This window comes from Vicugna pacos, chromosome 9, assembly GCF_048564905.1.
Source record: "Vicugna pacos chromosome 9, VicPac4, whole genome shotgun sequence".
Classification (NCBI taxonomy): Eukaryota; Metazoa; Chordata; class Mammalia; order Artiodactyla; family Camelidae; genus Vicugna; species Vicugna pacos.
Window position 1 is genome coordinate 51098371 of NC_132995.1, and position 267137 is coordinate 51365507.

Genomic DNA, 267137 nt, shown 5'->3' on the forward strand with positions numbered 1-267137 from the left:
TGATAAAAGGATGCAGGAAGAAAGGAGAACCATGTGGCCTAATGGTTAGAACGTTGACCTTGGGGTTTGGTTTCCAACCATTCAACAGATAACCATCATGTACCTGCCCTGGGCCCAGAGCTAAAGAAACAGGCAGGGGCATCCTGGAGCTGACCTATACTGGCTCATGAGAGCTGATTGATAATTTTTTCAGGAATGTTGCAAGTTGGTTGTCAAACAGCCATGAAACAAGATTAAATTAATATGAAGTTACGATTAAATAAATCATATTTTTAAAAAGGTAATAAAACTCATCACTTCCTAATTATTTTACTACGTTTCACTAGTATCTCTGTTCTGGAGGTTATTTATGTCTCTTTCAGGGGTCGCCAAACTTCTTCTGTAAAATGGCCAGATAGTACATATTTTAGGCTTTGCAAGCCTTGAGCTGAGCCTGGCCCCTCAGTCACTGTTTGCTGCCCCCTAGAATATTACACCTGCAGGGTGGAAATAGTCTGTCATGGGGTGTGTCTCTTTCTGGCTTTGTGTTCAGCGATGCATATTGGTAACCTGAAAACAGCCTTGGTAAGACTATTTCCATCAGGGAAATCGTCAAATGATATAAATGAGGGCTTCCCCCCCCCAGTAAGCTGATGGTTAAACATTTACCAGCACACCCCTGGACACAGTGATGGGCAGAACTGGAGTGGACCCTCCCCCCATAGAGGGTACAGTCTGTCGAGTTTGTGCACCATTTCATGGTGGGGTGGGGCAAGGAGGGAGCTGGGCAGACCGGAGAGGATCTCCACTGGAGACCAGTTGGAGGAAGACACCCACTATGGGCATGTCTGTGAGAAGGATAGGGCTGCTAGAGGCGGGTGCTTAGGTGGCCCTCTTCTAGGGCTGGCCATCAGCTCTGATCTCTTCTCCCCAGCAGGGACTTTACCACTTCCTTAAATCCCTTTGTGGGCTTTGAGCCAGGGCAGCAAGTCTCTTTCCCCTCTGAGCTAGCTCAGGGGGCCACTTCAGGGAACTTGGGGTTGGGATGTGAGCTCACAAGGGCAGCGTCCTGCCTGCTCACTGCAGACCCCCCAGCTGCGAGCACTGCGCTGGACATGGAGTAGCTTCTCCACCTAGGGTGAGCCTGTAGTAGGTTACTGACCCAAGTGGGAAAGGTAGTTACAGCGAGCAGGTGAGAGCAGGATGTTGTCCTTTGGTCTGGCTCAAACAAGGAGGGACTGCCAGCAAAGAATGTAGAAATGGCAAATCTGTCTGGTGACCTCTGTGAGCAGGAGCCTGAGGAGGGTGAAAAGGGTTTGTGAACTTCAGGGCCCTTCCCACTGCTCTATGAACCTCTCAGGTTTGATGCCAGGAGGGTGAACTCCAAGGGGCCTGGACTGTTTCTGCAGAGTTGGGATTCCTGTGGCGTCAAGGGTGATTTGAGTACCTGATCCACCCACGGAAACTCGATGGGCTTGTGTCTCCTACAGAGGTTGTGAGGGCTGAAGGGAAGGGGCTTCTGATGGACTCTAACAGCTGGACTTACTCATTTTTAGGCCAGGAACCTGGGACAGTGGGAGGCGAGGGGCTCTACACATCCCCGACTGAGTATCAGTGCATATCCCATCTCACCGCAGCCCCCATGTCCTGACCCAGTCCTACTGCTGACACCCAGTCCTAAGCAGCAGGGGACAGGTGAGTCTGATGATCAATCCTTGCATATTTCTTGAGTCCCAGCTGTGTGCAGGCATTGAGCTAGCTCTGCTGTCAACCAGGAACTCCTGGTTTCTGTTCTCAAGGAACTTCCTGCAGTTTCTTGGGGGCTCCACGTCACTAAATTCAAACTAAAACCAAGAAATATTATTTAAAGATGACACTGATCAAATTCAACACTTTCTTTCTGAGTACCTGCTCAGGAAAATAATACAAAGGAGGAGTAGGAAATACATGAATTTCCAGGTCAAACAGAATTTCAGGTTCAAACCTTGGCTGGGTCCCCATAGTTGTCTGACCCTTTCTGAGCCTCAACTTCCTCACCCTTGAGACGGGGAATCTTAATAATTCTTGATAATAATTCTCGCCTTCTGGATCTGTTAGTTGGAAAAAAGAACAAATATATAAAGCCCCCAGCATAGTACCTGGCACTTGGGTGCTGGTCATTTTATCCCATTCCTGTTTTTGTTTTTGGTTTTTTTATTGTATGTAAATATTTTTATTGAAGTACAATCAGTTTACAATGTTGTGTCAATTTCTGGTGTACAGCATAATTCTTCAGTCATACATGAACACGCATATATTCATTTTCATATTCTTTTTCACCATGTTACTGCATGATATTGAATATAGTTCCCTGTGCTATACAGTATGAACCTGTTTATCTATTATATATATGTATCTGCAAATCTCGAATTCTCAGTTTATCCCTTCCCACCCCCCTCATCCCCAGTTTTTCAATGTCTGTGAGTCTCACATTCCTGTTTAATGCTTACATATCAAGCACCATACCAAGCAGTGTTGAGGATGTCTGGATGAAATCAGGGGTCCTCTACACCCCAGTAAATCTCATTCTGCTGAAGTTTTGCCCCCTGAATGGGGAGAAGAGGGTCCACAGATGTCCCTCAAGTGGAAAGCAGCTATTTTGTCTGCCAGTGAGCTGCCCTACTCCAAGATTTTGTGCTGGTCCCATCACCTTCCTCCTGGGTACCCTCGCCAGTCTCCTCACCAGCTACCCTGCTTCCAGGCTGCTGCTCTGTAAATCTTGTCCATGTTGTGCTGTGGCCAGTGACCTTATGAAGGTGACATCTCCAAGTCATTCTCCTGCATGCCCTGTGTGGTGGCTTCCTTCCGTTCTCTGGGGGGAGGCTGGTCCCTGGGCCTGCATTTCAAGGCACTGCAAGCTCAGCCCCTGCTCGCTTCTGGGGCCTCTGCCCTGCATCCCCCGGGGGCTCTCTGCATGCCTTGGCAAATGTGAGGTTTCCTGCACAGGCTGAGAATCTTTCCACCTCTCTGTCTTTTTCAGTGCCATCCTCCCTTCCAGGAGCACCTTTCCCCATCTCTACCTGATTCCTAAAGACCTCACAGAGTTAGGCCATGTCCTCAGCACCACAGCCTGGCTGGGTTAGGCACCCCCTCTCTGTTCCTGTAGCCCCAAGCACAGTGTGGTCACTGCCTTTACATTGTCTTAGACTCTGAGCTCCATACCCTGGCCCAGTCCTGACTAGCTAAGTGAGCCTAGCAGCCTCTCTGGATCTGCACCTACAAGATGGGATGAAGATAGCACCTGTGTCACGGAGTTGCTCTGAGAAGGAAGAGTTGCATGCATGTGTGTGTGCACAACTCTCAGCACGTAGGAAGTGCTTAGGACACTGGGAATTACTCCTGCAACCAGCAAACAGCAGGAGTGCAATAAAGGTTTGAACAACTGATCTAACCCCCTTAATGGCATGGCTTGGGGGTCTTGGTCACAACCCCCCACCAATATCCACAGCTGTGTCATGAGGTGGGGGCTCCAGCTTGACTCTTCTTTGCTTGATGACTTTCTCAAGGCCATTGAACTTTAGGACTCAAAGAACAGAATTTGCCAGTCAAGGAATGCCCCATTTTTCTCCCCTAACTTTGCCTCTCCAGGGCTCATGAGGAGAGAACAGTCTGCCCACCTCCTGGGCAGTCTGGAGGTGACAGGCTGGTGGTGACTCTTATCTGGTAAGGGACACATGCTGGGCCCTGCATTCCACCCCCAGCCCTGGCCAAGCTCAGGCAAGAGTTTTTTGGGGAGCCTCATCTTGTCTGTTCTTGGGAGAGAGGGAGAGAGGACAGTCCCACTGTAGGGTTGCTGTGGACAAATTTCGGCATTCATGATGCAATTCAACGCATGCTCACACACTCATGTATTCACTACAGAGGCACCTTCACTTAACAAAAAGCCACGAATCTAGGGGTTTTAACTGCACAAGTGTTTGGATGTGTGAAAGCCCAGCCCAGGGACTGAGCACTTGCTGAGTGGCTTTAGGTGCCACTCCCGACGGCAGAAAGGGACTATTTTTGTTTCACAGTTGGAGTTCCCCAGTAACACTGTGGTTCATTCCCCAAAGGTGCTTCCAATGTGTTTCTCTTATAACCCTGTGCAGGGCCTGGGGATGCAGAAATGAATGACCACGTCCTGGTCTGAGGGGAGAGAGAGGTAAGAAAGCTGGAGCTGCTGGGGTGCAGGCAGAGGAGGGGAGGCCCCCCCTTAACTCTGGGCAGGGCTTTTGTTGTCTAGGTTCCTATTAGGAACTAATCGGACTCCAGGGGCAGAAGAAAGGGGGTGGGGTGGGGGGAACCTGTCCCTTTCTCTCAGGCGGCTTCAGGATCCCAAGGGCCAAGTGACAGACCTAAAGGCCTGAAGAGTCCGACAGGCTGAGCTAGGGCAGTGTGGCTCATTATCTGGAAAATTGACGGGACATTTTCAATTCGAGGAACCATCTCTGTCTTGTGGCGCCATATCGCCAGCCAGGTGGGCAGCCAGAGCTTTGGGTGGGGGTGGTTGTTTCACAGGTCAAGCGGTCCTGCCCCCACCCCTCCGGCCAGGCCCAGCCCAGCCCGGCCCCGGTCCCTCGGGTTTGCACCTGGCCGCACCTTTGCCAATCGCGTGGACAGGTTTCGAGGCGCTGACATTTCGGATCCCAGACGGCCACGGAGGAGAAGGTGGAGTGCGGCGGCGGCCGAGCGTCCCGAGATCCGTCTGTCCCGCGGGTCGCGCCGCTCAGCACGGGCCTGGGCACTGGCGGGGGCGCGGCTGGGCGTGACGTCACTCGCCCCGCCCCCGCGCCCCCCGCCCACTCCCCAGGTTCCGGGCTGGGCGGGCCGGGGCCAGGCGGGACTCGCCCGCCCCAGCCCCCCCCTCCCCGGGGGCCGCCCCCTCTAGTCGGGCCGCGCCTCGGCCCCTCGCGTCCCCGCCCGGCGGCGGACTCCGCCTGCGAAAGGCCGAAGCCGCGGCGGCTGCCGCCGTTGCCTCTATTGACGTCAGAGGGGCGGGCACATGACCCCGCGGGGACCAATCGCGCGGGCGCCGAGCGGCTTCTGCAATCTCTCAACTGAGCCGGCCCCCGCGGCCCCCGCCGCACACTCGCCCGCGGACGGCCGCCCAGACACACGTACTGTACACACGAGCGGGCGGCGGGGCCGAGACACGCCCGCCCGCGCGGCCCCCGCTCGCCGCCGCCGCTGCCGGGCCCCTGGCCCCCCCACCCCACCCCGGCGCTGCCCCGCGTCCCCGCCCGCCCGCCCCTCAGCCGAGCCGGTCCGGCAGCCGCGAGCATGCACCCGACGAGCTAGGAGGAAGCCGGAGCCCCGCAGGAAGGACCGAGCGCCGGCCGCCCGCTCGCCCGTCCGCTCGCCCGCCCGGGCCCCTCCCCTGCGGGGCGCCCCCAGCCCCACACCCCCCCACCTTCCTGGGGGGTGGGGGGGTGCGGGCCGCCGAGCGGGGGCCCCGCCGCCCCGGCAGCCCGGGACTGCCCCTCTCCCCGCCCCCGGCCCCCTCCCCGGCCCGGCCGGCCATGGATCTGACCAGCAGCTCGGGCGGCGGCGACCCCCGGCAGATCGAGGAAACCAAGCCGCTGCTGGGGGGCGACGTGCCGGCCCCCGAGGGCACGAAGATGGGCGCCGTGCCCTGCCGCCGGGCCCTTCTGCTTTGCAACGGGATGAGGTACAAACTGCTGCAGGAGGGCGACATCCAGGTCTGTGTCATCCGGCACCCGCGGACCTTTCTCAGCAAGATCCTCACCTCGAAATTCCTGAGGCGCTGGGAGCCGCACCACCTAACGCTGGCCGACAACAGCCTGGCGTCCGCCACGGTGAGTCGCTCTGCCCGGCGGCGCGCCTGCACCCCCGCGCCTCCCCTCGGGGCCCGGGAGGCGCCCCCTCCCACCGGCTGTCCCCTGCCTGCCGCGGCACCTGGAGCCCGGGGGCCGGGGGGCGGGGACAGCCGGGCGCCCCCCGCCTGGCCTGGGCTTCGGGCTGGATGTGGCATCCGAAGCTCTGCTCAGTCGGCGGGCTCAGGGAGACCCTTAGAATTCTGGAGAGGCTCTGGCCCACCCCAGGCTGAGCATTTGGGGACCTCCAGGCCCAGCGCTTGTGTTAACTACGGATGGGACTGTGGGATAGATCCGGGTCTGGGCCCTGGTGGTGGTGGGGCTTCCCTGACTGAAAGCCCATCTGGATCTGCCCTGGAGGGGAAAACAAAACAACAGGAAAAAAGAAAGAAAGAAAACCCAACAACCTCAAAACCCCAAAACCCAAAGAATTTCCAGAAGCCAGTTCCTTTCCTTGCTCAACCCGTCTTTTTCCTGCCCAGGCTGGCTGGCAAAACTGGTTGCTTCCCTTTCTGAAAAAATTTCATTCGCACATTGGGAGGGTGGAAGTGGAGAGGGAGGGGGCTGGGGGTCCTGGGCTATCTCCTCGCCACCGAGGGCGGTCAGGTTCTAGTGCGGAAGCTGGCCTGTGGGGCTGTGGTCTTGCATTGTCTGTGAAGTGCTGTATACGTGTGTTTTCTTGCTGGAGGTTTTAGTTTGTTATTGCTATTGTTTTAAAAGATATGGCTGGGACTGGGTCAGCTGGATGAGAGGGAGAGAAGTCATTGATCTGTTCCTGAAATCAAATCTGCAAGGTGGAGAAAGACAGCTGTGCTGGGGTCGTGGTGGGGGAGGGTGGCAGGCTGGAGTCTGAACAGGATGCTTTGTGTTTTGAAACAAGGACAGTTTAAAGCACCAGCTCTGCTTGGGCCTGAGCCTTGCTGAGGGTGTCCCATCCTCTGTGGAGAGGTGGCAGGTTTTCCTCAGAATGCACACTCCCCCCTGGGGCGACCGTGATCCTGTTTACTAAGCCTGGGGTGGAGAGAGGGTTGGTGGAGGGGAGGCTGAATCCAATGCCTGCCCACACCTGTGCCAAAACCCAGCCAGGAAACAGGGTGTCGCTTACATGACATGTCACAAACGTGTAGCGTGTGCAGACATTTCCCCGGCATCCATGTTCCCTTGGCAGTGTGTCACAGGCTGTGACACATGCTCCAAGGAATGGGGAGGGGGGAAAAGTTAGCAGAAGAAACCGAACTCCTCGAAACAGCTCCCCCCACTCTAGAGAGCATTGAAGCACACGAGGACTTTTATTCTGAATTTTGGGTCCGACATGCTCAGAACACCTATTTTCTCTTTCCTGTAGGCACGTTGGTGCAATCTGCAAAGACTGCTTTCTTGGGGAGGATCGCTGGTTGCCCCGAAGGGGTCCAGTCCCAGTTTCAGGCTCGCGCATGTTCTTAAACCCTTCCCGAGCCACAGGCCTCCGCATCTGGCTTTTCATTTGATGGAGGGAGAGCTCAGAAAATTCGCCAGCACGCAGTGTTTCAGATTCGGGGAGGAACTAGTGTCCTCAGTAGACCAGGAACCTCCAAATCTGGCTTCAGAATTTTCCCCTGGCTTGGAATGGGGGTGGAGGGGGCTTTATTTTTCTTTCTGCCACCCCTCAAAATGAAGGGGAGTTATGGAGTGGGGAGAAAAATGGTTGAGAGGCACAGTGACCCTCCGTGGGAAGGACAGGCTGAGCTCCTGTGCTGCTTGGGGAGAAGCCAGGCTTCTGCGCTGTGCTGCTGCTGCCTACAGTTGGGGGAAGCCAGCTTTGGAGGTGCCAGGTGCCCCTCCCCCTCCCCCTCCCCCAATTTACCTCTGATTGCTCAAGAGGTGTATGTAAGAAAAGAGGAAGAAAGACTGAAGCCATGTGCTGGTTGTTTAAGCAGCCAGGGGCCCTGGCACCACTTTCCCTGGACAAGGTGGGTGGCACTGTCATAGCTGGGGCTTCTCTGGAGCAGAGCTGTGTTTTTCTGGACTGGGGATCTCAGGCCATCCGTGGAAGAAGACTTGTCTCAGCAGAGCCTTGCTCTGGCATTGGGAAGTGTGGAAGGAGGAACTATGAGCAGGTGTCCAACGGGCTGGCACAGTCCCCCTTCCTCCGCCTGTTGTCAGCAAGCCGCGAGAGCAGGGCGGGGGTCCTTAAACCTTGCATGGTGGGCTCTAGTGGGGTGCGTGGCTCTCTGTGCCAGGGCCTGTGGGCTTGGAGGGGGGCTACTGAGGCAGGCCTGGTTGCAGCGGTGGCCTTCAGGGTAGAGGTGGCGTTGGCACTGCCATGGGGACTTTGTCCCATCATAAGACATCTGGTTGTTGATGTCCAGGCACAGGGGAAGCAGAGCAGCCCCTGAGGGGTTTCCCTGAGGCTTGGGCATTATGTAATCTGTCTGCATTTTATAGTTCAGCCCAAGCACTTGATTGAGAAATATTAGCCCAAATAAAACAAAGGTGAATTTGAGTGCAGTTCCCTACAGCACAAATCCCTGGGTGGCCCAGCCTAGGGCTGTCGATGTATCAGGTGCTCCCTATTGGTCATCGCCTTCCATAAAATGCACATCATCCTTTTATGAAACCGTCTACACAGCCCGTCTCAGAACCGTCTGGTAATTATCTGGTTAATTGTGTGGGCTTCAGGAACAAGACTCAGAGTGATTGATCTGGATTCAAACCAATAAACAAACCAAATACACTCTTTGCCCAAACTGCCTTCTGAGTCTGCCTGCACTGACCCAAATAACTGGATGGTGGTCGGAGACAGAGACCAGGCTTCTAGGACCCCAGCTGTATCAGGCCAGGGTGGAGGTATCCGGGGGCTTTCAGTCCCACCTGGCAGGTGGCTCCAGCCAGGTACACCCCTCAGGTGGTCAGACCTCTCTTGATTCCCTGCTGGGGAAATGGGCTCAGCCTGGGGCCCCAGGGGGCCAGCAGCCTCACCCCTTGGCCTTGCTATAAACTTTGCCTTCTGTGGGGTCAGGTTGGAGCTTGCCCCTGCGCCTATCTGCTGGGCCAGTTACTGATTAAATCCTTGCAGAGTCAACAGTGTGCCTGACATGGCTGGTGACAGCGCCGGGCCTGATGCCCTCTGTGCTGGAGACTTTGGATCCGGAAGGCTCATAAACAAAGAAGGAAACACAAAGGCAACAGTGACCTGGTGTCCATGAGGGATGATTGGGAGCTGTCTGCCCCTCCCTGGGGTACACATGACCACACCTTGTAGGGGGAAGGGCTGGACCTGGTGCCTCAATCCCTTTTCACATCCATACTTCCCAGTCCCCGGGCATCCCTGGGCTTGTCATGGCTGTGGAATGGTGTCGGTTGTAGCCGAAGGCCAGAGTCCTGCAGAAGCCGAGAAGATTCGGGTCCTCGAGACCAGAATCCATTTTGCTCTTCTCGTGTCTGGGCTGAATCTGATCACCTGCTAGGCATTGTTGTCCGCTGGAAGAGGGCTTTGTCCGTGTGCTTTGTCTTCTCTGCATCAAAGAAATACAGATCAGCTGCTAACCTTTTATTTTACTTTATTTTTTTGTAACATGTGGCACGTGGCATCTCAGAATGGCGGGTTCAGTCTGAAAAGTCTTTTATTCATTGACCAAACAGGGTTCGGTAGCTTTCTTTATTCTCAAGCCTCAATTCATCAATGACTTGTTTAAATTTTCACCACTCTGCTGCTCCGATTGGGCCTTTTGTCGTGAAAAGGAAAAGAGGAGTCACCCTAGTTCTCATCGGTTTCTTTGGTGTTTTCTTGGCAGTAACCTTCTGGACTTGGACTTATGCTTACTAAGCACCTACTGGGTGTCAAGTGGTCAGTTCATCCCGATGGTGGTTTCTACTTGGGAATTAAAATCCACGTCCTCCTGCGTGGTCAGAAGTCCCATGGGAACTTGCCTGTGGGCACGTGCACTTGCGTGTTTCTCCACTTTGTCAGTCCCTCCTCCTTGGGCCCATCCTTCCCGCCTTTGATTTATGTGATTTTTTTTTTTTGTGGCAGTAAGTAAACACAAAGAATTTTTTTTTTCTTCTAGTGCCATTTGTCATAAGATTTTGGAGTATATCAGATTTGTTTCCCAGGTAACTTGTCTGATTGGAGGTGGCGGAAGGGAGGGGCAGAGACAGAAGAGGAGGAAAAAAAATCTAAATTCTCTGTGAACAGGGCACGTGGTCTGCCTTCCCCAGGATGTAATAAATAAGTGCATTTTGAGGAGGGAGTAGTTTTGATGCTGCCATTCTGCTGGTGCAATCCGAGATGCCTTTTGCGGCCACAGGCACAGTTGTGCCAGTCCAGGTAGAAGGGTTCTGCTGCCCGTGGATTGGCTTTGCTGCTCAGCCAGCATGGGCTCCTCAGTGCCAGCTAGGGTGCCCACTGACTCACCTGGCAGTGGGAGGGGGCATGTTTGGGGCACCACGTCCAGCGAAGCTTAGGGGGAGCCTGGTGGCCACATCGTCCTAAAAACCAAAGTATCTCAGGTTGCCTCACTGCCCAACTCAGCTTGGCCCCTGTGGATGGCACCTCCTTGGTGTTTTGGTGGAATGGACGTTTGAGATGGTCAGGTTATGTCTTTGAATAAAGATTTAGATGGGATTAAGCAAGGCAGCCTAGTATTTTAGGGTGTCTCCACCATGGGGCAGCACCAACTCCAGGTTTGCTGCACCATGCTTCTTGGATTCTCAGGTTACAGCTTCCTGGCTGTGTGACTTGAAACATTACTTTCTCTCACTGGGCCCTGCTTTTTCTCCATTTGGAGGTCATCCCATCTCATTTCAGGGTTACTATAAAGATTGGAGATAGCCCAGGTTAGCACCTAATAGGATGGCCAGCACACAGTAGGGGTGTGACAAGGGGCCGTTATTCCACTTTGTGTTTTCCTAATTGCTCTGAGAGAGCTTTATGAAGTTCTGCACAAATGGAAGGGATTATTGCTATTTAAAAACGGCAGTCTCCTGAGGAAAGTCTCCTGAGATGAGCGGCGCATTTGGGAAAGTTAGGGGTATTTAGCGTGTCTGGTATGTATGAAGGCAATGAAATTGTTGAAAGCAGTTTAAGAAAAATTTCTCAGGGGGCACAGTCTAGTTTCTTTAAAAAAAATACCGAACTCTCCCTCTCTCTTTTTTTTTTTGATAATTGAAATAGTAATGTGCACATGAAGTAAATTCAGATGGTACAACGAGGCATATAAGGGAAAATGCAGCTTCTCTCTTATTGCGTGTCCCTGCAGCTCCTCCTCGCAGGCCAGTCCTACTGGCCATTCTTTTTGCATCCTTGCTGACCGTTCCAGGCATTTACGCGTAGTTATGTGCCATTCTTGTGAAAGGAGCTCATTCTAGATCTGTGCATACACAGTGCTTTTCCCTGCTGCATGGTGTTTCATTGTAGAATCGACTGTAATAATGTAGATAGATCATCCCCTACCACTGGGTGTTTAGGTTAGTTAGTCCCAGGCTTTTGCTGTTTCAGACAAGACACTTTCCAATTTAATTGAACAGAGTTGTTTCTGTTTTGATGATTTGAATGTTTTTTGCCTACTTCTTTGGTGAATGTTAAAATATGTAGTCCTATAGTGCTTTGTGAGGGCTAGCTGACCCTCCCTCAGGTGGGGAAGGGCAGTGCTGCCTGGGGTCATTGCTGTCTGGAGTCACGGTGGGGTCTGTCTCACTGTCACTGGCTAGGGAGGACCTGGCCACCTGGCCCTCCAGGAGCTGAACACAGATGAGCAGGGGGCTCTGACCAGTCACTCTGACCTCTGCCCCGAGGACAAGGGTCTGTGTGGCCAGGCTGGCTGTTTCCTGCTCCACCTGAGAGGATCGTTTTTGTCCCCAGACTTCCTGCTTCCCCAGGATGGAAGCCAGGCTGCCGTGGTAGAGAAATGAAGGAAGTGATAGTGTCTCTTCCCTGCTCCTGGCTCTGGTGACAAGGCACCCAGTGCGTTCAGTGGGGCACCCAGGGGGCCATACGAGTTTGAAAGGAAGCTTCATTGATACCAGCAGAGCCTACCAAAGGGTGATGTGGGGTGTGTGTGTGTGTGTGTGTGTGTGTATGTGTATGGGGGAGTTTTTCGTCTCTATTGAGACAAAGGTGACCACAGAGAACATATTTCTGGTTCTGAAATGGATTGTTGTGCTGAATGTTCAGCAGCCATTCCTTTACACCTGCCACATGCAAAGCATTTGTACCAGTGTCTGGGCTGTCAGTGAGGTGGATGGAGAACAGCCAGACCCAGTAGAGGGTCAGACAGGCAGGCTTGAATCCTGCCTCTGCCCCTTCCTAGCTGGTGGGTGACCTTGGGCAAGTCACCTCATCTCTGTCCTTATATGAGAAATTCTCGTTACGGGGACTCCCTTTAGTATGATGTCAGAGTTATGTGAAGTCAGGCATGGCAGTTCATTCACCTGATAAATATCACTGTTCTAGGGACTTTGAGGAAAACCAGTCCTTGCCCTCCTGGAGTCTGTGTTGGTGGCGTTGGTGACAGACAATGAACCACTGAGCAAGTAAATATAAAATCTGTCTGGTGGTGACGGGCCCTGGAGAAAGCAAAGCAGCAGGTGGGTGGGATGTGCAGGGCTTGGGGATTGGGAGCCTTGCTGCTTTGCACATGGTGCTCAGGGAAGGAGGTGGTATCTGGTGGGAGAGCATTTCTGGCAGGGAGGATGGCAAGTGCAAAGGCCCTGAGGTTGGATCAGACTTAGCGATCACCCAGTAAAGTGCCTGGCACTTAGTAAGTGCTCTACAATTGTCATCCTTTCCGCCTTCCAGGAGCTGTTGTCATCTATTAAAAAAATATTTACGAGCACTCAGTGTGTGCTAGGCATACAGGCAGCTCCCTTCGTTTCTAGTACTGCTGGGGTGTGTGTGTGTTTTATTTGGAAGGAGAGCTCTCCTCCTTCTCTCTCCTACTTGCCCACCTACCTGACCCCAACTCTATCTGTAAGTTATTTAGATTATTGCTGGGGTAGGGAAAGGTATGAGGGCACTGGGATCTGGATTTGTTTTTCTAAGTAAAATTGGAAAAGCAAGAAAAGAAAAGAAAAAGAAAAATCAGTTACTAATTCCTTGCGATGTAGAATAGCTCCCTCCCATAGGGAAGAGTAGCTTTGGAGCAGTGCTTTAAGAGACTCTTAAATTACAAAACCCAGCAAAACTTTGGAAGAAAACCCAGCTCCCTTCGTCCATGCTGTGTTATGAAGGTCCTAGGATCTCTATTCACTGAATTTGCCTCTGGCTTTTTTCCAACGGGGAAGCGGTGAGGACAACAGGACAAGTCTCTGTTGCCCAGAGACCCTTTCCATGACTCAGCAGCAGGGCTGGGATTCACACCCAGGACTTCTGCCTCCCAGCACCCACCAGTGCCTGCCCTTGTCATTGGCTCTCTGGCTTTCCAGCTGCCGTCAGGAATGATATGATCGGAAAGGTGTATAAACAGATTAGGCTGAGTAAACTCACTTCGGAGGAAAGCAGAAGAGCTGGATTCTCCAGTCCCCAGGTGGGTGGACGGGCAGGACTCAGCAGGGCAGGGTATTGGAGGCTTCCCTGGGGCTGGGGTCATTAGAAGAGAGGAGATAGCCCTGGAACTGGTAGGAGTTTCCTGGTGTCCTGGGCTGATCCCAACCTCTTAGAGGCTCCCAGAAGCTGCAAATAGCCCAGACTGCCTCCTGGCCTCACTGCCTCCTCTTTTGGCTCACCATCCAGCCCAGGTGAATATGATGGCTGCCCTGGACGGGAGAGCTGTCTCTGTGGATGGAGCTGGGCCATGGTCAGAGTGGGCTGCCTGCTACAACAGCCAGTCCCAAACCTGGGTGGCTTCATGCAGCACCCTTACTTCTCAATCACATCACAGTCTGATGGGGGTTTCTGCCCCTCCAGGGCCTCATGGAGTGGGGGTGGGGAGAGGGAGTGAGCACTAGGTGGAGCTGTCTGTAGTTCTGGCCGCTTCATTGGCTACAGCTCAGTCACATGGCTACCTCCCCCTGCCACACCCCTACCCCCACCACCAGTGCAGGGGAGGCTGGGGAGAGGGTTAGCTGTGTTCAGGAGACAGCAGACGATGGAAGGATGGTGACTCCCACCCCAGGACTGCTGGGACACCACAGTGGTCTGGAGGTCTCCAAGGTAGCAGCAGGGGAGCTGCTTCCCTGGAAAGGAAATTCATACGGCATGGTCTGCTCTTTCTAGCTCCTAGGTTTGAGCCTGGTGGCAGGTCAGGAAAGTTTGCAGTCTTCTCCTCTCTGGTGGGGAAATAAATAGGATAAGTGAACCTATTGCGAGGAGTGGAGTGATGCGCTCATGATTACAGCCACTCTTCCCGTCTGCCTGCTGAGTGCCAAGCACTGTGCTCATTTAATTACTTTCCCGAACAATCCTGTGGGGAAGGTATCACTATTCCCATCTTACAGATGCTGCAGCGGAGACTCAGACAAGGAGATCTGGGAAGAGGTGGAGTTGAGAGACAAAGGCAGGTGTGTCTCCACGCTTGAGAGTGTCAGTGAAAAATACATGCATCTGTTGGATATACATAACATGATCTCAGCCTCTTGCAGAAACATCTTAGTTGAGAATCAGTGGGCTTATCAGTTTAGTGTTTGCCAGTGTTTGGCAGACATCCTTTTGTGAATTTGTCAAGCAAGTTCAGGGAACTGGTGTTGTAAAGTGAGTGCCAAGTATTTGTAAAGGGTAAGGTACTAAGTTTCTGAACTGAGGACCAGATACCGTGTGTGCAAAGGGAGTTTCCCAGGTGTTGCGTTTACAAAGGGAGTACTCCCAGGTACTGCACTTAGGAAGTGAGTGCCCCAAGCACTGGCTTACAAGGTGTGTGTTCCCAGGAGTTATGCTTACAAAGTCATACTCTTTGTTCCCCAAAGGATCACAGTTAAATTGGGGTACACCGCAAATTAGGATACACTATAGGAGCACATATCCTCAGAGAGATTTGTCTGTGTCCTGCTGTTTGGAGGGAGGAGGCTACCATGGGGCCAGGTGGTTTCAGGAAGGACCTCGTAGGAGAGACACATCTAGATGGAAAGAAGTAGGAGTGGGACTGACAGAGAAGGGGATGGGGGCCAGGGGTGGGAGCGGGCAGGGGGAGAAGGGCCAGAGCAGCGGTTGTGGTCCTGCCTGGGGCTGGGGGTGGGAATCATGAGAGCATGTAGGAGATAAAGATGAAGGCGGGATCGTTGCCCAGAGTGAGGGCGGTGCGAGGTTCTCCCAGCACGTTTGAGCCAGGAGGGCCCTGATCATGATGCAGAGGGGCAGGGAACCGGCGATCATCTGGGAACCTGGGATGCCCTGAATGAAGCTTTAGGAGTGCAGGGATCTGAGTCACCAGGCCAGTGACCACTGCAGCCGCCGCTCAGGAGAGTTCGTTTGCCAGGAGCTGGGCTGGGCGGTTACATCAGTGATCCCCAGTACACCTCGAGGAGATGCTTTAAGTCTCTCCATTTTACAGATGGGCCTCTCAGCAGACATTCTTTGGCCGAATGAGTGGAGGCCGCTTCCGCCAGAGGCCTCTGGTGCTTTTCGACTCCCAGGCCTGAGACCTCCACTGTGACTTTGGCTCCTCGGGCTCCCCTTCTGAAACCTTCCTTCTTAGAAGCTTGGTGGGAAGGCCCAGACGGCCCTGGGGCTCTTGGGAAGGCGGAGGCAGTAGCATTCAGCTGGTGGCCACAGTGGGTTCTCGGGCCAGAGGCCCTGGAACAGTGGGGGCAGGGCCACCTCTTTGGAAAGGGGAACAGTGACTGGCTGACATCTGTCTGTTGCTCTGGTTGGTTTGTGTTTCACGACCCTGTGACTGAAGCTTGCTTTGGGGTTGGGAAAATGAAAACGCTTTTAGTCTGGAGGCTGCTGGGCTGGAGGGTCCCAGCCCGTGGGGTCAGACAGACCAGGACGAGGCGGAGGTGCCTGCGGGACAGGAGTGATCATCTCCTCCACCATCCAGTCCCTTGGGTGCATCTGTGCACTCAGTTCTCACACCAGCCCCCGAGGCTCCCACTTACAGGTGGGGAAACTAAGGCCCTGAGAGTTTCAATTCTGCCACCGGAACCCAGGCGACCTGGCTTCAGAGCCAAAGGCCTTCTCCTCGAAGCACGACACCTCCTTGCTGGGTTCCAGCACAGGAACTTGGGCAGCGAGGACTGGGCACCAGTGAGGCCGTGAGTGCTGCATCCGACGCTTACACAGCACTGACTGTTCTGAGCCCTGACGTAGGTGAGCTCTTTTCTTTTAAATTTTTTCTTATGGCAGTATAGTTGATTTACAATATTGTATCAGTTTCAGACATACAACATAGTGATCCAGTATTTTTAGTTTATACTTCGTTAAAAGTTATTACAAGACAGTGACTGTAATTTCCTGTGCTGCACAATATGCCCCTGTTGCTTATTTATTTTATATATAGTAGTTTGTATCTCTTAATCCCACACCCCTATCTTGCTCTCCCTCCGCTCTCCCCACTGGTATTCATCAGTTTTCTTTATCTGTGAGTCTATTTCTGTTTTGCTATGTACATTTATTTCTGTTATTTTTTAGATTCCACATATAAGTGACATCATACAGTATCTGTCTTTCTCTGACTTATTTCACTAAGCATAGTATTCTCTAGGTTCATTCACGTTGCTGCAGATGGCAGAATTTCATTCTTTATGGCTAGTAATATTCCATTGTATACATGTAACATGTGTTCTTTATCCATTCGTCTATTAACAGGCACTTTTGGGTTGTTTCCATATCTTGACAATTGTAAATAATGCTGCTATGAGCATTGGGGTGCATGTATCTTTTTGAACTAGTGTCTGCTTTTTTTTCCAGCTGTGTACCCAGGAGTGAAACTTCTGGATCAAATGTAAGTGAGCTTATTTAAACCTCACAGTGCACCTCTGAGGTGTGCTGTCCTTGTTCCCATTTTACAGATGAGCAAACTGAGGCACAGAGAGATGAGGTCTCAGCTGAACCAGCTAGTAATTGTGGAGCTGGGATTTGCATCCAGGCCATCTTGCTCCAGAGTATAACTGTGTGTGGCCTGTGAGCAGGGCTCGCGAGCAGAGGGTTAGAAAGGCCCAGAGCAGCCAGGGTTGAGTGGAGGGCCTTGCAGAAGCGGGAAGGTGGGGACAGAACTGAGTGTCTTACTCTGGGTGGTTTGGCTGCCTTCCTGCAGACATATCTCGAGCTGTGGTGAAGATTTGCTTCTCACCTGTCCTTTGTTGATGTTGGGATAGTGAACTCAGCCTCTCCGAGCCTCAGTGTCCTCGCCTGAGATGGCCTGTCCCTGAGAGTGGGCTGTGATGACTTGATGGTGGTGAGCATGGGGTCTGGAGCCCACTGCAGAGCTGAGCTGGGTTCCCCCACCCCTGGGGCTCTGGCTCGGCCCCTGGCCCTCTGCCTCAGGGAAGACCGCTGGCCCCCCAGGACTCCCCTGATCCCCAGTTGGAGTGAGGGCTTGCTCCCTGCAGCCAGTACTCCCCTGGCTGGTTGGCAGTTGCCTCTTTGCTTGGCTGTCTTCTCTACCAGGTATTCGCCTCCACACTTGTAAAATAAAATAATCACACAGGGATGATGATGATCTTATAAAATAAAGAAGGAAAAAAATGTTCCCGTAATCCCACCACTGGGAAATCACCCAGATGAACACTTTGGAGTATAAGCACATATGTCTTCTTCCTGAATGAGTAACGTGACACACAGGATCATCTGCACAGTGGGTAGGGATGAGGTCTTATTCATAAGCATTAAGCCATCCTTATACATGACCTCAAAGTGTGCCCACTTTGGCCCTACTAACCTTGGGGCCCAGATCATACTCAGTGGTGGGGACCATCCTGGGCATTGGGGATATTGATCAGCATCCCTGGTCTCGGCCCGCTAGATGTCGGTACACCACTCCCCACAGTTGTAACAGGCCCAGATGCCTGAAGACCTTGCCACGAGTCCGCTGAGGGGCACATCGCTGGTTGAGAACCCCTGTGGTGACTGGGTTAATATCCCACCTATCAGGGGGTCCCGTTTGTTGAGTAGATCCTGGCTGCAGGTGGGCCAAGGGCAGAGCTGGGAGCACCTGCTCCTCCCTGCAGTCACCTTGCTTCTTTGGAACCTGGCACAGAAGTGGTAACCAAGAGCTGTGTAGGGCTGCAGGAGCCTAGATCCCTGCGTCTGTGTGGCACGGGGCCGAGAGCCAGCAGGGCCCCTGGGAGGAAATCCCGCTGGTGGGGCATTAGCGAGCTCCCCACACCTTTGATCCCTCCTGTCGGCCCCTTGCTCTCCCTGCCTTCTCCTGATGACTCAGGACTTCAGAGATCTGGGTTGTTGGAACAGGAATTGCATCATACCAACAAAAAAATAAGAAAGAAAGAAAGAGAAAATTAGCATTAGAAAGTTTTAATGTGAGGAAAATGACTTTGAAACCCGCTTCTCGAGTCCTGTCTGAATTAAAAGTGTTTGTTGGGGCAGGTGTGCACAGAGGATCGGGAGTGGGCTGGGCCTGTGACCTGGCTGTGTGGATTTTCTGAAAAGGCCTTCATCTGCTTGAGTCAAGCCCCACCCATGGTTGTGCTTTGGGTCCCTCTGTTTTGGAGCTAAGCAAACCATGCTACCAGGAAAGATTTAAAGAGGAAGCTTCTAGAGCGTGTGTGGGTCCTGCCAGCAGGTGCAGTGAAGGGATGAGAGTCTTAGGCCAGAGGCTATTGCAAAGAGCAACAGTCTGCGGCTCTTACAATGCCCCAGTGGGAAGCGCCCCCTGGACCAAGACCGCTGAGCTCTGGCTGAATCTCAGCCCCCAGCCATCACAGTTGAGTGGTCTTGTGTCGGGCACATCCTGCTCAGCATTCATGGAAGCCTCAATGGAGGGGTGTGGGCTGCGGATTGTGGGGCAGCAAACACCCTGCCTCAACTCAGGAATCTGAGGTGGAGGTGAGGACACCCAGGACCCGGCCTGCCTAGGTCAGTCATTCCCCACTGGGGACAGGCATCATTTCTGGGCAGAGTGGTTACATGTGCTGCCCAGTGATTTTGGATTCAGACTCCACATTAGGCTATGTAAGTGATGGTGTGGTCCAGCTCTTAGTTTTTTCATCTGTACACTGGGGATAATTGTAGCCACCTCACGTGTTTGTCCTAAGAATAGAGGAGGCATTCCGTATGTGAAAAGTGCGTAGTAATGTCCAGCTCGGCATCAGGGCTCAGTAAGTGCTCACTGCATCATCACCACCAGATTGGTCACGGCTGCCACTCTGCCCTCCGGCGTTCCTGCTTCTGCTTGACTGTGAGCTTCCTGAAGGCAGGTCTTTCATCAGCAATACTTGATGTCAATACAGGCATCTGGCTCAATACACTTGCCTGATGTGTAGGGGCCCCAGGCATCGCCTGCTGTGAAGGAACAAAAAAGCATCTCAAGTTTTTCTTGGAAACCCTGGCCCTGTCTGGTGACCTCAGAGTTGTCCAGAGAACCTCCAGGGTGTACACGTGACCTTGGGCACCTGGACCTGGAATGGACCTCAGTCCTGGACTCAACCCCCACCAGTGTGTCCCTGACTCGGGCAAGACAGAAACCAGCAGTTGGGAGGATTAAGATATTATTGGTGGTTTTCACCTCAGCTTTCAGCAGGAGTGCTTGGAAAATAAGATTTTGATCTTGGAAAATATGATTTAAAAACAGAATTGAAAGTCGCTTTTATTTTCTCAACCATATTGCCCCTGACACGCATAGGGCCTGAATGGTGGCGTCCCATCTGAGTGTGCCAGTGGGGAGACCGCCCTGGCCCTTCCACCATGCACACCTGTGTATATATGATCACCACCCCCACCACCGACTGGGCTGTCCACCTTTGATCATGCAACTTGGGTCTGCGATGGCAGAGTGCCCTGTTTAGACAGAGCCCGGGAAGGCCCTCTTCATTTGAGGTTGCTCATTGTGTTGTCTTAGCCTCCATCACACTATTAGCCATGACCCTGTTGCCAGGGGAGGGGGCTTCGTCTTCAGATCCCTGCCAAGAACCAAGCCTGTTGATGGGTGGCTTTGTGGAGCTTGTATCTGGTTGTTACATCCCGATGTTCCCATCCCAAAGTGGGAAGAGGGTCCTCTCCTTGTTGGATGAGGATTAGGAATTTAGGGAGCCTTCTAAGAGGAGGGGGCTGGCCCCCTGACCATCCCAGGATTAACACTCCATTCTTGTCTGCCTCTCTGTGCCCAGGACCTGGCTGTGTGGCCTTCATCCACGGGCTTCTGTGCCCTCTGGCCTCCAGGTGGATGTGGCCCATCAGTGGGGCCCCTGGAGGGAGATGGAGGCCCTGGGCTCCTCCCATCAGAGTTGCCATGGGCAGGCAGTGTCCCTTGGTCACCTCTCCATCCTGTCACCCCCCAATCCAGGCTTCTATAATTGCCTCTTTTCCTTGTCCCTTCAGGCCCCAGGGCAGGAGCACATGGGGTAGGAATGAAGCACCCAGCCATCCTGGCTTGCCTGGGACTTTCCTGGGTGTTTGTACTCAAGTCCTGGGTCCCAGGAAACTCCCCAGTCCCAGGCAGATCAGGACAGTTGATCACTCTAGGTAGAAAACCATCTCCCGTGCTTTTCCTGTATTCTGCCACACCTTGATATGTTGCCCTTTTGTTACAATTTCTTCAAATGACACCATTTTGTGTCTACCATCTGTTGTTCCCAGGGCCCCGGCTGATTCACCAGGAGTTTCAGGAGGTTGGAGTTGTTTTCAGAGCCTCTTCCCTTTTAGGGCTCATAGTAACCAAATGGGCTATCATGCTAAACATGGGGAAAAAGAAATTAATCTCTTGCATTTGGACTTTTTTTCTGAAAATAGGCCCCCCTTGAAGACAAATGGTGATGATGATGATGATGATGATGATGATGATGATAGTAATGGCTCTTTGCTGCCTTACTGTGAGCTTGGTATTGTTAAGAATTTTGCTGCACTGTTGTGTTTAATCATTATGACAGTCCTTTGAGGATTTTCCAGGATGAGAAAGAAAACTGAGGCTTAGTGAGGTGAAGTAATGCACCCAGAGCTCAGGATGGGCAAGAGGTAGGAAACCTGGTGGCACTCCCTGCAGGGTTCCTGTCCTACTGATGAGGTGTTTCACAGCCCAGGCCAAGCCAGACAAGCCGCACACGTTTGCTGCTTCTGGCTTGGAAGTGTGTCTTATTGGGTGTGCAGGCACCAGATCTGATGTTTTCCACTTCCTCTCATGTGGCAGGGTTGTGTGCATGGAGCATGCAGGACTGGCTGCATGGCCAGTTTTGGCTTTGCTGAATTTAAGTTATGGCCGGTGTTGGAAAATGTTAGTCTGCTCTTTCCTTTTCCATCCCCCTCTTTTAAATTTTTATAATTAAAATCAGAGGCAGCCAGAGTTGGAAGAGAAGCTGCGGGTCATCTAGTTCTGGGATGGCAAATATATGACACACGTGGAGCCACTCCTCATTGCTTTGCCCCTGGTAGACATTGCTAATCAATCTTAGCGTAATCAATCCTTCCCTTTGAGCCTGGAGACAGGCACTACTAATCAATTGTTGTTGGCATGCAACATGTCTCCCACTGTATCGATGAGGAACCCAAGGCCCAGAGAAGTTAAATGACCCTTAGGGGATCCATTGGGGTTGTGAAACCTGCTCCACACAGGGGGCTGTCTGTTGAGAGATGACTTTGGGTTAAAAGTCTGCTGTCTAAACAAAGTGTGATATGGGGGAAGGATGTGGGGTTTGCATAGCAGTGCATGGATCTGGGTTTAAATCCCAGTTCTGCTTCTCATTGTAACTTTAGGCAGGTCACATGGCTTCTTTGAGCCTGGTCACAGAAACTGGACATTGTAATCCCTACATCCCAGGGTTGTGAGTAATAAATGACATGGAATGTTAACCCAGCACCCAGCAGATACTGATTGAGGGCCTACTGTGCGCTGGAACTGCTCTGGTCCTGAACCGTAGACAAGGCCTCACCTTCAGTGACCTTGTGTTTAAGATGAGGCTCCATTCAAGTAATGCTTGTTTTTTTCCTCTTTGCTTCTCGGAGGCCTGTGAAATTGTCCTGTTATTACCATTTTTTAACAACTCTTCTGTCACAGCCACTTAAATTTGGCCTGTTTATGCTTCACATGACTTACTTTGGGAAGTGATTTATTTTTTCTTTCATTCTGGTCTCACTTCCACACTTGTATCGGAGTGGGTTGTGTCAGGGAGACTGAAGGGATATGCCAGGACTCTGGGTCTCAGACTGTTTTGAGTGACACACTTCTTTGAGAATTTGATGAAAGCTGTGGATCCTTCTATAGGCAAAATGGTAAGATGGCAGACTCATAAAATTTAACATCTATAATAATACAGGCATTTTTGAAGATTGATTCATGGACCCCTCAGGTTGTAAACCAGTCCAGGGGACCTGTGACACTTCACTAGCAGGAAATGGAACTTTGCCCAGAAATAAATATGTAAATGACAAAAAAAAAAAAGCTTCATTCTGAAAGGTCAAGGTTTTTATTCAGAGTACCTCTCCCTTGCACTGGGCAAGTGGATTTGTCCACGTAGCATTTTCTTCTATGCTGGTTGATCTGTGTTTAGTCTTCTTGGTTATGGTAAAATATTTTTTCTTTTATCCCAGTCTGGAGTTTCAAGGTTGGTACTTCTTGCCCCTAAAATGTTTATTTTAAGGCTTAGAACAGTTCTTCACTCTTTGATAAGGCAGAGAGCATCACTGCAGACACACTGTGGCCAAGAGCACAGGGTGATTCCACCAGCATTGCAGATGGTGGCCCAGTACTCAGCCTGCCCAGCGCACAGAACAACCTTGGGCCACCTCACCTCTCTGACCTGTGAAGCTGGAGACAGAATGACTACCCACCACTGGGTGGTCAAGGATTACAGAATAGTAAGCATGGCAGCATAGGCCCGGAAAATGTCCAAATAGGCCGCAGTGGATTCTTTATTCACTTGCTTTGAATTTGACTCAGAAGTATGGATTCTTTGTGCTGTGAATGGTTGGTGTCTTTACTGAGTCTGTATTATGGAGGTTGCCTGGCAAATTCAGCCCAAGTGAGCCAGGTTCCTTTGTGAGGCACAGGACGCGTACGATTCTAATGTGCTTCTTCCTCCTGGATACAAAAGACTTCAGGCAGGCTGACCAGCATGGTTAAAAGAAAGCCAGGGTTTTCCTTGGTTGGTAACTTACACAAGGGCTCCAGTAATGAGTTCCCACATTGCCTTCAACTCTTCTGATGCCTTCTGGGCACTGCCTTTAGCCACGCCCTGGTGTGAGACATGACTTAGGTGACTGGAGAGAGAGTTCCAGGGGACCATCTCAAATTTAGACATGGAATTTTGCTGGGGGAATTGCTTTGCCAGTGAATGTTGCATTTGCTTGTTCTTAAGCCAAAGAAAAGAGAAAAGAGGTGAACCTTCCCTTTTGTTTGCTTCGTTACTCCCACCACATTTGGCAGTTGGGCGGGATGCAGTTGTATTTTATTATTCTGTTTTTTTATGACTCTCAAATTCATTTTTAAAAGTGTTCAGTGCTCATAGAAGCCTCCTCCATCCCTGAAGATTTTGTAGGGAGATCTGAGCTGACTGTCCAACTGGGCGAAATAATGAAATCGACCATTTCTTGAGCACCTACTATGTGCCAGGTTCTTACACATCTCATCTCATCCTTGCAGCAGTTCCCCGGGTGGGTAGTGTCCCCATGTTACAGGACTGGGGACAGCCCCTGGCCTCTGTGGTCACACAGTTGTAGGTTGTGCAGCTATGATTCACACCCAAGTCAGGCTGACCTGAACCCATGTTCTGGCCCCTAAGTCCCATGCCCCTCTTGTGACCCCCGGGGACTTCCTGGGTGTTCTTTATGTCCCCACCTTTGTAAGACTCCCCTTGAGGAAAGATGAGTACCGTCGCTTGGACAACAAGGGAAGGCCTGGAGAATTCTGTTTCTCCAGCTCAGCAGCCTCCCTGCCGAGCTCAAGTGTGGCCAGGATTGTGCCTGCCCTCCCAGTCACCGGCCAGGGTGGCCTTCTCCTGGTGGCCAGCTCTGGGATGGAGTTAGGGCTCTGTCTGCCTCACCTGTGTCACCTTCTACAGCAGCCCTGGCCAATACTTGGAGGACGAAGATGGCCAAGGAGGTAGCTTTCTCATCACCCTCCCTGTTTCACAGAGAAAACCAGGGCTGTGAGGCGTGGTGGCTCGGGCCTGGCCACTCAGGTAGTGAGAGTGCTGGCCAGGCTAGAGGGTGTTTGCTGCTCGTTTACATGGAAGAGGTGCGTCTCAGGGGTTCAGGGGTTGGCGTCCCGACCTGGAGGTGTACGCCTGCCAGTACCCTTCCTGGAATCAGCTCTGTGTCCCTGCACGGAGGAACAGATCTCTGGTCATTGAATCCACATCTGGTCTGGTAGGGCCTTTTGAGATGCTTCCATTTTACAGTTGGGAAACCAGGCCCAGGGAGAGGGACTGCCATGGCCAGCATTCCTTCCCCAGCACAGCTTCTGATTTTCTCACTCTATCTACTGTACATTACCTCAGGCTCATTTAGGCATCTGAGATCTGAGTGGTGTGTGTGTGTATGATAAAATATACGTAACATTGATCACTTTAACTATTTGTAGGTGTACAATTCGGCAGCATGAATACATTCATAATGTCGTGTTACCATCACCACTACCGGTACCCAAAACTTTGCATCATCCCCAGCATAAACTGTGTACCTATGAAACAATAACTCCCCTTCCCCACTCCACGCAGCCCCTGGCAACCTCTGTTCTACTTTCTGTCTCTGTGGATTTGCCTGTTCTAGGTACCTCGTGTAAGTTGGCTCATACAGTATTTGTCCTCTTGTGTCTGGCTTATGTCACTTAGCATAATGCTTTCCATGCATAAGGTCCACCATGTTGTAGCATATATCAAAATTTCATTCCTTTTTGTGGCTGAATAGTATTCCATTTTATGGGTAGGCCATATTTTGTTTATCTGTTCATCTGTTGATGGACACTTGGGCTATTTCCATGAACTTTTTAACTCTGATTGATGGTACTGTGAACATGGGGGGCAAATATCTGTTAGGGTTCTTGATTTCAGTTCTTTTGCCTGTATTCCTAGGAGTGGACATTTATTTTTTACAAACATTCTCTCCTTCTCTTCCATTTCAGAGGGAACTTGGGTTTATTATAGAATAGTTAGCCAATACCAGCAAACAAAAGAAAAAAAATAAAATTTACCCAGAATGCTAACACCCAGAAATGATAATTAATGTTTTTGTAGGATGGTCATTTGCTTGTGTGTGTTTTGGTCCACACAGGATTCTGTATGTGCACAGTCTCTGGTGGTGTGTGATGGGTCTTCATTGAAAAACAGGAAAACCTCTGTATAAGGCACTGGACAGAGGGAGGAGGTAACGCTCAGTCTTTGTGACCCAGCTGTAACGTGCACTACCTTTTGGAAGCATCCCTCAGGAGTGCAGGATGCATGTCCCTGCCTGTGACTGCCATGTCCTGCTTTTCCTATCTTCTTTCCTATTTTCTGTCCTCTCGCTGGACTGTCTGAGTCTGGGTAGGACTGCCCAGCACAGCGCCTGGTGGTGCTTCATGCTCAAAAAAGAAGTGGCTGAATAGATGAATGAGTGAAATTAACCAGCCTGTTGACTTGCAATTCATCAAGGTAGATGAGTAGCGTGGGACCCTCTCAGGCAGGACGCTTTCGCTTGCGGCCCGCACCAGGCTTGGGGCATAGTGAGTTGTCTCTCTTTTGAGTCCTTGCTGTTCCCCTGCTGTGGAGATTCTCCCTGTAACGCTGGGTTTGCACAGCCCCATTTGTTCCCCACAGGAGGGCTGCGCACGTCCCCTTGCTACACAGATGTTTGCTGAGGGTCTCCTGGGTGTCAGGTGCCTGGCTAGGGGCTGGACTGTGGGGTGACCAAAACAGGGTCCCTGCAACGACCTTACATTTCAGAGTGGGGAACACCATTGCACAAAAGAACAGGATCATTTCAGACGGTTTTAAGTGTGATGAAGAAAAGCACATCTTTTAATTTTTTCCCTCTTCTTTTCATTTCTCTTTTTCTCTAAAAAAAATAATCCAATGGGCTGTTTCTTGTTTGCCTGGAGGCCGGGGATGTGTGTGCAGTTACTGGGTTCAAACCCCAGCTCCACAACTTGCTAGCAGTGATCTTGGTAGTGACCTTAAGCTTTGCGAGCCTCAGTTTTCTTGTCTGCATATGGAAGATAGTGGTATGTCTGCTTCCCTGGGTTGTGATGAGGCCCCATGATGATGCTGCCTGTGATGTGCTTGGCCCATTGTGTGTTCCCAGCAACACTTGTTGCTGCTCCTGTTACGAACCTGTGATCCTGGAGCAATGAAGCTGCCAGCTCTGTGGCTTTAAAATGACAAAACCAGCCCATCCAATCAATTGGTTCACTGCAGAGGGGCCAGTAGGGCGTTGAGCATGGGGGTCTTGACACAGCATCACTTCTCTGAATGCTTTGGCTGAACCAAATTTGTCCAGCACGTCCTCCTCCCTGGGAACAGGAATAAAGGGCCCAGCCATGAAAGAGGTCCTGTTCCCTCACCAAGTTAGGGGAAGCCAAAGGCAAGATCTGCAGCCAGTGCCAGGAGTTCTGTGGCAGGGCCAGGCTGTTTCCTTTTTCCTGTGCCTCGGTTGGGGCCAGGGTCCTCTGGTCAGATGTTTGTGATGACCAGAACATACAGGAAAATAAACAGACAGAAACCCCCCTGACTGCCCTTTGTAGCGTGCCCATCCTCACACAGCAGGGACAGGGATCTCCATGGGCACAAAGAGGTTTAACTTGAAAAAGTTTCAGGTTGTCAGGCAAAGGGCTTGGTGAGGTCGCAGGTGCCAGAGTGGGCGTTGGGCCTGGACCTGGTTTGCCCCTTGTCATGGGTCCCAGGGAAGTCCTTCAGCATCTCTGAGTGTCTGGCCTCAGGTCCTATCTGTACAAGAAGTGCACGGCCACCCCGGCCTCGTCAGGGAGGTTGGGGATGGAGCCAGGTGTATATGGGGCTGCTCCCCACCGTCTCTCCTCCCCCAACAAATGCTTGCCATGAGAAGGTGGGAGAATTTGAAAGCTATCCCCTCAGAAATGCCCTTTATACCTCAGGTTCCGGTCTTAAAAGAACGGGAATTGAGTGCTTTACTTTTCCAGGCCCCCCACTTTTGCTCCTTTTCTAATCCAAGGGCTCTTGGGGGCCTGGGTCCCAGTCCTCAAGGCACAGCTGGGGCGACTCGCTGGCTCTGTGGAGTCTGAGGTGACAGGGAGGGCTTACGGGGCTGGAAGTATAGGGAGGCGGGTGCAGGGGAGAAGGGCACAGTTCCTCCTACTCCCTGGGTTGGCTCTGCTCCCACCTCTGAAGTAGACTGCAGTGTGCCCATTCCCTCCCCCGCCCACCTTGCTTTCACACTCTTAGGTGATGGGTGTTTGTCAAGCTCAGAACGGTTGGCTTCGAACCCCAGCCCTGCACCTCCTTTTCTTACGGGATGGAGCCTTCCGCACAAGGTAGGGCAGAGAAGTGAGAAAACTTACCCCGTGTCTGCGCACCCTTCACCTGCCGCACATGCTTGGGCTTCTCACCCACCTGGTAGGCATCCGTGCCTGCAGGATGAACTTACAGAGCACCTACTGGGAACCAGGAGTGGTGCCAAGGGTGGGGAACACAGAGAACTAGAGAAGAGAGAGCTGGGAACAGTTGGCTCTAATGCCCTGTGTGATGTGGTAAGGGAGCACAAGGGGAGCACTAGGGTCCCCCGAAGAGAAGGCTGCCGGTCAGAGAAGGGATGGCTCTGGCCAGGTGGAGACTGCAGGGAACAGCACTCCAGTCTGAGAGTGGCCTTGCAGAGCCCAGAGTTGTGGCAGGGCCAGTGCAACCCGGGGTGGGAGGTGCTCCTTGTGCCAGGAGTGTGCTGAGTGGGGCAGGCAGGGCGAGCTGTCCTGTGGGCTGGGCTGAGGACTTTGAATTTGAACATGGAAGCCTAGTCCCTGGAATGCGTCTGAACGTCTTGTTCCTTCCTGTTCAGCCTTGAAGGGACCTTGTTCTTTGGCCTGACTTGGTCATCCTTAGCCCTGAGAACTTAGGAAAGGCCGAGCTGGTGACGAGGGTGGGGCTCAGTTCATTGCCAACGAGGAAATGGTCTCCTCTCCCTCAACCTTAGGTGTTGGTGGCAAGACTCAAAGGGGCCAGACTTTGAGGTCATTCTGGGCCAGAAACATCTAGACTGAAGAACTGGAGAGAACTGTCTGGGACTTGAAAGGCTGGGATCAGTCTTCCATGGCTAAAGGAACCCCTGGGCTAGTGATCAGAGCAGCAAGTTGGGAGTTCCACCCTGGGCTCTGCTGCTTGGCAGCTGTGTGACCTTGAGCAGGTGGCTTAACCTCTCTGAGCTTTTGTTTTGCATTGGTAACCCAGTCCCCTGGGCTTCTGAGAGGATTTGGTGAGAATAGTGCATGTCCAGTGTTAGTGCTGTGCCTAGCACGGAGACAGTGCCCGAGAAAAAGAGATCTTGTTTTTACTACGATGACCACTGCTGTTACTGAGAATACAGAGGAGGGGGCTTGAGTCTTGAGCCCAGAGGGGAGGGGCCTGAGACAGCGCATCTCATGGTGACTTGAAGCTTTGTATCCACCCTCTTCCAGTCTCTGGCTGTGTGTGACATTGAGCAAGTTATTGAGATCAAATTGAGCACATTATATTTACATTCTTACCCCTTAGTTGTCCCACCTGGAAAATGGGATAATAATCCTGTACTCCCAGGCTGTGAGGGGGTGGGAGGTGAAAGAGCCACCAGAATGAGGTTCAGTCTGAATCAAGCTTCCTGAAAGTCTTTGGGGGGTGGGGGAGGGTTGGGATGGGGGTGGGGAGAACTTTCTTTGGCTCCCCCTGTCTCGTGAATCCCCAGCAGAACCTGCACCTTGACCTTGTCCATCCGGAGGCTCAGGCCCCAGTGGGAGCGGTGGCCTCGCCTGACACTTCACCCAGAGCTGTGTGTTATCTTTTGCAGAAGTCATGAGTGAGAGGAAGGACAAACCACTTCCTCTATAGCCTTCAGATTTATCAGGCACCACTTTTGACAAGTTTCATTTTGAAGAAAATTTTTAAAAAATGCAAAAAGATGTTGAGAAGCATCGGGTAAATAAAGCTGCCTCCAGCCTCTGCTCCCTGCTCCTCCACAATTGGACCAGGTGCCCAGGGGCCTCCGGGTTGCTGTGAGGGGGCTGGGTGGGTTCGGGTGTGAGGGGCAGCCCAAGTTCGGAGCTTTCTTTGCAATCGCACACTGCTGGCGGAGAGGCCAGGGTCCCAGGCCTCTGCCTGGTGTTTCCTGTCCTGTTGTAGCATCTGCACACAGAGGCCAGGTCACAGAGTTGATGTCTCAGAAGCTTGACGTCAAAGCAGCTTTCTTTCCCTCTTGGAGAAAGTGCTAAAGATGAGCCGGGCCTGAGCGGCAGTGACCAATGGCCCCAGGTGTTTCCCCCTCAGCCCTCCTGCCTATTAGGACCCCACACAAAGGTAGGCTCTTGGGTTAGACCAGGGGAGCCATAGGGAACTGTGATTTTGTTAGTCAAAAGTGATTGAATAGATCAACAACAAGGTCCTACTGTGTAGCACAGGGAACTGTTCTCAATAGCTTGTAATAACCTATAATGAGAAAGAACATAAATATTTACGTATAACTGAATCACTGTGCTGTACACCAGAAACTGACCTGGTGTCGTAAATCAAACATCTTTCAATTAAAAAAAACGAGCATTGGTTTCACAAAGTTTAGACTTTGTGAGTAAACACAGTTCCTGACTTCCTCGTGTCATTTCTTGGTTGTGGCCCTGTGAATCCTAAGATCAGTATAAAAGGAAGCCTTTTCTCTAGGAGGGAAGGGGAAGGTACTGACTGATAATCATATATGTACGCACACACACATTTACATACACAGGACACGTGGGCGTCCACACAATTGGACACATGCACACAGCACTGTGTACACACACGTACACATCTACATATATGTACATCTTCAAAGGCTGTCTGGGGTTTCACTCCTTGTATTCCTTACTAAGTGTCTGTGTGCCTCGGGGCAAGTTGTGTAACCTGTGCCTTAGTGTCCTCATCTCTAGCTAAGATCAGTAGTAATATTTATGATGTGGTCAGGATGCAGTGAAATAATTCATAAAACAAGCCTGGACAAGGCCCAGGACCTGCAAGGTGCTCAGTTGCGATGAGCTGTTCTTGTGTTCAGTGTTATTTCTGGCGTCTTGTCTCCTTGGCCAGCCCTCTTGGGTGTTCCCAGAGCCCCCAGTTTGCCCCAGGGTGGAGGATTCGGCCCATCCGGCCTGTGGTTCTCCTGGTTACGGGGAGATAGTGAACTCCACCGCCCACTCTGCCCTGTGAACGACAGCCCTGTGCCGAGCACTGTTCTAGGGTGTCTGACATAGCCTCTGTTCTTAGGAAACTTAGAGTTCACGGACATGGGGCTGAGAGCAAACAAAGAAATCAGCAATCACCAGGGTCCCTTCAGAGGTGGCAGGTGCTAGGGGACAGGGGGACAGGCAGAGAGGGTTGAGGTAGAGGCATGCTTTAGACAGCACAGTCAAGGAGGGCATCTCTGAGGAGGCGGCACTGATGGTGGAGCCCACCTTGGGTGGGTCTGGGGAGGACAGTTTCAGGGGTGGGTACAGCAAGTGCAAAGGCCCTGAGGTGGAAGGAGGGGCAGGTAGGGGCTGATCACGATTGCCATGGTGGCCTCAGCAAGGAGCTTGGATTTTATTCCCAGTGCCTTGGGAGGCGGGGCAGGACTGGATTTGTTGTTGGCCTTTTACAAACGTTGGTGAGAGAGGGGTCAAGGTCAGATGGTGCGTCCTGTTCTGCTCCTGCTCCTTTGGGCTTCCCGCAGGTTCAGCCACACAGCAGTGGCCCAGCGGGTGCCCAGGGCCTTTTGAACTGCTCATCCTGATGGTCCTCACACCATTCCCCTTGCGTCCGAGGACCAGGCTTGCATCCGGTCTCCTCCCACGTCCTGATCATCCTGATCGTCCTGATCCAGTATAGTGGGCATGAGCGTGGGAGCCTTAACCCCCGGCAGCTCTGCCTCGGGGCCCTGCCCCCACGTCCTTCTCTGAGGTCAGCTCTGCTCCTTGTTTGTCCCAGGGGCAGGCGTTTGGTTACATTCCTCCTGAGTGAATGACACAGGGCAGGGGTATGTCTGCGAGGCTGCTCTGTAATTTTCATGTCTGGGACGGGCCCAGAGCCGAGCTGCTCTCCTCTTTGACGGCGCGGCTGTCGCCCGAGTCAACAGCAGTGCGTTTCCCAGTTGGTCTTTGTTGGTTTTCTTTTTTTCTTTCTTCTTCTTCTTTTTTCAATAGGTCTTTTTTTCCCCCTTTCCTATGAAGTAAAACTGGTGACTTGGATGTGGTGGGTAGGAATTAGTAGTTCTGTCCTTTTGGTGTGGGAGTCGGGTGGGGGTTGATCTAAACATTTATTTCCCATTAAGAGGTTCATGGGCTGGAAGCCGGTGCTGGAAGTGGGGTGATCTTAAGCCCAGCTGGCGGTTTGTGATGCCTGCGGGACCTGCCTCCTTGGAGGGGAGCAGGACGCACGCTGAGCAGGGGTTAGGAGCCGAGTTCTGTGGGCCAGGTCCAGTCTGCCAATCTGTTTTGTTTGGCCCACACAGTGTTTTTTTGGGGAAAAAAAAAACTTCAGTAAGTTGTCCATATTTAAAAATCGGGAGAGTTCCCCTAAAAAAATCCGGATTTCCATTTTCTAATAATAAAACAAAAGCAGACACTTCTGCGTTGCTTACTACATGCCTGATGCTGTTCTAAACATGTGTCTCTTTGCTCCTCTGACCCTGTGGACACTGCTGTGCTGCAGGTGTCTTTGTCATTAGCTCCATTGTACAGCTGGGGAGACTGAGGCAGGCAGTGAACCAGGCTGCTCCTGGCTGTGCCCGCATTCCTGCGTGACGGCCGTGGGCTGGAGCTGGTGGTGGCTGCCCCCTTTGAGCTGGGCACATGCTCTCCACCCACCCCAGCCTCTCCCCACCCACTGTACTCAAGTTCATTACCTGCCCAGGTCTGGGCCTGAGGGCGTCGAACTTTGTACCCTCTTGAGCTTGGAGCTGTCGAGGTGGGTAACCGGGGAAAGGCTGCTGATCTTTGCACTGAGTCACTTATCACTGATTTATTTCTCCTCCCCTGAGCTCGCACTCGCAGGGCCTGCCTGGGCTGGGTAGACCCTCACCTCTGCTGCTCTGAGTTGGGATTTGTGCAGACTCCCAGGTTTCAGCCCAGACCTCCAGTGGAAGGTGCCACAGGAGGACCTCCAAGGTGAACTAAATCAGATCACAGGGACAGGGGACCCTAGTCTTCTGCCCTGTGTCAGCCATGCTTCTTGGAGAGGGAGCCTGGTGGGTGGCAGACAATCTGTGGTCCACCTACCGGAGGAGCTGCCTAGGGGCCATGCTGGAGGCACCCTCCTTGTGGGCTCCCCCTCTCCCCTCCGGCCTTTCCTGCCACTGCCTGCCTCAGTGCTGGGGAGCAAGCCCAGGACGGCATCTGTCCTGAGGCCCCGCCAGCCTGGCTACCCTGTGTCCCGCTGTTGGGGGAGAGAGAGGTGGACGGCCACTGTTTGTCTTTGTCAAAACTGCTGGTGGGCGGAACGTGGTTCTGGGGTGGCCAGGCTTGAGGGTGACTCATTCTGGAAGCTTTGAGACGTCATTTCACCTAAGGAGGCTTCAGCAATGTGGAGGTGAAGTGGCCCTTTTCACAGAGGGCCTGTGGCTTCGTGGATGGAGCTGCTGTGGTCAGCATGGCTGGCCTTCCCTGTGCAGAGAGGAGCCTGTGTCGCGATGAGAAGCCACTGTGTTTGGAGGCCTTAACCCTTCCCTCCCTCTTTCCCACCTCCTCTCTCTCTCTGGGTACGTTTTAAAAAACCCTCTTTATTGGGGTGTAATTGACATACAATAAACCGTACATTCTCCTTTCCTTTGATAGTGCTCACCAGTTTCAGCCATCCAAAGCAGTGTGTAAAGTAATATGTCAATATAACCACCCAGTGTAAGGAATAAGCCCTTCCAGCTGCAACTCCTGATGCTCCCTCCCATGTGTGCCCCTCTCTGATTTCAGCCCTTGTCTTTCTCATAGCCTCAGCTCCTTGTAAACATCCCCCTTTGCAGGGGTGAAGAGTTTCTCCCACTTCCCCCGTCCTCTCCTTCTTCTCATCCTCTTCCCACCCCTCCCTTCCTCATGTCCTCACTTGCCAGGAGCAGCCCAGTTCAGCCCATTGGGCCTCCTGAAAATCTTCAGGAGGCAGTGAAGAGTGATGGAAAGAACCCTAGGATGGAGGGTTGGGTCCTTGGGTTTAGCCCCGACATGCTGGGCGTCTTTGGACTTCATCTGTAATAGGGCTGTTTTCCATCTTGTGGGGCTGAGATAATTCATGCAGAGTGAGCTGACCACCCGGGGCATATAGTAGGTGCTTGATAAATGGTGGCTCATTGTATTATCATCCACTGGTAAGACCAGTCCATCCACTAATTTGGCATAAACACATCAACCTTGGAAATGTTGGCCCTGAATTCTTAATGGACAGATATTAGGGCATGGTATGGGCTGTATGTTGAAATCACCAGGGCCTAGTGACTGGGCTCCTTTCCCACTGACGATGGCAGGGTGCTTTGTCTTGTGTGAAGTCAGCCAGACTCTTTCATCATCTGCAGTAAGACATGATTTATCCTGCATTTAGATTCAGGCTTCATAAAATAGTAAGGTACTCCAGCAGCTTAAACTCAACAGAAATTTGGTTTTTCGCTTGTATAAAAGTATAAAAGTATGGTTTATCATGTTAAGACTAGTATGGTTGGTCTGTGCTCTTCATGGATCCAAACCGCTTCTATTTTGCTGCTTTACTGTTCTTAGCACCTTGCCTCATGGTCCAGATAGCTGCTAAAGTTCCTGCCATCACGTCTACATTCCACTTAGCAGTAATAGCATGAAATGGGAGTGGGTGAGAGAGTGGAAAAGGACTTATGCTCTTTTGAGGAGACTTCTGCTTTCATTTTACTGACCAGACTGAGTCACACAGTAATTTCTAGCTGCAAAGGAGTCTAGCAGATGTTTTCAGGGAGACACACTATGAGCAGGGCACAGACATACCCTCATGTTTCTAGAATAGGCCTGCTTGGGGAACCTGCTCATAGCAGTGGAGGGAACTAAGTCTTCAAGCAGAAACCAGGATAAGGAATAAGTTTTCTTCATCAAGTGTGTCAAGTAGAACAAAGAACCATCTTATTCTTTATGGTGCCAGAGTTTGGAACCATGGTCCCTGAGAAATGTTGAGGACAGAGATTTTTGCCTCCCATATGTGGAGGAGTGTCACCAGAGGAGGAGGTGAGCTCTCAGAGAGGAAGTGTGCGGACAGAAGTTGAATGGACATGTGTGTTAGTCAGGGAGGCCACTGAGCATGTTCCAGATCTGGAAGGAAGGTTCCTCATCAAGGAATTGCTCTCTAGGCGATCTCATCTAGGAATGGCAAATGCATGGACTATGTGTGGCCACCTCCCTCCCGCCTCCCACCGATGGTGGTCATCACTGGTGCATCCTGGTGCCCTGCTGAACCCAGATCCCACCTGAGGACCCTCTCAGAGCCTCCCTGTTGAGTGAAACCCATCGGCCTCTCCTGCATGATCCAGGCTCTCATTCTGCAGGTGAGGACACTGAGGGCCAGGCAGGGAAGTGCCGTGCCCAGAGATGTGCAGTGCAGGCGACAGGGGCCCAGGGCTGTGAGATTCAGGTCCCTCTCAGCCACGCTTCTCCCCTCCTGTGGGTCCTTCACCTCCCAGAGAGGAAACCCAGAGCTGCAGAAATTGCCTCCTGGAGCCAGCGTGGCTGTATCTTGTTTACCGGGGTGCGGTGCAGCCCAGCCCTCCGGAGCCGGCTAAGAGGGCGGCACCTGCCCCCACGTCTGGGCTTTGCTGGACACCAGGACGCCCAGGGACTCGGGCGCGGGAAGTGAAAGTGAGCACCAGCCCTTTTAGTTCTGCTATTGACCCGGCAGAGTTTTTCCTGGGGGGAGGGGAGGGATCCTCTGTTTTCTTTACTTAATCTGGCCTTGCCCCATAGAGAAAACAAATGCACAGTCTCCATCCTGTTTGTAAAGAGGGCGTTTGGTTCCTCGAGTTTGCTGGCCTGGAAGAACTAAGAAGAGGTCATCCCCCACAGAAGTGAGGGGTGTGCTGGGGCCATGGTCCAGTGGGCCCAGGAACTCCATTAATTGTGGCAGCATTGTCTCGGATCGTCAGCATGTGACTTTTTTTTATTGTGGTAAAATATTTACACTTATAATTTTACCATTGTAACCATTTTTAAGCGTGCAGTCCTAAGTACATTCATTTGTGCAGCCATCAATGCCATCCATCTCGTGAGCTTTCTTCCCAAACTGAAACTCTGCACCCATTAAACACTAGCTCCTTGTTCTGCCCTCCCCCAGCCCTCTCACCCCCATCCCTGGCAGTCATCATTCTACTTTCTGTGTCTAATCTACATCTGACTGTTCTAGGTACCTCATAAAAGTGGAGTCATGCGGTATTTGTCCTTTTGTGTCTGGATTATGTTTTTTTTTTTCCGTATTGAGGTGAGACTCACATAACATAAAGTCAACCATTTTCAAGTAAACAATTAAATGGCATTTAGTACATTCACAATGTTGTGCAATCACCACTTCTATCTAGTTCCAAAATATTTCATCACCCCAAAAAGAAACCCTGTACCCATTAACAGTTACTCTCCCTCCCCCCAGCCCTTGGCAAACCAGTATGTGGTTTTGGACCTGTGAATTTGCCTGTACTAGGTGTGCACTGGGCACTCTGTGAATGTTGTATTGAATGAATGGAGGAAACTCCTTGCCAGTGGATAAAACAGCGATGAAAGCTTGAATTTCCTGAGCATTTACTCTGGGCCAGGTCCATATAACCATTCGTGTTTCTCTGCCCTGGTCATACTGTCAAAACGCCCAGGTGATCTTCATACCCTGGAGATGCTGAGTGCATTGGTCCAGGAAGGGGAAGAGGGAGGCTGGGCACGAGCCTTTTCCCAACAGCCCCTGGAGTGATTCCAATGTGAGAATGACTGATGTGCATTATTTCATTGTGCTGTAGCATTCCTTTGGGTCTGCATGTGATCTCCGTTTTACAGATAAGGAAATAGGTTCAGAGAGGTTAAACAACTTACCCAGGCTCACACAGCTTCAAATCTTGGTCTGAGTCCAGAGCCGTGACCTGACCCTTTCTGCTGCCTTTCCCTTGCCTTAGTTCTACTGTATGTGAGTTTGAAAGGGGGACCTACAGTATATGCAGATGTGTACTACGGGGTAAAATAACTAAAAACTCTCAGTGGCATTTATGGAGTGCTGACTATATGCCAGGCTTCATTTGCCTTCGTGTTTTACCCCGAGAGGAGCCCCATGCAGGGGGACCACCATAATGACATCTTATCCCACGAGCTGGCACTCCAGGGGACGTGATTTGCTCAGATACTACTGGGAAGAGACGGGGGGGCCCCATCAGCTGTCATGCAGCCATTGTGATGGGGGACCACCCAAAGCAGTAGGGAGAGGGAAGGTTGGCCAGTGTGATGACAGTCTGAGGCCCAGCTTGAAGCTGGACATGGCATTTTCATGGGAAAGGCCAGTGCTCCTTCTGCCCAGCTTGAAATGTTTTGGGGGCCACAGTGTTGACCCAGCAGAAGCCATACGACCTTCAGGGCCTGGCTTGGCTTCACTCAGGAGCATCATGTCACATGGTTTGTGTTTGCGATCTTTTGATGCTGTGGGCCACACTTGTTCATTCACTCATTCATTCATTCATTCATTCAACAAATAGTACTCAGACCTGAAAGCTATGCACTGTCAGGGACTCTAGGGGTATGTGGTGGACGAGCTGGCTGCAGTCTCTGTTCTCCACAGGCCAGACGCCTTACGCAGGATACGCATCGCAGTGGCAAATCCTCATTTGAGTGGGCCGGGCCCTGTCTCTGCATGCGTTCTCTTGTCCGGCCTCTTGGCCATTGTAGGAGATACACCCTTGGGGTGGCCCTGTGTAAGAGATGAGGAGAAGGGGGCACAGAGAGGTCGGGAAACATTTCTAAGGTTGCACAGCTTGTAGGAGGTGGAGGCTGAAGTTGAATGGGGCTGCCTGGCTTCACAGTTGAAGCTCCTAACCGCTGATGGATAATTGTGAAAGAGGAAGTCCCAGGAGCATCTGCGTGGGATCAGACCGCACGGGGCCAGGGCAGGCCCCCCTTGAACTGAGGGTGCAGGGGGTGCGTCAGTTTCCTACAGCGGCGGTAACAAATTACCACAAACTTGGTGGCTTAAAATGAAACACATTTACCTTTTTTCACTTACAGAGTTCGGAAGTCCAAAAATGGGTCTCAAGGGGCCAAAATCAAGGTGTTGTGTTCATTTTAGAAGCTTTAGGAAAGAATATGTTTCTTGCTGTTTCCAGTTTCTACAGGCTGCTGGAATTTTCTGGTTCATGGCGACATCACTCTGGCCTCTACTTCTATTGTCACATCTCCTCTGTCTCTGCCTCTCCTGCTTCCCTCTTGGAAGCACCTTTGTGATGATATTGGGGGCACCCAAGTAATGCAGGACAGTCTCCCCATCCCAAGATCCTTGGCCTCACCGCATCTGCAAAGCCCCATTTACCATGTAAAGTAACGTATTCACAGGCCCCAGGGATTAGGACAGGGACATCCTTGGGGGCCATTCTTGCTACTTCCATGGCAGGGAAGAGCGGGCCTAGCCTAGGCCCTGGAGGTCAGAGAAAGGATGGCGGCTGGAGAGGCTGCTGGGCGTCTGGGTGTCTGGAGTGAGGACTGGGAGCAGGAGGGCCTCAAGAACCATGGTACAGACTGCGCTTTGGACACCTGCTAAGTGGCTTCTGGAGAGAGCATCTTTGCTTCTGTCTCAGACTTTGAGGACCCCTGGGTCTCAAGAGGGCAAAGCCTGGTGCAGAGGCCCCTGCCTCACCCCCACGTAGGAGCTTCCCTCCCACAGCCTTCACGCAGGGAGACGCTGGGAGCATCAGCGTCCTGCAGGTGCCAGTGATCCCCGAGACAAGAGGGTGTGTGGCGCAATGGGGTCAGGCAGGCCCCATATGCTGCATCATTCACTTCTGTGGAAAGTGACCCACTTGGGCTTTGGAATCCCCAGAGCTGGGTGGATCCAGGCTCCACCACAGTCTAAGGTGAGCCCATTCTTCTGTGAAATGGTGTGAGATGGTACCTGTCTCACAGGGTCACTTGTCAGGAGGGACCAGGTGAGGCAAATCATCGTACATACTTGTGGGGAGCAGGCTCGTGTGCTCCTTCATTCAGCAGGTGGTCCTGGAGCACCCATGGTGTGCCAGGCACCATTAAAGGCACAGAAGAGAGCAGATAAGGTCCCGGCCCTCTCTGAGCCCCTGAGCCACTGTGGGAAGATGAAAAATAACAGAAAATAGAGAATCTTGTCAACTGCTGATAAATGCTGTGGAGAAAAATACAGCAGGGTAAGGAGGACAGGAATGCTGGTATGAGTAGGGAGGGTCACGGTGGCTGTGTGTGGTGACACTTTAAATAAGGCGGGCAAGGAAGAGTTGGATGAGAAGGTGACATTTGAGCAGAGATCTGAAGGAAGTAAGGGAGCAAGCCATGCAGTTATGTCAGTGTGTGCAAAGGCCTTGGGGTAGGAGCTGAGTATTTCCTAGTAATGCAGGGAGGTGAATGTGGTCGAGGTAGAGCGAATCAACTTGAGGAGGGTGGTAAGAGTTGAAGTTAGTGAGTCAGTGCAGTGCCAGATGGTGTAGGGCCTAGTGGGAACTTTGACTCTGAGGGAGAAGAGAGCTGTGCTAGAGCAGACATTGAAGAAGACAGCAGCTCTAAAAGGCCTAGATGCCTCCCTCCCTGCCTCCCTGCTGCTGCCCCTCTCCCTTCCTTCCTCCACTGCCCACTGTTTTGTGGGAACAGCAGGCCCATCAAGACCTTGCTGCACTGAGCCCAGGACCTAGCCTCACCTGCGGTGCAGTCTAGGGACTTCACTCGGCCGTCCCCTCCTGCAGCCTCACCACCGATCAGGTATGGCTTTTGCTATTTATACAACACGATGGTTTACAAACTCTGCTTCCAGAATTTCACAGTCTCTCCTGCAGTACATTATCTCTCTGGGCAAATAACGGTGATCTTTATCCAAATCAAAGAACAGAAATTAAGGTTGAAGAAAGAATTGCCTGCATTTCATATTTCCCACCCATTATGTTTTTCCTCACGTGTTTGACTTCCACAGGAATCTTGAGAAGGTAGCGTCTGGTTTAGCTCAATCCTATATTTAATCATTTTAACTAGACTGATTTAGTTAATATTGGTTGAATACCTACTACTTGCAGGGTTTTCTCCTAGACATGAGATTTGGTGGTGAACAAAACAGGCACCTTTTCTCTCCTCTTCTGTGTAGTTTACAGAAAGCAAGAAAACAAGTCACAATAATTTCACTCTTGTTCCAACTTCATCCTTCTCCACACATCGCCCCAGGTCAGCTGGGAGGCCCACCTGGTGGAAGCCATCCTTTCCCCATGGACCCTTGCAGTTCTGTCTTCCTTCTGGCAGTCGGTTTTGGTGAAATGCCCTGGCAGCACTGGCGTTGCACTTGCCAGCCTGGGGGAAAGTTCTGGGAGGTGCAGAAGCAGAAACTGCCCAGCAGTGCTCAGCAGGACCTGCCGGGGCCAGGGTTTGGGGGGAGGCATTGTCATGGCTGCCTGCCTCCCTGAGGGCCTGCAAGTCCACCTTGACTCTAGTGAAGACAGCTCACTTGCTTATAGAAACCTTCACAGTGAAAATCATCAACCTTCCCCTGGGTCCAGATGGGGCTTCAGGTGAGGCAGGGGTGAGCCTGTGGGTTTTGTACACAGACTGGTGAGTTAAGAACCATTGATAAGACTTTGGTGGACCATTAAAGTGATGGAAATTTTGGGCAGATCCAGTACTCGGAGGCTCTGGATAGGCTGAAGGTGCCGGGTGACCTCTGAAACAGGTGCAGAACTAAGCCTCCCTCCGCTCCTTAGCCGTCGGGCTGCCTTCTGTTGACTGTCGGCATCCTTATTCTTCTGTTCCCTCCTGGGAATGCCCTCTGCTCAGGTACACCCTCTTCCCTCTCCTCCTGCCTGCAGGAAGCCCCTGAAGACCTCCCTCTTCTGTCCGAGGCAGCAGCTTCCATCCTGGCCTTCCATTCCCAGACTCAGAACCCCTGGGAGTTTAGGAGACGGTGCTGATGCCCAGGCCCCACCCCCAGAGGTTGAGATTCATCCAGCGTGCAGTGGGGCCCAGGCTTCGGTCTTTATTGTGACATCATCTGTTTTAATAGCTGCAGAGTAGTCTGTTGCCTGTATATACCAGAATTGTTTCCTATGACAGACACTTGAATTGTTTCTAAATTTTCCTACTGTAGTACGTTCTTCATCCATCTTTTTTGTGAGATCACGTCTGTCAAGAAATATTGTAAATGACTTTGAAATGGGTGGAGAGAGATTCCTGGGTGTCTTGTCTCACTCACTCATCTGAGCTATTTTCTGACTTTCATTGTCTTCAAGCTATTTTACAACTCCATTGTAGACAGCTGGTAATAATGTAAATGATTCTTGTTCACAGAGATGCCAATTAATTGTGCCCACAGAGTGCAGTTGATTACTGCTGGACACCATCGTTTGTGAACACTCCTTAGGTGGTTTTAATGTGCATCCATATTGGGAATCTCTGGCTTAGAAGATTCCAGGTCATTTGCAACCGCAGTCTCTTGTCATCCTTCTGGACATGATGGATTATTTATTTAGCAGTCGGTTTAGACAGACAGTGGAAATAATAAGAGCTAACATTTGCTGAGGACTTAAAATACGCTGAACATTTTTGAGAGTTTTCAATATTGTTTAGTCACGTGGGTGCCATTTTACACAGATTAAGAAACGACCTGGTGAAATCATAGGAACCCCCATTCCCCCCCAGCGTGGGTGGGGAAGTAGAGGCAGGAGGAGTTGTCTGAGGTGGTATCACTGATGAACGACATTGCTGGGCCTGCTCAGGCCACCCTGTAGGGGCGGGAATCCTGGGGTCTGTGTGGACCTGGCCACTTCCTCCCCTGAGTCACCCCACTGCCCTGAGCCCGTGTCACGGGGCTTCTGACCCTGAGCTCCCAGATCTGCTGCCGAGAGGTGAGGTGCAGGGCATGGGCCTGGCTCTGTGCCTGGCAGGCCGAGGGGGGCTCAGCCAAGGCCATGCTCAAGGCTGTCACCCTGTGTTCTCTGCATGTTGGCTTGCACGCTGATCACCTGCCTGGTCAGAGTGAATGTGTGTGTCAGACTGCCTGAGTGGGTTCCAGGCCGAACCGAGGCTGTTGTATCGCTTAGTTTTTCTCAGGGATTTCAGCTTCCCCAGACTCAGACTGTGAGGTCTGGAGCTGACAGGCTTAAAATTTAAGGGCCAACTGCTCACTCTGCGAGGTCTTCCATCTGTTCTACCCACTAGTCCTCCGAACAGCCCTGGGGGTAGAGATTGTCATCTGACTTGACAGACGAGGAAACCGAGGCTCCATTGTTCACCTTTGGGTCCCTTTACTCATTCACCTCATCTGTGGGCCGACACTTGCTTGGCCCCAAAACACGGTGGCAAATTGGGAAATGGCACTTTGGGTTTTTCCCAGAGTTCATTCTCCTCCAGGAGAGGTGAAGTGATTCACCTAGCAGCCCAGAGAGGTCAGGAGAGGCACCTGAGGCCACACAGCAGGAAGGACTGGGGTGGGGTCATTTTGCCAGTGAGTGCACACTGGGACTCCAGCCACACCTGGAGGTCCACCATCCCTAGTTAGATGGTGTCCAGGTGTACTTAGCCCAAGGGGGTCCCTCACCTCATCCCCAGAGAGCCCCAGACTCCCCAGGACCTAATTTCTTAAGAGAACTTTATAGCTCTTAACTCCCTAAGCGAATCCAGATGTGCCTTGTGGCCGGCACTGCTGCAGATGTCCTGGCCAAAGCCAGCTTGGTTTGGAAGCCCAGCCCCGGCAGCCGCCAAGTCTGGAAATGAAGTAAATGAGCGAGTTGTTCTTGGCCTTTTTCCCCTCATCTCAACCCAACTCAAATCAAACTCGGGCTGTGACCTCAGGCATCGCACATTCCAGTCGTCCCCCGGCCTCCTGGGGTTCCCGGGCACAAGGCAGGAGATGACCATGTTGGGGGCGTTGAGCAGGACAAGGGAAATGTTCTGGAGGGAGCGTAGGACTCGGGTTGGGGGCAGCTGAAGCAGCGCCCGTTTCTCTGGACACCAGGAGAAGCAGAGGGGGATGCCTGCTGGGCCGGTGGGGCAGGGGTAGGGGGGTGGCCTCCAGCCTGTGGGGGGTCTGGGGAGGGTGGCCAGGCCCTGCTGGGAACAGGAGGCAAGGTTGGCTGAGCAGCCAGGCGTGGGGGTGACTTGGGGCACCCCTCCACAGCCCCAGCATCTGTGCCCAGGAGCCCCAACCCAACTTCCTGAGAGACAGCTGCATTCTGCCGGGGAGGGCTGCTCCTGCCAGGCGGTCATTGAGGGCTGCACCTGGATTCCTGAGGGCCTGGGGAACCCGGTTCAAACCTGGGTGGTCAGGGGTGAGCATGGCTCTGACTCCTCCACTCCCCAAGGCCCAGACCAAACCACACAGCCCTCCAGGGTGAATCACTTTGAAGTGATGGGGTTCCGTGTCCTGTGGCAGGCTGAGGGGGTGACTTGGCGGGAAGGGGCAGGCCAGGAAGGCTGGTCCCTCTTGGCTTCCGGGTAGCTCCTCCCCTCTGAAGCAAAGGAAGCCAGAGCCAGAGGGCCAGGGTCCAGGCTTGGGGGTCAGAGAGTCTCAGTTCAAATGTTACTTCCTAGCTGTGTGACCTTGGGCGAGTCATTTAACCTCTCTGAGCCTCGGCTTGCTTTATTTGCAAACTGGGGGCATCCTTGCAGCATCTTCAAAGGAGAAAATCTATCTGAAGAGATTTGCCTGGTGGCTCCAAAGTTACGGTACCAAACAGTAGGTTGTGGGGGGCTAAGCCATGCCCCATTGACATACAGTCTAGAGAAAAAAATGTGCTAGCTTTGCAAACTGCTGTTAGACGATCTCCCGATACCATTTGTCTTACCGAATTACTGTCTTCAGCTCCTCTTCTATATAAATTCTGGAGGGGCCACTGTTACGCACTCTTTATTTATCTGCCATTGTTGGCTAAATGACTTTTACATATTAAAGCTGAGAGGTTATTATTATTGTTGTTATTTACATGACCAAAGCACACTAGAGCTGGGAGACATTAACCATAGTGGTTAAAAAGAGTTCAGGTTCCAGAGCCAGTCTGCATGGGTTTTAAATTCTTTTTCCTCTACTCAGTAGCTGTGTGACCTCGGGCTACCTGCTGAGAGTCTCTGTGCTCCAGTTTCCCCACCTCTAAAGTAGAGCTAGTACTATCTACCTCACAGGGCTGTTGTGAGGATTAAATGAGGTAATATTGTCAAGTGCTTTGAGGGGAACTGGAGTGCAGCGGGCTGACTACGTCAACAGTTACTACGGTAGTCGTTGTTTGACAAGCTCGATTGTGTGTCTGGTTCTCCCCAGCAGCACAGTGGGGAAACGCCGGTCTCCTGGGACTGCTGTCAGGGTGACATGCCAGTCCCTTCCCTTTCCCCACTCGGTGGGCTCACTGGCTCTCTGGGGGTCATCAGCTTCCCTCGCTTGACCCCAGGCCCCAGCATGGCTCCTGGAACTTCCAAATAGCACCTCCAAACCCCACCCGGGAACTCACCCTGGGGCCCGACTCACTCTTGTCTTGTGACCCAGTGACATCTTGGCGGGACGGTGTCAGATGTCTGTTGTCATCATCCGACACTTGCTTTTGACTCCTGGGCGGTCACTGCAAGAGACAGACGGCCCCTCAGTTGTTCTTGCATGTTTCTTTCACGCTTCATTCTTTCAGTTTTTTCACCTGCTCTGTTCCCACTTTTGCTTTCATTCATTCTCTTCATTCATTCTTTTGTCATTCACTCATTTTTCAGCTTATGGAGTGTCTACTGTGTTCTGGTCTCACTCTCAGGTATGGGAGATGCAACCAAGAGCAAGGCCCATGCAGATGCTGCTGGGGCTCTCAGAGGCTGACTTGAGGGGTCAGGGAAGGCTTCCTGGAGGAGGTGGCATCTAAGTGGACACCCCGGGGGTGCAGCTGGAGTTAGCCAGGTGAGGAAGGGAGGTGGTGCTTGTTTCCTGTAGAGTGGACCTTACCTGCAGAGGCTTAGGGTCCCTGAGGCAGAGAATGGGCTTCCAGACCTCCAGGAGGGTGATGGCTTGCTTCTTCTCTGTAATGAGGTGCACTATTTGGATGCAGCAACCTAGGTGAGAGACCAGCAGTTGCAGGCTCATTTGTGGGTCCCTTGTTCCTAAAGTGCCACTGTACCCAGAGGTCTGGAAGCCCTTTGGGACAGCTTTATCACCAAACCAACCCACACAGCTGCCGTGCTCCCAGGACCCAGCCCCTGGGGTGGCCTTGGCTTTCACATCTGGATTTTGGAGCCCTTGTCCTCTGTGCAGTGGCACCGCCAAGCCTGGCTCAGGGTGGGGCGGGAGCAGAGCAGTGATGCGGGTGAAGTGCCCAGCACAGGGGAGGTTGCTGCAAATGCCAGTGCCTGAGGTCCTGGTCCTGGCTCTGTGGGTCCCCCTAGCAGGAGGAGTCAGAGTGGGGAGCAAGAGACCTGGGGAACTTCCCCAGCCATCCAGCGCTAGGAATTTGGCTTTGGCCTCCTCCAGCGGTTCTGGAATCCAGCGGATGTACTGAAATCTGCTGTTCCCGCTGCAGCAAGACAATTTGTCATGTTTCTGGCCAGCAGGATTCATGATACCTTCTCAGTGCCAGCCTTTGGTCTGCTGCCCGTTTGGTCTCTGGGGAGCAAGCAGGGAAACAGAGAGGGCACGGGGCCCTGAGCCATGTGTGGCGTGTGGTGTTCACTCATCTGCAGATGGGGGTTGGCAGCCTGGGGGTTAGTATGTGCTATGGCCCAGAGCGTCATCACGCGGTGGGACACAAGGCTAGAGACATCCAGGGATTGGAGCTCTGGTGTCTGAGAGCCCAGCGAGGACAGGCTGGGAGGCCTGGTGTGGGGCTTGGCGCTTCCCTCCTGCTGGCCCCAGTCTGAGTCCCATCTCTGCCAGCACGTGGATGTGTGATGCTGAGGAAGTCACTCCATTTCTTATTCCTAGCTTTCATCTTGGTAAAAACAGGGTCAGCAACTCCCTGCCCTGCGTCCCTTCCAGAGCTTTTGTGAGGCTCAAGTAAGATTATAGACAAGAAAGCCCTTTGTCTGCTCTGAAGCCCAGTACACGAGAATCCTGATTTTTCCTTTATTTAATTGGGAAAACAGTATCAAAGCAACATTAAAGAGAGTTTAAAAAGAAAAGAAAGATCCTTTACTTTCTGCCACCTTACCACAACCACAGATGTCCTGTCCTACGCAGACACACACCAGCTGAACACATTGGGATGTGTTTTCTGATAAATTCCGTTATTTTCAGGACTCGCACTGCTTGCTGTCCTGAACTCGGAACCGCAAAGATTCAGATTATTTGGCGTCCTTCCCTGTCTGAACTGAAGCTGAATCGATTTGGCCATCAAGAGTCACTTGTATTGGTTTTCTGATTATTCCCCTTGGTTTTTGTCCATATATGCGTGTATTTTTATGTTGTGACAGGGCGAACATGCCGAGTTCTCTTTTGTTTTTCCCTCTCGCGTCACCAGCAGAGATGACGTTTCTGAAGTCTTCACAATCATTATTTTTAGTGGTTACGTGATAGTCATTATACTGTGTTTTGTGAAATTGTCTCCCTTTGGGCGGATATTAAGGCAACTTCAGGCCTTTCTTCTCCACTGGCGTGTGCCACCGTGAATATCTGTTTGTTTGTAGCTTTTCTTCTTTCTTATGATGAATAATTATTTGGAAAAATTCCCAGGAGGGAGATTAGTTGGTCAAAGGAGTATGAACATGATGGCTTTTGATATCGATGAAGCTCTATTGCTTTCCAAGAGGCAAGCCTATTTGTAACGTCATTGGCAGCACGAATGTCCTCATTTTCAAACAGCCGAGTCCGCTCTGGGTGTCACTGGGTTTTTTTCTTTCTTTCTTTTTTTCTTAAATGAACTTCATGGGTTGAAAATGGTGTCGCGTTGAGTGTTGTCAGTCAGCAGTCAGCTTTGAGACACTTGTCCTCATGTCTCTAGCTCACACTGTGTCCCCCTCCCTTCTGCCCCTTGCCACTCGGCCGTCAGCACCGCTGTTAGCAATGATGGTGGTACTGCATCCCCTCCGACCAGGACCCCCTTCCCTCTCCTCCTGCGGAGCAAGGGGGGCTCCCACGGGAATCTTGGGAGGAGATCTGGGCACTGAGGCACCTGGGGAGGGTGCAGCACGGCCAGTGAGGGAAAGGAGGGCCTTGGAGAACACCGGGAGGGGGAGGCATAGACGAAGACAGGCAAAAATAGACCCCTGAGTAGCAGGAAGGGTGAGGATGCAGAGGCGCTGAGAGGGAGGCAGGACATGCAGGAGCACAGGGTGGATGGTGTTGCAGGGGGTGGGAAGAGGTGGGGCGAAGCCAGAAGGGGCTCCAGGGGAGGAGCTGGGGTCTTGGGGGATAAGAGAGACAGAGGCAGGGGTGGGGGGTGGGTAGAAAAATCCTTACTTTACATGAAGTTGTTGCTTTCTCTGTGGTGGGCGGTTTCTCAGCCTGGTGGGATGACGGTGAGCAAGGTAGGGGTGGAGGTGGCATCCGTGTTGTCAGTTTGAAACTTGAATGGGAAGTTAAGCCCCGTGACTTGGAGCTGGGAGCCAGGTTCCTACCCCAGCGCTGCCTCATCCTAGCCCTGTCACCCCCATTCAGCCTCTGGTGTTGGCACTGATGGGTGACAGCATCTGAAGCACCTGGCACACAGGGACACCTGCTTCAGAGTGACAAAGCCACCCCACCAGGTCCTCCCTGGGGGCCCCACCAGCATCAGAAGCCAGTCTGATGAAGTGTGAGTGCTTGAGCGTGGGGTCCGCGGGGCGGTAGTCGGGAGTGGATGCAGGAGCTGGGGCCCTGGGTGCACTGCTGGCTGCCGCCCTGCAGGCTGGGAGACCTGTGGGTACCTGTCTCTCTCTGACCTGTTGTGCGTTCTGTCAAATGCAGATGTGAGTGGCATTGCCCGCTTCTCAGGTCGTGAGGATCGAGTGGAGTTTGCTGCGTACATCATGGGAGCCGGCCTGGCATAGGGTACAAAGTCCCTGTGACCCGAGGCGCTGCCCTCCTTGCAGTGATGATGATGGTGGCAGCAGTACTGCAGACAGCGTGGTGTGAGCCCTGTCTGGGGGCCTCGCCTCTTGTAACCCCTCCAGCCACTGGCTAATTAGGTCAAATTAGTTCTGATTGTTCCCACATCACATACCAGGAAACTGAGGTCCAGTGAGTAGGTAATAAAACCAGTAAGAATGGCAACAACAGATTGTTTTTTGAGGGTTTAACTTAATGCACAAGGCACTCATGCTGTCTGTAAGAGTGGAGCTGACAGGTGAAGAAACTGAAGCCCAGATGCCCGGGCCCCGCAACACAGGTGACAGGACCAGGCTGAGCGTGGCCCCACCAGGCCCACAGGTGACTGGTTTGATTTTCAGGCCCAGCCTAAGAACTGGTACTTTTCAGGAAGTCTTGGTAAAGATGATTTATTTATTATGTTTATGTTATTATTAATTTTTTAAAAAATATGTGAGTGTGTGGAGCTCTGATTCTGCATGTGATCTGAGAGGTGGGAGCCAGTGTACCAGACTCAAAGGTAACAACCACGCCCACCTGAGTCAGGAGTGTTCCGGAAGCTGCCTCCAGGCACCATCCTTGCCCACTGAACCCGGCACCTAGGGAAGCAGGGGCAGGATTAGGTTGACATCAGGCTGTTGGAGCTGCCTCTTCCTGGGTCTCTAGCCCATAGCAGCACCGACTTTGTGCCCCCTCCCACCTCGGCCTTGCAAGCTCCAGGGTGCACCTGCTCACTACTGTGGCATCATTTCTCTCTCTGTCCCCAGCCCAGGGCACCCATAGCAGGTCCAGTTGTCCAGGGGTGTCTCCAGAAGTGTGCTGAGAACGGAGCAGGTGCAGGGGCAGCAGGTCTCCCGCACTGACCTTCATGGACACACAGGGTGGGAGAGGAGCCTGGGGCTGTGTCGGGGGCTGGACCTCCTTAGGAACTTTCCAGGGGAAGACCAGACAGCCCTCCTTTCACTTTGGGGAGGAAGTGAAGCAGGACACACTTCCCACAGGAAGCCGACATCAAAAGAGCCAGTTAGAGAGGAGCGCTGGCTGGTTCCTACCTGGGACTGGCGTTCAGGGCGGCCCCTCGTGCCAAATGCTGCTTACGTTTTCCTGCACGGTTCCTAGCAATCACGGTGTGACCCCAGGGCTGCCCTCCTTACCTTGCTCTGATGCCCAGGGCCACACGGTAAAAAGTGGTGAGCCAGGATTCGAACTCGTCAGTCCTGTTCCGCATCCTGGGCTCCTGTGACATCCTGATGCTGCCCAGGTACCTCTGGGTGCCTGATACACGTCTCCCCAAACAGCACAGAATTGATTTTCATCGTGAATATTCTTCATAAGAATAAATAATAATAACTGCCATTCGTCCAGGGCCTCTAGATGCCAGGCGCTTTCCTGCATTATCTTGTTCACCCCCTACGGAAGCCTGGGCCATGGGCACCATCAGCCATACTGACACCAGCCGTGCATCCTAGAGCTAGTGTCAGAGATGGAGGGGTGTGACATCCACCTGGTTCTGGTGACTTAAGTCACACCTGGGTACTCTGAGGCTTTGGGCAAGTTAGGTTCCGTCTCTGAACCTGTCACCTCTTCCGTACACGGGTGTAACTAATGCTCCCTGTGGCAGAGTTTTGAACTGTGCAAATTAGTAAGTGTGAAGTGCCTGGCACAGTGTCAGCTGTCATCGTTATCTTCATTTTTATTGCCATAACCCAGGTCTCCTGAGGAATGGACACTGACGGTCAGAGTGGAACTTCCTGGCCTGGGAGGTGGCGGAGGAGCCCCCATGGGTGTGCCTGGGAAGGTTGGGCAGGTTGGGCACAGCGGTAGTTGGGAGCCAAGCAGATGCAAAGGAGTGAGGCTCCGTGCGGGGGCTGGGCATGGGTGTGAAGAGTGGGAGAACAACAGACCGACCCAGCCTGGCTGCCGCTCCATTTCCCGCGAGGAGGGAAGTTACGGATTTCCGCCCTGGCGTCCAGGGAAGGATGGGACTGGCTGCTCGGCTGCTGGGGTGCGGTCCTTGTGGGGATGATGGTGGAGAAGCTTGCTGCGTTCTCCTCCCCTGCTGCCCTGCCTCTGCCCAGCTCCCAGGCTGTGTCCAGAGCCTTCCTCGCTGCTGCTGACCACGGGCTGATTAAAGTCACAGACCTCCTTATTGGACTGTGGGTAGGCATGTCCCCTGACCTGAGATATCCTGGGCCCTTCTTGCTTTGATTTTTGTGGGAGGAGTGGCTGAAACCCCAGAGTGCTGGCTGCTGCCGTTTGGAGGCCTTGACACAGAGCCCTCCCTGATGGAGGAGACGCAGCTCCAACCTGACATCCTTGAGACCTGTCACCTCCTGGAAGCCCTCCCTGATGCTCAGTGGCAGGCATACATCCTTGGAATGTTGGTTAACTCCATTCGATGGCTTCATTGTTGGCTGTTTTGTTTCCACATTATTCCCCCTCCTAGAGAGGAAGTTCTTAGTCCTCAATCTCCTTATCTCATAAATGCGGGCATTTGCAAGATAACTGCCTGTGATCCCTCCCTCCCTCCCACTCCCCTCAACTCCTGGAACTGCACCCCCCCATCCTTCCCAGCCCTGAGATTTGCAGGAACAGAAACAGACTGATGAAAAGGGGAGTTGAGATCAAAGGGAACAGGCACCAGGCACCTGGGGAACAGGAGAGCCAGTGACTGAAGGCGAGGGCCTCGAAGATGCTGCAAATCCAGGGTAGTAAGCTCTGCTATTCCTCAGTTGTCTCATCTGTAAAATGGGGATAACAGCTGGACCTACCTTAAAGGGTTGAGCTGAGCAGTGGTTGTTAACACCTGTAACACGTATAAACAGCCTACTCCATAGTAAGGACTGTGGTTATTATTATTAATTATTGCATTTAGTTCATTAAAAATAAATATTAAATCAATATTTGTTGTGTTTACTGCTGTGCTCAGGATATAGACATGAACAAAACAAACAACCTTCCTGCCTTTATGGGCCTTTCTGTTTGAGGGGATTGGACAGAAAACAGATAAACAAAATGTGTGTACAGGGATGATGACCAGAGCTGCGGAGAGGTGGGCAGGGCTTCTGCGAGAAAGGGTTTTGTGATGTTACAGTGGGTGAGTGAACCTTCGTGCACACGCTTTCAGTGATTTTGGTATCACAACTCTCCTTAAGCACCATCATGAAGAGAAAGTTCATAGTCATGCTGTCCAGACTGAGGTGGGGGTCATCTCCCACGGAGACCCCGGAACCCATTCAGGGACCCCAGGGAACACAGTTTGAAAACCAACACTCCATCTCTTGTGCCTCTTCCTAATTACAATGATCAACCTAAGAAGAACATCCTTTTAAACAGAATAGGGGGAGAAAGGGGGCAAAGGGCAGGTTTAAGAGGGAGAAACCAGCGCCAGTTGAAAGTTGCTGGGGACCACCCACACATGCCTGGCAGTGGGGCCACCTGCTCATCCCATAGTGGCAGGTAAGAAGCATTGGGTGCTGGGCCCCTTAAGGGGTGTCTGGGGCTGTGGGAGGGTCTCTGTGTAGAGGGAGGAGAGGACATGGGGCCTCCTAGGCAGAGTGCAGGGCAGGGGAACCAACAATGCCCACGCTGAGGCCCCTCCCAGCCCCTCTGGGCAGCCTCTCAGGATCAGCAGCCTGGGGCTCTGTCTGCCCTTGGAGCTCTGTCTGCCCTTGGGGCTCTGCCTCCCCAGGTAGTTCTGGGCCTCTGATGGCTGCCGTTGATAAGAACAGCTGTCCTGTGGGAGGACCTGCTACATGTCTCATGAGACTTGCTTTCAGCCTTGTATGGGCCCTCCTCACCCATCACCCCTAGTAGGTGATGGCTCCCTGTCCTGGAGGAAGAGCTCAGAGCTCGGCCAGGTGGAGCCACTGGTCCAAGGCTGCCTGGAGCTCAGAGCTGCTGGTGTGGCAAACTGGGGGCTCAAGGACCCATTTCCCCAGAGGCCCTGAACCTGGCTGGCAGCTTCTGGAAGGGTTTTGGGGGAAGGGGACTTTCTCTCACTGTCATTGGCTTGAGCCCTACAGGGCCTTACGACACAGCCCGCTTTGAGAAGTCAGTCACAGTGATAACTCATCCTCCATGTAACGTCCCAGCCTCAGCAGGCTGGCTCTGAGAATGGCCAGGCCTTGGCAGCTGGGATCTGGCTAATCTGAAATCCCATGGGAGCTGAGTAGAGCATGGAATGCCAGTTTTCAGAATTTATACTGAAGGCCCCCCTGTGAAGCTGCCAGGGCTACACTGACTCGGTGCTGGTGGAGGCGGCCTGGAAGCCTCCACCCACATGCAGACGGCCTCCTTCTGCGGCAGCCTCGGGGCCCATGGAGAAGAAGACTCCTTCTGCCTGTGCAGCTGAGTCCTGGGCCATATCAGGACCACTGCAGGGGGGCCCTGTCCTGCAAGGCTTCTGGAATGTGTCTTGTGCCTACTACACCAGCACTTCCCTTGTGTCATTCCTTTTCTGGGCACCGAGTTTCAGTTTCCTTTTTATTGTTCTTTGTTCCTTCATTCCTGCGTGTGCTTGTTTGTTCATTCGTTCATTCTCAGAGTACGTGGTGGCTAGGAGGGTAGGCACAGAATCGGACAAAGGCAAGCTGGGGGTCCGTAGGCAAATTACTTAACCTCTCTGTTCCCTTTGGGAAAAGTGGGGATGGTGCTCCTCACAGGGCTGTCAGGAGGGTTAAAGGAAGTAACACACATGGAACCCCTGGCACATGTGTCCTGTGTACTGTCGTGTGTCTGTCGTTCCCCTGCTCACGCTCGCTCGCTCTCTCTGTCCTTCCTGTGATACTTGCTGAGGCACAGGGTTGAGTCAGATGTGGCCTGTGTCCCTGGCCTTGTGGGTGCCCCACCTTTCCCTGCTCAGTCGGCCCAAGGCTCCCAGCAACTCTGAGGGGATCCCTGGACCTCTGGCCGTTGATTACCCAGGCAGCTCAGAGCCACCTCTCCCACCATGGTAATTATGCCTGCACTCACAATGAGCTGCTCTCAGGGGGTCCCTCCCCTGCGCGTGTGTGCTCCCAGAACGTGTCTGCACACCCCCCATGTGCAAGCATGGGTCTTTGCACACCCTGCTGGCCCAGCAGCAGTGTATATCTTGGGCAGTCGCACGCACTTCCTCCCTCAGGCACTGTGGTGACACGCAGGACACATGCTTGCGAATGGCTGAACACACTTCACTCTTGCACGTCCATGCACATCCAGCCTGTGTTTCCTTGCCCCCATGCACCTGCCCCCATTTATTTTCCATTGTGCACACCTCTCTGATGTACGCAGGTGTCCATGCCCAACGGTGTGACCACCCCTCTCCTCACATGTATTAATTTTTTTAACACACACGTTGCATTTACTTGGGACCCGTCTAAGTGCTTTACAACGACAAAATCATTTAATCCCCCTGACAACTCTCTGAGGTAGTGACTCCTGTTAACTCCATCTTCCAGGTGAGGAAACAGGCATGGCAAAGTCAGGTCACTTGCTGAAGGTCACATGCAGTCCAGAGCAGTCCAAGATTCAGTCCCAGCTTGGATCCCGTCAGGGCTCTGAACCCCAACGTGATGCTGTTCCCTGTGAAGGCGTGTGGGCCTGAGCCAGCATCACCGCGTGAGTGAGCGTACATATGGTGTGCACACCTCATAGTGTGCCTACGGGACCATGTTCCCAAGGTCACGAGTGCACGAGCCTCACACGTGCCAGAGAACATGCTTATATTTGCACACACCACTTGCACACACACAGACACACTCACATATCCTGCACCTCTGTCCGAGGCCTCACCCTCCTCTCCGGCTCCTTTCCTGGAGCCCCTTCTAGATTGTTCTGTGTTTTCTCACACTCACCTGGCTGGAGAGGGAAGTGATTCTACAGGTTTGGACTCGCCCACCGCAGGCCGCCCTTGCTCACCCTCTGCCTGGCTTGTGGCCTCTGTGGGAGGCAGCCCCAACCAAGTGGCCCCCCAGAGCCCCATGGCTCTTCCCTCTGCCAGGCCCCCACTTGTCTTCCTTCCTATCCGTCTTTCTGGCTGGCACAGGACCCCAGTCCCCCACCCCCAGGAATCTGGGAATATCCACACTGGATAAGGCCAGGGACAGGGCTGGGGACAGGGCCACATCCCGGGGAGCAGAAGTGACGGGTCCAGAGGCTTCCCACGAGTTACTGGCAGGAAACTCACATTTCCTCCTCCTGGTCCTTCACTTCCTGGCAGTTGCCCCTCGCCTCCTTTCCAGCACATCCACCCACCCCCACCCTGCAGGGCCTCCGCATCTGACCCGTCAGCCGCTCCCAGCCCTGCCCAAGGCCTACAGTTGCCCGTGGCTTTCAGATTCAAGTCTGGGCTTGTCATCCTGGGCAAGACTCTCCTATTTTGGCCTCATCAAAGTCTCTAGACTTCTGGGCCACGACCCCAGTGTCCTTGGCCCTCAGCCACTGGGCTCCCTGGCACCTTTACCTGTCTCTGCACCTTGCTTGGCTGTCCCCCCGAGGTAGCCTCTCTTCCTTCCCCAAAACATACCCCACCTGGAGGGAGGCGCCCGGTCCTCCCTTTGCACTCAGCCATCTTCAGCCATTCCTTGTCTCTGTGCCTCCGCCCCTCCCTCCCTGGGTGTCAGCAGCTCCAGTGCCTGATGTCTGTTAGAGCTGACGGCCAGTGTGTCTGAGCACTACTGGACCAGGAGCCATGGGCTTTCACTGAACTGTGTAACTTTTGGTGACTTTTGATTCCTCATCAAGATGCCTGTCTACCCTCCCTCCCTCCCTCTCTCTCGCATTCTCTCTTTCTGTTTCTGTGCACCAAGCACTGTGTCCAGCCCTGAGCACTGCTTCTTTGAAGCCGCACACATTGAACTAGCAAAAGGAAACCCTAAGGAGATGAGAAATCACTTGATTCCACAGGTGCCCTTTGCCAATTGGTTCAGAAGTTTTTATGAGCAAATCTGGTGGTTATCCTTCGGAAAATAAGCAAAGGAAAACCACTTCCTGCCTCTTCCAGGAGCTGCTTGAGTGCCTGAGCTTTCTAAGACCTACCAAGAATCTGAAACTTCAGGCAAGCTTCCTCCGTTTTCCTGGAGAACTCGGCAATTTGTGTTGGTGAAATTCCACTGGGCCCCGATGAGGTTGGAGATTGCATTTCAGGCTTGTCTTGCAAAGGAATTTCTGAGATCGAGTAATTTGGCTGGAGGGGGAAAGGGGAACTCTGGCTTGTGACAGAGACAGCAATGCCCTTCCTGTGGGGCTGGTGCCTCTTGGTTTTGCAAATGCCACACGTCCTAGGGACTCAGGTCCCCTCCTCTGAGTCAGCCACCTCTTTGGGCCCACGGCCAGCTGAGGCAGCACCATGTGCCACATGTGGATTCAGGCCTCCTTGCACCTCTTACTGACTTGTGTCCTAAATTCCTAGATCGGGAGAGAAAGTGCCATGCTCTCCATTGGGGGTGGAGGTGGGGGCGGGCAGGATTGCAGCTGGTTAAGACACGGCCTAGCCGGAGTCTTTGGTTTGACCCCAGTTCTGCCACGAATTAACAAGTTACTAACCCTTCTGTGCCTTAGTTTCCTTATTTGTAAAACAATGAGGGTTTGTGTTGTGGTGCTCCCCTAGGAATGGCGGCAGACTTTTTAATTCAGTGAACACCTGTTAATGCATCTGCCACGTGCTAGACCCTGTATTAAGGCTTTCAGATATTAACTAGCGTGATCTTCAAGTAGCCCTATGAGGCTGCTGCTTCCTCGTCCCACAGTGCTGATGAGGAAACTGAGGCCCAGAAAGGTTATGTAACTCACACAGCTGGTAGGTGGCAGGGCTGGGCTTTAGACCAGGCAGTCTGGCTCGTTCCCACTGAGCTGCACTGTTGCTCCCTGTAGGATTAGATGAGACGCTGCACTTTAGGAGGGTGACCACTGCCCTGTTTTGCTCGGGACAATCCAAGTTTACACTTGTAGTCCTGCTATAATTATCAGTGGTGCCTCATTTCCCGATTTGGAGGGTAGATGATCTGGTCAGCTTATGTATGGAGCACTTAAGACAGTCCCCAGAACACTGTGGGCACAGGATCCATGGGAATGATGGACGGGGAGCTGACCCAGCCACAGGGGATCGGCTTGGGCTCCTTAGTTACTGCAGATCAGAGACGTCCTCTGCCATCAGCTCGTTCACTGACTGCCCCGGGCATCTCCCAGCATCTCTCACATGGCAGGTGTTCGGGTGTCAGGCTGGGGGTAGGGGGTGATGAGGAGGGAGAGGAGACCGGGACAGAGGACACAGCCAGCAGCTCCGGAAAACAGTCATGCCCCAGACTCGCCCTTGTAAGAAATGCAAAGCATTACTGTTGGGGTCATAAGCCCATTGCTTTGTTTGGCAGATGATGACAATATGTCACTAACACAGCACATTCTGATTACCTATTGTTTGAGTTTGAAAAAAAAAAAAAAAAGAAGAGAAGTAAGCCAGAAAACCACTTCTGGTTATGTGATCAGTATTTAGAAGTTTCCATTCCTGAGCAGGCCTCAGGGCAGGGCCTGTCCCCAGGCTGTGTGGAGCCATTGCTGTCCCCAAGATACCAGGTAATCAGTTTATCTGTGGTGCATGCCCATCACTCCCCGTCTCCCTGTCCTTAGACGTGTTTGTGGGATGTCACGGGATGTGGCTTTCCTGGGCAGGCAGCCCACTCCAGCCGCCTGGTGGATGTTTTATTAAAGGCCTGCCCTAGTTCAACACATGCTAAATACGGTGACCAAAGAACACAGGCTCTGGGGTAGGGAGACCAGCTCACCCCATTTGCCCAGGACTATCCCCAGTTTAAAACTCAAAGTCCCAAGTCCCAGGAAAACCAGATAGTTGGTAGCCCTCCTCTGGAGTGAAGTCGGCCCTGAGTGACTGATTCTGGCTCTGCTGTGTGACCGCAGGTACGTTGCTTAGCCACACTGAGCCTCAGTTTCCTCTTCTGCAAAAGGGGCTTAATGGTACCTATCTCATGGTGTCACTGTGAGATGTCAGTAAGTTTTGATGCCTTGAATGTGGCTGTGAGCCCTGATTCCTTGCTGGTTATAAATTATCTCAAGATTTCCTCGTGGCACTAGGGCAGTAGTTGCTATCCTCCGGTCTCAGTGGACCACTAGGAATTCTGCTCAGGCCCTCTTTAGATGCCAGTCTGACCATCTTGTCTCAGGGTGGGTGTCTGGAAGTGAATTCTGAATCTGTGCTCACTGCCTTATTCTCTGACGTGTTTGTGGCCTGTGGCCCCTGTGCCAGCCACTGGGCCTGTGTGTGACATAGATGTCACCTGGGAACAGGACAGGATGTGGACGAGGAGCTGACATTTATTGAGGTCTGTGTGGCATTGTGGTCTATGTGATGCATGTTTAAATTCTCACATGAAAATCCTTACTTTACAGAAGGAGACTTGAGGCTTGGAAAGGTTAGATTAGTTCCTCGTTAGAAAAATGTGGAGCTGGGGCTTGAGCCCATCTTTGTCTTGATCCACAGATTGTGTCAGTGCTGCATGGTCCGGCGACCCATGCCCATCTGCGAAGAGATGAGTGCAGGCAGCAAGAATAAGGATGTACACACTTCTAGTAATTTAACTTTACCATGGTTTTATTTTATTTTTTAAAAGCATTGGTTTCCAATGGGTTGGAAATTAAAAGTAAAAGTAAAAACTGGTGTCTCGCCTCAGGTAGGTTGAGAAGTGCTGCCGTAGACTGTGCTCTTTCACTCCTTGTATCAACCAGTTAGTCTGGATTATGCTGCAGAACAAACAGCCCCACCCACCAGTAGCTCTGCACAACCAAAGTTTATTTCTCCTTCATGCTAAATGTCCAGGGCACTTGAATAGGGGCCTTGCTCATCTCTGTAATACTTGGGGCCCCAGGCTGATGGAGGCCCCACCTCAACCTGTGCTTCCACCACCCAGAAGTCAGGATGAGAGATGTGGCAACTTGGACATTGGCATGCAAGTGACACATGTCACTTTTTCCATCTCATTGGCCAAAGCCCCCCAACAGTTGAAGTGGGTGGGGTAGCGGGGAGAATTGGACTCCTGTCCTGTGCCCAGATACAGGACCTGCCTGTTTGGGAACAGCAAAACTGCCATACTCTTGCCCGTTCTTGCTCCTGGTGTGACTGGTCCTCTGGCTGGACCAGGCTCCCACAGACTCAGGGCTGCTGATTTTGTCCCACCATTTACTTTCTGTTTTTCCCAGGCTGCAGGGTCCATGGGCCCAGGGCATCAGGTGGTCCCTATTGAAGAGTAGCTTTAGTGCTTTCTTGGTTTGAGAACTGGAAGTCTTGTCTGCTTCCTTCAGGCTGTGTGAGGGAAGAAATGATAAGCAGTGTCAGGAAGTTGCCCTGACATGTTGGCTGAGATAATTTCCCTTCCCAGACCTCAGGCCCTTCCTTGGTGAAACAGTGGCTGGTGTAAATCAGGAATAGTGTGAACTACCGTTTATTGGGTGCTTTATATATGCTAGGTACTGGCTGAGCAATTTCCACACGTTATCTCAACTCATCCTTCTGCAACCCTAACAGGTGGGGCTATTCTTAGTCTCATGGATGGGTGCTCAATGCTCAGAGAGGTTAAGAAACTTCCTCCAGGTCACATAGCAGGACACTGGCTGAGCTGGGGTTGGATCCAGGCCTGTGTGATTCTGAGCTTGCACTCTGAACCATTTTAATGGTACAGGTCCTTACTGAGTTGGGGTCTCAGGAGGTAATAACGAGGGGGGCTTCCCGGAGAAATTTTCAGCCCCTTCAGAAAGACCAGTGGAATGTTGACATTTATTCTTGAGACCTGGATCCTGGCGAAGTTAAGTTCAGCCACTTTATGACACAGGGAAACCTGATCCTTCCTTTTATTGCTATTTACTGTTTTTAAAAAACTGTCCTTGTCTAATGGAAATAACATTGGAAAATGGAAATAAAAATGGAAAATGGAAATAAAAGTTAGTAATGGCTTAAGAACATTTGTTGCAGGGTGGGGAAGATTTTCCAAATATAAAGATTATTAAGTGGGAGGAAAGTAAAGTGGGTTTTTGGAGTAGGAATGACTCAAAGCTTTTTTTCTAAGTATGTCCTGGTTCTCTGGGGGTCTTGGGTGTCTGCACTCTGCAGATAGAAAGATGGGCCTCAAACTACTTCTCACACAGGGTATATGCACCCCCTGGGGAGTCAGGGGTTCCAGAAACCATCGGCTAACTCGGTGTGTCTTCTCCACACATCTGTTTGACTCGTCGATTCAGAGCGAGAAGGTTAAGTCTTTTAGCTGATCTATACTTGAAAACGTGCCTCATCCTCTTGGAATGAGCATTTTACTTGAGGGGTAGAAAGGTTAAGTGATTTCACTCGTGTGTAATTGATAACATGGTGCCCCTTTTTGGAAGCATCCATTTTGGAAGCAGATTTGGTGAGGGGGATAGGTTAAACGGTCTCAGTAGGGAGTCATTTAAAATATTATTTTGCTGTCTGAGCAGGCACAGATATGGAGTGGAATGCAAAGTTCATAAGACTTCTTAGGATTAAACACAAGACTTGAGCGAGATTTCCTGACGGGGTGAATGTGGGTTACTGAGCATTCGCCCTTCTTTACATTTGGGGTTTTTGGAGGAACAAGAGGCCTGAGTTCTAGGGAGGGTTTGTAACAACAGCTCTGGGAGCGGGTGTTGCGTCCTCTGGCTGCCCAGGGCACCAGGCCAGCCTTGGGGGTCTTTGAAGGACAAAGTAGCCTCATCTCCAGGGGTAGTCTAGGTACACACAAGCAAATGCATGCATATTTTTCTTTTCTTTTTGGTTTGTTTAAACAAATGATAGAATCCCACACACATGTTCCTGTATTATTTTTTTCACTCAGCAATAGTAAGGGATTGTTCTATGTCGGTACAGCCTCCTCACTGTCTCTGGCTGCAGAACTTTCCCCAGTATGGATTTACGTAACCCTTCCCTTATGACGGCTGTTTCCAGCCTTTTGCTCTCTCAATTAGTGCTGTGTTGATCAGCCACGTACATGTATCTTTGAGACATGCAATTTATCACATGTCTCTGTGATAAATTCCTAGAAGTGGAATAGCTGGGTCCAAGGTTATGTGCCTTTGAAATATTGATAGATATTTCCAAAGTGTGCTGCCCTGAAGGGGTGCCCCCTGAGAAGGGACTCAGGACAGCTCGTGGAGGACAGAGGTGGCATGTGGAATGACTGGGCACCAGGATGTGAGGGGCCTTGTGTCCTGGGGCCCCGACACGTGCTTCGTTAGCTATCCAACATGAGTTGGGAAATGCTTAGGAGAACAAGTGTCACGGCCCAGCGCCAGCCCGTGGCTTGCAAAATTAAGCACATGATACGTTCATTCCAAAGAGGAGGAATTCGGATATTTGGGATGTAAAGCCCCTTCTTGCTTGGTATGAAGTCCCACCACGACCAGGAATGAACTCTTTAGTAAAATTCAGGTTTCCTTTCATTCCACCTGAAGACCAGCAGCTTTTGGGTGTGGAGAGAGTCGTTTATGTATTGTTTTCCAAAGAAAGATCACCCTTCAGGGAGAAAAGCCAGCAGGGCTGAAAGAAGAGCAGATTTATACATGTCTGTGAAGGTGACCTGTGAGCTCCACGTGTCAGGGCCTCGTCCTGCATCTGGGATGTCGTTCTCACTGCAGTGGACCTTCAGTAGCTCCATCCCGCAGAGCAAGTGTGGCCCACACAGGACCACCCAGCATATGTGCCTCAGTGCCTCTTGGGGTTTAATCCCAGCCCCCCAGGCACCGTGCTGCTTGCTGTGGAGGGAGCATGGCTTTGGAGATAGAGGCTCCTCCGCTTCCTGCCTGTGTCACCTCCGGCGCCTCTCTGAACTGGAGCTTTGTCAGCAGTAGGAGTGGGAGTGGCCTTCGTGATAGGGTGGGCGCTCAGGGAGTCATGGTCTGGCTGTCTTTCCTCCTGCCCTGTCTATCCGTATCCCCCGGTCGTCCTGAGCAGGTCAGCCGGTGTGGCGCCAGCACAGGGCTTTTCCCTTGAGTCAGGTGGAGGCACCTTTCAGGGTAGTTCTCAAACCCTGCCTGGGCCACCCGAGGGCATGGTCTGACCAGCTGTCTCTTGGTCCCGCATGCCCTGGCTGCCTCTTGGTGGCTGGTCTTACCGGAGACCCTGCACTGCTCGCTTCCTGTCTGCCCTGACCACATGGGCTGGAGCATGGACATGTGATTGACAAACGGTGTGGCACAGCCTGCCCACCTCTCTGGAAGTCCTACCCTGGAGGAGCTTTGCCTAAGTAGGATCTGGCTGGCAAATGCACCTCATTTTCTAATCAGTTTACATCACACTTTTAGGTGAGATGCTCATGTCTCCAACGGGGCATTTGGCAGAAGCTCTACCGGCCTGTCTTTGCCTTCTCTCCCTTGCGGTGTCCCGTTGAGGCTTCGATGGTGGTCATCAATGTCCTTTCACCTTGCTACCTCCTTCCTGTTGTAATTGGTGGTTCTCCAGGTGCATTTGGGGCCTAGGAGACACCTGCTCCTCACAGCTGCCCAAGAGCTACAGAGCTCAGGAATCAGGGCCTTCGTTCCCTGGTTGCAGACCACAGAGCTCAGCTTGGAAATGTGCTCATGGACACCTTGTCTCTGATGCTCCTTCTTCTTTTTTTATAATTTTTTTAAATATACTTCTTTTTTCTTTCCTTCTTTAATGGAAGTGCTAGGGATTGAACCCAGGACCTCGTGCATGCTAATAAGCACGTGCTCTAACACTGAGCTTCCCCATAGCTCTTAACACCCTACCACCCACCGACATTCCTTCTAAAAATAATGACAAAACTAGTAGTGATGGCGATACTGCCACCTAACATTATTATGGACACCTGGCGAAGCACTTAGTTTGGATTATTTTATTTAATCCTCGTCATAGTCTCGTGAGGAAGTACTACTGTGAGGAGCTTCACTTAGCAGAGGAGTAAACTGAGGTTTAGTGGCTGAAGGGACAGTCATGTGACCCGCCAGTGACAGTGCCAGGGTTTGAATCCTGGGGGCACGACACTCCCTCACCGCCCTTTTCTGCTCCTGCCTCAGACCAGCCTGAGAATGATGGTTTTTTCTTTAATTAAAGAAAAAAAAGTCAAACCTTTATTTTGGGAAATTTAAAAACATATGCTGACAACAGAGAAGAGTAAAATGACCCGCTTTGTACCCATTACCAGCTTTATCAGTTACCAACTCTGGACCAGTCTCGTCCAGGACCTCTCTCCACGCCCACCCACTCCCCTCTCCCCCAGCCACTGAATTATCTGGAAGCAATTCCCTGACATCTTATTACTTTGTTAGAAATTACATAAAGATATCTCTAAAAAATAAGATATCTTTTATAGAAAATAAATATAAGTGTAGTCCCATTCCCATGCCTAAGAAACTAATAATAATTCCTTGATATCAAAAGGCCAATCATGTTTCCCCAATTGTCTCATAAATGATTTGGGTTGTGATTTGTTCAAATAAGAATCCAAATGTAGTCTGTACATCATGTTTGCTTAATATATCTCTTAAGGGTGTTTAAATCTCTTTGAATCAGGTTCTCTATCTTGTGGAATTTTCCATAATCTCAGTTTTGCTGATTGCTTTCTCATGGTGTCATTGAACTCGTTCTTCTGTGCCCTGTGTTCCCTGTAAATTTCCTGCACATCTTGTGACTTTCTAGTTACCACTACACCTGGGCTGTCTAGTGCAATAGCCACCAGCCACGTGGTCACCAAGCACTTGAAATGTGACTGGTCCGAGTTGAAGTGTTGCAGTGAATGTGAAATAGACACCAGATTTTAAGGACTTAGAATGAAAAGAAAAAGAATATAAAATACTTCACTTAAAATTTCTGATATTGTTTGCGTGTTGAAGTGATAATATGTTGGATACACTGAGTTAAAGAAACTGTATCTTTCCTAGGTGGCGCCGTGCCCTTCGGGTCGCCTCACTCCAGGGGCCCTCCCCCGGGGGGTCTCTCTGGGTGTGATTCGGGAGCAGGCCCATGTGCTGGCCGCCTGACCCTCCCACCCCACCGGCTTTCCTGCTAAGGTTTTAGTTGTCATCAGTAATCATTGCTTGAGTCCATTGTCTCATCAGGGATACAGAGTGAAGGTATTTTAAGTCTACCTTTCCTTCTTCGTGTATTAGATGGAATTATTCTAAAAAGGACTTCACTTCATCAGCCACTTGTTTGTACTAAAGTTCAGTATATACAGGAAAGACAGGGGAAAAAGCTTTAGTCTGCCCCCTTATTGCCAAGTTGTAGAGCTGTGAGCTGATTATGTAGGATCTTCCAAATTTATATTAAAAAAATTTTTTTACTACCAATATGAATTCATGGGTTTAAATTTCTATTTAATGTATTTGAATCTAACACAATTACTCTTCCTTTTGATGTTTAGATGGTCCCATCCTTGCCCAGTGGGAGCCTCTTGCTTTGATTTTGATTCCTTGCCTAAACCCTTTGGGAATCTCTAAGTTCTTTCTTCTTTCTAGCTGGTCGGACAATTCCCCTTCTTCCAGAAGGAGCCTTCCTAGAGCGGAGCCTGCCCACATTCATCACCGCTCACCAGGCCCAGGATATGGGGGCTTCCTGCCAGCGGGCTATTCATAGGTGCCACCTTCCTCCTGGCCTTGTGGCCAAGGTCCCAGCCAGAGGCTGGAGTGCAGGAGCTGGGCCAGCACTGCTGGCTCGGGCCCCATGCATAGTAGGTGTTCCGGAAACGGCTGTCGAGTGAATGAAGGGACCGAAAGCTGATCTGTCACACCACCTGGCTGGATTGGGTTCCTCTCAACCCTGGGATTCTCCCAGGAGGCCAACTCGAAAATAGAGCTGGCCTTTGATTCCCTGGAGCCTCAGGACAACTTCCCAGGGCCCTGAGGTGAGACTTCCAGGGTGTTGCGGAGGGTCCTGGGGTGGGAGCCACCCATCCTCCTGCCTGGAGGGGCACCGACTGCAGGAGTAGGGAGTGGAGGTGGGGAGGGCCAGCTCTGGGCACGCCTCAGACCGAGCTGTTCCCGGGGGCACAGGCAGAACTAGAGCCTGCTCCTTCCTGGTGTGAGATTTTACAGTCCCAGCTCTCCCAGCCTCTGGGTGTGGCTTTCACTGCCCTCACTTGCAGCCTCTGCACTATTGTCAATATTTGCTCTGCTCCTCTTGCCCTGGCCGGACATTCTTGTCCCGGCCACCAGCCCAATCATGGGCTAAAGGAAGGCTCTGCGACTGGGTCCCAGGATGGATGCTGGGGGCTTCTGTTCTGGTTGCTGCTGCTAGTTGAAAAAAACAAAACAAAACAAAACAAAAAAGCGCTGCCAGCTTTGTTGATGTCCAGAGACTCTTCATTCCCCAAATAACGTGTGTGTTTGTGGAGAATGACTTCATGTATTTACTATATAAGAGGCTACAATCCGGTGACACTCCTGGTCTATTTGAGGGGTGGATTTGTGTGCGGATTTGCTGTGAGGAGGAGCAGGTGTTCCAGCCCAGGCAGTAGGGAGGAGGGTGGGCAGGGAGGAGGAGAGTGACCAAGAAAGCTCCCCCTTTGGGGGGTGTGTGACCACCCCCAGAGGATGAGGGAAAGGGCTTCCCAACTCGACCTTCACAGCAGGGCTGATTCTGCAGGTCAGGAGTGTAGTTCTGGAATGAGGCCATCTAGTTTCCAACCTGCATGGCTACTTGTTAGCCTGTGACCCTGTACAAGTGGCCTAACCTCACTGAGCCTCCATTTTTTCATCCACTTTTACATGGTTCCAGGCACATTGTGGGTACCCACTGTGAACAGCGCTAGCATAGTGGTTAATTGGGTGGGCCCCGGAGCTCAATAATATAAACTGTGCATTTGTGGGTTAGTTTCCAAACTTCTCAGTACCTCGGTCTCCTCATCCGTAAAATGAGCATAATAATATTTTCTGCCTCCTGGGGTTGTGAAGGTTTAGTGGCTTAATAGATCTGAAAACCTTAGCAGAATGCTGGGCACGTGTGTGTGCTGGGTCAGTGATGGCATTATTACTCTGGTTAGTATTAATACGACCACAGGCCCAGACTCCAATGACAAAAGGAGTAGTGAATGGCCCCTTGTTCCAGTGACAGAAGGCTTAGTGAATGGTTCACCCAAGGGTCATCGTTTGAGAATAGACGCTATCTCAGTAAATTTCCCAACTGCCCTGGAGGGAGATTATATCCTTCCCATTTCCGAGAGCTGGAGCCTGAGGCTCGGGTGACCCCTGGCCACACAGTGGCAGAACCAGGCAGCCGCAAAGCCCTCAGCCTCTTCCCTGAGCCTTCTCCCAGCTAGACCGAAGCATGACTCTAGCAGAGAGAAACCTTCTGGCAACGAGCCTTTGTTCTGTGCCAGGATGTGCCAGAGACCCTCACCAGGAATTCAGGAGTGCCTGGGAAGGTGAGACTGGATCCTCTCGCTTGTGCTTGGGGGCCTCAAAGTGACTCACAGCTGAATGGAGTTCTTGGCCTCCTGGTTCTTATTCTTGAACCTTGGGGGTCCCTCCAACGTCACAGAGTGGAAATCAGTCTCCATTGGGTGGTACTGATGTGTGTGGGGATGTGAGGAGGGGGCACGTCCAGCCCCAGCTTTGAGGCCAGGCGGGCAGATACCACTTAGCTGCTGTTGCAGAGAACACATATTGATCTGCTGTTGAGTGCTGGGGTTTGTGGGGCCGGGCTTGGGATAATGAGGGGCGGATTTTGTCTGAGAGCAGCGTCAGTGGCCATCAGCAAATCGATCGTAGGCCTGGAGGGGCTCTGAAACCATATCAGGCTTTATTTATGCTTTTGGGAAACATGTCTCCTGCGCCAGGTGCCACCCTGATACCAGAGTCTGAGCTGTGCTGGTCTGGGCTTGTTCGCCCCTGGGTCCATTCCTCCCCCTTCTTCACTTCCGCCGGGTGTCAGGGACAGGGCTGGTGACCCTACAGACCATGTGTCCCAGGTGCCTGTGCCTCTGAGTCTGGCCAGTGGGAGGAACCAGTGGGAGGCTGGAGGATTTCTCCCCTCTGTCTCCGGAAGTCTCTATGACAGCAGCTGCCACTCCCCGTGGCCCCGCCTCCCACCTGGATGGGCCTGTGGTTCTATCCCCAGCCCCCGGGCTTCAGATCTGCCACCCCCTCCATTGTCCTTCCGTCTGGGGGTGATGGCAGTTTCCTGACCTCTGGGTCACCTCAGAGTCCCTTGTTTGACTTCTCAGCACTTCCATTCTTGTGCACCCACTTCCCTGCTTTGAGTCCCTCTGTTCAGACACTCGAGGAGCTTCTGTCTCCAGTTAGACCGCGACCATCCACAGATGAAGATCCCCCAGATTTCCAGGCCTGTCACCTGACTTCAGGTCTAGGCCATAAATTCTTCTTCCCATTGCTGTTTTCTAAGCACGGCGACCCCTCTCCCCGCCCCTTGAGCTTCAGTCTGCCGATGTTCTTTCTTGGGGCCCAGATTGTCACCTTGGCCGCTTTCTCTTTCTCCGTTCCCCTGGGTGCTTGCTGGAGTATAAATCAAATCACACTTCTCCTCCTAGCCTGCTTCTCACTCCTTGCCGTCCCCCCAGCAGGGTCTCCGGTCCCCCGACTGTGTTCTTTTCCTCAAGAGCTGCACTCTGGCTCCCTGCCTACTCTTTGCAGATATGTGCTCTTCCCAGGCTTGAAATATCTCCCCAGTGCATCTCCCTGGGCACTCTGCCGTCTGTCCCTCTCTTGTGGCCAGCTCCATCGGGACCCAGCTCAGATGTCCCCGCTAGAGGGAGCCCGCTTTGCCTTCCCAGGTTGGGTGTCCCACAGATGATGGGCACCCTGTGGTCACTCTGGGCTCATGGCTTCGTGGGGCTGGGACTGGGTCTGGCTGTGCACCGCTGAGTCCAGGGGCCTGGAGATAGGTACCAAAATGTCTAGTGTCTATCTAAGGAAGTTCTCCCTCATGTGTCTAGAGTCACGCCCAAGGATGTGTAAGGGAGCAGAGTGAAAAGCTAGAGATGGCGTCCAAGTTTGTCGGGGAAGGACGTGTACATTTTGGTACATTTATTCCATGGGTATGATATGCAGTGAAAAATAAGGTGAATCTAAAATGCATTGCCATGGGAGGATGTCCGAGACATGCTGTTGTTTGAGACCCATTGTTACAAAAGCATAAAACAAGAGGTATTTTTTCACATGTTCATAAATGCCTAGAAAATGACTCGTAAGGAAACACTCCAAACTGGCAAAAGGGATTATCTCTGGGGAAGCCAGTGGGATTGAAGGTGGGTGAGGCAGACTTTGTTGCTTTTTACTCTTCATATTTCTGTATTGTTTGAACTGGCACAACAGCACCATGTTCATGTGTCAGCTGCACAATTGTAAAATAAATAATGTGTTATCGAGGGAGAGACACCACCACGTGTCAGCTTGTGTGTCCTAGGAATCTCCCCTCAAGACACCAGGGAAGCTGGAAACATTCTCTCCAGAAGAAACATGGAGCAGTCTTGACTCTGTTGGGAATATGTCAGAAATGATCCCATCCGTTGGGAATGCCATTTTTGGAGTTAGATCTTCCCTGGAGACTTGGAAGATGCAGCTGTGGCACAAAGTTGGCTTAAAACATCTGTTTTCAACCTTGATCACCCGCCACAACAAAGGAAAGCGCCTATAGTTGGTGGATTTTCTAGGAAAATAGCCACCAGTGGATTTGTGGAATTTCTTTGCAGGCAAAGTGAATGAGAGGAGTTCCTTGGAGTGTCTTCACCCCCTCCCCCATAGTTAACTCTGTGTGTGTGGGTGGGTTGTGGGAGTGGAGGGCCGAGCAGATAATGCAGCTCTTTGAGGACTCATCATCCTTTGGAAAGCTTGAGTCGATGGGATGTGATTTCCCAAGTCACCTGTGAAACCCCCACGGCTGAAGCCTATGGATGATCTCATCCCTACGTTTCCTGTTTGGCTCTGTCTTTGGTCAAAAGATCGCTGAGCACAGAAAAATCTGTCATCATTTTGAAAGCGTGACCTGCCATCTGCTAAGGGGTCTGTTCACCTGGTCCTCTGTCTGTCCTCTGGGCTTTTGCCGCCTCAGGATTGGGAAGTGAAGGGAGGTGTCGGGGTCGTGAATTAAAACAATGGCCTTCTCTTGGTGGACAGAATACCGGAAACGCCTGCACCTGTCAGGGAAAGAAGGAGGACACAGGCATGGGAAAGGCTTCTGCTGAAGTCTCCGAAGGGACCAGGCTGGGGCCGCAGCCCTCCAGCTTGGTGAGAGGTCCAGAGGCCAGCCATTGGGTGAGGGAAGTAACGTGTTCTGGGTACCGCCTGTGTCCCAGGCATGGTGCTGGGCTCTTGGCTCATGTGACAGTGTTTATTTCTCAGCCAGTACTGTGCCTTGGGCATTTGCATCCTACCTTACTCACTAGCCAGCTGGGCTCAAACCGATTAAGTAACTGCCTTACCTGCTTCTGTGTTCTGTGTCTGTCAATGTTAAGAAGTATATGACAAGATCCCTGTAGCTGCTGGTCTCGCCACTACGCTGGACTTGCTTCCATTTGAGAGCAGAGCCTGGGCCTCTAGAGAAAGTCCTAGCCCCCTGGCTCCCTAACTCAAATCTCATAGACCACAGAAAGTGGTTCCTCTGGTCTATTTTGCCACTCAGTCACACCCTTGATGGGCTTCCCTGTCCCCAGGGCACTCGGGGAAGCAGCATTGCATGGTGGAAGGAAAGGACTTTGACTTCGAAACCAGGTAGACCTGGTTCCAGTCCTGTGTCTCCTACTTCTGGTCTCTGTAACCTTGGGCAGCCCTTTAACCTCCCTTAGCCTCAGTTTCCTTATCTGCAAAGTGGAGGTGTGATGAGGCCCAGACATTAGGATAAGCCATATGAAACTGCCAGCATCTGACCACCCTCACGCCACAAGATGGCAATTTCATGTGGCGCTACCAAATCTGTACACCACGGCAGTGCCTTTACGGGGTGTAGGGACAGGCTTGACTCTCATTTCCTCCCTTCAAGCTCTTGAGTCTTATTTCCTCCCTTTAAGGCATTGAGGGCTCCGTCTCCGTGGACTGCCGTGAATGGGAAGTGGTTTCTGAAATCATTACCTGGGGATGAGGAGGGAGCATTGAAATCATGACTCCCTGGAAGGTCCTGGGTGCGTGAAGGGGGTCGTTGACTGAAGCTGTCATTAGGCTCGATTTGTGGCAGGGACTGGCCGCAGCGACACAGCCGTGGCTGCTGACACAGATTCCTCTGTGAGACCAGCAGGGTCCTTTTAACAGTGTCATGGGGTGACAGGCGCACCCCAGAGGGATGGAGGCCTCGGGTGGTTGTGCTGGATGGCGGGGGTCTAGTGCGTGTGTTTTCAGCTGCCCGTGTAGTTGGGAAGCAGTGTAGTGGGTGGCCGAGAGCCCAGGCTCTGGAGTCTAGCTGGCCGAGTTTGAACCCCAGGTCTGCCTCTTGCCTGCTCTGCGCCCTCAGACAAGTCATTTCCCCTCTCTGCACCTCAGTTCCCTTGTCTGTAGTAGTTTCTAGCTCACAGACTCTGGGAGACACAAATAAGGTGTCCCATGTAAAGTGTTGAGCACAATGCCTAGCATATAGTTAGCAGTCTCTATGGAGTGGCTGTGAATGTTCATTTAAAATAATACAGATTAAAAATCATCATTAGCCATTATTAATAAATAGGGCCTGATTCATCGAACACTGTTGGGGATGCTAATGGCGAGCAGAATTTCTCAGAGCCTGCGAGTCAGAGATTCAGACAGCCTTGCCCATTGTACTGTGTGACCTTGGACTGGTCACTTAACCTTTCTGAGCCTCATTCCTCTCTCTGTAACACGTGGGTAGGAAGTGGGACGTTTGATTTATAAGCAAGGTTGTGAGGATGAAATCAGATGCTGCTTTTGGAAGGGCCTCATCCAGTGCCTGGCCTGCCATAGGGGCTGCCGTAGGGAGCTTGTGGTCTTACATGGAAGCCCTCGAGTGTCACAGTTTGCTCTCTCCATTTGCGCCATGGCCACGTGTTGAAAGAAGTACCCGTAGGGTTCTTATCTGATGTGTTTTACTCTGGAGATTTTTGCAGGATGGGAACAGGAACATACTTTAGAAAGGATTTCATGTAGGGGTAAATTAATTCTTGAGGAGCAGAAAGAGGGCCTTTAAACCAAAAACTAATCATTTCGGAAGGCTTCTGTCACTTCCTGGTCCCCGTGACAGTGGACCGCAGGACCGTGTCGGCCCCAAGGCCTTGCAGCAAGCCTTCCTGAGTGGCCTCTGCATCATTGCTTTCTGAGCGGATGGTACTGTGCAGTTGCCATGGTAGCAGCAGGATGTGGTTCCTATGGTGATGGTCGACAGTGGCAGGAAGACAGCAGAGGTTTTAGTTATCCGGTGGCTCCGCATTCGCCGCCCCCCTGAACAGCAAAAAAGGAGCTGCCCCCACTGACGCTCTGCTCTGTAAAATGGTTACTGCTGAGGTCACTGCCTCCACGAAATGCCACTGCTGCTTCTTGGAAGGACTGGGCTGTGTGTGGACATTTCTGTTTCTAGCAAGGGAGAGCCCTGCAAGTCTGGGGGCATCTCAGCTGGGTTGGGGGCTTTATGTGGACCCTGATACTGGTCCCCATGTGATATCTAGCAGGGGGGTCTGTGGGGTGCTTCTCCAAAAAGCCCCTCCTGGTGGCTCCCTAGAGTGAAGTTTTTCCCCTTCCAAACCTCCCTTTATTTGCAGGCAGGTGTAGGATGGTGGACTAACAAGAGAAACCAGATGGTTTTTAAAACTCCTGCTGTCCCTTGCATGCAGATTTCAGAATGGCCACAGTTTGGGGGTCACTTGGGTTGTTGAGCACGTGATACTTTTCTTCACTGGGGGGGTTGGCTGAGATCAGGGAAAGGAAAAAAGCTTCCTGAATGTTTCTTTTCTCTTTTGGCATCTGAAATCTAATAGCTAGAATTTCTCCATAGAAAGGCGAGCGAATGCTACAGTGAGATGCACCATACAGACTGTCATTTCTTTTTTATCTGGAGATAAGGGAGGGAGAGTGAGTAAGTAGGATTAAAGGGGCATTACTACAATTTAAGAGGCAGCCTGGAATTTAGGAGCTAAGTGTGGGTGGAAATGGGGCCACTGGTTTCAGTGCTGGGCAGCGCCATCCATAAATTGCACATCTACCTTGATAAAGGCTTCCCAAGAGAGAGGAAATGTCAGTGTCTCTGCCTTCAGCTGAAATCCTGTCAACCTGGTGTGGCAACACGATTGGCTCATGCCGGTCAGTCGCTCCGATTGGTGGTCGGTGCTGTCACTGGGTTTCCTGGAGTGTGATTGGTGGGTTGGACCCGGCTGTCAGAGCCGCCTTCCAGGTGGCCATACCTGGATTGAAACGGGAGGGATGGAGGGCTTAGTGCTGGTGCCTCCATGGTGGGGCACCTCGAGCTCTTCAGGCACCTGTCCCAGGGACATGGCTCAGCGGCAGGGCCCTGGGCCCAGTGGACCTTCTCTTTTCACCTGAAGTAGCGAGAGTTTGGAGGAGTGCCTTTTAGCTGGACCATGGGGCACCCGGACTCTGGCTTCTCGTTGGGAGGAATGCAATTTTGGGAGCATTTTGAGTCAACACTGAGTGCCCAAGAGGCTTTTTCTTTTTGAATTTTGAGAATTAAAAAGAAAAACACATACAATGTGGGGAATGTAGCCAATATTTTGTGATAACTCTAAATGGAAAGCAACGTTTAAAAATTGTATAAAAATAAAAAATTTAAAACAGACAGTGTGAAAACCGCAAAAGAAAAAAAAAAGAAAAGAAAACCAGAATTTAGGATGCATACACGTGGTTGCTGGACCACATACAGATGTCAGTATAACTTTCAGGTTGGCCAGTGATCAAACAGAAAGCAACAAAGACTAATACCCAAAACCACATTTCTACCACCCCAAATTGACCATTGTTAATATTTTGTCCTCTTTGCTTTCCCTTTTTAAGTAAAAGAAGTAAAACACTCCTGGAAAGACAGATATCACATGATGTTACTTCTATGTGGAATCTTAAAAAATGACACAAATGGACTTATTTACAAAACAGAAACAGAATCACTGACATAGAAAACAAACTTATGGTTTAATCAAGGGAAAGGCGGAGGGGCGTGGATAAATTAGGAGTTTGGGATTAGCAGATACAAACTATTACGTACAAAATAGATAAACAACAAGGTCCTACTGTACAGCACAGGGAACTATATTCAATAGCTTGTAATAACCTATTATGAAACTGAATATATATGTGTAACTGAATCACTATGCTTTACTTCAGAAACTAAGGCAACCTTGTAAATCATCTATACTTCATTAAAAAAAAAATTACTGAGAAAGTTATAGTTACCTTGACCTCTATCCGACTCAGCACCTGGCTCCAGGTACTCTTTGTTATCAATTTGGTGTAGGTCTTTCCATTAGATTTTAAATACTTTTACACACACATGTAACTGTAAACGATATGTGGCATTGCTCTGTGTATGTTTTTGAAACGTGCTTGCCCAGTTTTCCCCCTTGCCCAGTTTGCTCCCGTGTCTGGGGTCTCCATCTTGTTGAGTCCTATGGGCCTAGTTGGTTTCTTTTCACTGTTGCACACCCTCCCTGTGTTTGCCCTCTTGTGCAGATTCACCCCGTCTTATAGAGGAAGACCTGGAGCCCATGGTCACTCGGCTGCAAGGTGGGTTTTGTAACCAGCCCACCCGCCCCCATGTTGGTGGGACTCCAAAGGCAGGGCATCCCTCACAGCTCCTCAAGTCTGTCTGGTCTTCAGGCCAAGCAGCTGACAAACCCAGGGTCCAGAGTCACCCAGCCCAGCCCTGTTTGCCTAATTTAGGTCACTGCCAACTCCCCTACCCCCAGGAGCGTTGTGGCCTAGAGTGCCGTATGAAAAGGAAACATGATGACGTCACTTGTTTTTTGGAGAGTGCTGGGCCCATTTCCCTGACCACCCTCAGCAGAATTGCACAGGCAGCCTTGGGTGCCTGTGCCGCTCAGCTGAGCACCCCGAGTTTCCCTGTGCTGAGTCACACCATGTAACCCTGAACTTTTCTTGGGCACAGCTTCCTCACCCAGGGAGCGTGGCTGCAAGGCTGACCTCATCCCTTGACTCCCTCCCAGCCTCAGGGCCCCTGAACCAAAAGCAAACCCCTCACACGCACGCTGGCAGGTTTATGAGTCATCGGTGTTTTGGCCAGGTGTGCGTGTGATGGCGTGTGGGCGTCCACCGGGAGGCAGAGGTATTCTTCTGTCCCTCTGACTGCGACTCCCTCCGGCCCCACTTGTGTTCTCCGGGGAGAACACGGACTTGCAACGTGCTGGGGTATCACCACATCCTCGCGGAGACCCAGGGCCTATGCCCTGTAAATGCCACTGTCCTTTGCTTAAGAGGGAAGCCAGCTTTGGGGTCAGACAGACTCAATTTTCCCAGTCGGCCGGCAGGTACTTATTGGGCCTCCTGTGCGCGGGTACTGGGGACAGTGGGGCAGATGAGACAGAGACAGTGTCTGTCGTGCGGGAGCCTGTGCTTGGCGGAGGGACAGTAAACAAGCAGCAGGCAGATAACCACAGGGCTGGCCCTGGGGCTGCTCCGCCAGCCCGGCCTGCCAGTCCTAGCCAGTGACCTTGGGCGAGGTAAGTCAGTGGTCTGTAAGCTCACGGGGCAAGACGGCAAGGCCACGACCGGGCCCGGCATGGCACCAGTGCCCAGTGCGTAGCCGCGGCCCTTGTGACCATGGCCCTTTCTTACAGGGCTGGAAATGGAGACCAGAGAGGTGGAGTGACCTGCCTGTGGTGGCACAGCCGCTTGCAAGCCCAGCTCTGTGTGGTGGCCCAGCCCCAGCCACGAGGGAGGCTGTTTCTCCTTTTAACAGAGCCTTCCATGTTCTGCAGGGAGTGTTTTAATTTATTTGTTAACTTCTTTTTATTGTAGTCAAATCTACATAACAAAGTTTACCATTTTAGCCATCTTTAAGGGTACAGTTCAGTGGCATTAAGTACATTCACATTGTCGGGCAACTATCACCACCATCTATCCACCTTTAGAACTTTTTCATCTTCCCAGACTGAAACTCTGTCCCCAGGAAACCCTAACTTCACATTCTCACTACCCCCAGGTCCCACGTAACCACCTTCTACTCTCTGTCTCTACAAATCTGACTCCTCTATGTCCCTCACTTAAGTGGAATCAAACAGTATTTGAATTTTTGTTTCTGGCTTATTTCACTCAGTGTAATGTCCTCAAGGTTCATCCATGTTATAACATGTGTCAGAATTTCCTAAGGCTGAATAATACTCGTGTGTGTGTGTGTGTGTGTCTATGCATCGCATTCTGTTCATCCATTCATCCGTCTGGACATTTGGGTTGTTTGCACCTTTTAGCTAATGGCAGTAGCTGTGCATGTTGATACAGGCATCTGTTTGGGTCCCTCCTTCTGACTGTCAGTTCTTTTGCATATATATATGTATATGTATATATGTAGGTGTAGGGAGCATTATATCATCAGGAGTGAAAAAAAGGGAGCAAAAAAGAAAGCTCCTAACTTCCAGGAGTTCTCATCCTCAGGCCCATAGATAGAATTCATGGTATCTGTGAACTTGGATATGAAAAAAATGACACCTTGATGGTCACTAACCTGTAACTGACACGTGGCGGGGCCCTTCAAGGATGGCTGCAGGCAGTGCTGCAGGTGTTCTCACGTCCCGTTCCAGTCACTGTAGGGATCTTGGAATATTATTACCTTTGTCACTATCCCAAAGCTATAGTAGTTTCCAGACCTACGGCTGGATCTTGTTATTTATCTCAGTCAAAAAGTTATCTTTTGCTCTATCACAAATTTCAAGAAGTATTTCGACAACAGTATTTCGGTATGATCGGGTTCCCTTGCAGTCCTATGAATTCATTTTGTAATTCACAAAGATTACTCTAAGAAGGGGTCAGGATTTACCAGTCAAGGGCTCCAAGACACAAAAAGGGCTAGGAAGCCTGAGGCGGACCCCCACCCCAGCCCCCCACCCCGCCGGCCACGAGTTCACGCAGGCTCCCTCTTCCTGGGAGGACCAGCTCCCCAGACAGAGACAGTTTGCATTGTTGCTTCCAAGGAGGAGTGGTCAGGAGTCCTGGGCCCTCTCCTCACCATGCACAACTGAGAAGAGAAATTTCACTTCATAGTTACGGGAATCTTCTGTTCCTGGGATGGCTCTGGATGTGTTTTGAGTCCGTCTGGGCTCCCGGGAGTGAGCACAGGGACAGGTGCCCTGCCGCCTCAGGACTGGCTTCTCTGGAGGACGCAGCCCGCAGGGCGACGGTGCAGTTCAGGCAGAGTGGCCAGATGGGTCTGAACCCAAAGAGGAGTGTGTTTCCTTGGTTTTCACCCACTTCACAACACCTCTCTTCTCCAGCTCACCTGCCCAAAGTGGGATTTGGTGGGGGTGGCGCTGGGGAGCAAGGTGGCGGGGGAGAGGTGGCTTTGCAGGCGGCCCTGCTCGGCGAGGAGCCGTGGTGGGGAAGGCCAGGCTTAGTTGTTTGAGAAACTTTGTCTCCCCAGCCTGCATGTCAAAATAATGTTTATCATCATCAATAGTAATACTAATACTAAGGCCTGATGGAGGGTTAAAAGAATGGCCAGAGAGCTGATAAAGCAACAGTGGTAAAATATTCTTTGTAAAATCTGGTGAACATATGAGTACCCACTCTAAGAGCCTTTCAGTGTTCTTCTTTCTTTTTTTTTTTTTTGACATACTACTTATTTACAGAGGTACACAGCCAAAATGAACGGACCGATGAACGATCACATCTCATGGACTCAGGCCATCAGTTAGAATAGTACTTGCACCCCAGAAGCCACCCTCGGGCCCCTTTCAATCACCACCCTCTTGTTACTCCCCAGAGTTAACTTTCCTGACCACTGGCTATAGTTTAGCTTTCCTTGAGTTTCAGCTTTAAAGAAAGCAGATCACACTGTGCATAATCTTTCATATCTGGCTACTTTGGCTCAGTTTTACATTTGTGAGATCCATCCGTTTTTGTGTATTGCTGAAGATTATTCATTTTTGTTGCTGGATAACATTTTATCTGAAAACTATACCATCCTACAGATGGTGGGCATTCGGATTGTATCCATTCTTAGGAACACTTGCATACATTTCTTAGGGATATGTGTGTGAACTTCTGTTGGCTTAGAGTTGCGAAGGAGTTGGTAGTCACAGGATATGCATCAATTTGACTTTCATAAATGATGCCAAACAGTTTTCCAAAGTGGTTGTACCAACTCACACCCCCCAGGAACAGTGTATGAAATTTCCAGTTGCTTCCCATCCATGCCAATATTTGTTATTGTCAGTCTTTGAAATTTTAGCTATTTTGGTGGTTGTATAAGCAGTATTCAGCTTTCCTTTATGCTTGAAAAATCACATAATAAAAATTTGGAAGAATATCATTCACACTCATGCAACAACTTCATGAAAAATGGTGTAAATGGTTGAAACTGGTACTTGCCTGGCCTGGAAGTGAAGATACACCCCTTCACTCTAGACAGCTCCCAGGCTGACCCTACATCCTGCGACCCTGCTGGCACACTGGTGAGTCCTGGATAAAGTTTAAAAGGCTGGCTGAAGATGGAGACTGGGGTCCTGAGTGAGGCTGGAGCACCTAGAGGCTGTGCTCCTGAATGGCATGGAGGTGGGGCTCAGAGCTGATTGTGGCCCAGAGGAAGTCCTGACACGTCCTGCCAGTTCCCAGCGAGTGGGGGAAATTAGAAGAGTTCACTAACTTTTTGTTAATTCTAGTTGATCGTGCACGTGTTCCTGGAATCCTGGTCACAGCTACCTGCTCACTAGGGCTTCTGTCTCTGACTTAGCACCAATGATGCCCAAGTTTTGAGCTTCTTCCTTATGTTGGCCACTGCTTAGCTGAGTTCTCCCAACATAGGTCGTGGCCCTCATTCATACCCTTTCCCTCCCTCTCTCCCCTACTTCTTCCTTCACTCAACAAATATTTATTGAGCACGTACTTTTATGCCAAGCACTCCCACGTTCTCCCTCCCTTCCTCTCTCCTTCCCTTTCATTAGTCTGCCCATCCATTCATCCATCCATGCATCCACCCAACACTTACTGAGTGCCCATTGCAAGGCAGGCCTTGGGCTTGACACAGATGAATGAACTGTGGTCCTCACCTTTGATGTCCTCCCAATACCTGCTATTGGGGGCAACAGAGGAGTAAACAGATGTTCATAGTACCGTGCAATGCGTATGGCGGGGGAAAAGCAAGGTTTCCAGGCCAGGTTAGGAGGACCAGGAGTAGCTTCCTGGAGGTCATGATGTTGAAGCTGCATCTTAACAATGTCCTGGGATGGGCCCAGTAAGGGAAGATAATGGGGGAGAGCGGACACCTGGTTTCCTTGATGGAAGGAGACAGAGGTGAGCAGTGCCTGGGGCACTGAGTGAACCTCAAGCCATCAAGTGTGGGTGGAGGGTGGGGTCAGGTGGGAGAAATGGCTCTGGAGGGGTCAGCAGATTAGGTGGGGCCTGACAGCCTTCCAAGGAATGTGAGCTGTGAAACTGGGACAGCTTTTATATCAGGCAGTAGGTAGGATAGATTAAGGGCCCCCAAAGGTGTCCATGTCCTAACCTTCAGAACCTGTGACTCTGTGACCTGACATGGCAAAAGGGACTCTGAGATGTGATTGAGTTCAGGATCTTGAGATGGAGAAATTATCCTGGGTTTTCCAGGTGGGTTCCATGTAGTCACAGGAAGAGAAGGGCTGGGGGTTGCAGAAGAGACTAGGTAAGAGATGGAGGTCATGAGAACAGAGCAGAGATGAGAGTGATGCTACTGCCAGCTTTGAAGATGGAGGAAGGGGCCACAGGACAAGGAAGGCGGGCTAGAAGCTGGAAAAGACCAGGAGACAGACTCCCCTAGAGCCTCCGGAAGGAAGGCAGCTCTGCTGACATCTTGGTTTTGGCTCAGTGAGACCTATTTTGTACTTCTGACCTCCAGAACTGTAAGAGAATAAATCTGTGTTGTTTTAAGCCACTGAGTTATAGTCACTTGTTGCACCAACCGTAGGAAGCGAAGTGTGGGATCATCTGAAAACCTTTGTACAAGGGTCTGGGTTAAGGGGGCGGGAGGTGGGGCTTTTTGACCAGGATGGTAAGACCAACACTGTTACTTGAAAACCTTCTTAGAGAGCCCCTCTTCCAATTAAGGAGCTGAAATCATGATCTTGGAAGATAAATTGTTGTTCTAGTTAAGGCCAGGGGAAAACTAATCTCATTTACAATCAAGGAGACGCACTGATTCCGACCCATTCTGACCCGGGACCCATGTGCTGTAACGTTTGAACCTTCTTTCTCTGCGGTTCTGATAACATCCCAGGTGAATACAAGGTGAAGAGCGCCCCGCTCTGGGGGCAGAAATCCCAGTGGCGGGGGCGGATGCCTGGGGACCTTGGTAGATTTCCCGTTGCTCACTCTCTGCCGAGCAGGAGGGTGGGGTGTTTAGCGAGTATCACTGTAACCTGCACTTTTCTAAAGTCAAACAGCTTTCTCTAGGTGGGAGTATTCCTCTTTTGTGGGATCGGTGCAGCCTGTCTGACTCAGCGACTCACCCAGCACCCTCTGCTGCTGACACTCCTGACAATCCTCTCGAATCTCCTGCCTCCTGCTTACAAAAGCCTCCCTCCCCACCCGGGAAGCTGAGCGGAGCTTCTCCCAGCCCGCCCCCCTCCCACGGCTCTCCCTGAGCCGGGGCCTGTATGACTGCTACCTCCAAGATGTCTGTGTTACCGGGAGATGGAACCGTCACCCAGTGATGGAACCGGGCACCTCCTCCAGTCACTACCTGTGGTGGCATCATCACTAGGTGGGATTGCGTGCAGGCCCCGTGCTCTCCTTTCCGTACGTTACCTGATTTAGTGTTACAGCCCCTGCATGATAAATGTTGTCCTAACATCCCAAGGTTAATAACTGGAAAAGCTGAGTCTGGTACCCAGTACATTTATCCACTCACTACTCACGTCCCTTATACTGCTGAACTTGGGCCATTAGCCACTGGCTAATGTTAGCATGCTCTGCCCGGGATGGTTGCTGTCGTGGGTGGAATTTGTGTCCCCAAAAAAGATACGTTCAAGTCTTAACCTGCAGTGCCTGGGAATGTGACATTGTTTGGAGATAGGGCCTTTGCAAATAAAATCAAGCCCAGGTTCAGTGTACAACCTTTGCTTGGAGAACCGGGTTCATTGAGTTCAAGACTCATTCCTTCTCCTTCCAAGTTAACCGATCTCTAGAGGTCAAACCATGTCGTGGCTTTTTCCCAGACTGGCTGATTCAAACCACGCCATAGCCAGGAAAGGGAAAAAAAAAAAGATTATTGACTAAGAAACATTCATTTCTGTTGCAAATTACTAGTTGGGGCTAGTTGTTGATTATCTCACCTCTGTTGCCATTTGTATTTAGAAATGGCTCATAAATTTGCTTACGTGGGTCTGGTTTGTCCTCTAAAATGAAACGATTGCTCTGCACATAGTTCCAAAACCAGATTGTGATTTGATAGCTTCCATTTCGTCTGTCAGGCGCCGAGTTGGGTGCTTTCCTTTCATTGTCATTTTTGCAGTAATCTGGTGAGCTCCATTTTACAGATGAGGAGACTGAGACGGAGGATGGCTAAGGCAGTTAGGAGCCAAGATCAGGTTGCTTCTGCGTGTGTGAGCTGGCTTCCAAACTGCAGTCTTCGGACTCAAGATTCTCTTTTGCCTGGCTTCCTGCTAAGTGCAGACAACTTCATGAGATGGCAGAGAAAAAGAGATGTAGGGTGTTCACATTTAGATGTGCAGTTGGTAGAAGGCAGTGTGATGTGTACGCATGCGTGTGCGTGCTTGTGCAGGCTATTGCATATAGATAACCATCTTCAAGAATGTTGACCATCACTAGTTTTGAAAAATGTCCTAAATGACCTCTCCTGCCAGGCCAGTAAGTTGAGCCTAGCCGATAAATCGCTGGGCTTTACTCTCAGTCTCTTCAAGTACCTATTAAATCCACAAATAGCCCTGCACTCCCCCAGGGGCTGGGGCTGGGGCTGGCTGTGCTCGGCTCAGTCCTGCAGGTTGCAGGAGGGTCCTTGGCTTGTGGCTGAGTCAGGAGAAGCTTCCCTGGGGCCAGAGGAAACAGGAGATGAAGCTCTGGGACCCGAGGCCGTGAGGTGGGTGGGAGGTGGGTCAGCAGGACCCAGGCCTTTTCTCCACCAGCCCCCGAAGGAGGGCAGAGGCAGGGCATCCAGTGTGGGGCTCCGTGCCCTTGTCCTGTAGCACCAGCGATGTCTGGCTGGTCTCTCAATGATTAACCGTGTGACCTTGGGCACCCCATGAAGCCTCCGGGCTGTCAGCAAAGGCACTGTGGTCTAGTGGGAGCTTACCTCCTCACTTCCACTGGGACTAACCTGGGCTGCCTCCTGGCATACGGCTGGTGATGTCCCCAGAGGCTTTTGCCCTCGCTGGTCCCTCTGCCTGAGTCTTTGCTCAAATATCCACACCACCCACTCCCTCACTTCTTTTTGATCTTTGCTCAGTAGTCATCGAATCAAGCTTCCTTGGCTATCCCATCTAAAATGTTGACATCCCCCGTAGTATTTTATCTTACTTCTCGTTCTCTGCCTTTCGTTTTCTTCCTTAGCACTTAGCATAATCTAACAGACTAGGCATTTGTATTTATTTTGTTTACTGTCTCCTCCTGCTAGAAGGGAGAATTTTTGTCTTCTCTCCCCCCGACGGCTGTATCCCCAGCACTTAGAACAAGGCCTGGTGCTTGTCAGTGCTCAATAAATACCTTTTGAGTGAATGAAGGAGTGAATGAATGAATCCATTTAACTTCGCAGAGCCTCACTTTGCTCATTGGAGTGAAGTCTGCCTACTGAGTATGTAGTAGGCATTCACGAAGTGATAGAGACTCAATAAGTGATAATTTCTTTTGCTTACATGATCAGTATGTGCTTCATCTTTAAAATCAAGGCGCTGCATATGAAGTTTCCCCAGAGTATGAGCAGGGGCTGAGCCGGTGCAGAACAGCAGGGAAGTGCTAGTCTGAAGGCAGGTAGACCCTTTCCCGTTCTCCCCCTGCTCATCACCCTTGAGCATCTGGGGCATCCTCTGGTCAGCCAGATGGGGAAGAAAGATCTTGAAGATGAATATTTTCTGTTTGCTGCTGTTTGGTTCCTGGCAGGGCAGGGGAGGGTCCCCGTGAAGCCCCGCTTACAACTCTGTTTCCCCTCTATATGGGCCTGTGTGTCTCCCACAGGCTGGGGCTAGGGTGCTTGTCTCTGTCAGGGTTCCTGCACCTGGGCACGTCCCGGGCAGCCTGCGGTCAGCTGTGTCTCGTGGCCAGGACTTTCAGGAATGTACCCTTTTGACCACACAAGCAAGGCCACACATGCCTGACTGTAGTGAACTCTGAACCCTCTCAAGGAGCGTGAACCTCGCATGGCACCCTCTGTAAGGACTTGTTACCTTAAACCTCATTCACTCCCCTCGCTTTATGTGAGGTTGTTAACTATTTGCATTTCTTTTGTGCATTGTTTAGTTTATTTTTTATTGAAGTATAGTTGACTTACAATGTTGTATTAGTTTCTAACGTATAGCATAGTGATTCAGTTATATATATAGTCTTCATATTTTTCATTATAGGTTATTACAAGATATTGAATATAGTTCCCTGTGCTGTGCAGTAGAACCTTGTTGTTGATCTATTTTATATATAGTAGTTTGTATCTGCTTATCCCAAAGTCCTAATTTATCCTTTCCCCTCATTTCCCCTTTGGTAACCATAAGTTTGTTTTCTCTGTCTGTGAATCTCTTTCCATTTTGTAAATAAGTTCATTTGTATCACTTTTTTTAGATTCTACATTTATGTGATATTATATGTTATTTGTCTTTCTCTGTCTGACTTACTTCACTTAGTATGATAATTTCTAAGTCCATCCATGTTGCTGCAAATGGCATTATTTCATTCTTTTTTATGGCTGAGTAGTTTTCCACTGTATATATACCACATCTTCTTTATCTAGTCATCTGTCGATGGACATTTAGGTAGGTTGCTTCCATGTTGGCTGTTGTAAACAGTATTTTGTGCATTGTTTACATTCCTTATGTGTTTTATTTTTAATTGGGGTATATGCCTTTTTAAGAAAGTAGTTTACACATCAGTATATATAAAACAGATAAACAAGTACCTACTGTATAGCACAGGTAACTATATTCAGTTTCTTGTAATGAGCTGTAATGGAAAAGAATCTGAAAAATATATGTATATGTATATGTGTATGTATAACTGAATCACTTTGCTATATGCTGGAAACTAACATTGTAATAGACTCCACTTTAATAAAAAATAAGAACTAAAAAAATTAACAACAGTATACATTATAAATGTAGTTAATAAGGGTTTAATTTGTAATATGAACAATTATTAATCTTTTTTCAAATATATATGTAGTGATTGTTACCCATTCCCACTTATTTTTTGTCTGGCTTATTTCATGTGAGATGTTTATTAATATATAAAAGTTGTACATTTTTCTTTGGTCAGATCTGAGTGTCTTAATTAGTGGTTCCTTAATGAAATGTCTTAGTGGTTTAAAAAGGTCTTCCAAATTTCAGGGTTGAGCAGACATTTCCCCATTTTTTTTAGCTATAACTGTAAAATTAATCTGGATTAATTATTGGTATAAGATGTGTGACAGGGCATAATGCCGTTCTTTCCCTCCAAATAGTTGACTAATTGCCTAGTATTATTCACTGAATAATGTTCCCTTCTTCACTGATTTAAAATATCACTATACCAAATACTAAAATTTTTTAATATGTGCTAAAGTCAGGCTTTCTGTTGGTTACTACTGATTTACTGTCCTCGCACCATCACCATGCTGTTTTGGTTATTGTTGTAAAGTTAAACACCTTCATTTTCAAGATGAAGAACCTGAGGCACAGAGAGGTCAAGTAACTTCCTCAAAGTCACACAGCTAGATGGGGTCTCTAAATCACATATGCATGTAATTTCTATTGTATTTAACCTTCTTGTAGGTCTTGTCTCATGATGCCTCCCAGTGCCTCTTATAGTATTATCACTTTTGCTCATGGCATATCACTGAGTTTTTTTTTTTTCCCCACAGCCATAGTAAGTTCTGTCTCCCCTAAGGAGAGCTAGCCATGAGTTATCTGCAACATAAAATTATTAGCAAGAATGGGATCAGAAATGTGAATTTCGTAGTATCACGTTGTCTGGCACATAAAAGCCCTTAATCTGTTAATAATAGTGCAAGTATTATTATTTCCATTGATGTTCTTGGCTTTATGTAAGCTACATTCTCACTTCATACCTTTCACCTCTGAGCAGAATTCCTAGTAAATACACTGTAGTCATACATCGTTGAATTTTCAGGGTATTCCCAGTGGCAAATATTTGACTCTGTTGTTCACCTCCCCCTCCAGCCAATAAATTATTGAGATGGCCCCACACTCTAAATGGGTTGACAAGCTATTACAGTGACGAGGAGTTATACACTCAAACACTCCTGTGAGCTGCAGGGACTCCAGGTCAACCTAGATCTCCCCCAGAGTCGTGCCACCCGAGGGCCCGGAGAGCCTCAGAAACGAGGGATCTCTTTTCTGCAGTGTGGTGCGCACTCCTGGGTCAATGGGGTCCCTGTGCAGGATAAGCTCGTGGGCAGGGTCTCAAAGCATCCCCACTCCAAGGCCTGTAAAGCAGCCGTAATCAGCCAAAGGAAAGATTAAGTTCCTGTAAAAATTTGAAATAAGGTTAAATGTCAGTCACTTTAACATTACACATAGAAGAGACTAGTTTCTGTGAAAGCTGATAGCTGGTTCCTTGGACCCGTTTGGAGGGCGACAACCACGGGCACTTTGAAGAGCTCCCCATCCTTGTTGCTGAAACCGCTTTCTTGCCTCCCGCCTGTGGGCAGAGGTGCATCCTCTCTGAGTGCCTGGACTCTTGAATGTGGGGAGGTGCCCCAGGTCTAGTTCGTGCTAACTGGATGGAAGCTGTCTTTTGTCCAGCTCTGTAGGAACCTATGCTTGGTGGTTACTTGATTTGGAACTAAGTCAAGAGTGAGCTTTCAGCTGAAGGGAGAGGGGTGATGGTGTTTCCTGAGAGGTGGATAATCACAAATGTGGTTGTTGAATCTCTTGTCACCTCTGCTTAGGAACGAGACGTGGGAACAAGAGTACATCCAAGCCGCCCCCCCCAACCCCCATCCTGCATGTGCACTAGGGGCTGAGGATGAACTCCGGGAAGCAAACAGAGGAAAAGGGAGGGAAGAGCAAGTGTAATTAGGGATGGTGTGTGTGTTCCTTGGGTGGGATTGCCTGGGGGTACTGGGGGTGTTGAGAAGGATTCTGGAGCTGGATTTAAGCTCAGCAGAAAAAAGGACTGACATCTATTTCTGTGAAAAGAGGGGCAGTGGTGTCTCAGATACAGGCATCTACAGAGACAGAAAATAAAACTGGGCTAAAAAGACCAAGGGGAGGAGCTAGGCTATGAAGCATAGACAAAAGTTACTTATTTTCATTTAGATTTATGATTAAGAAATATGAACGTAACATATTCAAAGTGTAGAAAAATAGAAAAGAAAATCATCAGAATTTCCGCAATGCAGGACAATAAATGCTGTTATTTGTGGTGATTTTTCCTACTCTTTGTCTAAATCCCTGCATGTTTCAACGTATTTTTCCAAATACATAAAAATTTGTATCCTCTTTTCTCTTTTAACAGCTGTTGCCATCCATTCATTTTTCCATGCCTTAAGGCAAGAGTTTTGAAAAAGATAAGCCCCAGGGTACAACTAGGTGCTTTTCTTACCAGTCATTAACTCTGGGACATTAGAAATTGATCTTAAGGACTAGAATATTCCCTTATAGTTCATCTTTTTTTCCCCCAATTGTGGTAAAATAGACACAATACAAAATTTATCATCTTAACCATTTTTAAGTGCACAGTTCAGTGGTGCTAAATGTGCTTAAAATTGTTGTGCATCCAATCTTCAGAACTTGATAGTTTGTCTCAGACCTCAGGAAGGGCACCTGGTTCACGACCTTTGGAGGTGAATAGAATTTAGGGCAGGAAGCTGAGGGCAAGACAGCACGAGCAGAGACCTCTGCAGTAGGTGTGATTGCCTCCCCTCTACCTTCTGTTTTACAGATGGTGAAACTGAGGCACAGATTGCCACTGCTTATTTTTTCAAGGGTGGGGAGGGAAATGTTACTGAAATATACATCCAGAAATGTGCACAGATACTGTACAGCTCAGTGAATTTTTGCCAACAAAGTACGCATGTGTGACCAGCCCTCCCCGTGTCCTCAACCCCAGGGGTAACTGCTCTCCTGACTTTCTTTAGCCTCCCTGAGAGTCTTGCTCATCTCTGAGCTTCAGATACATGCATTCAGCTTGTATGATCTTATCTGGTGACTTGCGCATACGTGATGTTTATGTAACTTATACAAGCAACTTGCTGGAGACCTCAGAGCCAGTCGGGGGCAGACCCGGGGTGCACACTCGGGTCGGCCCCATCTGCTCCACCTTGCTGCCTTTCATGGGGTGCATGGAAGTACAGGTTGGCCTGGCGTTTGGGGGATCCCGAGAATTAAAGTTGGATAGAAATGGCCAGATTGGAAGTTCTGTGAACATTCAGCAGAGGAATTAGACGCGGGTGTTCCAGGAGCAGCCCTGTTGATTAGCGAAGTGACCTGTGGTATTCTAAGTGACAGCAAGACACTGGGATGGTGAGAGATGCCTAGGGGAGCACAGGGCAAAGATCAACCAAAGGAATGAGTGAGGATTTGCAGAGGAAGTAGCAAAACCCTGGGTGCAGGGTCTGGAGGGCAGAAGAGTCGGGTGAATCAGGGAGAAGAGACCAGGCATTCTGGATTAAACAGTTACAGTAACAACTTTTTTTAAAAAATGGTTATTTTATTCAGAGTGGTTGCTTTTTAATGATATTGTCTTAATTTTCCATTAAACTGGCTTCCTCTGTAGTCATCCAACATTAATGTTTCTTTTGTTCATTTAATTTTAAAATAGTCTTAAATTAAAGCTATTACAGAGATTTCACATAACTCAACATAGGCACTACCGTGAAAACATCATTGAAAACACTGTCGATGCGTTATAGCTGTGATCCAGTTTAATAAACAAATACTGTAACCTATTTGAGTAAACTAAGAATTAGCCATCCTCAAATGTGAGTAACAATAATAATTGACATTTGCCAGGAGCTCACCCTGTGCCGGACCCTGTACTAAGTACATTATACTTTTCACTGCATCCCTGCCACAGCCCTGTGAGGTAGGTCCTCCTGTGTGCCCATTTTCAGATGAGAGAACTGAGGCTCAGTGGAGATGACTTGCCTCAGGTCCAGTGTCCACAAGGAGGAGAGGTGGGATTGGGGCAGGCTGGTTCTCAGAACCTCACTTGTAACCACCGCACTCTGTGGCCTGCCCACGGAACTCACGGAGTAAAGACACTCAGGGAGGGAGTCAGTGATGGGGTTTCCTGCTTCCAGGAGCCCAAGTAGCTTAAACGCTGAGAAAAGGCTCCCTGTCTGCCTACGAGGGTTGTTGGAACCAAGTGGAAACACGGTCAAAACCAGTTTCATCATCATTAGTGAGTGTGGCTGGAGTCTGTTCAGTGGATTTGCTGGAGGCTGGCATGTCTCTCCATATTCTTACTTCATAAGCAGAGTAAGTTGATAACTGCAATTTAAGAAGAGCCTGGTTTTGGAAGGAAGTTGATTTGATTACTGTTTTATAAGATTTTCTTGGTCTGGTCTTGATCCTGTGGATTTTTCTTGGTTTCAGTAATTTCGGGGTGGTGATCCATCCCTTGCCATTTAAGCCAAGTCACAGTGAGGCTCCGTGCGCACAAAAAAGCGTGGTAGAACAGCCTCGTTCCAAGAAAATAGAAAAAGGCGGAAGTAGCATGTGACATCTCCAACTAAGACTGTGTTAGGATCCCAGACAATAATATGATTATCACATTTTTTTTTCACAGGCAAGTTGATTCCTTCTGAGATCATTCATTTTATCCATATCCAGGGAAAATTGTGTTCATTTTAAATTAAAATAAAAGTAATAGCGTCCATCTCTATTTGGAAACTTTAATCTGTTAAAAGTTGATATAATCAGTCTGTTTACAAGTTCATCATGGGGCAGAACCACAGTATTTATATTTCTACACACAGGAAATTCGATTAGATAATGCAGAGGAAGAACACACACTGATGGGACATGATTACCGTGGATTCAGGCAGCCTAGATTCTCCAGTTCACTTGAATGTCACATTAGCCGGGGATATCCCTTTTGTGACGCAGAACCTTGCAGCAAAACAGTTGGGTGTAGCCACTTGGGAGAAAGAAAATCTTGCAGCCCGGGGATCTTCCAAGCAGGCGTCTCAATTGCACAGAAAAACACGTAGGGAATGTTTCCGTAAGCCCAGCAGTCTGAGGCTTCATGCAGAATGGTGAGAGGCTTTACCTAGGCGTCCTTGGGGGGTTGATGGTGACAGGCAGGGACAGCTGCAAGGTGGTCTCGCTGTTCTGGGGGGCCTGAGACACATTTGTGAGGCCCACAGTGATGGAAGGAAATGAGGGCCATTTGGAAGCACAGGCTGCAAAATCAGTGTTTTCAGCTGGGCGTGGAAGGCACGCATATGATGAAATGCTCCTCTTCTGCTGAAGAATACTGCAGTGGCTCCCCCAGAGCGTTTAGGAAACCTTTGTAGTTCTCACGGCGGGTTTGATTCCATCCAGACCTACCTGTCTCCGCCTCTTCACACACCAGGGAGGTCGCTTCCCCGGCTCCAACCAAGGAGTCAGTTTCCTTTGCTCAGCCAGACCAACCTTCCAACCACCTGGGTGCACGCTACCCTCTTTGCAAAGACTGATCCTCTCTCCCATCGTCATTCCCTTCCTCCTGATTCCCCTCCAGTTCTCAGCTCCGATGCCATTTCCACAGGGGACCCTCCGTGGTCCTCTGTGACGCCCTTCCCCCGGGATAGGATAGGTAATCCTCTTTATAGGCTTTACAGCACAAACACAATTCACATGAAATAGTGTGTCCACTGGTTTTGTGTTTCTATGTGCTGGGTGGGACACTGTCTGCAAGTTCACAGCCAGTCTCCAGCTCCAAGCGCCTGGCCTCATGTGCACACGGGACCCACAGATCACAGGGGAATGAGTGATGGAAACACGTTTGCAGTGAATGAGACTGAAAGGAGTTGTCTAATTTGCAGAATCATCTCAGCCAACTTGAAAGCTCCCTTGGAGTGCTTGCTGCTCCTTGTACTGCACATCCGGCTAAAGAGAGGAACAAAATCAGGGGCCGAGAGCAGTTGGTTGTGTGGCACCTTGTTTCTGATCAGAACGTGCTGGTTTGATGAATCTGCCGACTGTTCTTAGGTCCTGCCCATTGAAGACCCATGGTTGCCTTTGCCCACACCATTAACCTGCTTTCCCTGGCTCAGAGCCAGACAGCTATTTCTTTGAAGCCAGTAAAATGTTTCTTATTCTGAGTGTCATTTTAATTTTTTTAAGCTGCATACGGATCAGGCTCTGGGTTTATTTGTTTCATGTGCTGTACTCTCCTGTTAAATCTTGTTGATTAAAAAAATAGAACTTAATTATATTCTTTATCTATACATATATTCTTCTTGCAAAAGACAGTGCCTTACAGAAGAGTGTACTTCCTCTTCCCCAATCTCGTTCCTTCCCCACATCCCATCCTTCTAGTCTTTTTTCTGTATATTTACATTTAAACAGATGGTTCTACAGAAGGTATATAAACATAAAAGGAATCAGAGTGTATGTAACTTTCTGCAATATGCCTTTTTTCTTACTGAGACTTTTTGGGGATGTGTCCATTAAGTTCAGAAGAGCCATGTACATTGTGCTGACTGGACTCACACCTCTCACTTTAAATGGCAGAAGACTTATTTAACAGATTGGCTAGGAAAACGACACCCGCCTGTCCACTCCCTCTGCAAGTCATGATAGCTGATGCACGGGCCACTAGGTTGCTCCAGGAAACCCCTGTGCTTGTCTCCTGGTGAGTTGTGTTGTGTTGTGTTGTGTGTTCCAAGAACCGGTGTGTTTGTTCCCAAACCTGATTATACTGGTTGTAGTTGTTACTCTAATTACACAATTTACTTGAAGATCACATAAACTTATGAAATACGAGTGTGAAGAGAGACTGGTTGTTGTTATGAACACCAAATGGAATGCTTAAGAATGTCTCAGGCGAGTGAAACAATAGCTGTTGTGGGTGAGAGAATCTTAAAGGAGCGAAGAAAAGCTATAGTAACCAGATGGCCTGTGAAGGTCTTTAGAGAAACACGGATCAATTGCAAATTGTCCATTGCATGTTGCTTGAGGTTTACATGAGAAAGACGGTGGAGACTTCTGGGGTGGGGCCGTCTTCAAGGACAGGGCTGTGTCCCTGCCACGGTAGACGGAGAACAAACATACACTTCGTATATCTCCAATAAAAATAAAATGTCTGTTCCATTTTATGATTCCCTCCTTTAATTGGCTTATTTGGGGTTCATCACCCGACCACTGGTTCTGAGAGTTGTAGACCTTCCTCATTCTGTTCGGTTGCTACATCAGATTCCATAAAACGGTCTTTCCTCCCCCGACCCCACCCCCGTCAATGGATGTGAAGGTTGTTTCTCACTTAAACACAGCACAGAAGCAGACAGCCTTACCTGAGATTCCTGTGCACGTGTCGGCTGTGAGGAGATAGAAGCTGTGATGCGGAACTTCTGGGTGTCTCATTCTTCATCTTCAAGGAGGCTGGTGCTGGCTGATTCTAAAGTTGCTGTCTTCTGGGCCGGGAGCTCTGTGAAGGCAGAGATAGTCTTTCACCTGTGAATGGGGGTTATGTCAGGGGCCAGGCAGTAACCGCAGATGCCCAAGCAGGGCTTAGATCTGTTTGTTCAGCAAGTGTTTCTGAGCCCCACTTGGATGGCGGGGGCCCTGTGAGGCACTGGGCATGGGAGTTTCCCAGCTTGGGGTTCTGGTCTTGAGAAGCAGGTAAAATTACTCTGTATTTGGGAGCGTGGAGTGGATGAGCATGGTTTTCTGGGCCTTAGTCTGAGGGTAAGATTCTCCATCTGTCTCAGTCAGCTCAGGCCACCATGGCAAAATACCATTTAGACCGAGGGGCCTTCTCAGCAGGCATTTATATCTCACAGTCTGGAGGCTGGAAGTCTGCAGTCGGGGGGCCAGCATGCTCAGCTCCCTCTTCCTAGCGTGCAGATGGTCACCTCCTCCACATGTCCTCACACTGCTGAGAAAGTAAGCTCTGGTCTCTTCCTCTTCACATAAGGACACTAATCCTATCATGGGGGTCCCACTCTTGTGACCTCATCTAAGCCCAGTTACCTCCCAAAGGTCCCACTTCCCAAGACCACAATGGGGGTTAGGAGTTTTGGGGACACAAACATTCAGTCCATAACACCAACCCAACCTGCCAGAGCAGAGAGGAGGAACATTTTACAACGGGGCAGAATGTATCGGTTGACTTTTGACGTGGCTCTTTGGCGGGGTTGTGGATTTTCTGTCCTAGGCCTAGTGAAAGGGAAGTTCAGGGGTCCATTCCAAAGAGCATCCTTCTGACCTCCACTGACTTGAAATCAGTGAGGTGGGAAGGGCAGAGGTATCATGGGACCTATATGACATGCCTGGTTCTGCCAGTGCTTGCTGTGTAGCTTTGGAAAAGTTGCTTCACTTCTCTGTGCCTCAGTGTACCCATCTGATAGGGGGGCTGGGTCAGGTTTGGGGAATCTGAAGACAGTATGGCTCCTGAGATGGCACAGAGTGGCACTTGTGGCCAAGCTCCGTGGCCCTCTTTGTGCTGAGCCTAATGATGCCCCCACCCCATCACAGCCAAGGCCACACAACAGCCAGAGAGTCCTTCTTGTTGGTCCCAGAAGATCATTTGGAAAGAATCACATCGACCCCCATAGGTTGCTGCTTATTGCTAAGACATTGCGTTGGCCAGCCATCCCCACATCAAAGTTCAGAGCCACTCAGGACTCTGCCACTGTCCTCCTGGGCCCTGCTAAGTGTGCATGTGGCCCTGTCTTGTCCCAGCAGAGCAGTAGAGTTGAATGTGTGGAGAGGGAGGTCAGGATCCTGGGATAGGAGTCTGACACTTAGAGCCGGATGATCTGGGTTCAAATCCTGGCTTTCGCTCTGTGACCTAGGGCAAGTCACTTTACTTCCTCCGTTTCCCCATCTTGAGTTACAGCAAGGATAAAACAAGCTGCTGTCTGAGAGGAACGCCTGGCTTCTCTATCAGGCTGAGCAAAGGTGGAGTGTCAGCCTCTGGGACAAAGGTAAATCCTTGTGTGACTCAGGTAGTCTCTCCTCCCCAGGAAAAAACTAACTTTGAATTCATTTTTTTAAACACTGACTCCTTCTAGTCCGTCTGTGACCCCTGAAGTCCCTTCCATTTCCCTTTCCCTTCTACTGTTTCTCTAAACAAAAGGCTTTCCTGAGCTAACTGCTGGTGTGAACCACATTGCAGGGAAAGAGGTTTATCCTACTAAGGAGAATGCAACTATTTTAAGGACCTCGTGCATACTTTTATTTGCACCCACCTGCCGCAAGAAATCTTCATTGTGAATGAGCCTCCTCGAGGTAACCATTCTCCTTTGAGAACAGTCTGTCGCTCAGGAGAAAGAGGAAAGGAAAGACCGATTGTGGGGTCAACAGAGTGAAGTGCCCCCCACGTTATTCCATCCTTTGTGGGGTCCACTGATTGCTTCATCTCATGCACCATGGCTCTGAATTCGTGGAGACAGTTCCACACTTTTCTTTTAAATGTGGGTGATGGGAAGGAGAGGAAGTTTTTTGTTGTTGTTTTTTTTTAATGAGGACCAGGCTAGAAATTGTAAAAGTGAAAAATACTAGATTTTTTGGTGTAAAGTCTCTGGTGCTACATGTGGTCAGCTTGACCTGCAAAGGCATCATGTTGAAAGAATTACCCATGAGAGCTGTTCTGTCCTCAAGGGGTACACACGTGTATACATGTGCACATGCACGTGTGTGTGTGCGCGCAGGAAACCTCTTGTTTATAAACATTTCCTCCTCCAAACAGCCTGAAACTGGCCTCCCAGGCCTCTCCATGGTTCTCTGAACACATCTTCTTTGCAAAATCTTGGAGCCTAGGGGCTCGTATTTCTGCCCTGGGTCCAGTGCGAGGAGCCAGGCCTGTGTGTGTGTGTGTGTGTGTGTGTGTGTGTGTGTGTGTGTGTGTGTGTGTGTGTGTGTGTGTGTGTGTGTGTGTGTGTGTGTGTGTGTGTGTGTGTGTGGAGTATTATGTGTCTGCGTGTGTCAGGGGGTGGGGCGTGCTCCCAGTCCCCTGAGTTGAGTAACTATGAGTGGTACTTAAAACCCTTCTGTCATCTGCAGGACAAAGTCCAGCTCCTTGTTTTCCTGGCAGAGGAGGCTGAATTTGGCCCAAACTCAATCTTTTCATTTTCATCTCCTGCCAGTTCCTTACCAAGCACCCTCTGCCCCGGCCACAAACAACCTTTTACTGTTGCCCAAAGAGCCCATGATCTTGTGCACTTCTAGATCTTTGAAGATACCAGGCCCACGGCCAGGGATCCCCTTTCTTTCCTCTTTCCGGGCCCAGTTCATATGGGTGTGAAACTTCCCAGGCCTGCCCAGACCCAGTCCTTCCTCCACTGGGCCCCTTGGCCAGTTTTATCCTCGTGAGATCCGCTTGTCACATGCACCACGCTGTTGGATTCAGCGTGTCCATCATCCCAGCAAATGTCCCGCTACCTGAGAACAGGTGCAGAGTCTGACCCATCTCTGTGGGGCCAACACCTAGCGCGGTGCCTGGCAGGTGTCCACGCACAGTGCTGGTCAGAATGGAGGAGCAGAAGCTTAGGTTCTGTAGTACGGTGCTTATGTTGTGTGGTTAGAGAGTCTGGCCGACACGTCCGCATCAGTGATGACATACATTTACTGAATGCTGCTTCTGTGCTGGGCCCCATGCTCAGCACTCTGCCTCTGAGAATGTATTCGATCCATACCATTCCGTGAGGCAGGTTCTGGCATTGTCCCCCGTTTACAGCTGGAAATGTGAGGCTCATAGAAGAGAAGAGACTTCCTCCAGGTCACACAGTTAGTAAGACACTCACCACAAAGGAGGGCCAGTTACCACTTGACTCTTCCGCTTTTATTCTGGACACTGACCCTTCCTTGGCATTGTTTCCATGTGATGATGGCTTTCGAAGTCCACCTGCCCAATTTTCTTGGGCACAGAAACCACCTTGCCTGCCTGCCCCGCCTCCCATATGCCCCAGGATCTTTGCATAGGATTTCCACATGCAAGTTGCAAGTCTGGGTGTCAGCTGAACAAGAGAGCACAGGGTCCCTACGTGCCCTTAAGAGAATTCCTAAATTTGCTTCAAGCAGTGCCACCCCCACTCCCTGGAGGCATACCTAGTGAACGCGTGGAGAATCCACCGTGACCTACATTGGAAGGAAGTAGGAAACACAGACGATGCTCGCCATGAATAACAGCATCAGAGGGCATCACGGCCAACAGTCAGAGATGAAAGGCATTTGACTTATAATAGAATCTCACATCCATCCTTATTCTTATGAGTTATAATGTTTCTTGAAACTTCCTGGGGCCCCCTGCTGCCAGAGCAGGGAGTCAGGGAACAGCAGCCTTTGGGAAGGAGGAGTCCTCATCCTTTCCTCTCAGTCTAGAGCAAACAGACTTGCCCTTCTTCTTCTATGGCATCAAGGGGAGACGGAAGGACATGCAAGAAAGGATGCTCGCTTGCTGGCAGTCAAAGCTCACAGGTGATATACCAGGATGCAGGGGGCAGACGGTCACTTTAGTGAGAAGGAGGAAATGGGCTAGAAAGACATTCAGAAACCAGCCCAGTGGGACTGCCTTCCTTTTCATCACAGTTTTCCTTCTGCTTGGTGGGGAAAGGAAAGAGGGACTGAGTTGCAGATCTTTCCTTCAACAAGTATTTATTGAGGTCCCAGGAACCATGTAAAACATTGCGGATATAGGGCTGAGGAGGACCTAGCTGTATCCTGCCCTCAGGGTGCTCTCAGCCCACTGAAGAGGAGTGCCATCAGACAGTCGGAATGTAGGGCAATAAAGGAGAATAATGAACACCATTCATTTATTCACTAAACAGTGGGTGCTGGGCACCTACCATGCGCCAGGCGTTGTTGGAGTCCTGCGCTTCCAATATGGTAGCCACGAGCCACATGTGGCTATTCACGTTGAATTAAAATTAAACAGAAAGAAAAATTCAGTTCTCCAGGTGCACAAGCCACATTTCACGTGCTCCTCAGCCACGTGGGGGTTCTGGCTCCCACACTAGACGGGGCAGAGACAGATTGCTTCCACCACTGTGGGAAGTTCTGTTGGAAATGTAGTGTTGCTCCGGACACTGGGCTGTCGGGGGTCGGGGGCACTTGGCAAGGCTCTCTGCTCCTGGAGTTCCTGCCCTCGCGGTGTTGGGTGAAGACCAGCATGCATTACGTCACAATACAGGGTGATAGGTGCTGAGATGTGGGTGCACGGGAGCTGGGCAGCCGAGCCAGACCTGGCCCCTCTCAGGCAAAAGCTGGGGCGGCAGGTGGGAGATGGGGAGAAGGGGGAGGAGGAGGAAGGAATGTCTGCTCTGAGCTGTCTGCAAGGTCCAGATGCAGTGTTCGTCCATTCCGGCGCCCAAGAACACAGTTCCAGAAATGACCCCTCTTCCCTTTGCGGAGCCATAGGAAGGGGTGTGCAGAGAGGCTGACATGCGATTCTGGGGCAGTGAGGGTGGGGTGACATTTCCACGGGCAGTGGGGCCCCAGGCCCGGGGCCAGCTTGTGTCCCAACGCCAAGAGCTGTGGGGGACAGGAATGCAGGTGGAGCCTACGGCCCATTCATGTCTGCTCTTTTTCACCAGAGTAAGTCTCAGCCTCTCTGAGCCCAGCTTCCTTCTCTGCATCATGGCGACGATAATGTCATGCTGTAGGGCCACTGGGACAATTCTGAGATAGTAATCGCAGCTAAAGTTCATCAAGGACTTACATGGGGCCAGGCATTGTATTACATCCTTCACACCCGGCACTAGACACGTGAGGCCGGATCGCTCTCTGTGCAGGGACCGTCCTGTGCACGGGAGGTTTCACAGCATCCCTGGCCTAGATCCACGAGGTGCCAGTAAGTAGTACCTGTTCCCAATTGTGACAACCCAGAATGTCTCCAGACATGGCCAAATGCCCGTGATTGAAAACCCCAATTTCACACACGCTGTCCCATACATTCTCATAGCAACCCACTTCACAGATGAGGAACCGGCTGGTATCAGAGCTGAACTGTCAGCGCTGGGATTTGAACCCAGGTTGTCTGTACACGTGGGCCTCGGTGTTCAGCTGTTAACTCTATTTTACTGTTGGCCTCAATGGCATAGCCCAAGGCCGGGTGCATAGTAGGTGATCAGTGACGAGGATTCTTGGGATGATTGGTCACTGCCTTATTCAAATCAATAAACCAGACCCTTGGAGCTGGAAATGCAGGGCTGGGAGGGCAGACTCCCTAACCCCTCCACCTGGTTCCTGACTTGCTTGACCTGCAGTAGCACTGGTGGTGGGGGGGTGGGGGGACCAGCCTGAGGGACGAGGGCGCCATTTGTACTTCATGGGCAATGATTAACCTGGCTGAGCTGGTAACTCATTTGAGAGTCAGAACTTTACCCTGGAAAATGCCAGCCTTGCAAACATGGGGCCATTTGTTTCATCTGCTCTTTCTTCATCGGACTTTTATTACCCACGAGGTCAAGAGCAGTGCTGAGGGCCTTGGGAAAGTCTCAGGCGGACTCCACCCTCTTTTCCCTGCCAGCCCTGGTCTGCTGCGTGCCCCCTGGAAAACTGTCCCACATGGGGGTCTTTCAGGGCTGGGTTTTGTGGGGGCGGTGTGTCTGTGTGTGTGTGTGTCTGTGTTTGGCAGGGTGTTGAGGAAATGGCCCTGAGACGCAGGACTGAGTCCTCTTTGTTTATCTGGTGTCTTTCACCATCAGTGATGAAATTGTCTGAGGGTCAGAGGCGGCAAGGCCTGGCCTTTGCTAAACCTGGCGGCTTGAGAGCAGGGCACAGGATGCTGTCTGTCCTCCTCCCCTGCGTGTTGAGAAACCGTGTGTGTCCATATGTGAGTGCTTGTGTGTGCATGCACATGTGAATCTGTGCCTGTGTGACCATTGTATGTGCATATGCATGTGTGCACATTTGTGTGTATTCACAAGTGCGTACATGTCTTTGTGCCTGTGTGTGTTTAAATCTGTGCATGCACGTGCACGTGCAGACGTGTTGCACGCTTGTGTGTGATATATTGTAGGCTGGAGATGATGCACGCCGGGCACCCGGCACATGCCCGTTAGTCCTCCTTCCTCTTGTTCTCACACACATGTGGACACAGAGACTTGGATTTGACACCCAGTCACTCGTTGTGTGACCTGGGGCTAGTCATGCATGATTTCTGAGCCTCAGCGATCGGGTCTGTGAAGTGGGAGAATAAAGACGGCAACCTCGGGGAGGAGGTGAGATGGGGACCTTGTGTGACAGGTGTGCATGTGGCCAGGAGCCTGGCCGGGAGAGGGCAGCTGGTACAGGCTTGTCCCCTAGCTTTGAGGAGGCCGGGACGCTTGTTCCCCTCCGCTGCCGGCTCTGGACCCTCGGCACCAGCAGGACTGTGTAGGCTCGTGTCTTCCCACCCAGCGTGGCCCAGTCACGTGGCCTCCGGTGCCAGGAGAGGGCAGAACTCAGTGGAACTATTTGTGCTTTCGTGGCTTGTCTGCTCAGAGGTAGAAATTACTGAAAGGCTGAGGTCAGGGGCTCCAGAGACCCTGGCTTTGCCCACTGGTGACCACAACACTGTCATTTTTATGTGAAGCTGCCGCTTTTTCCCTGGTGACAGCCTCCAAGGTTCTCCATGTCTGCCCAGGGGAGGACAAAGAAAATCCCACCCCCATTTTGTACACCCTCCCACCCCAGCTCCAAGGTTCTCGGTAACTACGGGCAACCAAACACCAAAAAAATGGGAATGTTTTCTCTGCCTCGCCACTGTTTTCTGATTAGTCACTCCGAGCTAATTAGCAAGTGACAAATGGGACAATAAAGCTCTGAAAATATCCACTGACTTCCTAGAATCCCAGCCACAGACATGGCAGAGGGCCTGGTAGAGAAACAGAGAAACAGGAAGACATTTATGGGTCCCGAGGAAGGAGGCACAAGGACTGAGCCACAGTGGGCATGTCGGTGGGTGGCTGGCGGGTATGCACCTCAAAGGCACATGTGGGACACGCGTGGGATGCACGGGAAGCTGCTCCGTCTTCCCCTTTCCCTCCACACAGTCTGGAAGAAGTGATTTCACTTCGTGATCTTTGATGACTAAGGCGGACTTCCCCTGTCCCAGGTGGAAGTTGTCGAGGGGACCCTGGGGACATTGCAAGGGTCTGTGGCAAGGTGGCCAAAGGCGGCTGAGAGCCCTTGAATGGACACATGCATGGGGGTGACAGCTGCTGCTTACGTAGTTGGGCCCCCACATGCTTCATCAGGATGGGCGAGATTGTGCTTCGTAACATGACTCCCCGATCCCAGGGGCTTAAGAGTTTCTTCTGGCTCAGTTGACATGTCCATGGAGCATCAGCAGGGACCCTGCTCTGCACGAGGAGGGGCCGGGCTGGTGGAGGTTCCTCCATCTGGTGATGTGTCCCCTCCACACCAGGGTTCTCAGGGGCCAGGAGGACTGAGGCGCTCAGCACTGCAGCACAGTTGTTTGGCCTTAGAAGTGACTCATGTCCCTTCTCTCACATGTTCTGCCAGAACTTGTCATGTAGCCATGGCTTGGCTGCAGGGGGCAGGAATCTTCTTCCTTTACATACCCAGAAGTAGGAGGAAACAGGACTCGGTGGCCGTTAGTACTGTCTGCACATCGTGGCTGTGGGATCAGTAGGGCTGATTGTCGCTGGCTGGAGGTCCCAGTAGTGTCCTACATGGGTGTGTTACTTTCCTTTGGCTGCTGTGACAAATTCCCATAAGCTCTGTGACCACATAAATTTGTCACCTTATAGTTCTGGAAGTCAGAAGTCCAAAATGGGTCCCCCAGGCTAAAATCAAGGTGTCAACAGAGCTGCATTCCTTCTGGAGGCCCCAGGGGAGAATCCGTTCCTTTTCCTTCTCCAGTTTCTACAGCCTGCCCACATCCCTCAGCTCGTGGTGGCATTACTCCGACCTCTGCTTCTGTCGTCCCATCTGCTCCACTGCCTCTCTCTTATAAGGATGCTGGGATGACCTGGGGCCACCTGGATACCCCAGGACCGTCTCGCCACTTCAAGGCTCCTAACTCAATCACATCTGCGAAGTCCCTTTCGCCAGATCAGGTCACATGTTCACAGGTTCTGGGGATTAGGATGTGGGCATCTTTGGGAAGCCATTGTATTGCTGACCATGATGGACCAGCCCTACTAGGAGGAACCAGGCCCCCTCCTTCCAACCTTGCTCTTTGTTTCCCTCCAGCCACTGGGGGTGATGAAGTCCCTTTCCTCGTGGAGCTGCCAGTCCATTCCACAGGGGAGACTGACATCAATAGGCATTCCATTGGCACATTTTATCAAGATGGGTTCCTTGGCCGCTTGGTCCCAGCACCCAGGGCCTGGGTTTCCTCAGTTCCTGAAAGTTGCTCCTCAGTTTGGTCCATCCTGATGGTGCCTGCTCCTTTCCCAGACCCCCCACACCCCTGACTGCTTTTCCGGAAGGTGGGAGAGGACAGCTTCCTCCATGTCCTGGTCTCTGGCCCTGGAATGGGCCATGCCTCCAGAAGGCTGGCCGGACTTGGCTGCAGGCATGTGGGAAATAGGACCCAGGACCATATTTGCAAAAGCAATAAAGTTGAAAGCCAGGCCGGGCAGGCTGGGTTCAGCTGTTTGCAATGGGGGAAGCGCTGGCCTCAGAGAAGCCTTCCTCCTCCTCGCGCCAAAAAGGGTGATTGTCTAAGACTCCTCTGATGAAGAACGTATATTCCCAACAAACCTCGCTGTCGGTCCCAGTGCCAGACTCAGACAGGGGAGGCGACTGTGACATGCTGTGGCTCCCCCCACGGTGGTGGGTGAGGTTGTTCAGGCCAAGGAGGGAGCGAGACCTCTAAGTACAGCCTAGAGATAAAAGCTGGACACGCTCCACCGGCTTTAAACACACCTTCCCTCTCAGCCCTGCGAGATGCCGTTTGCCTTTTCTCTTTCCTGTGCCTCTGCCCCCTGCCAAAAGCTATAGGCAGCGTGGCCAAGATTCCTCTTTGGGGTGGAAAAATCAAAGAACGAGGCATGAGCTTTTAATTAGCAAAGATAGACAAATCGCTGGCGGGGGGACCACCCTCAGCTTCGTGTGCTGCTGCCTCCCAAGGTCCCCTTTCTGTCTCGTGCCCACATTCCTTAGCGAGCAACCCCCTCTGGGCGCCAGAGCCAATGTGTGAGTGTTCCTAGGGGGGTTGTGGACAGAAAGGTAATTTTCCATGGCAGAATCAACTCCTCACCAGGTAGGCAGGGGCTGCTCCACCAGCAGGCATGATGTGGCCGCCTGTACTTTCCTAGGCATTTAGAGCAACTATATTTAATTACAAAGTTAATTCTTTGTCTTCTTTGCTAAGCACAGTGAGAGTAGAGACCACCACCCCCCTGAACCCAGTGGGTGCCTAGTAAGTGTGCACTGCATGGAACTACCTTTCCTGTTAAGAATTGAATTTTACCTCTGAAATGCCAGGTGCGAGTTTAATATCGAAAATATCCACCTCTTCAAAAAGTATTTCTACCTATTCTGTATCAGAGCTTATTTTATGCCAGCAGACACTAAGGAGCAGGAAGATTCAGAGAAATATCTAGCATCAGGAGGATGAACAGTCGGCAAGGGATGATCAGTGTGGCATCTGTTCTACTGCCTCCCACAGCTGTGCCCAGGCAGACATCAATAATCAATCACCACTCTTTCCCACTGAGACCAGATACAGCTGAGGAATCCATCACAACACCCTTCCAGGAAGCCACTACCAGGACCTTGGGACATTTGCAGAATCCCAAATTGGCAAATATCTCCATATAGTCTAATTCATCTTGTACCCTACCTCCAAATTTCTACTTTCTGACTCAGGATGTCACTGCACTGTCTCATTTTCTTCAATCACCAGCATCAACAGGTGTCTTTCTTCCTGTGGCTGCTTCACTGGCCATGTGTCCCTCGTCAGGCCACTTTATTCTTCTCTGGACCACAGTTCCTTGGTTGTAGAACAGAGATCATTGTAACGTCTGGCAAGACTCTGTGAGGCCCAACCAAAACATAGTGCACTTGGCACAAGCAGAGCTTGCTTACAGCTAGTGGGCACTCAGGAAATGATAGCAATTTAAAAATACACGTCTGCCCACAAATCCTCAGCAGACTGAAGTCTTGGCAGCAGGTGGCATTAGGCTGAAGCGCCCAGGGATGCCCAGCCCTTTCTGGGTCTGTGGCAGGCCCCTTTCAGCACACTCCTGCAGTGGGAGGGGCACCCATTCCCTTGATGCCTCACCCCTGCATTCACACCTCCCAGCCCAGGGAACCGTCCCACACCTAAAGACTTCGCCTCAGGTCTGCAGCACCCAGTGCAAAGCCAGAGGGAAAAGAAAGCCTGTCATTCCCCGCCTTGTGGAAATACACAAGAAATATTTCCGATGTTGTCATAGTTATAATAAGCAGCAGGCATCATTCAGGGATGGGAAACGTGGTGGAACAACTCGGAAAAAAATGCCCATTCCTTTTTCTCCAGAGTGGTCGCCGTGGCTCTGGGGAAATCAAGGTGTCCCTGGGCTCAGGTAGGAACAGGTCTCCTTCTTGACTTACCTTTGGGAAGCAGAACCACATCCTGGGGGCAGGACGCAGGGAGATGGTGACCCCACAGGCTTGCTGATGCCACTGCCAGGCCTCCTGGGGCAGGGGTCCCAGGCAGATCTGAATGGAACCTGCAGGCCCCAGGCCACCCACATGGAAAGGGCTTCCCAGTCAGGAACTGGGTGGGGAGGGTATGGAGTGGGGAGCCAGAGCCTGGGCCCTTCTGTGGCTCATGGGGCCATTACAGGCAGCGGGTCAGGTGTGTTACCTGGGCAGGTGTGTTTCATCTTCCCCGCCCCCTGCCAGAAGCACCCAGCCTTTGCCTCTGTCTTGTCCACATGTTCCAATTCCTCCCAGGTTTCTGCAGAGCTGCACATGCCTGACTTTGCCCTAGGTGCCCCCACAGCCACTATTTCATTTAAGGAGCCCAGCATCCCTGGCAGCGCCCACGATTCCTTCTGCCCCACATTGCTGAGACAGAGCCTCAGAGGGGCGAAGCCACTTACCCAAGGTCACACAGCTTCCAGTGGCAGAGCTCCTCCAATTCCAGTGCATGTGCAGTGGGGCTGTGTTGCCTCCTTGGAACACACCTTGGGCCTTTGCTGGAACTTTCCATGTATGAGTAAATAAAACTGGTAGTAGGGAAGAAGCCCAGAAATTAAGAGGCAAGAAACGTGAAAGCAAGAAGGCCATTCTGATGTGGGTCAGGGTTGAAAGAAGGGCTGCTTCCCTGGCTCTTCCCTCTAGGCCCATGGGTGTTATTTTGATAATAGCCCCCCTAATGGGTGTGAAGCGGCATCTTGGTGTGGGTTTGATTTGCAGTCAGAGACAGAAGGTAGGATAGTGGTTACCCTGAGTCTGGGGGATGGTGAGTAGGGAGTTAATGTTTAATGGGGACAGAGTTTCAGTTGGGAAAGTGAGAAAATTCTAGAGACGGTTGGTGGTGATGGTTGCACAACAGTGTGCCTGTATTTAATGCTACTGAAGTGCACACTTAAAAATGGTTAAAATCATCAATTTTATGTTATATATATTTTACCACAGAGAAATAATGAGACGCCAGTTTGGGTTTCTCCAATGTTAACTAATAGTCATGCACCAGCATTGGCTTCTTTGTTGTGATGAATGTCCCTTGGTTATGAAGGTGTTACCATTAGGGGAAATCAGATGAGAGTTATACCAGAACTCATGGGAATTCTCTGTACTATCTTTGCAACATTTCTGTAACCCTAAAGTGATTTTAAAATAAAAAAGGTTTTGGGGGGCAGAGGAGGGTATAGCTCAGTGGTAGAGGCCATGCATGCTAAGCACGAAGTCCTGGGTTCAATCCCCAGTACCTCCACTAATTAATAAATTAATTGAATAACTCCCCCCCCCCAAATTTTTTTTAAGACAGAAAAACAGCAAGTATTTAAAAACAAAACAAAACAAAAAGAAACACACATACAAAGTTTTTAAAGGGGGTGAAGTGTCTGTTCTGGGTAGGTATGGTCAGGGAGAGCTTCCAGGAAGAATGATGGTTAACCTGAGGCTTGAAGGATGTCAGGGGCTTGTTAGGTGAAGCATGGAGGGAATACTGTGTGGGCAGAAGGAACAGCACCCAAGATGGCTCAGAGTTCAGTTGGTCTTAAAAGGTCTAAGATCCTGAAAGAACTGAATCCCTACTCTCTTCATGGCTGATTCCCCCAAGAGAATATTCTCAGTCCCTGGAGATGATGTTTTAGTGCCAACACCCTGTTAGTTACTTCACTGGATTCTTAATAATAATACCTTGAATATTAGCTTTTTTCTTTGTGAGTGAAATGTCTTTATTCCTTTTATTTCTAATTTAACTTTTATAGAAAAAAAACCCCCAAGCATGTGAAATACTTGTTTATAGCAGATAAAGCAAAACATAGAAATATTTGGATCCCACCACCCAAAGATAGCACAGTTAACATTGGGGGTATATTCTTCCAGACTTTTTTTCATCTTTAACTTTTCTTTTTATCCCTGGGAGATCCCAGTCATCTTTCTGAATAATCTTTATTGTGTTAAAACTCAGGGAACTTTCTAGGCCTTGGATTGTGTGGGCTCTGCTTTGCACACTGGGGTGAGCAGCCCCCCAGGAAGTTCCTTCTGAGTTAGGACTTGTGGGTGGAGCAAGGACAACCTCACGTGGAGTAGAGTGGGAGAACAGGACAGAAGCGTCCAGCCTGGGTTGCTGAGGGAAGCGGTCCCTGGTTAGCCCCAATCCACACTCTGTCTCTATGAACTTGACTCCTTTAGGTATCTCATATAAGTGGAATCATACAACATTAGTACTTTTGTGACTGGTGTATTTCACTTAATGCCCCCAAGGTTCATCTCTGTTGTAGCGTGTGTCAGAATTGCCTTCCTTTTAGGGCTGAATAATATTCCACTGTGTGAGTATACATTTTCTTTACCCCTTCATCTGTCGACGGATACTTGGGTTGCTTCTGCCTGTTGGTTATTGTGAATGATGCTGCTGTGAACATCGATGAGACCCTGTTTTCAGTTCTTTGGGATATAATTACCCAGAAGTAGGATTGCTGGATCCCGTGGTAGTTCTGTTTCTTATTTGTTGAGGAACCTCCATCCTCCATTCCTACCAGCTGGGTAGAGGCCAGGGCTTCCACTCAACACCATACAGTGCACAGGACAGCCCCCAGCACAGAGCGGGACCTGGCCCCAGATGTCAGCAGTGCCGTGGTGGGAAAGCCTGGATTTGAGTGAGTGCGGGGCAGAGAGAAAGACCGGAATGAGGTGGTAGCGGAGGAAGCGGGCCCAGCCAGGCAGGCTGCAGTGGAGATTGTGAATGTGTCCCGCAAGAATATAAGTAAGAACCACCACAGCTGTTAATACTTACTGGACTCTTCTCAGTGTGCCAGGTGCCCCAGAAAGATCTTTCCCGCACTTTCAACCCCTGACACCACAAGGGTGGTCCAGAGAGTGTTGAGAGTGGGCTGCACACAGTAGGTTCTCAGCAGCCTGAACTCTCCTTCCTTCCCTGCTGCAGACACGTGGCCTGTGGGCCATGACGCTGGTCCCCTTCAGCGTTGCTCCCCAGGGTACTTTGTCCTTTCAAAAGCAAGGCACAAATACTGGCTTTGGCGGTCAGGCCTGCAGATAAGACGGCCGTGTAAACACACAGCCCTTCCCAGTGGAACCCGCTTGCCGATGTTTGTGAGTGATGGGGTGGGGTTGCCTGGCAACCGGGCCTACAGGTCCCCCTTGCTGCCCTGCTGCCCAGGACTTCCTTCTTCTGTGTGGGGCTTCCAGCTTCTTGGCACCCACAGGCAGGGCACACGGGCAGAGGAGAGGCTGTCTTTCCTTTGCTGTTTTTTTTTAAAGCGAACACCAGGCCTGGCTGAGCGGACCAAGCGATGTGACACCAGGCCCTGATATGGCCTGGCTGGGTTTGAGGCAAGAATAACGATGACAATTTATTATTACCACAGCAATAGCAGCCGTTTACTGAGCACATACTGTGCGCCAGGTTACTTAGTCGTGATTCTTCCATTAGTCTTTATCAAGGGCCTGCTGTGTGCCTGGCCAGGGCTGTGCCAGGCACAGGAGATACAGCTATGAATGTGATAGCCGAAGTTTCTGTTTTCATGACTCTTACATTCTGGTAAGGAAAGAAGAAATAAACATGTAAACAAATACATAATATTTCAGGTGGTCATAGGTGTTTTGAAGAAACAGGGCAGGGAGCAGTGAGGCACAGGGGACTCAGGTGTCATTTCGTGAGATCAGGGAAGATGTGTACAGAGTCTTGACTTAAGGGAATCAGCTGTGAAAATATTTAGAGGAAGAGTGTGTGTGTGTGTGTGTGTGTGTGTGTGTGTGGTGGGCAGAAATAGCACATGCAAAGGCCCTGTGGCAGCTGTGGGATTGGCAGGTTTAAGCAACTGCAAGGAAGCCAATGGGGCTGGAACAGAGCGAGTGAGGAAGAGGGTGGTAGGTGCTAAGGTTGGAGGCAGTGGAGGCAGGCAGATCATGGAAGATCTTGCAGGCAATTGTCAGGGCTTTGGATTTTCTTCTTCATGACAGTGGAGCATTTGGAGGGTTTTGAGCAGAGGAGAGATGCAATCTGACTTTGGCTTTAAAAAGCTTCCCTCAGCTGCTGGATGGAGAATAGTCTGAACCTACAATCTGATAGCCACTAGCCATGTGTGGCCATACATTTAAATTAATTGGAAAGAAATAAAGCCAAAAATTCAGTCCCTCCATCACAGTAGCCACATTTCACGCACTCACTAGCCAGCACAGATATAAAGCATTTCTACCATCACGGAAAGTTCTCTTGGACAGGTCTGTCTAAGGCTGGTGAGAGTGCACACATGGTGCCTGCTGGGAGCTGTTGTAATCGTCCTGGTGACAGGTGATTCTGGTACCTGGCTCCATGGTAGCATTGATGGAGGCTGTGACAGGTGGTTGGATGCAGGACCTTGTTGGAGGTGGGGAGAACAGAATTTACTCATGGGTTGGATGTAAATGTGTGAGGGAGGGAAGCTGAGGGCTGCTCGGTGGTTGTTGGCTGGAGAGGCGTTTATGAGATGAGGAGGCAGACGTGGTTGGAACTCATTCATCAAGCACATGGCCTGTGCCGGGCACAGACTGGGCTTCGTCCACAGTTCTCTGGGAGTCCTTACAGCAGAGTAGGTGATGCCCCTTGGAGGGCCACGGCCTGCCAGGCTCATCTGGCTTGGGGTTCAGAGCATCAGGATTCAAACACGAGTGTTCTCAGCTCTGAGCTGTTCACAGGGAATGCCTCATTGGTCATTCTCTCATCCCAGAAACCACCTGCGAGGTGCCAGGCCCTCCTGCCCTTAAGCAAATTCATCTGGGACCGACATGGAGTGGTGGCCATGCTTGGCAGGCGCCCAGCCGCAGGCCTCTTGGGCCAGGACAGTGCTCGCTGGGCTGTGGCCCTTGAGAGTGGGTCACGGGGCAAAGCAAGTCTGCAGAGGCATCCTCCCCCTCCCTCCCAACCACACCCTCCCCGTCATGGGCAGATTGCCCTGCAGGCTCGCTCATCCATCCAGTGTTGACTCTGCCAGCTTCAAAGATGTCCAAGTTCACATTTCACCACAGTTCTTTGGGGGAGGTGGGCATTTCTCCCATTTTCCAAATGTTGAAACTGAGGCTCAAAGAGGTGCGGTCACTTGCTCAAAGTCACATAGCAGCTAAGAAGTTGAGGTGGAATTTGAACTCAGGGCTGTTGGAATCCAAAGCCTTTCCTCTTTACCACTAGGGTCTGCCTTTTCAGCCTGAAGCCCTAGGGAGTGGGGCCTCCCTTGGAGGGTGGTACACTTTTAATTTCAGATCTCATCACAGCCAAAGATTGAGTGGGTTGGAGTCCCATGTGCCCTGGCAAGACGCTGACCCACCCAGAGAAAAGGGCATCTTATTCTTTGCACAAAGGTGCCCCCAGCTCGCCAGGCCAAGACCTGTGTTGGCTGAGAGGGGGTTTCATTTTCTCATTCCCACAGCCTGGCTGGCACCCAGGATGTCAGACACAGAGAACTAGCGAGAGTAAAGCAAAGCCTGGAGGGCAGCTAGGGGAGGCATCTCAGCTCTGTGGTCATGCATTTGTGCCGTGGAGCCCACAGTCCAAGTCACTGCTGCCTCTTCTGCCTTTGTGACTCCAGGCAGGTTAAGAATTCTACAAGTTGCTGTTCCCTTTTTGCCGTTAAAGTGGGAATGATAATGATGATGATAGCTTCCTCCATCTGGTAGGAAATAACTTTCTGTCTGAGGCATGGTCCAAGGACCAGCAGCACCAGCCTCACCTGGAAGCCTGTTAGAAATTCAGACTCCCAGACCCTACTGGGACCTACTACGTTATCACCTGAGGTTTCACAAAACACACGGGCGACCCATATGCTCATTAAAAGCGAGAAGCTCAGGGTGAACTAAACAAGGTGATCCTCTAGCACTAAAAGTTACCCGCTGCTCTTCGCAGACATGTTCTTATTAGCTGTGCAGTGTCGGGCCGCCTCCTCGTCCTCTGAACTCTTGTTGTTCCAGGGCTTCGTGGTGCAGAGATGAGGTGCCCTGGAAAACAGATCAATACCTAGAAAAGCTTCTGCCTTTGGCCCTGCTCCTGCTGCTCTCTGGCCGTTTACCCCGCCTGCAAGAGCCAGGCTCCATTGCAGACCGCAGGCTGGAGACCTACCAGCCCTGCCGCAGCTCGGCTGTCTCCAGCTGGCGGTGCCTGGGGCCCGGCCGGCTGAACGGAGCCCGGCGTGCAGCTGCCAGAGCTGCAGAGCCTGAGCCCCCGGCCCAGAGGCCAGCCACACAGTGTCCCTTCTCTCTCCAAGCTTGCAGTCTTAAGACAGATCGATATATGTGGTCTGAGAGAGCATGGGGTGAGTGGGAGAGAAGCAGGCGGCTATTACATCACAGAGGAGTTTGGTTTTTAATTGACTGGATAAATCAGTCTCTCGGGGAGAGGAGAATACAGCCCCCACACGGGGAGGGGAGTCGACAGCCCAGAAGGGGCCGTGATTAAAGGCTTGTTGGCACTGGGCCCGTGAGCATTGCCCTTTGCACCCCCACTTAAGTCACCTTTGTTGAGGGAGCTTCCCTAAGACTGTTCGTGAAGACCTCCAGAGACTCCATTTAAAAGTGTATATATACATAGACACATTTAAAAATAGACATTTCTTTGTGCGTCTTTGTGCGTGTTATATATTTAATGCTCTTGGAGCAGAAATAAAACCATAAAGCTATTAGAGAGGAATCTCGCCTCCACGTAAGAGCCCCCTTCCTGGAATCTCCAAGGGTCGATGGGCTGAGGCGGGGTTGGAGGGGCAGAGCGGGCCTGCGTCAGCACTCTGAACTAGCCGTTCTCAAACTTGAGTGCCCGCCAGCAGCACAGAGAGCCTGTTACTGGAGCATGATTCTTAGGTGACGGTGGCACCAGATTGGACTGCTCTGTATTTCAAACGAGCCAGCCCAGGTGATGCTGATGCTGGTGATCCTGCAGATCCCACTTTTAGAAATCGGGTACTGGGGAAAGAATCAGCCCATAATAGGTGCTCAGTAAATCCTTAATGGGTATAGGCCTGTACATAGGAATGAGTAAAATATGCACAAGGTAACAGATGAGGACGGAGGATGAGCTTGCAAATGGTAACATGCTGAAGTAGAGCAGTGAATGCATGCGTGCTAGGTGCTTAGGTGCAGGTTGGGGTTCAGGACAGTGCGCATGGGGCAGGGGCCTCCAGAGGGGGTTAAATGCAGGGTTGGTGCTCTCTTGTGCCTTGTGAGGGCCACCTGCTCCAGAAGGAGGCTCAGGACATTCTGGCTGGCAACAGGCTCAATTCTGGGAGTGAGGCAGAAATGGCATGGTTACCATGGAATCTACACAGATTCCCTACTTGGACCAAGGTGGGGGCAGTACTGTGAGCTTTAGCCTGGAGTCTGTGTCCCGGCTGGGCATGGAAGGGATGCCTTTGGCTATGTGGTGAACCTTCCAAAGGTAAGTTTGCCCCATTGGGTGCCCATGGGCTTTCTCCCTATTCATCACTGTATAAACTCCTACACACCCTCCAAGACCCACTGAAATGTGCTGCCTCCAGATAACCTTCCAGTTCCAGGCACACATCACAGCAGCCCAACTCAAGAGGCCAAGAGAAATCAGTTGGGTCAGGACCGGAAGCCCCTGGCACCTTCACCTCCATTTCTCTCTGCATTACTGCTTGCTCGTTCTGCCCCCTCAGGCTGAAACACGGCCTCCAGTGCTCCCAGCTTACGCTCTGTAGCTCCTGGTTGGCAAGGAGACCGTCTGCTCTTTCTTACTCTCAATTTCCACGTTTCCAAGAAAGGACCCCATATGGCCATGCTTGGGTCAGATCCCGACCTCTGGACCATCACCATGGCTACCAGGTGGGGTCATCGTGTATGTAGGGCAGCTTGCATGGTAACCATGGCGACACTGCAGCCAGTGGGTCAGGGACATTCAGAGGATTGCTGAAAGGAGAGGGAGTGACACAGAGACAGGAGCTGTGCTGCCTGTGGCCCACCCCCAGGAGGAGTTCGGTTACCTCCCGACCTCTGTGATTCTTCAGCCCATCGTTCATCCTGCCCGTGGAAAGGTGGCATCTAATACACACCTGCCTGTCATTGTGTTTGTCTCTCCAGGGAACACGAGCTCCTTTGCGACACGCTGGCCCCACGTCTTCCCCAGCCCTGGGTCGGAGGCGGTGCAGGGTCAGCGGGCACAGAGGTCACATGGTGGATGTGCCCCTCCTCCAGGCTTCAGGACCAGGACTAGAGGGTGTCCTCACAGCCAGTGGGGAAGTTCAGGCGAGAAACTCGAGAGACAGGAGAAATAGTTGGTTCTTTGAAGCTGAAGTGGGGCATCAGGGGACATGGGGGACCGTTGACTGTCATTTGTTTGTACAAGCGAGGCTTCTGCCACTCTGTCTCGGACACTCCAGGGAGACAAAGGCGCTTCAGATTGGAGGCTGCCCTCTCCCCAAGAAAGAGGGCGCGCCGGGCAGCTGGACGCCGTTGCTTCCAGATGAAATTATGTGCTTGGGGTTTGGTGGACTTAGGCCTCATTCATGCGTCTCTGTTTGCTCAGCCCTCCCGGCCCCGTCCCTGGTCTCCCAGCCTCCTGGGGACAGAGTGGGGCCTTGCTGCTCTTCCAGGGAGTAGAGGAACGTTATCCTGCCCCGTGGTCTCTTTCTCTGAAATCTCTTTCTCCAGCAGGTAATGCTCAGGACACCCACACTTGGGAGGCTGAGCAAGGAGGCATGAGCTGAGTCTGAGTCCCAGCCCTGCTATGCGCTAGTTGTGTGATCCTGGGCACGTTACTTGACCTCCCTGTTTCCTCATCTGTACCATGGGGCTCATATTGCCGGCCTCCTAAGTCTTGGCCAGAGTCTAATGCATTCATTGCTGCTTCTCCTAGGACCTAGTTATCCTGCTCCTGAGTATATTCCCAAGAGAATCAAGTGCTCTGTTCACCCAGAGACACGAACAAGAGTGTTCAGAGCAGCCTGAGTAATAGCCTAAAACTGGAAAGGGTCTAAGTACCCATCAACAGTGGAATGGATAAACAGATATTGGCATAACCACACGGTGGAGTACTAGACAGCAGTGAAAAATAACCACCACCATAGATGAAGTTCCAGGCATCATGCTGAGCAAAGTAAGGCAGACTCAGATGAGTACACACTGTGTGATTCCATAGATGGGAAGTTCATGGGCAGACAGAACCAGCCTGTAGTGATAGAGGTCACAAGAGTGGTTACTTCTGGAGGACACTGACCGAGAAGGACCACAAGGGAGCCTGCCAGGAGCTGGGTGGTGGTCACATGAGTGTGTATGTACGTGAACATTCATCAGGCTCATGTGTGCATCATGAGGGAACTATGTCCCCCACTCTCAGGTTAGGGGCTGCTCAGTGAAAACCTCACAGCCTCCAGGCCGCTAGGGCACCGTGCTCAGGAGTGAGTCACTCTGCATGCCAGGCAGGAACTCCAGGGTACAGGAGGGGTGACCCCACAGAGCAGAGACCCGGAGGGGAGGAGGCCCAGGCACGGCCCTTGGCTTGCTGGGCGAGGAGGGAGGAGAGCGGAAACTTTTACAGTTGTTTCTCACTTTTCAAGCCAATTAGCAGGGGGATCAACCTCACAGATCAACAACAGCCCTGAACCTTGGCTTTGCCTGTTCGAGAAACCACAAAGGAAGGGAGAGCTGGATTTGGCTACATAAAAAGTGACCCTTGAGCATGGAGAAACAGACAAACAAATCACCATAAACCAATTTGAAAGGCAAATGGTGAACCTGGAAAATGCAATTACAGCATATTTGACAAATAAAGGGTAAAAATTGTTAATGCATAAAAAGTGTGTGAATCAGTAAGGAACCATGACCACCTCGGGGATGTGTGGGGGAAGGAGGGTTATGTACGAAGAACCAAAGGAGAAACGCATTGGCCAATGACTGTGTGAGAAAAAGCCACCTCCCAAATTAATGAGAGATGGGAATTAAAAAGGAAATGGGACACAGCTTTTCACCTGGAAAACTGGTGAAGGTTTAAACGTGGTAATAATGCCTCTCCAAGGGAGGGAGGTGCCTGCTGCACTGTGTGGACGCTGTCCCTTACGGGCCTGAAATCCCCCTCTCTGAGTTGGTTACTCTTTGCAGTGGCGTCGTCCTGTTCTCTCGCCCATGCCCTGTAGCCCCGAGATTCTTAGTAGCTATGGCTCACCGGCATCTACTCTGGATCAGGCCTCCTGCCCATATCGTCTCATTCCATACCGTCTATGTGGGACGGCTGATCACTCCATCTTGCAGGTGAGAAAAGAGACGCTCAGGATGGTGAAGTGACTTCAGGAAGCCCACAGTGGGTAGTGGAGTTTGAACCCAGAGTTAACTAGCCCCAGAGGCCATGCTCCCCTCCTCTCTGCCTCCCTTCTGACCGCTGTTTGGTCCCTGGCTTTCTCAGTGGGAGATGACACTGGCTGGGGTCCTGGCATCTCTGGTCTGCAGTTTGGCCTGCCAGCAGCCATGGCCCACAGGGGCTGTTTGGACAGGACAGTCCTACCAATGGGGCTGGTGGGCTGTAGGCAGGCATCGTATCTTGGCCATATGGTGTTTGGTGCTTTGCTCTTTAAGACAGATCATCCTATAAGTATCTGAACTCTCAGTGTGGGAGTGTGGGTTTCTCACAAAACCTGGTGGGAGCCCTGAAGGGCAGAGCATCTCTCTCTCTCTCTCTCTCTCATACACACACACACACACACACACACGCACACCATATACACACAGACCCACACTCAGAGAAGGAATGTGGCCTGGTGGTGGAGAACACATATGATGATTGAATCACTGGTATGCCCGTGAATCTGCTTTCTGGGGAGTGGCAGATTTTCTTGGGGGAAGCCTTGATTTATAGAATTTGCCGACTTCCAGTGTAAGTACCCCTCTTGTGGCCAAAGTGAGACCACTGACTGCAGAATTGGGCAGAGATATACACAGTTGGTCCCACAAGCCAGGAAGAGCCAACTCCAGCACACACCCCACAGCTGCCTCATGTCCCTGTGGGTGGCCTTGATCAAGATGCCTCATCGCTGTGAGACTCAGTGTCCTCATCTGTGAAATGGGAGTCATATCTACTTTGTAAGGTTGCTGTGAGTATGAAATGGGTGAACACAGGTAAAGTCTTGGTATGGTGCCTGCACGGAGGAGGTGCTAAGTGCTCTGTGTTTGTTATCATATGTGCTTGACTTTTCATTAATTCATTCATTCAGCTTTCAATCACTCATTCCTTTGGTCCATGGGCATCTGTCCATTGGGGGTTCACTGAGCACCAGGGCCATGCTGGAATCTTCCTTTGCCTTCTCTTGGAGAATCAGCCTAGGGGACACCAAGCCCCTTCTGCAGAGGGGCCTGACTCGCCCCTCAATGGCTGTGATTTGAATCCAGGGCAGCATATTTTTCACCTTGATAGGAATCTCTGTTCGTGTGGCTCTGACTGTGGCTGACGAGGGTTGAGAAGGCCCATGTCCAGTGTCTGGTGTGTTGCGAGCCACATGCTTTCTGACAGCCAGTCCTGGTGCTCCATGTCATCAACATCACAGCTATAAGTCACGTGATGGCGTGCATCCCCGCTACGGTGTGAGGGGGAGGCTGCATTACCTCCGGGCTCTTCTCCCCCAAACTCACATTCCCCGTCTAATCATGAGGAAAACATCAGACAAATCGCAATTGAGGAAGAGACATTCTACAAAACACCTGACCAGCACTCCTTGAAACTCAAGGTCATTAAAAACAAGGAGAATCTAAGAAACTATCACAGCGGAGAAGCCTAAGGAGACATGACGACTAAATACAATGTGAGATCCTGGAGCAGAAAAGGAACCTTAGGTAAAAACTAAGGAGACGGGACTCAAACGTGGACGTTAGTTATAATAAAGCCTCAGTATTACTTCACTTGTTGTAACAACCGCACCATGCTAATGGCAGTAGGGGAAACCCGAGTGTGGGGAGTATGGGAGCTCTCTGCACTATCTTCCCTATTTTTCCAAAAATCTGAAACCTTTTGGAAAAATAAAATCCATTAAAGAAAAAAAGGCAGCCAGAACAGGTGCGGGCTCACATGGCCCCCTCCTCTTGAGCCCAGCACATCCTTAGGGAACACAGTGCAGGCTGGCCCGCATCACCTTGGCTGGTCCTGCTCTGCCCCGACCAGCCATGCATCCCGAGCCTTGAGCCTTTCCCATGATGCCCAGGAAAAGCCCCAGCCTCTTCTCGCATGAATGGTGGACCTGTACTAAAATGACCTCTTCCCTGGTTCTCCACCCCCAGCTCCGCTCAGCCTTCATCTGGCAGAGGGAAGGGTGCTGGGAAGAGAGCCCCACCTTGAGACCCTCCCTGGACTCATCACCAGGAAGTCCTTGGACCCGACCCTGGGCACCAGCCCAGGACACTTTGATGTACTGTTCTGGCTGGTCCTTGGGCCAGTTTCCCTCCTTCTCTGCCTGGGGCTTTTTAGCATGTTCTTCCCAAGGCTTCAGAGACCTTGAGCTTGTGATCTGAAGCAGCCATCTCTTTCCTAGATCTCCATAGTGGTGACTTCAGGCAGCCACCTCAGACTCAACTTCCCATTTCTGTCCATCAAATCGGCCTCCTGCTTGGCTACCATGTCTGCCCTTAACCTGCTCAGAATGGCACATGGCTCCCACCAGCGCTTTCTGTGGGTGGTGGGCCTCGGATGACCCCCCCCCCCCGCTATTCCAAGGCAGACTCTGGGGGTCTGCCTTGGAAAGAATCCCTCCCCCTGCAAAAATGGGGTGTAAGGTGTAGAAATGCCAGTTGACGTATTTTGAGTTCTTCCTCGCAATTATTAAGAAAGGTGACTTGCTTTTCTTCTGGGCTGTTAATAGTGGCAGCAGAGGGGGACCAGGAACCGGCGTTCTGTGAGTCCTGCTGTGTGCAGTCACTATTATTTCTTTGTTCTTCCCACAGCAGTCCTGGGAGGGGAGTTGTCCTGTCCTTATTTTTACAGATGAGGAAACTGAGGCTTTGAGAAACTCCTTGCTGCAGGTGCCAGCTTATAGGGGTTGGGCTGGGATTCAAACCTGGTTCAGTCTGGCTTCAGAGCCAAGCTCTTTTCATGATGACCCCTGCTTGCCTGGTGGCTGACGACTCCTCAGTCAGAGGTGCCCCAGGTCCCTAGTGATGGTTGTGAAATCAACCTGATACTTCTCGTGGGAAGTGGCAGGCACTGGGAGAGTCAGGCCCTCGTGATCAAGGTCGGTGACCAGCTGGGACTTCCCCATACCAGCCCCGAAAGGCCCTCGTTCTGGGAAACCTCTCAATCTCAGGCAAACCAGTTTGGTTTGTTCACTCACATCCTAGTTTCTTCAAATATCAGTGAGTTTCAGACTGAAAGAGAAATATAAATAGAAAATAATAAAATAATCAAATTTAATGACCTCTTGTTCCTAACTATCAAAGCTGTAATAGAGACATTCCTCTGTGGGAACAGCCAGGGTTTTAAATGAAGAGAGAGAACTTTCTTTTAAAAAGGAAGGTGTACCCTGCTAGTTCATCCTTTGAGGTTTAGGGAAGAAGCAGTGAGGAATTTGACCTTTGGCTTGAGGGGAGATTGTGGAGGGGGGCCCCAGAGGTGGGAGGTGGGGAGGTTCAGGTGGGGACAGCACCCACTTTATCAGGGTGTCACTGAGCATTGGGAAGCCAATAGACCTACAGCGTACCCCCACTAAGAAGCTGAGGCTGTCTTCTCCCAAGCAGAAGTGAGGAGTTTGAGGGGCGATGTGGAATCAGAAATTTACTTTGTTTCATTGAAGGAAGCATTGTTGATGGATTTGTCACTTTCCTTGTTGTTCTGGGAAAGCCTTCCGTTTCCTGCAGATGGTGGGCCACCAGGGAGCAGGGGAACTGTGGACACCCCCGGAGGAGGCCTTCGCCACCAAGCTCCCTCCCCCACAGTTGCTCTGCATCCCTGTTTTCCAGATGCTCGAAACGGGGAAACAACCCATCATGCCCTGCTGCAGCAGTGTGTTAATTGCTGGGGGAATCAGTGACTAGCACTTGATCCCAAGGTCTGGCCCTTGTCTGGGGGGAGGAGAACCCGAGAATGAAAGTGGTGGGGGAGTCCTGAGACTCCAGCAGAATCACATCCTCCTCTGCGTCATTGTGGGTATCATCTGCCTGTCAACTCTGCGGTCAGCGTTACAGATCACCATGGGTAGGAGGTCCTGGAATGCCACTGGGCTAGTTGCCCTCTCCACCGTGGACTCCGATCTCTTGGCCTCCGATCTCTTGGCCCGCTTCCATTTAACTAATGTGTCATCCCAGTCCTCTTCCTCCCTTATCATGCCAGTTAACTCCAGGAAATTAGAGAGATGCTCCTGCTCATTTGCATACACTTTGAAAAGATTCTTTAGCCTGAAGGGCAGGTCCCCATTCAGCTCAGCCCCTAAGAGGAGCTGGTGCTGGTGAGTCTGGTTTGCACTTTCTAAGCTATGATCCCTGCCTTAGTAGTGTTCTGGAGCTGCACCTCTAAACGGGTCACATAAAGGGAGGGTTCTCGAATGTGAGCTATGGTTAGTGTTCTGAGGCCTCATGAGCAGAGAGGAGGCCAGGTGTCTGAGAGCAGGGCTCTGACGTGCTTTCCCTCATCTGCCTGCTGTTCTCTGTCTGTTTCCTGGGGTTCAGCTTAAGGTCCACATCCTAGGTTTGACCTCTGGAGTCCCTACCCGTGCTGCCCACCACGGTCGCCATGAGCCACATGTGGCTGATTTACATTAAAATGAAGTAAACTTCAGAATTCAGTTCTGCAGTCGCACTAGCCACGCTTCGAGTGCTCAGTAGCCATTGATCGAGAGGGTTGTCACTGCCAGGGAGCCCACCTGCCACTTCCCCGCGCTCGGTGTCTGGCTGCAGGCTGTGAATCTGCTTCCTCTGTGCGTCTCCCCGTCACCTTTTGGCCCATCCTGTGGCAGCCTGTTGCCTGGCCCCAGCAGCCTTCCCAGCACCAGGAGTCCTCCTGCTGGCAGGCAGGAAGATGTCGGGGGGCAGGCTTGGCACCTGGTGTGTTGGCACAGCTGGACTGGGCAGGCCCCGTCCTGGGCTTATGGTGTCCGTGTAATCTATCAGGAGAAGATGATGGTTTGGTGAGAACTGGGAACTGCTGGAGGCTTTTGTGCTGGGCAAACTGAGAATTTTTCATTCACTAAAAAATGGAAGGAGGGAAAGATATGGATGTTTTTGTAAGAAAGAGGCTTTGATTTTGACCTGAAATAATCCCTGACCTTCGCTTATTTCTTTCACCCATCTGTTAGCAGGTTTGATGTACTGGACGCCAGTGCTCCATGCTAGGGATAGAGGGGTGGCCTCTGAGGACAGGACACCATCCTTGCTGTCAGGGGTTCACAGACCCAGGGGAGAGCCAGACACCAGAGCGAATAGTCACACTTCATCTCAGTCAGTGCTTGTAGCACCAGTACTGACACCTGGGCTGGGACTGCGTTGTCCCCTGGGTGTCCCCAAGGCCTGGCACACAGTAGGTGTTTATTAAGTGGTTGCTGGAGGAACATTTCTATAGGACACTGTCATCTGCTGAAATCTTTCCTAGTTCCTCTTCAGAGAGGGGATAGTCATTGCTCTTGTTTTATGGAGTTCAAACAGGCATGCTCTGCTGCTTCTGGAATGTTCTCCAGGAGAGCTGCCTTATAGTATAATAAGATGAGCTGAGCACCTACTGTGTGCTTAGTCCGTGCTAAACACTTTATTCTGATTATCTCATTTAACTTTCACACAAACAAGGGACCTATTACTATCATTCCCATTTTACAGAGGAGGAAACTGAGGCACAGAAAAGCTAGGTAGTTGAGACCAAGTCACGCAGCAGAGGAGCGAGGATCCCTGAGCCCCCTCCAAAGCTTTGCCAGGCTCAGAATGCTCCTGAGAAGGTTGGGCTGACTAGACCTTGGCACTGAATTCCTTGCCCTCACCCGCCATGTCACCAGGCAGTTCCAAAACTGCTGCTGGCCCAGTTTTTCTAGGAGACTCAGAGCAGGAGCCATGCGGGAGTGGAGAGAACAGAGAACTTTTCCCTATATCAAGCCAGTGGGTCTCCAGGGTGATGATCTGGTCCCACTTGGAGGCTGACTTCATCCATTAGCGCAGAGTAAACACTGTGACGACAGGCCCATGAGGCTGCAGCTCAGGCCCAGGACACACTGCCCTGCTCCCTTCCTTTACTTCCTGGGTCCTCCCGGGATGCTTGAGTTACTGCCAGCGTGACAGCAGTGAAGCTCTGAGCCAGAGCGCTTTGAGCTGTGTGCAGGCAGTTAGGAGTTCTGAGTTCAAGTTCTGCCTCTGGCCCTTCCTAGTGTGTGAAATTGGGGTCTCATGGGGATGTGTGTGGGCAGGGGTCTGTGACGGTCTTTCAGGTGAGGGGCAGTTTGATCCCTTAACTAGCACTTGAATAAGTTTTGTTGAGTGGCTAAACTCTGAATGTTTCAAAATAAGAGCAAATGGCTATAAATGCTTCTCGGTGCCTGGTGCTGTTCTAAACACTCAATATATATTGTCTCACCTCGTCCCTGGAACACCTCTATGGGGTAGGTACCCCTACCTTTCAGCCAGTCTGAGGCCTTTGCTTGTAAGATACTCCATTCTCTTACATATCTCTGACAGAGAAGAATGTGCCCAGAGCTTTATTAGCCCATCACCTTTACGGGAGGCTCAGCGGTGCATCTTTGAATCAATGAGCTACAGTATTACTGTATTCATTCTAGATGAGGTGGGAATCAAGGCACCGAAAGGTGCAGTAACTGTCTCAAGTACACACAGCTGCTGTGAGGCGGACCCAGGATTCCAACCCAACAGCCTGTTACCAGAACCTGGTATTGTAACCACTCAAATGAGCTGTGGAATTACATGAGCTAAGCCTAGGGTGGAACAGGGGGTGTAGAGTTAGAGCCGATTGTGGATTCCACTCCCATCACTTACCAACCATATGGTTTTGAGATGTCCCAACACCTCTAAGCCTTGGTGTTCTCAGCTATGACATGGAAGTGTCATAGCAGGGGTTAAATTCAGTGAAGCTCAAGAAACACTTGGCCACAACGGTGGCTGTTCTTATCACCACCACCACCACCACACCACTATCACCACCATCATTACTGTCGCCATTAACACAGTCCACTGTCACAATCATCACCATCATCACCACCACCAGCACTGTCACCATCACCACCACCCCCATCACCATATCATTGAATGTGAAAGACACTGCATATGAGGTCTCTTCCCTGCTCTCTCCGGGGGACTCGGTCACACTGGGTGCAGTGTGCCTTTGTCTCATCCCAGTCCTGAGCTACGTGAGTGCTGGGTCTTTCCTAGTGTGTAACCTTCCCATTTTCTGTACAATGTCCAGGTCATGCTTGTCCTCAGAAAGAAAAGGCAGAGGAATATTTTAAGTTCTCAACCCCACTCCTGGGACCAACGGGCCATAAAATTTGATTTGGAAAATGAGAGTGTTTTCGGAGTTACACGAGCACAGGGAAGGAGTAGGAGAAAGTACTCCACTCATTGGATTCTTTCTGGAGCACTAAGATGAAACTCAGCGTGGGTCCTTCAATCCAATCTGCCAACAAGCCTGCAGGTTCCATTCAGGGGCCAGGACAGCTCAAGAGTAGGAAATCCCCAGAGAGTACTGAGATGGGTTATCAGCCTCTGTTTCTTCATCTGTGAAGTGGGCACCATCAACACTTAATTCACTTATAGTTCCTCACCACACTTCCTCTTTCTTCTACCACTTTTGGGAAATAAATATGTGATTTTTCTTATCTCTATAAAGTTTCTCCTGCCGATGAACTTCATTGATTGTTACTGGGGCTTTTTCTGGAGACTAAGGGGTCGTTGTTAGAGGCAGGATGGATCTTGAGTGCAGAACATCAGGGGACAAGTGAAGTCCTCAGTAGTGACAGGAGGGGAGAGCAGCAGAAGGTGAGACTGAGAGGGAGACCAGCACCCAATTGTCCAGGGCCTTGAATGCCACCCTGGGGGTGTGAACTTTTTCTGGGAACTATGGTGGTGCATCAGAGTTCATTAAGAAGAGGAAAGATCTTCTCCATGCAGTTGAGAAGGACTTCTCCTTCCCAAATAAACTTAAACCCTTCCCCTCCTTTCCTGGTGGTGCTAGGAATAGCTTAGCCTAGCATTGCCGAAAATGAGTTTTGTTCCATAGTGTTAATAGGTTTGCTAGCAGAAACCAAGAATAACAACAGCCACAACAACAAAACAGATGCAATTCAAAGGTTCTGTGATGTAGAAGTAGAAACAGTCTAGACAGGTTTTTGGTTTGCAGGACTTCTCAGTGCCTTTAGTACATTGCCATTAATTGTGAGGCTCCATGAGGAGAATAACACAGGGGCAGTTCTCCAAGTATATTTGTCCCTGGGGCCCCTTCCTCCCTCCTTTTCTTCTTTCTTTCTTTCCTTCCTTCCTCTGTTGTCCAAAACCAGTCTCATCTTAGAACTCACATTAGAGAGAGCTGTCCTTGTGAATTTCCCCATCCCTTCCCCTGGTCCCTTCAGCCCTGACAATAGGACATCTTCACAGATCAGCTGATATGTAGGATATCTTTCCAGACTGGTTGGATAAGGACACCTGGGGCTTTTCCATGTGGAAGGTGTCACAAAAGACTGTGTGCAGGCATGCTCTGCAGCTCTCTTGGGAACCATGGTCTGGAAGCAGTAACACCTGCTCCCTACCTGGAGTGGCTGCAGGGAGGTGCACTGCAGATAAGCCAGAGCTCCCTTCACACTGATCCTCAGGGAGGGATGATCGCAGAGGCCAACCCAAGCCACCTGTGGCCCCAGAGCCATTCACTCTCGCCCTGGCCCTGGGGTCCAGCATCAATCAGCACCAGCTGACTTTTCCAGCAGCGTCATTCTTACCTCTGCCCCAGCCGGTGGGATAGGGTAGAAGAAGAGTTTGGCTAAGAGTCAGGAGGCCAGTGTCCCAGATCTTGGTCAGCTCTGTCTGCTCAGGAAAGTAATATCCCTCCCTGAGCTTCTGTTTTTCTCTTTGGGTTCAGATGAGAATTCCAGTTGACCTTGGGATGAGCACCCTGACCTCTCTGTGCCTTGGTTTCCTCTGCAGGAAACTGGGGATGGCACCCCTGCCTGGTAGCCATTTCGGAGTGACAAGGGATCATCTTGTAGCACCAAGCAGGAAAAGAAGGATGGGCGGCTGGTGAAGATCAGCCAAGGCAGGGTGCAGTGGCCAGGCCTCCCAGGTTCCCTGTCCACCCTGGCAGTTCTCAGGGGTCCAGAGACCCTCATATCCCGCCTCCACCTTGTACCCTTCAACCCTTGCTCTGTTCTCTTGAGCCAAACAAATCCAGTTCCTTCTCCTCTCCCCACGGCATTCCTCCAGACTTTGGAAGGCAATTTCTAGCTCAAAAGCAGTTCTGTCCCTTAGTGAAAGTGGTTCACCTTGAGCCTTCTTCTGGAAGAAACAGAACCAGAGCAGGATGAGGAGAGGCCAAGGGGTTGGCCCAGGTCTTCCTGAGCATATCTCCCTGAGAGGCACCTGCCTTACGTGTTTTACCTATTGGGACTCTGGGCAAATATGTCATTTGAAAAAAAGTTCTGCTGCTTTAAAAAAAGATGAAATGATTTGACAAGTTTACAGCATACTGAGCTGGGCCAGCTGTGTCTTGTTGAAAGACCACTGTTTCCAGTGGAACTGAGCCAGTGTTTCTGGGCTCCAAAGAGTTCCTTCTCCTCTTTGGAGCCCTGTAAGCGACGAAGGGTGAGGTCTGGGGAGTTCCTCACCTGCCTTCAGACACCACATCCTTTATCAGCTCTCGAACCAAATCCTGATCCCCTCCCCACCTCCTCCCACCTCTCCAGACCCCTGAGTATCCTACTCACAACCCAGGCCCTGTGTCACACACCTGCACACACTGTCTCATTTTAGCACCTCAGCAACCCCACCAGGTCACAGCCATGATCAGACCCATTTGATAGACAGATACAGAATCTGAGACTCCAGGAAGGGGGCTGCCTGGCCTCCCAGCACCAGAGCCTTGGACACTGAGCTGAGGCTTTTTAAAACTCAGGTGAAAGTCACAGAACATGGAATTACCCATTGTAAAGTGAAGCAGTCAAAGGCATTTAACACATCCACAGTGTCATTCAACCACTACCTCTGTCTTGCCTCTGGAATGTTCCACTATCCCCAAAGGATACTCAGAACCCATCAGCGGTCACTCCTCATTTCCCCCCACCCCCTCCTCCACCTGCTCTGTGCTCTGTCCCTGTGGTCTGCCATATTCTGGATGCTTCAAATAAATGGAATCATATAATGTGGCCTTCTGTGTCTGGCTTCTTCCACTTAGCCTGATATTTTCAAGGTTCATCTGTGTTGTAGCAGGTAACAGTTTGTTTTTATGGCTGAATAATACTCCACTGTATGGACAGACCACTTTTGGTTTATCCATTCATCCACTGATGGACACATGGATGGTTTCCACTTCTTGGCTATTGCAAATAACCTGCTGTGCACATTGATGTACATGTTTGTTGGAATCTGTTTTCGGTCCTTTTGGCTGGTTTACCTAGGAGAGGAGTTGCTGAGCTTAGCATTTTAAGAACAGTGTCTTCTTTCCTCCCCACAAGTACCCTCAAGGTAGATACAGATGGGGAAATAGAGGCACAGAGGGATGGAACCGCTTGCCTCATGTCAGACAGGTTCAAAGTGTCAGAGCTAGGCTTTGAACCCCAGGAGTCTGACCCAAGAGCCCAGGGCCCTCGGTTCTGCTCTCTGCCTCCTCCCTGGGGGGCCTGGAGACCGAGGGGCTGCTCCCCATGCATTGGAGCGCCGAGGGCTGAGGTGGTGCCCCTGGGAATTCCTGCCTGGAATGTTTCTGTGCCAACTTGGCTGCTCAGCCCCCATCTTTCTGAGCTTGATGGGGCCAAGGTGATACTTTCAAGAATCACTTCTCAGACTGGGCTTGAGCAGGGCAGGCAGGGCCAGAGAAGTGGAGACCTGGAAGAGTTCCTCTCTGAATCAAAAACCTGCCCTGAAGGTAGGGGGTGGCCTTTATGACAGCCTGGGACTCAGTGGCAGTGCTATTCAATTATAAGAACTCTGTTCTCAGAGTCAGTGGTGGACCTTGTCGCAAGTGGACCGAGGGACACCCCACTTCTTCTGAGGCCCCTTTCCAGCAACCACACCAGTCCCAACCCCGGCCCAGAAGCCCTGGAAGATGCGTCCTGAGAGGCGGTAGCAGCCACACACGGAGCTCACGGGTCTCCCTGACTCACACCCCAGGCACAGCCCCGATGGGTGTACTGCTTGGGTTTCCAAGACCATGAATCAGAAGCCGTGAATTAGGAGGAGGTGGGGGGAACGTTCAAGGACTGATGTGCCAACCTTGGAGAGCCGGAGCACCTGACTTGGGGGAGAGAGGGGAAAATGCTAGAAGGAAAAGAAAAGTGCAGAAGTGCACAGCAGTCACGGATACTGGATGTGGGGCCGGCAGCTAGCTCGCCGCTGCTTCCGGAGCCCCTGACGGTGGCAGTGTGTGATCGTGGATGCTCCGAATGACGATTATGTCATCCAGAAAAGGGCAGAGGAGATTCTGAATGATCTGTTTAAAGCATGGAAAGAGGAGACATTTCTCTCTAAAATTATTTAAATTTTTCTAAAGGGACTTGGCTCAGAGGGTAAGCTCTGGCTGGTTCTGCCTCTGACCTTGGCCGCCTGACTGGGCACTGAAAGAGGGAATTGTTCCTGGGGCTGCAAATGGGACCCTGCCAACATCTGGGCTGCCTGGCCCCTCTGTCTCCCTGCTGATGGCGAGCAGTGTCGGGAGAGTCCTGGGCCTCTTGTCTGTGTGAACGTCCCCCCCCCCCCCGTGCCACGAGTCCTGCCCCCAGGGTCGGGGCCAGGGGCCTCTCCTACAGCTGTGGTCGCAGACAACAGCAAAGGAGGCTCTGTTCTTTGACCCTGACTCTGATCGGCCACCAGTCTATTCTTGTTATTTGTTGAGCAACTGTCCTGGGCTAAATCTGAATTCTTTCTCAATCAGTGCCTGATTTTACTTTTTAAAAATAAATCATTGGGAATGTTTGTCCGTGGGCAGAAAGAGGGACCAGCAGTCAATGAAAGTTGTCCGTAGAGTTTCCCACAGTCAGGTCAAAGGCATGGAGAGGGGGTAGTCCAATCCCCAAAGAAAGCCCATCGTCTCACAGCCTCTTCTTTTCTCTGTTGCCCCCAACTGGGGTTTGAGGGGATACTTTTCTTTGGACCCAAGCTCCTCTCTGCCCTCTGACTTTGCCCAGGTCCTTCAGGTTTACCCTGAGCGCATGGGCTCTGCCAGAGACCAGAGCATCTGAGGAATATCCTGGTAGCTTCTGAACACAGGACCAAAGGGCTGGGGTTTTCTCTGAAGGCAAAGTGGGGCTCCCCAGAGTCGTCGAGCAGAGGAACAAGAAAGGCGAGTGTGTTTCAGGAAGAAAACCCCAGTGGCAATGTTTTAGTAGAGACAGGAAAAGAGAGTAAGCTGGGAGCTGGAAATCCAGACAGGAAGCCTTTGCAGTATTCTAGAAGGAGACTGAGAGGAGAAAGAACTGGAGTAGCGTGCACAGAAAAGCACGGGTGAATTAAGGGGACAGGGACCAGCTGGATCTGACCCTGGTGATGAACTGAATTCAGGGGTTTGGGCTGTTGCATTGGACTGAGCGGTTAGGTTCTGGATGTGGCCAACTAGTAGATGTGTTGCCACAAACCAGGCTTGGGAAGACAGCTGGGGAGCCCAGTGGGTGGGTTCAGCTCTGGGGGTGATCTGGAGGAGCCTGGGGGGCATCAAGGTGGTGGTACCTGCAGGCAGTCACTAGACTGTAAGCCCTCCACAAAGGCAAGGGGCTTTGTTCTGTTTGATGACATGTCACCTAGACACCCAGAACATGCTGGAAGCACTTTCGTGGCACACAGGAAGCCCTCAGTAAATATTTGATGAATGAATAAACTGTGAGTCTGAAGCTCAGGAAACAGACTCTTAATCCAGATTTTGGATTATTTATGACAAGCTGAGTACAAGGCAGCGTGTGTGTGTGTGTGTGTGTGTACATATAAAAGATCATCCCTCTCTGTGCCAGGAGTATAACCCTGTTTTTACCTAACACGGTCATAGTTTTCCGTGGAAATTGATGAGGCCATTGATCTGGAGTTAAGGGCATGTCGACATCGATTGATTGCAGTAACACAATGGCTTGGTTCATCCTACGAGGGAGGCCAGTACTCTTGGAAATAAACACCGTTTCATCCTGTACAGACCAGCCCGGCATCATCCATCATCTGAATTATCAACACATGACTCGATGCCATGGATGATTTTCTGCTCTTGAAATGGCCTCTGAAGGAGTCCCCTGAGACTCAAGTTCCTCCCCCATCTCTGTCCCGTGAAGGACGCTGCTAGCTGGGCCTGGGCACCTGCTTGTGAGACTTTCCTTTAACAGCCCAGGCCCCTGTTTACAGAGGAGCAGGGGCTTCAAGCCAACTGCTCCGCCATCATTTTCAAGTCTGTAGAGTTCTTAGAATTCATTACGTTTATATCAAACTTTTTTTTAATTGAGGTGAAATTCACATAATGTAAAATTAGCCATTTTAAAGTATACAGTTCAGTGGCCTTTAGTATCTTCACAGTGCTGTAAAAACACCACCTTTATCTAGTTCTGAAATATTCTTGTCATTTCCAAAGGCACCCTGCTGCCCCGTCATACTCATTAACAGTCTCTGCCCGCACCCCCTCCCCAGCCCTTGACATCCACTCGTCTGCCTTCTGTCTCCGTGGATTTATCTATTCTGGATGTTTCACGTAAATGGAGTCACACACGCTGAGGCCTTTAGTGTCTGGCTTCTTTCACTGAGCATAGTGTTTCCAGGTTCATCTGCCTTAGAGCCTGTGTCAGTTTGAATTCATTCCGTTTTGCGGAGAAGTTCACGTCAAACCGCAGAGTTTGTGGATGCCCCATGACTTAGCATCTCTCAGTCCTCTTGCCTGACCTTGGCAGTTACTACACATGGCCTGGGCTAGGGAGAACCCCATCCGCCCTCCTCCTGTGCCCAGATCTCCAGCCTGCCCTTTGGCATGGCCAGAGGCACAGGGCATGAGCCACACTTGTAGCTGGGCCATCCGCACGCTTCCCGATCCAGCTTAACTGTCTGATCTCATCACCCACCCTCTCCCCCCGTGGGTGCCATGCTGCAGCCACACCCACTTCCCACCATACCCCGAACATGTTTTCCCTCCTGCCCCAGAGGCCTTTCCATCTTCTGGGCCCAGCAAACTCCTGCTTATTTCTCAGGAGTCAGCTTTGCAGAATTGGTGGTTGTCATCTTCTTCATCCCTGCCAGAGAGTATGTACCACTGTGTCCCATCCCGTGCTGACCATGTACCCTGTTCTCTTGACTTCCTGGAGGACAGAGCACAGGATACTGTTGGTGAATGTTTGTTGAGTGAATGAGTGACCCAATAAATGAACAAATGGCATTCTCAGTCAGATGTCACTACTTCCTCTAGCTAGCTTTTGTGATTCGTCACGTTGTCATTTATTTGTGCTCCTGTCTTTTTCCAGAAGAGATATGGGGTTCACTCGGATCTAAACAGCTCCTTGTGGTGATAGGGTCGCCCCGCACCTAGCCATCCAACTTCTGGGCTCCCTCAGAGATCGGGTCTTGGAACCTATTGTGTAATGGGAGGCTGGAAGGTAGAAAGTCAGTTTTATACCACCGATTAGGTAGCTCAGGTTTAGAAATGCTTTTTATGGACAAGGCATAAGTCACGCCATCACCTGTGTCCCCAAGAGGGAGGACCAGCTAGGACTGCAGTGTGGCTTTTCCTTGTTGAGGTGACGGCTTATTGTGACCATTACGATAGCAACATCAATAGCAGAAAGAGATGGTTGTTCAAGGCTCACCTGGTTGGAGACAGGTAGCCACAGCCATCCTTGGGGGCAGCCTGGTGAGTCACTATAAGGCCTACGCACACACGTTGGCTTGCTTGATGTCGCGTGTGCTAAGGAGCCCCCACCTTCCTCAGTTATCCAGGCATTACAGCCTGGTGTTCAAGGCTCTCCATAATCTGGATCTTAACAGTTTTTTTGATTCATCTCCCTCAACCTCCATCTCTCTGCCTGATAAACTCCTATTCACCCTTCAAAACCCAGCTCAAACATCATATCCTCTCTGAAGGCTTCCTGAATGACCCAGTAGTGGAGTTAATTAGTTCACCTTCCCCAGGGCTCCCGGGCCTTCACGTCTGCAGGTATCATATACGTGTATGATGTGTCTGACTCCCGCACTCTGAGAGGTCCTTAAAGGAAAGGATTCTAGACATGTTTTTCTTGGAGCAGATACTTGACAGGTGAATGAGGAGGTCTCTGTGTGAGTGCTTAAAGTTGGGTAAAGGAGGCAAGCAGTTGCAGAACTCAAGGAGGAGAGATGGCTGGATTCAAATCTGGGGGCTCCAGAGTTCTGGGGGTTCACAGAAATCTCTTGGGACCTATGAGCTGTTTTACCAATTTTGAAGAGTGTGAAGAACAGGCTTTGAGATCAGATCTATGGGGTTGGTTGTTTTCTGTTTCTCAGTACAGTGTATTCAGCTTGATTTGGCAATACCAGTTACATGGCACATGGCATTGATGCGGAATACTGGTGGACAGAGAGAGAGGGGCTTTTGTTCATGCAAAAGGGGACATGCATGACTCATTACCACGGGCAGGAGTCCTGTGGAATGCACCTGGATGTGGGACCCACTGTTTACAGCTGGTGTCTGTCCCGATTGGTTGATTCCTAGGCTGTATCAGCTATTAAATATTTGTACTATCATTTCTGCTTTTTATGTCGTAAATAGGTTTTGTTTGGTAGGGAGAATTTGATAAGATGGAATGCCTGAGGGTCCAATCGATGGGGTAGTTAATCTGTGTCACGTCTGCATGGGGAGCTGGACGCAATGGTTGGCTTGACCTCTTCACCCCCAGAGCCACCGCTTAGAAAGTCCTTGGCTTCCCAGACTTCCCTTGGACGTCATAACCATCACAGTCATCGTTACCATCTTTCCAGTGACAAAAGTTGAGCTCACTGCCCCGTGAGTGAGCTGCAGAGCCAGGACAGGGATCCAGGCAGTCTGAGTCCACATTCCAGCTCTCTCCTCCACCCCCCTTGGCTTCCTAAAGCGACCAGCCTATGTCTCTTTCCTCTCCTGCTATAGAGGGAGATTTTTTTTTTAAGACTTCATTGTTTTAGAGCGGTTTTAGGTTCACAGCAACACTGAGAAGTGGGTACAGAGATTTCCACATGTACCCGAGCCCCCACCCCACACATCCTCCCTATTATCAACCCCCCACAACAGACCCCTTTGTTGCTGTCAATGGACCTACATTGATATATCACCAGAATCCCCCCAAATACCCGAAGCCCATAGTTTACCTTAGGGTTCACTCTTGGTGTTGTACATTCTGTGGGTTTGGGCAAATGTATAATGACGTGTATCCACCACTGTAGTGTCATACAAAACATTAAAAAAATTTTATTAAAGTATAGTCAGTTTACAATGTTATGTCAATTTCTCGTGTACAGCATAATGTTTCAGTCATACATATACATACATATATTCCTTTCCATATTCTTTTTCATTATAGGTTCCTAAAGATACTGAATATAGTTCCCTTTGCCATACAGTAGAAACTTGTTATTTACCTATTTTGTGTATAGTAGTTATTAAGTATCTGCAAATCTCAAACTCCCAATTTATCCCTTCCCACCTCCTTCCCTGTCTGGTAACCATAAGTTTGTTTTCTATGTCTCTGAGTTTGTTTCTGATTTATAAATAAGTTCATTTGTGCCTTTTTTTTTTTTTTTAGATTCCACATAGGAGTGATATCATATGTTATTTTTCTTTCTCTTTCTGGCTTACTTCACTTGAAATGATGATCTCTAGGTCCATCCATGTTGCTGCAAATGGCGTTGTTTTACTATTTTTTATGACTGAGAAGTATTCCATTGTATAAATATACCACAGCTTCTTTATCCAGTCATCTGTTGATGGACATTTAGGTTGTTTCCATGTCTTGGCTATTGTAAATAGTGCTGCTATGAACATTGGGGTGCAGGTGTCTCTGAATTAGAGTTCCCTCTGGATATACACTTTTTACTGCCCTAGAAACCCTCTGTGCTCCCACCTATTCATCCCTCCCCAACCCACAGTTCCCACCAACCCCTGGCAACCACTGATCTCCAAAATTTTGCCTTTTCCACAATGTCATATTGTTGGAATCACACAGTAGGTCCCCTTTTCAGATTGGCCTCTTTCACTTAGTAATTTGCATTTAAGGCTCCTCCATGTCTTTTCATAGCTTCATAGCTCATTTCTTTTTACTGCTGAATTATATTCCACTGTCCGCATGTGACACTTTATTTATCCATTCACCCACTGAAAGACATCTTGATTGCTTCCAGGTTTTGGCAATGGCAAATAAAGCAGCCATAAACATCCCTATGCAGGTTTTTGTGTGGATGTAAGTTTTCAGAAGTCGATACTTAAATGATGATTCTAGAGATGCCATCTCTGAGTGGTGAGTGAGAGCTTGCATGCACCTGAGAGGTGGTGCTGGCCCTGCAGCCAGCTTCCTTGGGGAAAGATCATGGGGTCTGTGCATAAACAGCTAGCATGGAAAAATTCCCCTGTCACACATCCTGGAACCCGGGGGTGGAAGCCTGCAGCCCCCAGGCAAGATCTGAGGCAGAACAGTCAAGGATTTCCTACTTCTGATTTGAAAGGCGGTGGCTGCCAGTTCTTGCCTCCCCAAGAGCTATTGTGTGTATTTGTCTAGAATTATACTCTGTCTGCCTCCAAGAGGACAGCAGCTTTGCAGAGCTAAGACACCATGTGAAATGAGGCAATTAGGATCTCAGAACCAGCCCCTCAGATCCCTGGAGACACTGATTATCCCAAGCCTTGTTTGGCTGCTCCGGGCTCTCTGTTTAGGCGACAAAAGGGAAACGTGGTTTAAGTTGCTTTTGTTTTTGACCAGGAAAAGCACACAAATCCATCTCATGGGAAAGATCCTGCCCCTTCCCCGCCTTTCTTCTCTCTCTTTTTCCCCTATTCCCGGATTAAACCTCTTTAAGAGACTTTAGGTAGACTTGTCAATCACAGTTGCCTCTAGAAAGGGCTGCCTCCGTGAACCCTGACCCTTAGTAGGAAGGGCTGGTTAGCTTGGTCCCGCTGTGTCACCATCTGGTGGTCTCATTTCAGGCCGGGGGTGGTTTACCTTGGGAAATATCGAGCAGCTTCCCAGTGAGATCTCTGCCTGGTGATGACATCATTCTCTCCTTTCTTAGGAAACTATTTGGCTGCGTCAAAACCCGGCATCCCCTCCCGCCCTGATCCGCTTTGTTTCACTTGAACTTACTGTCATTTGACGTCTGATGTATTTTTCTTGTTTGTCTTTTTTTCTGTCTCTTTTTTTCTTGTTTATCTTTTTTACTGTACCAAGGAGATTACACAAGCAGGGATGCTGTTTATTCACAGCACACAGTAGGTCCTCAGTGCTGCAGATTGGCATTTGCAGAGTTCTTGGATGGCATGCATCCTCTTGTTCAGTTATAACGCTGACCAGCCAGACTCCATTACCATCCCCATTTCACAGATGAGGAAACTGAGGTTCTAGTTGCTCCCGAGCCCAGGGTCTATAGCTTGTAAGAGGCAGAGCTGGGGGTGTGAAGTCAGGGTTTCTGACTTCCAAGCCCAGATTCTTTTCCCATTACAATTTGAGAAAATGTGTAAAATGCCTGAACTCAGTCTTGCTTTTCAACAAATTTATATTCAGAGCGACAGCATCTGTCTACATTTGAGATACAGTGTGCAGTGGATGTATAGACATCCCATTTTTTCAGTCTGCAGTCTACGCTGTGGCCGGGCACAGGTCCTGCACACCGCAGCCTGGCACGTACCTTCTCTCTGTTGAAGGATGTGGGTGCTCATGGCTGGAAAAGAGCACAGAGCCACTCTGCGAGCCCCCACCGTGGTCTTTGTCTTTTATGGGCAACATGGATCCAGAGGAATGTGGTCTTTCTCTTAAATGGTATAAAATACCTACAGAAAAGCACACAGATCTGCACATTGAACAGGGCCTTGTCACCTGTACCCAGATTAAGACAGATTGTGGCCACCCCAGAGACCCCACCTCCAGGTCCCCTTCCAGCCACCACTCCCCCAAAGGTGACTGCTACCCTATCCTTTGCCAGTGTCTGGACCTTATATAAATGGACTGACACGGCATGTACTCTTTCGTCAGTGAAACTCATCATATTGCTGCATAAGCCTGTGGTTTTTCCAGTCTCACTGCTGTATGGTTTTCCGTTGGGCGAATACGCCATCGTTTATTTTCTCATTTTCTCATGGGCGCTTGTGAAGTGCTGCTGTGATCCCTGGGACGTGGTGACCACGTGCACACAGTCCCGTGGGAGTATCTAGGAGTGGTGATCCTGGGATGTAGAAGGGAGGGGGTGAGTCAGCTCCAGCAAACGCTGCCAAGTTACTTTCCAAAGTGCTGTACTAATTCGTGCTCTTGCTATGAGCATCCTGGTTTCTCCACATCCTGGCCGTCACTGGCTGGGTACTATCATTTTTTCCTCAATTTTTTTTTTTTGTTGTGGTAAAATACACATAATATAAAATTGACCATTTTAGCCATTTTTAAGTGTACAGTTCTGTGGCATCAATCCATTCATATTGTTGTGCATCCATCACCACCATCCTCCAGAACTCTTTCTATCTTGCAGAAACTGAAACTCTGTACCCATTAAACAGTAACTCTCATCCTCCTCCCCAGTGCCCACCTCTAGCCGCTGGCAGCCTTTCTACTTTCTGCCTTTACAAGTCTGACTACTCTAGGTTCCTCATGTAAGTGAAATCATACAGTATTTGTCTTTTTTGTGACTGTCTTATTTCACTTGGCATAATGTCTTCAGAGTTCATCATGTTGAAACGTGTGTCAGAATTTCCTTCCTTTTTAAGGCTGAATAGTACTCCACTGTCTGAATATGCCACATTTTGCTTATCCACTCATCCACTGATGAGACACTTGGCTGCTTCCACCTTTTAGCTATTGGATGGTGCTACTGTGAACAGGGATGTACAAATATCTGTTCAAGTCATAGCCTTCAATTCTTTGGGGTATATACACAGAAGTGGAATTGCTGAATCATATAATAATTCTGTTTAATTGAGGAATTTCCAACTGTTTCCATAGCAGCTGCAACATTTTATATTCCCACCAGCAGTGCACAAGATTTCTAGTTTCTTCATATTCTCAGCTACTCTTGTTATTTTGTGGGTTTCGTTTTTGTTTTGATAGTGGCCATCCTGATGTGTGTGAGCTGTTGATAGTGTCTTTTTTTTAAGCCATTCTGATAGGCATGTAGTGATTACAGGGTGATTTTAATTTGATTTCAGACGAGTAAAGTTTTAATGGCTATCTGCCTTGAATATTGGTTGTTTTATTCTGGCTCACTGTAGGTGACACTGGATCACCGTTCATGTTCTTCTTATTGTAATTCTGCTGGCACACAGTTGGCGCTCAGTACATGCTTATTAAGTCACTGGTGAGAGTACACAGTAGGTGCTCAATACATGCTTGTTACATCACTGGTGAGAGTAGCAGCCATGTGATTCCAGAGAGAGAAAAGCATCCTTGGATTGTGGAAATTTAAGAGCCACACTTGCCCTGACTTCTGCTGACTCACTGTGGCCCTAGGCCTACAGAGACACCTCTTTCTCTTTCTTTGCAAGAAAAAAACCTGTTCACTTTCCCAAGTTCTTGTCCCAATATCTGATTTCATCCCCAAATTCTGTGTCTCACAGAGCAGAAGACATGGCAGTAGCTGAAAAATGCTCAGGGCAGACAGCTGCCAGCCATGACCTCGGTGTGGCTTCCCAGGACCCCTGAAAGGACAGTGCACCCTCTTAAGGCATGTGAGAGGCCAGCATTGCAGCTTGATCAAATATGGCCTCGTCCATCTTGGTGTAATTAGCGCAGGGAGATAACGAACCAACAGAGAGAAAAGCTCGACACTGGACCTGCGCCCGGCGCCAGCCAGGCTGGTGCCCGCATGGTGCCTGCCCCAACGCAGGGTGTCATCGGCCACCACTCTGGTCTTGCGATGTGTTGGGGGCCAGCAGCCAGCCATGCATTTTTCCTGTGCACCATTGTCATGTCTAATTAGAGTTTTACCCTTAGTCCACTGACTCCTCGTGCTGCTGGACATAGACTGGTGGCTTCAGCAGATGCCCGAGTGGGCCCTGGGCTGGCCTATCTAGTGCCAGCGCCAGTTCCCAGAACAGGAAAACCTAGTGACGCCTCGCACTTTGTGTCCCCAGCGGGCCTCTTCCTTCCCTTCTCTCCTCTCTTCCCTCTTCCTCCCTTCTCTGCAGCCCAGTGGCTGCTCTGTGGTCTTCGTGGCTGCCGGCATTATCATCATCCTCACAGGGCTGAACAACAGTTACGAGAGTTGAAAGAGTCAGGGTTCAGGTTTGGGCACCACGGTTCCTTTGTAAGTGACTCTGTGTCTCAGTGCCTCGTTGACTCATCTGTAAAATGAGAGCAACAGTGCTGCACACCTCAGTGTGTTCCCATGAAGGTTCACTGATGCTTGAAAAGTCCCTCGCATATTCAGGCTTCATAGAAAGTTGCCCAGCTCCTTCTCTCCCTCAACTTGTCAGGGAGAGTGGGATAAACTCCAGGCACGGAACTAATCTGTTTAATGAAAACTGTAAGTAAAAGACGTGAAGGTGCAGGTGATGGGAGGTTGGCATCTGCCCGGCGTCTTTCGTGATCTCAGAGAAGAGGTGCCGGATCCTGGTGGTCGGGGCGGGGGTGTGTGACGATGAACAGACACTGAGGGACAGACTTCAGGGAGCTTCCTTGGACCAGAGGGCGAGGTGAATGATTGTTCTGAAACTCTGCTTACCGCCAGCAATACTCAGCCACCGTGAGGTCTAGCTCGGAGCCCTCAGCAAGGCAGCCCTATCCCAGAGAGGTCGGTGGTCCCAACTCAGTTCTGCCACTTCCAGCTGGGTGACCCTGGGGAGTTACTGCACCTCTCTGAGCCTGTTTCCTTTTGCATGTTGGACCAAAACATCATTCTTGTTCCTTTCTCCCACCCTCCCTTCTCCCGGAATTTTCTAGAAGGCTGTGTTGATTGAAAGCGCTGTCTCCAGCTTTCTTTACACTGTCAGAGTTTCTCTGAATGAGTCACACTGGCTTGTTCCTGTTGTTTGGGGAACAAAGATAAGATGAGGGTTGTCCCTCCCACTTGGGTCCTGGCAGCACCCTTCCAGGTCACCCCCAGCAGCCTTACATCCCCACCCAGTGGAGGTGGGTGGCACTGGGAAAGGACATCCACATCCTCTGGCTTCTGGGTCATTTGCTTTCATTTAGGGTTGGGCCCAAGGGGGTTTTCTCCAAATTTGTCATCTGGGAAATTTCTGCAGAACTTGTCTGACGCATCCACAGAATTTAGGGTTAGAGCTAAGGCCAGTCGGTAGAGGGGACATTGCTGGAGCCATCTCAGAAATCACAGGAGGACCCAGCCTTGGGGACACAATAAATAGCAAATTCAGCCACTCACCTACTCACCCTCTGAAACATCTTTTGATACTCTAAGCTAACTCTGAGTCCTAGAAAGAAAGCAAGGAGAGAAAACATTCCACTCGTTTTCTCCCATCCATCTTTCCGTCCCATGTGCACACTCCTCTTGAGTGGTTTAAATCAGCACTGGGGACATGCAGTAGCCCCCGAGGCCAAACCTGCCCCACCCCCACCTGTCTTTGTAAATAAAGTCTTATTGGAACACAGTCAGTCATTTGTGTATTGTCTGCAGCTGCTTTCACACCACAGCAGCACCACTGAATTGTTAGGACAGAAACCATATGACTCATAAAGCCTTAAGTATTTACTATCTGGCCCTTTACAGAAAATGTTGACCCTCCTCTGGTTTAGATCCAAGCGCTGGAGTGCCAGTCATGGCTTCATTGATAACTGGCAGCATGGCTTCGGGCAAGTTAGTTCTGGTCTCTGGGCCTTGGTTTTCTCAGCTGTAAAATGGGATCACAATGACACCCATCTCATGGGTCCTCCTAAGGAGTCAGTGGGAAGACGTCCGTGAGCAGTTGACACACAGGCACATAGATGATCCTTGACCAAGACAGTTGCTCAGGACACAGGCAGCAGGGTCCCTATTCTTAGGAGCTCAGCACACAGACAGCTGACAACAGTGCACAGGAAGGTACTGGGGTTGATGCATGCCCCTGCCTAGGAGAACCTAGAGGCAGGGGGCCCTTATTCCAGGCTGTCATATACCGCAGTTTTTTCCCCAGCTGACTTACACCATCAACTAGCACATGTCTGTGAGCACCTGAGAATTTGCCGTCTGGTCCCCGCTGGCATCCTTACCTCTGGAACACCAAGCGGGTAAGGGCCTGTGTGACAGTGGCAGGTGATGGTGGAATTAAATTAATGCTAGTATTAACCCAAAAAATGCAGTGGCTGTTCCCAGCCTTTAGCTTGAAGCTCTCATCTTAGTAAACATGCCCTTTCCTTCTGCAAAAATGTCTGCGCTGAGCATGGCAAGGAGACTGAACATGAGGGGATTAGAGACTACATCCCTTTCTGCCACATTAACCATAAGAAAAGTTTCCAGGTTGCCACCACATCCTCTGGGGCTCTGAGTCCAGTTTTGAGGAGGGTGCTGTCTCTCCTGCGGCTCTCAGAGGCCTGTGTGAAAGATGAGTTCCACCTTTTGAGAAAACTGAGCTCCGTCACCAACTGCTTCCATCTGCAAGACTCAGGAGTCCTGTTCTCCCAAAGGCGGGGGTACGGGAGAAGAGCACAGTCTACCGAGGAGCTCGTGTTTATATTAAACTTCCCTAGAATTCCCCACAAAGTATATTCTAAAAGCAATTTATCCTGTGGCCCAGGAATCCCACTCCTGGGTATTTACCTAAAAGAGTACTTCTGTCCCCTCCTCCTCTCCCAGTAAGTACAAAAATGCTCACAGCAGCTTTATACACAACAGCCCCAAAGCGAAAACATGCAAAGATCCATCAACACCAGTGGTACCTAGGAAGGACCACTGCCTTGCGATTAAAAAGAGGGATAAGCTAAGACACATGCATCTCACAAACGTGGTACTGAACAGAAAAAGCCAGACACAAAAGCTCATCTACCGTGTGCTTTCATTTGTAGGACAGCCCAGAACCCATCTCTAACCCTGGGTGCTAGAACAACAGACACAGCCGGGCAGTGCTGGCTGTGAGGGGTGCGAGGGAGCCTGCCTCCTGGGGCGTTGCAGACGTTTCATGTCTTGACCTGGGTGGTGGGCGCATGGGGCTGTGCTTATGCAAAAAAGAATGCAGCCAAGCACTGCAGATTCATGCACCTCTGCACTTTACTGTCTACATGGCATGCTTTAATTTTTAAAAAGATAGGAGGAGAGAGAGAGAATATTCAAGAATTTGAGAAGTTTGGGCTGTCGAGGGCTGTGCTCCTGGTCTGGGTCCTGTCTTACTTTCCTGGAAGCAGAGTCCTTGCACCTCAGCCTCACATAACCACTCCCTATTCCCAGACCAGCGTCCCGCACACTGTGGGCTCCTGTGCCCTCCCTTCCCTCTGCTGGGTGTGCCTGGCACTCCCCTACACACCAGCTCAAAGGTCTCTTCTGAGAAGCCTTCCCCAATGTTCCAGAGCACTCCTCCCACTGCCTGCCCTTTGTACTTTACATCTGCAGCCATGGTGCTTGTCACTTTGTGTTGTCATGACCTCTGTGACCACGCCCCCATACCCCAATCAAGAAGCCCACTCTGGGGCACCCTGGGCATCTTGGGGCTCCCAGGACATTGTCTCAGGATGGGCAGGGGACATGGCACAGTGAACCAGACCTGGCCTCTTTCTGCTGACCAGCCATGACCTCTCTGTGCCTCCTTCTACCAGATGGCGGTTCCAGGAGTACCCATTTCCTGGGTTCTTGTGAAGAATCAATGAAATGGTGCTTAGCCAAGAGCCTGGCATTTGGGATGTGTTGATTCATGGCTGCTGTGATCCTCAAAGATGTTTGCTGACCCAGTGTTCGGAAGTGTGCTGACGTTGTGCCCTGGCCCTCAAGAGCCTTGATCTGCCACTGTGATGGCAAAGGCATCAGGGAGCCACGCTCTGGAGGCCCAGATTTCCACATTGTCTTCCCATGCCCATGGTGGTGACTGGGGTTGGAAGGGTCTGAACGTGAAAATATCAGTCCTTTGCTCTATTATTAAACTTCTTGAGCCATTTGGCCATAAAAGGGGGCAGCTGCCATGGCTGACTCATGATTAATGAGCCAGAACATGCCTCCTGACTGTCTCCGCGGAGCTCAGTCCATGGAGAACAGCCTTGGCCAGCCCCAAACACCGCCCTGCCCTCATGGCCCAGCCTGCAGCAGAGGGAAGAAGGGGCCAGTGGCTCTTCCTTCTGTCCTGAAGATCCCATGGTCCCCTGGGCGGCCCCTCCCGGGCTCCCAAGAAGGGCTGGGCTGTGGTTGGTACTTGGCAGGATAGGGCGGGATGAGGTGGGTGAGCCTGCAGTAGGCAGGGCTCCTGGGATGCCATCCGGGGGCCTGACCGTCCATCACTGAGGGGGGTCCTGCTTGTCACCTGTCACCTGGAGCTGGCTGATCACTTCCTGTGGGCCAGGCTAACTCCAAGCTGGAGAGCTCCTCTCTGATCTGTCTTTTTGGAGTCATCTTTGCTGATGGAGGGACTTGGAGGGTGTTTGTGTAAAGCACGTTTCTTCCTTCTTGTTGAGGCTTGAAAATGATCGCCTGGGTGTCATGAGCTCCTGCTTAGCACCTGACACTGTGCTGGGAGCTGAGCGCAACACAGCACCCTCACCTCACCGCATCCCTGTCCGCAGCCCCATCCCTGTCTGCAGCCCTGTCCAGCCATCTCTCCCAGGCTGCCGGGTGTAATGCCCTCTTGGGGTGACCTTGAGAGAAGTGAACTGTACCCACTTCTCAGGAGGTGCTGAGCTGTGTATAGTTAATTGCTCTCCACAAACACCCTTAAGATCTGTATTCTGTCACCTTTTTTGTTGTGATATAATTGACATACCATGAAACTCCCCCATGGGGCATATGGAAACTGTTGGACATTCTGAACAACTGCCAGACAGCTGCCTGCTTTCACATTCCCCCCAGCAGTGTACAAGGGTTCCAGCTTCTTTACATCTTCTCCAACACCTGTTATTGTCTTAAAAAAAAAAAAGCCATCCTCCTGGGTGTGGATACTACCTCACTTTTACCTAGGAGAAATTGGAGCCTCAGAGAGGACAAATGACTTGCCTAAAGCCACACAGCCAGCAAGTGGTAGGTTTGGATTCGACTCTAGAACTTCTCATTTAAAAAAAGCCTTTTTATCAAAGTGTAACACATGCCATGTCCTGCTTGATGCATTTTAACAACGTGAATGCACTGTGTCACTACCATCCCGAATCAAGACCTAGAACAGCACCAGGCAGGCCTCCAGAAGCTCCCTCTGGCCTCTTTCCAGTTCTGTCCCGTCCAGGGGTAACCAGCAGGGTCACCAGTTCTGCTGGGGGATGATGTGGTCTCACACTGTGGCAGGATCCCCTACCCCATCTTTAACTCACTAGGCTGTTAGAGACACAAGCCAGGACATGAAGTCCAAAGGTCTCGGTTCTCTTCCATCTGTCTTGAGTAGCTGTGTGTGGTCGGGTAAGACATGGACCTGCTCAGAGCCTCCATTTTCGGTCTGTCACAGAGGTGGTCTTTGCCTCCCAGGAGGGCTGTGGCTTCCTTCCTGGGGGCTGATGGAGGTGGGAGGGGCCTTGCAGATGTAGGAGGTGGGCAAGGGGAGCCAGCAGGGATGCTCCCAGCCTGGGAGGTCTTGATTTTGGGGCTGGGGCAGGAAGCCTCTGCTGGATCTGAACGGGGACTGTATCACTCCAACCATCCGGGCTCCCTACCAGACTCCCTTTGAACCTTCTTCAGTTGCTCGGCCGTCAGAGGTGCCCAGGGGAACAGATGAAAAGTGCCATGCCCGAGGACACAGATTCCTGTCCATCTGGCCCCCTCGTTTTCCTGGGTCATCTATTTCCTCCCTGACTTGTCAGCTCCAGGACCGGGACAGTGTCCTTCCTGTTCACTGCCATGTCCCCAGGCCCTGGCATTGGGTTACACAGGGAACAGGTTCCACTTATTGAAGTCAGTCCCAAGGTGACCATTGCACTAGCCACGTGTCAAGTGCTCAGGCGTCCACAGGTGGCTGGTGAGGCAGACGGAGCAGATACAGATTTCCATCATCACAGAAGGTTCTATTGGACCGTGCTGACCCAGGGTTATTTATGAAGAACTTAGAATAATCACCACCAAGGAAAGAAGATCAAACAAAACACCGTAAAGCATAAGAAGAATGTATTTTTCTCGTAAGAGATTTGCTTGCTCAAAACCCAGTTACTTTTGCTTTACACATAGTTCTAACCAGCTTGGCTGTCTGATTTCACAGGCTATATCAGGAGAGTGATAACCTTTTGAGGGCCAGGTGCAGGGAAAGGGACACTGGCAGCAATAGGAAGTAGCCATTCAGCATCAAGAGAATGGCCACTGAAAGAAACAGACACAATCCCTCAAACTCTGCGGCCAGTAAATGTAGCAGCAAGCAGCTCTTTGTCTCCTTGGTGGCACCAAGAGCATTGTGTGCTACAGCACCGCTCACCAGTGGGTGGTGGTAATAACAGTAGCCCTGGGGCAACAAAAGAATTAACTTATGCTCAGTGTCTTTGGTTTACGGAAACAAGGGGAGAGGGTGTGCGGCAGGCCTTCCAGGAGATTTGCTCTGGGACTGGGGCCCAGACTGGCCAACTTAGCAGCAAATTGTTACCTGCCACTTTGCTTTTTCCCTTTGTGGGATTAAAGAGAGCATCAAAATATCTTGACAGGCCTTTCCCAAATGATCACATGTGTGTGGGTTTCTGCCCTCGAGGCCGAATTGAGCCGTCAGTGGCCTGGGGACTGGCAGGGCTGGGTGGCAGTGGGAAGGCAGCTTCTGAGCCCCTCCCCCACGTGCCAGGTCCTTTCTGCACTTGCGCTTTGCAATGTGCATGTGCCCAGATACACGCATGCTTGGGTCTGGCTGGAGGAATTGGGCAGGGCATAGAGATGGAGGTCACCCTCTGGGTGGGAGGATTTGAGATTGAATCCAGGGTCTGTCTCTTAAAAGCAGGGGCTTGTGACATGTCATCACCAGTTTGTGCCTCCATCTCTTCTTCTGTAGCACATGGATAAAAAGGGATAAACGCAGCCCCCCAATCCCAGTGTTGTACAGTTAAATGAGATAATATGATACATAAAGCCCTCAGCCTGGTGCTGGCCACATAGTAACTGCTTGATGAATGTTAACCAGGGAGTCCTGTGCCTTTCTCTGGGCGGGGGTGTCATATGGGTGGTGTTTGCAGAGCAAATACACAGCAAGCTGTTCACGACAGCCAAAACAGGATGTCCTCCAGCTGATGACTGGGTAACCCACACGTGGCTTATCCGTTTAGTGGAATATTATTCAGCCAGAAAAAGGAAGAGTACGGATACATGCTACAACGTGGGTGAACCTTGAAAACAGTAGGTAAAGGAAGTCAGATAGAAAGACCCACATATTGTGTAATTCCACTGATGGGAAATGTCTGATCCAAAGATGGATAGCAAACTGGTGGTCACAGGGACTGGGGGTGGGGGTAACAGGGAGCAAGCACTTAATGGTTATGGCCTTTCCTTTTGGGATGATGAAAACGTCTTACAACTAAACTGAGGTGGAGGTTGCACAGCATGGTGAAAGCACTGAATGCCACTGAATTGTGCATTTTTAAATGGGTGATGTTTAATTTTACATCATATGAATTTTATCACAGTTTTTTATTTTTATTTTTTTTCCCCTTAACGGAGGCACTGGGGATTGAACCCAGAACCTCATGCACACCAAGAATCCGCTCTACCACTGAGCTATACCATCCACCTCCAGTGAGTTTTTTAAAAAGCAGCGGAGGGAGGTGAGGGCTGAAGCCCACTCACCTGATCCCAGCCTCCCAGTGGTACCACCACCGAGGTAACAGCATCACCACTATTATTATTGCCCTCGTTGTTGTTGACTGTCCCCTGCCCTCCGACTTGATGTCTCTCCTTGGAGGCCGGGGTTTGTGTGGGGGGGGGCTGGGGACAGATCCTCTCTCGTGCCGGTGGGGCTGTGCCGTGTGGGTCCCCTGCATGACTCGGGCAACGTTCGCACACAGAGAGAAGAGATGAGGCCCCAGTGTGCTGTACCTGCCAAGGCGGCAGCCCCCCCACGACAGGCAGCCCGCTGTTCTCAGCCTGGGCCCCTGGCTGGGCACGAGTTACCACCCTCCCCTCCTCCAGCCTCGGAAGCAAGCTCATGGAAGGTGTTCCCAGCTCCTCCTCCCCCTCCCCAGGAACAGTGCTGGGCACCTTCCCGACCTGTGTCTTGAGTCAGCCTGGAGCCTTGTCTTGGGGGCCTGCAGACGTCATGATTCATACTCCCTTTTAGGGAAATCCCCATGGAAACCGGCAGGCAGGTCTGGGCGGGAAAGGGCTGGCTCCCCAGAAAGGCAAGGGGAGGCAAAGCCTGGTGGCATCGTGCCAGCATTAGGGGCCAAGGTCAGGGACTGTCTCGGGGGACCTTTCATCACCCCACACCCTGCCCGCTCTGTGACATGGGAAGCCTGAGAAAGTGTAGAGTTTAGAATGTCAGCCCTGAAGACCCTTAGGGTTGCTGGGGTCCCTGATGAGTTCCCTCCAGGCCCAGTTTTCTCTAGCTCAGATCCAGGGGTTGAGTGGACAGGGAAGAAACTCATCTCAGAAACAAGAGCAGAGGCGCAATATTCTCTCCCTGGTCTGGCAACACCAGGACCCCCACACTGGTCCCTTGTCGTCCCCTGAGAGCAAAAGGACAGAGGCATCCTTGACCTGTTCCCTGACTCACATGGAAAAGCAGTACCTCCAAGAGCCAGGACCCCACTTGCAGAAGAGCCCCTTTGCAGAAGAACTCCCTTGTAGAAGGGCCCCCTTGCAGACTTCATAGATGCCAGCTCCCATGCCGTGCAGTTACAATGCGGGCCCTCGACTACCAGGCAGCCACACTAAACTCACATGGGTCAGAGCGGCGTACAGCAGGACCCAGCCAAGCTGGTGGCCCAGGATGAAGGCCCCCAGTCTTAGCCAGGGCTCCTCAGTTCTTTTTAATTTCTCTTTAATGAGAGCAATTTGGCAATAACATAAAGTATGCTCTTACCCTTTGTCCCAGTAATTCCATTTCTGGGAATCTGGCCTAAGGAAATAATCCTAAACATGGGCTAGAAAAACATGTTTCACAAGGATGTTCATTGTGGAGTTGTTTATAGTAACATTAAATGAAACCCCCACACCATCTAGGGGAGGGAGTGGGAGTGGTGATGAAACAAGCGGTGGTTGAATATATAATAGACGCTAAAACGGTAGTTCTGAAGATTACTGTTGAGAATAGAGGGTGTGCGTATGATGTCACATTATGTGAAAAAAGGTGAATTACAGAATTACATGTACCTGTAAAAAAATTATATATAAAAAATAATCAGGAAGGCAGTATACCAAAGTGCTAATGAGAGATCTTGATACGATTTTTTCTGAAAGATTTCATTCTGTTATTCATCATCTTCCAAATTTTCTTGAACATTCATGCATTGTGTTTTTCAGGCAGGTCTGAGTTGTAATTTACATTACAATTCACCCTTTCAGTGTGTGAACTTTGACAAATGTGTACAGTCAAGGAACCACCATCACAATCGAGACATAGAATATTACCATCACCCCAAAAAGTTCCCCCACGGCCCTCCTCTGTGCCCCTCGGTGACTAGTCCCTTCCCCCACCGCAGCTGCTGGTCTGATTTCAGTCCCTATGGTTCTTGCTTATTCCAGGATGTCAAACAAACGGAAACATACAGTACGTCTTGCACTGCTTCTTCACGTAGTAATAACTTTTAATCTGCTTAATGTTCTCTTAAATGCGCACCTCTTAGAGCTGGGTTTCCTAGCTTCCCTCAAGTGGAGAATTTAATTTTTCCTTTTTATCTAACTCAGCCTTTACCCCATGCAGGAATCTCCTTCTCTGGAGCTCTGACCATCATGTTCAGATTACCAGGGAATTATCAGTTATCTGTAAAATCGTCCCAACAGTGTGAAAGTACCCAGGAGGGAGGAGGTCCTTGGTTGGCGTTAGCTCACACCTGAATCCAAAGAGCTGCATTTGGGTGGGGGGTGGGGAGCTTCCAATTCCAATCTGTCCCCTCACAAGCCCCAGGGGCTCCAGTCTAGGCTCTGTCCATGGTGATGATAATAGTAACAACAATAGTGGTAGGAGCAGAGTTAATTTCTCTTAATAAACATTTTATGTTACAGTAGTTTGAGATGTAAGGAAAAGTTACAAAGACAGTACAGGGAGTTCCCATATACCCGACACCCCCTTTCCCCAGCTGTTAATATCCCACGGTAGCATGATACATGGGTCAAAACTAATCAGCCCATATTGATATGCTGTTATTAAAGTCCACACTTCATTTGATTTCCTTAGTTTTTCCCTAATGTCCTTTTTCTGTCCTAAGATCACAGATGAGCTCACAGTACATTTAGTCATCATGTGTCCATGGACTTCTCTTGGTGGGAACAGATGCTCAGACTTTCCTTGTTTTTGATGAGCACCAGTCAGGTACTTTGAGGAGTGTCCCTCAGTTGGGGTTTGTCTGATGTTTTTCTCGTGATTAGACTAGAATTATGGCTTTAGAGGAGGAAGATCTAAGAGATAAAAAAAAAACTAGTGTTTCTTCCAATAGTTTATTTTATTGAGCTTTTTAATGTGTTCCAGATGCTGGGCTAATCCCGTGACAAATTGTATGTTCTTTAAGGCTCCTAACATCCTATGAAATTCTCATTTTACCGTTGGAGGAAACTGGCTCAGAGAGGTGTGGTAACTTGCATAAAGACACACAGTAAGTGCTCAAACACAGATCTCATTGATTCTCCAAATTTTGCTGTTAGCCAATATTGCTTCAAACAGCAACATACATGCTTTTTAAAAAAAAAAAAACAGTTATTTATACTCAGCCTTTCCCCAAAAAGCCTGTGTTGCATCTTCTGTTCAAGGCCACCTTGAGATAGCCACAGCAGGGTCAGGAGAAGAGGCCGGCACAGGTGGTTAGCAGGCCCTCTGTCATGATAAATCCCACATGTTGTGGTCATCTGGAGTGTGTTCCCAGGGGCTTGGTGTGGGCCTGGCCTGTTTTGGGGTCTCCAGGAGGATGTGGTTGGAAATAGAAGCCTCTGGGCTTTCTGCTTGTGTGCCCAAGGTGCGATTCTAAAGCATCCAGGCTGGCCGTTTGCTTGGTTTGAATAATCAAATCCACGCTATTGCAGTATTGCTGTATACCCTTGTGGAATTTTTGGAATGGTTTTCTGTGTCTCTGTCCTTGGGTGTGGTCCAGCAATTTTCTAGATGCCCTAGTGGCTGCATCCTAGCCCATGTCCTCTGGCTTCTGTGTGCATCAAGGGGTCGGTGGGCTGGGGTTTGGGAGCCAGCCAGCCAGACCTTGAAAAGGGAGAGGTGGGCCTGAGCCAAAGGAAAGGCCTGTGTTGCATCCGGGCACCCAGGTGCCTTTGCTTCCTAAAGGAGTTTTTTTTAATTTATTAATTTATTTTTAATGTTAATTTAATACTTAAGACTAATAACCAAAGCATCTTCCCAAGTATGTTATGCATGGTGATTATAAGTAATACATGGATGGACATTTTTTTTTTATTTAGGAAAATATTCCTTCATTTGTTAAGGAAATAACAATCACCTCCGCTATGTCCGGCACTGTTTAGGCACACGGAACAAACCGATGAAAATTCCTGCTCTCGTGGTACTGAAACACTATCAGGAGAGACAGTCAGTGAGAAACACAATAAGAATGTCCCCAATCCCCCAGGCCCCTGGTGTCGCTGGTGTTCTCAGGACAAGGCGTGATGTTAGGGCTGAGTCATTTACTGCAGACGGTGGAGACTGTGATAGTGCAGGGATGCTGGAAGAGGGCAGAAGGGCGAAGGGGAGCCCACGTGTTTGCCTTTGAGGTGCACTGATAAACCCTGTTGGTTGGACACGGAGGCCACCTTGGTTGGTGTTGGATGGGCCATGTGCTGATGAGAAGGGCCAGATGAACTTGGCTGCTTCCCACTACCCCTGCCGGTGTCTGAGCAGCCTCATGGCTCACTTGGACCTGTGCAGGAGCCTCCAGGCTGTTCCCTGCTTCTGCCCACTCCCTCCACGCAGCAGTCCCAGTGATGCTATGAAACTTGCCTACGGCCCTGCAGCACCCACCCCATGGGGGATGATCCCCAGAATCCCACTGGGCCTTTCAGTCCCTCTGGGAGTGGCATGCCCATCTCTCCCAGGCATATCTTACCCACCCTTCCTCCTTTTGGCCTTCGATCCTCCCTGAGCATCACAGCTTGTTCCTGCCGCTGGGCCTTTGCACTGGCCACAGGCCCAGGACACAGTTCCCCTCCATTTTTGCACAGCACTCCAGCTCTCTGCCACCTGTCATCACCCCCTATCTTGATTTTTGGTGCACCAGTTGCCACTCTCCAGTGGCTTACTTATTTGGATAATTTGTTTGTTATCTTTTTGCCCCACTGGGCTTCTGTCTTATTCCCTGCTGTACCTCCAGCAGCCAGCCTGGGGCCTGGAACAAAACAGATGCTCAATAAATATTTGTCAGATGAATGAACGAGTGAATGAATGAACAGATCAATTGATCAGTTGCTCTTACTTCCTGAGCCTGGTGACAGGTGATATCAGGGAAATTTGAGGCAGCTTAAGCCCTAACCCCTTTCTCCTCGACCACCACCACTACTGTATCTCAGCTTTGGTAGACAGAAACTGAAAATTAAAAACCTCCCAGAGGTCCTAAATCCTTAGGGTAAAGTCCACTTGTTGGGACACAGATTTTAAGTTGCTTGTATCACAGCACAGTGGTCAGGGCACGGATCCCCAAGTCAGCAGCTGAGTTCAGTCTTGGCCACATCCCTTGCCAGCTGGGTGACCTTGGGCAAGTCACATGACCTCCTGAGTCTCAGCTTCCTCATCTGTGCAGTGGGAATGCCCAGCACCTGCTCAGCGGACTGTTCTGGGGGTTAAAGGAGGTAGCGCTTGCCCTGTGCCCTGGGAGTGCTTGGTGTGTGTCAGACCTTGGGAGATGTTAGCTGTTATTCTCAGCTGCGCTAACTCACCTCTGATTCTGCTGCAGTCTGGCTTCCTGGGACCAGAGTGACAAGGACACTGCTGGTTCCTGGTGTCCAGTGCATTCCCCTGGTGCCTGGCACCTTCTCTCTGTGACAGTGGAACTCACTCAGCCGTGAGTGACTGTGAATTTCTCTTACCCCGTCCCCACCCCAGCCCTGACTAATGACAGTCCTTATCATTCTTCCTTTCAACACAAGTTACTGAACCCTTGCCACATGCCAGATACTGGGGAGAGAAAGACAGAGATAGAGAGACAGAGCAGGGACCAAGACAGACAGAGGCCTGACCTCATGGAAGCTGCAGCCTGGCCAGGGAGCAAACATCATACAGATAACACATAAGTCCACAATAATTAAAATGGGTGTGGTGAGCATGCCTGGCACAGGGAGGGATGCAGCCAGGTGAGTTATGGGGTCTGGAGGGTCACAGGTTTCCCGAAGAAGCCCTGTCGAGCTGAGACCTGGAGAGTAGAAGAGAAGGAGGGCAGGAGGGACCACAGCCTTTTGGGGACAAGGAGCTGGCTGAGATTGCCGTGGACGGTCAGCAGTCCTGGATGGGGGTGCATGGAGAAGAAGAGAGAAAAAGGGATGATGGGGCTGGAGGAGGACGCGAGACCAGACCTGCAGGGCCCGTCGATGGTGGGTGGGAGCATGGAGTTTGTGGTTGGGCCACTGGGAGCCATTGAAGGACGCTGAGCAGAGGAGTAGAGGGATTGAGTTTGCTGACTTGGAATGTGAACCTGGGTACCAAGTGGAGAACACATACCTGTGAAGGGAGATGAGGCAGGGATCCAGCGGGGGGTGGGGGTGCCTGCTTTCTGGGCACGAGAGGATGGTGGCTTGACATGGTGAGGGATGCAGGTGTCCAGGCTCTGGCTGTGTCAGGCCCACGGATGCCAAGAGGAACAAGGCACAGCCCTTGCCCTCAAGGTGCCCCCAGTCTAGTCCTGACTCTGCAGGTCCAAACATGTGGGCAGGTGTCTGCCAGGGCCCCTCGCCTCCAGCTGGACGCTGCTGGCCAGGAAAGACAGAGTCCTTTGGTCCCCAGAGCTGCCAAGTGTCTGTACCAACTCAGTTTGCTTGTTGCTAGAGTGGGGATGTCTTCCAGAACCGTCTTCCGAGGTACAGCTTTTGTGCCTGATCTTGTAACCAATGTATGTCTTGTCTTTTTCTTTTTTTGCTGCAGCCAACTGGGTACATGGAAAACTCAGTCTCCTACAGCGCTATTGAAGACGTTCAGCTGCTGTCCTGGGAGAACGCCCCGAAGTACTGTTTACAGCTCACAATTCCTGGAGGAACTGTCTTACTGCAGGTAGGATAAATAAACATGAACAAGCAGTTTCTGCTCCCGTCCCCACTCACTCACCCTCCTCTTTCTCCTCGGAGGGAGACCGCCAACTATCAGGAGGAAAGGTTGTTTAACTTAGGGTGTTTTTTTCCTCCAAGTATGAGCAAGGTGTAAATCGAGGCTCACGGTGGGAGAGGAAGAGGGAGTGTGCACAGACTGAGCTCCTGCTGCATGTCTGCCACCATCTAGGAACTTTACATGTTGAGTTTTTACTTCTCTTAATGAAGCTGAGAAATAGGTTTTCTGGTCTCCACTTTACAGATAAGGAAACTGAGGCACATAGAGGCTTTAAGACTGTGAAAAGCAAGTAAGCAACAGATGCCACCTTTTGCTCTGCTTCGAGTGAGGAGATTTCTTCTCCTTGATCTAAGTCTTTGGGACTTTGCTGGAAGTAGAAGCCATCTCCTTGGAAGAGTGTGCATTTTGTGTGTATTGGTCAGGACCGTTGGTTGGAAATGATGCAGACATTATTTAAACTATCTGAAGCAAAAGGAGAATTTGATGCTGTAACTTTTAAGGTAACTGGAAAGTTTAAGAGAGGGCTTTAGGCATAGCTGGATCCAGGAGTCAAATTTTGTCATTAATATTCAGTCTCTCTCTTCCTATCTCCTGGGTTTGCTTATTGTGTGCTGGCTTCATTGTCAGGCAGTCTCTCCATGTGGTGGGAAAGATGGACTTCTGGCAGCCCCAGGCGACATTCTTGGAGCTTGCAATCCTTAAAAAACGTGAGAGCCATTTTCCTTTCAGTATCTTTCTATAAAATCTCATGGAAGATTATGTTGACTGTGCTGTATATTCACCCCAGGGGATGCCCTACCCTGGGTTACATGCACACCCTTACTGTAGACAACTGTGTGCTCTAATAGCCTTTACCAGGACCTCATGGGTAGAGAGGTAGGTCCACCAAGAAAGGAATTGTTACAGAAAGAATAATGTGGCTGATGCAGTTCATACAGATGACACATTCTGTATCATTTCAGTCAGTGCCACACCAGTTTCCAACAGGGACCCCCAAGTCAGAGACTCCTCGTCCAGAAAGAATGTTCTCTCTCATCACTGGGAGAATGATCAGCCTTGGCCTTTCTTTCAGGAACATTTTCTTCCTACCCCTGTTACTACAGGGAGGCCTGCTCTGATCCCAAAGAGATGCTCCCTAAGACTTGTCTCAGGTGGCCACCAGATTAACACATGGGAGCCAAGAGGCATGCGGCTGGGCCTGTTAGGAACGTTGCACGCCACAGGCTGAGTCACAGCTAAACGTCCTTTAGGAAAATCCTGCCCTTTGCTATCATCTCTTGGAGGACAGCAGAGCCATGCCTGCCTGTCAGTTTTCTTCTCAGATCCCTCCTCCTCTGCAGTTGGCAGTTTTTCTCTCACCGACCCTTACCTCTTCCCTCCTCACCTCCAGCCAGCAGAGCTTTCCTCTCCGTTCGTCCGTCCTGCCCATCCGAGGCTCCAGCATATGGGGAGTGGTCAGTCCCGGCCCCCTTAGGCTGGTGGAAGAGCAGCAATTGAAGGCTGGGGGGTGGCGTGGGGGGCAATAACAGGATTCCATGGAAAGCTGAGAGAGGAAGGGGCTGAGAAAATCTCATTTGAATCACAGAGCACTGAGCCAGCCAGCCTGTGTGCTGGGGGTGGGGAATGGGGTGGGGTGGAGGTGAGTAAGCCCCTTCACCCCATCCTTGAAGAAGCTCCTGGGCCTCCTGGGAGGACAAAGCCATAAACAAATGACTGCAGAGGTAGCAGCTAAAATAGAGGCATGTCCCCGAGGAGCCCAGAGCAGGGAGTGACTCACTCATGCCAGAGAAGGCTCCCCGGGGTTGGCGATATTAGAGCTGGGTGTAGAGGGATGAGTAGGAGTGTGCCGGGGAGGTGGGGGGGCACACACTCTGGGCAGAGGGAAAGGAGTGCAAAGCATGAATGTGGGGGAGGGGCTACCCGCTGCCCTGTAGGCAAGAGGGAGGTGGGTGCAGTGCCCTGCATTTGTGTCCAGAGTTCTTGGGTCACAGCCAGATGTTACAGGTCTTTTTAGCTGGATGAAGAGGGCTGGGGGGCAGCGGGCAACTTACACCCAGGGAGGGTCTGAGCATCACTTGCCCTGGGGACAGAGAAGCAGTGAGGCTTGGAGGTTGCAGGTCACTGGGCAGGGCCAGGATGTCCCTTTAATCCAGGCTGTGGCTGCGGGCCGGCTGTGATGACTTGCCTGGCTGGGGCTGCGTCCGGCGGTGGCCTCGCGTCAGAGCTCCCCCTGCCGTGCTGACGGCGGGCGGGCCTGCGGCGGCTCCAGCACCCCTCTCGCTCGCTGCCCCCTGCTCCAGTGGACGGCACAGCCCGGGAGCCAGAGGCTGGAGCAGGAGAGCAGGAGGAGGAGGCCGGTGGCCCCTGGGATCAGAGCAGGACTCAGAGCCTCAGAGCCGGGGGGCGGGAAGCAGACGCAGCCTCCGCCCGTCACCCAGGGAGGCCCAGGTGGGTGCAGCCCTGCCCCTGCCTGCCTCAGTCTTTGCCTCGCTGTCATTTTCATCGCTTCTGCCTTGCTTCCTTCTTGTCGTCGCCCTCCTCCTCTCCTCCTGTGATTCATGGATGGTGTGCGGCTGTCTTGTTATATAAGCGGGTTCCGAGTCATCTTGGAGATGGGCTCCAGGCTGGGAGGGCCGTATGATTATGGGGTGGCCGGGGGCCACGTGGGGCCCCAGGCGGTATCCTGAGGTGTCGGGCAGGCACCCCTCACAGGCTGTTGTGATGGTCGCTTAGCCGGTCGCTTAGTCCTTTGCTTTGGGCTTGTCCCGATTCACGTGACAGGACCCAGCGCAGTGGCATGACAGCGCAGTCTTCCCTGCTCCGGGTGGGAGGTGGGGACCAATAAGCGGCCAGGTGTGCTTGGGGGCAAGGCCCCCTGGAAGAGTTTCCTCTGGGTGCTTCTGATCGGCTGAGGCTGAAGGTGCCTTGAGTTGAGCTGTCCCTACCACAGCCACCAGCCACACGGGGTTGTTTGCACTTAAATTAAAGTTATTGCATCAAGAAGGCAGTTCCTCAGTCCGCTAGCCACATTCTGAGTGTTCAGTACCAAGTGTAGCCAGTGGCTACCGTCCTGGACCATGCAGGTAGAGAATGTTTCCATAGTCACACACAGAGTGTGACTCCAAAACTCTTCATTTTGACCCCATGCTCCGTGCACCGCCTGCCCCCGCAGAAATAGTCTCAGAATGCAGGGGGGTCTGCAGGATTCCAGCATCCCTGCCTCCCTAAACAGGATTCCATCCTGCTGCATGTGGCACAGCTATTCTCTCCTTGGGGGTGATGTCGGGGGTTGCAAGGGTCCCTGCCCTAGCCTGCCTGGTCTCCGTCTGTCTCTCCTTCAGGCGCTCTGTATCCATGTGTGTCTGTTTCCGTCCGGCCTTCTCAGACACTTTTTCTCCGTCTTTCCCCCTCCCTCTCTCTCCATATATTTCACTCTCTGCTTCTCTTGCACTCTCTTTCTCTGCTGCCTTTCTCCAGGCCTCTCTCTCCACCTGAGCCCTTCTCTCTGTCCGCCTTGACGTAACTCTCTCCATCCCTCCCTTTCCTCTCCCTGCCCCTCTCCTGGGGACGTCCTTACACAGCTGCTTTGTGAGAATTTGAGTTAGTGCCTCACTGAGACCCCCGGGAGCTGACCTATCTGAGTTCAGGGAAGGTCAAGAAAGGCTCTCAGGCAGATGTGCCTCCTCCTCTGCTCGGAGACACCAAGCAACATGCCGGCAGGTCGAGTCACCAAAGGCGCCAGCCTTCCAGCCTGAGTCCAACTGGCGTGTTTCTGGATGCTTTGTGTATTCCACTGTGAGCTCCCTAATGCCGTGTTGTTAGAATCCCTGGGTGCAGAAAGGACCTGTTTATCTTCTTTCTTCCCTTAATGCCCTTTCTGCTGGCGATTCATTGTGAGGGGTAACTACATTAGTACATAAACGGTGTAGTGAAAGCATCCTCGGGGGGTGCTCCTTGCGGCCCGTGCGGTGGGCTGGCGGGGATTAAAAAGCCGTGTGGTGGCAGATCATCTTCCAGAGATTTCTGCCTCCCAGATGGGTTTCTACCCGTTAGTAAGAAGTACACAGGGCTCATTGCTCGGAAAACAAGGTTTCGGGTGGGACCAGGGCAAGGGGACCCTCCTTTCCCGAGAGCTCCTGCTGCTTTCTGGAACGGTGTCCAAACCTGCTCTTCTCGCTGATGTTCCCGAAAGCTGCTCGGAAGCCAGGCATCTATTTACCCCAAAGGCTGGCGGCAGGGGCAGGGACAGGGCGGGTTCCCTTCTTACTGGAAGCTGGAGAGAAAGACCTTTCCGGCCTGAAAAGCACATGCTGTTTTTACCCTGAGAAGTTGGGCTGGGAAAGGAGAACCTGGGAACAGTCAGCCACAGTGCACCCTGGGCTGTTTTTCTCACCTCTCGAGACAATGCAACAATGAGAGAGAACTTGGCAACTTTCGAAGAGGAAATTAGGCAGAATTTGCCTGGAACGAGGCCCTTTCAGTATTCGAAAGATTTATCGCTGGGAGAAGTCAGTGCTGCTCGAGCAGGCCTGCCTGCTGCCAGGGGTTCTTTCCCAGGCTTGAGTCCAGGCTCCTCAGAGTGACCCTCAGGGTTCTGGGCTGGGAGCTGTGTCCCGTGGGGCCAGGTTGTCCAGGCTCGGCCCCTCCCACATCAGTGTGGCGACTCTGCCAAGACTCGCTCTGTCCCTTAGACCCAGTGTAGCCCAGTCCCCTCTCCCTTTCCCTGGAAGGCGCTTAGAGATGCCTACGCTGGGATTCCCAGTGTCCCCCGGCATCCTCTTTCCTTCTTCGAAACTTGACAAGCCAAAGGAAGGGGCAGTACATTCCACTCTGGCGTAACCTCTCTGGCTCCATCTGAGAGGGGAGGTGGCTGTGAGGATGCCCTTAGTGGCCACATCACGAGTCACCTTCCCTCTTGTTTGTGGGGTGGGGCCTCTGGGTGATTGGAACAGGCGCCAAGCCCTCCTCCCCTTCATCAGCACAGTGCTTTCAGATTTCCCCGCCCAGTTCCTGGGAGCCCAGCAGTAGAGAGAGCCAGCTGTGGAGTCATACAGACCTGAGGCCCAGGCTAGCTCTTCCAGGCTCCACCTGTGTAACCTTGGGCAGCAGGAATAACCTCTCTGGGCCTGCAGTTAATGTGTGAACTGGACCCATACTACCTGTCTCCTTGGGTGCTGTGGAAATCAGCAATATTACATGTAAAATACTTAACACTATGCCAGGTGCACAGTAGGTGCTCAGGAAAAGGCAGTCATGATGATTCTAAAGCCAAATACAACATTTCTAGAGTCAAATACAACATGGAGAAGCAGCGGTATTGAGGCTGAATAGTTCTTTTGAAGTTTACTGCACATGAAATGCTCTTCAAAATGAGCAGAGTAGGTTTAGTGATGCTTCATCCGTCTGCCCACCCACCCATCCATTTATCCTTCAGTCTGTTCACCTGTCTGTCCATCAGTCCATCTATCCGTATCTGTCCATCCACCTATCCATTTATCCACCTGTCCATCCACCTACCCATCCTCTTATCCATGTATCCATCCAATCATTCATTCATTCATTCATTCAACGTCATCCAGACTTTGATTTAACATTTATCCGAGTCTTATGGACACAGTGGTGAATAAGTCAGACTCACCCTGACCTCACAGAGCCCACAGACTGGAAAGGAAGAGGGACAAGATAGGCAATTACAGGACACTGTGACCTGTTCAGTGAGCTGTCATCACCTGATGTGATCAGGGTGGTGAAAGGGAAGGCACCATTAAGACAGGCATTCCAGAGCTGGCATTGTGGGTGAGACCCAAAAGGTAGAGTTCAGCAGGCCCTTAGGAAGGGGTTGAAGGCAGAGCGTGATCCCTGGTGCAATGTACACACCGTGTGAAAGCCAGACGAAAAGCAAAGCCAACCAGGTTATGCAAAATGATGCTTCAGTGACAAGCAGCACCCAATTCTAAGTGGCATAAAACAGCACAGGATGATTTCTCACCCATGCTGCACGTGCATCATGGGTCAGATGTGAGTCCGCAGCATCTGGATTGTTTCTGGTTGGCAGGGCAGGGGGCAGGGAACCGACTAAATCGTGCACTGGCTCTTCGAGGCTTCCCCCAGAAGTGACGCAAGTCACAGGGCTGTGAATTCCTACCACGTGCTGGAAGGAGAGCTGGAAACATTGGGAGGGGATGTGGATGAGACCATGGCAAGTCTGGTCTTAGTTTCCTCGTCAGAAACATGGCGGGAGAAGAAAGGCTGGGTGAGAGTTGGGTCCTTAATCTGTGGTCCACCGTGTTTTCCGAAACTGCCTGCACAATTGTGTGGGGGGTAGTGTACCAGTGTGCACATTGCTTGGGTGTGAGTCTGTCGCTTGTTTCAGGTTCTCAAAGCGTTTCAGGTTCCCATAAATCCTCAAAAGACTGAGAACCCCGGGACTGGGTGATCCTTGAAATCCCTTTCAGCCTGTGAATCAAAGAGCCATTTGTTACAATGGACGAATGAGGCCAAGGCCTCTGTCTTCCTCCAAAGTGCAGCTAGCATGGAGCAGGGCAGTCACGGTGGCCACTTCCCCTCCCAGCTGTGCTCTGGAGGAATGAGCCCTCAGGGGTGGGTGGGAGACGTTCGCTGTCTCTGCCTCTCAGGGAAGGAGGCACGGGAGGCTGAATGGCATCCTGCTTCCTCAGGCATCTCCAGCTTTGCCTTACCTATAATTAATTTACTCGGCAAACTTCCTAACCCCCAGCCTCACTGGGGAGGCAGCAGTTAATCCCAGTGGATCCTGCCTCCTTTCCCAATCCTGTGGGTGGGACAGATAAACCTCAGGGAGTAGGGGTAAGGGCTCCAAGAGCTGGGAAGTCAGGGAGGGGAGGTGGTCCTGGCCAGGGCTTTGGGGATGGCAAAGGAGTTTCCAAAGTGGAGAAGAGTAGGCGAGTGCCAGCGAAGAGCGGTGGGCAGTGGGGAGATGGTGTGGGCAGCTGTGAAAAGCAGGACACAGCAGACCCAAATGAGACCTGGGGATAAGGGCAGGCTGGACACAGGGCAGGAGAGGAGATCTGTGGAGCTGTTCCTGCTCAGCCGCCAGCTGGGCACACTGACTGAGGTCTGGGCAGGACCAAAACCACCTGGTGTGTAATCCCTGGGACCTGAGGGATGCCAAGAGGGCTCGTGGTGTTACTGGGAGAAGCTAGAGCTCTGGGAACTGGCTGATTCCTTCCAGAGAGACAACTGCAGGGAAATTGCATTGGAACATCCATTTTTGACAAGGAGGAAGGACCTGGTGGGGCCGTGTGTATCCATTAGGACTCTGGATGCAACCAGCCTATGTGGACTCAGGCTGCCGCAAGCAGGAAGGGAAAATACCAGAAGGATTGCCAGGATCCTGGAGAGCAGGCTTAGAAAGTGAACTGGGGCGGAGGCCAGTGGGAAGACGATGTCGCAGCCCAGTAACCACCTCCACAGGAAGACGCAGCCCCTGCCTCATAGTGAATTCTCACCCCCTCATCTTGACGTCACTTGCTCGAGACCCAGAGTCGTGGGCAGGAGCTTCTGATTGCCCCAGCCCAGATCACCTGCTCACACACAGCCAAGGGACGGGCCGAGAGGCCCATTTAAAGGTCTTTAACAGGGGCTCCTACCGGCGGAGGCCCCCTGGTTGGAAAGGGCTGGGCCTGGTCACAGGGGACACAGGCCTGTACTGGACCTGGTTGCCGAGGCAGCAAAACAAGTCCCCGTCCACCGCTACTACACCCGCACTGCTTTCCAATTTCTTGCACGGTTTGTGTTCTCATGCATCCCACCCTGGTGGTACTGGCCGTGCTACTCAGAGCCTGGGATTTGGACATGAGACCCTGACCTCAGGGATTTTACAGTCCTCTTTTTCATTCATTCGTTCATTCAACACAAATTGATTAATCTTACCATTCTAGAGATCTGAATCCCAAAACAGGTCCCACTGGGCTAAATAGGTGTTGGCAGGGCTGGTTCCTTCTGAAACTCTAGGGAAGAATCCATTTCCTTCCTGTTTCCAGCTTCTAGAGGCCGCCCGCATCCCAGGGTTTGTGGCCAACCTCTCCTTCCATCTCTGGCTCTCTGACCGCCTGCCTCCGTCTTATAGAGACCCTTGTGATTACACTGGCCCACCCAGGTAATCCAGAATAATCTCCCCATCTCAGAATCCTTAACTTAATGACATCTGCAAAGTCCCTTTGCACCAAAGGTAACACACTCACAGGGGATCAGGACGTGGACAAGCTTTGGAAGTCTCTCATTGGATCTACCATACTTCCCTGTCTCTCTGGCCACCTTGGTGTGTTAACAAGCAGAGAAATAGTTGTGGACTAGAAGCATGCTGGAGCCGGCTCACACTGGCTTGTATCAGCTCCTGAGAGCAGACCACGATCATCTCTGCTCTGGTCCAGGAACGTCCCCTGGTAGCATGGAATCAGCCAAGGTGGCATCATTCACAGCATGGAAGTCCGCACACACTGTGATCAGGGCTTTTTATCCGGGAGAGCCTGTCCTCACACGCTTATCGGTGCACCGCTGGCCGTGGCTCCTGTGGGTACAGATCCCTGCTGTTGGGTGCTGTGTTCAGTAAGCATTTTAGATGGATTATCTCATCATTTGGGATCTTTGCACCGTTCTCTCTGAGCATGAGATGTATTTTGTCACCCTAATGAACAAGAATTTTCATGAGGCCACAGCTCAATCAACTCTGACCACGGACTCTCTGGGGTGCTCTGGTCCCCATGGCAGACTCCCCTTCTACCTCCACTGCCCCGGTCAGGTGTCATAGGCTTTGCGTCATCCAGGGACTTGCTCCAGGTCACACCACTAGACCTCGGACTTGAACCCAGGTCTCTTGGAGACTTGGATACCGCAGATGTTCCTGCATCACAGAGAGGGTGTCTCACAGCCTGCTCCTCCCTCAGGGCAGAAACTCAGACTCACCTTGCCTCCATGTGCTGGTACAGGTCTGTTAGGGTTCGGAATGAGTCTCTGAGCTTGCCCACAGGAGCCTAATGCCTGGCTGCTCGGGCCACTGAACCGGTTCATTGATTCCAGCCCAGAGATTTCCCCAAACTCTGCCCTAGGAGAGCACCTCATGTTTCATCGATGATTTGGAGGGTGTAAATCTACAAGAGCTAAATCTCCTTGAATGAGGGTGACCTGAAGTTGTACACGTGCTTCAGTGTGGCTCAGGGACAGAAGGTGGACATTCGTACTTGGAGGCAGTCTCTTGACCATCAGGGTCAGGGTCACTTGGAGCGGAGAATTGTGGGGTCAGGGAGGGAAGGGACATTGCATTTCTGCCTTGGGAGTGGCCCGTGGCAGACTTGAAATGCTGTAACATTGGCCTCAGCATGACTGCTGGGTGCAAGCCCTGGCCCACACCTACTGCCTGTGAGCCTGTGGGAGAGTTTAACCCTCCCAAGCCTCAGTTTCCTCATCTGTACCATAGGGGTGATGGTGCTGACAGTGCCAGCTTCCCAGCGTTGACTTTAAAGGACTGGATGAGCCATTCCACACGTGGGCTTAGCGCTGTGTCTGGCGCACATTAAACATGCCATAAATACTGCTCTTGCCATCAGCAAATCTGCTAGACCAGGAGTGAGAGCAGCGTGACGCTGAGTGGCCCAGAGTCTCTGAACTAGTGTGGTGTGGATCACGGAAGGTCTTGTTCCCCACATGGTAATTTTTTAATGTAGTTCTGCTTGAGTTCAAGACTGGGTGCGTTCTACCGTGGCTTTCTGCACTTGGCAGGAGGTATAGTGGTTAAACCCACAGGCTTGGTAGCCAGGCTGCTGGGTTTAACTGTGGTTAGTTGACGTGAGTGCGGGGGGTCTCAGTTTTTCCCTTTGTGAAATAGATGCAGTATTGCCCACCGCATAGGGCTGATGTGAGGGCTGAGGACAGATGATGCGGATAACAAACACCCAGCGCCCAGAGCAGTGCTGGGAGAGCACCCAGTCCGCTCTGCCGTCATCATCCTACCACGTGCCTCTTCCTCACTCATCCTGGCCCCTCTGTGATCCTGAGTGAGTAGAAAAGCTCTTCCAGCCACAGTGTCTACCCAGCAAAACAAGTGCCCAGTAGCAGTGCTGTCTTGTTTCAGACACGCCTCCCCGGGTGCCCGCTTCTGGTTTGGTTTTACACACAAGGGGTTCAGCTTGGTGCATCCCTTGGAAGGCTCAGCAGGGTCACAGGGTAGACCCTGCGGGACAGAGCAGGTGGGGCTTGCATGCTGGCCTGTAAGGTGCTCTGAAATGCTACAAGCCAGTGACTGGACCTTGCTGTCCTGTTTTTCTCATTGCAGGCTGCCAACAGCTACCTGCGGGACCAGTGGTTCCATTCTCTGCAGTGGAAGGTAAGTCCTGACTCACTTGCTTGTTTGAGAGGCCGCCTTTGTCTCAACAGCTGAGTGTGGGCTCGGGACTGGTCTGTCCAGTGAGGGCAGAGGTCTCTTGTCTTCTGGTCAGCTCAGCTGAGGACCTTTGCTCGATTTGTATAAAAGCCCCTCGCTTCCCTCTTGGATGGTTGATACCTTTCCCCCATGATGCCGAAACTGCATTCCTGCCCCACTGGCCCTTGACTTTGCCCATGAGCCTTGTAGTGTTTTGCCTGCTTCCAAAAGGATTGTGGAACCGCTTGCTGTCAGAGCTGGGGCTGCCCTGAGGGGCCTGGGGAACAGGACTTCAGAGGCACAAATGATGGTTTGAAAGTTACTTCCAAAGGTGGCACCAAAGGTAAATTTATCAGAGATGCAGACACACAACCATATATTTCCATAGGCTTCACTTCCTTTCCGTTATCTGGTTCTTTGGCCTAATTTGGTTCTAGCTCTGAAAGCTGGTCCAGAGCCTTCTAGCACATAGGGTGAATTAGTCCCCTGCAGGGCACTTTCAAGACCCAGGGGCCAGATCTACGAGAGGGGTCCTCCCATCCCCCTAGGGGGTCCACATTCTGCTCTGGTTCAGGACCCTTGCACCCTGTCTTCCCGTCTCTCCTGCCTTCTTATCTTTTAGTTTAGAACAAGCCATGGCAGGCCCTTGGCCTCGCAGAACCAGCAGGGTGTGGCTAGGATGACTGGTGCATGTCCTGTGCTGTCATCTCACACTAAGCTGGAGGATCGTGGGGTGAGCAGCCAGGCCTTTGCAGGGTTTGAGGCCAGATGCCATGCTGGGACAACCAGGGGACAGTCTGAATTCCTCTCATGCCTCCAGGGGGGCTCTTGTTACAGCTGGGCAGAGGACAGAATTACAACCTCAGAAAATGACATTCCTGGTCCCAACGAGGGCCGCTCCCCTCCTTCCCTCAACAGCGGCAGGTCCCCTCGCTTTGTGCTCATGTGGCTGTCTCAGAGGCTAAGTGGTAGTCTCCAAATTGGAGCTGCAAAGGAAAAGGACTAGCACTTATTGAGCACCTGCTGTGTGCCCAGGGCATGAGGCCACCTCACATACCTCTTTCACCTTTGCAGCAGCCTTGTAAGGCTAGTTGTTATCATTGCTCCCATGTTATATATGGGAAAGGCAAGGCCAGGCTGGAGCCCAGCTCCCACAGCTAGTAAGGGCCTGGGGCAGGATTCAGACCTAGGTCTTTCTCATTCCTCTATGTTTCTGAGTGCAGGCAGGTGGCACATGCTGCTGATAGCTTGATCTCTGCAGGGACATTGTCCCGAAGGCCTGGCTCTCTGCCGCCAGGTGTGTCTCAGGTCAGGACCTGTGGCAGGCCATCTGGGAGTCAAATGCCCGGGCAGTCGAGAGGGTGATGTGGTAGTCAGGAACTCCCTGAAGGAAGAGGCCATTTCACTGTCATGAACAACGGCTACCCAGAGCGTTCCCTCTTCTGTTCTCCATGCATGTTTTCCTTGTGACTCCTCAGTAAGGGATTGCCTTGCTCAGGGTGGGGCAGAAAGTACTTGGAGACATACTGTCCACCTGACAGCCTCATTGAAAGGTGCAAAGATCAGTGTCACAGGGAGAAGCTGTCTTTAGTGGCTTCTGCAGGGCTCTGCTTTCTGCCTTGCCCTGGTCCACATTTTCTTAACCATTTTCTGGAATCTATGGGAACACCTAAAAGGCAGTGCTTCTGAAATGTGTGAATATTACGCTGCTACAACGGATGACTAAGGTGGTGGGCATAGCCAGCCACCTTTCAGGAAATCGTGACAGCTCAAAGGATGATTTAAAAGTGACAAGATTGAAATGTACAAGTTCAGACGGCAAGTGTTGCATATAGGGTTCAAACAGTTGATTGAGCAAGTGCAGAGTTGGGGATCCCTGGGTTTCTAGCAGTTCTCATAAAGACCTGGATGTCTGCACTCAATTTTGGTGGTGTTTAGTTTATGGCTGTTACATTTAATCAGTTAATTTTTTTTAAAAAAGGAAAGAAAGCATCCAAGAAACCCAAGTCAGGGTACCAAGGAATCAGTAAATGCCCAGCAGTGAGTGGCCCCTTTGCCAGGTGGTGGATGATGACCTTTGTTCTCGCTGTGCAAGCATTTGCTTGTGTCTCAGGCATGAGTAAGACATGGGTAGTTTTCCCCTTTTGACAGTGTCGTCTCCCCCTCCCCCCACCAATGATTTAGGTATGCTGCCACCAGGTGGCAGTGATACCTTAGTATCAGCAACTTGATTTCATTCCTGCGGCTCTTTGCCATTCAGTTTTTGATGAGATTGGAGGAGGCAAGCTCTGCTTCCTTTGAAAATGGCAAGAAATATAAGGTCTTTGGAGGTACGGCCGGCTAGTGAAATGAGCTAAGAGACCTGGATTCGAATCCTGTTCTATAGCTGACTCGTCTTGTGGTTTGTGTAGATTCTACTTAGTAGTGTTCATTAATTCAGACGCAGTTTCCGAGTACCTACAACATACGAGGCATGGCTGGGTGCTTTCCTGTTCATGCTTATGCAGCAAATGACAAGGCTCAGAGAGATCTAGTGCCTTGCCCATAGTCACACAGCAGATTTCAGGACCGATCTGTGCCTCATTCTAACTGGGACTCTTCAGCCCTCTCAGGATGTGTCCTGTTTGTCCCTGCTGATGCAGTCACTTTCTCCTTATTTACCACCAACCATTTTGGGGTTTCTTTTTCTCTCTTTTTTTTCTTTTCTCTATCTTTAACTTTAAAAAAAACCAGTAGAATATCACAGTTTAGGATTTTAGAAATCCCACCACCTTAGCTTGAGTTGTAAAATTTTCTAAATACTGGCTTTATCGTTTTTTCCCGACAGCAACATGTACGCGCATGTTGTAGCTACTGTGCACATAGAGAATGCGTTCTTCTATTTGTAAAGAATGTTGCCCATTGATTTATCGATTTTTTTTTCTATCTAGTTGTACTGGCATCTCCAGGGCATTCTGCACAGCTGTATATTTCCTCCAAGTGGGCCAAAATTGGTATTTTGGGGCTTAAAAAACCTGCAGTTATTCCAGTGGTACGTGGCTTTCCTAGTTCAGTCTCCTCAACAAAACCTTATTTTCTAGTATTTAATTTCAAAGGGACAAGGGGAAGTGGGGGGGGGAATACCTCAAAATGCTCCTGAGGGGGACGATAATGAAAAAAAAAAGGCTTGGGAAGCGCCGCTGTGGAACCTGCCTCGTATTGTGCATTGGGACAAGGCAGGGTGTGAGGAAGGCACCTGTGTGATACTCTTGCTGCCCTCTCTGCTCTATCCCGGGGGACCTGCTTCATCCCGGGGGTCCTACTTCATTCTGGGGGATCTGCTGCATCCTGGGGATCTGCTCCATCCCAGGGGGTCTGCTCCATCTTGGGGGTCTGTGCCATCCCGGGGGGGTCTGCTCCATCCCGGGGGGGTCTGCTCTATCCTGGGGAGTCCCCTCCATCCCAGGGGATCTGCTCCATCTCGGGGGGTCTGCTCCATCCCGGGGGCGCCATTATTCCTGTGGCCTCAGCTCTGAGCTTCATTGGGTCCACAGGCCATCAGAGCTCACTAGGAGAGTGTCCTCCACGCTGGGCACTGGGCTTTGAGCATTATCTTGTCTCACCAAACAGTTTGTTGTCATTGACGTTTGTGTGTGAGGAAATTTGAGTCACTTGTCCTGGGTCCCAAGGCCCCCAGAAGGGCAGAGACCCACAATGTCCCTGGGACCCCCTTCCCGGCCTTTCCTTCTCTCTCTGGGCAGCGCTGGTCTGGGAGGTCCAGAGGAGGCCTGGGGCCTGCAAGAGGACGACAGGAAGGAGAGTGGAATGGGGTCACTCTGGGCAGTGGGGTGGCGGCTCCAGCCCTCCCAGGATCCGCTGGAGCCGAGCATGCCGACCTCAGGGCTCCCTAGAGGCCAGTCCTGTTTGGTTTGGGTGGTTTGGCCCCTGAGGCCAATTCCTGGGGGTGTGGAAGCATAAACAGTTGTACTGAGTTAATGAGGCCTCATTTCTCACTCAGATGCACCTTGGAAGCCACGTCCTGTGGAGTCAGACCTGTCATGTGTGCAGGGCTAGAAGGGGACAGACCTGGTTTGTGTGACAAGGCCAAGAGTGTGCTTCAGGCTGTGAGGGTCAGTGTGTGTTTACAAAGCTGTCAGGAGGTTGGCCTGTTTCTAGGCTCGAGGCAAGGGGCCCAGATGCACACATCTGTGACAGATAGGCCTGGCAGGGAGGAGGCACACCTGTAAGGAGCTTTTGAAGGAGGCCCAAGAAGCAAGACCACCCACCTGCTCTGTGGAGTCAGTGCTTCTTGTGCCTCCAGCTCTGCAAAGTGCCTTCTTACTTCCTGAGAGGGGTTCCTCGCCGTTGCCCAGAAGTCCTGAAACCCAAGATGATTTTATGCCAGAGTTGGGGGAGCTGGGTCACTGACAACAGCCCCAGGGCCAAGCCTGAGCCCTGGGGGCACGGAGCAGCCGGTGTGAGACCAGCAGCTGGCCTGTGATCCTGTCACAAGGCTGCCAGGCAGAGGAATGCCCTTGGCCCTGGGAAAATCTCAGCCCAGGTTTGCATCCTCTCTGGCCATGGGCCCTGGCCATGCGGCCTCCTTCTCCCCACGCAGGGTTTCCCAGGCCCCAGGGGCGACCACAGCCGTGTGGTCACCCCCAGCCAGGGCCTTGTCCCTCACCTGAACAGAGTGGAAGGGTGAAGAAGACATGGGGTTCATGCACGTGTGTATGAGTGTGTGTGTGTGTGTATGTGAGGGGGTAACCTAGTTGGGTGCATTGGGTATGGAGTGTGTTTATTCGGGCCTCAGTCTTCCCTGTGAAATGGGGAAATTCCTAGCACCTCTTACCGGGTGAGTGTGAGCATGGGCGGCTCTGGATGTGAAGTTAGGACGGAGCCCGCAGGAGCCGGTATCAGAGCAGCCGGTGGGCGGGAGCGGGAGGGTCAGCCCCTGCAGTGCCCCACCTCCGTGTCGGTAAGATCTCGGAGGGGCAGTCTGTCCTCAGGAGGTGCAGGCTGTGGGCGCTCCTTCTGGGTTTTGAGCACCCCTGGGCCTGCCACTTTATGCACGTTTGCTCCCTTAATCCTCACAGCGGTTCCGCAAGGTCTTCACTGTCCCGTCTCCTGGATGAGGGGACCGAGGGGACAAAGGACATTGCCAAGGACAGTGCTCCCAATGATGTCACAGTCTCAATTCTACATCGGGCCCTGGGCTGAGCCCACGCCAGAGTCCCCAGTGCGCAGGTGAAAACTGGAGGCTCGGAGGTAAAGAGCGTGGGGCTGGTGGCCTAGTTCTCTCTCCCGTCGGGCTGCCCTCTCGGGAAGGCTGGACCTACCGTCCCGGTGCCCACGCAGGGAGAGAGGCCCCGCTGGTGTCAAGGTACCCGGGGGAAGCAGCTCAGAGGGATAGAAGGCCCTCGAGCTGATGCCCCTCCCCTGATGGGGAGCTCATGGAAAAGGGTGGGACCCTCCAGTGAGGGCTGTCACTCCCAATTCTGACTTTCCTCCTGGACCCTCCTCTGTCTCTCTCTTGGGCCTGGGAGCCCGAGGCCTGTCCTCCTGGGGGAAGAGCCACTTCCAGACCTGAGTTGGGGCCCTGAGATTACAGAGCCCCCCAAATGCATGTCCCTTCAAATGCTACCCACGTCTCCGAGCCTCAGTCCCTCTCTCATCACAGCAGCCGGTGGCCTCACCACCCACCGTGGGGCACTCCCTCCTGTGCTGGGCAGGTGCCAGCACCTCGCTGCATCACCCTGTTGAATCCCCACAACCCGGCAAGGGGACTGTGTCCTCCTGTTTCCTCATTTCACAGATGTGGAGACCGAGGGTGAGAAGTTAAACCACTTGCTCACACAACTATCGAATGGCAGAGCTGGGGTCTGAACACAAGTTTGATTCCAGAACCTGGGATCATAACCCCTGAGAATGTGGCTCCCAACTGCACACGCATGTGCGTGCGCACTTAAACAGACACACCTACGCACACGCACCAGGCAGCTCTCCCCTCACGCCTGTGGGCCGTGCTCCTGACCCTCTCCGTCTCCTGTCTGTCCTCCTGCCTTGTGTCAGGGGCAGGGGGTTTTTTGTCCTGCAAGGCATTTCATGAGAGCTTTACATTTTCCCCTGGATCTCAAGACATCACCGTGTGGATGATGTGAGTTAATTCACATCTCTGACTTGGCGATCCCCCAGCTGCCCTGCATGCCGCACAGCACACGGCACACTGCCTGGGCCTGGGCCCCAGAAGGGCAAGCTCAGGACCAAGCGCTCCCACATTTGCTCCAACACCCCATATCACCCCAGATTCCAACAGCAAGGCTGTGTTGCCCGACCTCACCTGGCTCCTGGCCCTGCTCTGCTCTGGGTCACACGCTCCCATGTGGCTCCGGCTGGGCCCACCTTGTCTGGAAGGAAGACAGTGACCCCTCTTTCACCTCCTGCCACTTCTGAGTGGCCTGTCCCTCCTGCCCCACCCCTGTATCTCCCCTTTTTCTCTGCCCTTTTCCACCAATTGTGAAAACACCTTTACAACCATCTCAAGAGCAATGACTGCTCTGCTTCTGCCAGTCCCCACCTGATGGTGCATTTCACTCCTGGAAATGCCCTTCCAGGCCTCATCCACCTCTGCATAGACTTTTGGCTGCTGTGGCTAGGTACGCAGATGGTCCTGCTTTGCGTAGAGTTGCAGCTTAAATGCTTCAGTGTATGTCCAGTCCCAAATGAAGAGGCTTCCTGATGGCTGCATGACATTTGTGAAGAGGTCGTGGCATAATTTGCCGAAAGACCTGCTGTTGTCAGGCATCTGGACTGTTCTCTCTTGTCTGTTGCACATAAGGCAATCCTGATGGTCCCCTGCAGCCAAGATCTACTTCTTTTGAACTACTTTTTTAGGACAGGTTTCCAGAACAGTGATTACTGGGCAGAGAGTAGGGATATTCTTTGTGGCTCTTACCACATATTGCCAATCTGCTCCCCAAATTATAATTTCTGTAGTGTCTACAGGGAGAGCTCTGGGCCAGACTGCTGGGTGCAGATCCTGGCTCTGCTGCTCACTGACTGTGTGACCCTGGACTAGCTGCTTTCCTCTGTGGGCCTCCTTTTCTTCCTGAATAAAGTGGGAGATCATAATAAGACCAAGAAAGTTAAGTGGGTTAATGGCAGTAAAGAACTTAGAAGAATACTTGGAAGAATAAGCATTGGATCAGTGTTAGTTATTCCTATTCTTCTTTAGTGATCAAGGCCTCTGTTTCCCTTTGTGTAGAAAGGTTCCAAAAGACAGGGCTCCAGAAGAAGGGAGGCGCATGCATAGCATGCATGCCTCCAGCCCCCAGTGAGCCCATGACAGGCATCACTAATCAATCGCTGCACTCTCTTCCCGTGAGGCAGAACTCTTCTCGACAAAGTCCCTGCTGGTCAACCTGAGTTGACGGAGGGAATGAAAGCTTCCTACCATCCCCACCTTTAGTGACCTCATGGAGACTGAGTGTTACTGGGAAGCCACATCCAGTCCCATTGGCTCTGGCCTCTGTCCCTGGGGCCTGGGGCTTGTTCACAGGAGCTGTTGTTCAGCTTCCTTTTCTCCTCTGCCTGGGACCGTCCTGAGTGTCAACTGTCTTGCCTCTGAGCAGGAAGGCAAACCAGGGAGCAGGGCGATGAGGGGAAGGAGTTGGCCTCTGTCCTTTCACAGGCCCAGCCACAGGTCTGCTTCCTCCAGGTCGAAAAGGCAGGAATTCCGTCCAGATTAGTTCCTGGCACTTGGTCAAAGAGGACTTTGTGTTTCCTAAGAGAGATCAGAGGGATTCAGCAGAGAACTGTGGGGGGGGGGGAGGTTTCCCACTAGGCAGGGGGCCCATCACAGTCCAAGACTTTGGGAGGGGCCTCAGCGGGAGGTACAGCCGGTGGTGGAGCTGAGCCCCAGAGAGCAGATGTCCTTACACAGGTGAGTCTAGCCAGGCCGCTTCTCCAGCACCTGTGCTCAGTGGACCCAAGGGGAGGCCCCTGGGGGTCCAGGCTGTCAGTCCCCCTGGGAGGACCACATTCCCCAGTGACGCCCAGCCGCAGCTCATGGCCCTCTGTGGGTCATCGGGGACCCTGTAACTAACAACAAGGGAGGCTTCAGGGATTGAAACTAGCAAGTGGCAGAGGACAGGACAGCCTAGGGAGGAGAGCTCACGCTCTCAGGGGCTTTCTTTACAGTGAACGGAGAGAGCCATGCTGGGGGGCTCTGATGTGTGCTCTCTTGCGGTCTTCTCAAGGTTTGATTAGGCCCATCTTGAAGGAGGAGCTGAGACGACAGAGGGGCTTATCCACAGCCAGAACCAGGCACAGCTGGGATCTGAACCCAGTGTGGTGGGTCTCCGAGCCCAGCCTCCTCCTTCTGACTGGAGGTGGCACTGCCTGGGTCTGGAGAGGGTGGGGGTAAGGATGACGTGGCCCCATGTCTGAGCCCAAAGAGGCAGGGAAGCCACAGGCGAGCATCAGTCCTCGAAGTGGTCCTCACTTTCCCCAACCAGATTTCTCTTTGGAATAGACGTGGGGCATTTTGTTCTGTTTTTAAAATAAACTTCACATTAAAGGGTAGCATAATTGATCTGTGTGACCACCCAGATCAAGACACAGAATATGACCATCTCCCTGGAGTCCCCCGGCCCCTCCAGTCCTCACGCACCCCCACCCCCGCCACAGGAAGCCATGCTCCTGCCTGCTGGCAGCACAGCGAAGTCCCACACGTATTTGAACTTCATATAAATGAAATCATGCAAGCTGAACTCTTGTGCCTGGCTCCTTTGGCTCAAAATTATGTTTATAAGATTTATCTATGCAATATATAATATCCTGTGTACTAATAATTTATTCATTTGCTTTTCTGGATAGTGTTCTGTTAAATGAATAGACTATTAATTTCTCCATTTTGTTATGGATAGATATTTCCAGGCTGGGGCTCTTATGAATAGAACCATTGTAAGCACGTCTTTTGGTGAACATATATTTACATCTTGTTGAGCTCAGGCCATAGGGCAAGCAGGGTGTCCCATCTGGTGACACTGCCCAGCAGTCTTCCAAAGTGGTCATGCCAACTCATACACCTGCCAGCAATATACAGAAGTACTAAGGCGGGGCATTTAAAAATTACACTTACAGGATTTTCTTTTAATAGTGAAAAGGATGAAGGAAACTGAAAAAAATCCCCACTGTCCATAAACCTCTGTTAACAGTTTAAGTTTTAAAAAATCAACTATACTTTTTTTTGAAGTATAGCTGCTTTAAAGTGTTGTGTTAGTTTCAGGTGTACAGCATAGTGGTTCAGTTACACATACATACATCCTTTTTCATTATAGGTTATTATAATATATTGAATATAGTTCCCTCTACTATACAGTAGGACCTTGTTGTTTATCTATTCTGTATATAGTAGTTAGTGTCTGCTGCTCTCAAACTCCTAATTTATCCCTCTCCTCCTTTCCCCTTTGGTAACCGTAAGTTTGTTTTCTATGTCTATGAGTCTGTTTCTGTTTTATATATAAGTTCATTTGTGTCATTTTTTTAAGATTCCACATATAAGTGGTATCATACGATATTTGTCTTTCTCTGACTTCACTTAGAATGATGATCTCTAGGTCCATCCATGTTGCTGCAAATGGCATTATTTCATCCCTCTTTGTGGCTGAATAGCATTCCATTATATAAATTTACCACAGCTTCTTTATCCAGTCACCTGTCGATGAACATTTAGGTTGTTTCCATGTCTTGGCTATTGTAAATAACGCTGTTATGAACACTGGGGTGCATGTATCTTTTTAAATTAGAGTTTTCTCTGGGTATATGCCCAGGAGTGGGATTGCTGGGTCATATGGTAAGTCTATTATTAGTTTTTCAAGGGACCTCCATACTGTTCCCTATAGCGTCGAGCTATAATTCATACATTAAAAAAATGCACACACCTTATCTGTTGGGGGCGGTGAGTTTTGACTGTTGCATTCACCTGAATAACCAGCACCCAGACTCCCATCACCCCAGACAGTTCCCTCCTGACCACTTTCCAGTCAATCAATCCCTCACTCCCTAGATATCCACTGTTAGCATTTAAGAAAAGTGACAGTCACACATGTACTTGGTAATTCTAAAAATTATAGAAGGCACAATCCCTCCTCCCTCAAGCCCATTTTCTGAAAGGCAGCCCTGTTAGTCTCATGGGGCCTTTTAGAAGGTTTTTATGAAAATTCCTTTTGAAACTCCACACAGATTTTATTATCCACACAAGCTGTTCTTGCTCCTTTACCCTTTAATTACGTATCGCGGTTGAGCTCATACACAAGCTCACACAGCACATACAGATCTACTTTTTTCTTTTTATGGTTTTGTAGTATTTCATGCAGACAAAGGTCAAGCCAGATGGGACTTTAGATCTTTCAGTGAAATGCTGTTGTCCAGATGGGAAGCTGAGCTTCTGCGAGAAAGGACAGGCCTTACTGAGCACCTCCCATCCACGGACCAGAGGCGGCAAGAAGTTCTCTGTGCCTCATCCTCGCTCCTTCCCATCCCTCTAACCATCCCACTTGAAAGGTCAAGAACATGTAGTCCAGGAGCCCGGGGTGGAGTGACCCTCCTGGCCCCAGAGTGGGAAACAGGGGAGCTGGCTTTGCACCATGCCCCTTCTGCCCCAGCCTGGGCTTCCCCAGCCCCACTGGAGAGCCAGCGCCGGGCTTGGGGACAGCAGACTGCCCAGCCCCTCCTGCACGAAGGCCTTCCCTGGGCCTCAGGCATGGCGCATGATAGCCGGCTCTCCAAACAGGAGAGAAGCGCATTTGTGGGTTGTTTGTCTCTCTCAGACGAGGAGGGGGACCAGGGCCTCAGCGTGTCATCCCACGCACGCTTTGACGGGGCTGATGAGTCACCGCACCACACAAGGAAGTTCTCCACGTAAATGCTTTGCGGGTGAACTTGTTTTCTGCCCTTTAAGGGAGTTTTTTTCCTCCCTTTCTCTTTCTTCAAATAAGTCTTTAAAACATAGATGCGAGGCAGTCTCTTGACCAGGAAGACCTTCTGTTCTTAGGAGTCTGCAGGTCCCGTCTGCAGCTGCGTGGTGGGCAGCTCGGTGGGCCGTGACGGGGGCCGGCCTTGAAGGGTGGGCAGCCTTCTGTTCTGTGTTCTGTGTTTGCCTCCAAGGCTCCTGCCTGCCTGTTGGCTCAGAGACGAGGCCAAACAGAGCCTCCGAAAAGAGCAGCACTTGTCCCCACAGAAGGATTAGGTCCTCACTACCCGGCAGTCAGAAAATACGCAGCAGGCAGCCAGCTCTCTGGATGGAAAGGGTTAGGGAGAGAGGCTAATTGATCTGGAGACAAGGGTAAAATTGCTCTGGCCCTGGGGGCCCACACTCTGCTCCCAGAAGGACCCTGGTCCCATCTTGGAACCAATAGATGGTTTTGCAGAAACCTCTGAAATGGACAGAGGGCCCCTTTCAAGGCTCCTGAAGCCACTCGATAGAGCCTGCCGGCCTTGGCAGCAGAGGAGGCCACAGTGGTCTGTGTCTGGCGAGGGCTGGAGAAACAATGGGGACCAGGCAGCTGCGTGGACAAGACCCTTTGGCAGAGTGGGCCGAACCTGATCTCTGGGCAGAAACAGATGTCTGGGAGCGTGTGGACTCTAAAAAGCACAGCTGGGAGGTCGGGGCCAACTCAACATTGGCCGAAGGTGGTGGACTGGAGCGGACTGTTGGTGACTGCCGGCTCTGGAAGCATCTGTGTTGAACTTTCCATCTTGGGTGGTCTCTTTCCTTTCAGGCCTCTCTGCCACCATAGACCCAGGGGTTTTGGACCATTGCTCAGTGATTCTCAAAGTGGGGTTCCCAGTCCAGCAGCACCTGCATGGCCTGGGAACTTACTAGAAATGCAAATCTTCTGTCTCATAAACTGAAGGTGGGAGAGGAGAGTGTAGCACACTGTGTTTTACATGCCCTCCAGGTGATTCTGATACGCACCAGAGGGAGAGCCACTGCCACAGCTTGAAGAAAGGGGAAAGAAGCAGACATTTATTGTGGGTCTACTATTTTCCAGCCATGTCATCTGTTACCCTGCTTAGGCCACAGTGTCCCTGGGAGGTGGGACTGTGTCCCCTGGTTACAGGCTAGAAAACTGACCTCAGGTTCACTAAGTTTCCTCTGTATCCCAGCCGGAGTTACCTGAGATACCGAGTTCCCCTTTATCTCAGCCTCGGCTGAGTCTCTTACGCCCTATGACTGGGTTCCTCTCAGTTTGAAATCAAGGGTAAACAGCTTTCTGGTGGCTCTGCCAGCGTCTCCGCCACTTGTGTGGCAACTTAGACTTCACCACTGTGAACGCCCTCAAAGTCCCCCCCACCCCCGACTCCATCTCGACCTTCTCCTTGGCCTGTCTGAGGGGCCTTCCTCTGCAAGGAAGGAGCAGCCCCCTGTAAGTCCTGCCTCCTCACAGGACCCCCGACTTGGGAAGGCAGGAATACGCCCTGCCTTTGGCTCAAGTGCACCTTCATCACCTGCCTGGGCACACACACTGGAGATCAGCTGTCGGTGAGTTAATAAGCCAGGGTGCTCATAAATTTGGACCCCTGTGGCGGGAGCCATGGCCCCAGCCCAGAGGAGGCAGTCCGACAAGGGATGGAGGCTTCCCTCACAAAGGGATGAATGGATCAGATGCCCTTTGAAGTACTGCGAGCCCCAGATAAAGTTCTTAGTCAAATAAACAGCGGAGGCCCCTGTTGAGATGCTACCGGCTTGAAGCTGAGCCGGGGAACTCCTTATTTGGGAGAGAGATTTCCCTTCTTCAGGCCCGAGGGAAACAGCCCAGTGCTGTCTGTCCTCTGCCTTTCAGGGGCACCCCAGCTGGCCTCTCCCACATGGCAGAGGATGTACCACATTTGCATTTTTAAAAATTTTTTTGGTAAATTGCTATCCACCCGGGGTGTTTCCGCAGAAAACTGACGTTTCCTTTTACTGATTAACAAGCAGCCCCCACGGTGGTCTTCAGTATCAGGTTGGGTTCTGCACGGGGCGGGGCTCCGAGCACCCATAACATCGTCGGAAAAGTCAGTACTAGACAACAATAGGATCTTCTTAAACAATGTTTTAAAGGTGGGGTCCCACCCATGCCTTTGGTCGAGTTCGTAATAAAGGAGAGGCAGGACAAGTCTCTGAGTACACCAAAGCCTGGGAACATGGGTGGACTTTGGACTTGGGGACCATGGAAGTATGTGCTGGACCGAGGGGCCACCTCAAGGCAGGCAGTGGCTGCTAGGGAAAATTTCCTTGACACAGAGTACCTGGTAAAAGGACCAGCTGTCTTATCGGAGAGGAGCGTGTGGTCACTGATAACATGGCAGTCACAGCACTGGTGGCCACTGCTGGGACACCATCGAGAGCATTTGCACAGATGGCTGGGGTCAGGCAAGAGGACTTCTGTTTGCTTGGTTTTCATTTTCTAAGTGTATCTGCTGCCTTTGCCCAGTGATATTTGAGGTGGCTTACAAAAGCACACAGCATGGGGAAATCTGTACTGATTTGGGGCGACTTCCACCAGGTGTTAAGGGAGAAAAAGCAAGATGTGATGCCCTTTTTGTAAAATGAAGTGAGGAACAAAACAACAAAAGCTGAGGACCCCAAAATCTCTCTATATATTTGCATTTGATGATGTAGGGCCTTGGGGAAAGATCTGAACTGATAAATACCAGGGGTTGGCAAACTGTCCAGCCCACAGCCTGTTTCTGTAAGTTAGAGCCCCACCCATTTGTGCGCCAACAGCAGCCCATGACCAGAAAAGCCTGTTGATATTTGTAATCTGGTCCTTTACAGAAAATGTTTGCTGACCACTGATGTATGTCATGGTTTTAGCATGGATTCCGGGGTAAGGGAGGTACAGTGAGGGGCAGAGGTGAGCTTATAAACAAGCCAACATGTATGATACAGGCTAAGTTTATGTGCACTGTTATATGAGGGGAGGGCTGCATGTGCACACAGAAAGAATCCACGACGCGATGGTCCACCAGCATACAGCTGTGCGGGCAGTGAGCGCACACCATGAGCTCCTGTGTTCTTTGTTACTCCCTTCCTGATCACTGAGCCGTACAATTCTAGTTCTCCAGTGAACGTGTATTATTTCAGAAACGAGATAACCTACTAGAACACTGAAAAGTCAGAACGAATAGGATCTCAGATACTCTCCAGCCCCTTCTAAGAATGTGGAATTCTGACCAATTTGAGAATTCTGTGGAAGGGACAGTATCACCTCCGTGATCCCAGTTTCTGAAATCTTTGGGGATTTATTTTCTTTATTTCTTTTTGATGAAATGTACAATACATGGGTGTGTCTTCCTACAACAATTTGAAACATCACAGGTAAAGCTGAAGCTCATCTTGGCCCCCTCCCCCTGGGCCCTCCCTCAGGCCACTTCCCTCTCAAGGAGGATGACTGCCATCAGCCTGACACATGTCCTCCACTCCCCACCCATGTATGTGCAGCATATGCATGTGAACATATATGTACATGTGTATGTTTGCTTCCACACTGCACAGTGGCTCGTGGGAGTGGAATCTGGCAGATTTGTGAGCTCACTTTTGATCCTTTTAACTACTATCTAGTGTGACACTGCATGTGAGCCACAGTTTGTTCTAGCATTTAGGGGCTTCTCGTCCCCTTTATTTTTTCTCAAAAGTGAAGTATCTTTAATCGATGTTCTACTGGCTCAATAAATACCATTTATTGAGTACCTGTAAGGTGCTGGGCATTCAGCCTGAAACATCACATTTCATCTTGTCAACAGCTGTGAGAGGCAGGCACTCCTCTTATCCCTGTTTTACAGATGAGGAAACTAACGTTCAGAAATGTGATATAATTTGCCTGAGGCTGCACAGCTTATAAGTAGCAGAACAGAAGTCTGAATGCAGAGGTGCACCATTCTGCACACACCTGGGGTCCCTGTTTGGGCCTTACCTGAGCCCCTGAGTTCCCAGGAGTCGATAGGCTGGCAGGGGAGGCATGTGAGCGAGGTCAGTGAGGGGTAGTGTCGGGTGTGCCAAGCATGGGCCTGGGGAGTGCCTGCCTCCCCAGAATTCTGTGACCAGGCCAGAGGCGCACGCGACCCCTCCCTGGGCACCACCCACGGTATTCCCCAGCCCCTGGGGTTAGGCTCTGTGGAGACGGGAGAGCATTTCCAGAATGCTGATAGCAGGTCTGAGGCTGTACCTGTGACCCCAGTTCAAGCTCCCTTCATTGACTGTGAGGTGACCCTGAAGAGGGCTCCTGGTTCACCTGGAGCGGGTTACTGTCCCCTCTACTTTGGGATCTTTCGTCCATACAGTGGGGAGTGGTCCCATCTGCCACGTTAGACTGGACCAGCAGTGCTGACCCCTAGCTGCAGGCTCAAATCACCTGGGAATTTTTATACTTACAAATAAAACTTTTCTTTACTGTATTGAAATGTATACAGTAAAGAAAAAAAAATGTATATTGAAAAGTAACAGGAAACTTACCATTTTAACCATTTTTAAGGCTATAGTTCTGTAGCATTAAGTACATTCATGTTGTGCAACCACAACCACCATCTGCCTTTTTCCGTAGCGTGTGTCAGAATCCTCTACCTTTTCATGGCCGAATAATATTCCATTGTGTCCATATCCAACATTTGTTTATCCCTTCATTGGTAGAATATGAACCCAGATGCCTTGTCTCCACCTTGCCCCCAATGCCCCCTGGATGAGATTGGCCTGGGATTGGACTGTTATTGCAGGGTTGTTAAGCCTCCCATGTGGTTCTTATGCATAGCCAGGATTGAGACCTCCTCTTAGGATGAGCTTAGCTCACTGCCCGGCCATAGGAAGCCCTGGGTTATCAGCTGGCGTGATGGAGTTGCCAACTATTGGCTGATGTGTGACCCCAGAAAAGGAAAAGGAGCTCTGTTTGCTCTGAGCCAGAGCCCACCTCATGACTCCTCTTTGCTGAAGACCCTAAGCCAGCCCAGTGCTGACGTCCTGCCTGAATCCGCCTGGGACTTCCCTCCCGGGTGTCCAGGCAGCTCCTCACAGCATCACTGATGGGCAGGGCAAGCCAGGAGAGACTGCTGAGAGCAGGGCCTGGGCTATCGCCTCCATAAAAGTAAAATACAAGGGAAGGGTCAACTCGAATGGCTGAAGTGGAACAGCAGGGTGGCCAGGAGCCTGGCTCCCTGGACTCCACCTTGCTTTCCTGCTCACCAGCTGTGTGTTTCCCATAACAAAGGACCACAAACTGGGTGGCTTAAAACAACAGAAATTTATGCTCTCACAGTTCTGGGCCAGAAGTCCAAAATCAAGGTGTTGTCAGGGCCGGGATCCCTCCAGAGACTCTAAGGGAGGTTCCTTCCTTGCCTCTCCCGGCTTCTGGCGGCTGCCACACTGCTTGGCGTTCCTTGGCTGGTAGATGCATTGCTCCCGTCTCTGCCTACATCCCCACATGGCCTTCTCTCCCTGTGTGCGTGTATGTCTTCACATGGCCTTTTTATAAGGACACCAGTGGTTGGATTTAGGACCCACCCTAATCCAGCACGGCCTCATCTTGATAGCATCTGTAAAGACCTATTTCCAAATAAGATTGCATTCACAGATACCAGGGATTAGGACTTGGACATATGGTTTGGAAGGACACAGCTCAACCCACAACACCAGTGTGACCTCAGGCAAGGTTTTCATCCCTCGATGCCCCACTCTGTGTATGATGGGGACAGTGTATGATGGCAGACAGTGTCTGCCTCCGAGGGAGGAGTAGACCAGACACTCCCAGCAGGGTTCAGGAGCATCCGTCTTATCTGGAAGCTACTTAAAAGTGCAGACTCCCAGGCCCCCCTGGCTCTGAGTTAGAATCTGGCTTTTAATAACCCCCACCCCCACCCAGGTGGTTCCTGCACACAGTAGTGTTTGAAGCGCGCTGGGAGGGTTAAAGGATTTGGTACAGTGGCTGCCAGCGGTGGGAGCACGTCATTCATGTTGACCATTATTTCTGATTTTTGTTCTCCTCCCTTTAACAAATACTGACTACCTTCCGTGTGCCCTCAGCTGTTCCAGCCACCACACAAAATAGTGAAGAAACAGACAAGGCATGATCCACCCCACCGCCCCCCACCAAAGAGACAGAGCTCGGTGAGGAAAATGGCCACTAGAATTTTTCAGTGCAGTCAGACAGATCCGTGCGGTGGCAGGATTTTGCCAAGGATGCGGCAGGCCCCAGATGCCAGGTGGGATGTGGTCCCCAGCTGCGAGCCTGGCACCAAAGCCAGTTCATCTCCTCACCAGCCAGATGCGTGGTTGCCCAGGCAACAAGCCGATGCTCCAGAGACTGTGAGCAGGACGCTATGCCCGAGTTCCTGCAGTTTCCTTGGAAGCAGTAATGGCGGCGGGGAGACCGCCTCCTGTGGGCGCTTGGGGGCAGAGTGCCCAGGCTCTTCCCACTCTTTCAGACCAATTACCCGTCTCCCCAGGACCCGGCTTTCCAGGCAGATATCAGCCCAAAGCCCGGCTGCAGCCAGTCTGGAATTGCCTCCAGGCAGTTGGGAGGCGAGGCTCAACTTTCAGATTTAAAGGGCTTCTCAGTTGTCCTTGCAGCAGGTGGCGGCAGCATCAACCAAGGCAGAGAAAGCACTCCTGTGTGCCTCTCGGTGTGACACGGTGGTCGGGGACTCAGGATCCAAAGCTAAACCTGGGCCCCAGCTCCAGCGCTGGCTCTTGCTAGCTCCTTAACTTAACCCCTCACAGACTCAATTTTCTTATCTATAAAATGGAGCTAATTATACTGCTCACGTTGTTGCGCGGTTGTGAGAATTTTAAATGGTGTTTTATACAAAGTGCTTAGCACAGGGGCTGGCTTGCGGAGAGCCCTCCGAAAGTGACAACAGTTAACGCTCTCATGTCACGTGTCGCAGCGTGCTATGCAGGGTGGTGGTTCCTGGAACACGGTAATCACTGGGCAAGTGGGAGCCAGCATTGCTGGAATTAGTGTCGTTGTGAGAGTGAGCTGAGCTGTGCCTTACCCTCCAGCCTGCAGGGGAGTACCAGGGCTAGGCCTGTGTCTCATTTTGTGTCTTTTCCTTGATTCCCTGATCCTCCATAGAGCCAGTGCCCCACTCAGCGTGGGTGTCCCTACACCCATCTTGAAAAAACCCAAGTCCCTGGAGGGTATTTGTTAATTAATCTATCTGTTAATTAGCTGGACTGGCAGTAACAGTTCAGTAACTGTGTTGGCAAAATTGGAGTCTCTGTGCAGAGTCCACGGGGGTGGGGGGCTGAGAGATTATGAGTCAGGCATAGGGTAATGATCAAGACTTGAGGGCCAAATGGGTAGCTGGGGGATGGCACACATGGACCAGTCACAAGCTTGAGTTGTGGCTGAAGGCAAAGTGATGGTACTTGATGCTAAAAGGAAGCCATTCTGGCGGATGAAGGAGAAGGTCAAAAATGCTGAGTGTCAGGGGCCCAGAAGCACACTGGCTTGGTAGAGATGGTGCGTTACATGGCATGTTCAGCATTCACAGCCCCAGCAAGTCTTGAAGGAATTGAGGGGGGTCAAAGGAATCAGAGAAGCCGAAGAAGTCACCCAATTCATCACTCTCCCTGGGTGTGCAAGGGACCCTGGGGACAGCTCCCTGTGGACGTTGAAGGGAAGGTCGGAGGAGCTGGACAGGTAGGCAGCATGTTGCTGATAGTTGGCCCTGGCACTTAAGTGTTGCCTGAGTGGTGAGAGAGGTAATGAGCACATCGCTGGTCCTCTGAGGTGTGGGTGGCAGAGAGGACTCCCCAGGACTTCAGGACAGCCTGCCCAATGCAGTGATGAAAACGTTCTCTATTTGTGCCGGCCAGTATGGCAGCTACCAGCCACGTGTGGCTGTTGAGCAGCCAGAATATGCCTAGTGGGACAGAGGTGCTGAAGTTTCAGTTGTATTTCATTTTAATTAGGTTCAGTGTAAGTAGCCACATGGGGCAGGTGGCTTTCGTGCTGGACAGCACGGCTCTGGGTTGGGCACAGGAAAGAAGCCGTAAAAGCCAGCCCGGCTCCTGCCTGACTCCTTTTTCTTGGTGGCTCCAGAGGTGCCCCTGCAGCCTTTCCTTTAACGACAGGTGGGGGGAGCATGCGTGCTCGTGTAAGCCTGAGCCTCGGAGGCTGCAGCAAGCGGCTGAGCGGCCACCCCATCCCTGGGAGGCGTGCTTCCAGCACGTTCTGAGTCACGCCTCTCCTGGCTAGGGGCACCTTCCCGTGACAGCTTGCCTCCCGTGGAGGAGCCGAGAGGCTCCGCTTCCCCAGGCCGGAGAACCTGGGCGCCTGTGACTGCCTCTGCCGTGGGAGCAGTTGCTGGAGAGATGGCGGATGTTGCCCAGGTAACGCCCCCTCCCTGGCAAGCAGAGGGTGAGGACTGCAATGGAGTGGCTGGCTCTTCCGCAAGGGAGGCAGGAGGCTCTTCCTGCTGTTGTTTCAGGAGCCGGTGGGGCTTAGTCACAGATGCCGGGAGCCCTCCTGAATCCCGCCTGCTCTGATCACTCACTCCCAGGACTTGGTAGGTGATAAGAGTGAGAGCTGCTATTCAGCCAGGAACCGGGCTAAGTGTTTATATATAACATCTCGTGGAGTAGGCACAACAAGCCTTTGCTAGTGGTTCTTCTCATCCCTCGTTGCAGATGGGGAGAGTAGGGTGCCAGTAATAGACTGTAATTCCATGAGCACCAGGGCCTGTCTGCCCTGCTCACCATGGGTATCCTTGGCACTTAATTCAGTGCTTGGCACACTGCAGTAGATGGTTCCTGGTAATTATTGTTGGATGATTGGATAGATGGATAATGCATGGATGGATGGATGGATGGATGGATGGATAGGGAGTAGGCAGGTAGATGAATGGATGGATAGATGGGTTGATGGGTGGGTAGATAAGTGAATAGGTGGATGGGTAGATGGGGGGATGAAACAGAGCTTAGATTTGAACTGGTCTGCTGACTGTAAAACCTGCACTCAACCACACAGCTGTACTGCCTCTAGCTTTGTTTGATGTCCTCCACCTGCCTGGGTTGCAATTTTTTTTTAAGCATCTTAATTGCGGTATAATTTACATGCCATAAAACTCACCTATTATAAGCATATGAGTCAGTGTTTTAGTAAATGTATAGGGTTGTGCTACCATCACCACAATACAGTTTTAAGAACAAATTTCCATCATCCTAAAAGATGCCCTCGTATCTGTTTGTAGTCTAATCCCTGTTGCCACCCCCCAACTCCAGGCAACATCTGTTCCACTGTGTCTCTATAAATTTGTTTTTCTAGACATTGCATATAAAAGCAATCATCCAATATGTCTTTTACATCTGGCTTCTTTCACTGAGCATAATGTTTGTGAGGTTCCTCCATATTGTAGCCTGTGTGAGTGGTTGCATCCTTTTTACTGCCAAATACTATTCCATTGTCTGGATATACCACGTCTTGCTTATCCATTCATCAGTTGATGGGCATTTGGATGGCTTCCAGCGTGGGACTGTTATGAATACCACACTGTGGACATTCGTGTGCATGTCTTTATGTAGAGTCTGTTTTTTATTTCTCTTGAGTAGATTTCTAGGAACAAAACTGCTGGGTCCTATGATAAATTCATGTGTAACATTTTGAGAAACTGTCAAACTGTTTTCCAATGGTGCTGTACTGATTTACATCCCCGGCAGCAGTGCATAGGGATCCTGGTTTCCCTGCATCTTGGCAACACTTGGTTGTACCCTGTCTTTTGGTTACGGCCAGCCTGGTGGGTGTAGAGAGGTCTCTTTGTGGAGCTGCACTGTGCTCTTATTCCTCAACTGGGGTTTGACCTTTTCAGCCAAGGGTTGGCAAACTTATTCTTTAAAGGGCCAGATAGCAAATGTTTGGGGCTTTGTGGGCCACATTTGATTTTATCACGTATTCTTTGACTTTTCTTATTTTGGGAGTTTTTTTTCCCCTTCACAACCCTTAAAAAAATGTAAGAACATTCTTGGCTTCCTTGCACAAAAACAATAGGGAGACAGTTTCAAGGCTCCTGTCAGAGGAATCCAGCAGTCCGTCCACGCCGGACACGGCAGAGGTCAGCCAGCCCTTCTGGTGACATAGTCACAGTGGAAGGACTGTACTGCAGAGCCCAGGTCTGGGCCCCCAGGAGCCTGGGAGTCAGGGTTCCAGAGGCGTTTCCAGCCCAGCCCCACTGTGATTCATCACCAGATGAGCTCATCAGAGTTCCTGGGACCAAACGTGCTAATTTGTCACCCAAGGTGGAGTGACTGGGCCCCCATGGTCCTGGACAGGCCTCCCGCTGCCCTGTTCCAGGGCTCAGAGCCTCTTCTGGGAACTGGCTGCCTGCCCACAGCCCATGACCATGATGTTGCAGCTACCCTGTCTACCTGCTGCTCCCACCAGCCCCTCCTGCAGCTCCTCCACCCCCTATCGGCTGGCCCCTGGCTCTCTGAGCCTCGGGGATGTGTTCTAGCCCTCACCCCATGACACCAAGTGTTCTTGACCCCTTCCCCACAGTGTCTCTTGGCGAGTCTGTCCCTCCTGTCCACCATCTGTGCTGGCCCTGACCGATGTGATAGAAAGAAGGAGACCTCTGGGGTCTACTGGAGCCGATTTGTACTTGTGAATTGTCCCTTTCTAGCTGTGTGACCTTGGACAAGTCATGTCACCTCCCCAGCCATGGTAGTCTTGTGTGTAAGTGGGATGCTAGAGCCTGTGGCAGGAGCTGCAGGTGCCCCACCCTCTTGGCCTCACTTTGTCCTAAAGGCTGTCCCCTGGGAACTAACTTCCTTCCTTCGTACTTTCCTTCCTTCCTTCCTTCCTTTGGGTTTTTTTCCTGGCTGTGGAGGCACTTTGGCCTGGGCACAGGGCAGCCTGAAGGTCTGCCATGTCCAGGAAGGTGGTAGGTCAATGGCACAGCTCCCTTGCTCCTTAGGTGGGTCAGCTCTGAGGCATGATCTACACTGTCTCACAGAGGCCCCCGCGGGACCCAACCCTCATCCCCACAGTGGGGATGTTGCCAGTTGCCCAGGCATACGGTTGAGGATGCCGTGGGAATTTACTGCCTTCTCTTCCCTATCTCACTACCCACCCTGCACTGATGTGTCATACGTTACCTCTCAGATAAAGGAACCGTCTGCACTGGGGGCCTTGTCTGAGGGTCTGCTCCCAGGGCGGGCAAGCCTATGGCAGGCCCCCAGCCCCTCAGGTTACTGTGAGGATAGAGTGAGATGATGCCCCTCTGGGCTCAGCACAGCCCCTGGTGCTTCGGAGTACGTGCTCGTTAAACACTGGCCCTTATTCCAGCCCTGGGGAACTTCTGGTCTTGACCGCAGCCTCTGTGACCACTCTTCTAGGGACACCTCTGAAGCGGAAGCTCAGGTGCTCGTGGGAAAGCTGTTGTCCCCCTTAGTCTGCTGAGGGGACGACGTCAGTGAGCGCGGAGGCAGGTGGCACCCTGTGGGCCCTTTTGTGTGGGCCTCACTGTCTCCGAGTCTCGGCGACATCCAAATTCAGAGAGCTGGGGACATGGGGACGGTACGCACGGCCACCCACCCCCACGGGCTGGCTGTATTCCGTGAAGTTTAAATGAGGGCTGCCTGAAACAGTGCTCACCAAAAATTGATGATGGCTCTTTGTAGGCTGTGGGATTTTTGAGGCCTTTTATCATTTATCCTCTTGTTTGTGCTTTTCAGCATGGTTTAAATATCATACAGTGAGCATGCCTGATTTTCACAAAAAGAATGAAGTCATTATTCTTTCCAAAGTAAACCACTTGCAGCTGATTAGAAGAATGGGCACTTACAGCCCAGACCATATTCCAGGCTAGAAGCTACAGTGGGGAGATGTGGCTGTGTGTCGTTGTGGTTTTCTTTGGGGCTTAATATATGGTGGGTTCCTGTGACCATCTCATGGTCATTTAAAAATTAAGCAATTCTCTGGGCACAGAGCAAAACCGCAGTGTCCAGGACTCAGAGGAGCATTCATCCGCGGAGATGGGTCAGGTTCTTGCCTTGGAAGTGTCTGCACTGCCTGTGACTTCGGGCACTTTGCATCTGCATAGACCTGGCAGAATTCCTGGCTCACAGCGGGGCAGGAGACTCTGGCTGGCAGTAACTAGAACCAAGTCTGGTTACAGTCCCAGGGAAGCCTCAGGGAACTGGGTGTGTCTTGTCCTTCAAGTCATGGGGTTCAGCAAATACTGACTGTCACCATCATCCCCATGGATAGCATATTTACTGTTCACTACCCCACCCCCTGAACTTGCCACGCATTTCTTCCGGTCCTTATAGGATCTAAAGTGATTGACAAGTAAATGTCTCCACTCTTCCTCATTCCCCACTTGATGAAAACTGTGCTGTCTTTACGTCAATGGCTGGTAGAGAGAGAGGGAGGGAGGGAGGGAGGTGGGGGAGGCAGAGTTTAGAGGGAGGAGGGAGGAGGGAGAGACCAAGTACGGAGATTTACGGGAGAAAAGATCTGCACACTGAGGGGGAAATAAACTTAAGTGTGAGTTAACTCAGCGGGTGACGGGTGACAGCGTGGGTGCGATGGGGTGTGATTAGCAAGTAAGAGGCTCCAGAAAATCAGGGAGTGAGAAAAAAATGGGAGAAAGAAAATGGGATACTGTCTGTATCACTGTGGGTTGTACATTTCATCCCTTTAAAGTTTTTCAAAAGAGACAAGTTAAGCATCTGGGTTCCCTTTTTGTTATAGGACTGTTCTATTTGGACTGTGCTTTTGAGTGTAACTCTGTACAGAGAGCGTACCATGTGGGTCCAGGATTTATAAGGGTTACACGTTGGAGGAGTCCACAAGGTATTTTCAGTCATAATTTACAGAAGAGGAAACTGAGGCTCAGGGGATGAAATTGTTCATAGGAAGAACCAGGTCTGTCTGATTCCAAAGTCTGCCTCCTGTTCCACCACGGTGCCTCACTCATCACAATGGACTACTCAGTTTGATGTGGAAGATGTCCCCTAAATGCTTCATTTTAGACACTGGTTTCCCAGACCCTTTGTAATTCTTAACTCAGAACCTAACTGGTCTGGGAGACCCCAGCGGCCTGCAGAGCTTGTCTTTGAACCTCAGGGGCCAGTGGGAAAGCCTCATCTCCTCCTTCCGTCCTTCAGACTTTGGCTCAGAGATTGGGACATGTGACCCAGCTGGCTGCGGGCTCAGTGACATTAAAATTAGGTTTTCCCCAAGGAGCAGAGCACTTAATGAAGGAGTTTATCCAGTTAGAAAGCGAGACTCCCAAGCAAGCGGGCGGCAGTGGGGCAGGCAGCTGCAGAGCCCAGGGAGCGCTGGCTGAGACCTCAGCCTTCCGAGAGGGCTTCTGTTTCCATGATGTCAGAGGGGCGGAACTCGCCCGGCCTCATGTGGAGGGAGCCGTGGCCCCAGCCTGAGCTGCTCACCAGCTTTGGATGCGGCGCCCCAGCAGAGGTGAGAACACTCCTGTCTCACTCCTCAGGTGGAATGGCCCTGGGCCATTCAGGACTCCGTCCCCACGTGCCCACCCAGCTGGAAAAGAATCCCAGGCCCCAAGGCTGTCTATCGGGTTTCTTAGCTGAGCACCACTCTCCAAGAGGACCTCGTAGGATCAAGATGAGCAGAAACAGTGCCTCCTAATCAAAGTCCAAAGTCCGTCCCTTTGTGGACGGTGAATGCTTCCGCTCTTACTGCATTTGAATACTTGGGAAACAAGTTTGGCAGAAGATAGCGTCTGAAGGAGAAATGTATCTTCATTCCTTCTTTTAAGTCACTGGAAGCGGAGTGGAAATTACTCTTCTAGTGTTCAGGAGGCCTGGCTGTCTGAAACGCAGCCTGCAACTTGAGGCAAGACCCTGCCATCTTGGGGTATCGGATTCTCATGGAGGGGGCAGGTCCGCGCCAACAGGTTCTCAGGGCCTTTTACATCCAGTGCGTCTGATTCTTGAATCATCTTGTATCTTACGCCCTCGGCATTTCAGTAACATGTTTGGGTCTCTTTCTCTCTCCCAACCAGAAAAAGATTTACAAATACAAGAAAGTCCTGAGTAACCCAAGCCGTTGGGAAGTTGTCTTGAAGGAGATCCGAACTCTGGTGGACATGGCCCTGACGTCCCCTCTGCAGGATGACTCCATCAACCAAGCCCCACTGGAAATCGTCTCGAAACTGCTCTCAGAGGTAACACGCTTCCCCTTGGCTTGATTTCGCATTATGCCCCCCTCCCCAACTTCGGAGTTGTCTTCCTTTACCCACCCTGAGCCCCACCCCATACCCCAGAGCAGAATCAGATTTGAATCTGTGTTGTCTCCCTGTTGCTGAAGAAAGTGAGTGGTCCCCAGCGATCCAATGGAGCAGAGAAGGAGGTTTGCCCCCAGTGCTTCCAGCTGAGCCAGCATCCAGGGACGAAGGGAGAGCTGTTGCCACCCTGCTGTGCCCCTAGACCAGATTTGGGACAGGTTGTGGCCAGTTCTGGTCTTGGCCAGAGGCTGGGCTGGTAGTGGTGATGATGGCAGCTGCTTTCAGAATCTAGTTCATTCCTGTGATGGAAGCACATTCGTGAAGCCCTTAGACTGCCCTCCTGCGCCCATGGCGCTGGCCCACCTCCGTCTCCCCGCCCGGTGCTGGCCCGCTTCCATCTCCCCTCCCAGCACTGGAGGTCCAGGCAGACATGGCTTTCTGCTCTAATCACCCTCCTCAGCCGACAGCTATACTTTGTTTCACTCGCACAGGGTTTTAAAAATCAAGAGATTAGACAACAAAATGGAAGTTTTAAGTTCTCTTTAAAAATGGTCAGAAAATCCAGCAGCAGTTGGCAGCTGGTGCTCCTCAGTGCCACCAATCTGAGCTGTCGACTTTGCCGGGCAGCCCCACATGTCAAGTGTGTGCCATGGGCTAGGCTCTGTTCTGGGCTTTTGGATGAAGACAGTCCCCTGCCTTCCTGGGACTCACGCTCCAGCAGTGGGGACAGTGGGACACGAGGCTTAGCAGTCAGTTGGGCTGTTCCGTAGAAGGCCAAGGGGCCTTCAGAAACATCTTGCTATTTACTCTATTCCAGTGCTATTCTAACCGCTTTTCAAATATTAATGTGCTCATTTATTTGCCTGCCTGGCCCCCTAGGGACACTAGAGTCAATGACTCCTGGTTTAAACTATGCATGGCCACCAGAGAGATTTCTGTCTCTCTCCCCCTGGTTCCCACACGCCCTCGGACTCCTGCACATGTTCCCTCCACTCTCTCTGCAGGCCCAGGCTCGTCACTGCCCACGGTCCAGGAACTGGCCAGGCCTCCCTTGTCTGCTGAATGGAGAGGGTCCCTTGCCCTGGGCAGGGGTGGGGCACGAGGTGGAAAGTCGGTGGCCGAGACAGGCGGAAGTAGAGAAGTAGGACTGTCTGTCCTTGGGTGGGAGACCCTTGTTTGCAGAATAGTTGCAACCTGGGCTCTGAAATGAATCATGGTCAAGGTCTGGAATTTGAGGCCAGGTGCCATACGCCCAACCGCAAGTCCAGGTCTCCCACCTAAGCAGGAGCAGCCCATAGGCAGGCCAGGGGCTGGCTTCTTGACTGGAGAAGGGAGAGGCAGCTGACCCTCAGGAAGCACCTGCTATGTGCCAGGCCAGCTCCAGGTGCCATGCACACAGCATCTCATCTGACCCTTGTGTTCTCCCTAAGAGATGGGCCTTGCTGTCTCCATTTCACAGATGGGGAAACTGAGGCCCAGAGATGCTAAGTGACCTGCCAAGTAAGGAGGAGCAGCTGGACATTCCACCTTAGGGCTGTCTGTCTGTCACTTTAAGGCTGCATCACCCACCCCATCAGCCCTACCAGCTTCAGCCACTGTCACACCATCGTTAAGTCAGGCTCTTTGTCAGGATGATGGCAAAGGTGGCAGATGACACTGTGGCCACCCTCTGGCGGGATTTCTCTCCCGTCTCAGATATATTTTATGTGACCACATGCTTGTGTGCTTTGCCTCATTTCTCAGGCTTTAGATCAAGGATCTCAAAGTCAGCTGATCACCAAGCACTAGGGCAGAGAGACTAAGGCATTTAAAGGGGGAAAAATGGAAGAAGCTTGTATTTGCTGTGCGTGTGCGTCTATTGGGTGTCTGGAGGGGTGGGGAGGGGAGTCAGTATTACCCTTGATTTGCTGATGAGAGCTGCCATTTGTGGGGGACAGAGCCCCCAGGTTGCGTCCCCTCCAGTGAGCTTAATGCCTCTCCAAGTGACACATTTTTTGAGCACGTGCTGTGTGACGATCACATTGGCAGGCATTTACACCTGACCTTTTCCATTTCTTCCAGCGACTCTGCAGGGTAAGGATTAAGACGGATAGGAGAGTCAGCAGAGCTCTGTGGGGTTAAGTCGCCTGCCCAGGGTCACTTGGATGAGGGGTGGGCAGGAACCAGGCCCAAGTCTGCCCGAATGCAAAGCTCATGTTCTTGTGCGTAGATGTAACATTACCTGATGGTAGAGATTGTAGAGTGGGGAGACCCAGCCACGCAGGACAGCAGTTAAGAGCAGGTACATGGAGCCAGAAAGACCTGCTTCTCCCCTCAGGAGCTCACTGGACTTGTACATGTTTCTAGATCTCTCAGAGTCATTTTCATCTGTGAGCCGGGGCTAAGATTAGCACCCATTTCATAGAATTGAGTATGGGATGCTCTAATATGTATACAGTGCCTGGCACTATGCCTGCCATGTAGGACCAGTTGATAAATGGTCACATTTCTTTTGTCATAGGAGATGGCTGTGAACTTGACCTTAAGCACCCTCAGCTAGCTGTCTAGAGGGGATGGGTGGAAAAACAAACCCTCCTTCCTCCTTGCCCTGTTGTGTTAACAGCATGTGGACTAGATTCTTTTCCTTGTCTGTTCTCTTTGCTCAAGTCGTTCCCAAGGCTGCCTCCTAAGATGCTCCAGGCATCACCATGCCGACCAGAAGGTGGGCAGGATCCCAAGAGAGGGAGAGGGAGAGGGAGAACGGGGCTATTAAAGCTGGCATCCCCAACTTCCCGGGCTTTTGTTGGATTGAGTGTTTGGAGTGGCCACTCAGTTTGGGATTCAAGTGTTCCCTCTAATGCAGTGGCTGTTAGAGAGCACTCTCCACCCTGGATCAGAAATGGCCTTAGTGAAGAGAAGTTGCCCTGAGGAATGGCATGTGCTGTCACCAGTGACTGGGACAAAAGAAGCAGCATCTGTGGTTGCCGAGAGCGCTTCCTGGAAAGCACTTCCTGGGTGTGGTGAGGGATTACTGGTCCCTGTGGAGCTCCCACTGCAGCCTGAAAGATGGAACTGCCCCTTGCGTGGGTGAAAACTGTAGCTCAGTGGCAGGAGATACAGGCTTTGGAATCAGGACAGACAGGGGTCAAATCCCCACCCCACCCCACCACCTGTTACCTGTGCTCCCTGGCAAGCGACTGCACGTCTTTGAGTCTCAGGTCGCTCACCTGTCACTGGGATGGGAGGAGAGTCTATCACAAGAAGGGGAAATGGGAGGGAGGAGTGTAGCAGAGCCCCGACACGGTGCTTGAGGCGTAGCGAGGAGGAAAGACCTGAACCAGGCTTTCATCTGCCCTCGGCTGAGAAATTGCTGGTGTTTAATAATCTGCCATAAACAGTCTGCTCAAATTCCACAAGGTCCACAAAAAGAAAAAGGCATTGGAATCCAAAAACACATCCTTCTGTGTGGTCTGGATCCTAAGCACCTAGGTCAGGCTGTCTCCATGGGAACCTGGACGCTCCTGACGCTGAGGCACTGACCGTGGTTCTGCAGCCACCTTCATCCCTTGGGCAGTCAGCTTATAGGACAAAAGCACATTCATGGCTCACTAGCTTTTCTTTCGCTTTAGCTGGGGTAAACGCTGTAGATACCAGATACCAGATGCTCCTTAAACCTCTTCAGCCCATGGGGCTCTTTCTTGAACCTGCAAACAGTCGATCTTGCAGCTTACTGTCCAGAGGGGAGGTGTGCTATAAACAGCAAACATGGCTGTTGGAAAATGTGAATTGACACCATTGAAAGCCCGTGTCCACCGAGACAGGCAGTCAGAGCAGAGCACACCATGACACTGGTGAAAAAGACAGGAGTGGCTGTGTCTGAGTTTTCCCACTATCTCGTGTTTATTGCATTTTCATCCCTTCCCTCCTTAGCATACACAGGGTGGTGGTAACAGGTACCAGCTGTGTAAGAAAATTCCAGATGGGGAGGGGGGAAAATACTAAAAATTAAGTAAGTTTAATCCATCCAACTGAATATTTTCGCAGGTGAATTGCTAGCATTGTAATTAAGCCAGAACATCTTGGGCCAGCTCATGGTGAACACTAGTGTTCTCTGGGAACCTAGTTTGAGAACCACTGAAATACTATACCTGCCACCCCTAAAAGACTTGCTGGAATAAAGTCAAGACTTTCGAGTCTGTTTCTTTACATGTTTCTTCCAGGTGCCAAGCACAGGATCCCCCTTTACAGGGGAAGAAACTGTCTCACTGAGAAGTGACTCCTCCAAGGTCCCCGTAATTTACAAGTGGTGAAACAGGGACTTGGAACTCAGTTCTCCCTGCCCCAGAGCCATAGTTTCCCCCTTCCTGCCTTTAAGAGTCTTCTAATCTGTTTAATTTAAAAAAAAAAAAAGTGACAGCTGCATTCTCCCTGAGAGGCTGAAAGCAGTTTGAAACTGTGTGGACCTTTGAGAGACAAATGTTCCATTTTATTAATTTTTTTTTTTTGCTTTGTTTTCCTCCTGCTCCCTCTGTTCATCCTTTAGAACACAAACTTGACGACCCAGGAGCATGAAAACATCATTGTGGTAAGTGCCCGCAGTCCCTCTCGCTCTGCCCGCATCCCCTGGCCACGCCCTCCCGGGTTTGAGTGAGTCCCTGGAGGGCCAGCATGATTCACCAGCACAGCGACCTTGCTCAGTTTTGTCTTTCCTATGAAGCCAGACATGTCTCCCTCCTGCCTTTGCACATCTCAGATCCCCAACTGACAGCGGGGAGGGGGTGTAATTATCAGTCTTTGAGGTTTGTAGCAAATGTGTCTTAATCGCCTCCTCCTTCCCGGGTCTGCCGCAGGGAGTTGAAGGCAGGAGATGGCAAAGACCACATAATTTATTCACAGGCATAACCCTATTAGCTGAAAGGTAAACTTTCTCTTTCTTGCCCCAGGAAATGTCTCCTAATTAATCCACAAATAGAACCTGGATTTAATTTCCTCTGATGTGCAAAGTGAGATGGTATTTTCTGGGACTTGACTATAATGTAAGCATTTTAGGGGGTAGAATACCTTCCTGGGTGATTTTAAGCCAAGAAACATGACTCACAGAGAGAAGAAAGAAATGAAGTTGCACCTCCAGGGTGCCAGGCACTGAGCTGTGTATCTGAAGCCACAGATAACTAAGACAGCTTCTGCTCCTGAGGAGTTCATCATCTATTAAATGAGATCACTGCAAACATAGAGGCATGTAGTGTAGAGTGGAGTGATAAACTCACCTGAGAAAGAAGCCAGAGAGCTTCCCAGAGGCAGTGATGTCTGAGCTGGGTTTTGAAGGATCACTAGGAGTTTGCCAGATGGCATAACAGGGGGAAGGCATTCCAGAGAGGGAAAGCAAAACATGCTTAGAGTTTTAAGGCAACATGGAACATTCTGAAACTTCAGAATTGCTGGAGCTTAAGCATAAGGAAGTAGGAAGCAGGAGGGCAGAATTTGAAGTGGAAGTGAGAGGCTGAGCTTTGTGTGCCCAGGGAAGGACCTGTCACCTGCCCGAGAGGTCCTGTGGCTGCAGCCTCCAACACAACGGCAACATCCCAGACACCCTGGTCCTCTGAGCTGCATTAGGGCTTCAGGAGCCCACCCACTTGGCCCTGGTGAGCCCAGCCTGAAGATCACCTCCTTGCCCCATCTGGGTCCTGTGGGCACCAAAGGAGGTGAGCCTTGGGCCTTTTTCTGTGGAGAATAAAGGCAGCAGCTTCTGTGGAGCCCCAGCCACAGTGTCTGGCGCATAGCAGGTGCTCAGTGGGTGTTTGCTAAAAATACAGATTTTTTTCCCGTGCTCTGACCTGACCACTCATTGCCTTCTCTTGCTAGAACAGGGAAAGCATCAGCCTGGGTCTCCCCAGTCACCCACCACCACCTTTCTCAAATATATTATGAATTAATAAATTCATTTAACAAACATTTGTTGACATGTGAATCCAAGCCTGTGCCAGATACTGATCTCAGTTCCACAGACTGAATTGCCACTGAGGGATATTCTGTGTGCTGGGAGAACCTGGCAGATAATTAAGAAATTGCATGATCAGGGATTGAGATTTGTTCAGGGTGTTAGCAGAGCACAGAGGGCAGGCACCTGATCTCCTCTCTCAGGGAGGGTCCTGGGAGGAAGATGACAAAGGAGGTGAGAGAGCTGAGTCTTAAAGGTTGGATAGGATGCTCCAGGGAAAGGCAGTCCAGGAAGGGAGCCCGGCACGTGCAAAGGCAGAGAGACTCTCGCTGGTGGAGAAGCAGGCAGGGACATGGGTGCCAGGAAGGAGCTGGCATCTTCCTCTCCCTGCTGGCAACAGCTGTGGGTCCACCTTTGCACCTTGGCCCTGGAAGGAGGGTGAGGGCTCTGGACCAGGGAGGAGCCTGAGAAAGGAATTTTGATCTGAGAAATCCAAGCTTGCATTTATCCAGCTAATTGGGCCAGGCTGACCCCTTAATTGGTCTGGGCTGAGCTTCCCTGCTCAGCGGGGATGCCTGAGAACAGGGAAGAATGTGATCTGAGGGTCTGACCCTCAGCCCTGGGTTTTACAGCCCTGCTTTCAGCATTCTTTACGACCGATGCTGTTACCATTACCACGAAGCCTCCTGCAGCCTACTTTCATGCCAACAATTACATTCTGTGATTTGACCTGTTGGCAATTAGTCTTCTCCCAATGGGGCTTGGTATTTTTTTTTATGTACTTATTTTTCCTAAGTACTTTCATGAGTAACTTGAGTAGGTTTTATTCAACCCATCAGTCAGGCATCAATGCAATAGGTAATTGTTGGCTGGCAGGTCACTGGACAAGCGTGGACCTGGAGTCCAGACCCCGGCAGTGTCCCCAGGTGCTCTGAAGAACGTGGGCTTAAAGCTGAGTGTGTTTCAAGCTCAGAGCCAAATGCAGACCCTGGGCCCACCTTATATCATCTGTGACCTTGGACGAGTAATGGAAGAACTTTTAATCTTGTTTAAAATATCTTTAAAATATTCTTTAAAGTGCTTTTGCAGTGAGTATATTTTAATTGTTTTTTAAAAAAAAAAAAAGATTTCAACCCATCCCAGCGCCCCCTTCAGAGACAGCCCTGGATGGAGGTTTTCAGAGGGTAACAAACCCACACAGACAGATACAGTTGTGTTTTTATTTTTTGTTTTTAACATTAATGATGTGATGCAGGATGTGTTTTGTTCTGTTTGTTTTTTCACTTAACAATATGTCTCAGAGATTACTTAAGTCTACTCCAGGGTTTCTCACTCTAGACACTAGTGACATTTGGGGACGGATGATTCTTTGTGGTGGGGGCTGTCCTGAGCATTGTAGGATGTCCAGCATCCCTGGCCTCCATCCACTAGATGCCATACATTCCCCTGTTGTGACAATCAAAGTGTCTCCAGACATGCCAATATTCCCTGGTAGGGGGCAAAGCCAACCCCAGTTGAGGACCACTGGTCTGTGCCATTCTTTCTACTGGCTCTAGAATCAAACTAGATGGCCATTCAGATCATTTCCAGCTAACTTGACCCTCTAAGCATGAGATTCCTCATTCTATGAAATGGGCGTGATGACAGTGCCTTTCTTTTGGGGCTGCTGGGATGGTTAAATGGGCGAATGCACCTAACATGCTTAGCAGAGGACTCGGCTCATAGCAATATTCCACAAAAATATACATGCTTTTTATTAATAATACGGTTTAAAACAGTCATTATCCTGTGCCTGGGGCAAGACTTGTAACAACCTCCCTGATCCTCTGTCTCTTCATCGTACAAATGGGAATGACTACTGCTTGACCCCACAGAGTTGACATGTGGATCTCTCCTTGATCCATTCCCACAGCAAGGCCTTTGGGTATGGGTGGGGACCCCTCTGTGGGGCCTTCCGCCTGTTTCGGGACCGCTAGGGAAAGGAAAGCACAGCGGGTACCAGGAGGCAATGATGGCTAGCTGGCCAGTTACATGAGTGCCCCACCGTGGAAAATGAAGTCATCACATGTGAGGCTTTGCTTCCCGGCACCAATGGTCAGGCTGACCAGCAGGTGGAGGGAGGCCCAGGATCTTGCTTGCCCAGGGCTGCACTGTCCAGTATGGCAGCTACTGGCCACACATGGCTCCACATTTTAACTGACATGAAAGAAACAATTTTAAAAGAAATAAAATTAAGAGTGTGGTTCCTCAATCACACTAACCACATTTCAAATCTCAGCAGTCACAGAAAGCTAGTGGCCACTGTCCTGGATCATGCAGCCCGGTAGTCCTGGTGCTGGCTCCTGGGTGTCCTGGTTCCTACCATTGTGCCCAGTGTGGCAAACGGGAAAATGAGAGGACTTCACTTGGGCTTTAACCAGCCTGTAGCAAATGTTTATTGAGAGCTGGCCTTATTTCAGACTCTGTGAGGCACTTTACACCAAGGGCGCTCCACTGGGGCTGATTTTTGACAATGTCTGGACACACTTCTTCCCAGTTGTTCAAATTTTTATTTGAGTTTGAAATTTAGCAAGATGATTAAAACAGAAATTATGAAAGGGGCAAAAAACCAAGAATCAAGTACCATTGGGGCCACGGGGACCTTGCACAGGAATGGGGGGGAAGCAGTCACATGGTAGAGCTCGCCTAAGAAGGCTTGGCGAGAAATGAATTCAAGGGACGTTAGACAGTCTAAGCTTCCTTCATACAAAATGAAGTGTGTCTGGAGACATTTTTGATTGTCATCGCAGGTTGGGGGGTTGAGACAAGGACAGCTGCACCACCAGCAACGCCCGCCCCAGGTGCTGACAGGGCGAGACTGAGAAGCCCTCTCTGCTCCACTTCCAGGTGGGGCCCCAGGGTTAAGAGAGACGAAACAGCTTGCTCTAATGGACACACTGTAGGAAGTGGCAGAACCAGGACTGGCACCCAGGGCTCCGCCCCCAAAGCCTGGGCTTACAGACACTGCGCATCTTGCTTCATAGTCAGGGGGCCGTGGATACCAGCAGGTCTTGAAACCCCTAAAGTGATAGGCATCATTGGAGGTATATATTTGGGGGAGGCCAGCCCAGAGCTTTTAGCATCTTCTCATGCATCCCCCAGTTTGAGAATGGGCTGTTTTCGCCCAGAGGATGACAGGGAGGTTGTGGTTTTCCCACCTCTTATGTAGATACACCCGCGTACGATTCCTTCCAAGAGATTCCGACTGACGATTGTTCATTGTCTTTCAGGCAATCGCTCCTTTGCTGGAAAACAACCATCCACCACCAGATCTCTGTGAATTCTTTTGCAAGGTATGGCAGGAAGCAGCCTGCCTTCCATCTGGGCCTGGTGGGGGTTGGTTTTGCAAAATTTACTGAAATCCCAAAATTAGACGCCCCCCACCCCCGACCCCTGGACCCAGGTCCGGGCCCAGACACAGCTAAATACACCCCGTTCTTAGGGTCACAGCCTCTCTGCCAGACAAGCAGTAACGAGGCCCAGGGCCCAGACTGGTGGGTCAGGGAGAGGCATCTGGGTTTCCCTTGGAATATCTTCGTGGCTGTCTTGGGAGACGTTTGCAGCAGATTTTCTGGGCTCCTGACGTCAGAGCTCGGCTATTATTAGCCAGGGCGCCTCAGAGCACCGGCTGGCCCACAGTGGGGACATGGCTGCAGGGCTTTCCCTGAGCACAGAAGTCTGGCCAGGGATGCCAGGTTAGCTTGGAGGGGCCCAGAAGCAGGACATTCGGTCCCAGGGACCCAGCGCCAGCCTCACAGTGGGATCTGCATGGAACATGCCCAGGGCACGTCGGGGACCAGGCATCCCTCGCTCTGAGAGCACACTCAGCAGCCCAGGGGCTGAGCAATTCTTTGCTGGGTGACTTTCTAAATGCAATGATTTGATGTCCTGGGAAGTCACAGGGCCCAGTTTGCTGCTTTCCCAGCGCTCCCCTGGGCTCACTCCCACCGACCCACTTCACCGAGCTGGTTCCTTCCACAGCCATGTGCTGACCTTTAGGGTGGAGGGTGCTGTGTCCACCAGTGAGACAGGCACGTGATGGGGCAGAGCGGGCACCTGGGGCTGCTGGTTCTGGAGGAAGGGAGACTGTGGTGCACTTATTGCCCTCCTGTCCTCTCCCTGTCCCCTGTCCCCTGCCCCCTACTCAGGGAGTGTGCTGTGTGTGTGTGTGTATCAGGGGACATAAGGTTTAGGGGGACAGGATCGCACTGTCCTCTTTGCCCCATCTCTCCATCAGGAGACCTTTTCAAGCGACCCACAGAGCAGAAGGTGGGCCCAGCGGGCTGCCTGAAGTGCCCAGTGCATTTCTTTATTATTTTTTTAGTTGAAGTATGGTCGGTTTACAATGTTGTGTTACCCAGTGGGCGTGTGGACACGTGCCAGTGACTGCCCTCTGGTCCGAGTGGTGAGCCCCGAGTGTGCGGCTAAGTGTGTGTGTGTGTGAGAGCAGGCCTCCCCCTGGGCGTTGGGTCCCGTGCTGTGCCAAGGCCCCTCCCCCGGGGAACACGAAGGAAAGAAGCAGCTTGGTGAGACTGAAGACAAGTGAGACAGGCTTTCTAGGCCCCCAAGCCGGGGGGGCTCAGATCCAGAGCTTGGACTCCTTAGAGGATGGCCAGCTGCCCCTTTCCTGTGCTGGCGGGTCATCTCCTTTCTGCTGTTTTGTCCAGGTTAATCCAGACCTGCTTCCTGGTTTTCCCAAGCTGTGCGGTTTCTGCCAAATCTCATGGTTTTCCAGCATCTGTTCTAGAAAGTGGACCTTATTCCAAGTAAACCATACCTGAGGGCTCCTGGTGGCACAGTTTGAAAAGCAGTGATGTGGAGGAAGCCATCCTTTCTGGCATTTCCCTGTAGAACACCCCATAGAGCTGCCCTGCCATTTGGAGAGGGGGAAGCCTAGCCACACGAGCCTGGAGATTTGGGCCTGTTTTCCCTCTGGGGATGGGAGTTGCAGCCTCAGCACCTCACCCACCATACAGCTCAACTAGAGAGAGGCTGAGAGAAGAAAGCCTCCTCCACCAGGTCCGCTTGGCCAGCTCCCTGGACACACCCAGCAGCCTCTCCTGCCAGACTTGCAAGCCCAAACCCTGAGGTCTGGGGACAGTTTATTCTTCTAGGGTTATCTAGGGAAGCCCGATTTCTAATATCCGAAGTCCAGTGTCCTCTCCTAGGGTTGGAAAGGCAGCATCTTCAGGCCCAGACAGGGACTTCACCTGCTCCACCCGAAGGCCTTCGATTTCATTTTGAGAAACAACCCCCATGCTGGTGAGATTAAGTACATCCAAGGGCCATGTGCGGCCTGCAGACTGCAGCCAGCTTGTCAAAGCCCTCAACTGAGAGGCCACAGAATTTTTGAGATTCTAACATCAGAAAACTAACCCCTGGTATTCTCGCACCCGATTTCAGGAGGCTCCACTGCTAGACCACGCCCTCCGAACCTTAGTGCTGCAGAAGTCTCGGCCTGTTAAATAGGGGGCCTGGTGGGACGGACTCCTGTCTGTACCATCTGAAACAATCTCAGACTTTAAGATCAAAACAGAAAGCAAACAGAAGATCCCATCCCCATGCACTTCAGTTACTCCCCCAAAATGAACAAAAAGCTGTGCAGCAATACTCTGCAGGCACCAGGGCTGGGTCCATTGCCCTGAGCGCTATGAGGAGCCCCAGACCGCAGCCAGGGCTTCCACAGGGCCGGGCGGCCCCAGCTGGACCCCACCAGGCTCGGCGCTGACCATGTCCTCCTGTCTCCCCAGCACTGCAGAGAGCGGCCCCGGTCCATGGTGGTCATCGAAGTGTTCACGCCCGTGGTCCAGAGAATCCTCAAGCATAACATGGTGAGTTCTCCCGACACCCAGCGCCCGCGCCGCAGAGGCTTTCACTTTTCCAGAGAGTCAGGGAGTGGGGCTGGCCGGCTGCTGGCCAGGGACTGGGTTTGGGATTCGGTAAGTTGGAAGTTTTCATGCAGCCTGTCCCAGTTGGCTAAATATTTTGCTATTAATTCAACAGGAAGAGTCTTTTCACAGTAAGAATGTGGCTGAGAAGAGATAAGTCTCCCGTGTGTGCGTAGTCACAAATGATGTCTGTAGAAACTCTGCCCTCGAGGAGGGAGAGTGAACTCCTCGCTCCTTACGTGGGGGCTGCCCATAGTAATGAACAGGGGGAGACGGGAAAGAGTGGCCATAGGATGCAGAAACCTAACAGTCGTGGCCTTGCCCAGGTGGTGAAGGTCAGCATCAACAGTGGTCAGTCACGGCATGGCGCATATCCTTGATGTGATGTGAGGAGGCGGGCCTGGACCTCCGAGGTCTTCTCTTTCAAACCCACAGCCCCAGTGTGATCGTGAGAAAAACTTCAGACCATTCCCAGCTGAGGGACATTCTGCAGAACACCTGATGGTCCTCAGAACCGCCGGGTCGTCACAACAAGGAGAGTCTGAGAAGCAGCCACAGTCTAGGGGCCCCAGGAGACACAACAACTGAGTGTAGTGGGGTGTTCTGGATGGGATCTGGGACAGCAACAGGAAATTAGGGGAAAACTGAGGAATCTGCATAAAATATGGACTTCAGTTAATTTGTTTTCAAATGGCAGAATTTCATTGCACTCTCACAGTGGGCTGGGCACTTGCACACTCAGTGAACTGGGCTCTCATGACCGCTGGCCCTTTTGCATTCTCTCATCAGTCCAGTGAGAGCAGCAGATGTCACTGTTTTCTCCATATGACACGTGAGGAAACAGGCTTAGCAAAGTCCGTTAACCGGCCCCAGGGCCACAGCTGCAAATAAGAACAACCAGGTATTTGTGGTGCACCTTTTAGAGCCGGACTCAGTGTGATGCCCCACTGTATTGTGTCTTGTAACCCTCATGACAGCCCAGGACCTCCTTCTACAGATGAGAAGGCCAAGACCCAGAAAGTTCGAAAGGTTGCTCCAGGAACCTGTGGGCGGCTGTGGTTTCTCATGTATCGTACCAGGCAGCAGACAGTCTGAAGCGAGGGCTGGTGTCCCAGCCTGCTCTGATGAGCCGGCCACCAGCCTGGATTGAAGTCACCTGGGTGGCAGGAGACATCTGTGTCATTGCTGCACAGGTTGGGCCACTGAGTCAGTTGTGGGGTGACCGTGACTAGTGCCCCCGGCCCCATCAAGAGGCAGCATATGAAAATAGCTCTGAGAAAGGGTGACCTGCTCACAGCTTTCCTGCCTCCACACCATGCCCCCAAAGACTAGAATATAGGTTTACCCCGCTCCCCAATCAGGAATGGAAATGTAGGGTACATGTGCCACAAGGCCCTAGCCCACACTCATGGCAGACATCATTACAGCACTCTTCCTGCAGAGTCCAGAGGTCACTTCAGAATTTCTCAACACAGCACTCCAGGCAGCCGCTACCAGCTGAACTTTGTTGGTACCAGAGGACTCTCTTGACCGTCCTCTTTGAGTGATCACACCCCATAATTGAATTGTTGCTTATTTCTGAAACCTCCTTAATTTGAGATAAATGCATTTCTTGTTTTCTGAATGCAGGGGAAAGGGATACTCCATCTGATTCTTTCTCCAGGAATAACAAAGAAACTCTCCTTGGGGGGCGGGGGGGTGGATTCTGCCTTAATTTGGGTTTAGTAGTTTCAAGGACGCTGTCTGGCTTGAGCCAGCTGGGAGGAAAGGGTCCCTGATTGTTAACTTTAAAGTCACCGTGGGTGTGGTGTGAGGTGAGGGCCATGCCCTTTCAGAGTCCAGAGCAAAAGTTCTGGATTTCTTTCGCCAAGGACCTCCTCTCATCACAACCGGTTAGTGGCAGAGCCACACCTCCAGGGTGACTGGCCGGGGCTTGTGCCTCCTCAGGCATGTAAACATTTTTCCACGCTCCGTGGCAGTCAACAGACTGTTTAATAAGGATCTTTTAGGACATCTGATTTCAAAGGGAAAAAGTCAAAATTCAGGCAACCTCCTAAGGCTTAACCATATAACATCTCTCTTATATCTGATTAGTTTTATGGGCCTGGAGTGTTGACCATGTAGTAATTTTCTGGATAAAAATCAGAACAGCTACAGGGCAAATCCAGAATTTATAGCATCTGTTGTGGTCTGGCAGAGATCAGGGACCCTTAGGCATGCGTCCTCACTTCACTTTTAAAGAACTCTCTCTATGTGACCCCGGTGTCTGGGGATGCTATAAAGTCCCAACCCCACTTGCTCTTGACACCCACTAATTACACGTCGTGAACGGTGTCAGAAGAGAATTGTAGACAGGACCCGGGGGATTAGGCCCTCCTACAGAAGAAGAGATGAGTGTTCAGCAGTGATTGTGGCTCACAGCAGGCTGTGGTGTCACTCATTTAATGCTCCCTAAAGCTTAGTCATTGGCCAGAGCACGTTTTGGAGCGGGGCTCTCTGCTGGCGTGGGGTATCTGGTCACTGCTTAGTGAATGTGCCTGGCCTGCCACCAGCCACATGCCTGTCAGCAGAGTGGGACTTCCCTTCTCCCCACGTGCAGTGTTTCTCATTAAGGAAGCACTTGAACGTTTGGGAAATAGGGGAGATCACACTCCACCGTGGTGTGCTGGGGTTTCCAAGGTCCCTCATTCTCAGAATGCATCTTTTGTAAGTATATCATGTGCCCCATTTCATGGATGAGCAACTGAATCTAGATTGAGTGTCTCAAAGAGTGTTACTCAGTGGGCCAAAATAAAAATTAGATACAGGGGAACAGGAGGTATAGCTCAGTGGTAGAGTGTTTGCTTAGCATACATGAGGTCCTGGATTCAATCCACAGTACCTCTGTTAAAATTTTTTAAAAAATTAGATGCAAATGGAAGCAGCCCTTAAGTATGTTCCTCTAGAGATTCTAAACAGTTAGCTCAACTGCATCCCCAAGAATGATTATGGTCCCTATGCCCACGTGCCACTCATTGGCGTGTTCTCGTGGCCAAGTAGCAAATGAGACTATAGTCCCTAGTGGACCACTGGGTGATGTGACCTCCTGCTTTCCAAGGGGAACATATTTGATGTCGCTGAAGAGGCAAAATGTCCCTCACTCACATATCAAAAGGCCACTAGACTGATCTATAATGTTAGTTTCCAAGAAAATGACCTTCACTATCCAGAAATCTAATAGCAAAGGTAACAGCAGTTATCAGGGTTTAGTTGACGCAGTTTTTATAGAATCATAACACCTCAGAGGTAGAAGGGGCTTAGAAATCCATTCTTGCAGCCCTTGTTCCACAGTGGAGACAGTAAGGCCCACAGTGGGACATGGCTGCCCAAGGCCACACAGGTTTCCTGTTACCCTCTTGCCGGGGACTTGGGGCCTCTGGGCATCTTCCTCAGTTTGAAAGCACAGTCAAGCTTCAGTCTTCTCTTCATGCAGGGGCCTCAGCTTCTAGCTTAGCTGAGCTCTGTTGCCGACCCACTAACATGCAGCATCAGGGAGGCTGAAAACATCCTTCTCCAAGGATGTCGCTCATTGGAGCAGCGGGTCCCCTCTGTCAGGGTGTGATCTGGAGTGTGGCGGGGCCAGGTCTTCGTGTGTGCTTTCTAGAAAGAAGAGCTGGCTGGTGTCTCCCTGCTGCCCCCCACACCATCATCTCCAGGCAGAGTGGATCCCCCACCCCTTCTGGTGTCTCAGCCTCCTTGGCAACGTCTCCCAACTCCTGCCCTCTGCTCTTTCTGCAGGACTTTGGGAAGTGCCCACGACTGAGGCTGTTTACTCAGGAGTACATCCTTGCCTTGAACGAGCTCAACGCGGGGATGGAGGTGGTAAAGAAGTTCATTCAGAGGTGGGTCTTCCAGCCAGACCCCCCTCCCCATCCCGGCCTGTGAGCCAGCTTTCCTCTGCACCAGACCCACTCACTCCATCAATGCCCAGAAAAGAGCACTGGCGACCCGAGGCCTCTTCTGCGAGGGGTCTCCTGGGTCCTCCTGAGCACGTGTGGTCTGAGGCACTTCCTTGCTGTGTGACACTGAGCCACTCACTGTACCTCTCTAATCTGGTTTCCTCTGCTGTCCCCAGGGGTGCTTGTGCAGTTAAATAAACTAATATATAAGGAGGCCCCTAGCACAGTGCCTGATGCTCAGTAGGAACTCAGGAAATGGTAACAGTTCTGATAATAAGAGTATTTCCATGAGTCCTCCCATGGGTGCTGGGTGTGTGGGGAATGATCTCCTGGTGGCCCTGGAGAGCCACCACTGGAGACTTGAAAGCTGCCTCCCAGACTTGGCCCAGAGGAAGCCAGATATTCTGATTCTTACTCCCTTCTGTTGGTTGGGCCAGTAGGGTGGGGGTGCTTTTGCTTTGATTTTTACGTTTTTTTTTCTCCACGCCTCAGTTTCCTCATCTGTCAGGTGAGAACCGTAGTTCCCACTTTATCCAGTTAACGCAAGGCTTCAGCGAGCTCATACACGGAACACCAAGAATAACGTGGAAGTGTGACAAGAACGTTAGCGTCATCGTCATGACTCTTCATTTTTTTAAAGAATATCAAAATAGGCTGTTTAAGCCAGTTCCAAAGCTGCATATTTCCTAAATATACTCACCCCGACAAAGGGATCGGAGCACCCCACCCCCAACCTCTTCCTGAATGGCACCCGGGCCTCCCCTGGCCTCTCTGCCACCTTCTCACCCCGCCCTCTGCTCTTTTCCAGCATGCACGGCCCCACCGGGCACTGCCCCCACCCCCGGGTCCTGCCCAACCTGGTGGCTGTGTGCCTGGCCGCCATCTACTCCTGCTATGAAGAGTTCATCAACAGGTCAGTCACCACCACCGCTGGGAGGGCCTGGGTGGGCCACAGGACAGTACACACCCAACCAGGCAGGGAGGTAGAATGGTTTTTGCTGAGTCTGTCTCCAGAGTGTTTGCCAAATCCCCGGTGCTCACTGATGCCAGGGCCTAGAACCCAGGAATGTGACTGGAAAAGCAAACACTGAATCAATGCTGGTACTGCAAGACCATTGTGTTGACTTGGCTTTAGGAACAAGAGTTTTATTCTGAAGATTTCTCACCACCTGGCATGTGTGACTGGAAGAAGGCATGACAGAGCCACTGTCTCGGGTCCCCCAGGGTTTGGTTGCAAGCAGCTTATTAGGGAAGTAGCCCCAGGAAGCAGCAGGAGGGGGTCTAGGAGGAGGACAGCCAGTAGGGTCTGTGTTCATAAGCCAGTGACCCCTGTGGGCACCGATGCCTTCCCTACTGGGACCTCCTGGGAGACCATGTGGAATGCTCTCTGAGTCCTTCCCCTTAGGGATGGTGATGCTGGAGTAGTTACTTACCAACTCCCATTCTTCCCAGACTGATGATGGCTCCTGGGATGAAGAGTGACGCAAATGCCACTAGTTGTACAGAACTTTCTACGTTGATCCCTGGGGTCATTAGAGAGGATATGATACGCAGGGCACAGGTGGCATCTGTGGCAGCTGCCCTGTCTAGTTGTTGGAGAGGTACACTGCACAACTCCATGAGGACCAAAATGTGTCCAGGCACCACTCGAGCTGGAGGCACAGCAGGAGTATGTATCCATCCCTAAAAGGCAGTGGAACATCACTAAAAACCTGTGCAGTTGGGGCAACCTGGAGGTGTCACACTGGTCATTCCCAAGTGCCTGTTCTCTGCCCTGAAACATGTTATATTAAAAGAAAGAAAAAGAAGAAGGAAGTCAGAGGGGCCCTAGAGCAGAGTTTCCCTGAATAGGAGCAGAAAGCAGAAAGAAGTCTCTCTCAGCTCCCACTGAGGAGAAGGGCAGAGGTGGAAAGAGCCAGAATCAGGAGCCGTGCGTGCTGTTGCACAGATAGGGGACTAGGGACAGCAGCAGCCAGCCTTGTCCTTCCCCTGTCCTCTCAACACTTGTATCGTGAGAGCCCGTTATGTGCCAGGTGCTGACGGTACAAAGTGAACCAGCCAGTGGGGCCCCTGCCCTCGCGGAATGGATGGTGGAGCAGTGCTGAGCTGCTCCTGGGGGTCATGTTAAAATGCAGACTCAGGCTCAGCGGGTCTGGGGCAGCACCTGAGACTGTCTAACAGACTCCCAGTAATGCTGATGCCTCTGGTTGGGGACCACACTTTGAGCAGCAGAGCTGTATGTCAGTTTCAGTTTTTATTCTGAGAGCGTGGGAGTCGCCAATAGATTTTAAGCAGAGAAGGGACTTGATGTCAGTTTCCAGACCCTCCTCGGGCTGCTGCTGCAGGGAGGGTGGACTGCTGGGGCCCAGTGTGACCTTCGGACACCATTTGGCGGTGGCTGCAACTAGATGCCCAGGGTGAAAGCCTGGGGAGGGCCAGGTGGGTCCTGCCGCCTGCCACAGGCCTCCTCCAACGCCTGGCTCAAAACAGCCCAGCCCCCTTGGAGCCCTCAGCGGTTTAGAAATCATGCCGAGGGCTGCAAGACCTTTCCTGGGCTCAGGCCCATCCCACCCTGTTGGTCAGTCCCTGGAAGATAAAGCCCCACGATGTCCTCTGGGCCCGTCCATGGTGCTCTCAGTGGGTACGTGATGTACTCACACACAAAAGAACAGACAGCTTGACCCAGGTTAGCGTAGCTTGCTGGAAAATCACCCAGTCTGAGCCAAACAGCCTTGAAAAATCCACTCCTAAATCCCAGCAAAGGCAAAGAGGATGGAGCTGAGCATTTGGGTAGCAAATTAGCTCTGAGCGCATGAAGATAGCTCCACCGCTTCCCCCACCAGACCACACACAATTTTCCATCAGCCACTGAATCCTCGGACTTTAGCTAATGGGTTTTGTTTTTCCCCAGCAAGGTTTAAAGTATGTTTATCAGACATCCTTGGTGGGCTCAGCTCAGGCCTGGCTCATGACACATGGGTGAATTCAGGCCCTCCGAGTGCATCAGACATGAGTTCTGTGCTCGACGCAGTCCTTGTGCATAAGGAGCATGCACGTCTCTTTGGAAGGACAGGCACGTGCATCTGGCACATTTAGAGAGGGACTGATGAGCAGCTGTTCGTGATCATATCATCAAGTTCTTAGTCTGTTGGAGCAGTGGGCTCAACGTTGGCTGCACACACGGGAATCCCTTAAAGTTACTGGTGTCTGGACCCCCACCCCAGAGATTCCAACCTAATTGGACCTCAGGATGTTTAGAAGTGCCCCAAGAGATACTAGTGCCCAGCCAGGAGTGGAAAGCTCTGAGCCAGGAAGGGTGAGGGTCGCTGGTGGAAGAAATCCTGGAAGACTTCTTGGAGGAGGAGGACCTGCCTGGGCCCATACAGGATTTTGAAAGTGCAGAGACCTGGCTTCAAATCCCAGCCCTCTCTACTTACAAGCTATGTGATCCAGGGTAGTCATTTGACCTCTGATAGCGTCTTTACTCACCTGTACCAAGGAGGTGATAATACCTACCATTCAGAGATATCTGAGAATGTATGTGTGGTCTGTGTGATAGCACTTAGCCCTGTGCCAGCGACACCAACAAAGGAAACTCATTGGTGGAGTTCCCTTCCTTCTAATGTGCCTCCCTGTAATGTTTGGAAGCATCCAATGAGGAGGCATTTTATTCAGCCTCAAAGCTCTGACAAGTCCTGCCATAAAGAGATCTCATCTCATTGTGTTGGGCTCAGCATTTCCCCAAAACATGTGACCTCAAGGATGCCATAGTGCCCTTTTCTTAGCTCACATCCGTTAACAGCCTGCATGAGCATTGTTCCTCCAGTCAGTGGAGACGCTGTCAGTATTGGGTTAGCCAAGGGTGGTGGGGGAGCTGAGGTCAGGAGGGACCTGTAGACTCCAGGGGGCGAGATCTGGGGTTTGGTGCCCCTTTGAAGTGGGTTCACAGGTGGAGAAGCAGATGCTGACTTTCTCACCTGGCAGAGGTGGGACATTATGGCATCAGGGGAGGGAGGCAGTTAGACTACAGGAAGTGACTAGAAGCATGGTCGCTTAGAAGGTCTCCTTGGTGTGTCAGGAAGGTGGCCAGGGAAGGCATCTTGATGGAGGTCAACACTGAGGCCCTTATGATTCTTGTGTAGAGGTTAACATTGACTTACTCATTCCACAAGTTTCTGCCAAATGCCTGCTGTGTGCTGGGACTACAGCGTGCGCCTTAGTGCCAGGCAGCCTGGATTTGGATACCATGTGCAACTCTCCCTGTCTGAGGCCTTGAGCAAGCTGCCTTCTCAGACTGAGCCTGTCTCCTCACTGGTGGGATGGGATCTGGTGGCACCAGCTCACAGCATGGCCGTGGGGCCCGGGGGCATTTAGCAGGGTGCAGCCTGGCACCTGGGAGCACCCACTAGAACGCAGCTCGCGGCTTCTGTGACTCCCCAGGGCCTGTCCTCACACCCCTCTCCACCTCTCCCCCAGCCGCGACAATTCCCCCAGCCTGAAGGAGATACGGAATGGCTGCCAGCAGCCCTGCGACCGGAAGCCCACCTTACCTCTGCGCCTTCTGCACCCCAGCCCGGACCTGGTGTCTCAGGAAGCCACGCTGTCCGAGGCACGGCTCAAATCGGTGGTCGTGGCCTCCAGCGAGATCCACGTGGAGGTGGAGCACGCCAGCACTGCCAAGCCAGCGCTGACGGCCAGCGCGGGCAACGACAGTGAGCCCAACCTCATTGACTGCCTCATGGTCAGCCCCGCCTGCAGCACCATGAGCATCGAGCTGGGCCCCCAGGCTGACCGCACGCTCGGCTGCTACGTGGAGATCCTCAAGCTGCTGTGAGTGTCTCCTCGGCCTGCCCGGCCCCTCGGGTAGGGGAGGGGCTGGGCTCTGCAGCTGCCCGGGAGCACACCAGCATGGGCCTGCCAAGTGTGCACACTTGAGTTGGGGTGCTCATGAGTGCTCATGAGTGTGGGTGCACAGGATGCAGATTTAGGGATGAGGGTATTCGTTTGGGGTACATGTGTATCCATGTAGGATGCATGCCGGGCTATGTGTACAGGTGGAGAATCTGGGCCCGCGTGTAGGGTATATGCATGGGCATAATGTATACATGTGTGCCCACGAGTTGAGAACTTGTGAGTATATACACCTGCCAGGATGTGCTTGGGCACACGGGTAGCCAAGTATGTCTGTGAGTGTGTGGACCTCTGCAGGGGTGTAGGGTGTGGGCTCATTCTGAGTTTGGAATTGTCCTTGTATGTGTGTAAGTGGCTTTGGGTGTATGAGGGCATGACAGCACATGGGTGGTTGCCCGAGAGTGTGTGTGTGTGTGTGTGTGTGTGTGTGTGTGTCTGCATATAGGCGTTGGATGTGGGATATATGTGGATTTCTCTGTAGGGGCCAAATGTGTGTTTTGAATGCCTGTGAGTGTAAGTGTACAAGCGTGGTTGTGTCTGGGTGCCTGTGCTGCTTCTGTGCATGAGTGGCTGTGAGTGCACACATGTGGGTGTGAACATTTGTGCACAGAGTTGGTGTGTGTGTTTCCCTGTGTGTGCAGATATGCCCATGAGCCCGCATATGAGTGTGTTTCTGTGCTACGTGATCTGTGCTTGCTTTGTGCTTGGTATGTCTTTGATGTCCCGTTCCAGCACCTCCCCCGCCCCCTACAGCCTCATCTGATGGGCAGGGTGGGAGTGTGGTGAGCAGATCAGGCTCCATGCAGCCTGGCTGGTGGGAGCCAGGAGACCCGGTCTGCCCTGGGTGGTGCCGCTTCTGAGCTGGGTGCCTCAGGCCTGTGCCTGCCCCTCCCTGAGCCTCGCTTGTGTGACTCTAGAATGAAGGGGTGAGGTCTTAGTCTTTGTCCCTTTGTCCGCAAGGGTCTTTCCAGTGCCACATTCACACTGTACCACCCAGATGCATCTCAAACTAGCACACCTGGTTCCTGGAGCCCCAGGTGGTTGTCCCTTCCCTTCCTTCCTGCACTGAGCTCTGGGGTTCAGTGGGGCAGCGTGGCCTGGAGAACCTAGCAGATGCCTCCCCCACTTGCTCCCACGAGAACAGGACTCTGCCTTGCTCTCAGGGATGCCTTTCCAGGTGCTGTTGGTGGTGGGAGATGGGCTTTTCCCAGGGACTGGGGCCTGACAGCATGGTCACATCTGACCGATGCACGGTGCTTAACTAGAGGTGGGGCACCAGGGCCCCTCGATCTTGGGGGCCTGGCTCCTGGGCTGGTCAGTGTCACCAGGGTTTCCCTGAGGCCCTGCATCGTCACTGAGCTCTGCAGCGTTTGTTCTGCTCTCTTGAGAGCCAAGTGCTGCCTGGAGCGCACTCATGGCCTGGAGGGTGGAGGCCACCTGCCGGCTGCCTGGTGAGCTGGTGAATGGGCAGTGCCTAGGGAGGCCCCATGCTCTAAAAGCAAGGCCTGTGGTCTCTGTGAAGGTGAGCAGGTGCATGCACACACACTCACACGTGTGCATACACAAATACCAATGCACCTTTGCACAGTGGCTTCTCCTGTTTGAAGGAGACTGTGGATACAGGCTCCCCAAACACTTCCTCTGCCCCTGCTTTGACCCGGGAGAGGAGACAGTGAGGCCTCCTGGGGTGTTGATTCCAGCCTGGCCCGTGGTTCCAGCAGCAGGGACCAGCTGAGGCACAGCTGCATTTAGCGACACCCCCACCCACACTAACCAGAGCACATTCCAGATTCTGCTCAGGGAGCATCTCCAACAACATGTCTCAAGTTTCTCCGAGGCTGGAGGAGTCCCCACTTTCTCCCAGGGATGTGGGCAGCCCTCCGAGGGACAGGCCAACCGTGGCCTGTGTCTCCTCCTCACCCTGGCTAAGGCAGGCCCCGCCAGGCCAGAGACGGCCCTGCTCTCCCCCTCGGCCCCTGACTCCGGCTGTTTCCCACAAACACCTGAAGCTCCCAGGCCTTCCGCTGGCTCCTATTTCTCATTAAGCACTAAGGGTTTGAGCTTCATCATGCAGTTGATACACATTTTCCTTCTTCATAAACATGCTCATGAATGAGGATTCTGTTCTTGCTGATCTGCTTCCAGACCTCCTGCCTGCCCACATTGCCCAGCTGCCAGGTCATGGGTGGGGGTCAGGAGGCCGGGCAGGGGCAGCCTGCTGGGAGCCAGGAGGTGTTCCTCATCTCCACTTGGAGGAACACCTCCTATCCTGCCAGAAGGTCTCCACGAAGCAGGGTTCATACTTTTAGAAGCCTTTTTCACCTTGGGGGAACTCAAAACACGATTTAGGCCTGATAACTTCTGTTCCTAGCAACTTTCCTTCTCTGATTCTGTTGCCTGCTGGAGTCACTGGCCCACTGGAGGGCTGGAGACATGTCTGATCCACAAAACCCCAGCAGGTCCAAGTGCTCCAAAGTACGATAGTTTTCAGAGCCAGACTGTTGGGTTCAGGGGCCGTGGATGTCAATGTCAGCCCATGACCTTGGGCTGGTTACTCGCCCTCTCTGAGTCACAGCTGCCTCCAGGCATTAGAGTGAGACGGAGGCCTGGCTTCGGGCCCCAGCACAGAGCCGGCACCTTGCAGGCATAGATACTGGGCAAGTGGGAGTTACTACATTTTCCCACTACAACTGTGTTTCCTCTATTTTAAGATACAGTTGGGAGTAAGATGTACCATTGATTTAATAACAGCACTTTGAGAGGGGAAAAAACCCAACGTGGCATTCAGAGCATACTTGGTTTGCAAGAAGTGTGCATCTGAGAATTGAGGAGATGTGGTCTTATGACTTAATCTGCTGTGGAACAGCAGGCAGCACTCTTGGCTTCTCTCGGTCTCAGTTTTCTTGTCTTTAAAATGGGTGTCTTCCTCAGAAGGGCTATTGTGAGAATTTAGTGACATTGGACTTGGTGAGAGTGATCTGCTATTATCAATAGGAGGGCTCCCAGATGAGAGTAACGTGTAAAGGATGAAAGAACAGGAACTTACGTGAAATTGAGGGGTCTTATCAGCACGTTGAGGGGGCGAAAGAAGCCATGCTTAGTGTCTTGGCCCAACCTGGCCAACCATGTCCACCAGAACAGGCCCCATTGCTTCCTGGGGGAGTGGGCAGCTCGCCCACCTTGCAGCCAGGGATGCTGATTAGTTGTGTTCCCATTGGAAGGACCTCAAATAGTTAGAATTTGACACTTTGAAAATTAACAGAGGCCACAAAAAGTTCCCTGGAGACTCTTGAAAAGGAAAACTATTCCCAGCACAGGTCAAGGTTGATGCTGAAGTCATCGCCCTGGGAGGCCCAGGCTGGATGGTGCGATGGAAAGAATGTGAAATTGGGAGCCGGACAGAGCAGGTCTGGGCTCTAGTTGTTTAGAGTCCAGCTCTTAACCTGCTGGGCACCTGTGTGCGATTCATGAATTAATTGATTTGCCCATCTATTTATGCATTCTTTCATCGCTTACTGCACACCTGGGTGAGCCAGGTTCTGTGCTAAAGCAGGAACCCGACTGGTGCCCTTGCTCTCAGTCCCCATGAATCTGAGTAGCACCAGGCACTGAAAGCAGTGAAGTCACCTGTCCAGTGGGATGGAGTGTGGGAATCTGCGGGCACACATGGAAGGCAGGCACCGGGGATATCACCCAGGACGGTCCTGCTCGGTGAGGAGTGGGCTCAGCCAGGTGGTGCAGCTCAGCTGAGGGGAAACACCAGGAGTTCAGTGCAGGGAAGGGGGACTGTTTGGGGGCTTGGAGACCCTGGCAGACAACAAGTGGCTGAAATAGCCTCCAACAGGCTGAGAGATGGAGAGCGGGGTTGCAAGCAATGGTAGGACAGGATGAAGTCCGCGAGAGTTGCTGGAGAGTCTAGGGAGGCGTGGACCAGGGCCAGCCCTTCCTCAAGGTCAGCTCGCCCTCCACTGGCCACTATCTTCCCACTGGGACTCGGGGTCGGGAGCTGGGTGCCTGGGCTGGGGCTGGTGGGTGGAAGGACCACCTCCTTGGTTAGACTCACTGGCTTGGGAGTCGGCTGGACCAGGGTCCAAACTTTTCCCCAGCATTTAAGTGATTTTGGACAATGAATCCACCTCTCTGAGCCTTGGTTTTCCAGTTGTGAAATGAGGATAAGGATCCCTGTTGACACATTCTGGCTCTCAGAGCTGCCTTGAGAATTCAGTGAATTTATGTGTACCAAGCATTTGTCACAGCACTGGGCACCCTGCAGGCCTGTAGCAAGGACAGGCACCCCACCTCCATCATCAGCATCTTTGCGTGGGCTCCTGGCAAGGGTTTTAGATGACAGCTTCAGAGCAGCAGAGATACATATATGTATAGTACATGTATGTCTGTGCATAGTATATGTACTCATATAGAGGAATCTATCTCTTTGGAAACTTTCTAATGCAAATTCCTGGGGCACATGGCCACTCTGTAAAACCTACATGCTCCCTGGAGCATCTGCAGCCAGTGGATACGCTCTGTAGCCCTGGAAGGTCCCTGGTAGGATGACGGGGCAGGAGGGGGGATTCACCCAGGTCCCCAGCCTCAGAGATAGTGGCCGCTCATTTCCTACCTTGGATTTTAATCCCTGGGCCAGCTGGTTCCCCTTTTGAGGGAGCAGACACTTCTAAGTCTGTACACTAGCAGGAGCAAAGCAGAATGAGGTGTGTCCCTTACACACCCTTCTTGAACCCTGGGCTGCATTAGGTGCCTCATTCATGGTCTTCTAGAGATACCATGGATCTCCCATTGGTCTCCTAGGTCTTGTTCTGCCCTAGCTCGCCCCCCGGGACCCCCTTTGAGGAGTCTACCCCCACCCCCACCCGAGGGAGCCTGTGTTCTCCAGGCTGCTCTCTCCAAGAGAGAGCTGGGGTTCAGGTTGGGCACTGCATGCACACAGCCGTCAGGGCCAGGCCTGCTGACCCAGACCGGTGTGCTGGGGACTCTGGCTTCTCAGAGGCTCGCGTGACCCCAGGGCCTGCAGGCTGGTATGTCGGCTGCTGTTCTGCTGGGCAGGTCGGCACTCTCCCCAGGCCATGCAGAAGATTCTGTGCATCGGGGGACATGGTGTGCTGGGAGGAAGCATCTCGTTCACGGGACGGGTCCGAGTTCTGGTCTAGGCAGCACCTGTCAAGTTGGGTTACAATTCCACCAAGCATACGCTGCCTCCGCCAGGTCAAGGTGGCTCCCCAGATCCTCAGAGCTGCCGTGCCCCCATTTCTCGCATCCACCCCTTCACCTACCCAGCTTGTCCCTGGTGCTACTCACCCCATCTGCAGCAAGAGAAAGGCAGTGCTTGGCCATCTAGGTTCTGAACCACTCGTGGAGAGCAGCCTGAGGCCAGAGGCCTGGGTTTCTTGCTCACATAGCCTTGTTCAAGTCCAGCTTCTCCCCTCATTAGCTCTGTGATCTTCAGCAGGTGTCCTCTTTGGGCTTCCATTTCTCATGTGTAAATGGAGATTATAGGATTAAATGTGTGGTGCTTGACATCTGAGTCTCATCGGAGGCCCTCGGGATGCTTAAGGCACCTGTCCATCCTGGGGATGGGAAATTGGGCCTCTCACCACCCGGCCTGCAGCTCTCTCTTCCATCCCAGGCCAGCCTGGCTGCCAGCCCTGAGCCCAGCACTGCTCTCAGAATGCTCATGGCACGTGCTCTGCTGGCCACGGGGATCCCATGCCCATTCCTGTGCCTGGCTAGTCCCCCGGGGCTCCTAGTTTCCCACCCTCTGCCCAACACACCCACTGTGCACCCCAAACAGTTGGACCTGGCATTTGGAGTGGGGCCAGGAGCCAACCACAGACTTGGAGCTGGGCAGGGCTGAGGGCAGGAAGGAAGTCTGTCTGCACTCTTCCTCTTTCTTCACCCCCGCATCTCCCTCCTGGTCCTGTGTGAACTGCCCTGGCAGAGCCACCAGGAGGCCAAGCTCCAGGCTGGGGAGACACGGGAGGAAGAGGGCTTACACCCAGACCCCTGCCCCAGCCCCAGACTCTTACTGAGCTTAGCACCCAGCGACACAGGTGACATGTACTGTTCATTGATCATGTCCCCTTCCACTCAGGAGTGAGCCCTGGGCCGGGACCTGGAGCCCAGTATGTACACACCCGGCAAGGCCCCCTGAACTCTGATTATGTATGAGTTACTGTCTCCTTAGAGTTTTCTGTACTTAATGGCATTTCTACGTAGAACATGTTTTATTTAAAGCAAAAGAAAACTAGTGAGCGTGCTTTTTCTGGAAGCCTCCGCCTGTGGAAACAGGAGCTACGAGGCGCTATGTTGTTCAGTGGTAGGAGCACAGACGTGAGAGCCGGGCTCCTGGGGTCAAACCCCAGCTCCTTCCAACTGTGTGACCTTGGGCCGGTGCTTCTCACTGAGACTGTCTTCTTGCCTATAGAATGGGGAAGGCAGGTGCAGCCAGCTCACCGGGTTTCTGGGAGGAACATATGGACTGAGCCGTGTGTGTACTTGGAATAGCCCCTGGCTCGTGACAAGCACTGTCTGTGATGTTTGCTCCTATTACTTTTAGATTTTCTGGAAACCGTGAGTCAGTGACAGGTGAGGTGAGGAGGGATTTGGAGGGAAGATAAGTTAGCAAAAATCAGTGGTCACCCCCATCCCCCAAAAAGACGCACACAGGTATGAGATCACAAGGGATCTCTGTCTTGAAGTGGGCTCCTTGTGCCCAGCCACCCACGGGTGGCAGAGAGCATGTGCCCAGCCTCGGACACTGGAGTCCTAGGACCTGGCTGGGAAGCCTTGCTCCGAGCTTGATCGGGTGGGTTGGGAGGCCCTCAGGGCCTCTCTTTCCTACCTGTAGATCAGGTGTGGTACTCTGATCCTCAAGGGCCTGTTCTGAGGATTAAGTGAGCCAGTCTGTGCCCAGTGCACGGCCTGGTAAGTGCTCAGTACACCTCAGCTGGTACCACTGTTAGGACTTATCTCACGCCAGCAGGCTTTTCTGGGAATTCTTTTGTGTGTGTCTGGCGTTTGCGTCTTTCCTCCAAGCACTCTGGGGTGTGTGCTGGATTCTGAAGGCTGCCACCTTATCACCGGTTTATTTGGAAGAAGAAGGGGTGGGAACAGTTCCTACCCAGGGGTTATCTAAAGTGTGCAGTATTGCTGGGGGCAAGTGTTTGTTCTTGGAGGTGGAAAGATTGTCCTCTTTTTTTGGTATAAAATATGGACATACAGCACATACTGAGAGAGCAATTAGGAAAAAATGTTGAGAAAGCTCCTTGGGGTAGGGGGCAGAGGGGCCCAAAGGATGAAAAGAAGATTGAAAAACAGTGAATTCTAAACCTAAAGGCGCCCTGGAGCCATAGGACCAAGAATTAGGACTGGGGTCTGGGGCCACCCTCTGCCTGGGCCAAGTTCCAGCACAGACCAGGGGACTTAAACAACGGAAATGTATTTTCTCCCGGTTCTGGAGGCTGGAACTCTGAAATCAGGCGTGGGTGTTTTTCGTTCTCTGAGGCCTCTCTCCTCGGTTTGTAGATGGTTGTCCCTCTGGGTGTCTGTATCCTAATCCCTGTTTATAAGGACATCAGTCAGACTGGATTAGGACCCACCCTAATGACTTCATTTTACCTCTTTCACCTCTTTAAAGGCCCTACCTCCATCCAGTTAAGTCCTGAGGTGCTGGGGGTTAGGACTTCAACATACGAATTTGAGGGGGATGCGTGTCAGCCTGTAAAACCCCTCGATAGTTCAAAAGACAGAACAAATCGGGGAGGATGGAGTCCCCGAGAGCCAGGTGGGTAGCCCCTTCAGTGGCTGTGAGGAGGTCTCTGCACAGGCTTGTCTGCCAGGCCTTGAGGCCATGCTGCAGGCACCAGCTGTTTGCCCCCTGGGGCCCCTGGAAGCTGCTGTGACCAGAGCAGAGCTGGAGCCCCATGAGCCCCTGCCAGTCACTTGCCCCGTCTTGACCCTCTGTAACAACACACTGTAAACCTCCCCTCGTCCAGACCGGACCTGACCGCCGTCCCCTCTCGTTCCAGGTCCGACTATGATGACTGGAGACCGTCTCTGGCCAGCTTGCTTCAACCCATTCCATTCCCCAAAGAGTAAGTCCCACACAAATCTCCGGAACCCTCTGGCCCGAGAGAAAAACCCCCATCGCCGACCAAGGCCTTAGCAGGGGGACCAGTCAGCTCATGGAAGCACCTGGGGACACACACAAGCGTGGAACATGGAGATGTTGATCCTTAGTCCTCAGCTGCGGGGCCCTGGGGGGTACACAAACCTCCCCTCAAAAAACTGGGGAAGTCACCTCACTGCCCTGTTAGATGGTTGCACTGAGCTAAGAGTACAAAGCCTCCCCGCCGTGCCTTCACGCAGTAAAGTTAGCGGTTTTCATTGTGCATCAAACGGGAGTAGGAAAACCTGCCTCTCCTGTCTCCAGAGGTCATGGTAAAAATCAAAAGATAATGCGTGTGGAATTGCTTTATCCGCTCTACAGCAAACACTAAAAGCCCTCTTACTACTCGCATTACGATTATTAGCTCGTCGTGCTCCATGTGAGTGGGGCCAGAGATGGACCCTTCCTTGTCTCTTGCCAGCCCTTATCCCAGTATTGAATTTACCCCAGGAAAATAGGGAGAAACCGCTTCTGGTGGATAATGGCCCAAGGAGAAGGCCCTAAATGCCTGCAGGCCTCTGTTTTGATAGATATGAAGAAGCCAGGCCCCAGGAGGCAGCTCCCAGCTCCTCCAGGAGCCGATTAACGAGCCAGTGTTTATGAAATGCGGCTCTCTGAGGGGGACATTACACTCAGTAATTGCCCCATTTGCCGGCCTGCCTGGTCCCTGGAGCCCCCAGGATTTGAGACCGGAGAAATCTGACTCCTGAGAGCAGTGGCGTCATTGGCTGCTGCCGCCGGGACGCACTTGACCCTGGGCCCCTGACGCAACTTGCCGGGAGAGCAGTCCCCAGTCACCACTCTGATGTATGGCGGTAATTAGTACGGCCGTACCTTAACTGCGGAACAATTAACAAACACACCTGGGTCCCTGGTGCCCACGTGCACACACACACTCACAGGCGTCCCGGTGAGTGCCGCTCCTGTTTACAGGTGCAGGACCTGGGGGCACAGGGGGCCCAGCCTGTTCCCCTTACTCTAATCCATCACCTCATCAAAGGAGGCCTTTGTTCCACTGTTCCAATCAGGGGCAGAATGTTGGTGTTTCATGTTCAACCTCTTCATTCCTCGAATCAGACAGAAAGCCTGGCTGTCCCCAGAGGAAGACCTCTGGGTCAATGTGCTGTTTCGAAAGCGCCCTGCTCACTGCACTTTTCCCTTTGTTTTTTGTTCCAGAGCTCTCGCACACGAGAAGTTCACCAAGTGAGTATTTGGGCAGTGCCCTTGTTAGCTTCTTCCGGGACGAATGTCCACTGTCCTGTGGTCATCCCCAGCTGCCAGCCCTCCTTCCGGCCCATCCTCTTCACGTACATTCTGGGAGGCAAGGATGGCTCCTCCTGAAAGTTCTCCCAAGACACGTGTCCAGACCTGTCCAGGCGTCTCCTGATCCCACCAGCTCAGCCAGGCTCCCCGCCCCTGCCCCAGCCCTCCCCTCAGCACCCCGTCCTGGTCCACCCAAGCCAGAACCCTGGGAATGACTCTGCCCCCACCCCATCTCTTTCAGGGAACTGAAGTATGTGATTCAAAGGTTTGCCGAAGACCCACGGCAAGAGGTGAGGCCTCCCTCACTCCCTCGCAGGCATGCTGTCAGGGCTGCGGCAGGATGCGTGTGGCTGTCAGGGCCTCCTTGTCACCCAAGGGTGTTCAGAACAGTTCACAAAGGCTCCTTGCCTGTGCACAGACACAGCCCCCACCCCTGAGGATTTGAGCCTGGCCCGTGATGTCAGTGTTTCACTGTAAACTCAGGCTGCCTGAGGCGGTTTCCTACGCGTTGTCTCTTGAGCACATGCCTTGATGTAGGGCCAGGCTGGCATCAGGGCTCCTAACCAGCCCCGAGATAGCATTGCATGCTCTGTGGTACTGCCATTCTGAGAATCAGTGGCCAGGGAAGACACCTGAGCTGGGATCTGAGCCAAGTTTCATTTCCTGGGCATGACGGCCTATGGCCTCTCTGAGGGGCTACTCTGTCCCTCCAACAGCCAAGCAACAGCCAGATTTCAGGGCTGCCTTCCGTCCTGGAGCCTCTGTGTGAACAAGGACTCAGAGTGGGCCGGGAGCGCACTCAGCCGATCTTCACTGCGTCACTGTAATGACAACATCCAGCCTTCACTGGGTGCTTGCCCCATGTCAGGAAGATGCATTTTCTCACTTAATCCTCACGAGAATCCTATGAGTAGGAGCTATTATTAGCCCCATTTTACATCAGAATTACCCTCCTTTTGGGGTTACATGCCCAAGATCACACAACTGGTACATTGGCCGAGGCAGGATTCGAACCCACGGAGTCAGGCTCCAGAGCGTGCAGTAACCGGCCCTGCAGTGTGAACACCAGACTGGGCGGGGCTGCCCTGAGGCACTCAGGCCCTTCTCTGTGCACGTGGATTCTGGAATGTGATTTGGCTCCCAGGTAGGCGCAAGCTCAGGCACGGGCACCCCCAGCAGAGCAGGAGGACAAGGCCGGGCAGAGGGAGGGAGTTGTTCTCAGTGGAGCCAGAATATGTTCTCTTAAAGCCACACTGTAAAACCTAGTTCTAGAAGTATCTAGTTCTAAGTTCCATGATTCTATGTTTGATTCCAAAAGTGAACTTCAGGCACGGTGGGAGAAGGCAAAAACGGTAGACAGGGAGCTTTTAAATATCTGGGTACCAGCAATGGTCTCCGTCATTCTCAAACCTGAGCGTTCCTCACCATGCATGGAAGCGGATTTTCAGAATTCCCCTGGAAAGCAAGGCTTTATTTCAAACACAAAGTTTGACATTGATGAATAAAAGTACCAGCTGCTTCCCAGAGCAGCACAGCAGCAACACCAGGGGCCGGGAGGGGACTTTACCAGCCAGGGCAACACCCGCAAAGGGGCCGCGGACAAGCCCTGGCCTTGCCTCTCACTCCCAGCTCCTTTGACTTCCTCTCCGGGTTGTCTTCTCCCTCCCCTCTCCTCCCCTTCCCTCCCTCCTCCCTCCTAGATGGAGCCAGGAGTTGTTTTCTTATCAATTCTTTGTCTGTTGAATAGAGTTTGATACTCTTGGTTCCTTATTTCTTTGAAGCAGACAAGCTAACATTTGATCGTCTTCCAACTCAGAGGGAAAAATCAAAGCCCCACCACCCCTGTTTTCTGTTTACTTGTGTGTGGGTTGTGATCAATTGAGCATCTGTGAGTAAGTGACTCTGGGCAGCAGATCGTCCTTCAGTCCTGAAGGAAATGGTGGGACACTTCTCTCAGCTTCCTTCTGAGGACGGGGAGGAGAAGGAGAAACAAAAGCCTTTGTTTCTCTCTCTCTGCAATTACAGCAGGGCCGGGGTGGATGTGGAATTCCTCCCACACAAGCATACGTGTTTGCACACACACCACCCACACACAGACTCATGGAGCTCTGGGAAGGCATCTGGGAGCCATGGAGAGACCTGTGCTTTGGGCATTGAAATTGCCCCCCACTCTGGACAGAGACTCTTTCTCCTAACGAGAAGGTGGCCGAGTCCCAGTGAGAGTGGGAGAGGGAGTTTAACAAGACAGAGACCCACCCAAGGGTCTTCGCCCACAAGGGTGAAGTAGGGAGCTCAGGAGGGAAGCAGGCAGATGCCCTGGGAGTAAGGGTCAGTAGTAGAGGGAGCAGAAACCCAGAGTGAGCAGGGCAGAGGCTCGGAGAGAAAGGAGGGCAGAGAGAGAGGAGCTGGAGACGCAGAGACCCAGACAGAAAGGAGAAAAGAAATGCCCTCGTCAAAGGCATAGGAGAAGGGAGACTGGGTCTGAGCAGTCGCCTTGTGCCTCTACCCTGCCTTGGCCACAGCCTTGCTTTATTCAGGACAGTGACCTGAGCCAGGGCCCGGCCCTCCATCCCAGAGAGCTGGAGGCAAATGGCTGGAGTTCTGCGGTTTCTGAGTACCACAGTATTCCCCAGAAGGCTTTCCATGGAATTTAGTGAAAGGCTGGGAGTCTCTGGACTAAACAAAGTCAAACAGATCTCTGAACTGCAGGACTTGTCCTAGTCTTTGACATTTGCGTGTGTGGACCGTGGGCACTGTTAACGGTCGGGTCTGCAGGGAGCTGACTGAGTGCTTCTCTCTGTGGCAGGTCCACTCGTGCCTGCTGAGCGTGCGTGCTGGCAAAGATGGCTGGTTTCAGCTCTACAGCCCCGGAGGGGTGGCCTGCGACGATGACGGGGAGCTGTTCGCCAGCATGGTACGTTGGGACTGGACCGGAGCTGGGGAATCTCCAGGCTAAAAGGATGCTGCTGCTGGTGAAAACAGCAGTGGTGGCAACAGCCACGAATGTCACTTTATTGTTTCTTACCTGGGAGGCACTGAGCCAAGGGCTTAACAGTCCTGCTCTCACTCAGGCTCCCTCAGGATGTGAGGAGGTGACACCTCCTGTCACCCCATTTTACAGAAAAAGCGTTAACTGCCCAAGCTCATATGGTTTGCTGTAGTGGCAGGCGACATTCAAGGGACTGAGTGCTTCAGGTGCACAGGGATCCTAGAAGGCGCTGCAGATCCACCAGCTTGTCTAATCTTTGCAATAAGGTCAGGATGACTGGCCCACCTTGGAGATGAGGGTCTGAGGTCACCAAACCCATAACAGCATCCTTGGTGACTTCCAGTACTTTCTTTGTGCACAGTATCAAACAGTCTTCATGGCAACCCTATCCCTTAACTACACCTATATTGAAACAGGTCCAGAGAGGTGCAGTGGCCTGCCCAAGATCACACAGGTCTCTGGCCTCCAAGTTCCTCTCTTGGCCAGGCTCACGCTGTCCAGAGCTGGCTCTTCCTCCAGTAGCAGAGAGTGGCCGTCTGGTGAAAGGCAGCCCAGAAGCCCCTCCCCCAGGGCAGGTGCTCCTCTGGGTGGCCTAGTCTGCTTACTGACAAAAATATCTCTGTTCCACAATCACGCATGTTCCACTCCGTGAGAAGGCACAAGCCTCGGCCAGACCTGGCTAAGGTTGCAGCTGCGCTGTGCTAGCCTGATATCCTTGGACCAGTAAACTCCCTCTCTGGGCTTCAGTTTCCTCATCTGTGGAACAGAGTGCTCAGTGCTGGTGTCTCGGGGTCACCATGGCAATTGTCTGCACTAATAGATGGGAGGTGACCGGCCAGGGCCTGACACACAGTCAGTGCTTGGAAGTGATGGCTGTGGTTATTCGCATCCCTCTTGGGCGGCCAGTTCTGCTGGGTGAGCAGCTCAGAACACCGCAGCGAACTTAGTGGCCGTGTTTGCGCAGTGACGACAAACCCAGACACCGCCTCTGGAACGTTTCTTGAAAGGGGCTTATTTTTAGGTTCCTTTCCTTATGCACTCGCTCTCCACCCCTTACCTGCAGCCTGACGGGTCCCCTTTGAGTGGCCTGTGTGTCCTGGGAATGCCGGTCCTGCCTGCCTGCACCACCTCTCTCTCACCTCTCATGGGCTCCTCTGATGTCACAGCTTCACCATGGCAACGCCCTGTTGTTCCCCCACCCCTTGGTGTGGGGCCTCTGTGTGAGAAGAAGTCAGGGAGCTGGCAGCTTCCCAGCCTGAGAGATTGCATTTGTGTGCCAGAATTGTTAATGATGGAGCAGAAAAAAAAATATACGTGGGGAGGAAGGCAGGCAGCCCCTGGGATGGCAGTGCATCGTTTCCATGGAGATGCATGGCATGGAAGAGGTCCCCTTGATTAGGCTGCCGTTTCCAACCGTGGAAGGGCGTTTGTTCTTACGTGAAGTCAGAGGGAGAGCAAACTAGGTGTTTGGCCTTCCAGCCCGTTGGTTGGGGACCCCTGCCCTTGGGCTTCATCCCCAGATACAGCAGAAAGAAACACAGTTTTCTTAATGCCTGCTCCACACAAAACCCGAGATGGAGCAGAATTTACCCATTCTTGAATTTCTAGAGCAGGTGATCTCTCATAATACCTTCAGGGCTCACGGAGGGCTTGGGGAGGGGAGATAGGGCTCCATACGGTCCCCCGTCCTGCATGTGAGGGCTGGGCCTGTGTGCCCTGAGCAAGGGCTGTCCAGAAGTTTCCTCCAGGTTCGACAGTGCTGAGAAGGGCCAAATGTCCACAGAATCCCAAGGGGAACAGGAGAGGGAGCTTGTGTGTGTGTGGCGGGGGGAGGGGGTAAAATGTACATAACATAATTTTTACCATCTTAACCAATTTTTAAGTGTACAGTTCTACAATCATCACCACCATATGTCTCCAGAACTGTTTCATCTTCCCAGACTGAAACTGTCCCCACTAAACTCCCCAGCCTCTCCCCCAGCCCTGGCCCCCGTGCCTCTCCTTTCTGTCTCAGTGACTGCCTCACGGTCCCTCCCATGAGTGGGATCTTACAGGATATGTCCTTTGGTGACTGGCTTGCCTCACTCAGCACAGTGCCCCCGAGGTTCATCCATGGTGGAGCCTGTGTCAGAGAGAGGCCTTTTGAATCCCCCAGGGAGGGTCTGGTGATCATTTCAGATCTAGTGTCCAGGCAGGGCGTGGACTGTGTCTGATCCACGTCTTCTGGTTTCACGATCCTTTCAGCAGGCACCATGGGCCACAGCCCCCTGGCGGTCACTGCCCTTCACCTGGGCCATCTCTCCTCACAGGTGCACATCCTCATGGGCTCCTGTTACAAGACCAAAAAATTCCTGCTCTCCCTGGCAGAAAACAAGCTGGGACCCTGCATGCTTCTCGCGCTGAGGGGGAACCAGACCATGGTGGAGGTAAGGAGCCAGCCCGGTCCCAGCAGTGCTGCCGACTCGCCGGCCTTTGTCCTTGTTGTTGGAGCACCTCCTCGGGGCCCAGAGCTTGTGCTGGAGCTGAGGACAGGCAGCGGGCAAGGCAGGCACAGCCCAGCCCTCCTGAGTTTAGCGGGAGCAGGAGGCCGTCATCAGATGATTTGTTAATGTCACTTTAATTTCACTTGTGATCTGTGTTGGTCCAGGATCGGGCATGTTTCTGTTCCATTTGTCTGCTACTGCAGAACAGACCACCCCCAGGTGGGGGCTTCAAACACTAATACTCATCTGTTTTACTCATGGGTCTTGGGGTGACTGGGCTCAGCTGACCACTTCTCACTCTGGGTCTTTCATGGGGTCACAGTCATTGGGATGGGCTGGGTCCTCCCAAGGCTGCTTCCCTCACGTGTCTGGCACTGGGCTGAGGGGACTCCACCAGTGGAGACTGGAGCAGGTGGGGCTCCCAGGTGGCAGAAAACAAGCTGGGACCCTGCATGTCCACACAGCAGTCTTGGTCATAGCCTTCCCACCCACCAGGGAGCACATGCCAGCCCAGGTACTCATATCACTTCTGTCTCCCTGACAGTCCCCAGATGTCTGGGGCTCCCAGAGCCACTGTCCAGAGAGAGATCAGGCAGAAGTCATATCACTTTAACTCAGCCTCAGAAGTCAGGCAGCATTACTTCTGCCACTTTCCACCCATTAGAAGTGAGTCACCAAGGCTGGCCTGTAGTCAAGGGGATGGAAATTAGACTTCATCTCTCACCGGGAAGAGCATCAAAGAATTTGACCACCTGAGCTTCCTGTGCAAGTGAGAGTTATGGTGGATGAGATTTGAGGACCAAGGAGGAGTTAGCAAGAAGGCAGGAGCAGAGCATCCCTGGCCGTGGGGACATCATATGTCAAGGCCCTGTGGCAGGAGAACAGGGAGGAGGCCAGGGTGGCTGGAACACGGTGACTCCAGAGGATGAGAGGCTCGGGATGCCGTAGACATGTGTGAAGAGCCTACCAGGTACTCAAAGGTCCTGGGGAGTTGCTCGGCGTTTGATCCACATGCTTGTTCCAACCACCTTGTACAGGGGAACTTGCGGAGAGAGGACTGAGCAGAGAGATGGAAGGCAGATGTTCCCCAGGGCGCCAGCTCAGTGTCTTGAACATCTACTATGTGCCAGGCACCAGGGGAAGAACGAGGGATAGAAAGAGGTGTCTTGTCTTTTGGGTTCTGCCAGCCCTCAGGGGCCGGGTGTATATTGTGCCTACACGTGTTTACCAGGATGTACTGTGCACTCAGTGAGTGTCCACTCACGTTCCCATGGCACAGAGGGGACTCTGGGTAGGCAGTTTGCCCACCATCACACAACCGGAAGTGCAGAGGGCAAGGGAGAGAGCATGGTTCTTGATTTTTGCTGTATGACCTTGGCGTGCACAGGGCATGCTGAGCTTGGCCCCGTCTCCGGGCGTGTGGGGCTGCTGGGACAGGCCGAGGGTTTGGGCCCAGAGTCTCGGGCTGGCAGTAACACGCCTCCCGGCTCTTGCGGGCAGATCCTGTGCCTGATGCTGGAATACAACATCATTGACAACAACGACACTCAGCTGCAGATCATCTCAACCCTGGAGAGCACAGGTGTGGGCAAGCGCATGTACGAGCAGCTGTGCGACCGGCAGCGGGAGCTGAAGGAGCTGGTGAGTCCGCAGCCTGACTCCCGGGGCTCCCGCGCTCAGCCAGCCTGAGCACGGCTGGGTGTCGTGGGGCAGAGCCCAGAGACTGTGGCACCTGTGCGGGCCTCTGTCTCACTGAACGCTCCTCCAGACCCAAAGGTGTCGGAATTACCAGGCAGGTTACCAGATGATCAGAGAGGTCAAGTCCATGGGTCAATGTCAAACAGCCCATGTGTGGCCTGGCCAGGGCTGCATCCTGTCTCGGCCTCAGAGCCATTCATGGCAGTCGCTGTCTCTGCACACCCTCCCTCCCCCACATCCTGTAGGCCCTTCATTTCAGCGAATGGAGGCTTAATTTCCAAATGCCAGCACCCGCACCTCTTGGCCAAAGGATTTTCCCTGTCCACGTGCACAGCAGGACAGAAGGGGTAAAGAATTCACGCCCCCCTGGTCTCCTGGAACAGCTCTTAACCAATGACTAATGGGAGAAGATGTATAAATACTCACCTTAAGGTGGGATCTCCCTGAGACGTGACTCCTCCACTATGTCCCAGGGGCCCCAGGGGTAGATGGGGTAATAACACCCTCTTCCTTTAGTGGCCTACACAGCCTCACTTCCCCACCCCCCTGCTGGCGTTTCTTGGGATCACCCCTCTAATAAACCACCTGCCTTCGGATATCGCCATGGGGTCTGCCCCTGAGACCAAGACCACCGCGTTGCCTTCTACTACCAAGAAATACAAATAGTGCCATGAGAGGTGTTAATAGAGGCGGAGACACAGGGTGGAGTCTCAGGGAAGAGAGTCGGGGTGTAATCAGTCTGACTTCTGTTGCAGCAAAGGAAAGGCGGGCCCACCAGGCTAACACTGCCCTCCAAGTCCACAGTGAGTTGTTTTCATTCTCCAGCCGGGCTGGGTGGAGGGAAGGTGGGTTCGTCCTCCCTGGTGGGGAGCAGCAGACATTGTCTGTTGGAGGTGATGGGGGCAGGTGAACAAGGACCCCGTGGTACTTGACAAGCCAGCTTTTCCAGGAGGGAACTGGGTTGCAGGAAACCACACATTATGATAAAGATTATAGTTGATATTAATGTTGCTATGTTATCAGTTATTCATAGTAATGGCAATAATAGCTAACATTCATTGAGCATTCACGTATCAGATACTGTACTCATAGTTCATTTTATCTTCACAACAAGCCTATGAGGTTGATGCCTCTTTCCTTCCCCATTTTACAAAGTCTTCAGGGATCTTATTTCCTTCTGTCTTGCTGCCCGACTGACCTTGGCTCATAGCTTCCACTTCATGGTCCAAAAAGGCTGCTCAAGCTCCAGCCATCTTGTCTCCATTTAAGCCAGGAGGAAGGAGGACGAGACAAAGAAGAACATGCCCCTTCCCTTTAAGGACCCTCCTGGAAGTCCCACTGGACACATCTGCTTATATCCCATTGTCCAGATTTTAGCACATGGCCTCACCTGGCTGGAAAATTAGCCTTAATTCAGGGCAACCAAGTGGCAGCTAAAACTCAAGGATTCTATCACAAAGATGGAAAGGAAAATGGGTATTACCCTCAGTGGGCTCAGAGTCTAGTGCTTCCATACTCACTGATCTCTGTTGGTTTTAGAATTGGGGGGCCTCGGTGCTTGCAGGTGGGAAAAGGGCGCGAGCTGCCATCTGGGAAGTGAGATGGTTGGACTGACACATGCACACACGCCTGGGGGAGGGACATGGCCTCAGAACACCCCAGTCATGACTCAAGGTGTGAGTCACAGCACTGAAGGCTTTCTCCTGGCCAGGCAGCTGCCACCCATGGAGACATGCACCGAGGCAGCCCCACCCTCCCTGACGCCCCTCCCTTGGCCCAGCCCACTGGGCCATGATGTCCCCCCAGCTGCAGCTTTCTTGGGGGGAGGGGAGAGGAAGGCCCAAGGCCTCTCCTGAGACCCCGCCTGCCCATCCACATTCATCCATCTGCAGGATGCCGACTTGGCTCGTTTGCTGAGCTCTGGCTCCTTTGGAAACCTGGAGAACCTCAGTTTGGCCTTCACCAATGTAACCAGTGCCTGCGCTGAGCACCTCATCAAACTGCCTTCTCTCAAGCAGCTAAACCTGTGGTCCACTCAGGTACAGGCAGCCTGCCCCGCACCCTGCTCCCTGCCCCCTCCCCCCTCCTCCCTGCCCACTGGGCACCCCTGCCCCATTCCTGCCCTGCACCCTCCTCCATGGCTGGCCTTTCTGCCCAGAACCCAGGGGTCCAGTTGCTTGATCACACCACCGCCTCCCCAACTCAGCGCCCATGTTCCCCAGAGTGTCCGAGGCCAGAGGAAGTTTAGGCTTTCGTGAGCCCACTGGCCCGTTTCACAGTTAGAGTTGCCAAGGCCCCAGAGCAGGGATGTGCTGGGCAGTCTTAGAGGTGCTGAAAGGTGGAGCCGACATGTGCAGTGGGGGTGGAGGTGCAGCTTGTGGATCTGTTTGTTATAACAATGACCACAGTACCCAGTGCCCGCTGTCTGTGTGCAGCATTGATTGAGCTGTTAAGCACTTGGCGTGGATCAGCACGTGTGGTTCCCCACCTCCCGTGTGAGGTGCAGACCCTGCAGCACCCTCACCTCACAGCAGAGAGTGTTCCCAGCTGTCCTACTGTCCCACCCAGAGGGGGGCTGCCCTGTAGCCACGAGTCACTGAGTTCAAAGTGCCCCCAGACAGATGGCAGCACCATCTCCTGGCGGGGCCCTTGTCTGGTCCACGTCCACCGGCAGAAGCTGGATTTGAACCCAGGGCACTGGAGTCTCTGAAGAGAAGTGAGAGCAGGTCCTGAGGTGTGAAGGGCCCAGGGCCTCAGGACCATGATCTGTCCCTGTCTCCTTCCTCCACCACTGCCCCAGCCCCAGCCTCGGAGTCGAAGCCCCAGGGGGCCCCGGGGACCAGAGTTGGTCTCCAGGCTGAGAGGGTCTCTGCCCCACAGTTTGGAGACGCCGGCCTGCGGCTCCTGTCGGAACACCTCACCATGCTCCAGGTGCTGAACCTGTGCGAGACGCCCGTCACCGACGCCGGCCTGCTGGCTCTCAGCTGTGAGTCCATTCATTCGTTTGTGCATTCATTCATTCAGTCATTCACGTGGCAGATGTAACACCACGCACCAGGCGGTGTGCTGGGGGAGTTCCCTGCCCTCGTGGAGCTCGTATTCTAGAGGAAAAGGGAAAACATGAGTTAAGGCCCAGCCCAGACCCTCCTGATGCTGTCACGCCGGGAAGTGGTTAAAAATGCAGACTCTAGGGCCCTGCCCCATACTGCTAACTCAGAAACTGCGTGAGTGACCCTCACGCACATTAAAGTTTGAGAAGCACTTCCCTGGTAGAAGGAGCCACAAAACACACGAGGAACCGAGACTTGCCGATTCCTGTACCTTAACCCGAATCTGCTGACCTCACGTCTTGGGCGATGTGGAGCCTGGGAGTGTGCACTTCCCGGTTTCAGGTTTGGATGAGAGGCCCTGTGCTTCAGCTGGGAGGAATCAAGAAAGGCTTCCCAGGGAGGTGACTGGATCTGAGGGTGAAAGATGTGAAGTGGCCAAGGGGGAGGCATGCTGGGCAGTGGCCATGACTCCTGCAAGGTCGGTGGCACGTTCTGGGTGGCTGGGGAGGGGTGAGGGTCCTCCTGGGCCTCCAGCCCCTCCCTCGGTGCCTTCAGGAGTGGGAAAGCACACTGCGTCTTCAGCGGGCTTTCTGTGCTCCCCTTGACGCAAAACCGAAGTGTGAGACCTGCTTTCGAGGAGCTGGGGCCTGAGTCAGCTTCTAGTAGGAGAGCTTCTGGGGTTTCCTTGAGAGATTAGGGCTTGTCTGCAGTGTGGTAGGTGAGCTCTGGGGACATTTGGAAGTGGGCAGTGCAAGGACAGGACAGAGGAACCAGAAGGGAGGGAGGCTCAGAGGGCAGGGAGAGGACAGAGGCCCAGTTCAGATCATCACCCACCTGAAATAAGATGTTCTGTACTTAATGGCCCCTGGCTTTGCCTCTGAAACTCCACCTCCTCCACCCTGTCTCCTAAACAGAGGCCTTGGAAACTCAATCAGAAACCCCAGCTTGATGATCTTGTACCTACAGCTGCCCCTGTGGGGGTCTCACTGACCTAGTGACTGTCTGTCTGTCCTTGTACAGCCATGAAGAGTCTCTGCAGCTTGAACATGAATAGCACCAAGCTCTCGGCTGACACCTACGAAGACCTGAAGGTAATCCCATCTTCCTCTCTTCCTTCCTTCCTTCCTTTGCAAGTGTGAAGGTCCTGAGGCAGAAAGTGTTGGCACAAACTGACTTTGTAGCAAATGAGACTAGAAAGCAAGAGACAGACTGGGACCAGATGAAATAAGCCCTCATAGGTCACGGAAGGACTCTGGATTTCATCCAAGTTCAGTGGAAAGCTTTCAGAGGCTCTAAGCAGGGTGATGAGTTGCATTTTTTAAAGCTTGTTCTGGCTGTTACATGGAAAATAGGTTTTTGGAGTGTAAGAGTAGCAGCATGGAGAACTTTTGCAGTCACATAGGTGACAAATTAGAATCAAGGAAAGAAAGAGGATCTGAATTGTGGAAGGCAGGCATATTTTGTTTGTAAAAAGGCGTGTCTTGTCAGGGTTGGATGGGCTGGGCCTTCAACAGGCTCCTGGGCCCAGAGGAGTGGGCGTGGCCGCAGAGCCAGCGCCCTGGGAGGGAAGGGCTAGGCCAGGAGACACAGATGGTGCCAGGAGCTCACGGGCACCTGGGATCCCTAGAATCCAATGGAGGGGGTCCTCCACAGCTCTCAGCCGAGGCCCACCACCAGCAGGACCTCCCTTCTAGCTTCCCCTCCAGCTCAGCCAGACAGGCAGCCTGGGGTGCTCACTCCGTGGCCAAGCCTCCAGATGCACCACCTACTGTGTGCCAGGCCTGCGCTGAGGACAGAGACGCCAAGGTGTGGCTGGCTCACTTGTGCCCGGCAGGAAGCTCAGTCCCGGCAGACAGAATATCATAGCAAACTGAGGCAGAACGGGGCTCTTGGGCCAGCAGGGAGGGGATGAGGGGATGGCCAGCTCTGCTCATTGGGGTGGAAGAGCTTCCCTGAAAGGGAGTCTTAAGAAGTGAGTCTGCCAGGCAGGGCAAAAGAGGGAGACTGCTAAGGTGCCCGAGGAGCACGTGGAAAGCAGAGGGTAGGGGCTGCGGGAAGGGCCAGGGCAGGCGGCCAGAGGGCCTGCCCAGGGGGCTCAGACCCCGGTACCATCAGCCTCACTCAGAGGTCATCGGACAGGCACCTCCCAGACCTGCCAAATCAGGTGGGCATTTTAGCCCCAACCCCAGGGACCTCACTGAAGAAGTAGAGGTGTTAGTGCTCCAGAGTCCAAGTGGGAAAGAGTTGTAATGAGCCAGCCGCCTGGGAAGAAAGGTCCCATTCAGTCGGCGTGCACCTCTCACACATTTGGGAGACACGTGGTGCTGACTTGATGATCCTGGCCAGTGATGCCCGGCCTCTGTTTCAAGGACTCAGGGCAGACTGGAGGCTGCCTGCCATGGGGGAGGCGGCCTCCACTCTGTGCCAGGCAGGTGAGGCTGGGCAGTTCTTCCCAGTTTTCAAGAGAACCTGGAAATCTAGATTCTTCGGTTGCAGTCTCCTAATTTTGAAAGGCTGGCCCGAGTGTTTTTTAAATAATACTGCACTGGTGACTGCCAGCGTAGTTGATAACCTCTTGCTGGGCAGTGGGGAGCCATTGAGGGTTGTTGAGCACTGGAGAGGAACAGTGAGGAATTGTGTGTGTGTGTGGTGCATGTGTTAAAAGATCATACTGGCCAGTGCACAGGAAAGCTGGGGAGGCAGGAAGTAAAGGCAGGAGGCCAGTTAGCAGCCTCTCTGTACAGTGAAGGCTTGTTCAGAAAAAGCCAGCTGTTTATAAAAGAAGGCTGAGAGAAAGCACATCAGGTGGCAGGGATGGGAAGCAGGAAGCAGGTCTCGGAGGAGCAGATGTGATCCTGGAGTCCAGCAACAGTGGGAAGGCTCTCAGTGACCCCTAGCTGTAGCTTATGGACCCCCCTTCACTCTTCCTGCCTGACCCCTGACAACCGTGAGGCCACAAACAGTGGTCAGAGTAAGAACAGTCCCGTCTTTAGAGCACGTGGCATTGTCTTGGACAGGGCGCTCTGGCTTTGCGCTGCATTTGGGTTTAGTCCCTCGCACCGTGCTCTGAGCCCAGGACTGGACTCGGATTCCATCCACAGATGAGGAAACCATCTCCCAGTGGCCGGGGCTCTGCCCAAGGGCACTCGGCAGCAAGTTGCAGGGCTGGGCCTCACACCCGGGGCTTCCTGCCCTCGGGGGCTAGCCACATCCCACCTGCTGGGTTCTCCCTGAGGTCCTCCAGCTCCGAGCTCAGGAGCCCCCAATCGTGGCGAAGTGGGGACATGGCGGGAAGGCCAGCCACAGCCACCAGCATGGGTGGAGCTGGGCACCGACAGAATCTGGAAGGGACTGGATCCTTCTCGCTTCCCTGTAGGCCAAGCTTCCCAACCTGAAGGAGGTGGACGTCCGCTACACAGAAGCCTGGTGAAGCTCCCGCTCGGCAGGAAGGAGTTTGCATCTGCAACACATAACTCTTGACTGATAGCCGTAGAGCAGCGGGGCCGGGGTCCCACCCTGCATCCTGGCTGTGAGATAGATGGGGGAGTCTTTCTGGGGGCAGAGGGCGGAGGGGGGAGGGGGTGGGGAGGGGTCTGTAAGCACGCCCAGCCCCCACCTAATTCTTTTAGCTTCATAATCGGAAACCCTGACCTGATCTAAAACGGACTTTGTAGCAACCAGAGGAGCGTCAGCAGGTCCGGGAGAGGGTGGGGGTGGGGGGCTTGGGGAGGGGGGACCCTTTGTGGATTTTCTTTGCCTTTGTGTTCAATGCCGTGTGGGAAAAGTCAACTCCGATGCCACCATCACTCGACCGACCCCGATGGGTCTGGAGGCCGAGGAAGGATGCTTTCTTCCTCTGAGGCCCCACCGAGAACTCACCCTGCCACCATCGCATCGGGACCAGACCCAGACACCGTCATCGCACCGTCCTGTGTCCTCGCCATTGCTATGCAAAGTGATCCTTGTTGTACATAAGATTTAAATAATGCGCCTATTTAAGAAATGTTGACAAATTGCAGGTCTGAGACCTGCCTCTTATTTATGACGTCTTTGACCCTCCCGCCCGCCCGCCCACCGGCCACCCTGGCGTGTAGTACTGTACAAACCAGTCAGCTGTCGGGGGTAGTGGTAGTATTCTTGTTATTTTTTTAAAGGAAACAAAACAGACAAAAAAAAAAAAAAAGAACCTCCTTGGAAAATTAATTGCTTTTTCGTAATGGATTCTGTATGCTAATGCTCTCTTGTCTGTCTCTCCGTCCCTCTGCCCGCCACCGTGCACTTGGATTCCAGAAGTCTCCAGTTTCCTCACGGGTTGGGGGTCAGGCTGGGGGAGGAGAAGTGGGGTCTCCACTTTGTGGTCTTGCTCCTTCTAAGGCCCCAGCTTTCTCTCGGCCCCCTTTTACACGTTTGGAGGGGGGGTGCTAACCTGTCCTCCCGTCCATCCCATGGGAGAGCTGCCCCCACCCGCTCCCCCGGAGCGCTCCCATCCCTGTGGCCTCTACTGTTCCCGTCCCGACTGAGACTCTGCGACCTGTGGCCTCCCTGCCGTCCTGTGCCTCCCGTGGTCCCCTCATGCATGCCCGCCTCTTTGCATGGTCTCTTGGGAGAAGAGAGACGTCTCCTCCACCAGCCTGACCGCCCACCCCACCCCTCGAATGTGACCACTGCAGCGCAGACGCCCCTTCTACCCTTCTGTCCCCTCACCTGCCCTGGAGACACACCCGCCTCCATTTCTTTTATAAACAAGCCCTCACTGTACAGAACAGCCCTCATGGTTTACTTGGGGTCCCCTCTCCCCCAAGCCCCTTCTTCTGTTGGTTTAGCACAAACACCCGCCTCCGGCACCTCCAGACCTAACCCCCAATCAATGTAATTGTTTTATATATATTTAATCTTATTCAATGGAAACCATGCTTTTGTCGTTTTATACTTTGCTAGGTAGACTTTATTACCCCCTGACTATGCCCTCATTTTTTTAAAAAAGGAAACAAAAGAGAAATTGGGTTTCAGTCTTAACTCATTTTCCGTGCCAGGTTTGATTTCGTGTGTGCGTGTGAGTGTGTTCCGTTCTGTGTTTTGTTTTGTTGTTGTTGTTGTTGTTGTTGTTGTTTTCTGTTGTTTGGTTTTATTTGCTCCCCTCCAGTCCCGTACTTTACAGCACTCTGGTGCAGGAAGAAGCAGAAGCAAAAAAAGAAAAAAGAAAAAAAAAAAGAAAAAACTTAAAATTAAAAAGAAAAAAAAGAAGAAGAGCCGAGACATGCCACCTTTTCCCTTCGCACTGTTGCTTTTCCTGATGGGTAATACTACTGTCACGTAGCTGTGTTCAGAGATGTGAAATACTTTCAGGCAAAAATAAACTGTAAGTGACTCATTGACATCTGGCCTTTCTGTGTGGCTTTGAGGGGGCTTTGCAGGGGGCAGGAAGGGGCGAGACTTAGGTTAAAAGTCAAGGACTCATGGCAGAGCCTGGACACCCACATCAAGGCATCTGGGGTGTCTCACCCCTGGTGCTGTGGACACTTGGGGCCAGGTCATCCTTTGCTGTGGGGCCACCCTGTGCATCGAAGGATGGTACATCCTGGCCCCGACCCACTATATCCCAGGAGCACTGCCCCCCCCCCGCAGTTGTAACAACTGAAAATGTCCCCAGTGTCCCCAGGGAACAGAGTCACCCCCCCCCCCCGGGGAGAACCCAGTCACCGACCTAGGCTGCTGTGAGGCAGGGTCTCAGGGGAGCTCTAGTCCATAGCTTCTCAGACCAACCTGAGGGTCTCCAGAAATGCAGGTTCTGATTCCCAGGGTCTGGGTAGGGCATGAGACTGCATTTCTGAGGACCTCTGGATGATGTGGAAGCTTCTGGTTTGTGGAGGGCTCTCTGAGGTCAAGCACCTAGACCATCCAGCCAGCTGCCTCTTCCCCCCAATAAGAAACGTAATTCTTCTCTCCACCACTGTCCTGTGGCCCCATCACTCACTCTGCCCCACATCCAATCTATCGCTGGCCTGCCCAGGCCGCCCCAGAATGTTCCTGAGTCTCCACCATCTGTGCCTCCACCTCCCCACCCTCAGCAGACCCCTCATCTTTCTCCCAAGGACAACTGGTACAGGTCCCCCCACACCATCTTCCTACCCCTGTGACCTCCCTGCCTCTGCACACCTGCTCCCCATCCATCCCTTAGGTGGGCAGCCTGTCAGTGGCTCCACGTGCCCACCTGTGGCCACACAGGAAAGACAGGTGCCTGGGGGGAGGATAAGGGGGCCCCGGACTTGCAGGGTTGGCGAGGAGGCGCCTGGAGCCTCAGTCCTCAGGCCAGGTAGCCCTGGCTTTACAACAGCCAGCTGCAGTTTGAGACTTAAGTGGTGTGAGGCACGCAAACTGCCGTCTCTGATCTTTCCCATCAGGTGAGGGCCTGGCTCAAGGCAGGCACTCATCACTACCAGACGGACGGAAGGTGGGACCTAGCAGGCGCCTGTCCTCACCCTTCTCCACACTGTCATCTGGGCTCCCGAGCAAGGAGAATGCAGGCACCTGGAGGAGGCGGGGAGGTGGGAGGAGAGAGGTCAGGGCCTCTCCTCCCCCATGCTTCTCTGGCAGTAGCGGCGGCCTCCCTCCGTGAGCTCATGAGCTCGGATGGGATCGATTCCAGCTCTCAGAGCAGCACAAGCCCCACCCCCGCCCCCACCTGCAGCCTTGGCCCAGTATGTCCCTTCACTCCCCACCCACCACACCCCAGAAGGTCCACGGCTCCAGCGGTGCCCTTCTCCTGGAGAAACTGAGTGATGCCATGTCTTCTCCCCCCCTGCTGACCTGCACGTGGTACCAGCGTCCTGGCGTGAGTTCCCCGGGTCCTCAGACTCCCTTGTTGAGTCCCTAACCTGCAGCCCCGCCCTCCCCTCCTCACGTTCCCTGCAGAACCCAGCAGGGTGGGCCTTCCATTTCAGGCAAGGACCCTGCCTGGCCCTCCAGAGCACACAGGCAACCCCAGCAGCTGACGGTGAGGGGCCTGATGAGGACCCAGTGGAGCTGTAGGCCTCCTTGAGCTGAGGGGGGATGTTAATCGGGAAACTTCAGGGCAAATCCTAAACTGGGGGTAGAGAGAAACATCCCCAAGAGAGTGACTGTCGGGTTAGAGGGATCTGAGCTCTGTGGTCCGCAGCCAGCTTGCTGCTCTTCTCCAGATCACCCCACTCACAGGGCACTTAGACTACAGTGTAAATGGTGCTCCCTGGAGTTGTACCATGTGGGAACTTGATTGTCATTTGTGTCTGACAGACTGCTCTAAAGCTAGCTAGACTTCGCTAGAAGTTTCTCTAAAGGCTAGCAGCAGAGGGGCCCAAGGGAGAGGGGGCCCTTGGCAAAGGGCCTAGCCTCATTCATTCATTCAGCATTCAAGCATTCGACTATTCTTTATTGGACACCTGCTTCTGGCAGGTGCTAACAGGTGCTAGAAAACACGCAAGAGAAGCAAGAGATAGGGCCCCTGCCCTCTGGGACCGAGGGCCCTGGTGCAGGCAGGCAAGGAGTCAGACAGCCCTGATATTATTGTGTGACAAATACTACAACAGGAAGCTATGGCATGCACAGGGAGTGGCAGCTAACCCAGATGTTGGGTGTCGGGAGGGCTTCCTGGAGGAGGTGATATTGTTGAGACTGAAGAATGAAGACATTTGTCAAGTCATCAGAGAGGAAAGGGGAGTATGCAAAGATGTGGCAACAGACCAGGGCAGGACCTATGCTGGGAAATGCAGCTGGAGAGCATGATGAGGGGAGGTGTCATTATTGGGGCTGAATTATGTCCCTTAAAAAAGAGATGTTGAAGTCCTAAACCCCAGCACCTGAGAGTGTGACCTTATTTGGAAATAGGGTCTTTACAAAGTATTCAAGTAACAATGGGCCCTAATCCAATGTGGCTAGTTCCTTTTAAAAAGGGGGAAATTTGGACACAGAAGCAGACGTGCACAGCAGGAAATCGATCTGAAGAGACAGGCGCACAGGGCGAAGGCCATGTGAAGATGAAGGCAGAGATTGGAATGATGTATCTTACACACCGGGGATGGCGGGGAAGCCCCTAGAAGCTGGGAGAGAAGCCTGGAACAGGTGCTCCCTCATAGCCCTCGGAAAGAACCAACCCTGCCAACACCCCGATTTCAGATTTCTGGCCCCCAGAGCCGGGAAGGAATAAACTTCTGTTGTTTGAAGCCTCCCCAGCCGGTGGTGCTCTCTTACAGCAGCCCTAGGACATAGAGTGAGTGCATCAGCCTTCTTGGGCTGCCATACGAAGCACCGCACCGCCGGAGGTATAAAACACACAAGGGTGTTCTGTTTCTGGAGACCAGAAGTCCAAAGTCAAGATGTCTGCAGGGTCTTGCCATCTCTGAAGACTCAAGGGGAGCAACCTTTCCTTCTCTGTTCCGGCTTCTGGGGGCTCAGCTGCATCGCTCCCGTCTCTGTCTATTTCACGTGCCCGCCTCCTCCTCTCTGTCGCACATCTCCCTCTGCCTTTCTCTTGTAAGGACGTTTGACAATGGATTTAGGGCCCACCTGGCTGATCCAGGATGATCTCATGGCCAGATCCTTAACCTCATCACATCTGCAAAGAGGACTCCTTTTCCATATAAGGTCCCAGTCACTAGTGCCAGAGGAATGCACCTTCCGAGGCCACCGTTCAACACACTGTGGTGGGGACAGTGACAGTGGGGGGTAAGATGGGCCAGTGTCTGATTAATCACCAGACACTGCTGGTGGGAGGAGAAATTGGTCAACCTCTTTGGGAAGCGTATCTACTAAAACTAAACATCTGCCAACACCGTGACCCCAAAGCTCCAATCCTGGGTGGATGCCCAAGAGAGCTGAGCTCACATGTCCGCCAAATACCCAAACAAGAGTGTTTACGTTAGCATTATTCATGATAGCCCCAAGTGGAAACAACCCAAGTGTTTACTCACAGGAGAATGAATAAACGAACTGTGGGACAGACACACGGTGGACGACACAAATGTCTCCACCAACAGGAGAAAGAATAAATACACGGAGACACAAGCAGATGACGCGATTCTGCAGAAAAAGAGAAAAAGGTCGGCGGACGTACCCCATGGCGTGGACTAATTGGGTGGATGTTACATTGTGTGAAAGGAGCCAGATACTAATGAACGTTTGCTGTGTGTTTCCATTTATATAAAGTCTGAAACAGGCACAGGTCATCTGTGATGACAGAGGTCGCAGCAGGGGTCATCTCTGCAAGGAGGGGAGGTGTTGTTCTTGGTCAGGAAGGTAGGAGGGAACCTTCTGGGGGAGTGAAAAATACTCTATGTCTTGATCTGCGGATACACGGATGTTTCCACACTCATGAAACACTACACTTAAGATTTGTATAATTTACTGTGTATGTTATACATCAGCTTTTTAAAAGTGGCAACAGGTGGAAGCAATCAAAATGCCCATCAGCAGATGAACAGATAAAGGTGGTGAATATAGACAATGGACTATTATCCATCCATAGAAAGGAACGGAGCACAAATACATGCTCCAATGTGGATGAATCTTGAAAACATCATGCTCAGTGAAATAAGACACAAAAGACCACATATTGTGTGATTCCATGTATATGAAATCTCCAGAATAGGCAGATCTGTATAAAGAGAAAACAGATTGGGGTTTACCGTTGGCTGGGGAGGGACTGCTTAATGGGGGTGGGGTTTTATTTTGGGGTGATGAACATTCTTTGGAACTAGATGGAGGTGGTGATTGTGCAACATTGTGAATGTTCTAAATGCCACTTTAAAGTGGTTTCTTTTGTTTGAATTTTGCTTCAATTTTTAAAAAGTGGCATCAAAACAGAAAAGTGGCTGCTGCTCCTCTCTACCGTGTCTGGGCTGGGGGGGCAAGAGGTGCCAATGCCACCAAGATGTCTCCTAGCAGAGCTGTACTTGTTCATCCTTATGAAGCCTCCTGGCGACTGGTTGAGTGTCCCCTCCTCAAAACATTCTACTGCCATCTGCTGGAAAATTGTCATACAGGTTTGGATAATAAACGTACAAACTCCCTTATAGGTAGCACCCTTGTGCAGTGCACAACCCATGCAGCTGTACAGGGCAGGGTACGTGACTGACCTACATCCAATGTCAGGGGGTGGGCAGGGAGGCTGGAATGTCAATGTTGAGCTCAGACAATGAAGCGCATGTCTGAGGCAGCCAGGTTCAGTCTCATTCAGAGTCTGTCCCTTGTGAGATGTGAACCCCATAATAGATCAGGTCCTTCCTCCCGTGGCCCATCATCCCACCTGGGAGAGAGCCTTCCCTTTGCTTCCCACAGCCTTTCATTCATTCTATCACCCATTTATTCATCCATTGAGCAAAAACACATATACTGAACTTTGAAAACACTGCTGAGTGAAAGATGCCCAAGTCCACATACTGCAGATTCCAGCCATAAGAGCGTCCAGCACAGAGAAATCGAAGGCAGAAAGTCAACAAATCGTTGCTTAGGGCTGAGGGGTTGGGGGATAGGAAGGTGAGAACTAAAGGGCAGGGGTTTGTTTTCAGTGATGTTCTAAGATCGACTGTGGTGATGTCTGCACAGCTCTGTGAATCTGCTAAAAAACCATGCAGTTGTACACATTACTTGGGTGGATTGTATGTTATGTAAGTTAAATCTCAGTAGGCCTGTTTTTCAAAAAATATATTGAGCATCTACTGTGTGCCAGGCACACTGGGGACTCAGGAGTGAATAAAATAAACACTGTCCTCTACCACATACAGTCTGAGGGAGGAAGCAGCTGGTAGACAAAGAATCCCACAATTCTTTTTTTCCATAACAGCAGTGTACAGAACAAAAAGAAAGCACATGCTGTAGTGAGAAACTCCTGGATGGAGCTAACCTGCCAAGACCTGGAGAAGGAGCCCAGAGTGACCAGAGGGGAGATGGAGGAGGGAACAGTATTCCAGGCAGAGGGAAAAGCATGTGCAGAGGCCCTGAGGCAAAGTGGTGGGAGATGGGTATAAAATAATTTGGAAGTATTTTAAATAATCCCCTGGCTTTATTGTGGAATGGACCGGAGGGAGGCAGACATTGAGGGGGAAGCGGCCAACACCTCACCTCCCACATTCTATTAAAATATGCTTTCTCCCAGGGAGGGAGGGGGCTTCCTGTTCATAAAACAGGAAGTAAGGTCTGTTCAGCTAGCAGCCAGCTGAGAGCAGCTTGAGGACAAAGGGGCAGGAGGAAGCGGGGAACGGGAAGGCAACTAGCAGGTGAGACCTGGCTGGCCTGGTTCACACCTGTCTGCCTCTGGTGGCCAGGATGAGACAGAGCGGAGGGCAGGGGGCAACTCCAGTGCCCCTGATGTCCCAGCTGCCACAGAACAAGGCTGGGGCTGCGCCAGGCTGGCGGTGGGGGCGGGAGGCAGCGTTCTGGGACTCCAGGTCCATGACGTCAATGTCGCCATGGAAACCTCAGATTCCATCAGCACGTGTGGCAGCTGCAGGAGACCCCCGGGGCGGGAAGGTTGTGCAAGGATGAGGGAAGCAGGAAGAACTGCCAGGAGAGGGCAGGGTACCAATATGGGGAGGGGCTCCCTCCAGTCTCCATCCTGCCCCCAAGCCTGTCACCCAGACACAGTTCCTTTCTTGCAGTCTGGGTGATGCCTTGGCATGAAACAGCTCAGGCATTTTCCGTGGCCCTTTCCCACAGTGGTGGCCAGGGTGGGGGAGTTGGTTGGGGAGCATGCTCCCTCTCCTGACCCCTCCCACCTCGCTGGCACTCCTAGCTCTGCTGTTTTGTTTCTATGCCCCTTCATTCAACCCACATTTCCTGAGGCCTCCCCCGAGCTCCCGGGATCCTCAGCAAGACCCCACGAGGGAAGCTAGCCTGCTACATGTGTATAGAGCACACGTATGAAAGGGTGTTTTCTTTGTCTGTAAACCTTGTTCTCTGAGATCTTTCCAGTTTCTTAAAGACACCTTCAGTCGCGAAATGCCCAGGCTGGTTGAAAACTGCCCTGTGTCCAGTTCCAATGTTCATTTCACATTCTCTTTCCTTTTCTGAGTCCCTACCCTCTCCCATGGTTGTGGGCGGTGGAGGTGGAGAAGGATTTCCCTTGTGTTGTCTTTGTCCTTGTCTGGCCACCTTGCTTCTCTGGTCCACCACGGCAGAGGGTAGGGGGAGGTGTCAACTGGAGAAAAAAGAAGCACAACCTAAAAGTTGAGTTGAGAATTATGTTTTTTTATTCAAGGACATTCCTGAGGACTAGAGCTCAGGAAGGCAGCCTCTCAGCTCTGAGGGATACTTCCAAAGAGGTAAGGGAGGAGCCAGGATATATAGGAGTTTTTCCTGGGGGTGGAGGGGGAAACATGTAGCAGAGATATTACAAAAGATTACTGCTCATCACAAAACAGACATGTCCAGTTAATGATTTTGGTGCCTTGCTATGTATGGGAAGATGCCAGAGTCTGGGTCCATTGAAATTATTCCTTTGATATGCACCTTAACTATCTTGGGCCAAGATCCCATTTTTTTCTCCATCCCTAATAATTCCCCTCAGGGGGCACCTCGGGAAGGTGGGGGGCTGCAGTGGCTGCTGGCTTGGTGGCAGACTACATTTTTTGTTTACTGACATGGTGGGCTTCATTTTTCTGTCCACAGGAGTGTTCAGAATTAGCCCAAATGTGTGCTTTTGGGAGGGAACCATGTGGGTGGGGGCAGAAGTGAGGGTCCCCACAGCGTGCCCCCTATATCTCCCTTCTCCTGCTCTCTGCCCTGTTCCCCTCCCCCTGGGCCGACCCTTTTGGGTGGGATACTGGGAAACAGTCTCAGGCCCTGCTTCCTTCCTGGTGTCCAAGTGACTCCCAGGAACTCACACCTCCCTGAACTGCCCAGGTCATGTGGGCACCCCAATGCCTTTAATCATCAAACCTAGCATTTTTTTATGATGATAAAATATACATAACATAAACTTTTCCATTTTAACCATTTCTGAGTGTACCATTCAGTGGCATTAAGTGCATTCACATTGTGGTGCATCCATCACCTCCAAACTTTCTCATCTTCTCAGGCTGAAACTCTGTACTCATTAAACATTAACTTCCCCCCACCCCCCAGAACCTGGGAACCTCTATTCTACTGACTGTCTCTGTGGATCTGACTACTCTAGGAACCTTATTGTCCTTTTGTGTCTGGCTATTAATTCACTTAGCACAGTGTGTTCCAGGTTCATCCACGTAACAGGTCTCAGAATTTTATTCCTCTCACGGCGGAATAATATTCCACTGTCTGTATATATATGTCACATTTTGTTTATCCCTTCATCCATCTAAGGATATTTGGGTTGTTTCCACATTAGTTATTTTCTAAAGCTCCCAGGTGGTTCTGGTGCGAAATCAAGCATGAAAAATCGAGGCCTTAGACCAGAGGTTTTCAATCCTGTCTGCACATTAGAATCAGCTGGGGGCTGTTAAAAAAAAAAAATACCAGTGTCAGGCGCCCACTGTCAACCAGATTAGTCGGAATCTCTGTGGGTGGCACCCAGGAGTCAGGATGAATACCCAGTTCCTTCCAGTAGAAGGCGCAGCATGCAGAATCATTTCCTGGTCTCTGCTGCTCTCTGGTGGCATAACTGGTAGCGACACCTGGGATCCTCCCTGTCCAGGACTGGCTGGCCCGCCTGCCGCTGGGAGCCCAGAACGCCAGCCCCAGGGTGGGAGTTCCGGGACCCTGCAGAGCTTAACCTGTCCCCACACCCCAACGGTACTTCCTGCGAGGCTCCACGTTCAGAAGAGCAGGTGAGGTTACTAGAAAGGAGAAGGTACTGACAGGGAGGCCACTTGGTGAGAACTTGAACAAGCCATCTAAGCTGGGCCACAGCTTCCCTGGCTTTCGCATGAGGATAAACAGCACTCCCTCTGACAAGTCCCTGAGATCGCAGGTGGGTGTGTGTGTCTGCATCGGGGACCACCCAGGGCAGGTCCTGAACTTTTTCATCTTCCCAGGCTGAAAGCCTGGCCTCAGAGTTCCTCAGGCACTGCTGATGCGCGGGGCTGGATAATTCTTTATGGCGGCGCTGTCCCGGGCACGGCGGCATGTCTAGCCGCAGCCCACTAGCTGCTGCTGCTAGAACCCCCTACCCACGTTGTAATCATCAAAACTGTCTCCAGCTGTGAGTAGACGTCCCCCGAGTATAAGGTTGCCAGATAAAATACAGGCTTCCCAGTTAAATGTGCATTTCAAATTAGGCAACTCATAAATTTTTAGGAGCATTATGTCCTGAAGATTGCATTTTTATGTGTTAAATCTGGAAACCCCACCTGAAGGACAAAATCACCCGGATGAGAGCCCCTGCCCTGGTGAGTTTTTGATACCTATTTAGGAGGCTAAGACACGAGATGAGGAAGTTACTTCTGGACGGAACTTGGTTGGGGGCGGGGTGCGGGACATGTGGTGCTCTGGGTGCCCTCTGGGGATGGGCCCAGCAATGGTCCGCCAGCGATTAAGGGCCGCAGCCATCAGAGAGGAAGCTGGCTTCATGGTTGGGCCTCCTGGGTGATGTGCTGGGGGCCAGCCTGGGGAGGGGACGACTTAGCTTTCCCAGCACCTGGGGCTGTTGGGGATGGAGCAGTTTGTAGCCGACAGACCACAAGTCAGAGCAGTTCCTCTCTAGCTTTTCCCTGGGGAGAACCCAGTCCCTCAGTGACAGAGATTCAGGCCCAACTTATTCACAAGAGGAAGAAACAGGCTCAGAGAGGGGTAGTGACTAGCCCCGAGTCACCCAGCCAGCTTGTAGCAGTGCAAAGCCTGGGGTTGGGACTTCAGGCTAGAACTTTTGCCCCTGTGGTGGAGCCAGAGAGTGTCTTTAATTTCTGGTAAGTTCTCTGGGAACCCAGCATTTTCCAGACACAGTGGGAGACACTCAAGACAGGCTTCATGCTGAGGCTGGGCCACCCATGGTCCTCAGCTGCTCTCCATTATGCTCCCTGGGAGCGCTGGGACTCCTGCCAGAGCTGCCCCTCTGACAACTGTCTCTTGTTTCTATCTGATGGGAGAAGTGGCATGAGGAGGTGGTGATGCACTTGGATGTGGAGCCAGACTGTCTGAGGCTGAGTACTGTCTCTGTTCCTCACTGTGACCTGAAGCGCCCAGTGCCTCCGTTTTTGTCTGTAAAATGGGAGTGATGAACATGATACCTACTTTGTAGGGCTGTTATAAGGATTCAGCAATTTCACAAGTATGAGAGCTTAGGACAGTGTGTGGCAGGTAGTTGAGGTTTACCATTTCTCTTACTTTCCTTCCTTCTTCTGCTGACATCAAGCCTTCTCCCTCTCTTGGGGAGTTGGTTTAGTGGGGCTATCAACTGCAGCCACCAGCCCTGCTCTCCCTTAAGGGGCACGTGAGTCAGGCAAGGCCAATCACTGCATGCTATTGCCCTGGCCAGCCACACAGGTTGAGACCAACCTGATGAAGGTCTAGTTGAGTCCCTGGATCCAGTCTGACCTGAAGATTCTCAACATGTGAGACCATAAATCTCTCATTTTGCTGAAGCAAGTTTGAATAGAGTTCTGACCATATACCTTCTCTGCTCCATAGAGCAGAAAGACTTCCCCCTCAAGGCAGTCCCCTTCTCCCACGGACCAGGGTCCTCAGCCTTGATTTTGATCCAGCCCCACATGAGGTAAGTCTCACTCACTCAGAGAGGCAAGTCTTCTGTGTTTGAGCTGTGATCAGTTCTCACAACAAGAGGAAGTAGACTTGTATAGAGTACCTGCCATGCACTAGGTACTGTGCTGGGGCTTTGATGTGACTTTAGCTGCATTTAAAGGGAAGGCAACTGTGGCTCAGAGAGGTCGTGACTTACCCACAGCCACACAGCCAGGAAATAGAGTCACTTCGATTTGAACCCAGGCAGTCTGGCTCCAAAGCAGAGACACTTCCCACTGCACCAAGTGGCTTATTACTGCTGGGGAGAATTTTTTTTGTTGTTAAAAAATGTTTTCTAATCATAAAAAATGTATAAGATAAAATTAACCTTCTAAAGAGGGAATTTTTTAAATTGAAGTATAGGCGATTTACAATGTTTTGTTAGTTTCTAACATACAGCATAGTGATTCAGTATGATACATATATATATATTCTTTTTCGTAATAGGTTACTACAAACTATTGAATACAGTTCCCTGTGATATACAGTAGGACCTTGTTGTCCATCTGTTCTGTATATGGTAGTTTGTATCTGCTAATCCCAAACTCCCAATGTATCCCTCTACCTCTTTCCCCTACTGGAAACCACAAGTTTGTTTTCTATGCCTGTGAGTTTTTTTGTCTTTTGTAAATAAGTTCATTTGTGTCATTTTTTTAATTCCATACATAATGATATCATATGATATTTCTCCTTCTCTGTCTGACTTGCTTCACTTAGTATGATAATCCTTAGGTCCATACATGTTTCTGCAAATGGCATTATTTCATTCTTTTTATGACCAAGTAGTATTCCATTATATATATGTACATATATATAATGTACATATATATATATAAATTTTTTTCATTATTGAAGTATGGTCATTTTACAATGTGTCAATTTCTGGTGTACAGCATAATGTTTCTGTCATACATATACATACATATATTCCTTTTCATATTCTTTTTCATTATAGGTTACTACAAGATATTGAATATAGTTCCCTATGCTGTACAGTATAAACCTGTTTATCTATTTTATACATAGCAGTTAGAAAATATATTGTAAATCTTGAATTCCCAATTTATCCCTTCTCACCCCCTTTCCCCTCCAGTAACCATAAGTTTGTTTTCTGTCTGTGAGCCTGTTTCTCTTTTGCAAATAAGTTCATTTGTGCCTTTTTTTTTTAATTCCGCATATAAGTGATATCACATGGTATTTTTCTTTCTCTTTCTGGCTTACTTCACTTAGAATGATGATCTCCAGATCCATCCATATTGCAGCAAATGGCATTATTTTATTTTTTATGGCTGAGTAATACTTCATTGTATATACATGCCACAACTTCTTTATCCAGTCATCTGTTGATGGACATTTAGGATGTTTCCATTTCTTGGCTACTGCAAATAGTGCTGCTATGAACATTGGGGTGCATGTATCTTTTTGATTTAGAGTTCCCCCTGGATATATGTCCAACAGTGGGATTGCTGGATCATATGGTAAGTCTATGTTTAGTTTTTTGAGGAATCTCCATACTGTTTTCCATAACAGCTGCACCAGACTACATTCCCACCAGCAGTGTAGGAGGGTTCCCTTTTCTCCACAGCCTCTCCAGCATTTATCGTTTGTGGACTTTTTAATGATGACCATTCTGACTGGTGTGAGGTGATACCTCATTGTAGTTTTGATTTGTATTTCTCTGATAATTAGCACTATTGAGCATTTTTTCATATGCTTATGTGCCATTTGTATGTCTTCATTGGAGAATTGCTTATTTAGGTTACCCTCTCTTCTTTGCTGACAGTCTCCCACGTGCCTTTAGGGAACTAGTTCTCATGCACTCTGGGTCCATGGTTTGATGGTGCTGTCTGTCCTCAACCCCAGCAGCTCTGAGGCTGATCACTCAATCCCACCAAAGCTGACGCCTCTATTCTATCTCCATTCACACCGGGGCTCAGGAATCAGCACCTTATCTATGTTGAGCTGATAAGAACTTGGGCTCAGGACTTTCACTGGACCTGCTGGGTCAGGAGCTCTTTTTCCTTGTGGGTGGGAATCTGGGAGAAAGGAAACTTGGAGCTACTGAGGCGACTGTGGAAGAGAGCCTTCCTGAGGGCAACGTCCTCCTAGATGGAAACAGTGGGGCGAGATGGAGAGACTAAGTCTAATGACCTTGTCTGAGCTCCTGGATCCTGCTGTGACTGCAGGCCTGGGCTTTTAGCTATGTGAGTGGCCTTCTTGTTGAGGCCAGTTTTAGTTGACTTTTCTCTCACTTGCAAGGGAAAGATTCTAATTTCACAGCAACAGACTCCATAAGTGGAGTTGACCCTTGAACAACATGGGTTTGATGGTTTTCAGTAAATGCAATGAACAGTCAGTTGAATTTGTGGATGCAGAACCCTGGGTACAGTGGGAGCGACTGTGAAATGGTAGGTGGATTTTCAACAGCAAAGAGGTCAGCACCCCAACCCTCAGGTTGTTCAAGGGTTGCTGTTCAAGGGTAGTAGTGATGGTGGTGAGGACAAGGCAGGTGTGGAAAAGGAGCTGGGAGAGAACTGAATTGCTCTGAATAATGGCAGGAAAAGGAATTTGAATTTTTGAGAGAAATCTGGAGAGCTAGAGAGAGGAGCCAACCAGACTGGGCACTATGTGAAGGAAGGGGGATACAAAGAAGTGCTGCTTTTTCTAGAACAAAAGTGGCTAATCATAACCCCAACACTAACATGGATTTTAAAAAGAATGTTGTGCTGTGGACTTTCTCCTCATCACTCCATACACATTCAGTAAAGAATATAAGAATCATCAAAGGCTTCTTGTCAATGAACCCCAGCAAAGGGGCTGGGTTTTGCATCCAGGTCACCACCAGGCTGAACTGGAGGTGTGTTCAGTTATACACGATGCTTGGGTTCCCCTTCCTCCTTGCTGACCCCATGCCAGGGTGCCCAGTTGCACAGACTGAATCTTGGTTGGTCTAAGCCAGTCATGACATTCCTAGTCCTCTTCCCACTGATTGGACAGGATGGACATGTGACCTTGTGCTGACCTATGAGAACAGGTAGGGTTGCCAGAAGCCTTCCAGGATGACCTGTGGTGAAGTAGATCTTTCTTTTCTCTAAGTTCCCATAACCCCTAATATCTTCTCCTCTGACCATTCTGTCTCTCCCGGCTTGAATTTTGCTGAATTCCACACCCTCTCCCAACACACCCCCACAACCATACACACACTCAAAACAGTGACTATAACTTAGGAACTTTATTCAAAATATTTAACGACCGGGATGACATGGGCACTGATCAGCGAATGGCCACTGGCCACAAACAACTAGCCATATGGTAAATATCAGCTGGATATCAACCACAAGTACACTCCCTATTGTAGGCAGCACAGGCTGTGTCCTGCAGATGCTATGATAAATTATGCACATTTATTGCTCTCAAGGCAAGTCTGGTAGCTTGTGTAAGAAAATGTAGGTAAATCTAGAATGCAAACATTTCATATTAAATTTAAGTTCTGACCTTGGCTGCAGGTTAGAATCATGTGGGGAGCTCTGCCCAAACTCATATTCAACAGATCTGGGTTGTCACCGGCGTGTGTGTTTTAACAGAGTAGGTTGAGAACTTCTGTTTTCGGCTATTGATTCACAAACTGACTTCAGCAGCCAGAATTTATTCTTGAGCTTCCTGCCTGTAATACAATTATTTGACTATCTGTAGGTACAAGATAGCTTTTAAAAGGTGCTTCCTCCCCCCAGCCCCCTTTTTTTTCAGTATTGCTTAGAAGTGAGCGGGTGTCTCAAAGAGGAAGAAATAGGGTGCGCTTTGGGGGCAATATGATGCCACAGAATTAAGGACGGAACCTCACGGCCCCTAGAAGCCTCAACAGTAAAGAAAATGCCAGGATCCTAAATGAACCTCTGCTAACCCTTAAGTCCACCAGAGAAAGTCTCAACCGATGGCTCCGCAGGACGTGTGCTCAGAGACTGAGCCAGTCGGCTGGGTAAAGGGAAGTAGAAAGTGCTTTCATGCATGCTCAGTGCCTCCAGGTTTATAAATGCGGTATCTATTCCCACCAGGCGTCTCTGTGCCACGTGGGGATCGCTGCCTGGACCGGCCCGAGCCCATTCGGTCCTAACATTTTCACCCCCGGCACAGAGACCACAACTCCCAGAAAACACCCCGGTAGGAAGCGGAAGCACTGTTTTCCGGGAAGTGTAGTCCACAGATGTGGACGCACTGTTTTCTGGGAAGTGTAGTCCAAGGAGACCGGAAGCTCCCTGAGAGAGGTGCATTCTGGGGAAGGTAGTTTTCAAGGCGTGAGAACAAGGCGGCGGGAACCCAGGTGATTTCACCTGAGCAGAAAGCGGTGGCAGGGGATTGACAGTTTTTGGATTTGGAGTTAATATATAGGATTTAATTTTGGCTCTATCCATCCAAGAAGGCTATTCACACTTCCGTGGTGACAGGCTGGTCTGGATACGTTATTCCTCACTCAAACTTGAGTGAACAGGATGCTTAACCTCCCAAGGCTGTTTCCTTCTCTGTAGAGCGGGCATGTTAATAATTCACATCTCCTGGGCTTGATAACATCGATCAAGCGTTGCTTAACAAATCCCCTTTTTTGAATTGTAGTAGCTTACTGAGCAAACAGATGTGTTTTGTAACGAAGATCAAGAATTCTGCTCCAGGAGAATTCTTTGGACTTTGGGAGGTAGGATTTCATTCCGATTCCAGCTAACACTCATGGAGAAAATGTAAGGAAATCTTACTATACGGAGGCTTAGCAAGGTTGCGTGGCCCTACTAGCCGAGACGCAGTGAGATGAAAGTTTAAAAATACGACAAGCTACTGGGGCAAGCATCCTCACGCAGTATAGTGCGAGTAGTAATAAATATATTGTCTAAAAAGGGCAATTTGGTAATAGCTTTCAAGATTACAAAGGCAGCATTACATATTTAGGTACAGTGATACCACTTCCAGGAATTTCTCCTACAGACATATTCTATACTCATCTATGCTCAGACACTTTCAAATGACAAAAGTTTAAAATTATTCATTGTAGTACTGTTTGTATAACAAATGGTTGGAAATCATCTAGACATCTGTGGATAGATGACCAATTACACAAATTGTGGTATATCCGCACACTGGGATACTCTGTTGCCTTCAAAAATATCAGCTGTGTAATATTCCTGCAAAATGTTTTACCTAAATCAGTTTTGAGGAATAAGTCAGGGAAGTCCAAATTGAGGGATATTCTGCAAAACTATCCTGGACATGTAAAAATATCAATGTTATAAAAGACAAGAGAGGCTGGGGACTGTTCCAGATTAAAGGAGACGAGAGACATGACTGTTAAATGCAGTGGGCATTAACTTAATTAGAACCTGAATTTTAAAAAATTTTTATTATTTTTTTCAGGGGGGACAGAATTAGGTTTGTTTGTTTGTTTATTTTTAGAGGAGGTGCTAGGGGATTGAACTCAGGACCTCCTGCATGCTAAGCATGTGCTCTAGCACCTGAGCTATACCGGCCCCAACTAGAACCCAGATTTTTTGAATTCTTTACACCTGGGGAAATTAGCTTATGGGCCGTACACTAGATGACAGCATTCTATCAGTACTGAATTTCCTGAATGTAGTAATTGTCTTGTGGTTATGCAGAAGAATGTTTTTCTTCTTAGGAGATACCTGCCAAATATTTGGAATTGAAATACTAACTCTTGGATAGATTGGAAAAAGGAGGGAGAAAACAAACATGGCATATATTAATAATTGGTGATTAATAATTGCTAAGTTAAAAAATGGGGTTGTTTATTTTCCTATTCTTTCAACTTAAAAAAAATAGTATTGAAGTTTTTCAAAGTAAAAAGTAGGGAGGAAAAAGAGTGAGGAAGCATCATATGCACTGGTAGGGGATAAGAAAGGTTGGTAATTTTTTTTAAAAAGCAAGGTGCAGTGTAGTATATGTAGAATGCTGCATTTTTATGGAAATGTACAAAAACTGACCCAGAGGAGGACATAAGAAAGAGGGCACAAAGGCTGCCTTTGTGGGGTGGGGAGGAGAAGGGGCTGGGGGGCGGTCAGAAGTGGGAAAAGGAAGCTTGTCACAATTACCCTTTTAGACCTTTGAATTTTGTATTGCATGTATAACCTATTCAGATGAAAAAATAATAACTTCAGAGAAGATTGTTTCTGGGAAAGCACTTGTGGTCAGAAAACCCCAGACTGGGCTCCCCTATTCCCCAGCTGTAGACCTGACAGCAAACCCAAAACAGAAGGAAGGAAAACCAGTTACTTTCACATCCTTTCCCGCATCTGATCCTCATCACAACAAGTGAGCCAGGCAGGTTTTGTTGGGTCCATTTTACAGATTAGGAAAACTGAGGCTCAGTTGTTAAGAGGGGTCTTAACAACTCATCTAAAGGCATCCAGTGGGACACTGTCAGGGCTGGGATCCAAACTGAGTCCTTTCTAGTGACTCAGCCTGGCTTTTTCCCTCCTGCAGGGGACCTCTCTAAGCCCTGGGGATTAGGGGTGGCAGGAGAGGGCCCTGGGTGGAGCCTGAAGTTCAGCCCAGCTGCTTTCTTGCTGCTGCTTTCTTGCTGCTGCTTTTACACGGGGCTGTCCAGGCAGGAAACAGAAGTCAATGCTGGGCGTCCAGAGAATGGGTTTGATTTACATGTTCATGCACAACTGGTTTGGGGTTTATTTGAGGGACCAGGAGCTAACTCAGCCAAAGAACCTCATCTCCGAGCCCATCTGGGCTGCTTTTTACCACCTCTGTAATCTTAAACAAATCTTAAAATGGTCTTTTTATTAAAAAAGGAATAAAGTAATAGATGGCTATCATTACCGATTCAAACAGTAAAGTATTTAGAACAATTTGGCATTTCTGTCAAGATTTAAAACATATGTGTATGTTTTAGTATGTAAGCCAGCATTTACAATGGCAAATTTTTTTTTCCCCTATGATTATACTCACTCAGGTGGTCAAAGATACATGGGCAAAGATGCATTGCTCATCAGAGAAAGACATAAAACTGTAAACAGCCCATTAAGTAGGAACTACTTAATGTAACAGGTCTCCATCCCCACAAGGGAATGCACAGCGATATGGCTGATTAAAAACAAAAGCAAAACAAAACGAAACAAAACACTATGAGCTTTGCTGGATTTGCTGGCCTAGAAAGATGTCCGCCATACACCGAGTTAAAAAATGATCTCATTTTGGAAAAAAAAAAGTTAGCTAGCAGCATATATACCAGAGCTGTATTTGTTTGAATAGACAGAAAAATAATGTATAAAGTTAGACAGCAAATTATTTGACCTGAATGTTAAAATGGCATTTCATTTTCATTTCTTTGATGGTTAATGAGGCTGACCATCCTTTTTTTTTTTTTTTTTTTAAGTTTGTCAATTGTGTTTCCTCTTGTGTGAATTGAAGTTTTACTGTTCCTTGGTCTTCTGTCATGTACGAGTGGTGTAAAATTCTGCCATCATGTCTCAGATTAAGAGTTTCTATTTGTGTTTCCAGTACTTCCTCTCTGAGGGTATTTTGGGAAAGAGGTTTCTAAACTTGAAGCAGAGAGCGCTCTCAGTCTTAATAAAATGGGTTATCCTGTGAGATGAAGGACTCTGAAAAAGAAGGAAGTTTCCTGCCAAAAGCATTACTCTTGTTTCTTCCCTTCTTTAAATTCTGGTTAGTTCTTCTGAAGTACATTGTTTGGTTTTTGGTGAATAGTTTGAAAGTGGAGATGGCTGGAATGTTTGAAAGAGGGGAGGAGTGGTGGGAACTAGAGATGGATGGCCAAAGCCAAGGCCAAGGCCAAGACCAAGACTGGGGTGAGGCAGTCAGGGGCCTCAGGAACACCCTGAGGGTGAAAATTTCAGGAGTTTCAAAATTTCAGGACACACAAAATTTAAGGAGGTGCTCACTCTCAAGGGCATTTCACTCACCTCACTCACCTCCCAGCCCTGTTGACTGCTTCTTGATGGCGGGACAAAAGATCTGTGAACAGCAGTTGCACTACAAGGCCAGAGTGGTGCTATTTCTGCAGAACTAGGTTCAGGGTGGTGGTGAGCAGACACAACTCACTCTGCATCCAGGTCAAGGCAGCAGAGTCTTGGCTTAGCTCCTGCGAGAGTGTCCCAGACCCCTTGTGCTGTTGTGGGGCCCGGAGGTGTTGAGGATTAGAATACGCAGTGGAGGGGGTTCAGAGTAGGCCTCTGGAGAGATGGCTATCGTCCACTTTGTCCTCAAGATTTTTCTGATTCTCTCTCCATTTGTGGCAGCAGCGTCTGAAACCTCACTTGAATTCTCCCCACAAGCGAAGGACTCTTGTTATCTCCAGGTTGCAGATGAGGAAATGGGGCCCAGGGAAGGTGAGCAACCTGTCCTTGGCCACAGAGCTACTAAAGACAGAGGCAGGATTTGAACCCAGAACTCCAGAGGCACAGTCTTCACCAAGATGCCTTGCTCCTGCATTGTTCATGGCTGTGAATCTGGCACTGGGCTGGGGACTCCCCCTCTGCTCAGCCCCTGGACCTTTGGTCCTCCCAAGGCAGGAGGCCCAGAGGCCCTCAGAGTTCTAGAGTGTTCTCAGGACATCACTGTGGCGTTAAAGCAGGTTCCCTCTTCCCCGGTGGGAGGTTCCAAGAAGTGCTGGGCCAGCTTGTCCCCTTTTCTTCCGAGGGGAGGGGGCGGTGCGGGTTGGGACACGTCCTCTTTTAAGGTTCTCTCTCTTCTCTCTCGCTGCTCCTGACCACTTCCTCTTTTCCCTGGGGCAGAGGCAGCTGTGACCGCACTTGTGGCAGCCGTCCAGGCGGTGGCCGAGGGGCCCTCTGAGACGCTTCTGGAAGGGCTTACCCGCTGGGCTGAGGGCCCTTCTCCACCTCCACTTCCAAGTTTCTCCCTGCCACCGAGCCCCAGAAAGTAGTGGGGGTTGAGGGGACTCCCCAGTTGCTCCCTCTGAGAGCATAAATGCTGACCGAGCACTGACCACCCTCCATTCAGGCTCTGCCTGTGCTGATCCGTTTCCAGCAACTTCCATGGAGGATGTGGCCCAAGTTCAGGACCCCTGGCCGGACAGCCAGACCCCTCAGGGTGCCCAGGGAGGTGAAGACCCCAGCCCTGGGCAGAAGCCCCAGCCCAGCACCAGGCACCACAGCAATGAATGCTCTGTGGAGGCAGAGGAGCTGCAGCCTGGGAAGAGGATGGGTGTCCAGAGATGCAGGTTCCAGGCCTGGCTCGGCCACTTGTTGGCTCGGGGCCTAGGGCAGGTTCCTTTTCTTTTTGGAGCCTTGGTTTCCTCATCCATGCAATGGACGTAAATAATAACACCAAGTATTATAGTAAGAAATAAATGAGTTGCTACACATGTCGTGCTAAGCACAGAGCCTGGTACACAGCAAGTGTTTAATAATGGTATTAACTATTATTAGGCAGAGCCTGCAGCTGGCCTGAGCCTCTCAGGATGCTCCTCACCTCCCACCCCCACCAGTCCCTGCTGAGGAAAGCCCGTCACAGCCACCCAGCTCTGTTCTTGGCCTTCGCCCTGTCTCTGCTCCCACCTGTCCCAGCTGCTCCTGGCTTCCCTCCTGCAGCAGGTGTGGGTGGCCCTCAAGCTCAGGTTGACAAGGAATAACACCTTTCTTTAGTTTGCAGCCTCTCAGCCCCATCTAACTAGTTTGGTAAAACATCAGACTAGTTTGGCCTGGTGTTGTGCCAAAGCCCTGGGTTTTTTCATTTTTTTGGAGTTTTTCTTTGACGTGTAGTCAATTCACAATGTTGTGTTAGCCTCTGGTGTACAGCATAGTGATTCAGCTACATATATGTATATTATTTTTCAAATTCTTTTCCATTACAGGCCATTACAAGGTATTGAATAATTCTCTGTGCCATAAGTAGGACCTTGTTAATCTATCTTATATACAGTAGTTAGTATCTGCTAATCCCAAACTATCAATTTATCCCTCCCCAGCCCCTTTCCACGCTGGTAACCATAACTTTGTTTTCTATGTTTGTGAGTTTATCTCTATTTTGTAAAGAATTTCATTTGTCTTTTTTTTTTTTTTTAAGATTCCGTGTATAAGTGATATCAGATGGTATTTTTCTTTCTCTTCCTGGCTTACTTCACTTAGTAGGATGATCTCCAGGTCCATCCATGTTGCTGCATGTTTTTTTTTTTAATTGTGGTAAAATTTACCTAACACAAAATCAGCCATCTTAACCATTTTTAAGTGTATGGCTCTGCGGCATTAAGTGCACTCACGTTGTTCTCTGATCATCACTGCCGTCCATCTCCAGAACGTTTTTTTATCTTCTCCAGTTGAAGCTGTCTCCCCATTAAACACTAACTCCTTATACTCTCTCTCCCAGCCCCTGGCACCTACCTTCAACTTTCTGTCTATATGAATTAAGCCTGTTATAGGCAGAATCATACAGTCTTTGTCTTTTTGTGACTGGCTTCTTTCAATTTCTGTAATGTCCTTAAAGTATATCCATGTTATAGCATGTGTCAGAATTTCTCTCCTTTTTGTGGCTGAATAATATTTCAGTGTGTGTATAGGCCACACTTTGCTTATCCATTCATCCATCCATGGACACTTGGGTTGCTTCCACATCTTGGCTCTCATGAATAATGCTGCTGTGCACGTGGGTGTGCAAATACCTCTTCCAGCCTCTGTTTTAGTTCTTTTGGGTGTATACCTCAAAGTGGAATTCCTGGGTCATATGGTAATTGTTTGATTTTTTAAGGAACTGCCCAAAGTCTTGGGTTTTTAAGTAGGATCCAGGACTCTGGATTCCTCCTCCAGAGATCACTGATGGGGACCCCTACTCCTCCTGTCACTTCTCCCTAGAACTGTGGAAACCAGGCCTGTCTTAAATATTTGTGCTGGGGAGTTCCCTCTGGCTGTACTGAGGACATGGTGGGTTCAAATCCTGGCTCTGCCACTTCCGGTGGTGTGGAAGGGCAAGTCCCTTACCCTGTCTGTGCTACAGTTTCCTGAGCAGCACCTGCCCTGTGGGACTGTGGTGGTGGTTACTTATTTAGACCAGTGTCTCACACAAAGGAAGTGCTCGCAACTGTTAGCTCTAGGTCCTGGTGTATCTGTGTTCCTGCTGAGATCTGATCCCGCAGTCTTCCTGCTTCCGTGGCACCGCACCAGCCTGGTCTTCATGGAACATCCCTTTGGAGCTGGCCTTGGTCCCCCCCTAGGACTCGGATTTCTTCTCCTCCTTTCCAGGTCTCTGGGAATCTCCCTTCGCTTGGAGGGAGTCCCTGTCTCCCTGTCCATAGCTTAAGCCTTTGAAGACAAAAGCCAGAAAGTAATGCCTTGGACCAACTCTGGGAGAGTCTGAGCTTGGACCAGGGGGAACCGAGGATGCTGACCAGTGTGGGCTCAAGGCACAGACGAAGAGGGGCCCTTTCCTCTTTCCTTGGACCTTGACTGTACTGTTCTCGAGGACTGGGTTCCATCTGGGCCCTGAGTTTGGGAGAGGATAAGGGGGCTGGGAGGCAGACTGAAGACAGGCCACAGCCGTGATTACAGGGATGGGAAGAGGCGCTCTGGACCGAGATGAAAGCAGTGCTGGTTTGGCATTTCATCTTGAGGGGAGTTACCTGGAGGGCTCGGGGTAGTGAGGGGTGGCTGTGGAGGGAGATGAGATGGCTGGGACCAGGCCAGTCCCACCTCTGGTGGAGACTAAATTGGTGTGAGGGTGCTACCTGGACAGCTGGCCTGGTATGGGTCCCCATCACAGCCCTGCTGACCTGGGCTGACTCCAGGAGGAAGGGCAAGGCCATACCTGGCAGGCTGAGAAGTCTGGTCCTTTGGGACCATGCCTGGAATTAACCCAGGGACCCCATTTCTAGGTTTGCCACCTTCATCTGTGATAGGAGGGGACAGAGAAGTTTCTGGAATACCCTTCCCATTCCCCTTCCCCCATACCCTTCCTTCTCCTTTTTCCTTTCTCATTTGTCTTTTCTCTGTTCCTTTTACTCCATCCCAGGTGGTAGATGATTTAGAAATTCACAAAGCACTTCACTTCACTTTACAGTTTATCAGCATCAAGATCGTGGTAAGGTGTTGGCACCTGATACCTGCTTTAGTGAATGACTTTTTGCATGGCCCTCCTCTAGAGATCACTGATGGGGACCCCTCCTCCTCCTGACCCTTCTCCCTAGAACTGTCAAAACCAGGCCTGTCTTCAATATTTGCCGAGATCCCATAAGGGACATTAATACTTGCTCTGAGGTATTAAATAGAATATGCCATTATTAAGTAGAATAACATATAGAAAATGCCTGGCACATTGTAGTTTTAAAAAAAATAGTTATTATTTTTTAAAAACAATCATTATGTAAAAAAAGGAGGGCATTCTTTTAAAAATATTAATTGAACACCTACTCTGTCCCAGATATTTCAAGGTTTGAATTCTGCCCTGGGAGTCGAGCTGACTTTCTAGCCTGGATCAGAAGCAGTGACCCCAAAGTGAGGAAAATGGGAGGAGGAAGAGCCAGCTCTGTGTCCTTAGGCAAAGGGCCTGGCCTCTCTGAGTCCCTGTTTCCTGATCTGTAAAGTGAGGGCTAGAAAAGCCCCCTCCACCTTCTGTTGGGTTGGGGGTCGAGGGATAAAACATGTGGTCAGTCTTGGTGAGCAGGAAGGGGCTGTCCCACTGAGCAGGGAGGTGTCATGGAAGACAGGCCCCGCCTGTGCCTTTAACTAAAACACCTGCCCTCAGCTCCTGAAGCTGTCTGTGTGAGCTCAGAGGGCACCCGTCTAGGACACTGAAACTGCTCCTCCACAGAGCTCCAGGCCATCAGGGGAGTAATGTTCCAGAAAGTCCATGAACAGACAGTTACTCCCCGGAAGCCCCCAGGTAAGGGTGTGGCCATGCCTCCAGTCCTCCCAGTCCTGCCCTGACTGCAGGCCAGGCCATGGTGTTTCCATGGAAACCAGGGAGGGCGACAGCATTTCTGGGAGGAAATGTGTTTCCTGTTCACGGGCACAGCAGACTCTCCGAGGCTGAGGAGGGTGGTGCTAAGAGGGGTGGTGGAGCTGCTATTATTCCATCAGGATCAAGTGCAGAGTCGCCAGTCCCAGGACAGTCAGGGAGGCCCCGTGGATGACAGTGCTTCCCCCGGAGAGCCAACTGGATAACTCGCCATCACTCCTCCTGCCTTTCAGCTAGAGCTTGACGGGATGTCGTGATACCCGGCTGCTCTGTTATTGCTGCCACTGTTCATGGAGTGCATATTTTGTGCCTGTCACTGACCTTACTGGTTTATAAGCTTATCTCCATTAATGTTCAAAACAAAGTAGTAAGGCAGCTACTATTATTATCCCCATTTTACAGATGGGGAAGCTGAGGCACAGAGTGGTTTGGTATTTTGCTCAAGTTCACACAGCAGAGGAGTGGAACCTGGACTCCAGCCCTGGTCTTCTGAAGCCAGACCCAGTGCAGGTGACCATGCCATACCCTGTCTAGGGCCAGAGGAGGATAAGCAGAGAGCTGGGGATGGGGAGAAGGAAGGTTCATCCTAGGACCCAGGTCCTGCATGAACCTTTCATTAATATTAGTGTTGAAAAGCCACAGAATCACGAGGAGGGTGTCACTGCCTCTGCTTCATAGATGAGGAACTGGGGGCACAGAGAGGTTAAATGCGTTGCCCAAGCAAAGGAGCTGCATCCTGAACCATGTGCACTGCTCTGTTAGTGACCCCACCACCTTACCTTGCTTCCTTGACAGTTCGTTCCAAATCTGAGCCATCTTGGGAACCCTAGGACTTGGACCCAGGCCTGGAACAGACACAGCATGCCTCTACGCATGTTTTCTGAGATCATGTAAGAGATCCCAGCCGTTTCCACTTGCTGCTACTTTGGGCGAGGAGAGGAAATGTGGTAGGAAGTATAGTGACCTCGTATCTTTTGTGCATGGGTGTTTGCCTGAGTCTGAACTCTGCTGAAATGGAGAGTTTCGAAAAGAGAATAATGTTAGAGTAGTTGTGTCGCCTTAACTTTTGGGTGAGTCAAAGAAAAAAGAAAGCTCTAAGAGGGAACCAAATTGAAAATTTTATCTTTCCACCCACCCACCCATCTATCCACCCACTCACCCATCCTCCCATCCATCCATTTGTCCACCCACCCACCCTTCCATCTATCCACTACCTATCCATCATCCATCCCTTTATGAATATCTATTAATATCCATTGCTGCCGGATCCCAAAACGCAGTGGTTTAAACAACAATGATAATTTGTTATCTCACAGTTTCTGAGGGTCAGGAATCCAGCAACAGCTGGCTAGTTAGTGCTGGCTGTTCCTCAGAGGCCTCAGTCCCTCTCCACATGAGCCCTTCCAGAGGGCTACTTGAGTGTCCTCACAGCATGGTAGTTGGCTTCCCCCTGAGAGTGTGGCCCAAGGGACCACAGCAAAAGCTGCAATGCCTTCATCACCTGGCCTCACATGTCATACACTGTCCCTTCCACAGAATTCTGCGAGTCAATCAGCCCTTGTTTGACATTGAAGGAGGTAACACAAAGGCATAAATTCAGGAGACGTGGATCATTGGGGGCCATCTTGGAAGGTCTACCACCATCCACCCATCCATCTTGCCATCCTTTTGTCATCTGTCCATTTGTTCATTCAGTAAACATTTGCTGGACTGCAGTTCTCCAGTTTTATGCCAGGCCTTGGAAACAAAACACACATATATACATACACACACAAACCCCCAGAACATATAGAAAAGAAGCCTCAGAAGAAAGCTATTGTTTGACATTTTCACCAGTTCTTGCTTTTTTACATTTTAAACAGTTTTGTTGAGATACAATTCACATACTATACCATTCACTCATTCAATGTGTACATACAATGTTTTTAGTGTATTCAGAATTGTGAAACCATCACCACTGTCAACTTTAGAACACTTTTTATCACCCCAAACAGAAACCCCATACCCATTTAGCAGCCATTCCTTGTTTCCTCTTTTTCACAACCACCTTTGATCTGTCTCTATAGATCTGCTTATTCTAGATGTTTCATGTAAATGGAATCACAGACTAGGTGGCCTTTTGTGAGTGGCTTCTTTCCCTTAGCAGCATGTTTTTGAGGCTCATTCATATTATAGCTTGTGTCGATGCATAATTCCTTTTTATTGCTGAATATAGTCCATTGTGTGGATAGACCACAATTTGTTTATCTGTTCATTTGTCGATGGACGTCTGTATTATTTCCACCTTTTGGCTGTTATGAATAATGCTGATATTAGTATCATGTACGTTTTTATGTGAACATGTAATTTCAGTTCTCACACCGGGGAGTGGAGTTACTGAGTCATATAGTAGCTCTATGTTTAACCAGTTGAGGAACTACCAGACTGTTTTCCAAAGCAGCTACACCATTTTACATTCCCACCAGCAGGGTATGAGGATTCCAGTTTCTCCCTCATCCTTGTCAACACTTGTTATTGTCTTTTTTATTTTTGCCACCCTAGTGGGTGTGTAGTGGTATCTCATGTGATTTTAATTTGCATTTCCCAAATGGCTAATGATGCTGAGCATCTTTTTGATGTGCTTATTGGCCATTTGTATATCTTCTTAGGAACAATGTCTATTTGGATTTTTGGCTGATTTTTTTTTAAATTGAAGTATAGTCAGTTAAAATGTGTCAATTTCTGGTGTACAGCATAATGTCTCAGGTATGTATGTATGTATGTGTGTGTGCATATATATGTATATGTTCATTTTCATATTAGTTCCCTGTGTTGGTCGATTTTTATATTGGGTTATTTGTCTTATAATTGAATTGTATATTCTGGATATAAGATACAAATCTCTTGTCAGAAATATGTTTTTCAAATATCTTCTCCCATTCTGTGGGCTTCAGTTCTTTTTCATTGTGCATTTTTCTGATTAAAGTATATATCTTAATGCTAAGATATTTGAAAAATGGAGAAATTTATAAAGAGGTGGAAAAATAACCATCCTGAGACCACCATGATTAGTATTTTAATAATGGTTCCTTTTTCTTTATCCTTTAAATCCATTCAATTAGGGATTCATTTTTGGCAGGTAATATTTGCACCAATACAGAATTCTAAAGGTTTAAATTAAGTTTCCTGCCCTGAGCCCCAACCACCCAGGCTCTTCCTAGAGACAGCCACTGTTACCACTTTCTTGGTGATTTTTTTGGAGTTGGTGTATACATATAGACAAATACATGTTGATTTCTCCTTAAATTGTAGGATATCATCCATTCTGCTCAGCACTTGTCAACAGCTCCATTGCAGTCTTTTAGCTCTATAGTTTTCTTTATATAGTTAGGCGTTACCCTGATGATACAATGTATACATTAGTTGTAGGAGGTAGAGCATAAACCCATTCTAGAGTTAACAGAAACAGGGGATTCATTGAAGGCTGTATGGTGTGGCTTGCAGTCTCTCTGGAAGGGCAGAGATCCAGGTCTGGAAACTACATGGCCAGAAGCAAAGCCAAACCAGGCATGGGCTCTCTCCAGTGCAGCTGTGCCCCTGCCAGCGTTGGGCACAGACAGCACAACTGGTTCCAGCAGGCTCAGGGCTGCAACCTCTGGTGCTGCCACCATTGGACGACGGGTATCTCTGCTGCTGTCTTCACCAGGTATGTGCCCTCTGACACCTTCTTCTCCTGTCCTTCAGAATACAAGCCTGGTGCTGCTGCCCCTGACTGACAGGGCAGATGGGAATGTCTGCATCCTAGCTGCAAGGGAGTCTGGGAAAGCAGAATCTGGCTTCTACCTTGGCAAAGTGTAGCCTCATAAGAGGGGATGCACCAGATACAGGCGGGCAGATTTCACTAGGCAGCCAAAAAGAATGGCAAAGGCCCACTATATAAAACTGTAAGGTAAGTGGATTTGTTATCAAATTATAACTCTTCTGATTATCAAAGCAGTATATGAGTGAAAGGTGAAATGTAATGGTTAATGGCGCAGAGTTAGGGCTGACTGCCTGGGTTCAAGTCCCACCCCTGTCCCTTACCAGCCTTGTGAACGTAGGCATGATTTGACCTTCTTTATGCTCAGCCACCTCATTGGGGATAATAATAGAACCTTCCTCAAGGTTGGGCTGAGGATCGAATGAGCTACCCGATGTTAAAGTTTAGAACCACACCTCTTCCGATGTATTTACTATGTAGTTGTTTGCTCTTGTTGTTTTCCCAGCATTGTGTATGAACATTTCACAACGCACTGAAGAACTGAGCAAATTGGACCACAAGCAGCCATATAACTGCCAGCTATGATTGTACCATGCATGTATTACTGCCAGTGCGATCTCTATCTGCAGACTCTCCGGCATGGTGAATTCAGGGTAGCTGGTCTTCTTTTCCTTTCTTTTTTACTTTTTAATTGAAGTATATAGTTGGTTTACAATGTTGTGTTAATTTCTGGTGTACAGCATAGTGATTCAGTTTTATATATATATATATATTCCTTTTCACATTCTTTTTCATTATAGGTTATTACAAGGCATTGAATATAGTTCCCTCTGCTATGCAGTAGGACCTTGGTGTTTATCTCAGGGCAGCTGGTCTTCTTTTTTTTTTTTTTTTTGCATATTTAAGTGCTTTTATTAAGTGGAACAAGCTATTTCTTTTTTTTTCACATTTTTTTCTCTGTGATTTATCATAACATTTTGTGTATATTTCCCTGTGCTATACAGTGTAATCTTGTTTATCTATTCTACAATTTTGAAATCCCAGTCTATCCCTTCCCACCCTCTACCCCCCTGGTAACCACAAGTCTGTATTCTCTGTCCATGAGTCTATTTCTGTCCTGTATTTATGCTTTGCTTTCTTTGTTTGCTTTTGTTTTTGTTTTTGTTTTTTAGATTCCACATATGAGCGATCTCATATGGTATTTTTCTTTCTCTTTCTGGCTTACTTCACTTAGAATGACATTCTCTAGGAGCATCCATGTTGCTGCAAATGGCGTTATGTTGTCGGTTTTTATGGCTGAGTAGTATTCCATTGCATAAATATACCACCACTTCTTTATCCAGTCACCTGCTGATGGACATTTAGGTTGTTTCCATGTTTTGGCTATTGTAAATAGTGCTGCTATGAACATTGGGGTGCAGGTGTCATCCTGAAGTAGATTTCCTTCTGGATACAAGCCCAGGAGTGGGATTCCTGGATCATATGGTAAGTCTATTCCTAGTCTTTGGAGGAATCTCCACATTGTTTCCCATAGTGGCTGCACCAAACTGCATTCCCACCAGCAGTGTAGGAGGGTTCCCCTTTCTCCACAGCCTCTCCAGCATTTGTCATTTGTGGATTTTTGAATGACGGCCATTCTGACTGGTGTGAGGTGATACCTCATTGTAGTTTTGATTTGCATTTCTCTGATAATTAGTGATATTGAGCATTTTTTCATGTGGTTTTTGATCATTTGTATGTCTTCCTTGGAGAATTGCTTGTTTAGGTCTTCTGCCCATTTTTGGATTGGGTTGTTTATTTTTTTCTTATTGAGTCGTATGAGCTGCTTATATATTCTGGAGATCAAGCCTTTGTCGGTTTCACTTGCAAAAATTTTCTCCCATTCCGTGGGTTTTCTTCTTGTTTTACTTATGGTTTCCTTTGCTGTGCAGAAGCTTGTAAGTTTCATTAGGTCCCATTTGTTTATTCTTGCTTTTATTTCTTCTAGGAGAAAATTTTTGAAATGTATGTGAGATAATGTTTTGCCTATGTTTTCCTCTAGGAGGTTTATTGTATCTTGTCTTATGTTTAAGTCTTTAACCCATTTTGAGTTGAGTTTTGTATATGGTGTAAGGGAGTGTTCTAGCTTCATTGTTTTACATGCTGCTGTCCAGTTTTCCCAACACTATTTGCTGAAGAGACTGTCTTTATTCCATTGTATATTCTTGCCTCCTTTGTCGAAGATGAGTTGACCAAAAGTTTGTGGGTTCATTTCTGGGCTCTGTATTCTGTTCCATTGGTCTATATGTCTGTTTTGGTACCAATACCATGCTGTCTTGATGACTGTAGCTCTATAGTATTGTCTGAAGTCTGGGAGAGTTATTCCTCCAGCCTCTTTCTTTCTCTTCAGTAATGCTTTGGCAATTCTAGGTCTTTGATGGTTCCATATAAATTTTACTATGATTTGTTCTAGTTCTGTGAAATATGTCCTGGGTAATTGGATAGGAATTGCATTAAATCTGTAGATTGCCTTGGGCAGTATGACCATTTTAACAATATTGATTCTTCCAATCCAGGAGCATGGAATATCTTTCCATTTTTTAAAGTCTTCTTTAATTTCCTTCATCAGTGGTTTATAGTTTTCTGTGTATAATTCTTTCACCTCCTTGGTTAGATTTATTCCCAGATATTTTATTACTTTGGGTGCTATTTTAAAGGGGATTGTTTCTTTACTTTCTTTTTCTGTTGATTTATCGTTAGTGTAAAGAAATGCAACTGATTTTTGAACGTTAATTTTGTAACCTGCAGGGTAGCTGGTCTTCTTAAGTCAGCTTGGGGCTCCTAAGGTATGTGTCCTGAGCCAGGCAGAAGCTTCATGCATGTCCCTTCCGCCATATTCTACTGAGACAGTCACAAAAAGTTATAAAGATTGACCAGGTTCAAGGGAAGGGAGCCTGGACCTCACCTCCCAAAGGAGAATGTCAGTGGCACATTGTGGAAGAGCAGATGGAATGGACAGGTGTCTTAGAAAATAGATGCCCAGGGCGGACTTTGGAGTTAGACTCACTTTCCTTGGAAGGCAGCTTAGCCACTGTGAATTATTACCCAAGTACACCCTGTGAGGGTCTCACCCTTACCCCTGTGGTTGTCTTTTCAGCCACAAGCTGAGCCCTCTGGTAATTCCAGTTCTCGGAGGGCCTGGTGGCAAGCCTTATTTTCTCCATCTTATTTGTTACCTTGTACTGGAACCTCAGAATGTTACCGTATTTGGAAATAGAGTCTTTGCCAATGTAATAAGCTAAGATGAGGTCATACTGGGTTAGGGTGAGCCCTAAATCCAATGAGTGATGGCCTTACAAAAGGAAGAGAGGACACAGAGGGACGCAGAGGAAGGATGGTATGCGCAGACTCGCAGGGAAAAGGCCATGTGACAACAGAGGCACAGACTGGAGTGATATCATCTACACACCAAGGGACACCAAGGGTTCCTGGCAGCCACCAGAAACTAGGAGAGAGGCACAGAACTGATTCTCCCTCAGCGAATCCAGGAGGAACCTACCCTGCCAACACCTTGATTTCTGACTCCTGGTTCCTGAACTATTAGAGAAAGAATTTCTGTTATTTTAAGCCCCCCAGTTAGTGATCCTTTGTTACAGCAGCCACAGGAAATGGATGCACCTTGTTAGTTCCATTTGGTCCCTTACGAGTCAGTGGTCTGGCTGGCCGGTTAGCGGCTTAATTCAGACTTGATGCAAAGGTCCAGTCTCTGAAAGGATGTCCCCTGGGGACACTGTGCTGTGTGGCTGAGGAAGGTGACAGGCCAGGAGAGAGTTGGGCAGGGCCCGCCCCGCCCTGTTGACGGGGAGGACTCGAGTGACAGGTGAGTCACCAGTCACTGATATGTATTTGCTTGCTTGGGTCTTTTTTTATTTTCTAAATTTGCAAATCCAGACTGACCTTCCCAGGTGTGTCCGGAGTCTCCCCGTCTCTGGAGCTGGTGTAATTTTGTCAACACGGGCACTGTTTATAGTGGCAACGGCAGTGACCTTTAGAGCTGAGAGGAAGGCTGTCCTTGTGGATTCAGGCTGTGCTCACCACACTCACATTCAGTGTTATTCCCCGAAATGTGGGATGGAAACATAGCTGCTCCTGGGAAGGCTCTTCTGCGGGAGCAGAGACCCCAGGGAGGCGTAGCTGCCCCTCACCCCAGGGCTTTAGGGGTTCCACAATCTGCACCCACTGTGTGACCCTCAAAAGCAATCAGGTTACTCCCTCGGGGTCTTTGCTCTTGCCTGAGAAGTTCCTCCCCTGGAGCCTCACTTAGCTTGCTCCGCCTCCTCCCTGGGTCTGCTCAGGTCATCTCCTCTGAGTGGCCTTTGTGCCACCATATCTAGATACCTCCCACCATATCTAGATATGCCCATCGTATTCTTCTGCTCTGTTAAAGCCGCACCCCCATCTGAAATGACCTTGGTAGTGTATTTCCTTGTTTATGGTCTGCCTTTTCCATTAGAATGCAAAAGACACAGGGATTTTGGTCCATTCTTATAGCCCCAGCTCCTGTAACTGAGCCTGGCACATGACAAGTTGGTTAATGTCTGCTGAGTGACCAAATGCCTCAGCCAAGGATGCACAACCACAGGCAGAGAAGGTCTCGACCAGTCCTCCTGCCTTCAGCCTGGTTCCCTCATCACTGACCCCCACTCCTGCTCAGCTGTGATTTCTCCAGACCAGAAATCACCCAGCTCACTCTTCTGCTCTAAGACCTTTGGGAGCTCCCGCTGCTCCTGGGTGAAGTTCAAATGCCTTAGCAAGATTCAGCGGGCCCTCAGTGAGTCCTTACTCCCTTCCCCTCCAGGCACATCCACCCTTCACAGCAGCCAAACTGAGTCACTCCTGAGCCTGTGTCATTCATGCTCTTCCCTGTCTGGAATTCTGCCCTGCATCCTCTCCTCCCATTCAACTGATGAACTTGAACTCCTGTCCTTTCTCTAGTCTCAGTGGAAGGGTCATCACCTTCAGGAAACCTTCCTGAGACCTCTTTTCCTGTTGTTTTTCCCCAAACCTGAATAGTTGCATTTATTACTCCTTCTCCCTCAACCTTGGTCTTATCACCTGTATTGTAATCAGCTTTTTTTTTTTTTAGTAAAATATGATCTCTACTCAGTAAAATTCACCCTTTGGGCATACAGTTCTGAGTTTTGGCAAACTCATAAAGTCATGTAACTCCACCACAACCAAATAAAAAAAAATTCTACCACCCGCACCCTCGCAAATTCTTTTATGCTCTTTTGTCGTCAGCCCCTCTTCCCACACCCAGACCCTGGCCACTAGTCACCTATTTTCTGTCCCTGTGGTTCTGCCTCTTCCAGAATGTCGTATCAATGGATTCATACCTTGGTAGCATTTTGACGCCGGCTTCCTTCACTTCGCGTAGTGCGTTTGAGGTTCATCCTTGGCGATGTGCTCAGCAGGAGTTTATTCCCTCTTGCCCATGGGTACTATTCCGGTGTATGGATGTTTGTTTATCCATTCACTAGTTGCAAGACATTTAATTGCTTCCGGTTTTCAGTGATTGTGAATAAAGCCAAGATAAACAGCTTTGGTGTACAGATTGTATGTTTTCGTTTCTCTTGGGTTAATACCTAGATGTGGGATTGCTGGGTCATATGGTAAGTGCATGTGTGTGGAGAACTGCCCAGCTGTTTTCCAAGGAGACTGCTGTTTGCATTCCCACCAGCTGTTCCATCTGCTCTTTGCACTAGGTATTGTCTGGTACTTTTAGTTTACCCATTTTAACAGGTGAATAACCTTTTTTCTTTTAACCTACTAATCTCTCCCACCAGTTGTGACCTCCTGCTAGAGAATGAATCTCTCCTTTCCTTATCCTTAGAGCCTAGAGTCCTCAGAGACCAATACTTAGGAAGTACTTAGGTAGGTTGAATGAATGATCTGTTGAATGGTTTTTAAAGGGTATTTGTCTTGGACTTCATGTGGAGGTAGTTATTCAATGCGCCCTTCCCCACTTATTATGAGGTGATCTTTCTAGAATCTGCCAAGTAAAACCTCCTCATCTTTCTGGCTAATACCTTCCTTATCTGCCCACCCACGAGATTCTGATTCCAGAGGCTGGCATCTCTGGATGTGTCTCTGACCTCCCTGAGAACCCCCAGGAGAAACAAGAGTTCTCTGTGGGAGTGGAAATAACTCTAGGTCTTGAAGAAGTCACTGGGCTTCCACAAACTGCCGGGTCACCTCTGTGAGTCATTTAAAGTCTCAGTTTCCTTACTGGTACAATAGACACGAATATAATTGAGCTTCCCAACTTTGTTGCAAGGGCTTCATGGATTAACTGTGTGAAGGGTCTTGGTGCAAGGTAGGTCTCTGATAAACGTTACTGATTTTGGCAAACCACGAAGGTTTTAAATGCTTCCTTCTCCCTTTAGCTAACGGCCTTATATTTTAATGCTTTTTTTTTTGATGCAAAACCTAATGCAGAAAAGTGCACTTAACATCGGTATACAGTTCAATGAATTTTCACACGCAGACTCACCCACGTCGTTAGTGCCCCATCACAAACAGTAGATGACTGCATCCCCAGGGCCCTCCATCCACTCTCATCACCACCTTCCAGAGTGACCTCTCTCCTGACCTCTAACAGCCTGGATTTTGAACCGGTTTTGGTTTTCTAGCATAGCTAAGACATGCTCCGTAAAGCAGATGTAGAGAACACTGAGGGCAGAAACATAAATCAGAGACAACCTGTTAATATGTCAAACAGCCTTTTGAAATATTACTTTTTTAAATTGAAATATAACATAAAGTTGCACAAGTTGTAAGCATAAGGCTCAATACATTTTCATGGGGTGACCTGACCGCCTGATGTTCATCAGAATCAAGACTATCACAGCCCACCCAGAGCCTCCCTTCTCCCTCCTCCTAGTCAAAGAGAACCACTGTTCTAAGGACATTGATCAGCTTTGCCCAGCCTTGTTTATAACAAAGCTTCTCTCTGGCACTGTTGGAGAGCTCGTTCGCATCCTTTAAGACCCAGTTTTGAGGTCACCTTCTCTGAGAAGTCTCAGCCCCTTGGTTTATCCTCCTAACCCAGCTGTCACCATTCTGCAGTAGTAAATGCCTCTTCTGCGAGTTCTCGTGGGCTGCTCTATTTACCTAACGCAGGATACAGTGGGTTGAATTGTGATCCCTTCCTCTGCAAAAAACCTAAGTCCTGACCCCCTCTACCTATGAATCTGACCTTAGTTGGAAATAATCTCTTTGTACATGTAACTAAGTTAAGGATTTCAAGATGAAATCATCCTGGATTTAAGGTGGGCTCTAAATCCAGTAGGTGGTGTCCTTATCAGAGAAAGGAGAGGGAGATTTGAGACACAGCCAAGGGGAAGAAGGCATTGAAGACGGAGACAGAGATCAGAGGGATGCAGCCACAAGCCAAGGACCGCCAAGGATTCGCAGCTGCCACCAGTAGCTGGGAGAGAGGCAAGGAATGGATTCTCCCCCAGTCTCCAGAGCCCTGCCAACACTTTGCTTTCAGACTTCTGGCTTCCAATCGTGGGGAAGAATAAAAGTCTGTTGTTTTAAGCCACTCAGTTTGTGATAATTTGTTTCACAGCCCCAGGACACTGACACAGGGTCTAGTATTGAAGAAGGGCTTGGTGTTTGTTGAATGACTGAATGAAAGTACTAAGTAAAGAGGTTTGCTGTCCTGTGGTGTGAACACAAGGGAGGGCTCCAGATGATTTCCTTCTCTGTGCTGGTCGCTTCATGTAGCTCTGTGACAGTGCAGGACCTCACGGACCGCCTACAGGACGTCATTGCCAACCCCCTCTGCCAACAGCTCCTGTTTTGTCACATACCCACAGGCACCCTCACAGGACTTGCGGGGAGCTGATCCTGTCCCCAGCATCCAGCCACATGGAATCCTATTCCTGGGAGAGCAACTGAAGCGGAATTTGTTTCTGACCTGATTCTTGTCAATGGCGTGGTGGGTAGTGGGCAGTGAGGGGCAGCTGTTATTGTCGGGGGAGTGCGCTGGGGGTTTGGGGAAAGTTTTCCTCTTTCCTGCTTTTCCCCTTTCAGGTCTGGTTGCCAGGAGTGGCAGAATCTTCCACCCACGGATGTACTTGAGTTCCTGATTGCTCCGTCCCTTCCTCCACCACATGTCCTGGGCTTTCAGCGACAGGAGATGATGGGTGGCCTTTTTGAGGAAGCTGACCGCATCCTAACTGATGCTCCAGCTATTGAAGGTAAAGGCTTTTGTCTTCAGCTCAGATCAGAAAACTGAGCTCAGAGGGACTCAGTCAACTTCACGGGGGACACAAGGTGAGTAAGAGGCAGAGCCACCACTCACACCAGGTCCTGTCTGTCTCCACGTCCTGCTTTCCCAGCCACTCCTCCACACTGTCACTCTGGGTTTTAAACCATCTCTTAATTTTCCATGAGGTTTAGGGCCTGGGAAAGGCCTGGTTGCAGCTGGGGTCTCAGCACAGCTGGGTCAGAATGTCCTGTTTCCATCACAACGTGTTGCCCCCAGACCAGCTCTGGGGTCCTATTAGCCTGGAATGGCGCCCAGGACTTGGACATCCCTTAGCTGACTTGCTCCTCCGTGGCCACCCAATTTAACAATGAAGAAACTGAGGCTCACAGAGGATGAAAAGAACTACCCAGACAGTAAGAGGCAGAACTGGGATTCACACCTGGCCAGTCTCACCCTTAAGTCTCTTTTCTATGTCCCCCAACTGCACTGCACGCTCAGTGGATGGGATGTTGATCATTGCTGCTACCTTCCTGGAGACCAGCTGTGCCTGGCCTGCCGCAGGCACTCAGCAAGTGTTGTGTTTGTTGAATGAATAAATAAGCCCCAGCAGGAACCTGGGGCTTGAGAAGCCCAAAGTAAAACCGCAGGACCAGAGGGTCTTCCAAGCAGGCCTCAGTTTAAATAGCAGACTCTTGAAACTTAGTAGCAAAAAACAAACAACCTGACTTAAAAATGGGCAAAGGACTTAAATAGACATTTCTCCAAAGATGACATACAAATGGCCAAGAGGTATATGAAAAGGTACTCAACATCACTAATCATCAGGGAAATGCAAATCAAAACCCCACAATGAGATATCACCTTATACCTGTTAGGACGGCCATCATAAAAAAACCGAAAGGTAACAAGAGTTGGAGAGAATATGGAGAAACCAGAACCCTCGTACACTGTTGGTAGGAATGTAAATTGGTGCAGCCACTATGGAAAACAGTGGAGGTTCCCCCCCAAATTAAAAATAGAGCTACCGCATGATCTGGCCATCCCACTTCTGGGTGTAGATATCCAAAAGAATTGAAAGCAGTATTGTGAGCAGACACCTGTACTGCATGTTCACTACAGCATTGTTCACAATAGCCTAGATGTGGAAACAATCTAAACGTCCATCGATGGAGTGAATGAATAAAGAAAAGGTGGTGTATCCATACGATGGAATATTATTCACCCTTTAAAAAGAAAGAAATCTTACCATTTGCAACCACATGGACGGAACTGGAGGACACTATGCTAAATGAAACAGGCCAGACACAGAAGGACAAACACTGCATGATTCCTCTCATATGAGGCACCTAAAATTGTCAAACTTACAGAAGCAGAGAATAGAATGATGGTTGCCAGGGGCTGGGAGGAGGGGGAAGTGGGGCGTTGTTCAAATGATATAAGGCTTCTGTTACTTGAGATAAGTAAGTTCTAGAGACCTGTGTTACAGTGCTGTGCCTATGGTTAACTGTAATACTGTATCTTACACTTAAAAGTTGCTGTGAGGGTAGGTGTCACATTAAGTATTATCATACACACACAAATACAGTAACACAAAAACGACGCCAGTAATAAAGGGACTCAAGAAATTTTTGAAAGTGATGGATGTTTATAATCTTGACTGCAGTGATGGTTTCACGGATATATGCGTATGTCCAAGTTCATCAGACTGTGTACTTTGTGTGCAGTTTCTTGGTATACCAATTATACCTCAGTAAAGCTGGAAAAAAAATAGCACAGAGGTCTGACCCCCTCCTGCAGAAGCTTTTAGGTCAGGCCTAACCCTGACCAGATCTGGAAGCTCGTTCTGGGTGGTACTTCCTCTCACAGAGGCCTGCCAGCCAGCAGCTGGGACTCTGCTTGTCCCCAGGGGACGTGTACTTCTCTGAACAATAGCGGGAAAGGAAACAAAACTCAAAGCTTCTCAGGGTTTTTTGGTCGTTTTTGGCTGTGGGGGGGAGGGGGGAGGTTGGCAAGGCCCAGGGGCAGGGCAGTGGGCCTCAGCTGGCCGCTGCCATGTGTGGTGGGGAGAGGATGGCCAGGTTCAGAAGAACTACTGTTTATTAGTGATATTATGAGTGGCTGCCACGTTATGGAAGGCTGTGTTGTGCTAAGCTGTGTTAGTCATTCATTCTTTAAACAGCCTTCTAAGCTAGGTGTTTTTTGGGAGCAGCTTTATTGAGATACAATTCACATCCCATACAATTCACCCATCTAAAGTGTACAGTTCAATGGCTTTTAATGTACTCACTGAGCTGTTCAACCATCATCACAATCAATTTTTGAACATTTTTATCACTCCAAAGAGAAACTCTACACCCCCTAGTCTTCACCTCCTAATAGCCCCAAGCCCCCCTGTCCCAGACATCCACTAATCTAGTTTCTGTCTCTATAGTTTGCCCATTCTCTATATCCCAAAGGTAGATCTAATGATGGGGAGATTGGAAGTTCAGAGAGGGTAACTGACCAGCTTAAGGTCACACAGCTAAGGAGGTGGCCAACTTGGGACTTAAACCCAGATCTCCTTGTCCTCCAAATCCATACTTTCCCACTGCATCATGGAGCTTTTTTCTTCTTCCTCCCAAGAACAATACTAGAAATAACCAGCCCTGATGGCTGAACTGTGATGCCTATTTTATCCCTTCCTTGTCTCATTTAATTCTTATAATCACCCTGGGAGGTAGGTACAGTTATTATACCCATTTTGCAGAGAAGGAAACTGAGGCACTGGGGGCTCATGGTCCAGTGCACCAGGGCTTTCCCATTTGGAAGAGGGTTATGGGGGAAAACATGTGCATCCCTGAGGACTGCTGAGAGATTCAGAATAGAAAGTAGAGACAATGCTGATTAAAACCCAGTCTTCTTTCAAGTTATGCCCCCTCCCTGCCCTCTTCTTTCTTTTTATATGAAAAGGAAAAGAAAGTTCCCTCCACCCTTTGAGATCACTTCCTGACCTATTTGTGAATCAATGTGGAGCGGTTACACACTGACTTCTCTCTGCCTGAATGCCTCCTATTAATGTTGGGATGGGCAATGGGCCTGTGTGCCCATGGGCTCTGGCTCCAGTCAGACTCAGGTTCAAATCCAGCCTCCACCACCCGACTTAATGCCCTTGAGCCCTGGGATAGCTAAGCAGTGACAGTGCATTTTCTGCCGTATGTATCTGAACATACAGGCTGGCTTCTCCCCTCCCCATGATGTCATTTTGTATTTCAGTCCTCGCAGAATCAGGGCTATCATCTTAATTACTTTATTCTGAACAATCAGGTTGGAGTTTGAGAAAAAGAGGCGATGAGGAGCCCCCAAAACTCCCATTCTTTGCACTGGATTCATTCATTCATTCATTCCTTTAGCTGTTGATCTGAGGGTGAAAAACAAGGCAAAGAGGAAAAGCAATTAAAACTATGAAAAAAGCAAACTGCCATCTCCTGTGACCGCCATCACAAATGCAATATTTTAACTCCAAAAATGCTGTAGGCTCACAATCACAGATTAAAAGATAATACTTTAAGCTGTAGCATCTTCTACATGTTCTTTTCTTGCTTGGTTCCTAGGGATCAGGGAAAACTTCAGCCAGAATTAGCATCTGTCTGGACAGAGGTTAGGAGCCAAGGCTTTCCACAGTGGTCTCCAAAACCGCTTAGGCTCATTTTTTCAGCAAGAGGTTTAATACGCTTCCCTATTCACGTGGATTCTGTAATAATAAATTGTATATGTATATGGTTGTACTAATATATCATGTACATTAGATAACATGGACCAAAACAGAAATGTTAATGGATTGTTGGAAACAAATATAAATTGAGGTTCTAAAAAAAAAAGGCAAAGAAATTTAACCCAGATTCAGCCATCGTTCCTGGGGAGTTGGCCCCACCTTTCCAAGTGCTTGATGGTCTAACAAACTTTTCAGAGATTTCTTTTAGAAATAGTGCAGTAAGTGATCTGTGGGGGAATTGCAATGGGTACATCCCTGAGACAGAAGCAGGGAAAGAAAGGAATTCAGATTTCCTAGTCAGTGAATGAGCCCTGTGGCTTCAGATATAACATTTTTGGCCAGAGCAACATTCACAGATTCAAAAAAAATGCTGTAACTCAAGTGGCTTAACAGCAGAACTGACATGTCCTGACAGCTCTGTAGATGACTGGAAAACGCTCTAGTCACAACAGACTTATGTCAAAGATGCATATGAAAGGTTTGAATAAAATTGCTTCATGAAACAGGAAAATGCGAAAAAGCAATATTTCTCCTAAAGAATATGTTACATCTTCCAATATGTGGCTTGAAATAGTCTCGGTGTAGTTAAACAAATCAACTAAATACCATAACTAGGCATTTGGCCATGTCATCTATACGCTTAGAAGTTTATAAAGTGAGCCATAAAAAATCTTATTGGGAAAATGGGAGATCAGTTCCCCAGTATTCAACAAACTTTTGGGGCTGGCACTATTTGGATCCTATCTGATCCTATGAGGAAACTGGCTGAGGGTATGTAAGTGGCATGTCCCAGGTAGTAAACTGTATGACACTAGCGCAGCCTCAGCGGTGATTTCAAATTAGGACCATAATCACCAACTCCCGGTGATTATGAGGAGTATATTAAATGCATGTAAAACACGTGTA

At 50.8% G+C, this 267137-nt stretch overlaps 1 protein-coding gene and 2 long non-coding RNA genes across 5 annotated transcripts; 1 reads left to right on the top strand and 2 right to left on the bottom strand.

The window, feature by feature from the left end:
- Positions 1-1859: 1859 nt before the first annotated feature.
- LOC140698503 (uncharacterized) lies at positions 1860-4741 on the bottom strand. Its single transcript, XR_012076310.1, has 2 exons — positions 4597-4741; positions 1860-2069 (listed from the first exon to the last, which is right to left on the bottom strand). It is a non-coding gene; the product is annotated as an uncharacterized lncRNA (long non-coding RNA).
- A 340-nt stretch (positions 4742-5081) lies between these two features.
- CMIP (c-Maf inducing protein) lies at positions 5082-227239 on the top strand. 3 transcript variants are annotated; one of them, XM_072967806.1, is made up of 21 exons: positions 5082-5813; positions 145704-145829; positions 156193-156243; positions 181282-181443; positions 186026-186067; positions 190690-190752; positions 193210-193290; positions 197125-197228; positions 198094-198198; positions 201762-202115; positions 210242-210307; positions 211558-211584; positions 211886-211934; positions 214451-214558; positions 216943-217059; positions 218617-218757; positions 219570-219617; positions 220707-220853; positions 221695-221800; positions 222885-222955; positions 225241-227239. In XM_072967806.1, the coding sequence occupies exons 1-21, from the start codon at positions 5517-5519 to the stop codon at positions 225292-225294; spliced, it is 2319 nt and encodes a 772-aa protein (XP_072823907.1). In that variant the 5' UTR covers positions 5082-5516; the 3' UTR covers positions 225295-227239. The 3 variants fall into 3 exon arrangements, with proteins under 3 accessions (XP_072823907.1, XP_031536730.1, XP_072823908.1); XM_031680870.2 differs by lacking the exons at positions 5082-5813; positions 145704-145829; positions 156193-156243 and adding an exon at positions 180618-180719; XM_072967807.1 differs by lacking the exons at positions 5082-5813; positions 145704-145829; positions 156193-156243 and adding an exon at positions 181139-181159.
- On the bottom strand, positions 207079-215902 carry LOC140698199 (uncharacterized). Its single transcript, XR_012075825.1, has 3 exons — positions 215691-215902; positions 207513-207781; positions 207079-207371 (listed from the first exon to the last, which is right to left on the bottom strand). It is a non-coding gene; the product is annotated as an uncharacterized lncRNA (long non-coding RNA).
- Positions 227240-267137: the final 39898 nt, after the last annotated feature.

What these genes read in the sequence shown, in the direction of transcription:
- CMIP (XM_072967806.1), top strand. Translation starts at nt 5,517, where the DNA reads ATGGATCTGACCAGCAGCTCGGGCGGCGGCGACCCCCGGCAGATCGAG. An exon ending in GGGAGCTGTTCGCCAGCATG is followed by an intron (nt 214,559 to 216,942) that starts GTACGTTGGGAC and finishes CTCTCCTCACAG; the next exon opens with GTGCACATCCTCATGGGCTC. An exon ending in GGAACCAGACCATGGTGGAG is followed by an intron (nt 217,060 to 218,616) that starts GTAAGGAGCCAG and finishes TCTTGCGGGCAG; the next exon opens with ATCCTGTGCCTGATGCTGGA.